Source organism: Daphnia pulicaria, chromosome 4 (assembly GCF_021234035.1).
Source record: "Daphnia pulicaria isolate SC F1-1A chromosome 4, SC_F0-13Bv2, whole genome shotgun sequence".
Taxonomy (NCBI): domain Eukaryota; kingdom Metazoa; phylum Arthropoda; class Branchiopoda; order Diplostraca; family Daphniidae; genus Daphnia; species Daphnia pulicaria.
This window is the reverse complement of record NC_060916.1, coordinates 13,460,857-13,700,163: the sequence shown is the minus strand read 5'-3', so window position 1 is coordinate 13,700,163 and position 239,307 is coordinate 13,460,857. Positions and strand designations below refer to the sequence as shown.

The window sequence follows — 239,307 nt, the reverse complement described above, 5'->3', positions numbered from 1 at the left end:
ATACTACATATGATGGAAAACAACCAACTATGTCGTATATACATATACGTTCGTGTGCAAAAACTTTGGAAACTTTTCTGTGACAGATAGTCGATGAGTTATTTTTTGAAATTTCGAAATACTCCGCGCGCGATTATACTATTTCGGGGCTGGATTCTTTCTTCATCATCCACACCTGTTGGATTCCTTTTTTGATTTTTTACAACGTCCTGTCTCCCTGTGTGTTATAAGCGGACAGACAACTGCAAACTTCTTTTATTTTATTTCCAAGTGAAAAATGCACGACGAGTTGACCAATAACTCCGTCTGTGTCTTAAGAAATCTCGGAGCTTTTGCGTTGTGAATTTTTATTCGGCGTGTGCATATATTGGTCGAGATGGGCCAGCAAAACAACATACCGGACGTATCGCATGACCCTTTTTTTCTCTCGTTGTTGTTTAGTCCCCCCCCCCCCCCTTCTTTTTATTTGTGAGCTGCGCATTCTTTTCGGTATAGATCCTCTGCAGAAGAGAGAGAAAGAACTGTACACTATGCGCTTGTCTAAATATTGCCATTTGATCCTTGGCCCTCCGACGGTTTTTCTGCGGATCAGCCGCCATTTTCCCCCCTTTCGCATAGGAATAAGAGTAGAGCTAAGAAAAAATATCAAATATGTTTGATCCTTTTTCTTATCGGGGGATGCAGAGTTTTGAACCGTTGGAAGAAAAAAAGGGATCAATTGGGTGAACATTGTGTGTGTGTGTGTTGGTTGGTTGGATGGCGGATCATCCAGACGGAAGAGCAGACTCAATTGAGAGAGAACCCTTTTTATTTTTTGTTTAGCTTCATTCTCTTGTCAGTTTGTCCGATATGTATCGATATCCATCATTGGAAATGTCGACAACAAAATGTTTCACATTCTGGGACCAACAAATTGGCTGGTTGGTGGACACTATACAAGATTAACATTTCTTTTGATTGTTTGATTTAGTATATATTTTGTCAGTTCGAAAGAGACGGTAGAAATCAGTTGGCGACATCGTCTGTGTGGACCCAATCTTTTGTTTTTTTCCAACAGATCCACCCGACCGGAAATTTTATTTCAATAGCATGGGAAAACTAAAAAAAAAAACTAAAAAAAATGTGCAACTAGGCTATATGATGTGCTGTGTATATGCTCGGTTAATAAGGGCTGTTTGAAATAAGAATTGATAGATCCATCAACCAGTTTTTTACTCTTTTTTCTTTATTTTAAAATCTCAGGTTTTTTTTGTAATTTTTTTTTCTTCTTTCTCATTTGATAACGATCGTCGAGAGAAAACAAAAGAAACAATTATTTTTTCTTTACGTCCAAAAAACAAGAAATTTCCACATGAACAGTCGAGAAATATGTCTCCCACACTTACATACACACAACAACAAAAAAAATTATTTTTTTTTCTCAACTCTGCATGGAAGATAATAGGAATCTCCAGTCATACAAAATTAATGATTGCATAAGAGAGGATAATAATAATAATTCAAAAATAAAAATAATTAAATGAATTGTTTGTTGTTATAAACGGGGCAAAACTCAAATTGGCACAGCTATTAAAGACTGTACACGAACCATGTCATTGCAAAACGATAATTTTTCTTTTCTTTTCCAAAAAGAATGATTCACCCCCCCACAAAATAATGATAATAATAATAATCAAAAAAATTATTTTTTAGAGCTCAATCATCAAAGAGGGTGAAAATTCCGTGACATTATACAAAATATACTGATGGGCGAATTTTTAGACAAAAAAAAATCAACAGAAAAACAAAATTATTTATGTCATAATAATTGATAATAGTTCATATAAGGCGTACACAGTGAGCACGGCGCGGTCAAATTGAAATTTTAAAAACACACACAAATCACTCACCCGACCACAAAATTTTTTTTTTTAAAAAGGCCGCACATACAACGGGGGGGGTCGCTATTTAAAATGATAAAGAAAAAGAAAAAAACTCGTTTTTCTCTCTCGAACATCTGGTCTCGTCAAAGGCGAAATTTTTTCAGAGGGGAAAATAAGAATCTTTTTTTCCCAAGTCAAATTAGCCAAAAAGTACAGGTTTTTCTGTCGTGTCCTTTTTTTTCTTTCTCTCCTCTTTTCTCCCTTAACAAATCGGTCACTGAATTAAAACTGAAAAAAAAGTACAAAGCAGGTGGGTGTCTCTTCGTGTCAGTTACGTAATACTATTGTCAAACAGCGGGAATCCGAGGGTAGCGAGACAAGAAGATACGATGATTGATTTCGGAATATTTTTCCCTAACCGACAAAGCAGCAAACGAGGCATCGAGGAAATGATATTTTATACCCCGCGATCTTCCACGCACACAGACTTTTTTAAAAAAATTTTATATTTTGGTCGACGATTGCGCGTTTGTCGGGAGAAATTGTTTCGTCAACTTGTCGCTATCAAGGCCACACTGTCTCAAGGTGAATTCTTTTTTCTCCAAAAAGTATCTGTCTGTGAATGTCGTGTGTGTGTTTCGTTTCTAAATGGGAAAGAAAGAAAGAAAGAAAAAGGATTGAAAAGCTGCAATGAATTTGAATGTCGTCCTCATGTTGTTTGGGTGACTTGAGATCGTGATAACTGCTTCGTTCGCCCGTGTCAACACAACACCGACCATTTTCGGGAGTACAAGAGAAGAGGAGGAGGAAGATTCTTTTTTTCATTTTTCTTTTTCTTTAGCAAATTAGCAAGAATGAAAGGAAGAGGAATAAAGTCGATGGTTACAATCATTCTTTGGTTGGCCATGATAGGGGGTTGGAAATTATTATTTACATTACAATAGATTGGGGGGGGGGGGGGTGGTCGAAATAGTTATGTAAGATCAATCACTCTAGAAGGCAAGACGAGAAAAAAAGAAGAAAATTCGAGTCAAATATTTCAGAGGCACTTGGGGAAAAAAGAAAGGTCGGAATCGTTGATTAAATGGTGGCCCCAACGGTATTATTTCTCTAGTCGTAACAAATTATTCACGGAGACACGCAACAAACTTATTTTTTGTCTTCTTTTTATCGGATCGCGTGTGTGTGTGTGTGTGTGTTGGTTTCAAAACAAAAATTGTAACATTTGGAAAGGAGGAGGAGGAGTAGGGGCGTGTTGGAGTGGAAGAACATCCAAGAACAAGAGCGCGATTTGTTCGATCGATTGTCAATTATGTCATGTCAAGGAGGAAAGAAAAATTGTAAATGGTTGTTGTTGTTGTTGTTGTAGTTCTGAATTTCAAGAACCCCAGTAATAGTCGCCAACCACGTTGCCAGCTGCACCAATGACCCGCGGTGAACTGTGGCTCAGAGGCCCGTTCAAATTCCGTTGACTCGGCGGAACGTTCAAAGGAGCGGGAACGTGTCCGCGCATGCCGCCGTTGGGCATTCCGCGCGGGCCCATCATGTACGGCGGTGGTCCCGTGTATTGTTGCTGCTGCTGCTGCTGCTGCTGTTGTTGTTGTTGCAGTTGTTGTTGTTGTTGCAATTGTTGCTGCTGCTGAGACTGTTGCTGTTGGTGGCCGACGGGAATGCCGTTGGGCATCCGGCTGTCCGCCTGATGGAGTTGAGAAAGAGGCCCGTTGCTGCCGTAAGAGCCGTGATGAGGCTGGGCCATGGAGCTGTTGGGCCTCATCATTTCCATCATGCCAGAGGGCGTCGTAGGAGAGCCCGTCGATGACGGCGATAACATTTGCCCGTTTTCACCTGTCGCAACCAATAACAGCATTTAATTTATAATCCAAAGAGATGATTACACAAAGCGCTATATCAATATCTTATCTTCCATGAAAGTTTAAAAAATTTTCATTATTATTATAATTATTATGATTTAAATTACCCATGGGAGGAGCGATGTTGCCTCTCCGGAGTAAAAGACGGACCACCATTCCGCCATTTTTAATCAACTCGATGGCATCTGCGTGCGTCATATTTTTGGTGCTGATGCCGTTGATTTCAATCAGCTGATCGCCTACCTAAAAGATTAAAATAAAAAAATTAAATCTTTTACATCCGAAAGCTTCTTTCCTTAAAAAAAAAACTTTTCCCACATTCCGGAACGATATAATATGAAAAGAGGCCCAAAGTTCATCGAGTCCGTGTGGACGAGTCCTGAAAACAAAAAAGGGAGGCCCGTAATAATCCATTAACTTACTCTTAGACGGCCATCCTGAGCGGCGGCGCCATTGTCGGCGATGCGGAGAACGAAGAGAGGCATGTTATGAAATTCCCTTCCGCCTCGTATGCTGAATCCAAATCCTCGGGTGCCTCGGCTCAGTTCCACGGCGTAAAGTTGGTCTTCCTCTATCGGAGGGTACGCCTCTGATCCGTCCTGTCGTCAAAGAATTCAAAAAAAAAAAAAAAAAAAAATTAATTACTAAAATTTAAAACAATTAAATTAATCCAGCGTGACAAAATCAGTAAAAATTTCTGTTGAAAATAATAATGATAATAATAACAAAAAATAAAATAAAAATGTGACGACGGCCGGATGGGGGACAAGGAAAACTTACAATCATCGGCCCATCGATCTGATCTTCCTGGTTGTAGGCATATTGTTGGTGATAAGCGTCAATTCTGTAAAAACCATGAACCCATCAGCAAATAAAGCCACATTCAAACAAAAAGCCATAAGGAAAAATAAATAAAATAAAATGCAAGAAAGTAGAAAAAGAATAAAAGATGGTGGAGTTATTCAAGACGTCTTAATTACGCATTTGTTTGGGTCTTTTTATTCGTGTAAAAAAGGCGTGATTAAGACATTGACGAGTCCAACGGCAAACGAAAAAAAAAAGCGCGACCAATTTGTTTTTTGTTTTTTTAGTTCAGGGTAAGAAAACAAAAATTGTCCGCATCTTTTATCAATTAATGCCCACAGGAGGAGGAAAAAAAATGAATTTTGATGTTGTTGTTGTTGTTGACTTTGTGTTGTTGTCAAGGTTCCTGGATAATCAGGCGGGCGGCTAATGAGTTCCAAGAAATCGAGTCGGAAAAATCTAGAATCGGAATCTTTTTTCGGTTGGTCCCTCATGAATAATTAATGACTGGAGCGAAAGAGGGAGATCGCTCATAACCAAATATGACTCGATTCGAACGAAGAAAGGGTCAAGCGACTGTAAAAATATTTTTCAACGTTTTTTCCCGATATCAAATCAAATGAAACAAGTTTGATAAATGCCTCGGGCAAACGGAATAAAAAGACCCAAAGGAAGAAAAAAATATTTGTAGTTTTGTTTTTTCATAAAAAGAAAGAAAGATAGAAAAAAAGAATAAAACATAAAATAAAATAAAATACCTGCTGGGGCTCCTAGTACCGTCACTAGCAGGAGGAGCAGGCAAGGCTTGGGCGGTTACCATGGCATCGGAAGACTTTTTTTTTGTAAAGAAACAAAATGAAATAGGAAGCGACAGAAAGAGGCAGGAAGTGGCAGAGTGGCAGAGAAGAGAAAAAAAAAATGTTTAAAAATAAAATTTAGATAAGCAGATTCAAACAAAAGCACACACACATAAACAAAAAACGGCAGGCAAAATCGTGTTAACCAACACCAAACCCACCCCGTTAATCATTCAATTATTTATGGTTTAGATATTAAATGTGTTTTGTTTTGTTTAAAAAAAAAAATCATTTGAATGAATTAATTTAAGCGTCACCAAACAAAATGATTACAAATAAAAATGTCAGATCAATTGGGCCGCAGTCTTTATTTGGCATCAAATAATAACGTTTGACGTTGTTTTTATAGTAGATGATGGACGGTCTAGATAATCAGAGATCGCCCCCGATGAGAGAAAGCAAAAAGAAACTTACCCGGTGAGAGTTGGAGGCGTTGCTGGAGGCGGTGTCGTCCAGAGGAGGTCCGACGGTGAGCGTCACGGTGTAGCCGGAATCTTTGATGAGGTTGACAATATCGCCGTGGTGAAGCCTCGATATGTCGTGGTGATTGACGGCCAAAATGCGGTCGCCAACGTGCAGCTGAGAGCAGCGCTTGGCCGGGCTGTCAGGGATGATTTGGCCGATGAACGAGACGCCCTTCGTCACCGACGAGATGATGACGAAGCCGAAACCTTCATCCTCGCGACGCACCACAGTCACGTCGTACGGGTAAATCAGGCCGCTGCCGTCGCCAACTCCGCCCGGATACCCAGTATCTATGTGGGTCAAACACAATCGAGAGCAAAGGCGTGACTTATCAATTCATTCAAAACAAGTCGATTGATCCCATTTCTATTTTTCTTCGGGGGGAGTTTGAATTGGCCAAATTTTGTATAGTCTTTTACCTTGTGGGGAGATGGACGACGGATGGAGGGGTATCCAGCGCCGAACCGTGATGGAAACTCGGCCGTTGAGAGCGGCCGCGCCCATCAGCTGGACGACGTGGTGGTGAGATGTGTGAACGACCGACATCAGATCGACGGCCAAGATTTCGTCACCGGTTCGGAGCCGGCCGTCGAGATCGGCCGCTCCGCCCGGAACTATGTGCCCGATAGAGACCTGCGACCCTTCTTCCGTGCCGCCGACGATGCGGAAGCCGAAACCCGTTTCGTGCCTCAAGAGCGTCACGTTCATTTCCATCCACTCGCCGGGCGGCGGCAGCGATTGCTGACCCAACGACGAATTGACTGCTGGATTGCCTCCTCCACCTCCACCTACTCCTCCGCCACCGCCACCGCCGCTGCTGTTGACGCTGTTGGGACCCGGCCTCCTCATCGCCACATCCGGACGGCCGCCAGTCGACATGCTGGGCGGATACGACGACAATTCGTGATCGAAGCTGGTGCCTTCTTTGAGCGGGGCAAACGAGCCCGGCCCAGCATTCTGACGGAGGAGGTTGTTGCTGCTGTTGCTATTGTTGTTGCTGTAACCCACAACCACCGACTGCGGTTGAGTGCCGTAGCCGGAATCCTGACGGTGGAACTGGCCCAGGTTCTCTTCCGGATAATCCGGAACGTTCGGTCCATTCATTCCTGAATAGCCGTAACTGTTGACGGAATGAAACAAAATTATTAAAAAGATTCAAATGAATTTAAATTGATTTCTTGGTACCCGTAATCCATTGGACGTGAGGCGTCCATGGAGTAAGATCCACCGGTGTAAGGATTAGGAGCGTAAGGATCGGAACGGGCATTGCGAGAGGGTTGACCCATCCGGCCGTAGTCGGACTCGTAAGCCGGTGGGTAACCGTTGGGCATGCCACCGTAGCCAGCGTCCGGCGGCAGACCGTTCTCGTAGTGCATCTGCATCGACGGATGCGAGTCCAGTTCTCTGCCTGGACTTCGACTTCGATTCATCATGTTCCGTTGCTGCTGCTGCTGGCTGTTGTAACCTCCCACCACTCCGTTATTGTCCTGGAAGTTCATGCCGTTCTGGAACTGCTCCGCCAGAGCGTTGACAGGTGTCCGGTTGATTTCCCGGTGCTGTTCCAAATGATCCGGCAGTGACGACGGCTGAGACGACGGACCGCCACTCATGCCCACTCCCATTGAAGGCGTTTTGGGCCGGTTGCGAGTGTCTACCAGTGGCGTTTTCGGTCTGATGGGCACCACTTCCTTCGTCTGGGCGCTGTGAAAAATATAAATAAAGGAAAAGAAAACAAATGAGTGGGCAATCAAGTGTCACAATGTTGTCTGTAAATAACTGCCATTAACAACAACAACAACAACAACAACAACATGATGTAATTTTTTTTCTTATTTTCCTCGGTACAAACCTGTAAAGGTCGGCCGTGGGCGTTTTACTGCGAAACAGTCCAGCGCCGACTGGGGGTTTGCGCGGACTGACGGGCGGCTGTTGTTGTTGCTGGTCCTGGTCTTTAATTCCACCCTTTTTCCACTTGTTTTTCGTGGGCGTTGCCGCTCCGCCACGCTGGACTGTAATGGACGCTTCGCGACCCCAAGCGCAGTCCTTCAGCACCTGCGTCGGAAAAAATGAAATAAAATAAAAATAACGAACGGGAATACCGAGAAATTGTGTTTCCAAAGTCCAACCGCAAAAGGAGCGATTATTTTCTTATTTTTTTTCCCTGGACAACATCCTCCACTCCAATTTATTTTATATTTATTTTATATATTTTACCTGGACAACTTCGCCGTGACTCATGTGTCTCATGTTGATGCCGTTAATGTCAACCAGGATGTCGCCTTCTTGGAGATTCTTGCAGCGCGGCCTGTCCAATATGGTCTTGACCTTCTGGCCGTAGGCGCTGTCAGCGATCGTGAATCCAAATCCCATAGCACCTTTGGTAATTTGCACCGTCAGGAATTCAACCTTGCCAATCGAGCCTCCTGATGGATTGCCGTTGACTCCGCCATCGCCGTATTCATCACCTGTTATAACCAAGACACCAACCAAAAAACATCCGCAATTGTTGGTTATTTGTTCAAAATAAATAAATTGAAGAATTTAGAAAAAAAATTTCCTCTTTCCCATCCATTCCGGGAATGGATGGATGGATATATTTTGAATTCTTATTTTTTCTCACCGTCAAATCGGTGAGCCATGTCGTTATTATCCTGGTGGTGGTGGTGATGCTCGGATGAAGAGGAGCCCTGATGCATGAGCAGGTCGGCACTTCCGGGACGAGACGGCCCCTTGTTGCCGTCCTGCTGGGCAACGGCCACGGTGGTGACAATCTCCGTGTTGGGATCGTTCGGGTCGAAGGGCAGAGGATATCCTCGACAGACTTCCAACGCAACGGCCTGGCCCGGCGCTATAGACTGGAACATGTTCACCATATCGTGGTGGGTGTAGCCCAGAACGCACTGATCCATCACGTACACCAAAACGTCGCCTGGATTTTTATCAAATCAAATCGAAACAGAAAATTTCCAAAAGATAAGAAGATGAAACGCAACACATTTCTCAACTGATGTAACAATCGCACAACAATAAAACATTTATCAAAGGGGAAAAAGTGGGCGGTTCCAAATTTGTTTTTTGGTGTTTGGCCGAGGAGAACTTCGGGACCACAACCGTCAACAACATGCGGGTGTTGATGCCCACCAATGGAGGAAAGCGGAATTTTTCTTTTTTCACAATCGGATGATTCATCACATATTTTTTTCGTGTGTGGGTGGAAGCGGGAAGGAATAAGTTCTATAATTACCCGTCTGTAGGCGTCCGTCGACCCAGGCGGGTCCGTGCGGAACGACCGATTTGATCTGGAGGAATTCTTCCTCGCTGTCGTCACCGCCAACGATGGTGAAACCCAGTCCGCGGTTGGATTTGAGCAACGTCGTACAGATCCGCTCGCCCTGCAACTCGGACGGATTTCTCGTGAAGAACGGCCGGTTGTAACCTGAGACAAATAAAATAAAATCAAAAAATAAAATAAGAATTTGGTTTAACGTCGTCGAATTGTTGAGGAAAAAAACCGTTGGGTGTAGACGGTTAAAATGAGAACCAATTGTTAATCACCGAGCCAACACAAACCCATTTGGTAGCTGGAAAACCAAATTGTTGCTGGAAACGTGTAAAAAGGAAAAGACGAAAACAAAAAAAGGGGTCCCGAGAATGTTATTAGAGAGCGGAACTTGCGTGAGCCCGTCTCGAATGGCTGACGTAACGACCAGACGAAATAAAAATCCCCAAACCTTTTCGTCCGCCATACCCTCGCGTCATTAAACACCAAGTTACATTTCATCTGGTTCTCTCAACCCCCTCCGACCAAATTGAGGTCGAAACAATCGGCACTTTTTTTTAAAAAGCACAAAAATGTTAATAGTTATTGATATTATTGCCACTCTCTCTCTCTCTCCGCTCAGCATCGGGTTATATTTTTTTCCTCCTAAACCGAAAATTTTTCACGAGGCGACTATTAAAAAATAGTTTAGTTCGGAATTCCGGGTCAGAACGGAAAATTTTTAAAACTAGTCCAATCCACCCGAAACAATATTAGATGAAATAAAAAATCACGAACGGGAAAAAAATGTTAATGATAGAAAAAGAGAGCGCCAGTTACCTCCGTAACCGTGGAGATTTAATCTGGACTCACTATTGGAGCGTTTGGGTAATGGGGCCGGCGGTTGGTTGTTGCCATTGTGTCCTCCTCCTCCGACTCCGCCGCTCTCGTTCGATTGTTGTTGTTGCTGCTGTTGTTGCTGTTGTTTCTTGAGGCGAGGGTAGGTGCTGTTGCCGGAATCTGTACTGCTGGCGTTGCCAGTGGGTAATCCTCCTGGAGGCCCTGGCGGACTGCTGCCCGTTCCAGGCTCGCTGCTTCCGCCTTTCTTGGCCTGCGTCACCGGATTCTCGTACTGCGTTTTGCGATTGACGTGGTCGATGTAGTACGTGCCGTACGTCGGGTCGTCAATCTTCTCCCAGCCGTAAGGCAACTCGTCTTCGGCGCACTCTTCCAGCGACTTTTTCTGGATTTTAGACAGTCTCGGGTCCAGCCACTGAGACGTTCCAGTATTATGGCTGTTATTAAAAATAAATTGAATCATTCAGATCATCCGGAATTAAATGTTTATAATTGTTTTACTCGATGAAATAGACTTCGCCTCGTTCCGTGTAGGCCTTCTCCCAATTTTGCGGAAGGGGTCCCAATTCGGCTTCGGATAATCCGCCCATGGCGCCACCTCCATCTTCTCTGTAACTGGGAATCGACATGTTATTATTGCTGCCTCCTATGCTGTTGTTGCAGATGGGAGCTCCTCCTCCTCCGTTAGCACCGCCGCCCATCCTCTGCGATGGATTCAGATGCTGCATCGAAGAGTGGACAGGTTGGTGGTCAAGGCCTCCTCCTCCACCGCTGCAATTGCTGGGGTCTGGATCGCCGTCGTTCTGTGCGGCGGCCATCGCTTCCACATTCGAGCGGTTTCGTCGACGTTTACCCTCCGAGCTGGGATGTGCTCCGGCCAACAAGAGCAACGATGATGAAGTGGTACCACCACCACCACTCGACGGCAAGTTGTTGTTGTTGTTGTGCTGGAGCAACGCTGTCGTCGATGACTGGGCTAAAGGTGTCGATGGCAAGACCAACGGGGAATCCAACGGAGGTTTCGGCGTCCCGTAATAATTCCCTAAAAATAACAAAACCGTACACAAATTAGATCAACCAAAATTCAATCAATCAACATTTCTGGACCGGATTGTTGGACTGGACTGTTGTGTAAAGAAGCGGATGGACGACAAAGAGGCGAGTTGTACCGGACCCACAAACACACAATGACAACTCAAAGCGACCAAACTACCTGTCGACCATCGTGAGTTTAAGAAAACGGGATTGAGTGCGGATAGAGTGCGATTGGCAGTTGTGACGTCATTAGTCGAAGTAGTAGAAGAAGTAGTCGAAGAAGAAGAGAAGGTTAGTTTGGGGTCATCGTCGGTTGTTAGTAACTGCAAGAGGCTGGCCGAGTCGGTGGCAAAGTTATCGGAATCGAAAGGCGTCGTCGTGTAGAGGTCGGAAAAGGATCTCCTCCTGGCGCGCCGTAAGAGAACCGGCGGAGTAGCGACAATGCGGCCCAGTGCACGGCGGGCGGTCGATCTCGGCAAAGAAGCCGACCACGATTGGGGCGTGTATTTCATTCTCTTCTTTCTTGTCTTGTATTTATTATTTTATCTCGTTGTTGTTTTTTTCTATTCTGGTTGGGTTGCAACACTCATCAGCATGCGGCGGCCGGATCAAATGTCGCCGTAGTAAAGTCATAGGCGGTTGTTGAATGTTTCTTTCAAAAAGAATTCCCGAAAGAGGAGAAATATTTGCTCAGTAGGTGGGACGGAGGGTGAACGAGGAGGAGGAGGAGGTTAAATCAATGAAATCCCATCCGGAAGAGAAGCCATTCAAACGTGCTAGAGCGGAAGGGGTTTTTGTAGGGAGAGATAAGAAGAGCCGCATGCGTAAGACTTAATTCCATCTATAGAGGGTCTTAAAAGGCAGAAGCCCGAAATGCCAATTACTATCGTCCATCCATCGGACCGTCGCGCTTGAATTAAGGCAAAAATTATCGATTGCGGAATGCGGAGTTGGAGTTGGGGGGAATTTCTTTTACCGTCATAAATGCCCCTTTCGAGCAGCGATCCGTTCTTTTCCAGCAGCCGGAATTGCTCCAAACTGAGAAAAGTGTAGTCAAGTCCGTCCGTCTCTCCTGGCCGCCTCGGCCGAGTCGTCACGGGCACTGTCCGCAGGTACAAGTTGTCTCGAATGGTCGTCTGCAGCTCATGGTCCACAGAGCCTTTAGCAAAGCGAGTCGTCAGGTACTCGCGTAAATCCTTCGTCAATCCACCTGTCAAAATAAATAAATAAATTTGTAATTTTTTAGTTTCCCGAAAAAATAAAACAAAATTTTTCTTTCGCGTCTGCCAAAAAAAAAAAAGAATGAAACATCTGGGCACGTTCGAATGCGACCGCCACTCCCGTTATTTTTTGCGTTTTATTATTAATAAAAGTTGCTAGTTAAAAAACGAAAAAAAAAAAAAAAAGATTTTGTTAAAAAATAAAATAAAAAGGTAATTTCAAGAGGCCTAAATCGGTGCTGCCACCTGCCAACAAACATCTCGCCACCTCTCTCTCTCTACTCGCTCTCTACTCTTAACCGGACAGCACGAAGTGCTCAGAAATGGTGTCAGTTGTTCCTGGGCTGACCAAAAAAAAAAGGGGGCCGGAATCGAATTTTTTCCGTAGTAAAAATAAAAAAGAAGATGGACAACAACAACTAAGTACCACCGAAATTCTGATATAGAGGTTGATCGTTATAGCACGAATGTTGTTGTTGTTGTTGTTGTGGTGGTTGACGTTGTTGTTGCTCCCAGCTATGAACGGCACTGTGGAGAGCTGGCGGATGAAAATCCTCCAGCCGTCCGTAATTGCTCAAAAGGCTGTAATCAGCCGACTGGAACGGAACGACTGCAGACGGTTGTTGTTGTTGTTGCTGCTGCTGCTGCAGTGGTTGCGAATCGGTTGGCTGTCCTTCCGGCACCGGCCGGAATATCGGGAGTTGCTGGTGGTGGTGGCGGTTTTGGACTTGTTCTTCTTCTTCGTCTATTTCTGGATGGTCCAAATAGTCGTGACTGAACTCTTCACGACGATAGACCACCTCGTAGCGGTAAGTAGCACGCTGGCGGCGTTTACTCCCGCCACCGGACCGTCGACTGCCACCGCCACTCGTCCGCTGTTGATCGACTGCTTCCGCTCTGTGCTGTGCTGCAGCCGATGCCGCCGCAACGACAGCTCCACCAACAACTCCTCCGGTTTCACTCCCACTGACCGACTCTCGATCGCTACTCCCACCACCACCGTGACGGCCACCGCCGCCACTTTTTCTCCTTTTCCTTCGTTTACGGTGATGACGAGGACTCCTCGAGCCGCTACGACATTGGCAAACGCAACAAGTTCTCAGCAGACGCATTTCGACAGAGTCATCCGAGTCATTCCGCACACTCGAGTGTGTGTGTGTGCGTCACACCTCGTCCACAATTAGTCAACCAACACCCCCCCAAAAAACCCCTTTGAACCAATTTGTTTTGTGTCTAAAAATGGTCAAAAGACCAAAAAAAAACTGGAAACACACACACACAAATCTTAACTCTCGATGGATGCCAGACGGGCCAACAACCGGATCGGTTGGCGACTGCGAACCAACTGGGCGCGTCTGATTTTTTGACGAAACATCCGAGAGTATAAAAGAAGAAGAAGAAGAAAAAGGTTGTCTGTCTGTGTGTTGTATATACTACGTTGGAAAAAAGGAAAAAATCTCTTTGGCCGTGTGTTAAAGCAACCGAGAGAGAGTTGAGGAATGTGTGTGGATGGAAACCCACCCGGAAGGCACATGCACAAGTTGGAAACAACCACTCGGAGGCTCCTTTTTTATATTATTTCTTCTTCTTGTGCTTCTTTCGGGATGAAAGGAGAAGAAGAAGAAGAAGACATGCCTTCAAGGCATTTTACCTGCAAGGTGAACAAAATCTCCTTTCATCTATCCCCCCCCCCCACTACACCACCTTCTTTCTCCCCCCCTTCACACTAATCAGGTCGCCCCCTTTTTCTCTCTCTTGCTGGATGAACCCCAAAGAGTCTCTCTTCTACTATCTTTTTATTTAACCCCAGGTAGAAAATGAAATATTTAAAAATAAAAGTTCCACACAGGTCTAGAAATAAAGCTTCCGTCCCCCCCCCTCTCTACAAAAGAAGTGGTAGTGGTTGTAGTAGTTTCCGTAATAAATTCAAAAAAACCTCCCCCTCAACTCTCCATTTGAGTGGAAAATAAAATAAAACTATTTTTCTGCTGCTGTCAGATAGGTTTTTGAAATGTTTCGAAACAACCCCTAAATATATACACACACAACCGTTCAAAATGTTGTTTTTAAAAAATGTTTCAACTTTTTTGGCGGGAGAAGGAAGAAAAGTGGACGCAAGAAAGTTAAGAACAATGGCGGAGAGAATGTTTTTTTGGAGTGCGTGACCAAAAAAGATGGAAAGAAAAAAGAGGAGGGTCTCTTTTCATCCATTTGTTCTTTCTGATCTTTTCTCAAGGTAAATATAAATTTTTTGAATGGGGAAAATAGAAAAATGAAATCCGGAATTCGATCGATTGTTTTTTCCTTTTTCTTTGCCAAGTCGAGTGAGACGATTGAATGGCCGATTAGTAGCCCATCCGTCGTGTGAAATGTTTTTCCACCACGGTCTGTCGGTCTTATTTTTCTTCTATTCATAAAAGAAATTGAAGCATCTCGATAGCTTCGAGTGTGTGTGTGTTTTCTCACCTGAATGATTTCGCTACCGACCGAAAAAATGGCGCACATCAACAACAAAACAAACGCGAAAAAGATGGCGCTCCTTCGTGTGTGAGATGTGTCAAATCCAACTGGTTTCTGGTGTTAGTTTTTGGCGGGAAAAAACGGGACACTATATCGTCAATTGTTTTCGATATTCCAAAACGGGCTCACAACGCACACAAACTTCCAGATTGATCAAATAGAAAATAAAACACAGAAAACACACGAGAGAAATTGCAACTGCCAAGTAGAAAATGTGTGTGCCGAGAAAAGAGACTTTGAAACGACGGGGCTCACCCAAGGACTGTGACAGTCAAACAACTCCTAACTACTACTGACACACGTGGGGCTTCACAGTCACACACACACACACGCTATCGGTGGAAAAAAAAGAAAGAAAAGTCTAGCCCCTATCTTATAAGTTTTACCAGCTGGGAAAAAAGAGAAAAAGATTAGAAGGCGCCCGCCAGTTTTGGTGGGGGGCGCCGCCGGTGATTGAGTCAACGTGGCCACCTAGCGAGCCGAAACGCAACCAAGTTCAAGGATTTTTTTTATTTTTTCAAAAATATATAAACCCATGGGCACGCCACGATGCAACAACCCAAAAAAATAGAAAATAAAATAAAATAAAAATAAAAATCGGACGCGGGACCGGGTTCATCGTGCTTCCGTAACGACGACACAAACCGTTCTCGGTCGGTCGGTCAGCTGTTTGTTGTGTCGCTAGTCGCTACGAAAAAAAAAAGAATAAATTCACACAGAAAAAAAAAAAAGAGGAAATTCAATAAAAATAAAAGAAGAAGAAGAAAAGTGCAGCTACGTGCTGTTTCTTCTTCTTCTTCCATTTTGTTCACGCGCTAACTCCGTAACACACTGCGGCTGGTAACGGTAAGTGCGCAGTCGGGGGAACAGAACAAAATTTTTCTTTTATTCTTTTTTAAAAAAGAATAATTTTTGCGCACAACACACTCGAAGAGAATAATAAAGGAAAAAAAAAATGTGTTCATTATCCGTTTGGCCTCGTTTTTCCTCACTCTAACCAATCATGAATCATAAGAAACATATTTTTGGCGTCTGGCGCGTCTGGTTTATATCAACTTGTTTCTTTCTTTTCTTTTCTCCAAGTGGTTTGTAATTTCACTTGTAAGAAACATGGTTCAACTTTTATCTGGAAAAAATGTGTGTGGGTGTGGGGGGTAGTGTACAGCTGGTATCCATCCATCCGCACCGAAAAGGAGCGGCGGATGCTCTACTTTTTTTTTCAAAGTAAAATAGACGGTGGCTATTTTACACCAGTCGGCCATAAGGGCAGTAGCCAAAAACACGCCGTCGAAATCATTTTCGTGTGTGTGTGTCTGTGTTTCTCCACCTCGCAACTGGCCACGCCCCATTTACCTCAAACAGACACATCAGACACAATCCCGATAAATAAGCAACGGCCGTGCGGTCCGTTTCCCAACTGATTAACTGACCGATACGACACAGAAACCGAGTCGAAAAATAAAATAATCAAAACCTCGACCAACGACGACGACCTGACCGGCGTTCTACTTTTAAAATTAAAAATAATAATTTTTCTGCTGGGGGTGAAAGAGAGATGATCATATTTCATGAAAAAAAACGGGTCCCCCATCCGTCGAAAAAATAAAACTTCCGCTGGATGTTTGAAACAAACAAGAGAAGAGAATCAAGGTCGACCCCATATGGCCGGCACATGTAGGGCCCCCCTCGAGTGACCGTTGTCGAAGGAAAAAAATGGCCGTGTGGTGGTGGGTAGGGCCGAGAAAAAACTCGTTATGTGTGTGTACGCCATATTGGTAGAAATAAAAGATTCGAGAGAAAATATCTCCAAATAGGATAACAAGTTTAAAAGGGACACCAACACAAACATTTTTTCGATTGTCGTAACATTTTCTCTACGCAGCAGCAGTGGTGGTGGCCAACGGTCGACCCCATATGGAAATCAACCCGTTAGTGTATCACTCTGCACAACACACGCCATTTCAAATGGGAAAAAATAGACAATCAAACACACACACACAAAAATGTAGCAGAAACACATTTCGTATATACAACTGCAAGTGGCGCGGTCTGATTTCCTTACCTGAGGCGGAAATGTGTCAAACTTAAAAAAGAAAATCCTTTTTGGGGAGATTTCCAAGACACTAAGGCTCACAAACACACTCACAACTCAACAATTTCTAAATAAAAAAAAAACACCAAATTTTGTTCACTGTCAAACGAAAAAAGAAATAAACTCGTAGCCACCAAAATTCACACACACGAGGCACACTGTTGAAACATGGCGCGATCACACTTTTTGGGTGAATAAACTTGTTGCTGTCAAAAGAATGAAAAATGTCGACAATTTGAGCAATGTCGATCAGACAAGACACACACACACAAGTTGAAGAAGAAATAAATATTTCGAAAAAATGGTTTCGCCCCCGACGAGTTAGCAACACGTTGACGCTACACTCTTGTGTTGGCCGACTACCTTTTACCAACTGGCTGCTGGTTGGGCTGGTTGGCCATGATGGCGCTGGTGGTGGCGACTTGTGGATGGCGGCGCTCAGTTGTTCAGCTGAAGGGGAATGATAGGACGAACAAGAAGAAGAAGAAGAAGAAGAACGGAAGAGAGAAGAGAAAAGGGAACAGAAAAAAACCACGTAGTAAGAGAAAACAAGTGCGAGACGGCTAGAGGACCGATACCCCCTGCGGGTGAATTTTTTTACTTTTTTGAAATCAAGTCCGTCCCTCCTCCTTCTCAAATGTGCTTCCAGCTGTCAATCGCCAGCGACATCTAGCGGTCGATTTGTCAAGTCATTATCATCGCCATCTAGCGACCATTTCTACAACAATTTGCTGGCTATAATCGTAATCGCTTTCGCGCACACAGATGATGATGATGGAGAGAAAAGGGGGAGTTGGTGGAAACGAGACACACCCCTCAAAAGACGTTCCGCATCCTCGATTTCTCTAAACGAACCAAGGGAAAAAACTACTTGATGATGTTCGGCCGCCTTTTCGGTGGAAAAAAAGGGGAACAACGACAAGTACACGGCAATAAAGGGCTGAATCCGACAAAAAAACGACCGATCGTTTTTCTTTTTTTTTCTCACCGAAAAAACAAAACAAATGTGGAACGTGACTCATCTTGAATAAATAAAAATTTCCCCTCTGATCTAGGGGAAATCTCTAGGAGACTCTCAACTGCTAAAAGGACGATCATCATAAAAAGTCGATGAATCTTTTGTGTGTGTGTATAATAATAATTCCCGTCCGAGGGGAAAAAGAGAAAACCCATCTTTGATAAGATCTGAATATTATTTTTTTTTCAATAATAATAAAAAATAAATAAATTAAACAAAAAACCAAAAAAAGAAAAAAATAGCCGTCGAACAAATAATTTCCTTTCTTTCATCGTAGTCTATTGAAACCATTCATCATTTTATGATCTCTCATTCATGTCGTCGGCGCCTATTCATTTGTGTCAATCCGCCGTTTTGTTGTTGTTAAAAAAAGATCATCATTATTACTGTTATTATATCAAAAAAAATTTCACCATTTTCCTGTTTTACTTTTAAGCCAAAACAAAAAATTGAAAAGGAGAATTTCTGACCTGTTAGAGGGGCGGTGGTGAGTTGAACGCCGCCGCTGTTGATGTCCGTCTGCTGCTGTTGGTTGTGGTGATGGTGGTGGTGGTGAACGAGCCGGTGAATTAGCCAGGCCAGGAAGTCGCGTCGAGTGAAACCCGAGACGGGCCGGCCATCGACATCCAAGATGGCTAGAAATGTGTTGTGGTTGTTCTGCTGGATGGCCGGATCGGCGTCCTTCTCGGCTTCAATGTGCAGCCAATGGGCGCGGAAGAGGTCGGCCGAGATGACGATGAGTTGACCATATTCCGATCCGCCACTAACGGCTTCGCTCAACACATTCTGAAGGACCGTCTCATCCGGAAGCAGCCGGGCGAGGTGCGTTAAGGTGTGGCTCCTGTACTCGCAACTCCAATGTTGTTGTTGTTGTTGGTGGTGGTGGTGGTGGGACAGGTTTCCGGTGGTGTTGGCGGATGACGACGACGACGGTCCGGGAACTACCGACGACGGGCGGTTGTTCATCAACATCCTGAACTCGACATCTTTTTCCACTTCCGGTTTTTTTGTTATTCAACTGTCAAAATTGTTCGGATCACAAAACTTTTGTCTTGAAAATGATTCCTGTAAGAAAATTTTTTAAAATAAATTACATAACCCGCCAAAAATGGAATTTTCAAAATAAAATAAAAAAAGAAAACTGCGAAGAAGGAAGTAGTTGAAAAGAATAAAAGCAACAACAACAACACAGCGTCTAACAGCTCGCGACCTCAATATCTTTTTCTTTTTTTTTTCAGCCCACTTTTGGATTCCCTCCCGAAAAAGAGTCGAGAGTCGTCGTCTCGGCTATATAATATTCGGCTAGTTGTTTCTTCTCTCTCCCCTTGGCTGCTGACTAGGTCGTATATATTCTTATATATGTATATGTGGTGTAGATGTATACACACACATTTCTTTTTCTCTCTTCTCTCAGCGTCTTTTTTCTCTACCTACATTTTCGATGATTACACACACACGCGGACGCACCTGCTGGCTCTGGCTATATACAACGGTTCCTCCACACAACCATATGCATATAAGGCGCTCTGTGTGTGTTAACACAGACAGGGGCCAGCCAGCCAGTCTCCACCATCTTCTTTTTTTTCTAACCCTCTTTTTTTTCCCAACAACACCCCGGGGCGATCTTCGGGAGCGGTTCACGACACAAAAAACCCACCCCTTTCACCTTTCTACACACATAGACGTATAGTAGTAGAGGTAATATACACACAAACGAAACATATTATAGAACCCCCTTTTTTGGGATGGCAAAGGTTTTTTCGTGCTGTTGTTGTTGAACTCTGCTGCTGCTGCTGCTGCTCAACTCGGACAAAATGTAACAACCAAGTTCGTTCGTTCAAAACTGGATAACAAGTTTTTTCTTTTACAACAAGACTGTCGATTGAACGACGTTACATGATTGCTACCGTTTCAACCGGTTACGAGAGTTCAAAAAACTTTAGTACGAAAATTGAAAACTCTTTTTTAACTTTTAAAGAAAAATGTTTGACGTGAGACAACCGCACAACGACGGAGATGACCCAGTTATTTTTTTTTTTACCTTTTAGACGCGTGTCTCTTTGAGAGGAGAGAAAATCACGCGGTGTACCGACTGCTGACTCTTTTTTCTTTTTATATCGTCAAATAAACTTTTGGGCCTTTTTTCTTCTTCCTGGATATACCTGCGTTGTATTTATTTACTGCTATTCCTCGTGACTGTTGTTTGAATGCTTGGCGCCTAGCTATTACATCTTTAAAAGAAAAAAGAAGAAACTATTTTTAGTTTTACATGTACAAAAAGGGGGGAAACACACGGCAGACAATGTGGGTGAACAATTGATTCCACGTGAAAATCTTTTTCATGTGTTTTATTTCGATATGAGACTCGAGTTGAATATCACGATGAGATATTTCAGCTGTTTATCCGTTTCGTGACGTTTGGTTATTTGTTGTGTCAAAAATAAATCAACCGATAAACGACATGCAGCACACACATTTCGTGCTGAAACGTCGTCTGCAAAAGTCACGATGCTACTACCTACTACTATACTATACCTGGATAATTATATTCGTGAAATAACGTTGCTGGTTGGCGGTTTTTCTAACACAACAACGATAATTCTACGATCACAGACAAAAACTCGAAAAGTGGTTACTAAATTCCTTAGCCAGTCACTCATCGAATCAATTTGGTGATGACGTGATGAGCACTACACACACACACTCGAGGTATATATATATATCCTTTATATTCTATTATGAAATGCACACAGTTGCACCTGCGTGTGTGTGGAAGAAGCCACAGGATGTGTTCCGTCAGAGAGAGTTCCGGTCCACCACACAATTTCACCACAAAAACACAAAATGATTAGGAAATTTTCTTTTTTCCAAAAGGAAACTGCAACGTGTTTTTAATCACACACGAAAAATGTGAAGAGAAAACAATACACACACACACACACTAGAGCACAAAATAATATATTAACCGGGAGTGTAACTATGGAGCGTCTTGGCAACGACACACCTTGGTGCAGACTGAATATCGAATATATTTTCTTACAGAGAAGACTAGAGATAGGCTCCTCCTCGCCATGAATGTTTGACACCTGAGGGCGCGGAGGGGAGACGACGGTCATCTTTCGTGTTGGAATTATTTCTTACCCAATTCAGAAATATGTTGTACACATTGTGTGTAGACGTCACGGACGAAGAAATGAATGGAACATACCGTAAGGTGTTGGTCGATAAAGTTCCATTTTTGCGATATGAATATATTTTTTATGAAAAAGATTCGGCTGCCTTTGTGATGAGCTTGGAATATTTTTCAAAAAGGCTTTTTATAATACATTCCATCTGTTCGTGAATGATATTTTTTTTTCGCTCGTGTTTGATCAATGCAGCCGGACTAGGGGGAGGAAAAAGATGGTTAACCTTTCAAGCTCGTTCGTGGCTCCTACACGACGGGGACACCTGGCACCGTGCGTGACGTCCTTTCACGGCCGCTAGTTTCGTGCATGTTGTTCTGCAGCCTGCGGGCACGCCTTCAGGTGTAGAACGTTTGTTTTCATGCAAATCGGCAACGCTGCTTTAAGCAGACTAAAATGTGTATCTTTTTTTGATTTTTTTTGGGTTCAGCTTCTTAGTTTTTAGATGCACGTGCATTCTATTACGAAAATTAGTTATTTTTAGAAGCACTAAGTAGCTTAGTTTCTTCGTTTTCTTTTGTCACTCTTTTGCTCTCTTAATTTTGTGTCGTGGGTTTAAAGATGGCTGGTCGTCCCGCTGGATTTTCTGATGGGGAATCGGATGATGATGACTTTGGAATGTTTGAAGCACCGGCACCTTTACCAAAATTGAGGGCCCGGCCACCGTCCAATCCTGTACCAACAGCACAGGTACATAATATGGGATACTTTTTTAAATTTCTTTTTTCTGATTTCACAATTACTACGCAGGTTGTGAGAAAATCAGAAGTGGATTTGGACGATTTTCGAATAGCATCAATGAAGGGAAACCTTGAGACAGTCAAGTCTTACGTAGAGAATGGTGTCTCCGTCAGCCAAGTTTTGAGATCAGGTTGGACAGCGCTCATGTATTCTGTGAGCTGCGGTAGATGGCAAGTGACAGAATATCTGCTGGAGATGAAAGCCAATCCAAATTTCCACAAAGAACTTTTCACACCTCTCATGGCTGCCTGTGCCTCATCCCACGAAGTTGAAGATGATTTGGTCAAGTGTGTCGAGATACTGATTGCCAATGGAGCAAACATCAATGCCACAGAGAGGCACAAAGTGACACCGTTGATGTTTGCCTGCAAAGAAAAGAGGCTCAAAATAGTTCAAACATTACTTAGAAGGGAAGAAATCAACATTGATCTGCAGGATCATCGCGGTTGGAGTGTAAGTCTACTCTCAACCATTTCCCACTTTAACAGTTCAGAAATGTATACCCTTTTTCCGTTAGGCTTTAATGTGGGCTGCCGATAAGGGAGACGGAGCCGTCGTTCGAGCTCTTTTGGAGCACGGTGAAAAAGGAGCTGATACTAACCTGATGTCTACAAGCGGACAGAAAGCCGTTGACGTTGCCCTGATAGCCGGTCACAAAGACGTGGCGGCCCTTTTGGATCTAACACTGAAACCGCAAGAATCTCCGGCGCCAGCCCCTCCGCCATCCACCGACTCGATTGCCACAGTCACTGAACTGGAAACGGTATTGATGGGACTGGATTTGACGTGCCTCCTACCAAATTTTTACGAGCACAAGATGAATTACGATTCTTTCCTACTCATGGACGATGGAGACCTAGATCGAATGGGCATCACTCAAGCAAGTTGCTCTTCGCTCATTTCCCATCGACGTACATAGTCAATAACGAGCTACATGATCATTATTACAGGTTGGCTACAGAACGAGACTGCTGAGCGCTGTCAAAGAAATCCACACCAAAGAGTGGGAGCGTGGAAGCTTACCCGCCATACAATACAGCAAATACCTCAGGTACTACATTTTGTTCCCATGAATCATGAATGACAGAGTATTGCGTGACGATCATGTTCTTCTGTGGGTGCTATCATTTTTTTAGCTGTCCCGAAGCAACCGCGCTCGTTGGTAATTTAGCCATTCACGGACGGTACATGTTGGCCAGCGTGGCGTACCTTCGCGATCAAATTCAACGCAAACCCAGGATCCTCCAACTAGGAATGGAGGTAAATTAAAGTTAATAAAACAAGACTATTGAACTAAAATATCCAGTCATTTTCTCGTTTTCTAAATTGTTAGACTGCGTCCGTCCACGCTCTGTCCGCTCAAACACAATACGCCATGAAACAAATCAACGAATTACAAAGTCAGCTCAAGTTCCTCAAACTCTATCTCGACAAGGTCTGAATTTCTCCTCATTCCAATGAGATCAATTTCAACCTAATCCTTTTTCTATTTTGTTTAATAGGTTCAGGATAAATCTGAATTCGTTCCAGCTGATTTGATCACGGAGAAGAACAATAATCGCGATAAAAGAGATCAAAGTTTCTGGCGACGTCCATGGGGTCGCTACATTGTTATGGCAATCGTGGCCTTCACCGGAGGACTCGTATTGTGGACCACTCCGTCCCGCTTACTCCAACACTCCACAGCGGTTCTCCTAGTGGCATAGTCTGCCCCCAGCCAAACAACAAAGAATTAAGTCATATAGTCATTTGATTCTCTTTATTTTTGTTTTTCTCTCGTATGACTCGATACCTCGATGGAAAATACGTTGTACCTCAAGAATATTAAACTCGGCAATATCTGATAGATTTTAAGTCTATTATTATTATCAAATAGATTTTTCGCATTCGCACCGATAGATGGCTTCGAGGTCGATCTCCTTGTGAATTATTTTTGTTTGAGTCGTTAAAACTGAATCGTGAATCCTCGGGACTTGAAAAAAAAATGAACGTCTGGCGCCTTTGATTTCGTTCGACAATTAAAAATCGGAGAGCGGTAATGGGAAAAGTCTGCCAGGTCCGTGCGATCGTAATCTTTGGTGTAATAATGCCATTTACGAAAAACGATTCCTTGATAATATTCTCGTTTTCCTCCTAGCCGTTAAATAAAGCTTAACTCGAAAAATAGTTTCACACAAATTCCGTAACGACCTGAGTATATTTTTTCACTAAGGTCAGTGAATTCGTTTTATTCATTTATAAAAACTAGGCGGGGTGAGATTATTATTTCAAAACATGGGTAATGTATTTTCGATTCATTTTTAATACATAATAAGCAAATAGGCCGATAGATATGCTAAAACGATGTCAAACTCGGTGGGGGAAAAAAAAAACATAAAAATGCAAATCAGTTTGACAAAAAAAGCAATTTTTTTAAAAAGATGAATATAATTAAAGAAGGTGTTTAATAGTGTTAATTTTTGCCACATGTTTTTTTAAGAAAGCCAAATCCAGCTTGACCTTTTCTTATATTAATTACTACAAATGTACTATTTGGTGTACTAATAATTAGCTGTTGTAACTTGATTATTTCTTCTTCCAATGATGATGGGGCACAAGCAAGCAGCAACCGTTCACGCACAGCATTCACGCCTTAATATTAGTTTTTTAATTTAAAAAAGAAGAGATAGAATGTGAGTATTAGGCAAGACGGTTGCGGCAACGTTCGCTGCATCGAGGGAAACAAATCTCCACATTGCAGGTAATGGAAAAATAACTTTCACGGAGCGCTTTCAATCCCTGGAAGAAAAATCAATTTTTTAAAAATATTCAAATTTCGTGTAATTAGGAAGACGAGGTGAAAGTAGCTTGAAATTGTCTTTACCCTGAAGTAAGTGTAGAGGGTTAAATCAGTATTGGGATTGGTAGTTTCTTTGAGTTTGTAAAAGACGGTCGTCAAATCGGGACGGAGTGAACATCCTTCCTCATCCGTCAATTGGATAGTTTCACCCTTGTGGCCATCGGAATAAGTGCACGACAGGACATTGGCATCGAATCGCTGACCTGAATCTGATCATAATAATTTCCGCGAAATGAAATTTTGAGAAATGGAATCAAATTATAAACTACAAACTTTTCAAGTAAATGACAAGGGATGAATGGGCCGGTGAACTGCTAATGAAACCTCTGGCCGGTAAGCTAAGTGGTCCACGTCTGTCCGATTGGACCTCCACCAGCTGGTTTACGGTTCGGTAATCGTACTTTACCGTAATCTTTTTCACAAAAAAAAAAAAATATTTAAAAAATTATTATTTTAAACATTCATAAAACGTCCATTTTTATTCGTTTATAATTTAAAGTCTCGATCTCTCGTGTTTTGTTTCACCACGCGAAAAATACAAAAAGGCAAATGGCCGTGTAAAATTACGATCACGACGCCACAGGCTTCGCAGCAGCACATGCCAGAAATGAGATAAAAACATTCTTCACGGCCAATTGTGAAATATATAAGTTAAACGAGTTTCTCTGCTTATTACAAAAACAGCAGACGCTGGGCTGTAAAAAAGCGGAAGTAAAAGACGCTGGAGCGTAACATTGTTAGTGCCAGACGGCCACAGCCCGCAGATGACCATCTTATATATATACTACTCTGGTAAAATAAAATAAAAAAGAATCTTGTCTAAAGTATATTATTTCCCCAAAGGCGGGGAGATTGTTGTCTTGAAAGTCTTTAATTCATTCATAGAAGCGGAACGCGGTGATTGGGGGGGAAGTGTGTACAACACACACAGAGGCCACACACACACATATCAGTGGCTAACTGGGTCACGCTATTGTAAAATAGGCCTACTAGTAATTTATATATTTACCGTCGAGGGTTGGTAGACTTCGGGCATTTTGGCGTTGACGGATTTCTGTAGCGAATGGGCGCCCCAAACGCAACGCAAACGGCGGGCCGTATCTCCGGCCTCTTGAAAGTCGGGATCGTGCTGGATAACGATGGTATTCTCCAATGAAATTTCCTCGTTTTCGAGCTGATGTGCTGCTGCTGCCGGCTGGACGTCCAACGATCGCTGGAACGTGTTGACATTGTTGGACTTCTTGTAACCCGATTGGCTGACGGTTCCGCAACCTTTTTGTGGCACGTTAAAACTGGCCGCAAAACAAACCAAATTTGTGTGTACATCAATCGGAAAAAATGATCAAATCACGTCTGGAAATATTATTATTCAGATCACGAAAAGAGGCCATCACACCGCAATAATTATGAACCAAATAGCTAGTTTGAATAATCTAGAATTCCATCAAGTAGTATAAACCTGACCGGCCGCTATATTCAACGTGAACTCGTATCCAACTAAATCAACACAACTTTCTTTTTAGATTCCCGACCGGTTTTCAATCTATATTAGCTGTCATACATATGTTTAGGTATAATACGTTATTATTCTTTTCCTCGATATCGGTTTAGAGATGAACGAACACGGTGGGACCTCCCCCGCTGCCTATTCCGGCTGGTTGAACACGTCGGACATTTTGGTAAGTTACCAACCCTTTTCAAGGTTTTTTTTCAATATTTACAGTATATCTAGACGACTGAGAGAGACGCCGTTACGAGCGAAAAAACATTTCTGTTCTTCTCTGTTGTTGTCTGTACACGGGGCAAAGAAGCGCATCAGCCGACATCCCGTTGTTTTTCACTTATTGTTATCTGACTGGCTGCTGCCTTTTTCCCTTGGCCAACTCACGAGAGCGGATCAACCGATATATATCGTTGTTGTGAGATGGTCCAGACGTTTATCACGAAAAGAAAAAGAAAAAACGGAAACTTACCTGAAAGAGGTGCGGCCCTGGCTGTTGTCTGACGTCACATAAGTGCACTGAGGCACTTGGTAATAATTCTGCGAGTAGACAATCCCGTAGAAGGGACCATCGAATTTGACATGGACCGTAAGACCCGAGCGTGAACATTGGACTTTTAACTCTCGTAAATCCGCACCATCAACCTGCTGAATAGATTGCCAGATATTTATATATAAGTATAACTGGATTCTTATACAATATTTCCAGGGGTTTTTCACCGATAACAGGTAGGCGGCTGCTGCTAGGAGACCAATGAGGAAATGATTTTGTGGTCTCGCCATATTAACTCTTATATATTATACCTGTACATCAGACGAAAAAAATACAAAATTTAAATAATATCTACATATAAATCTTAACTATAAAAGGAAAGTTTCACGTGACACATTCCAATATACATAGCCCCTGGACCCGGCTGCTGCTGCTGCTGGGTCGTGGGAAGATGACGCGGCTATTAACCCCATCCACACACACACACCTGGGTCTTTCTCTTTTGTAACCCTTAACTCTTTTTTCTTTTTCTTTGGTAGCAGATAATGTAGATGATGACCTACTTTAATAAAGGTGTGTGTACACACGGCAAGTGTGACCGCATTCTCGCTCTATGCTCCCTGATTACACGACAAACAAGAGTGATGGCAGGGGTGGGGTCTAAAACTTGCAGGGCTATTTTTCTGACGGAGAGGCTAAACTATTGCTCATTTAAGATGATGATTTCATTTTTGCTCATCCATCATATTACCGCTGACATTGGCATGATGTAGACTAAAAACCTTTTTTCTTAAGCAAAACGCCAAATTTCGTTCGTGAATTATACAAGAAAAACGAAGATGAATAGATGTATGCAATTGGTTGAAATAATTGAGCCATCATCTGGTTATAAAATTGCGCCAATAAATTTCACGCCGAAAAATGTTTCTTTTGTACTCACTAAGCGCACCATTTACAGTAGTAGTAGTAGTAATAAAGGCAATTAAAACCAATTTGGTTTAATATGCGATCGTGAAAAAATGTTCTTATACGAGACTTACCCCGCTGATTTATATTTGGTGGAGCGACTGGAATGTTGAAACTGAGTTGCACGCGTGTTGGAGACTATCTGAAGAATTAACTAACCGGCGACTGGAGGAGAGAGAGACTATATTCACCTGTTGAAGGCGGGAAATCACGTGAGTGAATGAAGCCCACCTGCCGCTGACGAAGCTGGGTCATATCCCCCTTTTTGCTTCTGCTGCTGGTGGTGGTATGTACAGCTCCTCCTTCTTTTTCGTCTTCTTTCCTCCTCCTCCTACCTTCTTACATGTTCCAGACAATGAAAATGAAATTACCCGTTCGTCCGCTGCTGCTGCTGCTACCCGCAACGTTATACTGATTCATCGATTGGCCGTGATATTAATCCCGAAACAAAAACAGCTGTTGCAAATGCGATTGGCCAACTTGGAAAAATGTTGATCGGATGATTTTCAACCAAAAGATGAATAATGTTATATTATGCATATAAATAGATTTCTTCGAAACCCCGGAGGAGCAGAGTCCCGATCCCGCGGCGAACCCAAAAAAGTGGGACGGGTTAGACAGGACAGACGATAAAAGAAAAAGAATTCTTTTGTGTTTATTTAAATAAAAGTACAGACTCGTATGTGTGTTTCACCGGTTAGGAATGTGTGGAATCCCTCCGCCAGCGATACATTCTGAGAGATGTAATTTTTCTATCTTATAACTCAGCATCCTGCACAACCCCAAAGAAGGTCGCCATGACAACCTCAATTGAATAGATAATCTATACATTTATTTTTTTAAAAAATGAATCACCATTGTACCGGTGGCTTTTATCTTCCGGGTGGTGCTGGGTGTTTTATAGCAACAACTTTCGTTCTGTGTGTGTGTTCCACGTGTGTGTGGTTGATACAACAAGAACAAGCTTATAGACGGCTTGTAATATTACGATCCGTTAACCGGTGAACGCGGTACGGATGATGGAACTGGCTGGATCTCATCCCCTAAACACCAAGACACTAAAAACCAATAAACCGTAAGTTCCGGTGCGCCTATATAGTGTGTGTATGTATATACTATTCTTTTTGGCTGGCTTCTTGTGGTGGCTGATGTGCTATAGCTAGACTGTGTGTGCGTGCGCTTGCGGCGCACAAAAGTCACGGATGAACGATTTACCCAACATCGAAAGAAACAGCTTCTCTCGGGCTGGCGTCATCATCTGAGAAGCCAATTTTCACACGTGTGGAAATGACAAACGAGCCACAAAAAAAACTGAAAAAAAAAAAAAAAATTATTTGTAAATATATTGTTATTAAGGATTGGCCGTAAAAACTTGATCACTCTTTATTTCTATTCATTATAGATTTTTGTGTGTGTGTAATTTAATTGATTCCGGGATATACGTTGACAATTGATACGGGCCGTTTATTTTATATCGAAAGTCGATTTCTCCCCAATTTTTCGTTACATTCATTTTTACGATCGTGACATTTTTCTTTTTCCTCGTTTTCTTTTTTCTTTTTTCTCCCGGCGATTTCCAAAAAACTGGCAACGCTGCATCGAAACCGGACCGCCCCTCGCAGTGTTATTTCTGCCGTAACCCGTTGTCGACTTGCTCCTGTCATTCGCCATGGATGAAGAATACGATGCCATCGTCCTTGGAACAGGCCTGAAAGTGAGTCAGTTTTTCAATAATTTATTCATTTTTAAATGAAATGTCAACCCTTTATTTTTTAACTTTTAATTGCTAAAAACTTTGGCCGAGATGGTCGATGAACGGTGAGCCCAAAGTCGAAGGGGGGGTGCTCTTGTCGTGTCGGCACCGCCATCTTGGACGTTTATTATTATTTATTTTCTAATCTTTGGTCATTTGATCGATAGGAATGCATCATCAGCGGTATGCTGTCTGTTTCGGGGAAGAAAGTTCTCCACATGGACCGGAACAAGTACTATGGAGGAGAATCTGCTTCCATCACCCCGTTGGAGGAGCTCTTCACCAAGTACGAGGCGCCAGCTCCCAATGAAAGCTATGGCAGAGGAAGGTGTGTTTTTTCTCCAACTTGTATTCTCATACAAATGTTAATCACACATTTCTTTGATTGTTCAAAGGGACTGGAATGTGGACTTGATCCCCAAGTTCTTGATGGCCAACGGTCAGTTGGTCAAGCTACTAATCCACACGGGTGTCACCCGTTACTTGGAGTTCAAGTCAGTCGAAGGCTCTTACGTCTACAAAGGTGGAAAGATTTCCAAGGTCCCTGTGGATGAGAGGGAAGCTCTTGCTTCGGGTAATTTAGCTGTCACACCCTTCAATCCAACTTTCTCTGATAACTAATAGCCTATTCTTTGTAGATTTGATGGGCATGTTTGAAAAACGCCGCTTCAAGAACTTCCTAGTCTTTGTTCAAGATTATCGTGAGGATGACCCCAAGACGTGGAAGGATGTCGACCCGAACAACACCAACATGGCCCAGGTGTACGAAAAGTTTGGCTTGGATAAGAACACGGCCGATTTTACCGGTCACGCTTTAGCCCTGCACCGGGATGACGAGTATCTAGCCAAGCCGTGTTACGATACCATCCGGCGCATCAAGCTCTATTCGGATTCGCTGGCCCGTTACGGTACCTCATACGCATTTTGATCATGTGCTACTCGCCAAAAGAATTCCGCTAACTCGTCATTGTTGAAATCTTACAGGCAAATCGCCGTACCTGTATCCGATGTACGGCTTGGGTGAATTGCCGCAAGGTTTCGCCCGTCTCAGCGCAATTTACGGCGGTACTTATATGCTGGATAAACCCATTGACGAAATCGTCTACGATGAGAGCGGCAAGGTGGTCGGCGTCAAGTCTGGTGGAGAAATGGCCCGGTGCAAGCAACTCTATTGTGACCCTACTTATGTCCCTGATCGCGTCGAAAAGGTGATCTTTTTAATAACAAAAGACGATAGAAATTTTAACAATTTGAATATTTCAGGTGAGCAAGGTGGTCCGTTGTGTTTGCTTGATGGATCATCCCATTCCCAACACCAAGGACGCTCTCTCCACTCAAATTATCATTCCACAGAAGCAAGTCAACCGCAATTCGGGTATTCAAAATTTTTATTTGTAATTTTCCTCCTTTGTCGATGGTTAATTGAAATATTTGTATAGATATTTACATATCGATGGTCAGCTACACGCACCAAGTGGCCGCCAAGGGCTGGTTCATCGCTATGGTGTCTACCACTGTAGAGACCAATAACCCAGAAGCTGAAATCAAACCGGCTTTGGATCTTCTCGGTCCCATCAAGCAAAAGTATGAATTATTATTTGCAAGTTATAAACTTCAGCTTTTTGCTCATTAAATTTTTTTATGTCACGCAGGTTTTTGACGGTGACTGACTTTTACACTCCCAAAGAAGATGGTCGTGATTCGCAAGTTTTCATTTCCAAGTCTTACGACGCCACCACTCATTTTGAAACGACCTGCTTGGACGTTTTGGATGTTTACCGTCGTGGCACTGGTGAAGATTTTGACTTTTCCAAAGTCCGTCACGATCTTGGTGACGAGGAACAGTAGGAAATTTAGCAAAAGACACACTAACCAGATTACAATTCAGGAATGCTAACTAAATAACAAAGAAAGAAAAAAAAAGGCTATTCCGTTTTCGTGACTCCCCCCATTGAATATGGCGTTCAACTCTTTGATAAATAAAAAAAAGTCAATTAGGGGGAAACGTCAAATTTTTTTCTTATCTAAACCAAGTGCAGAAGATGGAAATTTTTGGTTAATTTTGCTATCTCTGAATATTTGTTCTCCCAAACAAAACAAAAAAAAATAATTGTGTGAATTATGCCCCCCATTTATCCGATTCTTATTTTTCTGCTCTCCCCCACCTTTTACTTCTGGCATATATGGTACACACACACACTTGCAAACAACAACAACAAAAAAAGCTTATTGTTATTACACGTCATTGGCTGTGTTTCGTGATATCTCCAGTCGTATTCCCTTAACTGGCTCTAAAACAATTAATATTCAATTTCGGGAAGGAAAAAAATTTCAAGCTTCCTCATTATTTTCAATTATACTTTGGGCATTTTCAATAATCACGAGGAGAAATATTTTCAATGTGTGAGTGTGCACCTTTTGCTCTGCTGCTATCAATTTCATATTTTATTTATCGTTTTTTTTTCGAGTGTGTAATTTTTCTCTTTCATTCCATAAAAGAAATACAACACACACACTCTGGAGCTGGAAAAATTATGTTTAAAAATTTAATTTAATAATCTGGTCAGATAGCCATTCAAGTCCGGCGTGTAGGCCGACACCGGTCAAAGCGTTGGAAGCCTCAAGATGGATGGGGTGTGTGTCAATTTCGTCCAATCCCAGCTCGGCACGAATCTGAAAAATTTGATAAAATATTTTATTGTTTTTAAAAACTATCATGGCGTTCTACTACTACCTGAGTAATAAGCCGATTAACTGTTTTTTTGTTTTGATTGGGAACAAAATATTTTTTGGTTGGGGTTTTTAAAAAAAATGACCTTGCAGTTGACCTTCGTTAAATCTTCGCCATACACCCAAGAGGGTGGTGGTGGAAAGGGGGGGCTGCTGACGTTTAGCCAACGCACAGGGTCAATGAAACTCCCGAGTGCTTTTTTCTTTTGTTATCCAAGATAACAATTTTTCTTTGGTAGGGGCGCTCATTACATTTGTTAATGTACTTATTTATCCAGATCAACAAGTTGGCAACAATCAAACAGGTGTTGGTTATTTAACCCTGCAATCATCGATACGGTTGATTGTTTTTTAATAAAATACCGGTTTATATTTTTTGAAAAAAGAAGCAATTCACGATGACGTATTTTATACCGTTACCGTTTGTTACATCACGTCAGCCTGAGGGTCGGGGTGGGGGATCGTTTCATCATACATATCCCTTTTCTTTTTTAGATTGAAATACAACAGCAGATGGTGGGTAGACGAGCCTACGTGCAATCCCGCCAAGCGGGCCGATTCCCTCCCCTCATCAACAAAAAGATTCGGTGGAAATAGAGCCTCCGGGAACACACACACACACAAAGAAAAAAGGGGGGGTTGTTTCCCAACGTTTTTCTTTCGCTTCACGAAAACAACATGGCGGATATTTCCCGAGATGCTTCTGAATTGTCTGGAATATACGATGGGGGTGGTGGTAGGGAAACCTTATCACGTGAGAGAGTCAACCATCTTCTACAATTTCCCTCAACCGGGTGAACAGAGGGTCTTCCTTCTCTTTTGTGTGACGGAGTAAAAAAAAAAGTAGGAGGAGAAAATTCCAAAATGTCCGGCGCCATGACCGTTTTTTCTTTACCTGACCGATCGGGATGGCCACTTGCAAGTCGCTCTTGTTGGCTAGAATTAAAATAGGTACACCAGTTGTTGGTGTTGTTGTTGAACGGTTTTTGACCATCTCCGGATGCTGGATCATGAGTAAAAGTTCGTTGGAAGCGACAGCCATCCGCATGGTGTCACTGCTGTCGATCACGAAAATGACGCCGTGACAATCACTGTAATAACGTTCCCATAACGACCGGTATTTTGATTGGCCAGACATGTCAAATGCCGTTAAAGTTAACCCGGCATCTATTAAATTTTCAAATTAAACTTACAATATTAAAATAGAGAAAAATGTTTTACAATTTACTTTGAAACTTTTCCACTTTGAATCCGATGGTGGGAACAGTCACCTCCGTTCGTTTGCCTCCCGATTGAAAATATTGAACAACAGTCGATTTTCCCGAATTATCTAAACCTACAATTAAAATATTAGCTTCTTTCTTTTTAATTTTCAACCACGTTAAAAAACTATCCCAAAATTTCATCGTGGAACTTGGTTTTCAATGGCCGACTGAGAGCAAAACCCGCGGGATTTGTTATGAACGGTAACAAGTTGTCATGACAACGGCAGTCCTCTCGACAACAACCTTGGGAACTTCCAATTTATTCCCCCAATTTCCGCGTAAACGTTTTTCCATAGAAGATGACCTTAATGACGCAATGGAAAAACATGATGGTCATTTTCGGGATGGTTCGGAAAAAAACATTCCGGTGGGTGGGAACGACCTAGAATGACCTTCTTCCTCTTCAATTCCGTTTCTTGCATCTGGTGATGGTCAAAGAATAATAAAAATAGGAGATGGAAGAAGAAGAAAACTCTTGTCATCCATTTAAAAGCCCCTTTTTATTTTCTGGGAGGAGAACTTTTTGGGAAAAAAAAAGAAATGGGGGGGCAGAGAAAATGTCGGTTGGAAGAACTAGGCTGCGGGAGGGGGGCTGGGTTGAAAAAAAAAACCTTTTTTCTTCTTTACCCCCGGCTCCCGGTCGCCAGAGGGCGGCGGTCAAATTTTCCACAATAAAAAACTAAAACTTAAAGGGGGGGGCCCAAGGATTTTTATATTTTTTCGCTCAGTCGGCAGACAGAACGAAAATTTTCTTTTTTAAATAAAAGTAAGGGGATACTAAATTTGTAAAAATGAGGGTAACAATTCGGTCGGTACTATTCACGACAAATAATTTTGAAATGTGAACGTAATTTTAAAAATCGAAAATTTTTTATCTTTTTCGCATCCAAGATGGCCGACATTTGGCCGCATTATTTTTTTCGGTCAGTCGTCCAGAGGTCAGTGGAGAAAAAGCGCAAGGAGGTAGGGGGGTAGAATAAGGGGGGGGGATGCTTTTCGTGAAGCGAAGCCATCCGATATCTGGTCAAAGGGAGGGGGGAAGAAGAAGAAGAGAAGGAGGAAACGGGAATCGGGCGGCCGAGGGGTTGGGGGGGGGGGGGGCCCTTTGTGTTGCTGTACCCCCGGAATGGAAGGAAGAAGCAAACGAGGGTAAAAAGTAGAAAGAAAGAAAGAACAGAAAAAAGGGCAAGGGAAAAATAAAGGGGGGGTTGGGGGCCCTGCTGAAGTGGGTCGACGGAAAATCGGGTGAATCCATAAGCAACAACCGGGCGGCTGTTGAACCAACCGGGAGGGTGGTATAGTAGAGGGGGGCTCGGATAAAAGTTGACAAGAGGGTGGCGGGGTGGCGGGAAGAGCCAAAAAAAAGAGAAGGGAAGGGAAAAAAAGGGAGGGGGCTAACAACCCCGACCCCTTGTGTGTGTGTAAAGCAGCCCCCTCTACAATCCCCTACGAAAAGTCCGAAGCCTAGAACTCACGGTCATTCTGCTTTCGAACGCTCGACGTGTCGTGTTTAATTTTTTTTAACTGACGCGAAAATTTATTCCCACCCCCTACCATCAACTTTGATTAAATATTTCGTGTGCTAGTGTGCGTGTGTGTTTGCGCCAAAAGGCGCCATTTTTTCGTGATCTCTTTATTTTGTTATTATTTTGTTTGTTTGTTTTAAAAAATATTCCAAAAATGAGTAGCATGGTAGACAAACAAGAGATCATTGATATGATCCGGTTAAAGTCTCCACGATTGGAATTGGTTTCATTCGAGGCTGGTAAATCGGAAGCTTGGCGTTGGTTCAAACGTGTCAGAGTCGACGGTGCCGTTTTACCCTACGCCGTTTGTAATGGATGTTTCAAACCCGTTCACTACACGCCGAGAGATGGTACTGGCGGATTGAGACGGCACGCTTGCCCGCTCACGGTGGCCATGGCACAAGCCAAATCGGGTTTGACACAATCTAAAACGCCCTCACCAAACAGTGGCGCCAGAAAGAATCAACGCAACGGTTCGGGAGCGGCTACTCCCGACAACAACGCAACATCAACGTCGTCGGCGGCGGCATCACCTCGATCGAGAGCAGCAAACAATGGCAATTCTTCATCTCGACGTTCAGCAACCGTTCCAGTTAGTCTTACCATGTGGGCCGCCGAAAAAGGCCTAGTTGATTTGAGCAATTCTGCAGGATTGCCATCTGGCGGTTTGTCGATCGCTAGCGCATTCGCCGCCCTCCAGGGCATCGTCCCGCGATGTTCCCCCTACCTCAGCACCTCATCCTCTTCTTCGGCCAACAACCCTCAGGCACATCAGCAACAACTGCAGCTCCCGCCGATCTCTGAACACCACCCCCTACAGCAGAACCACCACCACCATCACCACCATCGCCACAATGGCGGTTCTTCTTCGCCCAAGATGGCCGACTCTGCACTCGATTTGGCCATGAAGAAATCGTCTTCTCCGGAACCCAACGACCACGATGATGATGCAATTCCAGAGGGTCGTAAAGCTCAAAGCATTGTCGATCATATTTTATTAAACATTAGCCATCAAGCAAAATTGGAGCAACAACAACAGAATGGCGGGTCCTCTTCTTTAATCAAGGACGCTAATCAAAACGAACAAACTTCTCGATTCTCCATTGTTCCGGCGTCACGTTCTTCGTCGGGATCGACACGTCGGCCCAGGAAACGTTCCAATCCCGATCGTGCCATTCCGTCCAATCGCACATTCAGCAGCAATGGAAATGGCCACAGCCACCATCCAGACATTGAGGCTAATTTACAAATGCTGGCTCACGTTGCCAACGATCCACCGGCTGTCAAACGTGAACGAATCTCCAGTCCCGACCACCATCTTGTCGACAGCTACCGTTATCAGAGTAGGTCCAACTTTGTGAAACAATTTGTTGAGGCTATTATTGACGGCGTCTCTCCATTGATAGTGAACGGTGGTCAATTGACGCCAACCAGCCAGCATTCCGTGCCTAGTCCCGCTGAAGAAGATGGCGACCATCCGGCCACCAGTTCGGCCGGTTCTTCTACTTCCCGTAAATCGGGTACCTCATCGCCTGCTCAATTCCATGTACCTGCTCATCTTAATGTGCCATCAACCGCTGAAAATAATAATAATAATGCTTCCTCGACGACATCGCTCGTCAGCTACGCTCAAAGTCCTAGTACCGTTTTGGCTAAACCTGTAGAAAGCTTTGTGGCCGCTATGCATCAAGTTCTACAGGGATCGCCCCAGTGTTCATTAGCCGACGCCGCTCAACTTATTCAGCTCAATGATCTCACGACGTGCCTTCACTCGCTCCTCGATCTTCACAAAAAGGTATTTTATTTTTATCCCTTTGTTCGTTCAAATGTTGCGCGTCGTTCGTGCTAAGCAATCGATCCCGTTAGTACTTACCGATACCGCTGTGACCTAGTTTGGCGCTGCTGTACAGCTTTCTTTTCTTGTTCCTTTCACCGCTGCTCCCCTTTGCTTAAATAATAAATATCCCTAGCGGCGTTTCACGTCCTCTTTGTAAGACATTCTAGAATCGTCTTCTTGCCATTCGTCTGTCAATTTCTGAAGCCAGTTGAACACTTTGCCGGTATCGTGCTTTTATATTTCAAGTTTTTAATTAATTAAGTTTTTTTAAGTTTGTCATAAGAATGTATTTCTGATATTGTTTAAGGCTCTTTTTCCCATGTTGACTTTTGGAATTAAACTTAAGATGTATTCGTCTTGATTACGTAAACGAGTAACGTGACTTGGCACAATCGAAGCTCCCGTTGCCTAGCTCCCATATTTCCTGCCGGTAGTAGTGCGTAGTTTGTGTGACATTTGTTTGTTCAGTTAATCTAGCAGTCACAGGCTTATTTGTCAAGTCTTATCTACTTTTACTGTGTATTGCTTGTGCCACTTTTCTAACCAACCCTTTTTTTTTCAACAGTCCCTCGTTGTTTCTGAATTGAAAATGCCAGTCCCCGATTTGCAAAAACCTGCCCCTATTTTCAAAGGTACCGCAGTTGTGGATGGACAGTTCAAGGAAATCTCACTCGAAGACTACAAGGGCAAATACGTCATCTTGTTCTTCTACCCCCTTGACTTGTAAGCATCTTCACCTGCTCGTTCCATATGCCATATGCTAAATCTCATTTTTATTTGCAGCACATTTGTTTGCCCCACTGAAATCATTGCCTTTTCCGAACGTGCTGACGAGTTCCGAGCAATCAACTGCGAACTAATTGCCTGCTCGACCGACAGCCACTTTTGTCATTTGGCCTGGGTCAATACTCCTCGCAAGCAAGGTGGTTTGGGCTCGCTCAACATTCCTCTCTTGGCCGACAAGTCAGCCACCATCTCCAAGTCGTATGGAGTCTACAAGGAGGACGAGGGTCTCACCTTCCGTGGCCTTTTCATCATCGACGAGCAGCAGAGACTCCGTCAAGTCACCATTAATGATCTACCTGTCGGTCGCAGCGTTGATGAAACTATGCGTCTAGTCCAAGCTTTCCAATTCACTGACAAACATGGAGAAGGTAATTTTTATAATTCCTCGACACAATATGAGCATTGCTTTAATTGGTTCATTTTTCAATTTCAGTTTGCCCTGCTGGCTGGACTCCTGGCAAGAAATCCATGAAGGCTGATCCTGCTGGAAGCAAAGAATACTTTGAGGCTTCTAACGAATAGATTCTGTCCTCTTTACCTGACCTCGGATATTCCGCAACTTTAATTTGTCTTTTTTTTTCCCCCACTTCTCCTGCCACTCTGGCCTCCTATTGTAGTTTCTAGATTGATAAATATCATACATCACCTCTTCTTGTTATTACATGGGTTCAAAATAAGATTCATCATTCCTAGAGAGAAAAAGGCTATTAGGCGGAAACGGATGATTGCATGGTGCACAAGAATGTGTATCGTTTCCGCCAGCCATATTATGTCTGACTTGTGGCCTACTTTATATTTGGTGATGTAGCTGTGAAAACTTGAGGAATGCGAATAAACAATACATATTCAACCCGTAAATTTCAATTGCTTGCGATTTTTTTCATGTGTCGTTATTTCAAATTACTACTATGAACTTATGAACTGCTGGTATGATAAGAATTCTGGAAGCAAAGGGCAAGATCCAAATAACAAGCAAAAGGATTGATAACTGATGGCCTTTTTTCGAGACGATTGAGAAGTCGGCGTGAGATGAAGTATTCTGATAAGACATGAACACATTTGGCTCCAGTTCTTTTTCAATTCATAAAGACAGCGTTGAACAATGCTCGCCTATTCTTAAGCGAAAATCAATAAACGCTCAATATGATATTTCGTAATAATGCCTCGGAAAATCTAAATCTGTGCCATCCATCATGGAAAATAATAAAATTTAGTATGATCACTTTTTAAATAGAACAAATTCTGATAATCGTAGAAAAACAACTCTTAACTAATACATTTTTTATTATTATTTAAAAAATGATTAACGTAGCAGTGGCACTAGTGGCAAATCTGCGAATGATACTGCTCTCTGTCGCACGTTCACTGTCGATATAAGGGGAATGAAAGCTTGTTTATTAGCAAATTTTTCGATCAAAATCTTAAATGTATTCAAATAGATTTTTCTTTGGCACGGTAGTGGTGCATTCATGATGTGAAAGTGGGAAATAAGCTTTTGATTATGATAGATTTTGAATTTCCCGCAAATGTCATATGGTGCATCCCAGATGAAATACGTCTCGATTAATCAGAGCTCTGTTTTTATGACTCCTTTGATTAATCAAAATTAATGTCATTTAAATTTTAAAAATTAATTACAGAAGTATTTATGGTTAAGTTTGTTTTGAATAGAAATTTTTTAAATTTTCCTTCGTAAACTTGCTCAGCTGCAGAGCAATCTGGCAACAATTTAGCAGAAAGCATTCTCAAACCACGTGTTTGACAGGAATATATTGCGTGCGCCGTACTGACTTTTTGCTTAAAGTTGACCATAGTTTTCTGCACGAACGCGTTGTTTTCTTTCTCGAGATTGACCGTAGGTTATTTAATCAAGTTTAAAACAGTTGTGAACTTTTAAGTACAAGAATGACGCTAAAAATTAACAAAGCGGCTGGCAAGAAAACCAAAAAGCAAGTTATCGTAGCAGATGCCCCAGGTTTCACTCATTCAGAAAGCAAACTTATCGACCAGTTAGAAGCTAAGAAAAAAGTCAAACATGAAAAAGTAGTCGAAGAAGATTCCGGTAAAGTTGGAAACATGTTCAAAAAGAAAAAGAAAACTGCTGATGCTGAAGAAAACATTGAAGAAGAAGAAAAGAAAGTCATTGTTAAAAAGGAGAAAAAGTCCAAGAAAATGGAAGTGGATAATGAAGATTTTGAAGTTGTCAAGCCCTCAAAGAAATCAAAGAAAACTGAAGAAACAGAGTCTTCAAGTGACGTAGTCATCCCTGGCTTCTCAGCACCAAAGGTAGCACCTAAAAGAAAACATGAAGGAGAAGAAGTCAATGGTAAGAAAGCCAAAAAGACTGTTGGGGAACAGACAAGTGTATTCAAGAAGAAGGAAAAAGAAGCACTCAAAGTTGAACGAAAGACCAAGGAGAATGAAAATCGCTATTTGCTGTCTGTTAAAGCCAAAAAGCTCTGGGAGGAACTCAGAAGGGAAGACACTACCAAAGAACGTCAACTTTCCATTAGTGCTGATCTCTATGGATTGATCAAAACTCATGCAGCAGAGGTAAGTGAAAAGTTGATGAAATGAAATGTAATTCATTACAAATTCTACAATTAAATTTTGGTTTAGTTGGTCTTTGCCCATGATACAGCCAGAGTTATTGAATGCTTGTTTGAGAAATCATCTCAGGATATCAGAGATGCCTTATTCAATGAACTTAAAAGCCATACTGTTAATTTGGCTAAATCACAGTACGCACATTTCTACTTGATGAAAGTTCTCCGCCATGGTAACAAGGAACAGCGAAATTATGTCATCACTGCGTTAAGCGGAAAAGTTGTCTTTCTTATGAAACACAAGGTATGCATCTATTTAACACCATCTTCTTTATTTCAATATTTGACTAATTATTTCTTTATTATTTAACAGTTCGCCTCCAAAGTGGTTGAAACTGCATATAACGATTGGGCTAACGCAAGTCAACGCGCTCTGCTGAGCCAGGAATTTTACGGACCTGAATTTAAACTATTTAAAGATGAGTCCATTACTACGTTGAGTGCTGCACTGGCTAAACATCCCGAAAAGAGGGAAGTATTCCTAAAGCATATGAACCAGGCCATCGAACCAATCATTGCCAAAGGTTTGTTGATTTGATACCAATATTCGATTGTATTCAACCGTCTAATCGATTTTTTAATTGTAAAAGGTGTCTTCAATCACAGTTTATTGCATCGTTTGACTAATGAGTACCTTACTCACTGCAAAGAGAATGAACGCTCTGAAATGATCCAAAGTCTTCGTCAGGCAGTCGTTCAAGTTTTGCACACTCGCGATGGAGCTCGAGTCGGAATGACGTGCCTCTGGTATGGTACCCAAAAAGATCGAAAGGTAAATATTAATTTGATTTATTTTGTGTTTGAAATATCATCTCACCCGCCTGTCTATTGAAAATTATATAGGATATCATCAAAAGTTTCAAAGGTCACGTAACTAAGATCTGCTTAGAGGAGCACGGCCACATGGTGCTGATGGCGCTTTTCGATTCCGTGGATGACACCAAACTCGTCGCCAAAGCTATTGTCACAGAAATTGCTACCAACTGGAGAGATATTGCTGTTCACGAGCACGGCCGAAAGGTTGTCATGTACTTGCTTGCTGGTCGCGATCCCAAGTTCACCCATCCACAGATTATTGACATATTGAAGCAAGGAGACGGCAATCCCAACAGCAAAAAAGATATGGAAACTCGTCACAAGGAACTTCTCCAGTATGCCTCCCCTTCCTGGTTGGAAGCTGTCTCACACGAACCTGAAATGTGGTTGAAAGATAGCAAAAACTGTCTTGTTCTTGGCTCCATTCTTAAATTTTGCGTCGGGGAAGAATTGCAAGCTGCTTTTAAAGCAGTGGCTTCAGTTATCGGTAACCCACTCGACCAAGATCTGAGAAACGCGTTTAGCTCTAGTGGCGAAAAAGTTCAATATTGGGTTGAACAGTCGGCTGTTCATATGACGGTTAAAAAGCTAATTCAGTTTGACAAGCTACGAACGCAACCTCCCTATTTTAGCCAGGCAATCATCGATGAAGTAGACTCTGATGAGATTAAAGGTTGGCTAAGCTGCAATCGCGGTTCTTTCTTGCTCGTTGGAATGGTTGAAACCGAAATTGACAGTGTCATACAGGCAGTTTTAGAAAAACTTAAAAATTTGAGAAAATACCTACAAAAACAAACCAACAAAGGCTCTGACATCCTTGATTCCAAATTGGCTAAGTTGGAACCAATCTAGACTTCACTGTTGAACTGTAATCGGAAAAAAAAAATTGGAATAAAAAATAATTTCTGGAACATTTTGTATTTTTTTATTTGAAACAAATACGAATTTTTTGTTGCCATATTTGCAAATTTATTTATTTTTAATTATTGTCAATAAATATAAGTGCGTACTCAGCGCCATCTTCTCTCCGTCTGACGTGATAAGTGTAAGAAGTTTTCCTCGAGTAAACATGGCTTCTGCTTCACGACGAATTGTTTGTAGTTTCCGACAACATAAGTTGTTCTACCTGGTAATTAGATTTTTAATTTGTCAACTTGATTCGATAAAATAATTTAAAAATTTATCCCGTGTTTAATAACACCTAGAAATCACGATTGCAATACAATGCCGTCCCATTGCCTATTTCTCGTTTCGGACCCTGCGGTCACGTCGAACAATTTCATCCAATAACTACTAGATTTTTTCATTCTTCGAAACCTTTTTATGGAGAGAAAGTACCATTCAAACTTTCAGATATTGGAGAGGGAATCACGGAAGTTACGGTTAAAGAATGGTAATAGTCTTTGTTTAACATTTATTGTCCAATGTATTCATGAGATTGTAATCAATTCTAAAGGTATGTCAAGGAAGGTGATAAAGTGGCTCAGTTTGACCCCATCTGTGAGGTTCAGAGTGACAAAGCATCAGTTACCATTACCAGTCGCTATGATGGAATCATAAGCAAGTTGCATTATGCTACAGATGATATGGCCAAAGTGGGTACACCATTGGTAGATATAGAAGTCAGTGGTTCAGTTACAGGTACAAAAAACAGTGGTTATTGTTTCACTTGATTTTGTGTTGCTTATAGTTTTTTTTTAGAAGAGCCTGTTGAAGAGTTGCAAGAAAAAGATGCCATACCCCTCGGTGAAAGAGAAGACGAGAGTTTGGATACTCTAGAACTTCCAGCAGAAAAGGTATTGACAACACCAGCTGTTAGAAAAATGGCCAGTGATCATAAGGTATGTTTGAGCAACAGAACTGTAATGGAAATTCTGTCAGTAAAACTTGGTTTTAATATTATAGATAAATCTACGAGATGTACAAGGAAGTGGGAGAGACGGACGTATCTTGAAGGAAGATATGCTTCGGCACATTGAAACTCTTCGTAGCTCTAAGAGCGCCCCAAAAGCTAAACAACAGGCGCCTCAGGAACAACCTAAACCTGTTGCAGCTACCTCTCAACAGCCATCGCCTTCAACAAAAAGCCCACAGCAAGTGAGACCAGCCTGTCCGGTTGGAGTGGACCGCACTGAATCGATTAAAGGATTTAAGAAGGCTATGGCAAAGTCCATGACTAATGCACTGGTATGATCAAGAGATTTCACGTTCACATTTTCGGTTCACAGTTTTCAAGATACTTATTTTTTTAAAGCGAATTCCTCATTTTGGTTATTGTGATGAAATTGACATGACATCAATGGCTACGCTGAGACATTCTCTGAAAGAGAATCCAATGGTTAAAGAGCGAGGCATTAAGTTGTCTTTCATGCCATTCTTCATTAAAGCTGCATCCATGGCTCTGCAACAGTTCCCAGTTCTTAATGCTTCGGTTGACGAAGCCTGCGAAAATATTACTTACAAGTATGTCACAAAAAACGAGTTTCTTTCTCATGTAAATAATCATTAAACTTCTTTATTTAGAGCCTCTCATAATATTGGATTTGCCATGGATACGAGTCTCGGTTTAATTGTGCCAAATGTTAAAAATGTCCAATCATTGTCTGTGATGGATGTTGCTATCGAACTAGCCAGGCTGCAGGAGCTAGGCAATAAAGGAGTTTTGGGCACTGCAGATTTAACCGGTGGAACTTTCACCTTATCCAACATTGGATCGGTTGGATATAAAACTCTTAATATATTTTATTGATTACTTTTTATAAATTCCTCGTTTAAAACGTTTTCCCTTTTAATTTCAGATAGGAGGAACTTATGCCAAACCCGTCATTATGCCGCCGGAGGTTGCTATTGGAGCAATAGGACGTGTCCAGGTACTTTATAAATTTCGGCAACCTCTAATTATTCAGATGATTCAGTAGTATTGAATTGTTTAGGTACTCCCTCGTTTCAACAACAAAGGTGAGGTAGTGAGAGCATCCATCATGCAAGTTAGTTGGTCTGCTGACCATCGAGTGATTGATGGCGCCTCAATGGCGCGATTTTCCAATTTGTGGAAGGCTTATCTAGAAAATCCCAGCATTATGATCTTAGACTTGAAATGAATATTCAAATACTAATGAAGTACTCTACAATCCGTCTCCTCCTGGCGGAAGGGTTCGTTTCTAAATTTCAAAAAAAAGAGGATCTATATTAGTGTATAATGGTCGCGAAGTGAAATCTCAACAGCATGGGACTCAGTCATATGGTCAGTATGATCATCAGTGTATGAAAAAAAGAAACTTGATATAATATACTGCCTATCTGTTACTTCACTAAGATAACAGATTAGTCCTACACGTGAAATTTTCTTTTAAATGTTTTTCTTTTACTTAAGTTTAATATTTTAAATAATATAAATAATATGACAGTGTTTGTGAATTTGTAGTATTATGCACTATTTATCCAGGGTGAACAACATTTTGTTGTACCAGTAATGCGTAATGCCATGTTTAATTTTTAATATTATTTACTTTATGCATTGCAACTTTAACAGGGGATAGTGGAGACGGACTTGGTCAGTGGCCCACTTGTCTGTCCGCTAGGTTAAGAAAACCAACGTATCTGTTGTCACTAATTACCCGTTCGAAAGTTTTCGTAATAATGTGTTGTGAATTTTCCCCATAAATCAGTAAATCTTCCAATTACTTACGATTCGGTTCAAGGTGCGCGGTTGCGTCGGTTTAAAGAGAGCAAATTAAGAAGCTTGTTGTGCTCAAAACAGAAACATTTGTAATGACTTTCTCAATCCAAATGAAATATTAAAATACTTACTAAATTCGTTAAATAACCTAACCTAACACAAAAAACAGTAACTACCCAATAACCGTCTAAGCCAACGAGCCCCCTAGCGGGATAATGGATCACATCGAATGAAGCAACAACCCCGCCAAATAAACGAAATCAAGTCTAGGCGGGCTGGGAAATGTTTTTTAGCCTTTTCTCTAAGCATGTTTTCATCTTTTTTTAGAAGATCCGATGTCAAATAGCGTTGCTGTGGCCCGGTCCGAAATTGTTAGAATTTTTTTAGGGGGTGATCGGTCTCGGCAACCGAACGGTTACACCGGACCGATGAGAGCCTTACAAAAACCAAAAATTGCATAATTTACAGTTACACTGGAAAGGATAGATGAAATTTAATATTTTCCGACTGTGACAACGGGCCAACCTATGTAGGTTGAAATGTAAATCTCCTTGAATAGTTCATTCTGTTGCGTGTAAAGTATACCGCCTGACCGCACTGACCCACACCCCGTGCTGTCTGTGTTGGGTGTCTATAGTCGAGACACAGGGGAAATCAAATCATCTGAAATGATACAGCTCTCCGTTAATCGAGTTCACAACATCACAGACTGCTTTTTATACTATACCAAAATTTTTCTCACGACAGCTAAGCATGTCTTATCTAAATAAAGTAGCTACTGACAAAAAAAAAATACGTGTCGATAACAAAAATAATTCTATTTGTGTGTGTGCTGTGTGTGTGCGTGTGTGTGTAGACACATATTTTGTTTAAGGATCCGTTTACTCTCGGCTGCTGGAATTTCGTTTTTTTTTTTCTGGTTTCAGCCAGACGTGCTGGTTGTTTTGGTTTGCGTATTACGTGTCGAAACGGGCGCAGACCATTAATTCCACTTGCTTAAACCGACCGTGACAAGAAAGCTGCGGCTTGTTTACAGTATATGATTTCGTGCTGGCGCGGAGATATGGTGCTGCCTTTTAACTGCTTTATATCCTTTTCGGTTGCCTCAACAGCCGTGTGATTGCGAGCCACAATCAACGATATGTTTATTTGTTATTGTTACATAACTTTGGACGAGCGGGAGTGCGGGACTCGTTCTGGCGTCGCTTGAAACAGCCCGGAGAAAATTGGGCCGGTCGGACGACACTGACCTGGCTGTTACGATGCCCGAAAGGAATAAACAAGGCTTAGGATAATCTTGAAAATATTGAGGACGCCAGGCGTGAAAATAAATCTACATAATACATTGAAAAACAAAAAAGAAAGTAAATAATATCGTAAGAGAACTAATCGAGTTTCCGGTTTCTTGAATTATAATATGTTCAGCTCGTCTTATTAAACAGCCTGCGTCATCATTTACATTATCCTTTGATTTTGGTATCTGCAGGGCACCTATAACCTTCGAAATAAACCCTGAATGACCTTAATGCAGGCCTGTTGTGAGCCAAAATCTGTTTGGACGATATGGCTTTATACACACGCAACATGTTTTTATAATGAATCCGAGTTTTCGAGATTACAAATAACTGACTAGAGAAAATATGAACTTGATAGTACTTAGTAAATTTCCCTTCTGTCTGAGCAAACGCAATAACAACCCGCGTGAATAAAATATGAAAAATCACGATGTTCCTTAACAGCAGTAATAGTAGATAAATAATCCGTGGCAAAAGGATCAGCAGACGTCAATTCTCGAATCGGGGCGTCAGTGGCGTCATGCTGCCGCCCGCCGTTAGGCCAGCAAGCATGCATGACGAGGGCGGGCGGGCGACTGGAAGCTGACCTTCAGGATGTGTAACATTGCCCGACGATGGCGGGAATAGATCGCGCAAGTAAGTATAATGATGTACATAGGAAACTGAATCACCTCGTCGTCAAGCGCCCAACCGCAATTCCTTTTATTTGATCGATGACTCCGCCGTTGATCGCGAGATGCTCATTTGAATGGCGAACAATATGTAAAGGAGGAAACAGTATATGCTAGACATCCGCTGGACATTCCCGCCATATAAAGAGGGCCGGCCGGCTACCGACCTTTTGGCTTATTTGAAATTTGCCTTCATCTGGTCACGCGAGGCTTTTTTATTGTTCGAACAGGAGAAGGGCCTATATAATGGTTTCAATAGCGTTTCAAGCGTCTCGACGGTATCAACTCGATATGATTTCAACCGTGTCTATCGAGAGATGCATGGGAATCGCTCCTATATATATATTGCTTCCGCCCGCTATGAAAGTCGGTTATTTTATTGGGTTCACAAAGCTATAAACAAGCACTCTATATAATGCACATCTGTCATCTCCAACGGAACTGTACATTCACAGAGTATTAAATTAACATACAAGATTTATTTACAGTATGCGATGTTGTGTCTATGAACCGCTAAGAACTCACTGGTATTATTTTTGCTGTCTGAACGGAATAACTTACAGTACGTATCTATTCAGGATATGATTTTTGACTCGTACTCGTATTGCTATGCATGTATCGTATATACTATATACCTAATACCGGAATAAATCGATGAAACCCATTTGACCTTTCCGAAAAGCGCGCGTTCTAGATTTGTCGTGATATTTTTTATTTGTGAAATCGTTTCATTTTGCCAGTTCTATTCCGAGCCTTTCATCATCGCTCGCTTATAGATTTCAGAAATGAATTGATATCTTCTCGGGTGAACGGCGAAGGTTTCTGATAGCCGCCCGATTATTGCTCTATCAGACACAGCGTGACAATAATAAAAAAGCAAAATTAATTCAACTTTATTAGATTTGGACACGCTAGCTACTTAGCTAGTCTCGAAATAACATCGCATGATGATGATATTTGTCGGCAGCCAGCCAACACACGCGTCCACTAATATTCGACAGTACGGCGTGAAATTGAGACATGAAAAGAAATGAGGAAAAATGATTGAATTATAAAATGGAATCAACGTTACGACGCGTTACGATAGATCAGATTTCACAAGATCGCAGACATGGCTCAATTTTTAATTTTTGTAAACTGCTGGTGGTTTCCTCTGTCATAAAAAAGTTATTATCAATTATAAGTTTCATTGCCAAAACGAGGTTTATTACTTATCGGTTTGAAATCGCAACATTTATACTGGTGCTGGTCTGAAATAACAGCGCGCGATCACATCTGCATTCGGATTTTTGCAACATCTAATTTATATAATGCCAGCTTGAGAGTGGATCGGAAGGGGCATATTTATAACAGCAAATTATGAAATTTTTAAAAGATAATTATTTTAAGCATTCCAACTCTTCGTTGGATATAGTTTCGAATATTTAGTAGCTTTATTTCAATATAAGTCTTATACTGAAATTATTATTTATGAGTCATCTCAAGGTACAATCAGTGAAAACACTGGTCAATAGCTCTTATAAGAGCAATTATACAGAGCTAATTTGTACTTTCTGTAAGCTGTCATGCAAAGCTAACTTAGTAATCGAACTCCGTTGAAATCCTGTCGAAATCGTCTGTATGGACCACATTAGTCAGCCTACTCGTATTTCTCTATTGTAATTATTTCTTTTTTTGATATAGTATACTCCATCATCGTGTTGTTCAACAATATCCGGAACACCGAGCTAGGGCGCCTTTGTTTCGAGCGGAGTTATAAATTAAGTGAAATCTTATCCTCTTTGACATTGGGTTCTCTAGATGACGCAACACCTTATCCACTTTCCATTTGCATACAGTACCCGACAGTACCCAACACCCCAAATATTCTATAGTATACTTGGCCGTTTATCGGCCCTTTTATAACATGGCCTCTTATGGCCATTCCACCAACTGACGAAACGTGATCAGTTGATCACTCGCCAAGTAAATCTATGGACTATAAGACATAATAATGATATTATAAGCGATTATAAGACTATATATTAATATACACACGAAGAACTTTAATTGATAGAGAAAGTACGACCGAGTATATGACGTCACGGAAATGGACCTCACGCGCCTCTCTCTCATTTTCGCTTTAATGTTTTAACATTTTCGCTGTAAATGTCCCTCGGCATGGATGTTTTGCAGGACTGCGGTTGTTCTAATCGGTTCTAGAAATTTCCCTCGGATTTCTGTGTTTGACTTTCAGCTTCCTGGCTTGAATTATGTCAATTATGAACGCACCATACTGATGCTGAGCTGATCGGACTTTAAACAAATAAACAACCACATTGTGTACATATAGTACACATTTGTATAATAATGTACAGATAACATCCCAATTATTAAATGATAATTGGTTCCTTACGCTTATTATCTATCGACAAAATATAAATATACAAATCGAAAGATGAAGTGCACATTTTGCTGCTCTGGTGAGATGATGTCTGGGCCGCCCAAGCAGCAGACGGCTTTCCGAGAAGCCAAGCAATTGCGACAGAAGCAGACAGTGCCGATGATTACTGACTAAACATTCTCCGAAAAGACAGCAGATGCTTTGCAGGAGAAACTTTGGGTTGTTGAAAAGGTCGTCGACTGATGACTGTACATTTATCACCATCGAAAGACGGTGACCAATTTATCACCACGGAGACGGTCGGCGGCGACTTTATCCAACTCATATTGGATAGGTCTATACAGCTTGTTTCAAACTATATATTTACACGTACGCATATATAGTTGATCGGAAGTTACAAGAGCGGTTTTCAGTTATGGAAATCAGTTTGAAAATGGTGAGAAACGCCTTTTGCTCCCGCTTTTTCTTTCAACCTGTGAGTTCGTTACACCCCATCACCCATTCTGTTTCTGTATAAAAGTTTTATTCCTTATTCCTGCTGCACACTTCATGCTGTGAATAGTTAATACGTTTGCAGCAGCATTCAAAAGGTTAATTGGACTTTTCACGGAGGTGTGCGCAATTTTCAGAGTGGAAGCCTATATAAGGGGGGATTGAATATATAACAAAAACATACTGTACAGTGTATACATATAAAAACCAAACTTTGTACATCCAGCATATTTGAGATCAACAAGCTATACGATACCGAGGTATAGAAAACTATCATACATTTTTTATTATTTCCTGAAATACAATCATCATTTATTAGCAAGGCTGGAAGGCAGCACCATCGCACCGACATCAACTTATATATAAGACACTGTCAACTATAATTACCATACGCACTTAATTGTTTTCCTTCTATTTGTCTGTGCGCGGAGTCAACTGCTGACGTAGTGACGTCCGAACCCGAACGTTCGTGTTATTTCATCTTCGTATATAGAAAAGCTGTTGTACATTAATAGGGGTGATGCCGAATGGAATAGCCTATATATCATTTCGGCATGTAGTAATAATTTTTTGTTCGTTTCTTTTTTGTTGTTATCTATATTGTCGCGGGACCCGCGGGACACAAATCACAAAATTTCTTGTTGTAAGAAAATGGTGCTGGAAAATTCCACGAGCATGTTGCAACTCTCTATAATAAGGAAAAAAAGAAATCGAACCTTTGGTAATACAGGTATAGAGTCAATACCATTGTATCTAACTGCGGTTATTCAGAGCCAAGGGATCTTATTAAGGCTTCTGAACAGTGCACATCTGCATTTGTTAAAGGATTCAAAGCAAGATAATATTAAGTTTGGTACGGTATTTGATGCACCATCATCGACTCATCCCATAGATGACCGACGCCACGTAGCCTTATATAATTATTAAGCGACACTGTCAGCAGACATCATCAACTGAAAGAGAAGATTTTGACACTAACAAGCATATAACTATAACGTATAACATTTGAAAATGATTCTCCACACATCTTTGATTCTTATATCAAACTTTCTTGGGTCGATAGGCGCATTGACGCGCGTCAGTGACCTTTCTGTTTGTTGATTGTATAAACTCTGCGCGGCAGCGGCAGACTGCGTAATGGCTGATGGCTGGACAACGGCAAGAAATCTCTAGACATGCAGATATTTTTCAGTTCCCAGTCTTCTTTCGTTTCTCTCCTACACGCTGCTGGTTGCGCAAGCAAAGAAAATAGCCCACAGGCCTATAGACTTGTTGATTCCCGGTTGTTTTGGGTGGGAATCGATTTCTCCTGACATCTTTACACAGGCCAACATACAAATCAATCTATTTTCTATAAATACAGAAGACTAATTGGTCCCTCACAGTTGCTCAACTGTATTACGGTGGTCCCTTTGATAATTAAACCGAGAATTAAACAGTTTCACACGTATCAACCAGGCCATCATCAGATATGCGTAGATACAAATTTAGAGACGACTGCCCAGCACTGTTGGTATCGGAATGTACGGTTGACGGTTATAACGGCTGTATAAAAGATATCCGATGCGACTCTGATGTAAAAGAGCCGCATGCACCAGCAAAGTCGTGAATGCATTTCCGGCCAAGAAATTCGACACGATCAGCGGATCGCCTGTTGCGACGGATCGGCTTGTTGCTTCATCGCGGCTAGACGACTCGCGTGCGTATACACGAAAGATAACACACCACGCAACAAGCATGCAGGACACACACAGCGCTCGTATATAAACTGGCATAAACAATAATAATCAGCGCAAACAAGGATTATATTGAGCGCTACGGACGAATATTTCCCTGTACAATTATAACACTCTAACTATATGCGAGCTAAATAAAAATGATGACAATAACAGCAAGGTATCAGAAATTATTGGTTAAAACTTAAAAGTCTGTTATTTCTAAGACAAAATTTTTAAAAAGAAGAAACGAAACCAAATGAACGATTACATGTTTTAAACGTCTGGAATTATTTTAAAAAAAAAGGTTTATGTATTAGTTTATAGAAGAAGAAACGAAATCTCTTTTGAAATCACGCAGTCAGCAAGGTCAGTTAACAAGTTTGACAGCTGTATAGCTACTATACTCTGCTGCGCTGGTTTTTCCCGCGAACATATTGCTATATAGACTGGACCCGTTCAACTTTTAATTTTATCTACTTAATAATGTTGTTATTACTTTTCTTTTTTTCGACATTCTGTCTATACAAGCAACTGTGGTAATCTCGACGAAAAGAACCATTGGATCAGCGTTGTGAGTGTGCTGCTGCTGGCATGCCAGACATGCACGAAGCCGCAGTGAAATCAAAGTAGCATGTGTGCTGTGTATTTTCGTCGTGGTCATTCCATTGAAAGAAATCCATGAGATTCCAGCTATGTAAAATGGCTAAACAGGATCTACGGCATTAGCATAGACTTGCTCATTGCTGTCTGTGTCTGTCTGACTTGGTATCGCGTCACGAGCTTCCGCGTCGTGCTCATTCTTCAATATATATTTAGACGAATAAGAGATTTAACGAGCTACTTAGTCAACGGGAAAATCGAGGAACATTTATTGCTTAATCCCTTCGACTGTGGCAATTGCAACACCAACATTTTTGTCTACTTTCGGTACAGGTTTATACAAGGTTTTTTGGCGAAGAGAAAGTTTTTCTAACTATGGTTTCCCCCAAACTATTGCGTGCTATTTTTGTATTTTACAACGGGCGCTGGCATGCCGCTGTTGGATTTATCGGATTTTTATTGTTCCCAGGTGCTTCACCTCTCTAACGAAATGTTATTCCTTTATAGCTGCTATATATAGCGCTCATCATTCTAACGAAATGCAAAATATTAAAAATCATCTTGTATATTATCATCTTGTATTAGACATAAAGCCTGTACATACTAATAATGACGCTTTCAACAGTGCGTCACTCCCAATTTATACTTTATTGTTTTCAAATAATAGCTATACTTTTACAGATTTAAGAAGATCTTATGGGAAATCTGTTTCGAACGCAGATGACAAAAACTGCCGTGTGGGTGTATTACCGGTATGTAATATTATACAAAATTAATAAAATTTTTCTCTTACAAGAAAGGATCAAATCCAAGAATTTCCGCACCAACCGGCACCAACAAACAATAAAAGCAAACGAAAATATAATTGACGCACGTGAATAAGTTTCTAGATTTATTATACAGCAGGCTCTTATTTCCATTACGTACTTGCGTGCCTCTTGCGCTGCACGTCGGGGCTCAAATGCGGTGGGTTTTTCAAAGAAAACATTCGAACGAAACTTAAGAAAAGTCTGGGGGAGTCTGGGTACAGTAAGATTACACTATAAATGAAGAAGAACGCGGTCATAAATGAAAGATTTTCAACGATATGTGTTGGCAGACGCGTGTGGTGCTGTTGGCTGCCTTTATTTTCTCATCACATCGCGGTAGATTTGGCGAATGGTCGCAGATATAAAAGGGACTGTATAACCGCGCACGGGTGATGCGTTCTTTATATGATGTGGAAAAGCCCATAAGTCGCATGTTGAGACTATATTATAGTGCTGCTGCTGGGTGTATATTACGTGGAATAGTTTCGCAGTTGGCCTGTATCAATGCCATTCGGCATATTAGAGAGGGGTTGGATGTAACTTCACACTCGATTATATATAGGGAGAGGAAATCGGGTCGGCGCGATGACCGGATAGAGCCGTTGGAGTTAACTTCTTGGGAGCTTCTCAATGGCTCAAATGTGCACCCAACGCCCTGCGATGCGCGCAGAAGTTGCATCAGCTGTAAGAGCAGAAGAAGAAGAAGAAAATTTCTTCTTGCCATATCCCATACATCACAATAACTCACCAGCACCATGAGATGTAAAAATCAAATCAGTTTCATGAAACAAACTTCCCGGAAACGGACTCCGAGCTTGGGAAATCAAAATCAGGCCGTTCTCGCGACGTACTATCAAGGCCTTCGGGGGGGGGGGGGGGGGGGCAGCAGCAAGTCGAGCCTCTGCTGTGATTGTGGCCACTGGCCAGCCACCAAAGTCCACAGTCCATATAGACTAAAAGAAGGGCGATTTACATTAGTACTATATTATGTCTGTCTGTAGGAAACTTGTATTCATTATTTACAGTGATTCCCCCATCAAATTGCATTCCGAATAAGACTGCTGTGACACGTGAAAATGAAGCGGCGACCAAATAACAGGTATAAATATTTTATACATTAGATAATTTGGTGTTTCTTATTGTGACTCATGTTATACCTTCACAATCGGAAATTATTAAACGCCATTTATAGTACAGTCTACTTTTTTTGAGGTGGTCCCATTTCATGAAAATGAGAACGGCATAGTCACGCTCTCCGATACGTTTGTTTTGTTTGGCCCCGGATCTTCACGATTTCACGATGATGTAATATCAGCTATCTGAATGTCGCTGCTGTGGACCTGCAGACATCTATATCCGGAAAGTAGTAAACAAAATATAGTCACGATTAAATATGAATGGCTGACTTCATTCTTCCAAGTATACAATGCACTATCAATAGTTGTATAGCGTATAATACAAAATCAACTATATTTTTCTCGGTATCCATCTGTTAGGTATAGTAATTCCCCCGAAGCTTTTGCTTTCAAAAAGGTTTCGCCTGTTCCGCCTGACCGTCTAATTATCGTCCATCTATTTGAATTTGTTTTGTTTGTATGTAAACATTTTGGAGGGCCAACGGGAATCAGAAATCAGCCTGTGATTCTGCGTTATCAAGGACACTTTCAAGGTTAAAATACACACCATTAATTGTTAGACGCTTTTATAGTCGAAGTCACAAAATCACAGTATTTATTAAAATAATTATTATGAGATATGCAAAATTGAACAGTCCACTCTTGACCGGGTAACAAATTTACCGGCACTCCACGGAGCGAGCGTCCATCAAGCAGATATTATTTTTTTGTAAAAGAATAAAACATTGTAATTAAATTCATCATACTCAGATCTTAATGTTTTTAATAGAGGGGGGGGGGGATCTCATTGGAAAATGCCTCCAAGCACTTAAACTAAGGGCAAACATATCATATACACATACATATACCATCAATCTCACTTGAAATGTTTCACAAAATATTGTAGATTTGATTAAATTAAATAATTAAGAACCGTCCACCAAGTCACCAACCTTCAAGTATGGCACGGTGCCAAATTAATCTAAAATCTTGTGTCTGATAACGTACCTGCAAAAAAAAAATAAGCTGAATAATCATGTCATGTCAAGGCTGTGAGTTTTTTTTTTTATTGCCAGAGCTAGATGTTTCACAATATGCCCTGGCGTATTAGGCAATTAGCCATTAAGCCTGCAATTCAACTATATACTCCACCAGCATCTCCTCTCCTATACTCGCCCACCAATCATTCAAATTTACCTTGAAATTATGGTCGACATTTCCAAGAGTCGCTTCGTAATGACATGAGAGTTGTTGGAAATAAGGCTAGACTCATGTATTATCTTCAGGCACTGAAAGCCGCAGTCTATTCCTTATAATTGAGAGCAAATGATTTGTTCAGATTTATATTCTTGGTAAAATATAGGGTATTATTGTTCTCATTGTACACTTTGAGTTGAGAGAAACCTGTTAAGTGTTTCGGTCAATGCACTTGATTTATATAGTACATTTACATCAGTTCCAGCAAGTAAGAAGCCTTTGAAGTTATCAAAAGATTCATACAAAATGTATTTAATCGAATAATACATCCACAATTGAATTTGAAAATACGACGGAAAAAGTCGATGGTAAAATAAGATAACATCCAAATTACGAATATCCAAAGTACTGTGCAACGCATTCAAAATAAATTGAAGACAATATCTGGATAAAATCTAATAATGTATACATGTAAATTTTGCCATTTCCACCTGATATCTTGCGATCAGTCACCTTTTCCTATATATCGCGTGATGTATTAGTATAAAAAGAAATTAATACAAAGTAAAAAAGACTATAGAGCGACGTACTTGCACCAATCTCAGCAAGAGACTGTAAGAGCAATCGGATATATAACAATACTGGATGATCGTCATAAAAGACTGACGCAACCACATGTCTTTTGACGTGACGTGTGTCTTCAGCAGCAGGCAGTCAACGCTGAGATCCCACGCTCTCTTCAGCAACACTCCCGCCCTCTTATTTCTATTTTCCTATCTCTTTTTTCTCTTCTATAATACACACAATCAAGTTTTTCTTCTCTTAAATAATACTCTGATTTTTGTGTTGCTGATGCCCTTCTCTCTCTCTCTCTTTTTTACTTTTATCAATGCATATCACTTTTTTATTTTGGCTTTTTTGGCAGTCAGTCGGATATATTGGCATTTGGTCTCGGAGGAAAAAAAGAAGTCGAGTGAAATGTCTGACGGCCCGCCCGCTTCATTCACTTATTCACTCATCCGTGCTGTGGCTTTGCCAAGAGACTAAAAAACACGTTCAAGCCCGTTTTTTTTTCTTTTCCTTTTTTTATGTTTTTGTATAAACTTTTCTCTCTCCTTGCCGGGTCTTATATTATTCCACCGCCCACTCACCCAAAGAGCTTAAGCTCTGCTCGGCGATAGAGAATATAACCTTTGGGCTGATTATCCGTCATCATCACCACATAGAAAATATCACCAATACATACAGCCATACCCATATACGCACGCACACAGCACGCACGCACATCAGACACGTTCACCATATAGTATACACACACACACACACACAGAGGGACCAAACGAAAGCGCAGCCAGCAACCTCGTCAGACTTGTGTGAGAGAGTATAAATCTAGACAGATATACAACACACAAGCAGCAGCACAGCAGTATATAGATACTCTTCTTTTTCCATCATTTTGGTTTCCTTCTTACTTTCCCATTCACCATCTCTTTTTCCTCCTCCCCCCTCTTCTTTTTTCTTCACTCCCTCCGCCTCTCTCATCTCCTCCTTCTTCCTCTCTGGGCTGCAATAGCTGCTGCTATAGCTGCCTGTGTGTCCCAGACCAGCACCTCAAGACTTTGCACCGGCCCGAAACTTTTGCCCGCCTTCAGTCCATCCTTCCGCCTCCACTTGAGCGCACGCCGTGTCTCACCATTCTTATAGCTCTAGCTCCTCGCATCACTCCGCCAGTCTATATAGTCGGGTTTTGGCTATCGTTTTTCTCCATTCTCACTCCGACTCCCGCCGTTTCCGCGTCAGCGGCGTTCCAGAAATAGTTGCGCCCACTTGCACCTCTCTCTCTCTCTCTTATAGACATCAGATTTGATTTTTTGTCACTTGACGGGTTTCATTCATTCATTGACAGGTTAACTCTTACCATTCATTCGTTTATAGATTCCACATATACAGCCAGTTGATTGTCGTTTTGTGATTTCCTTTCTGGCAATTGGCCGCAATCGTTTTTGGTTTGAATAGTTTTCAATTGCGTTTCAACTTAGAGTTCCCTGCTGTCGTTTTGTTTTTCATTTGCAATTACTTCGGTTGACAAGAGCGATCAAAAGCGGGCCTTTTAAAAAATGAAAACGTTTGTTTGTCCAATGGAGCGAGTCGCGGCTCGGCGTTTGTTGATATGTTTCGTGCTGGTTTATGTGCTGACGACGATCGAGTGTCTGCCGCTGTTCGACAGCACGGCGGCCGACCCTTCTGCTTCGTCGCCTTCGTCGCCGCTCGTCGAAGACCTCCTTCGTTTGTACAACGTCAGCAACGAAGATGTCGAAGCCTCCCGCCAAAAGCAGATCGCCATCCGCCATTCCAGCAGTGTCAATCATCACAATTTCCCCACCAACAGCCGCCAGCATCAACAACACCATCAGAACCAACAGCATTCATCGCTGCATGCTGCTGCTCATCCGGAAGCGGCGGGCGGATCTGCGTCCGCTTATGACGCTCAAAGCATCATTAATCAACGCAACAGGTAATATAGCTTCTTAAAATAGTAGAAGCTTTTTTTTTTCACCCTGCGTGTCCATCACGTTATTATTAATTCTCTATTAAAAACTCTATGAAAATGTGGGAGTATCAATAATTTCCGGTAATTAAGCTCATTTTGTTTGTTTTATTTTTTAAACTTTTTAAACTTTTCCTTTGTTAACGGGATAATTTGGTTTCTTTTTTTGCGGAAATAAATAATTAGATCGCTACAATCATTATAGTAATTAGAAATTCAAATTAGAAAATGATATTGCTGCTTAGGTTGTAAATATAAGTTAACAAAGGAGTTAATCATTTCTGTGTGATTTTGTTTGATTACTTGTTTAAGTTGCACTCCATCACCTAGACACCTAAACTCGCTTTGATTAATTTTGGTTGATGGTACATAATAAATAGTGTCGTTTAGTTGATTACATTACACTGTGTGGTGGGTGCCCGATGGGTCTATATTGCGGACTTCAATTGCATGAACGCTAAAGGCGCAATCCCTCACCTACAGGAAGGTGCTGACACGCAAACATTCCACACTGAATGATATTAGTCTGCCAATCCGTATTTGCCAATTCATTGATAATAAGTGGCATAATAAATATCAATTGAAATATACATTTTTAGACAAGATAAGATGTATCGGATACGAGTAAATTGCCTTGTCGTACGTAAGAAAAATTCACAAAAACATAAATGATGACAGGCATCTATAGGTACTGATATCAGTACCTATAGACGTCAACGTTGCACAGATTAAATAGCTTTTACTCATTCCAATAAGTAGTACCGGCCTATTTAATTAGTTTCACTGCGTATATTAGGTATTGCAAATATATGTAGCCATTATATTATTATATAGTAGAGGTTTTTTTTTAATTCTGATTGATTCTAAAATAGTTTTTCTGTTGTTGTTGTTGTTTCCTTTTTTTTAAATTTCAGATCAAATGTGGCTGTTAATATGAACAGCAGGTAAGGAAACATTGACATCACAATGCCCCATTTTGTAATATCTTGCATTCAGCAAAAAGCATTTCCATGTATTATTTCTATCTATAGTAGCAAGTAGTAACAGCAAAGTAGTGCAATGTTTTATGCAGCTTTGCGCTTTACTGAAATTTGGACTTGTCTCTGAAGAACGGCGACTCGTCTCTCGTCATTTAGCGAATGCAAAGTTAATGATATGCAATAATAACATGTATGCGAATGCTCTGAATGCTATACAGCTATATATATAGACTACTAAAGCACCCGTTATTTTGCAAGGGTAATTCTTTCACCCGTCGCTCCATTTCTCATTCGAATAAACTAGCGAATGAATGACGCGCATGCCACTGCCGGAAGTTGCATCAAAGTAGCTGAGCGCTATTACTTTTCTTCCGTTGCTATAGACATTTCTTGCTAATATTGTGTAGACCTACTTAGTCACCTGTCTAGCCTGTTAAACTGCTTATTTAGTTTGAGTTGATGGTAGATTTATAGTCGCAGCAGTGAAGGAATAATTGAGCGGACTATAGTTTTTCTCTTGAAGAACTAGCCATGAATGCACTCACTTGATTCCCTATAATTATCAACCCACACAAAAAGCTGATTGTTGCTCTGATTTTAAATTGAGATATATGTCGTGCCCGGTATGAATAGATGACGGCCTAAGAGTGCGCAAATCTATGTCTGTGACATTTCGCTCTCGGAACAGCGTGGCACGTCTCGCCTTGTCTGTTTTTTTTGTTGGCAGTTTTGGTTTGCGTCAATCCAGTCAAGTGGTGGCCACTTTCAGTCGTGGGAGGAAAAAAGCCATTCAGTAAAATCGGGTCGATAATAATCACGCCAAAACTCTTGACTTGTTTAGCGTCATGATTTTTTGGCTTCTGTGCGTCGCTTTTACCGCCGAGAGTGTGACGACCTACACCGTAATTGAATCGCTACAATTACCCAGTTGTAGATGGCTATGTCGTCTACCGTTTTGGCTAGCTTTAAATATTAATTTGCATATTTGAATGTATTGCATTTTTTATAAATAACACACACTTTAGCATTGCGGGTGTTTACCATAATGTTTAAAAAGTTCTTGGTAAAATCTTAGTATTTCCTCTTCACGAGAGTATATTTAAAATTTTTTTGCGATAATCGTCTATAACGTGAGTTATCGCGTAAAAAGGAGAACACTTTAGCCCATATCAAGCCGCCATGTTAAAAGCGCGGAAACATTCGCCATGTTTCCAAACTTGCTGTGGGAATTCTAATAGATACAGGCTATAATTACTTAGTTGGAGAATAGTTTGTCGTCGTTTATCAATAGCTACGTATTCTTGTTTTACAAGTTAAGAAACGCAGTGGCTTTGGCTAGACATCTTGAATTTATATTCGGCGGGAAGGGGCTAGCTAGTTCTTAGCTTGGAATGAATGAATAGATGGATGAATGAATCTCGTATTTACTCACTTCTTCTCCAAAGACGTAGAGACTGCACGAGGCAGACAAGGGCCGATCAATCTACATATAGTACAATGGGGAAGATAGGAAAAAGGGTTGGTGGGAAGAGGAGGAGAAAAGGGAACGAACAAGGCGATCTCGGCTCTTTCATTAAATAGAGAAAGAAACCACGAGGATCTTCAAGGGGTCCGCAACTCAAATTTACTTTTTATTTTTTTTCCTTTTTCCTTGCTTTATTTTTCCTTTTTTACTTTTGAGATAGGCTTTCCTTCAAGCGAAAATAAAAGGGTAGGGAGGGGATGGGGAGGAGGGGGGGTTCGTTCGCGCGCGCCCTTCTTTTAGCACGTAAAGTAAATTTCCTTTTTTTTTCCTTTTTTCACTTTTTTTTGCTTTTTTACCTTTTTTATTGTAGTAAATTTGAGTTGCGGACCCCTTGAGGATCTTATACAATTGACGCAATTCTTATTCTACAATTTACAATCTACACAGAAAACTCAGACAGTTTTTTGTCACAATAGTTCATGAATGGATGAGCCCATTGACGCTTTTTGTGAAGCTCTTATAGTTTATTCCCCGATTTCAAGCGCGATAGCCATGGCGCTATCTCTTCCCGCCAACATTTTCCCGTCGGATGCCTCGTATACATATAGCAGTCATGGATGATGACTGCATGCCTTCTGTTTCCTTTTGGCTCTCCCCTGGTTTTTCCCTAAAAAAGGGCAGCAATAGCTCCGTTCGTGCCTGGTACGACTGGATGTTTGTGAAAAATACCAATACTAAAAATACCAGAGATCTCTCTCCCCCCTTCTTCCTTTCAAATGTCTCGGCACTGTATAGGCCACTAGCCACTATATACTATAACGGAAGTGGTGAAATGAAAGTGGGGTCAAGACCAAAAACAAGTCGACAGGGAAGCATTTCACGGTTTCTCTACATTTTTTCTATTGAGTTATTCCTCCCGCATAGTGTAGTGTGTAGTACTCGTCTTTTTGTGTGTGCTGATGCTGACCCTCACCCCTCCTCCTCTTGGTCCCTCCTTTATGTTTGGACCTCCCTAAGCAAGGGGTCCGCAACTCAAATTTACTTTTTATTTTTTTTCCTTTTTCCTTGCTTTATTTTTCCTTTTTTACTTTTGAGATAGGCTTTCCTTCAAGCGAAAATAAAAGGGTAGGGAGGGGATGGGGAGGAGGGGGGGTTCGTTCGCGCGCGCCCTTCTTTTAGCACGTAAAGTAAATTTCCTTTTTTTTTCCTTTTTTCACTTTTTTTTGCTTTTTTACCTTTTTTATTGTAGTAAATTTGAGTTGCGGACCCCTTGTCCCTAAGAGTCCAGAGACTTTTGGTAGTTTTGTGTTCATCTTCTTCTTCTCTTCTGAGAAGTGCGAAGTGTTGCCGACACTGTCCTTCATTCCCCTTGCCGGCTGGTGGTGGTGGCGGCCTGTCTGCATTCCTCATCGTCGCTCCTCCTAAACCCCCTCCATCCATCCGCCATCTCTCCCCTTCTTCCTCTTCTGCTTTTTCTCCATCTTCTTCTTTGTGTCTCGCTTTCCTTCTCATTTTCCCCCCCTTCCTCTCTCCTCCTTTTCGGCTTTTCCCAACGTCGCATGTTTTCGGCTTTCAAACAGTGTGCTCCTCATCGTTCTACGAAAAGTAGCGTATGTCTGGACCGATAAGTCTGTGCGTCATAGAATGGACGCGTCTGTGTTTACATTACGTGTTCTGCGCCCGTGTGGTTGTGTCTGCTGTGACGGAAATCAAGGGGAAAAAGCAGACCGCTCCAGGTTTTTTCTTGTCTGGAACTGCCCGCGACTGGGAGACGCATGATGCACGCGCCCATCTCGCGCTCCGATACATTTTTATACAACGCTACACGTGCCCCATCCATGGTCCAATTGTGTCCTCCCATGGCATACAAATGTCTCAAATTCCCTACATAATGTTTCGATCAAACGATATAAGAAAAAGCGTTAGTTTTTTTAAAGCCATACAAGCATTTTTTTTTTAAATTTAAATTATTACATATTTAAATAACGTTTTGTTTAACAAATCTAATAACAATTTGTTTGGGATTAAATGGCTTTTTTCACAATACTATTAGTCTAGCGATTAACAACAAGGAAAATTTCATGTAAGCATTATGCTAGCACTATCTACTGTTTTTCTACGAGAACTTTATCCAAATTAATAAAATATGATCAGAAAAAATCTAACCGTTTATCAAAGAAAATTATTTAAGAAAAAGTTGTTAAAAATGTTTAGTACAAATTCACGCTCGTCGTGAACACGTTGTACCACTAGAGACGCGTCCAAAGCTATTGTGATCGTCGCTGGAATCACAGATAATTAATTTAAGATAATTTTTTGTTACGAGACCTATGTTTATAATTTATAGTCTCTCTCCTGTACTCGTCATATTTATATTTCTGTCTTAATTGCATTTACTTTTTTTTAAAATGTTTCCTACGTTTGACTGAAAACATTTTGTATTTGACGCCAAAGTATGTAGGCTGGATAAGTGGATATGAAACATTATCGATCCGTACCTGCAAGTGCTGTAAAGATTCGTAGACCTGCATAAGAACATTCTTCATTAGTTTGCATTTTATCTGTTCTTAATTCTTACCTTGACCGCTTTTTCCATATCTTCTGAACGGTTTCACTCCCCTAGACCAACAGTTCTATTATAACTAATCACATAAATTTTATACTATTTTATATCGCTTTGTTAATCTATATTATTAATTTTCCGCTTCTTTCATTTCGCCTTTTTAATTAAAAAAAAAATACTTATTCCGATCCTAAAAATTCTTCTAGTAATTTTATATGTTTGATTTTTATTGATAATTTTTAGGTCGGCTCTTCAACGTAAACAAGAGGTTTTCCGAAATGTTCTGGGTTTTGTTAACCTAAATGGCCGTCCTCAAGTTCCGTTCATATCGGGAGGGACGTCGCCTGGTGCTCCCCCAATTCCCCCATTTTTCTCTCCGTTCCAGCGCCCTGAAGCAACAGTTGACCTTCAGGAACGCACTCGTTATCTGCAACCATCATGTACGATGAATGAAATTTGAATAGCAGTTGATAAAAATTATTTCATACCTGACTCTTACGTTTTCATTGTCAAAGGTGACGGGCCGAAACACGCAGACGAAGAAATCTGGTCGTCAGGATCCACTCCGCTGTCACTTCATCTGTTCTTTAACCTAAGTGGGATCCAATCTCAGACTCGTGACGGCTTCCAACTGTATGTCACTGGAGCTAAGTTGCGTCTACTTAAATTCGCTGAGGTATGTAAACAAAAAATGATTGGCAAAGCAAACAACTGTACCAATATGAAAGTGATTTGATAAATGGCGCTCTTGCTCTTGTTATTAACTTCAATATTTAATTTTTGCAGGGAGAGGCGTTTCCTTCCGCCAACTTTGGCCCTGAAAAAGTAGATGCCAGCTCTGGATACGTTGGTCTAGAACAACCTCTGCAAACGCTTAAAGCTGTACCGTTCTTCGACCCGCCGTTGCTGCCTTCGGACGAAGATAAAATTCGCGTCTCGGTTCATAATTATACTCGCGCTCTCAAACGAAACCGAGGTACTACATATAGGCATTTTTATTCTCATATTTCGTGTTAGGCTTACTGAGAGATCTGCGTTTAACAATATGAATCTATACTTACCGCTTTCCTGTTTGGGAATAACGTTCGAAATGCTATGCAATTGGACATAATGTTATCATTTACATAATTGCATTTTCATACTTTTGGAGATATTAAGAAAATATTTTGAATTGGCCCAACTATCGTCTCGTCACTCTTGGTCGAGGTGTATCGTGCATCAAGTTTGGATTTTAAATTAAATAGTCCTCCCACAGATTATCATGAAAAATTACCGACAAAATAACGTAATAGTATAATGAATCATATCCCTCGAACTTTTAACATTTAAAGGTTGATTTATAGTTGATGTATAATATACAACATATTTTTTGTTTTCTGCCATCGAAAATAACCTCCTTTCCTTTTTCCAATGTAAACAGCCCAGAAAAAGAAGCTGTTAGACTCTCAAATGGCGATGGCCAAAGAAGAGAATTATATGAAGCTGGACATTAAACTGGCCGCTCGATGGTGGCTAGCTCCAGGTGGCCGTAACTTTGGGCTCGCGATAGAAGTCGAAGATACAGACGGCCAGCGCAAGCCAGTTAGCCGCTTTTTCCGACCTCGTAACTGCTCTTCTGAAAGTGAAGGTATATATGACCACCTAAATTATTTTTAGCCAATCTAATCACGATTTATGTAATATGAACGGATATCCTTTAAATAGTCCATGACTTTACATGTTTGTGTACAGGTTCCATCCGATCCGACGAAATTTTTGATCCAACAAACGTCGCATCGCCCGTTCTTGAGCTGACCGTCATTGAAATGCCCGAAGGTAGGAGTGTTTTCGAGTTGCCATCAAGTGTCATCAAAGGCCGTTTTGACGAAATGGAAAACGCCGGCAGTGAAGATCTGGACTCACTGAGTGAAATATTGGAAGAGCCGACATCGCGCAAGCATCGACACCAGCACTCGAGTCGTATTATTCACACTTCCCAGGAAGAGCAGGCTGACGAAGCAGTGCTCCGGACATTGAAGGGCGACGCAGTGTTAAGCACAGCCACAGTAGGGAAGCATAGGACGTCACATCGCACAGGCAATCAGGCGCCTAACTATCGTCCGACCTCATCTCCAGTGCCGACCTTAGCAACTCTGGAAGATCACGATCTTTTCCGAGAGACTGAAGAAGAAGAAACGACTCGATCCGAGGCTGACGAGTCACCTAACGTGTTGTGGTCTACCAGAATTTTTATGCAGAGAATGATGCAACAACCACCTCAGCAGCATAATTCAAAGATGACACATTATCCACGGACTAAAGACAACAGAAAACATTAGATATCTTAACTCCCTTGATCCACTCGCTTCTAGAAAGGATGATTAAAGAACAAAAAGAAATTAGTGGTTTAATTAGGTCGTGTAAAAAATAAATTCGATTTTCTGGGTGGGTATTCTGGTATACTATCAAAGTAAATCCCCACTCCTCGCCTGTCTGATATAGAACGTTCCCGTCTTTGCCCAGACCTCTTAGAATTCATTCGCTTAATCAATTTCCCGAGTTTAAAGTTCAATGTTCAAATAATAACAAAATAAAATAATAATTAATAATGATAATAACAATAATTTAAAAAATATTAAAAAAAATAAAAGGTTTTAAGTTGTCTGATTATAACTATGGCTATTATTGTTTATGTTGCCCGTTCCGTGTAAATCAAAATGTTTGCCGAATTTTAAAAATAAGTGCCGTACATATTAGATTAACTAGAACTACCATCTATGTCCTAGACTAGACTGCGCAACTGTTTAACAGCCACGGCCAACCATTCCTTACCTAATAGGTATTCTTTCAATATTTTGAAACCCAGATAGACTCGCGGATAGATATAATGCCAAACGCTATAGGTTAAGATTTGTTTTCTCCAATAGCTCATCATTCTTCATTATATTATCTTATTCTCGACATTCAATATCTGATTCGATCTTGCTATTTTGCTATGCTATAGCGATATCGTTCTTCCCTAATTGCGCTGTACAGCTGCTTCTGTGCCACACTATTTCACCATCTCATCTACACTCGCCACAGCCTTTTCAAATTTACAAATTGATTAGAAATTGGCTATGTATATACGTGAAGAAAATAATTTGCGCGCAAGGTATCGCGCGCTGCCCTATGCTAATTTATATACAGAATTAAACCTAAAACGATTAAATAATCCGAATCGACAACAAGAATATTGGCTCCCCTACATTACGTTATTGTAATACTTCATTCTTTCACAAACCCCTAGTTTTTGTTACTTATTTGATATCGTTGTACGGTATTTGCATGTGAATAAACGTGAAAAACATACACCATGAATTTTCATAAACAAACTTGTTCTTACAAAAAAATAATTTCTGCACGATTAAATATTATATAAATGCACATTAAATAAATAGATGCATAGCCTACTCTAATCACGGCCACGCATCTGGCTAATTAAACAAATTATTGGAGTTCTACGCGTCATGGTAGAAGAGGGGATGGTATGTTCACGCATTCCCATAAGGCTTGATCCCAGGTTGCCCCGGTACATAGTAGTGACACCAACCGGATTTTCTCCAGAACTATGTCTGAACACGTTTTTTTTTTCTAAGTCCTAGCGAAAGAAAACAAATGGAGCAGTTGGACATCCTGCGTTGCCATGAATTGTTGGAAATCAGTTTTGTGTTCAATAGGGCCAATCAGCGTACAGCATTTTAAAGAGGCTGTACGCTGATTGGCCCTTTAGGACACAAAACTGATTTCCAGACCCCATGTCCAACTGCTCCATTAGGATTTTGTAAAAAAAATGCGAAAAAACCCGCATTTTTTACCGAATCTAGGAAGCCTATAGAGTAGTCTAACGTCCGAAGTTGCCAGTTCGTTGGACGTTGACGATTGGTCGGTTGACGTCCAAAATCCAAATTTTGGATCATCGTCAACTTCCATTCGTCCAAGTCGAACTGGCAACTTCGGACGTTAGACTACTCTATTCTATAAATTTCGCTTTAAAAATATAGAAAAAAAAAGAAAATAAAAAAATATTACCGTTGATTAGAACCTACGTCGTCTCACATGGGTGCTCGATGCTCTTCCAACTTAGCTATCAATTAATTACAAAATTGCAAAAATTGCCGATAATTATGCCTTTTTGGAAGCACAATTCAAGAAAACACGATTCAGTAACGCTACGCTAGGTGGCAGCACAATTTACCAGGGCAAAGGACTTTGAAAAAATCCCCTGAAAAACCGAGGATCTAGCCTTATGGGAAAATTCTAGTGCGTGAACATACCATCCCCTCTTCTACCATGTACGCGTAGTGGAGTTCTACTGTCGGGCACTGGAATTCAATTGTCGGGTATTTTTAATAATATTTAAAAAAAGAAGTTCTTATGTCTTTGGAGTTCTACTGTCATTGGAGATTTGGAGTTCTACTGTCGCATACATCGCATACAAAGAAATTTTTAAAAATGATTTTAAAAATATTGGGGTTCTATTGTCGCCTTGTCGATGGAGTTCTTCTGTCTTTGGAGTTCTACCGTCAGCAACCCGCGAAAACGACATCTAACGTGATAAAACAAAACTTATGAAGACCTCGCTAGATGTCGGTGGATACTCCAAACTTGGACGAAAATTCCGAAATCGCCTGACAAAATCAAGCAAAAGGTGTAATAATAGTGTGATATTAAGGATAACTACGGCTATTCATTAATTGATTGATTTCCTGATGGCTTCTCTCCCGCTATATTATTTTCATTTATTTATACATTCCCTCTTTCTCCTTTTTCCTCCCTTTTTTCAACTTTTGACGAAACTACGGCGACACATGCGACATGGCCTGCATTATTGAATGGATTCTCCTTTCCGTGTGTACATGTGTGTGCAACCTTTCAAGTCGTCATCCCCCCCGTCTACTCCAACCCGCATCGAACGAGAATTATGACGGGTGGAGGGGACCGCAGCGGGCCAATGGACGCGCCACTCTCATTTGTTTCAACAAAAAAATAACCGTTCATCTCCTATTTTTTCACGACCGTCAAACAAATAAGCAAATCTATAAACAAGCTGCAGCTATACTCGAAAAAAAAAAAAAAATCAGTCATCGACCTGAAATACGATCGGTCGCCTGAGGGCAGCCCGGATCTAAACGAAGCTGTCAACCATTGGAACGAGTCACTATTTAGTACACACACATATATATATATCTATAATAAATGCACCAGTGGGAACTAAGAAAAAGGAAAAAAAAAAAGAAGCAAATATACAACAAACAAACAAACAATTTAAGAAAAATGAATCGACGGGTTCGTTCGTTTTTTTTTTTTTCGGGTTGCGGGAGTCGTGCTGAGAGAGCGCGCTCCCGTTGCTCCCGAAAAGAAGCCATAAATCGCTCCCGGCCACACATATACGTATAGCGAAGGAGCGCGCAAAGAAAGACAAAAAAGACAAAAAATAAAGCAAGGGTGTGTGTGTGTGTGTGTATATGTGTGTTAAAGTGCTTGGTTAGCTGAAGGTTAAATGGCTCGGCTAATGGAATGGCTGGCACAACGTCAACACGCTCTATGGATTCTCTCTCTCTCTGCATCTCTGCTCTGCCTTATATATTTTCTTTTCTTTTTGTCTTTCTTTCGCTGCTGCCATCATATGGACGTTATAATTTCTTATATGTAGTACGCGTCTACTACTCAGTACTCACTATATTTACTATATAGCAGCAGCAGCGCGTCTTTCGCTCTCTAGTCTGTTATTCGTCTGCTTTTGTTTCATTTCCCTTCTTCTCCTTTTTGCTTCTTAATATTATTATTATTATTATTACGTACATGCTGGTGGTTGGTGTAGGAGCAGCATAGACTCGGGCGCTGCTGGTTCATCATACCGAAATGATCAATTTCCTTCCTTCCTTTCGGGAGAAAAGGGAGAGGAAGTTGCACACCAAATTCCTTGGCCTCCTGCAAAGTCTTACAAGCGCTTATTTGTCTGATGTATACCAGCAGTAGAGGGAGAGAGAGAGGGTAGGGCTATAAATATCCAAACCGTCCTTCTTCTATATACTCTATTTCCCCCTCTGACTTCCTCTTTCTCCTTTTGTTATTACATTAAAGTATAGACATTGTATACAGATATATCTATCCGGATCTAATTGAAACCTCGTCAAATGGGCGTCAATCGTCAACGATATAATATAAAAACCGCAGAATGTCACCGGTTCTTTTTTTCCCGAACGAGTATATTACCGAAAGAGCTTTGCGCATGTGATTATATGGGGCCCTCTGGTTGAAATAGACTCTGTCTCCATGACATTGTGTGCCGTTGGTTGAATAGATCGACGATGGCCGTGTGGGAGGAGTAGAGTAGAGAATAAAAAGAAGGAAAAACAAAATTTTGAACGATAAGATTTATTCTTATTGTTCAACCCCTCCACACACAAAAAAAACTATCTAGATATCTATAAACTCTATTATAAGTATATATACATACACGATAATGCCGGATCCAATTAGTTTGGGTGAACATGCGAGTCACATGACCTCCCACATCTGCGCAAAAGGACGACACAGCACAGCACACACGCGGGATAGATAGAACAAAAAAAACGGGAGAATGAAGGCGGGTTCCATCAATACTATAGCAGCCAAAATCGGCACGCGGGAGAATATATATATATATAGTATATACATACACACAACCGTTTGTGCAGCACGAAAGAGAGAGAGAGAGAGGGCGTGGAATGACCTCCTATTCGACCCCCCTCCTGTGCCGTTCTCTCTGTGCTGCCGAAACTAAATAGGAGAGAGCCGATCGATGATGACGGCATATAGATCACATCCATCCGCGTACCCTCCTTTTTGGCTACACAGCAGCAACCCCCCCCCCCCCCCCACTCTTATATATATAGTACTTGTCTCTCTCTCTCTCTCCTTCTTTCCTTTTGTTATGCTGTTTTAGAAGAGAGAGAGAGAGTCGGGGGGGATATATGTCGATCAACCCTTTTTTATTTTATAGACACGTACGAAAAAATCCCGACTTGTATTAGATCTATAGGGCTTGAGATGATGGCGACATTCGATACGGAAATGATGGTGGCCCCTCCCATGTCAAGTCCCTTTCCGTGCTGATGGACCCCCACAGCACTTGACTGATGCTGCTGCTGCTGCAGCAGAGCAGCTAGACTATATAATACATACAACCATCGCGCTCCTCTTCTCTCTTCTCTCCTACCGATAAATCAATGAACGTGGTGGGCATCAAAAGCGGACCATATCTATATACAGGAGGGAGATGCACCTCCCATGCACCCCCTTGGCTCGACTACGAGAGAGTTGCAATGGGCTCTCTCCTATTATGCTGTTGTTCGCCCTCCTCTATATAGCCCCGGACGGTTTTTGTCTCTCGCCGATGAGAGACGAACCCAGTGTCGATATTATATCAGACAAAGTTCATCAGCCACACAGTGAGAGAGCCTGTGCTATGCTGGGCTGGCAGCTATAGACTCTCGCTCATCCCTGGGTGGCTGATGTGCAATGAGATGGTCTTTGTGTTGGCGCCCCCCCATCCATCGGCTCACTGGATGCTCCTCGATCGTATCGACGATCGTTTTCAAGTGGCTTTTTACAATATATTTTATTTGGTATGTAGTATAGAAGAAGGAAGGAGGGAAATCGACGAGATAGACACGAATTCACGTTGATGACGTTGCCTTTTTGTTCTCTCCATTTTTCACGACTGGTTTTTGTTTTGTATTTAAAAACAGGACGGATTTTTCTAGGAAATTGTTTTTTTTTTGTTTGGTTGTTATAAGGGAGTTGCCTCGCGGTGTGTAGTAACATCCGGTTGCATCATCTGTCGGAAAGAGAAAAGAAGAAAAAAAAAATACATTTTGATTCGGTTATTTAGAAATCCGTGAACAAATGATACGATGAAACCGCTTTACCCGCTCAATCCCGCGGGCCGTGATTATGTATCAACGTTTTTTTCTGAAAAAAAGAGAGTTGCAATATAGATCTCTATAGCCTACACAGCACAATATAAGAATCAAAAGACCCGGATGCCGTTTTGTACAAATGCGGAGAATATATTTACACACAGACTAGGGGGGTGGTGGCGGCGATCGATGACCTGATTTTTAATACATTGTACAAATAAGGCTAAACTTACACACACACGTACATATTAACATATCAAATCATATGGCAAATGCAAATATGTATAAATGACACGGGAAGTCAAAGTTCGACTTTGAAAAAATAAACTGGAACAATTTGAGATTTGTTATTTTTAAAAAAGATTAAAAAATAAAAAGAAGAAGAAGGAAAAGAGAAAAACGTTCCAGCAGAGAGAGAGAGAGAGAAGGAGAGAGTAGCAGCCTGATGCGGGAGTGCTGCGGCTATTTAGAAATGATAGCGACGCAGATGGCTCGGTGCCCTGCTATTCATCTATCATTACGTCAGTGAGTTGTTTTTGGATGGAGCAGCAGCAGCTTCTTCTTCTTCTTCCCGGTTTGTTCTTATTTTTATTTTATACACACACGCAAGAGAGAGAAAACAAAACAATTAGAATGGATAAACTCCCGCGGCTATTGCAAAATGGCGCCGCTGCACATTTTCAAATCTCACATCCAAACAAATCAGCTGTTTCTCTCTTAACTTCTTATAGAGCTGCTGCTGCTGCACATCATCATCCACCGCGCTCCGTGATTATTGTATAATCTATCGATTCCGCATTCGAGTCAATAACTCCCGGCCGATATTATTTATTGGATCCAACCCAGTCAGGGGGTCCCTTCCATCGCCGATCGAAAACAAAAATAAAATAAAACCCGCAAGACAATTAGCTCATTGAAAAAATGTTCAAGTTCCCGCCGTTCTTTTTCAAAAAATCATTTTACAGAAAAATTTGAAGAAATAATGAGATTTCACGGCGACTACTATTTCTTTTGTTTCAATCACGAACGCCAACACAATAAGAGAGACTGAGACTCCTGGTTAAAAAAAAAAAGTTGTTCATCATCTAACCTTTTTATTATTCTCTCCAGCACCAAAAGAAGAAGAAGAAGAAGAATATGTGCTTAGACGATGAAACCAGAGTATAGGGGATATGATAAGTATAAAAGCTTTTTCTTTTTTTCTTTCTCTCTCTCTTATACAGTCGAGTGTGCTGTGCTGTGCTGCGGGTGGGCGTGGCTTTCTATGGGCATCGATGGATAGATATATATCTATAGTATATAGTATAGTATATATATCTATATTACACCCATTTCTTTTTCCTCTAGATGGGCAACGTAAATGTAATAATATATAAAAGGGGGGAAGGGAGGGGGGGGATAGGGATCATAGCCGGTCACGAAAGAAAATATAACCCGATCAGCTCCTTTTTTTTCTTTCTTGTCTCTATTCTTTTTTTTCTTTGCTGCTGTTTTTTTTTTGTTTTGTTTTTCCTGAATAAAATAAAAGAATATTTATATATCAAAATGTGGAATACATAAGAGAACAGAATCAACGCGCCAGTCGCCATCGGCGTCGAGAGCCACTCTCTTATTTATTTCGTCCGAAATTCTCCTCTATTTTTATTCCCAGGCTATGCTGTGTAGAGATTTCGCTCGTCAATAAAAGACAAATCATTTTGTATATCTCTCATCGTTTCCATGGCGACCGCGGGGCCCCGGAATTGAAACGTTACGCAATCAATTACATATGTATATACGGCTAGACGATGTATAGAAATTCGATCACACGAAATGAAAAAAACAAACAAGAAGAAACGAAACAACATCGCGCGCGATTATGTCGACGGAAATATTTGGTTTGACGATTTTTCGCGCAGCAGTAGAGATTCTGCCGATGATTTTTAACGAGTGGCAGAGCTATAGCGAGAGAGAGAGAAACGGGCTACACGGGCGCCATTGCCAAGTTGCCTAATGGGGCCATGAAAAAGCTCTTTTCTCTCTCTCTCCTACCCATTCGTGTCTATATACATGTCCTCTCTCTCTCTCTCTCTCTCTTCCTCTTGACTCGTCGCTTTTATAGACCCGCTCATACGCGAGCTATATCGCCATCAGTCGCGGCAGAGTCACGCGCCCGCTCGCACACACACTAACGCAACTGGCATACACACTTGCCACCACCACCCGCCCGCAAACTTTTGTCCGTCTCCCGTTTCTTCTCTACTCCTCCTCCGCCGCCGTCGTCGCGCCGTTTATTTGATTTTTATTGTTATTACGTCATCTATTAGATATCCTGACCAGAAATTAAAAGTGGGCTGTGTCGATATATTTTGATTCAATCAACTCGTCGCATTTTGATGACTTCAAAACGGTTCAGTGTCTAGTCTTTAGTGTGTGTGTGATCTGGGAGGACCAATTTCAAGACTTTGTGTTTGATTTTCAAATTGTCCCGCGCTTCGGACGAAAGAAAAATTATAAAAAGTTTGGTTGTTCTTTCTGAGTGAGTGAGTGTGTGTGTGTGTGTGTACATTAAGTGTGTGAGTGAGTGTGTAAAGGCCTTTTTGATTCAGAAAGAAGATCGGGATTGGCGAGAGAGCCCACCGAGTGACATCATCATCCAATTACACAACACACACCATCACCAGCCGAAAACCCATTGGAAATCCCTCCCACCTCTTTTGTGTGTGTGTGTGTGTGTGTGCTGGAACCGGCCCCTACCGAAAGAATAATACAACAAAAAAAAAAAGGTGAGTAAAAAAACCTGACGTGTCTGAACCGAACCGATAAACGCAATTTCGTATTCATTTGATATTTGGCGCGCGTGTCTGCGCTTTCAAAAGAAAAGAAAAAACACAGTGGCGCAATTTGGAAATTAATTTTTCTTTTTCTTTTCTTTTTTAAAGACAGTTGGCCAATCAAAAAATAAATAAAAATCTGAATTACAAATTGGAATAAAAACAAATTTTTGTTTTTAGCTTCGAGCTATTTTCTAGTTATAAAAATCTAAGAAACTGGTTGGGAGGGAAAAAGAAAAAAAAAATGTTTCGATGATTTGATTTATTCATTTTTAAAAAAACATTTGAGACTATTATAAGCCGCGGACCCGTTTGTGTGTGGGACGAATTTATTTTTCTTCGACGGGCAGGCCCACGACATTTAGACGAGAAACATTTTCCTTTTTTTTTTTTCTTGATGACTCTTTTTTTTTTCATTTTTAACCCCCTGCAGCTCTTGTTTTTCTATCTCGTTCAAACTTGACACGAACTGTAGTTTTTTTTCCTCCTCCTCGCCTTCTTCTCAGTCGACGGGTTTCGTTATAAACAGGCAAGGAGATTTTAGCTCCTTGTTCATCATCCCGTTTGTCCGCATTCCGAACGCGTTTACTTGGCTAAGATCAAAGCATTTCGTCCAAACTTTTTTTGAAAAAAAAGGACAGCAACTTCTTATTCTTCTACTACGCAGTGCCAGAAAAACTAAAATTGAAATATCCCGTCCAGTTTTGTTTTTTTGTTGTTCTCTAAAATCCCTAGCCCGAAATGAGTCGATCGAAAACGGAATAAAAGAAACTCGATTGACAGACATTTTTCTATCCTTTGGCTCTAAGTCTATTATTTGGCAAGGTCGAGCGAAGGAAATTCAAACGAGTTTAGATTTCTTAATTTTGGTTCAACAAAGTCACACACACACACACACCAAAAAATTTGTAATCTTAGATTCGGGTGGGCGTTTGAAAATGATTTATTCGTAACGCGATCGACAGCGCCACGCGCTTATATATTTAAAAGATCTTTTTATTTTTATTTTCTGTTTTGAAAAAATTTCCACCGGGACGATCGTCGACGGCATTGCGTAATCAATCGCGGGAATGAAATTGTTATTTCACCATTCCGGTTGAACTTTGTTTGGTTTTTGTCTTGTTTTTTTTTAATTTTAATTTTTCAGACACTCGTTTGGCTTCGACACATTCCCCCCATCTTCTCTTTTGTGTGTAGCCAAATAAGGGATAAGCCCAGCCCCCCTTCATCAATTTAAGATATATTTTTTTTTTTTGGCTGGCCACACACTCGTGAATATTACATCATGCGCACACGGCCATTCCCCCTCCTTTTTCTCTCTCACATCGTTCGGGCAATTTTTTTTTGTCCGTCTGATTCATTTTTTTTTTCTTACGGTCGTTGCGTGAGTCGTCCCGCACGCACAAATCAGCTGTGTGCGATCCGGTCATGCGCGCAGCCAAAATGCGAGAAATAAAAAAAAAAGACGAAAAAATCCACTCGGTCGACCCAACTGTTTCTCTCATTTTTAATTGGGTCCCGACCGTCCCCGGGAACGTGAAACACAAAAAAAGAAGAAGAAAAAACAACCCCGCTGTGTAAACCCATTTAGAAACATTTTCCCACAATGGCAGAAGATAAAACAAAACAAAACAACAAAAAAGAAGTTGTTGTTGTTGTTTAAAAAAGACAACATCGATTAGCTCCCCACTCCGTTTGAAATAAAAAAATTTTTTTGGATAAACGAACCAAACAGAATAAGGGAACGATTGCGTATAGTCTATGTAACGTCCATTAATACATTCTGAAAAGAGAGAGAATATTTATCTCCGCCCACAATTTTTTTTTTCCTACTTCTTTTTTTAAGAAAGAAACTCCTCCCGCGTTCATTCCGGGAATAGAAGTCAGTTCTGAATCTCTGATTCGGTTATAAGGGTATCTCTCTCTCTCTCTCTCTGTAAAAGAAGATGGAAGAAGAAAAAAAAAAAGAATTCCTTTTCTCTTTCATCCGCTGAGATCCCTGGAGCGTGACTCCCCTTTTCCTACCCCGGAATGCGTACATACACACAGCACAACATCCTATATTTATCAAAATCAAAAAGAGGTCCCCTATACCACCACATCCACCAGCTGTAGTCTAACCCGACGCCAAATTGTAACTATTACACACTACACACATTCACTAATTCGTTGATTTCCACAGTTGTTCCGTCAACTCACCGGATGGATAAAAACAGAAAATAGAAAATAACTTTTCCTCCTGTAACTAAAAAAAATAAAATTCCAAGTATTCAGTAAGTAGATAGTCGGTAAACCAAACCCTATGCGAGTTATATCCATACTGTATACACACGAATCAATAGCTCCAGCTAACAGAGAGTGAGATAGAGAGCGCGCGCAACTCAAATTCATCAATTGAGCGCCGGAATATAAGGATATAAATTGGCCGTTTTTGTTTTTCTTTCAACCCGTAGAAATTTCGCCTAGTCATTTTATCCTTTTTATCTGGTGGTTGGGGGAAGCGAAAAAGAGATTTGATTTCATAATGCCATACGGGAGGGAGGGAGGATGACCGCCATCATTCCTCCGTGTATGACGACAACGAGAAGAAGAAGAAGAAGAGGCGGAGATATGATGACTCAACTCGACGATATTAAACGATAAAAGAAGAAGAAAAAAGGGCGCCCGCAAAAAAAAAAAACTAACGACAAAAGGAACTTGCACAGAGCAGCAGAGAGAGAGGCAAACGCAAACGGGCTCTTTTTGGACGGCCTTATTTGGCGTGAGTCGAGATAAAGGGGGAGGAGGAAGAGAGAAAGAGAATGGGGGGAACTATTATAATGTATACCGCACCATCCGGCTGCTTCACGTCGCCCACATCATCGAACCGTCGTCAACCAAATATGAGAATACAAAAATGAGAAGCCAAACGATGCGTCACTTATTAGCACACGGACGCACGCAAAGGCGCCCCACACACCAGACCCCACCTTCTTAGACTAACTCTCTCTAATATTATTATATCATCATTTCTTATCAAATAATAAAAAAATTACAGTTCATTCAATAATTTTTGTTTTGTTTTCCCCCCCAAATTTTTCTTGAATGGAACAGATTTTTTGAATTGGAGGACACCTGCATACCTTTTGGGCTGGAAACAACAACAATTGTTTTGTGTTTATTTTCCTCTCCGGGCTGATTGTATGTCCGTCTCTCCATGGCCGGTGATCCGTTGCCGTTGATGAGCAATGACGACGTGGTGCCGGCCGGACCGAGCATCTTTTGCTTTGAATCGTCGAGGATCTTCATCAACGGGAACGGCAGCAGCAGCAGCAGCAGCTCCAGTGGCTCCCATCTCGCCCAGCGGTGGTTCTAGCAACAACAAGGCCGGCACTAATAAGCGGAGCCATCACCATCGACAGCAGCAGCATCAGCATCAGCATCACGTGCGTTACGGAAGCGAGTTGCCATTCACATTGGCGGATCAGACGGCGCCTCTGTCGTCCCGCCACTCGATCGCCGATATTCTCGGCTGGAAAAATCCCTCAAGTGCTGCCACCGCCGTCGACGGCAACATCTGCAAAATCGAACAAGGTGAACACAACAACAACAACAACAACAACAATCAGTTCCAGCAACTCGTGTTAGGTCGTCGTTACGACGATACCGAAGGCGAAGAAGAAGAAGAGGAACCGGAAGAAGAAGAAGAGGAGGAAGCGGAAGTCATGGCTTCCGACTGCGTCGACGTGGCCGACTTGACGGTGAACATTAGTGACGAGCCGCTGGACTTGAGCCTGGACAAGAGCAAGTGCCGCCAACGTGAGCGGGAGCGCGAGGTCAGCGGGGCCACGCCCATCAAGCGGGCCAAGGGGATGATGGCCGTCGACGCCATGGGGGAGCCGGCCAGTGACGGAGGCACGGACGAGGGCGACCTGGACGGCGTCGGACAGTGGGGAAATGTCCAGCCGCACCTGCAGATGGCCGCCAATTTCTCGACGGTGCTCCAGTACTATTTGACGGCTGCCCGTCTGTGGCAGACCAGTGAAGTGATCCGGTGTCAGGAATCTCAGGCCAGGGCCGGCGGCGAGACGGACAGTGAGGCCAACGACGACGGACACGGGTCGGACACCAACACGGCGGCGGCGGCTGTCGTGGCGGCGGCCGTGGCAGCCGCTGCCGGCAACGAGTCGGCCGGAGTCATGTTGCCCGTCCAGCAAGTGCAACAGCCATCGAACAACAACAACAACAACAACAGCAGCGGCAGCAGCAACAAACGCCGGAAGAATAAAGACGGGCAGCATCAAAATCACATGGTCATGGTCTCGGATCTGGTCAATTCCGGAGCGGCCGATTCCGGCGGCAACGGCCAATCTCGTCCGCGCAAAACGCGGACAACCTTTACGGGTAAACAACTTTTCGAGCTGGAACGGATCTTCGAACAGAAGAAATATTTATCGTCCAACGAACGCCAGGAAGTGGCCCGTCTGCTCAACGTCACCGGCTCACAGGTGAGTCCAGTCCATTTTCCTAAATTATTCTTTTAAAAAACAAAAAAATTCAAATTTAAAATTTTTCCCGCTCCCGCCAAAAAACAAAAAAAGATCAAAATTTGGTTTCAAAATCGCCGAACCAAATGGAAGAAACAGGATCCGAATACGGCGGCCGAGCTTGCCCAGCTCAAATCGGCCAGTCGCAGTTCTCAAGGAGGGGGGTCGTCGTCGTCGGCCGCCGTGCCCAAGGGCAAAAACGGAGAAGATCTCCACCAGTCTGGATCGACAAACGCCAACGACGACGTCGCCAGCGCCGGCGATAACGAGGAGATCAATAGCGACGACGCCTCATCTCCACCAGCGCCGCGATCGCCTTCTCCCGTTTGAATGGAAAAAAAAACAAACGAAAAATTATTTAAAAGAAAACAAAAAAGAAATTAACATCCCGAAATGTTTAGAAACAAATTATCGTTTTTTTTTTTAGGTTAAAAAAAAAAGAAAAAAAATTCCCGCCAAATTTCAAAAAATCGCCCCCCTCAAAATTTTTTTCTGTCTCTGTTGTAATAATTTAATTTAATTTAAAAGAAGAAAAGAAAGAAAGAAAAACAAACCAGAAATTTTGGCAATTTTTTAATTTTTGTTTTTCTTTCAGATTTGTTTGCATAATTTCTCATTTGTTGGTGTGTAATAATAATACGGGTCTTCTCTTGCGTGTCCGGCGACATGAACGAGTTTGCTCTGTTGTGGAGTGTACAAAAAGAAAAGTTAAAAGTTAAAAAAAAAAATGGGAGATCGTAAAAACAAGGAAAGGAAGGAAGGAAGAAAAAAGGAAATTAATTGTCTCCTTTTTGTTTTCTATTGTTATTTTCAAAAGAGTAAATCTGTCCCGTTAGACGTTACTACCCTTATTACCCCCTGTTGGTTAAAGCGTCTCTCGACTCTGTGTGTGTGTGTGTCAGTGTGTCCATTACGAAGAGAAACGACGACAGTGACAAGTGCCTTGTGATAATAACTGATGTGTGTGTGTGTGTATGTAACGTCTGTTTGTTTGTTTGTTTGTTAGCTCTCGCCATTTTGCTGTAGACCCTCCTTCTCCATTTGGTTGCGTGTCGAGTTTGTCTCCTCTCTCTCAATCTGAATTATTTCCTTTTCACAGAGACACACGGGGCAAGTTACGCAAGACCATTCATCTTGTCCAGGAAAAAAACAGGGAAATTTAGAAGAAAGAAAAGAAAAAATATTTTGTTTTTCGTCTCTTCGCAATGCAGAATTTTCGCCGTTGATTTTTTCTTCTTCTTCCATTTGTTTTTCTCTCTCTCTCTAAAAAAAAGAAAATTGGTAGAATAGAAATGAAAGTGAATTTTTCAGAAATTAATTATTGTTGTATATGTTCGTTTTTTTTTTTAAATTCTTCCTCCTGCCTCCGTAATATTCTGGTAACAACCGGTCACGCAACCTTTTCTCCCGTTTTTTTTTTTACCGAATGGGAAAACTGTCAAAAGTGTCACGCCAGAATCTCCCTCCCTCCCCAGTTGCTCTCCCTCCCGCTGATCTCTGAAAAACTCCATTCGTCCTCCCCCCACCACCGCCATTTCTCCATTTCGTCCAACTGCATCTCCGTTGAGTTTTCTTTCGTGAGTTTTATTATAGATACAGCACACAGACACAGAGACACACACACAGTGAGACACATCCCGATGAAGAAGAGGAAGAAGAAGGTGACGCAGGGTGCGCAAGTAATTATAGCCTCACCTCGGGATATTATTTTGATCGATTCGGCCTCGTAGCTGCCGAGAAACAAGAAAGAAAAAGAAGAAGAAGAAGAAAAAAGTGTGGGAGTAGATAGAGAAACGGGCGGGCCCCGTGTGGATCGCTATTTTGGAACTTTTTTCCGGCTCTGTGTCCTTATTTTCTTATTCGTTCAGTTTTTGTCCTCCTCCAGCCCCCCCATCATCCCCACCCCTCGTCGTCGTCGTCGTCGTCGTCGTGGTCGTTGCTATTTGCTTGTTTGTTACTTCTTCTTTTCGGTGTAGCAGCTTAGCCCGTCTCCGTTTCCAGCAGCGACGTCGCTTCAAGCGTTTCTGGCAATTTGACTTGACGGGATGATGGCAGGAGCAGCTTGGGCAGGGGCAACTTGGCTCGATTTTCATCCGCTTCTCTTTCTCCCCCTCCTCCCCCTCGTGCAAGAGAAGAAGAAGCAGTTGACGTGACTGCTCTTTGCCTTTGCTGGCCGCTGCTGCTGCTGCTCATACCGGGCGCTTTCGTTGCTGTCGTTGCTGGTGGGCTCATCGTCACCATCCGAGAAGAGGAGAAATTATACAGCGAGCAAGGAGGAGGAGGAACAACATGACTGGGCTGCTGCTGCTGCTGGGCCTCGTCTCTCTGCGGCTGGTTGCCGCTAGAAACAGAGACGGCGTTCTTCTTTAAGAGATCAATCCGGCTCAGAATCTCGCCGTTGTCAGGGCCTTGAAACGATGCCAAGTGCAGCGACGACGAGTTTCTTCCATCCGCCTTCTCCTCCTCCTCCTCCCGGTCAACGTCTATAAAAACCAGAAACGGGAGAGAGAGAAAGAGACGACACACACACAAAAGAAAGAAAGAAAATAATCATAATAATAATCCAATAACCTTAATTGAATCGTTTTCAAATCGATAAATACCTCCACGTTTCTCTGGGCGAATCATCTGCTGGGACTGGTTCATCATCACATGCAGGTCTCCCTCATCATTGCTCCTCCCCATTTTGACCTGTTCACAGTTAGGCAAGCGAAATAAAAAAGAAATAAAGACATGTGAAGAAAACACAACACGAAAAGACACACACACAAATGCATTTTTAAAAGACAGGGACACATATAGCTGAATTGATGATGGTTGATGTGAAATCCTGCTGGTATATGCAGATGTTCATTGCTCTCTCTCTCTCTCTCTCTCTATCTATCTATCTATGTGTGTGTGTGTTTCATGTGTGCAAGTTTGGAGATGTTTGAATAAAATGCCAATGCTATTACCATATCAGGATCGTAACTGATTGCCTGCTGCAGCAAATCAAGTCGACACATCCAGAGAGAAGTTCCAGCTTTCAACCGCTCAAATTGGTGAATGCAGTCACCTAGAGATGATTTACACTTCCTTCTGTCCCACTCCATTTCATCTAGTGCAGCTGACATTGAGGTCACTCGTTGATTCATCTGCTGTATTCCATCTGCCTCCAGCCATTCAGCACCTTATTAAGATGAATCAATTTGAAAACAAAAACAAAAGAACATTTCACATAAACAAAACATATCAGCTGATTTCCATTAGCCTCATGTGAAAGAGTGAGGAAGAAAGTCCCATGTGGATATTCTATCATCACACAAACATGGGCGGAAATAACGTACACTAATCAGGTCACTCATGAGGGCGGAAATGGTCCAAACTTTATATAATACCGGCCAACATTGACGATGAAGTTCGCAGCTGGTGCTGGTTATCGAGTTTCCCAAGTTCTCCCGGCTCCTCTGCATTTGCATTATTAAAGAGACTTTCTATGGTTCCATCAAGCATGTGGTCCCAATTTCCATTATCTGATTCAGCACCATACATGGTCGATCGTTTCTGGCTATATAAACCCGATTAATATATGTATATATCAAGTTCAACACCCAGTTCTTTCTCTCCAGACAACCAAAAATAAAAAAGAACAACAGTTTCAAATGTCCTTCGGTCAATAACACAGAAGGATGAAGAGACATTGCCAAACTCGTTTATTTATTGTACTAAACAGTCGAAACCTTTTTTATTTTTATAGTTTTTTTTGTGACAAACACGTTTTTTCTAGTTTTTTCCCCCCTTCTTTTACATTTTTATAACTACATAGTAATGAAGACTTCTGGGAAAAATATTTTGATGACCAAAGTCACGAGATAATGATGACTGATACAAAAAAATGTATTTGCGCGTCGGTCAGTTTAGCCGGTAGAGATTAAAAAAAAATTTTCGGGCGACAAAAGGAAGCAGTTATTTCATTATGTATATATATATATAAAGTAAAATAAGTGTAAAGCGACGAGAAAGTATATGAATAATTATCGAGGAGTCAATCGTTACTTCAGGCGATGCAGTTCTAAAAATGAAATAAAAAATAAAAGATGCAGTCAAGTGAGATTGCGACATCACCAAAATAAAAGCAAATTTGATAACAATCGAAACGGTCATCAAAGAGAATAGGGTGGTGGAGGGTCTCCAACCAATGGGGGAGATTCAATGGTATCTACGAGCATAAGGCGGCTGTCACGCATTCGTGAAGAACGTGAACGTCGGTGTCGAGATCGAGATCTGCGTCGTTCTGGTCCACCCATTCTTTTGAACAGGGCGCTGGCAGTGGCAAGTAAAGCTGTTGCGCCTGGATGGATTCGAAACCAACACGATAATCTACTATTCATGCATAGCAACTAGTCGTTTCAAGGGAATTACCTGCAGATGAGAGGGTGAAAAAGCCGTAATCGAATGAGACTTCGAGAAAATAAGAATGGCGATTTTCTTTTTCCAAGAGAACAGTTATGTAGTAGGCAAGACTAACTACTCCCGCACAAATTAAAACTGCACAGAAAGATTGAAATTTAAAAGATTTTTTTAAAGAGATAAAACAAGATGTATAATACCGATTGGAATGGTCATCAAACCATTAGATCTCACTGTGAGGGACAGACGGCTCTTAGTTCCCAACACATCCAGCAGGAAACCAATGAAACACAAAATGATGGCAAAAATCACCAACATCAGAATTACTTTGAACATGTTAACAATAGCTGGGGTGAGGCAACCCATTGCTGCAATAGAAGATCAATCGTTTAAATAAACAACCAAGAGAAAAAATGAAAAAGAAAATGAACTTACTCCCAACCGCAGAGTGGTAATAAAGCCTCACAGGTGACACAATAGTTGTACTATTTCTAGAATCTCCAGTCTCAAAATAGCCATAGTCAAAGAACTGATATAATGTGAGATGTTTTGGACAGCTTTCCCCTGATCTGGGAGAGGCAGAATTTGTCCTGGTCGTGAGCGAAAGCCAGGATGGTTGGGCCAAAGATGTGCATAGGAGGGCAATAGTCATCATCTGGAAAAAAGCTGCCCCATAATTTCGATTATGAGGGTTATGAGAAGATGACGAACTTCGGCCATTTCCACGACTGGAACTGGAATTAGATGGGTTCTGAGACAATGGGAACATTGGAGCTAGTCTAGAAGTTAACACAAGGAAGCATCACATTCAAATGGCTTCTCTGCTTAAAAAAGAGCACTTGGAACTGAGAAGGAGGGTTAAAATATTTTCGATTTCCCTTATATTGTTTTAACTGGCCTAGCTAGATCACAAAAGGATCAAAGAAAGGAGTCGAAGTACAGCTACAACTTTGACGTCCTACCTCCTTCCTCAGTAATCGTAGCAGACGAAGGCGATGTCAAATTACCCAAGGACAGCAAGGCCAAATTTCTTGGGTTTGGATTAAAAAACCTTTCTTTCTGTGTGACCCTAGGATGGGAATGACTGCCCATTTTTCATCAAAAGACAAATAATTTGTTTGCATTATTTTCTTGCAATATTTTTTCCCCAATGATTTTAATCGAAATATTCCAACTTTGTCCGTTCGCCGGCATACTTGAGCTTATTTGAAAGTCATGTTTAAAGCTCATCAAGAATTCACACAAAACTCCTTCTGTCGGTAATTTCGACGGATTAGTCGGATCTAATATGTGAGAGGTGTTTATGTGTTTTATTTGAATTCTCAAGCCAACCATAACAAAAAGCTTTTCCCCTATCCGTTCTTCGGCATCTGAACCTCTTCAGAAAGCTCAGGAAAAATTTTCATTTCTTCACAATTTGAATTACCTAGAAGAAGACAAGAAAACCAATTAGTTAAAAATACAACGACTTTCTAATGGTGTTGGACGTACATCTTCATCGTGCACTATATGATGTGAACCAACTCTTTGCGGATTGAATTTAGCGCTCGTGCCCTATAGAAGAATAGAACAAGATTATTAATTTGCATTATTCATAAGGTAAAGTAAATTAATTTACCCAAACAAGCGCGTATTTCAAGACTTGGGCCAGCGTGCGATGGATCGAGTGACAAACATGTTCGACAGAAACGCCTCGTCGCAAAATCAAGCAGTCGTTGAAATCGGGGGGCTGACCAGGTTTCTTGGTGTAAACTCGAATAAAGGACAAGTACTCCCAGAGAGTCTCCAGTAAGTAATCGAGGTTCAGCTTCATGTTACAGGAAACCACTAGAGAATGAGGCTGTCGTGCAATCCTATTAACTTCTTCCAGCGAAATTTGATCGATCTTGTTGTAAACGTAAAGGCACGACAAATAGATCCGGTTATCAGATATGACATCAATCAGATCGTCGGCAGAGCAGTCTTCGCGGAACAAAACCTACGAAAAGACAAACACGTTACAACGTCAGGTTTTCCGATTTAGGAAATGTGAAATAGTACCTCAGCATTGAAAATTTTGTATTCATGAAGAATTAGCTGAACCAGTTTCTCATCCACTTTGGTTAATGGACAAACAGCATTGAAGGCAATACCACCACCTTTTTTGTGCTGTCAATGTAAGGTATTTTTCAGTAAAGAAAAAATTATTTGCTCGTATGTTTTTATCAAGTTTACCTTGAAGTAAATGTTTGGTTTTTTGGTGTTCAACCTGATTCCTACACTCTCCAACTCTTTCTGCAACAAGGTTTTCTGTACATCTCCCTTGGTAGCATCAAGCATCATCAAAACCAAGTCAGCTGTCCTTGCAACAGCAATAACCTAAACCACAATAAAGAAAAATCATTCAAAGATTATAATTTTGCATTCCAGAAACTTATGACATGCCTGTTTTCCTCTGCCTTTTCCTTGAGAAGCCCCTTCAATGATTCCAGGGAGATCCAATAATTGGATATTGGCACCTTTATACTCGATGACTCCAGGAATACATGTCAGTGTTGTAAACTCGTATGATGCAGCTTCACTTTGGGTCTTGGTTAGAGTTGAAAGAAGGGTGGACTAGGAAAGAAAGGGACTGTGTTAAATAAAATTTTAAACAATTTTAAACCTTAACACACCTTGCCGACAGATGGGAATCCAATTAATGCCACCCTGGCATCTCCGGACTTAAGTACATCAAAGCCTTCTCCTTTCTCTCCAGCTTTCTTGGAGGGTTCCAATAGTTGCGAACGGTACTTTGCAAGTTTCGCTTTCAGCAGCCCCAAGTGATATTCGGTAGCTGCACGGTGCACAACAAGTATTGTTATACATTACATCCGCATAAGAAAGAAGCAATAATGGACGCAAACCTTTGTTTTTCTGAGTACGGGCAATCTCCTTTTCAATCTCGGAAATCTTTTCCAGAATTCCCATTTTCGTTCAGGGGAAATGGTCGTCGAAAACAAAACACAAAAACTGGAATTATCAAATGTGACAGCAGACCAACTTTACCTTCAGCATGGCAGTCAAAAGCAACGTTGCCATTCGGAAGATACGCAATGGCGGTAAACAAAAATCAAATACAAACAATACAAATGATAATTTTTTTTTAAATGTCTCGTTATATCCTTGAATAAATACGCGTTAACAACCCACTGAAATTTTTTACATTTGAGCTCTCAACTGCTAATATCCTCGGTAATTATACAGATACCAGACCAGCGTCTGCTGATTGATGCGTTATTATTTGCTAGGTTTTCCTGTTGCAAAAGTACTGTCGCTCGATCACTTAGTGCAGTGATATAACCAAATCCCACGATACTACCACATAAAGCTTTTTATAACTTGCCTATTCCACTCTTCCAGTATAGTGAGTAACAGCCTGAAAAATGGCCAACCGAGAGGGAGTATGGAAATTAGGTAATAACAAAAGATACAAATACTTCTTACGAAGAATTATAGATCGACGAAATGTATTTTAATATCGTTTTGTGCATTTGGATATATAATCTAGACGATAAAGGGAAATAGTAATGAAAGTTTCCAGAAATGATTTCAGAATATGTTGGATTAATTCTTCAGACGTCATGTCAACGATATCCTTCATTTACAGCAGGACGAAGCTTTGCAAACGCAACTCGCTCCACACTGGCAATTGGTACCGCATGTGCAACCCCCTATACAACCAATTGTAAAAAGCTATTAATTTTTTTTGTCGGCGATTAAAGCTTTCAATACGAACATTACCTGGAGTCGAGCATTTGCAAGTCTCTCCTTGTGACGAAGCTGTGGGACATTTGATACAGTTGGCTGCACACTTGCAGTCGTCCCCGCATGTGCACCCACCTAGACAGAAAGTACGAACGGTTTGTAATAAGGTGAAAATCTAACACGTCATTCACTGATTCAAGACATTCGAGAAACAGATGGTGCACAAATAAATATGACATTCAAAATCGAGGCACTAAATAGCAATTAAATGTAACTTACTTTGACAACGAACACACTCTTTAGGCATAGCTGGTCTTGTTGTTGTCAGTTCGACGGAAGGGTATCGAATAAAGCTGTAAAACATCCTCAGATCCGACGTTAACAAGTGGATTCTCTTTTTCAAAAATATTGACAACGTTGCTTTATTTTAAAAACGTCCTACCGTCGATATTTAATGTATGATTTAATGACGTCATCCCTTTAGCCAGAATTGCACAAGACGATACCCAATTTCGTCCAATCCTTATCCTAAATAAATACACGTAGGCCACCATTTGAATTTGTTTGCATTTCGTGACAAAGAGCACTCGGCTGGACTTATTCTTCGAAGCAATATAAAAGTGAGCTGATTGCTGCGGTATTATTTTCTGTGTAGGAGTATAATTGGCGCTAGACCATTTAGCAGTAACGTATAATCCAGCTCACGAAACTGTCGCATAAAGCTTTTAAGAACTCGCCTATACCCCGCTCTTAATAGGCTGCTATAAATCGAGCGAATATGGAAATCAGGTCATAAAAAAAACGAGGGGCACATGCTCAATGATACTGAAGAAATCTATTGAATATTTCATGAAATTTTAATAGAACCTCTGTATAGACATTAGAGATAGAGAAACAATCAGCGGGAAATGTCCAAACATGGTTAAGGAAATGTTGGAATAAACGTTCTTCAGACGAAATGTCGACGGTGTTCATTTGCAGCAGGCCGAAGCTTTACAGAAGCAATTCTGTCCACAACGGCAATTATTGGGACCACAAGTGCAACCCCCTACATATTTAATTGAAAAACAGCTAATAATTTGCCGACTGTTATTAAAGCTTTATTCAATACGATTATCACCTGAAGCTGAGCACTTGCAAGTCGCATCTTGTGGTGAAGTTAAAGGTTCTTTACTGGCACACCTAGGGCAGTTCTTCCCACATGTACACGGACCTAAATACATAAAGTATGAAAACATTTGAATACAAATACATTAATTCGATCAAAATCAAGGGACTTGTCAGCAATTAACTTACCTTGGCAATGAGAACAGAATTTAGGCATGATCGATCTTGTCAGTTTGACGGAAGCGCATCAAATAAATCTTGGAGAAGATTCTAAAAATGGACAATCGCTAACGTACGTTTGTTAGTCGTCATTGCACTAAATGTCGACCCGACGTCGATCTCGACGTCATTTAGTGAACCAATAGAATTGGTGCGTGTGACAGCATGTGTGTTGTTCATTTTGTGGTGCGCAAGTACCGAACCCGCATGTATGTACACCTAGAAAAGGGAAACGAAATGGAGTCGTTGGCTCGGTGCTGAATCATTCGATTCTCAGAATGGCGGCAAGGAGCCATATGTCAATGTTGTTCCGCCAAAAATCCAAAGTTGTGTCTCCAGGTGTCGCGAAAAATCAGAACGACGTTCCAGCTGATTCCACGGCCGCCAGCACGCTTTCCAAACTTCCGGAGAACGCGGAGAAATCTGCCACACCTCCGTTGGTTGCCCAACCGAGTTACACCAAATTGTCGGAAGGTTTGCGCAAAAACACGCCGGCCAGCGTCATTTGTCTGGCCTTTTGCGGCGGAAGAAAATGCCGTTTCGACACGAGTGATCGCTGGACCGCGGAGGATATGGCCGTCGATGGACTTTACTCTCACTGGTGAGTCTTCATTCTAAATGCGGAATTGTAATATTAACTTAATAAAAAGGACAACAAATCATTTTTCGACGCCTTACCGTGTTTTCCAGCGTGTCAATTTCATTAGCTGATGGCTTGTAGTAGTACATCCAATCAAGTGTAAGCGCATTAGAAAAGAATAGGTCGTCGATGAGATGTGGTGAATCGATTGACCACAGCAACGCGATCAGTTGCCAGCAACAGTGCTCACACGCAAGCTGAATAGATAAACACAGGGGCTACCACTTAAATATGCAAGGGGGCGGAAAAGGGGAATGCCGAGATGGACAGCAATACAAAGAGAACGCGGACGAACAGGACAGTAGACTAGACATTCACCGAAAATGATCAAATATTCATTGGATCGATTTTCGGTTGCACGGAACCATAGTCATTCGTTTCACGTGAATTGACGTTAATTTTAGACTCTCACTATTTATATCTTAAAGGATCACCGAAGACATTTTGGCTATGGCCCGTCCGAACGCCCAACTTATTCAGAAAAACGATATCGTGGGCCAGTTCATACGGTATTATGTCACGATAAATAGAATATCAAAATTTCACTCAAATGGATTTGTACTCCTGGGAAAGTAGATTGGGAATCAAGACCATCATCAATTTACAGACGGCGGGCGAACATTCACACTGCGGTCCACCGTTGACCTCGTCGGGATTCTCCTATTTACCCGAAAGCTTCATGGAGAAAGACAGTACGCACAATTGTTTTTAGTTGACGTCATGAACTTGTTGATTTAATTCAAAAAAACATTTGCGTGATCTTCAGTTTTCTACTACAATTTCGGATGGAAAGACTACGAAAACGGTTCGCTGGAGGGGTTACTGGATGCGGTAAAGGTCCTTACTTTTGCCGTTAATCAGGGCAAAGTGGCCGTTCACTGTCACGCAGGTACGTTGGCTGCGTTATCGATTGATCAATAATTACCTTGTTCATTTGTTTTTCTGCCAAAAATTGCATAGGTTTGGGTCGGACTGGAGTGCTGCTCTGCTGTTACCTCATTTACAGCCAACGGTTGCGATCGGTTGAGGCCATTCGCCATGTTCGCCGGAAGCGCCCCAATACGGTTCAGACATCCAGTCAGATTATGGTAATCAAATAACGTTCGCCACAAACTTGTTTGAGCTGTCTTAACTGGAATTTATTATCATTTTCAACAGATGATTCAGGAATTCGAACAGTTCCTTATAAACTGCTTCAGCGTGTTTAGCACCAGGTTTTTCCTATTTTTCCAAACTGCATTCTTTCTCTCTTTTTTTCGTAATGAAATCAACTTTTTTTAGCAAGGCTGACGTCAAGAATTCTAGTGCCAAACACCCGTTCACTCTTTCGCATCACTTGGAGGACCAGAAAGAAGTTCTCCATGGCTACGAAGCCAGAGCTTTGCGCTACATTCCAAAGGTTCAAAATGATTTCTTTGTCATATCAGCGAGAGAGGGAATATTGTACTTTAAACCATTTAGATCATTTACGTGATATGCGAGCGATTGCTGTTTCTTTGCCGAGCCGATCCGTCCCCAACGCTCAACTTTTGGCTGGACGAAAGTCGACCGCCTTTTACTCGCTCCTTCTTCTGTTTTCTCGATGACCCCAAACAACTGACTTATCAAGTCAGCGGACACGAACGTAAACTTCAAAAAAATTAACATTTCAATCGTTGAAACTGTCACGTTTTGTTTGACATATATTCGAAAAAAGGATGGGATACTTTGGACGATCTGAGATTCAAAGACGGACCAAACGCACCACAAATGCCAGTCGGGCAAACGAATTGTGGTTCGTTCTTCAGCTGTGATAATACCCAGGCAAAATGACTTTGAAAGTTGATTTTCTAATTTGGACTGAAAAGCTGACATTTTTCTTTGCGTAATAACCAAATAAAACAGGTTATTTTCGAAGAGATAGTCAACAGTCTACTGGCTAACCCGCCAACAGATTTTTTGGCCCACCCAACAGTTAAAGATTACTGCTTAACGCTGGACGGGCGCCAATCAGGTTGGAAGAGGCTTTCATCCGAAAGAGATCCTAAAATCTTGAGCCGGCTACTCTTCTATTGGCTTCTGCACTTGAAAAATCCCATTTTAACCAACGAGGAATTGAGCAACATCGTCGTTTACGCAGACAAACCAGCAATCTGCCTATCTCGTTTCGATCTGGTAAAATTTGATTGTTTACGATAATGTTCTATGCAGGGTGACTAAAATGTTTTTTTATCATGCTAGGCGACCCGCTACACTGTCGAGTATCTACTACGATTCATCCAACGACTGTGTCCGACTGCAAATAACGCCCGTTTCGATCTGAATCGCCGACTGGCCAGCCTTCTGACGCAACAAGCGGTCGAGATTCGCGGAATCTATTTCCCAAGTGACGGGCGGAAGCGATTGGGTCAAGGAACGCTTGCACAGCTGCTGCATTTCCTCAATTCGGCTATCGAGTTATTTGTTAACGAAATTGTCACGATTTCGGAAGAATCGGCTAGTTCAATTCAAGAGTGATGGTATTTGTATTATTGTTCCTTAATCAAACTGTCAAACCAAAATTTAAAAAAAAAGAAAAGAATAATACATATACAAGTCTTTATGATATTACCGCAATACAGGCAATATATCTGCGAAAGGTCAGTTTGTGAACGTTATTGATCGACTGCGGCCCAAGCCATCGCCATGTCTAAAATATAAATTGAAATTATGCGAATCACTAGTTTCTTTAATTATTATCGAGGGGTTTTCACTGGGTATTTCCACTCCGTAAGTCTACTCGCCTCCTCACGCTTCCTCTCCCTTTAGAAAGAAGGAAAAACCAAATCTAGACTGTGTGAAGGAAAAGATTTTCAACTAGAAGCTCGGCGAAAAAGAAAGGAATGTTTTACCTTTTTTTTAAATAGCAACCTACTCGTTCCAGTTGAAACCTCAAATGAGATAGAGAGTATTCGGTTTCAGACAAGGGCCAAACGATTTTGTGATAGCGACCGGTTCCCGATGAAACGCTCATCATCCGGAACCAAGAAAATAAATTTGCTTTCATAATGGGGAAATTTGATAAGAGGGAGAAAAATCAAATGAACGAAAGAGTTCCGAAATAGTTTCGACCTAAATGACGCTATAGTTATTTACTAATCCGTTGGAGGATGCTGCCTACTTTCAACTGAATTGCTTAGCCTATGCAAATCTTCATCTGATGGGTAATGGACGGCAACGGTAGGTGTGAGAGGCGAGTTAAGAGTGGAAGGCGTAAAAGGTAGCGAGGACACTGAAGTGACGGTATGCAATCCATCATCCGGATAGGCAACTGCGGCGAACTCGGCGAACGTATAAGCAGTTTGAGGGCTGCCCAGGGCATCTTCGTCCAAGTGGACCATGGAATGGGTATCCTTGAGCCCGTGGACGCCTCGACGACAACAAGGACATTCGGCAATCTGCGACTTCAGCGAGTTTCCGATTTTCTAAAAAATTAATATGTTTTCACTCAAATTTTCTCCCGCAGGGCTTGCGCAATTGATTTTGTTTTAGAATAACCTGGATGATGGATTTTCCACTGGCTTGAGAAATGGCAACAATACCAAACAGCGGAACAGGTACGAGAATAAAGGCCACGACGGACCAACCGAGCGCCACTGTCCATTCGGGAAAGACGTACGTGCCGTGATTGTAGTCGAGGCCTTTAAGGTCACAGAGATGGAAAACGCACACGCCCTGTTGTAAATAAGCCAAACAAATGACGTATAAAATTTTCAATTAACTCTGGAAACACCTGTGAATTATTAAAATGCACCAAGATAATTAGAGGCGTCAGTGCCGCCCAGCAAATGATGAGGATGGGAGATGGACTGTGAGCTGTCATTTCTCGAATGTTACGAGCCAGCCGTCCGGCTCCGTAGAGGACTCCGGTCGAAAATGCAACAATCAGAGCTAGTAAAGTGACGGCTACAGTGGCGATGTAATAATCTGTTAGATGCATCAAATAAATGCCCCCCTGTTGGAAAAAACAACAACAAAAGATCACGGTGAAAAAAAAAAAACCAGCCGCAATCATTGCGTAATTATGGGTTTTTTCCAACTGGAAAATAATGAACCTGTGTGATGTAAGGAAGGGCTCCGACAAAGCACACCATACACATGCCAATGACAACGAGGTCAGGCATCAAACCGCTTTTCTTGTTGCAAAATTGCTTGAAGAAACGGTGCAACGTCAGCTGGACCACTTCCACTGTGGCGAACTAATTTCCCAAATTTCAAATGAGAAAGCGCAGATAACATTATTTATTCATTTGACTGAATTACCTGGGTATCCAGACCAATGAAAATGAGCATGACAAAAAGGAAAACGCTCCAGAATTGTGGGAAGGGCATCTGTGAAACCACCGTCGAGTACATCACCAGCGATAAGCTCAAACCTGACGAAATGCCGACATAAATATTAGATGGCGAAACGATTCGAAACGGAATGATCCCAATTGAATGCTAGGAAGAGCGTTCGATCGAGATGCCGCCAAGAATATGTTATCATTATCGACGGAGAATCCAAAGGTCCTTTACCGTCAGTGGCGGCCTGATCGATTGGTAGGCTCTGAACATAGGCCGTGTGACCAAGGGCAGCAAAGACGATGATACCAGCTATCAATGACGTCAAAGAATTGAGCATGCTCAAGCAGAGTGCGTCACGAATCAATGGGTTGTGAAAACGATTATAACTGGCAAACGCCATCAGACATCCGTAAGCGATTCCCATGGACATGAACGCCTGGGCCAGAGCATTCACCCAAACCTTGACGGTCGCACCCATCGAAACAATCGAAAAAGTACAATTGAAATGGACTGAATTCTAATCAAATGCAAGAGTGGCATTCACCTCAGAACTGAGCAAGATTGACCAATCCGGGTGGAAGAAGTAGCGCAATCCATCGTCGGCTCCTTCCAGCGTTAGCGCTCGGCCGGTCAGAGCCAATAACAAAAAGTACGGAAGAGTAGCTGTCACGTAGACCATTTTCCCTGGAAAATAATGTAATCAAACCCCGTTAGATCAAGGAAATTGGAAAGCAATCTTCACGGCAATACCTGACCAACGGACGCTTTTACGAATGGTGGCGTAAAGCAACACCCAGGCGATAAGCAAGCAGACTGTCAATTCCCAATGGATATCACCCATATCGGTCACTCCATTAGTCATCTGCAAAATTCGTCGACTACCAAACAATTGTTTTTTTTTTTTATCATTTACGCAATTGATCAGATAAATTGAATCGATATAGTTACTCGAAAAATTCTTGCCCAGGGGTTGTCCGGTTGAGTGACGAAATGTTGACAACTTCAACCGCCACAAGCCGTTGGACCCCGACGACGTTGTCATCCGGACGTGAGGGAAAAGGTAGCGAACCTGATATTCGGAAAAAAACAAACAATAATAACAGAAACGCTATTACCCTTCTATCCTTTTCCCCTTTTAGCGGATTTGAGACACTGGTCATCGACGGTGCGGCGTGACGCACCTTGGTGGCAGAATTCCGTGTTCCAGGTGTTATTGCAATGAGTCCAAGGTAGCTGGGAACTGAAAGAGGATCCCAGGTAAAGCATAGCCCATGACATTACCACGCTATAGTAGCAGCTGAGCATCATGCTAAAGAGTACCATCCCAACGCCGACACCTGCGAAATTTTAAAATCCGTTTCATACTGGTTGTGACTGGTTTGGATTGAAAAGAAAACGTGTCGAGAGACCTGAGAAAAGTGGGCAAATGTTTCTCATCGCTTCCACAGGACCTTCACGTGTGTATTGGCCGACTGCCAACTCTAATATCTGCATTGGAATGCCGCACAGGAAGACCTGATTGAATCCAATCCATCATCAATTAACTTTCACAACGTCAACAACGAAAGATTTCACGAGAAAAACGAAAGAATTCAACGTACCATAATGCAGTAAGGAACGAGAAAAGCCCCTACAGGAAAACATGAAGTATGTCATAAATAAATGTGACACATAAATTCAAGTGGAAATGAACAATATCACCTCCTCCGCTTTTGAACGCCGTGTAAGGGAATCGCCAGATATTGCTAAGTCCCGCCGCAAAGCCAACGCAGGCCAGCAGAAATTCTACCTTTGAGCCCCATGTCTGGCCAGTGTGTCGATCTGTCCGGGCACTATGGCGATGTCTGCTCCTTTGTTTGTGCCTGTTTTTTCTAGTGTCAGAATAAGATTCGTCGCTGCTGGAGCCGTCGTCCACCGGCCCATCCAGCATCCCACTCACGTTCTTCCTATTAATAACGGAACATAGTAGGTGATATCAAATGTTTCGGATTATTCCGCACAATCAAGCGAAAAGCAAACAAAGCTCGTCGACAATCGGATTACATTTTTTACAGTGAACCAACGAACCAAGTCGTGACTGCATTTGGCAGTCGTGCGGAAGATATCCGATTAGGGAAACTCAGTTTACGGATATAACAGATTACCTATATTTCGCCTGGCTTTCCAGACAACCGCAACGGACGTCTATCAGTCTAGCCATCGTTAATAGTCTAATTAAAAGCTATTCACGATCAATCAGCTGTCGACGCCGGGACACATTTTCAATGCATTATTTTCTTTTCCTATTGCAACCAACTTTTGCGATAACATAACAGTAGTGTCCACTTACGTAACAAGGACGTCCCTCATTGACAGTTTCGGACAGTTTCGAAAGTTCGAGAAATCCGAAACGTTCATTTTTATAGCCTATAACCTTTGATCAAACTCTTTTCCGAGTAGTACGAGCCAAATAGGGAAATCGGTTTCGGATATTCTCACTCATTGGGTGTTTCCTCTTTTTTTTTTTTTTTTGCCTCTTGTCACATTCATTATCACGACCGGTGTTGAAGGACAAGGTTAGTACACTTGAATACCGTGACCGACATTTTCCAGCCGTTCCCGTCAGCCGGTAGGCGAAAAAAAATTGTTTTTCAGAACAACGGATGATTGGTCTTTTATGTTATTTTGATCAGCGCGTGACAACTCGATCCAGCACAAGGACAACCAGCTTTTCAACCATTGTTAGTTTCCGATGCTGCATAATTCGAAGGCCTTTATACGGATATTTATGAAAAACGCTGTATCTCTTTCATTTGCCTTCTCTATCACAGCGGATATTAATATGACGAATCACGCACGGCTACTTAATCTTTATAATGTTCTATTTGGTGACCTCGCAAAATAGCCTCGCATAGCCAAGATTATGAAAACTACAGATAAAGTACGATTGTTAAATTGAGACTTACGTTGTGGTAGAAAATGCCCATGGAGGCTGGATGGCTTCGCCGTTTGGAGACAGCAAAAGAGGAGAAACTAGATCGTGCCCTGTTGTGTGCACTCTACGCAAATGGATTTTCCTACCATTTGAAGAGCCTAGGCCGATGGAAGCCATCGATCGGACTGTCAACTGAGCTTGGGGATCAGAGCCCCAAAAACCTATAAAGAATTAACTTTCATCAAATAAACTGAAAACACAGCAACACACATATAAACATATACATACTGTAGTGTCCATTTATGTCATCTGCAGATGAATGGCCACCTGAAAATGTAAAAGACTGTGCCGAAAGGTGGCAGCTTCTACTTTCCCCATGGGGTTCCACATCTGCTTTTCTGATTTCGTCCTCTGCTACTGGATGAACAACAAAGCGAACATTGCTGGGAAACTTCACCACCTGTTGATTCTGACTGTTGATGAACCCAGCAGTCTGACAAACACTTTCTGGGGAAAGATACTGCTTTGGAGCAACAATAACTATTGGTCGAGCAATTAAAGGATCAGCTGCTGTTAATTTTTCTTCATCGTCAGCAGTCCCAGAAAAATTGTTCAGGTTTGGAATGTTGTGGATCTTGGCGGGCTCCACCGCTGATGCGCCTTCGACGGACACCATCAAGAACTAAGAATGCGTATGACTTTATCGTCCGGAAAGGTTTTATCAGACTGAACCGACAGTCTTCACAACACTGCCTGGACTACGACAATACGACAACACTTTCCTGGTTTCTAAACGGAAGGCAAACTGAGTTTACGACAAGAAATTGGAACAGACAAAATGTAAAAAACTTTCCCGATACAAAGTAAGGGAGAAAAGTTTATTTAACCTAGCAACTATTAGCGGAAGGCAACAAGTGGTTGTGAAATGAATCCCGCAGAGCACCCGTGAGGCGTGAGTTTAGACAAAAATAACAATCAAAATCTACCGAAGCCATCTGGCGCTTAAGAAATGAACAACAAAGATATACTTCTGGCGGCTATTTCAACACGATATCAAATATCAACACAAAAACATCCAGCAATAATAAAAACAGGACGCATTATGATTAAGTTATGGTTACGTAACTCTATTAAATTTTATCTTTTTTTTAATCTAATAGTTTCTTTCATCTTATATAGAGAAAAACTTTGATTTTCCCTGTCGGTGATTCAACTGCTAAGCATGGGTGGTTTTTCTTCAAGCTTCATGAACGAAGGATTCGATTACATTTGCTAAGCTATTGAAAACTCATCCGACAATGGAGGCAATGGATACTTTTTTCCCTGTTCAAGCTTTCACAGCTGATGATTTTGTAATCACAGAATTCTTTCGCAAAAAAGGCACTTTTTTTTACAGTTGGCGTAAAGGTGAGCGAGTGCGTTAACACCACCAAAATCAAAGACAACGGACTTATTTTTAAAGATATACTGTAAGTTATCCTGAAAAGCAAGGTCGAAAAAAAAAATTCTTAGAAAAATTTCTGGAATACAGTCCGGGTGGGAAGGATAATACACAAAATGATAAAAGTTTGCTTTTCAAAAAACATAAATTGGGCAACTGAAGAAATACAAAGAAATAAAAAAGAACTATTGTATGCAAATTTTTAACTTGGAAGAATAGCATTGTTTCCTTCATAAAAATAGAACTGCCGTTACAGCGCAGTGCCGGATTCGGTAGGGGGTTATAAACGTAACGCGAAATTTAGCAATATAACACCAAAATGTCTAAGTACATACCTTTAAAGAACGTTTGCTAAAAATACTCTGCGCAAGAGAGAGGTCAGCAACTTAAGCGATGTTGACACTGGAGAGAAGTTTGTCCAACTCTCGGTCGTTGAGAATGGCCAACTGCTGTAAGTGATGGAGGATGATATGGGTCTTTTTTTTTTATCCAGGCAGTGTAATCAGAGAAGAGATGCGACTGTCCAGGAACTAATACCAATATTGGCCGTGTCACCATTCTCGTTTTCTCCATTACCAGAAGTAGCCTTACCAATCGCAGCAAGTCGCTTCTTTTGTTGTTGTTTGTTTGGTTTTTACTTTTTTTTTTTGTGGTTAAGTTGATAAGTTCCCATGAAATAAGAATTTCTCTTAAGATTCAAAGAAATTCCCTATCCTCTTTGGGGGTTATTCATTTGTGGCCGCGTTTTTCCGGATTTCGTGAGTTAGGCGGAAACATCTCCCACGCACTTTATCAGGCTTTGAAGTGACACAATGCAACTTGGATTCGACAAATTTTGGTTTGTCTGATGTCATTTATTCAAACTGCTGCGCTAAAGAAATGATTAATTAGTTACGCCGTATATCAATAATCAACGTAAAGAACAAACTCGGAACTATAATGCAAAGGGAAAGTATGTCCGTAAGGTACCGCGTAAAAGGAATGAAACCATGGCTTTGAGAAAGCCACACTGAAAGTTGTGATCAAAAACAGGTCATCGCAGCGTGATCTCAATGCGATGTCCGACTTACACATGGCGACCGACTTTTTTTTTCTTCTGAAACCGCTCCGTACCAGTCGTCCTCGTAGTGGTCTCACAGTGCAGTTTGATTTGGAAGAAGCAGGCTGGCACATCTTAACTGGACAATGAGGCTTGCTGGGGCAGCCGTCTTGTTGTCACTTTTTCAAGCAACCTTCGCAATCGCTTCAAATCAAACAGTCGCTAGCGAACTATTAATACTTGATGGACATCCGCGAGGAAGACGAGCCGTGCTCTTGAACAGCGATCCCCACGAACCTTGTCGAATCTATGGCCACAGGTATGTTAAAACAATTACTCGTGCGATTTACAACTCTCCGAAGCGCCTCAAGGAGAAAATCCATTTTAGCGATCCAATCCAGGTTATGGAAAATCTCCCGACGGGTCCAACTCTGCGGAAGATTACTCAAGACGAATGGGTAACAATCGCTGCCGAATGTCACGAGCAGATGGTGGCATTAGGCCTAAATCAAAATTTGACTGCAATTGATCGACATTTTATCTATCCAGGTAAAAGAAAAAAAAGACATTAATAAAAATAACTTCAATTTTTTAAATAATTCGTTACCTCAGGGACGAAGTGGTGTGGATTAGGAGACGTGGCGGATGATTTTGACGATATCGGACGTCATGAAACAGCGGACAAGTGTTGCCGGGAGCACGACCATTGCCATGACTACATGTCACCAGGAACTTGTAAATACGGATTGTGCAACCATTCCATCTTCACGAAGTACGTTTGTTCTTTCCTTGACACACTACTGTGACGCAGCAAATAATCTCCTTTTTTAAAAAACGGAATGAATTTTCAATTTTTTTTTAAATGGATAATTTGAATAATTTAACGCAAGATCTCATTGCGATTGTGACGACAAATTTCGACAGTGCTTGCTGAACGCGATGAATGACAAGGCTAGTATGTCGGTGGGTTTCATCTTTTTTAGTGTAAGTGCTTTAAGTTGTTATCGGCAAAGCCCTGATTGCAGGAATACATTTTCGAGGTAAACGCAAGTCAAGTCTTCCAAAAGAAATTAACCAGCAACTAAAATTGTTTTTAGACACTCAAGGCGAAGGGGACGGCACTATCGAACATCAGGTATGGCGAGCTCAACGGATTGGTGTTTCGTCCGGCCTCAACGGCGTCCGTTTAAAAAACCAAATGTAAAATTTATTCAAATTATCTGTGTATATACGATGGTACTGGCTATTTCATTTAAATGTATTCTTATTTAGTAATTGAGTTTTAAGAAGATTGGTCCGGTTTAAAAAGATGATCCGCCCGTTTTAGAAGAAAAGAAGTAACCCTCTAGTCCTCTGCGTCTTTTAACATTTTTCGTATGCAAAATCATCCTATTGCACTTCACATTTTTGTTAAATACTATGCAAATGCAATTTACGCGAAACAATAAACAAAATCAGATTTGGTACCGGTAATACACCCTTTTTAACAATCAATCTATCCTAGCACATTTAAGTTGGTGAAAAAAAAGTTGTTCGATTTCGAAGTTTGCAGATATAAATTAGACTATATTTACTCTATGTGTGATAAGCAATGTGGAAATTCCAGATTTTCCAGGGGGGGGGGGGCACCGCCACTGTCCGACAAACGTTTTGTTCACTAATCATTTAATGACCATAACTAGTATAACTCATTTAGCACAAGACTGTCGTGGGTGGAAAGCAAAAGTACAATGGATCGCATGTCCTTGCTGAGGGTTTAATCGTTATCTATTAAGGCCAGTCGATATCTCAACGGCGAATTGTGTTCAGTATTTTAAGGATAGTAAATGTCTTTTGTACAGACTATACTATTGACCCAAAGAAGAACTACCCTTTTTCGGCCATTACCAATCCTGCTATCGCATCGGTTTATCGAAATGGTACATCCGGAATGTTTAGAAAATAAAAAAAGAGAGAGAGAGAAAGAGAGGAGCGGACAATGATGAAGCCAACTTACATAGCTGAAGAAGGTCCTTTCGAAATATGGGGGGCGTCAGTCATTATTCAGTGCCATCACGCACAAGAGTCCCTTTGGCACCAAATAGCAAAAGGCATCCTGGTGAAGAGTTCCTCCGATTTTGATCCACTTCCAAAAAACGAAAATGAAGCGTTTTAATTCGCTGATTTGGTCCTTCGGAATTTCATTGCTTATTATGTCTGTTCTTGTTGTTACATCTACTGGTAAGCTTAAATCTTTTATTACGTGTAAATAGGCGATTTTCAATTTTCTAAATTCTACTGAATTTTCAACCCAAAATCTCGTGGGATTTGAACAGATGGGCAAAAACTAATGGAGAATGATGACGACGACGACGAAAAATGTGAACCCACCCTGGCAGACGGTACAAAATTCTATACATGTCCTCCTTTCAATTTTTCAAAACTATTTACTGATTATTTTCTAATTATAATACTCCACACAACGCAGCCTGCTTTACTGACGTAGCTCAAGATCTTCGTTGCTTGGGTTCAACAAAGAGAAAGGTGCAATGCAACGATCTCTGCAGGTGGAAATGAAAAAGTTCTGAAATGTTCTTAAACAAGGGTAATAGTTGAAATTTGAAATTATGATTTCAGATCAATCGACGACGCTCTTCAGTGCACAGCTGACATTATAGACACAGACTGCGGCCAAAAAGACGGACGTGATAGATTTGATGCGTGGTTACGAGGACTTCGTGCTGTGTACTACTCACTCTGTGGCAAGGATCGGCTGGCCATCTTGGGTAAAATTTTCTTTTTTCTCTTTTTTTTTTACAGCTAACTATAATTCAATTAAACTAACGGCGTAACTGTAATAGGTTTGACTCAAAATGCTGATTGCTGGAATCCAATGAGTTTCGTCTCGTGTGTTGAAAAAATGGCCGGAATAGACCACGTCAATGATTTACTACGACTGCGCCTTGATATGAACCAGTGCAAGTAAGTTATTGCAAGGCTCTCAGGATTTTAGAATCTTACAAAATATTTTCCTTTCTCTATTTGCAGCCGTTTGATGATTAGTATAAGTACCTGTAACGTTAAAGCAACCAGCTTAGGATTGGCCAGCGCTCGATGCTCTCCTTCGTTAGAAGGCGTGAATGAAATCATCCACACATTTTTCTCGAAGACAGAATGCGGCCGAGTATGTAATGGTGGAAGCAATATCGTCTTCAAGAAAACTACTTCTGTCATATGCCTTAGCGCGCTGTTATTATCTGCTGTAATGCTGCAATTTTAAATAATCTGTTTAATAATTACTCATATTTGCTCTTGGTAAAAAGCAATAAATTGGGAGATCCAGCCAAGATTCGTTTAGATACCATTAATTATTTTGAGAAATTACCTATGGTGTATTGACTAAAGCGTCATAGTTTTGAATTGGGGAAACACTTCAGAAAAAGGTTTTAATTGTTAGAGGTAACTCTATAACCTTGTCAGATTTCCTACTATCTAACACTTTGATGGGAGGTAGAGGACGTATTTTTCTTCCATGCCTGAAAAAATAAATAATAACACTGTAGAACTATGCCAAAAATAACCATGTTCGGTAAATGATAAAATACCTTCCATCCTTTCGATGCCAAAGACCAGAACGAGGTCGGAACCCTAGCCACCTCAATCGGTTGGGGCTGCCAATATGTTTGGTATTGTGATCCTCATTAGATAAATGTCCAACAGTTGCCATGCACTCTTGCTTCAATGAAAGTTCTTGTTTGGAAGGGAGTTGAAGAATACAGCGTTCGCCAACCTTACGGACAAGAAGAGCACGGGAACCGGCAGTTAAAGCAATTGAAGCTCCCTCTCCGACAAACTTTTCCACACAGCTAACAAAATATTATTTTTTAAGAATTTATACTTGTTTACAGATGATCAAAACAATTACCAAACTTCAGTGCCTACTGGCAGTGCTCCCAATGGATGAGCATCTCCTTCTTTTGGTCGAACTATAAAAATAAATTTACACTTTAAATTAGGTCTTGATCAGTATTATAACACTGTATATACATACTTGCATTTCTGGGAATGTGCCCAGATGTTGATATTAAATCTCCAACTTTCATAGTTGAGGATGCTAAAATGTACCTTACTCTGTCTCCAGCTGCTACCAATGCAATTTTTGAACTTCGACATGGGTCATATTGCAGTCTCAAGATTTTTTCAACCAATGGAGGCCCTTCCTTTGGTCCAGAACGAAGATTATCAACCCATCGGTACTTTTTCTTGTGTCCACCTCCAAGACCACCATACACTTTTTTACCTTTAGAAAGGAATTACCAGTTTAAAAAATCCTTTTTTTCAATTGCAAATGAAATGTTACCTGTGGTAGGATCTCTTCCTGCCAACTTCATGAGTTGTAGTTTCTTTACAGTGTACTCCTCAGGGAATTTCACTAACCATTTGTTACCGATGTTTCTCCACCCAGGTTCTGTCAAATACCCAAGTTTATTTATGCAACGTATCTGCTGGAGTTGGGGTTGTGTGTTGTTTGTTAGGCTGAGTGTTGGAAATTTAACCGACATACATTGTGATAACGTAAGGCGACTATTAGTGACGCACAGTCTTGAAAAGGAATTCAACAACTGTTGCATCATCTTGATTCAGAAATTTCGGTTGAAAAGTATCTAAACATTAATTTTATGCTTAAACTTCAATTTCTCTACATTAAAGTTAGCCGAAAAACTGAAACAATTTCAAGCAGACGACTCACACCGGCCACACGGGGAAAAGGGTAAACCCGAGGGCAGCTTCAGTTCGAGCGATCGTGCTTCACTTGTCTTTTCGCCGGGAAACTTTGAATACGCCTTTCAGCACAACGTAAAATTTTAAAAACAAATAATTTACCGTCAGCGTTGAATTTCCAAACTCCCTCCACTACAGAAGCAAACAACGGCGTTCAACAACGATTCTTTATAATTTCCAAATTAACGTAAATGTGCAAGATAACTTGCTGAAGCGCACTTGACGACAGTGAACGTCGGCAAGTATTAGAACGATGAGCCAGGGAGTTTACAGTAATTAGAAGTAATTATTTTCATATTTTAGCAATTGTAGGTACACATCACTACTTCCAAAACTGTGTCGATTTATATTTCAAATACAATAAACTCGTACGTCCATAATTATGGTACAGTAGAAAATACGGTACACGCCCACATACATACACGCAATTACACCTCAACGCATTTTTCCGTTACACACACAAAAAAAAGGATATCGTTCTTTCAATGGAAGAAAAAAAAGTAAATAAACAATCATAGATCAACGGAGGGTAATCTAAATTGGGAGAAGAGGATTATAGCAACTGGGAAAACCAGCTGAATAATAAATTAAACTCTTTAGAGAAAAATTGTGGTGTGTATCTGTGGTGGTGGGGCGCAGCGGCGGGAACGAGAGAATCGGGAGGGGGGAAATAGTTCTAGATACGACCAAACACAGGCAGCTATAAATTCCTCGCATTTGCCATACATCATCATGTGCGAAAATAATTTGATTCAAGTTATTCAGGCGCGAGATGAAGCGAGTGAACTAGAGCAGCGAACGAGGAGAGTCCCAGTAGAATTCGAGAGATGAGAACACCTTGAACTTGAGAGAGGGAATTTCAAAGTAAAGTTTTGTAACTACTTAACCCAATCCCTCTCTAGTATGCGTAGATATATATATGTATAACACTAGTTTGTCGTTCTCTATGCAGGAAAGATCGCGAAAATGAGAAATAAGCCCTGCAAAAAACTGTACATATTATTTCTCCTTGGATTCACCCGACCGACTTTTGACAGTCGACAGTGCCTGGTACAGAGTATTTTGGAAATAGATCCGTAGACATTTACAATTCAATTCTTTGTATGCCGCAGTGCCGATTCGGGGACAGTTGTAACCTTTCCCAAACTGAAAAAAAAAATGACTTTGAGAAACTGCAGTTACCAAGTATCATAAGCATTTAAGCTCTGAAGTCCGGGTCGCAATCCGAGTCATCACTGCTCTCGTCGCTTTCAATTTTCCGCTTTTTCTTCTTATGGGATTTCTTTTTACTACTACTGCTGCTTTTCTCGCCTCTTGGTGATCTCGGAGTTTTCGACGATTTTGATCGAGGGGTTTTCATTGGTGTTGACGGCGCACCCATAAGCGCCACGCCGGGTATTATCGGCGGCGCTGCTCCAAAAATGGGCACTCCGATTGCGGGGACGTCAGTCGGGACTGGTGATTCGGTAACTTGATAGGTTCGCATGGCGGAAGCCAGTCTCTCCTCTTCGTCCTCTTCGGCAGGATCAATTTTGAGCATGAGCTGCTTGAACTCGATATACTTTTCCACCAGACTCTGTTTACTAGACACCTCCAAGTATCCACCTAAGCCGAGATTTTCTGTTTGAACAATAAAAAGCAGGTTAATTTATCGTCAAGTGGAAGGCTTAGTTTGTGTTTCCATACCTTTCAACGCATGTAGAGTTGGTCTAGGCATAAATATGTTGACCAGTTTCCTTGGTGCGTTCTTCTCGTAAATCTTTGCCCCTTCTGACGGTGAATACTGGGTTATTTTGGCATCCGTCAGGCCATACTGGTCCTTTAGGTGTTGTTTAAGCATTAGAAGGAGGAGACAACCCTGAGCAGCCGTCAAGAATTCTTCGAATGGTCTTGTGTCTGGAGGTAGCCGTTGCATGATGGACGCAATGTCTTCATCGTCTTCCTCCTCCTCCGGACTAGTAGGTACAGCACTGGGGAGCAGAGATTCTCTGAATCCTTGCAAGAGGTTAGACCCCGTCACAGACACCATAATGTCAATGTGATGGATCAAAAAGAGCGGTTCGTCGATCACCTGTTAAATAATGGCAGAATAATTACTTTTATGTTGACGGAATAATGAAACGAGACAAACAAACAATTGCGATCCGAATTTTACCTGATAAGGAAAAGAAGCTAGATTGTCCGCCAAGTATAGAAGCTGTGCGAGAGGGTTCTTCGAGGTCTCGTCGAACTGTTTGAGCATAGAAAGTACGAGAGCTCTTCGCTGTTGTTTAGTACCGCGAAGAAGGGAATAGAGGAAACCATTGAGAGCAGACGGATGTTCCCCTTCCCTCAGCCGGAAACCACGAGCAATTCCTTGGCTTTCTTGTATTGCACTAGCCACAGAACACTTGGTACCGATTTTCTTATTAGGAGTCTCCGGTGTGCTCCTGTAAATTGAAAATAATTAAGTAAGCCAAAAAATTACAAATTCATCATTTCGAAAACATACTTTGAAGCTGACTGGACAGGAGAATTCTCTTTTGGAGCACTTTCAATTAGCGACTGTAACTGGTAAGACAATCGAATGCCTTGCAACGCTTTCATGTGAATGAATCCGGGGTACTTCTTTTCTATTTCCTGCAACTGTTTGTCTGCTGAGTGCGATACTCGTTCTGCGTCAGTGCTGATGCAAATCAAGTATGGAACGATTTGCACCGGATGAACCTATTCGAAAAAAATTTCAATTGAGTAAGCCGCATTGATTCAAGAATCGAGAATCCAATTAAGCCTACCAATCCTTGCTGAAGAATCAACTGCGTCACTCTGAAGGCTGATTGTCGAACACTGGACGCGCCATGGATGAAACAATCAAGGATTGGTTTTAGATAAAGTTGAATGACGGTACTGGCCATTCCAGAGGTTACGTCTCCCATTTCTTTGAGATTCTCCTTCTTTGATGTCTTGGACCACTGCTGATCTTCTTTGATCATTCGAATTTCCTCTTCCTACAGAGAGTTGTATTAACCTATTGTATCATGAACTATAAGAATCACAGGAGAAATATACCTGAAGGTAGGTTTCGATGTTGTTTAGCACTTGAACTTTCAGTCGCAAGGGAACAGAAGGTTCCAATAAACGCTAAATAAAAAAAGGGCCGGAAAATTAAGTAAGAGTCTGATGAATTACGATTACCACAAATTTTAACTTACATTGAGATATACTGATTTCAGGGATTCTCCCAACATGAAGTCGTAATGCCTGATGCAAACAGAACCAATAGCCTGGAAAACAAATTCAAGATTACATATGGCAAATTTAGGTTAAGAAATATTTTCTAAATACCTGAAGAGTGAAGAACTGCATATCAGTGCAGTTTTGGCACACAAAGTAAAGAAGTATCTCCATCACTTGTTGTTTGGTAGAGTCAGGTAACCCGTAACGCACCTGAAACCATTGAAACAAAAATTTAAACAAGGTTTCAACACGGTAATCCTGAGATCCAAACAATCAAACAAAATAATCACCTCTTCGTCTGTAAAATCGAAATGCCGCAGTAGCAATCCCACGGTGAAAAGTGCTCTTCGGAAAAAAGGCCGGTGTTGGACGAGTCGCGGATTGTCGGGGTCTCTCTCGTGCATAAGCTTGTATTCAGTCAACGGACCGAAATATTTTCGGAAGCAGTCTCGAATGAGCTTGAAATTCCGTGTGACATGATTAACAACCGAGCCAAGGCAAGATAAACAAGCCGCTACAACTGCCTTTTCATGCTGCAAGATCAACTTGACAGCATCTTCTTCCAGCTGAGCGAGGAAAGATTCACTTGGATGTTCCAGCAAGGGGACTACTACTTCCAATGTCCGGGCAACGTCACTGATTATTTGATAGTCACCCTGAGTCCTACAGCGAAGACTCAAGTACGGTTGAAGGGTCATGGCATGTGGCACAAGTAGTAAGGGTCGTATTTTTGCGAACAAATATAACGTAGTCATACAGGCGACTAATCGCTGAGAAGCTCCTTTCGTTTCTCCGCCATTTGAGTTTTTCCCATCCGCCGATCCCGCTACACACGGAAAAGATAATCGTTATAAAATTCGTTTAATTCAAAACATTAATTATGGACTCACCGGAACTGGGGCCTCGAGCAAGAGAAGCTTCCTCGAGTCGGAGAATATTTTCGACTAAGCAGTCAACGATTTGTTGGCAGGCCATCAATAGGGCTTTGGAAGGTTCAACATTCGCTTTTGTCACGTCTTCTTTGTCTTCTTTGGGTCGAAACATCTGTTGAAGCAGTTGCTCAAGCCAATCTAAGCCGGTATCTCTGCAGGCGGCCACGACGTCAGTTATGTTCATAACCTGAGAAATGGCATGAAAAATGAACTTGAAATTCGAAATCCAATTGTTGGGATTGAACTCAAGTACCTTTCTCATTAAAGCATTAAAGTCAAGTGTCGGCTTATCTCTGACTGGGCTAAACCACATAGCTTGGAAGACCTCCATGACCAGCTTTTTGATGCCACCTTCTTCGTCGTTCACTCTTCTGATCATCTTCACGCATATCTCTGGAATCTTGGGGAAATCGGGACATTCGGTGCAGATGTCTTTCATTATCTATTGGGAAAAGAATTAGTCATCATTACATTTGAGTCATTATTATCAAATAAATAACTAATGACTACCTTAATGACTCTTTTGCGAACACTAACTCCCGTGTCCAAAATACGCGCAGACAACATGGTATAATATTTGTCAATAAGCTCTGGGCGTGATAGGACAAATTTGCCAACTAAATCAACAGCTGCTTCTCTCACTGCTGTACTTTGGTCCAGGAAAGAATGATGAACACCAAGTTGCATGTCGGACCGGGCCAGGACGACTGGGTCCGATTCAACGATTTGAGTCAGGCATTTCATGGCTTTGGCTCGCACAGCGATAGCCGGTTCCGTCAAGACCTAAAAATACAAAGTGATGCAATTGAGCAAAACACATAATACGGATAGAGTTTTTTATTGTTTACCTTCAAAATGTGCTTGAGATACGAATCAAAGCTTTGAGAAAACTGTCTTTTGGAAGCCAAAAAACGTGTGATAAGCTCTGAGCTTTCGGCATCAAGAGGCGTTGTTAAAACCTGCGTTCTTGTACCAGGTGCTGCTTCTGGGAAAGGATTGATTTTGGAGAGTAGTAGCTTCTTTCTCCGATCGGCCATTTCCAGGGATTGGTTGTGGTTATTGCAATCAGCGGCAGTGTTTTCCTGTTCAGGTTTCTTGGCATTGTCGTCTTCGTCCTCAGAAGACGAGGACGAAGACGAGGATTCAGATGAAGAAAAGTGGTTACGCTTTTTCTTCTTCTTCTTTTTCTTAGGTGTTTCTTTATTCCGCGGTCGTTCCTCAACACCGGTTTCGGGTATATTTTCTGACGAAACGGATCTCTTGGTCACACTGTTTTTTATATCCATGTACCATTGAGCGACGTAGAAATGCCGTGCATGAAGCATTGCAGGATCACATTGAGAATTGACAGCAAGATAATCGAGCAACAATGACTGAAGAACCTAAAAACAAAATAAATTGCAATTAATCTTTTGTGCTTATGATCTAGTAAAAATGACAACCCATCTTTTATTAATTTTTTTTGCAAGTACCTCGATTTTATCTGCTGGTATGTTTTCTTTCTCGTGATCTTTGTCTCCGCTCTTTTTCTTCTTTTTATGCTTTTTCGATTTGAATTCTTCCACCGCGTTGTTAGCCTCATCTTCACGAACCTGCTTCAGCAATTGATCGATAGTGTCCGTTTTAAGTTGAGAACTGACGGCGTCCTTTCTGAGACGAGCTGCCACTACGCCAAGGTACTCTAGGGATGCCACTCGCAACAGCACATCGACATTTTTGTTGCTAAAGTTTTGCACCAACAGCTTGCCCAACAGCGATAATAACAACTCGGCGGCCGGCCACTCAGGCTTGTTTACGGTGCTCAGGAGATCCTAATGAAAACAACCCTCATAAGATACTTTGACCTTAACCTTTTCCTGGAAATAACTCTTACTTGTACGAAATTTTCAAACAGCGGACGATAATCAACTTCCTCGTTGTTTTTAACTCCACATTTCCCGAGAAAGACCGATAGAAAATTGGCGGCTGTTCGGACTGCGGTGTCGTATCTTGTATTCACCACTACTTCTGGATCCATTGCCTAAGGAAGACATTAATTTGAGTTTAGACAAGCTTTTCTAGGTAAAGCATACACAAAGAAATTTGTGAGAAAAAGATTAGCCTACCAAGACAGAGCTATCCACGTCCTCAGCCGAAACGGTTGTTCCCGGAGGAGCCCCTAGCTTCTCTGGGAGGCATAGGACACATTGTATGAGCTGAAGGACTAAGGCGGTGAGCATCTGTATGTGCTGTTCGGCGCTAAGGCGGAAAGTGCGAAGTCCTCGTTTAGAGGAGGGCAGGCGTGCGATGGAAGCTAGGATATCGTCGAGCAACAATCGTCTATGCTTTTCATAGCGACTAAAGATCGTCGTCACTAATCTATATCCGGCACGAAAAAAATAAATAAAACAAACAAAAAAAAACATTAACAATTGCTCATAATGATTCCATTAAAAATCACAAATTTATACCTCAAAGCGGACAACTGCAATTCTGGAATATTTTCGACGAAGAACGGTGCAACACCTACGGTTGAAAGGTGGAGTACAGCTGTATCCGTTAACGTCTGGACTGCCAACAATTCAGCCATCAAACCGACTAGGCCCACCATTTTATGATAGACCAATAGAACAGTTTTGTCCCGCACTTCTCGTACGTGGGCCCTTTTCTTCTTTGAACTTCCGCCTGTAAAGCCCAATGAAGCGATGCTGGATTTCGTGCGTCTGTGAATCAATCAATCAAAATATACCTGAAATCGTGACATCCTTTTTGGACTCGGTCCGGTATACTGGATCGTATGCCGGATAGATCGAATGCTGCAACTGGAACCTGGCCAGCTGAACAATTCTCTCAATGACTTCTTCGAGGTAGGCTCGCTTGGGCATGTTTGGCGCTGTAAGGATATGAAGGGCTGCCAGCGCCGCCTCTACAGCTCGGAGTACACGCTCAGAAGACAATTCCGTCCACAATTTGCTCTCCTCTTCATCTTCATCCGGATCCCCTGTAATTTCGACAGGCGCATGTTATGAAAATGGGACTCAATAAGTGAACTTTGCGATAATATACCGAGAAGGGAAATTTTGGCTCCATCACGTATGTTCTTTTCGAGCAGATTGAGTAACCGAACAAGTCTCTCGGGGGGAACAGCTGACATGGCACCCATTGACTAAGTAAGAAATGAGATTACAATTCCGAAAAAAAAAAAAAAAAGTTTAAAAACATGCTATCGGCTAGAAAATAAAAATATACCTTCAATTTAGCTGCTTCTGCACACAAATCGTGGAGTTGCTGTTTGGGAATCATTGCCTCCTGAGGTATATCCGTGTCGTTATCCAGATCAGCCGGGGCATTCAGATCAGCATCTTCCGTAGCATCGAAAATGTGTTCGACTAAGCGCGTAAATCTTTGAAACGTATTTGTCTCCATGAGTTCTTCCGCGTTCAATTTGCCTTCGTCATGGACGACCTTTCGCTCCAGTCTTTTCAATTTTTTCTTTGGAGCCGGTGCCACTTCATCGTTGTTCGGTGTCGTCACCTCACCGCCGGTGGATTTTCTTTTACGAGGAGTCTCTCTGTCTTTTTCTTCTTTCCGCACTTTCACTTTGGGTTTACTCTCCTCTACAATTGGCTTTTGTTCCTTCACTGGTTCCACTGGTTTCACAACTACACTTCCTTTTCCACGTCCACCTCCGTCAGAATCCGAGTCTTCTTTATAGGACGGCCGCCCACTACTATGATTCCTGGACATCCTGATGGAACAAGATTATTAATAAAAAAAGGTACAAGACCACCAAGGATTATATGAAATTACGTACCGATTATTTTGTTGTGAGGAATTATTCATGGACGACGTAGCGATGGGCTCCGATTTAACGGACGCGGTGAACGGTTGGCTATTCGCTGTCTGCTGAGGTACGATGGGTTGGGGTTGGAACGTAGATTTTTCAGTTTCTTTTCTTTCGTGTGAATGCGTTGAAGCTATCGCGTTGGGGAACTCTTGGTGGTTGTATACCGGCAACAGGGGTTGCGCAGCCTGTTGTGGAACTGGATGCTGTGTCGGAGGCTGCTGTTGGATTTGCTGCGGATGAATTTGCTGTTGCTGATTATGTTGTTGTGGCTGTTGCGGCTCTACAAGAGGCATGGCAGGGTGTGTTGGCTGCGGTTGTTGAGGAAGATGTTGTGGATAGTGCTGCTGGGATTGCTGTTGCTGGTAATGCTGCTGGGCTGGTACTGGAGTATGAACGGGTTTTTCATACCCCCAGCTTGGGCTATTGTAGTTCTCTTGTTGTGGCTGCTGAGGATATACATTGTTTTGCGCAGCCAAAAGCTTCGTCTGCGTGGAATATGGGCTCCCCTGTGGAACGTAATTCATGGCGGCTTGCGCGGGCAATCCCGGAGCAGGACTTTGCTGAGGAGCATATCCCTATGAAAAATGAAACATGAAAACAGCTACTTTTGGCAGAAGAATTATCTGGTTCTACCTGAACAGAATTTCCACTTGGTGTATAAGCCCCAACATGAGTGGCAGGTGATGCATAACCAATTTGCTGCTGAGAATTGTACACAGCTTGCTGCTGCTGCTGCTGATGGGGATGCACAGTACTCTGATTGCTGTTCCATGGCTGTGGATGTTGTTGTTGCTGCTGCTGACGAAAGACGTGTGGGTTTCGCTGCAGTATTGCACTCAGTAACTCAGGTTGGGGTTGTGAGAGCTCTGGGTGATTGAAATTCTCATAGCGTTGATCTCTGGATGTGTAACAGAATTTGTCGATGAATTAAAGAAATGAAGACAAATATGCTGTATGAAGTGGAAAGTACCTTAGAATTATGTGCTGGGGATTATAAGAGGTCGTGGTGAGTGCATGTTGAAGTTGAGCTGCCAAGGCATCATCATGAGTAGACAGGAGTCTGTGAGCTTCCTCAGCGACTCTTGGATGGAAAAGTAATGAACGACTGGCTTGTGTGGAAGCCAGGGGCACCGGCAATGGCATCTCAGGTAGCACTATTAAGAGATAGGGAGTTGTAACGATTCAGAACAAACAAAAAATTTATGAGTAAACAAAACTTACAGTCGCTGAGACTTGCAATGCCAGCCAGGCTGATAATGGGGATTGTAGGGATTTCACCATTCATCGTGAAAGACCCCTTCCCCACTGTTGGTAAAGTTGAGGATCAACAACCTACTCCTTTACCTATATCCACTTGATCTCTGACACTGCTCACATGGCAACATCCAGACTGAAAAAGAAAAACAGGTTAAAGAATAATTGTAATGAAGAAGACAAATAAATGGCAGGTAGTAATTAGAGGTTACAAGAACACTGTAAACATCACGAACACATCAGACGAGGTCAATGAGTCCAAAAATACCGGCTACAGGTGACGATTGTTTGTTTAAAAATGCAAATTTAACCTTGATCTAGCTTAGAGTACTGTTTACTCGCGAAAATGGAATAAATAGATTCAATCTATTTACGTCCCAGACGATTCTGTTTTAGGGCTTTGTGTTTTGGAATATTGAGACAAATTCTAATAGACATCAGAGAATAAATAAAGCGGCGTTGGGAGAGTCATCTGACGGCTACAAACAGTCGAAGCCCTTTTTCAAACAGTACAGCCCCCTAGACTGGACGGTATAATTTACATCCCCCTAATTACCTATCCGTCATAAAACCCAACAACATTCCTGGCCGAACAAGGAAAGAATTTGGTCAAATAAGGAATCAAAATAACGAGGAAATTGGAGTGATAGATGTTTCAAAGTATTGACAGAAATCGGTGAAAAAAAAACGGATCAAACTCGAGTTTCACTCAAATCCCGCCGCGTCTACAAATGGCGGCCTAGACGATCCGGGCATCCCAGGGAGAACCAATACAATAGCATCTGATGTAATATAAATCTGCATATTCTAGCCACATTGGTTTGATATCAAAACTGAACATACAGCACAGTCGATAAAGAAGGAATCCCAAAACAGCCCTTGAATGCGTAAAAGTATCGCTGAGTTTGATGTGTCAAAGGGCATACACACAGAAATATCTACGTACACAAACGGTCGGGTGAAGCACACGCAAGCACTTTTGGTCTTCTTTTGATTTGGACACTGATGGAAATGTTTCGTATCACTTTGAAAACTTCCTACTACGCAACCATTAAACTAGGATCAATAAATTGGTCTTTTCAGGTGTAAAGTTGATTCGGACGCGCCAAATTTCGCCATCAGTGCACCACAAACCTCTGTAAACTTTTTTTTGTGTATTCTCGATGGCGTCGGCTACTAAACAGTAACCTTATGGCACTTTTCACCTCTTTTTTCACTCTTTCTAGCAAAGAAACGAAAATGGTTCCGTGCCTTTCAAATGCAAATGCTAATTAGCAACACTTTGCTCATTTCATATTCCAGTTTAATTTAGTTGATAAAATATTTTTATATGCAAAGAAATTGAATTTTTGTTCAGATGCGTGGAAAAACGAGACACCTAGCGGTCGCGTAATAAACTTTGAACTCAAAAGATAAAATATTTGTTTACTTGTTATGTCATTCATGACATTTAGTCTTGTCTCTTACCTTCGACGATAACATTCGTTCAATTGTTCATTCTTCAAAGAGTCCCCAAGCATCATTGTTGCACTATTACGCGTTTGCCCAAAATCAATCAAAATGGCTAATAACATGTTGAGGAAGGTTCTCGTTGTTGGTGTTGGTATGACCAAGGTATTCAAACAAAATTTTCACGGTGATCCGTAAACCGTAATTTACTAATAGCTTTAATGTTTTCTTTTAGTTTGAGAAACCCGGTAGACGTTCAGATTTTGATTACCCAGACATGGTTGCTGAAGCAGTTACGAATGCCCTTAAAGATGGAAAAGTAGATTACAAGCAAATCCAACAGGCTGTAGTAGGATTTGTTGATGGTAAGATAAACTGTTTAATTTAATAATTTACATATAGTGCTTCAGAAATTAAAAAAAAAAATTTGTATCAAAGGTGAATCGTGCTGTGGACAGAGAGCTTTGTATCCTTTGGGAATGAATGGCATCCCAATCTACAATGTCAATAACAATTGCTCAACTGGATCATCAGCCTTGCTGTTGGCCCAGCAACTTGTGGCTGGTGGTGTTGCTGAATGTGTCCTCGCAGTAGGATTTGAAAAAATGAAGAGGGGATCTCTTACTGGAAAGGTGTGTGTTTAGTCTCAATTTTTCAGACTAGACATGATTGTACCTATTTATTTTGTAGGGATATGATGATCGCGTTAATCCAATGGATCGCCACGTCGGAGCTTTGGCTGAGAACGTTGGTATCGAACCTGCTCCGATTGCTGCTCAATTGTTTGGCGCTGCCGGACTGGAACACATGAAAAAATATGGTTCCAAAGAAGTCCATATGGCCAAAATCGCGTGGAAGAATCACAAACATTCAGTCAACAATCCGTAAGTATTATACTGAAAATATCAAATGCTTAGTAATAATTTGTTCATAATAACAGGAAATCTCAATTCCGGGATGAATACACATTGGAACAGATCCTGGCCTCATCGCCAGTGTACGGCCCATTGACTAAACTTCAGTGTTGCCCTACTTCAGATGGATCAGCTGCGGCCATCATAGTATCTGAAGCTTTTGCCGCTAAACACGGTCTCCTTGACCGAGCTGTTGAGATTCTTGGAATGGAAATGACCACTGATCTCAGCTCCACTTTTGAGAACAGCAGTATGAAGCTGGTATGCATCGTTTGCTGTCATTCTGTCATAGAAAAGTGAATTAACATTTATCATTCAGGTGGGCTACGACATGACGAAAATGGCTGCTGAAAAGCTGTTCGCCAAAACCGGTGTGAAACCAACCGATGTCCAAGTGGTTGAATTGCACGATTGCTTCAGCGCAAACGAGCTCATAACTTACGAAGCGTTGGGATTATGTCCCGAAGGCAAAGCGGGCGAAATGATCGACAGGGGCGATAATACTTACGGTGGCAAGTACGTAGTGAATCCGAGCGGTGGTCTCATATCCAAAGGCCATCCTTTAGGAGCAACGGGTAAACATAAATAACTTTTGGGTTTATCCAAATATTCCTTAGTTCGTTTTATCATGCTGACTGTGCACTAGCGATGGTCCTTGAACCTTGTCATTCTATATACCGCCCCTTATCGTGCTGCGCATCTCATTTGGTTGTTGACAAACATGATTGATATCTCTTACTATCATAACACCTCCAGGCTTAGCTCAGTGCGCTGAGCTTACGTGGCAGCTTCGAGGCGAGGCGGACAAGAGACAGGTGCCCAATTGCAAACTTGCACTTCAACACAACATCGGTCTCGGTGGAGCAGTCGTCGTCGCTTTATACAAAATGGCCGTTGAACCAAAGGTTGGTTTGAATTTGGTTTCTTTTCTTCGTCTTCCACGATGCTCATTATTCAGACACAAGTTTTTTTTGCATTATTAATTGAATTAGCATAAAATGAGTACAAAGTCCATGCGCTAGAAACGCAATAGCTCGTAGAAAAGTTTGGATGGCAACGTCGCTTTGTTTATCAGCTTTCTAGCCATAAAAAAAATGACAGTGCAAGACGTAAGAAATTGTCCTCTTAAATTTGATGAATTATTAATTGAATTTGATATTGTTTTAGGCATCCGAAAGTGTTCGTATTGAAGGCTTCAAGTCGTCAGATGTTTTCGAGCTGATGCAAAATGCCTTGGCCCAGAGTGGAGCCGAACTAACCAAGAAGGTGGGAGGCGTGTTCCTCTTCAAGGTGGCAGGAGATGGCGGTGCCCAAGGTTCATGGGTTGTCGATGCGAAGAATAACGGCGGTTCCGTTAGGATCGCTAAAGATGGTAAAACAGTTTTCACGCATTCCACACATGGGGATTTTGCATTATTTCTTTCTTCTTCGTCACAGGTGACAAGGGAGATGTTACCATCAGCATGAAGGATGATGATTTGACTCAAATGCTTGCCGGTAAATTGGCTGCTCAACAAGCTTACTTTCAGGGACGCCTTAAAGTGCAAGGAAACATGGGCCTTGCCATGAAATTGCAAGAGTTGACCAAGAACGCCCAGCCATTGAAGGCGAAATTGTAGGAGGCAGCCCCTTCGAGCCAGCACATCATTTATATCTACTGCTGTTACAGAAAAGTTGATGATATATGTTTATATATGATAGGGTATATTGGTTTACATCTTTTCTGAATAAAAGTTAGAAGTTGGGTTTACAAATTGATCATTCACTTTATTCTAAAAAGATGAAAAACAATTTTGTTATGCAACATCACTTCAGACAGAGATAACCATGTCTATTGTATTATCTACCCATTAGATTAATGAAGCCTTGCAAGTAATGCAAATAATGGAACTGTAAAAACAAGATAGTCATTTGAAACAAGTCGAAAGAAAGAATCTAATCATGGCTAAACAGCAATGAAACGAAGAAAGCTGCGATTTAACGTGGAATGTTATATTGGTTAAAGAATGCGCCAGGCTATCAACGCAGATTTCCGCATTCCCCGTTGGGCAAGCATTTAGTAGTCCCTTGGCAACTGTTGAGAGCGCGGCCAAAGCTGGCAGATTATACGTACTATTTTTTTTTTTTTTTAATCCCGCGGGCGAAACGAAATATGTTTGAGTCGATGACCTACATATCTGACTCACGACCGAGAGAGAGTCTCTACAGCATCTACACACTCCATCAGAGGTCTCGGACTATAGAAGTGGTATACTGAAATGAAGTTTCATCACGCCATCATATAAATAATCGTCCAGATGTGTTTCTTTCTTTTTAGACCGGCCCTCATCTTTTCCGTCTACAAAATGTGTGCTGCCCTTTTAGGGTTGCTGAGATTTTTTGCGTTGATTCGAATTCTAATTATCGCAGCCAGGCATATAATATACAGCACGAAAAAGCAGCAGGCAGGCACATGATGGAGGAACGCGAGCGAAAAATAATGAGCCAACTCTACTGCCTGATGGCCGTCCCGATTACAAATGGCCGGTTGATTATTCCGTGACGAACCCTCTCCATCCCTTTTTTTTTCTTTTTTTGCGCGAGTTAACGATCAACCAAAGTCAGATATTCTTTACCTGGAGGGATTATAACAACCGCGGCAATGTGGTATAATCATTTCCTACAAAAGAAGAAAAGACTCTTTATAAAAAGAAAAATAAGCTGATGAAGCCGCGATAGAACTAAATAGACGATCGCCTATTTTCTTTCTTTCTTTCTCTTTCTTCACAAATTGCCAAATGGCTATTATATATATATTTCTTCCGGAGTTCAATAGACGGCGGACCTCTGTGTGATGACCGCCATTTTATATGCAGTGACATTGTCCAGAGAGACACACACACAAAAAAAGCTATCATATAATAAAAATCAAATAATATATAATGTTAGATATAAATTTATTTATTTTATATTTTTTTTTTTTGGCTTTTCGTTAAGAGAATTCACACTCGGCGCGTAATGTCGTCAAGCTGTGGACAAAGAATGCCGCTCACTGCCACCCGGTGATTTTATCCGAAAGATTTTTTCGTCTTTTTAAATTATTTTATCCCGACGAGAAGAGGAGCTGTTTTTTTTTTTTCTTTTCTTTTCATTTGATTCCAACCGAATCGGCTCGTCATCACGTGATGACTTCTACTACCGTATTTTTCTCCCTGCACTTTTGCCCGTCATCGCCATCAGTTCCGTCCCTTATTCTTTTTTTTAAACAATATTATTCCCCATATTTGAAGAAAGAAAGAAACCTAAATTCCGGCCGTTTTTTATTATTATTTTTCATCGTGAAATTCTTGTTTTTTTTTTTTTCTGAATTGAAATTAATTGAATAGGTCATTGAATTTGAGTATAGACAATTTTTGTGTATAAAAAGATTTTCTTTCTTTCCTTGAATATAGGATCTTCTTTTCTTTGGCCGTCCTAATTCTCTTTAATTGTCGGTGCGGTATTGTGTGAAAGAAGAGCCTCAAAAGAATTCTCGTATCCTCCGCAGCAGCTGCTGCTGCTGCTGCTGCCATAGTTAAAGAAGTTTTCTCGACAGGTATAATAACCTGCAATTAGACTGCCAACCAGATGGAGAAAGAAGTGGGGATGAAAAGGAAACAAGAATACAATTTACTACACCCCTGATGGAAATGGGGTTTTTTGGAAGAGTGAAAATGGGAAAATATAAAATAAAATACAAAAATTTTCTTTTTCCAAAAAGTCAAAGAGAGAGAGAAGGGCATTTGATTGCTCCATATCTCACTGGGGCTCTGTCTGCTTTTGACTTTTTCACACTCCGCACCTGTTTGGAGAGGACCTCCTTATAACCCCCTTGTACGTCCTCTTTTTTTTTCTTCCTCCGTATTCGGAAAATAACGGCCCCAAAGGTTCTTAAAGTGAAGAAATGGTTTTTTAAAATGTCTTGGCAATTGAATGAATGGAATAAAAGAAAAAAACACCGTGACGAGAGAAACGAAAATCGTTTTTTTTCTTGGACGGACGATTCAGCCGCACCGCTTTGTGTATTATTTGGCGTATCTTTTTTTAAAAAAACATTTTCTTTTCATTTTTTGTTTTTTTTCGAATCACAATTTACAAAATTTGTTTCTTTATATTTTAAAAAATGCCGCCCTTTTTTCGACGGCCAATAGTAATGAAGAAAAAACATTAATCAAAAATCGGGCACTCCCCTACCGATACAATTAACAGAGTAATGAACATTTGCGCGCTGCGGAGGAAATAATACAAAATTGTCATCATTTATTTTTAATTTTTATTAGGATTGGAGTAACACGCAAATTGAGTAGTGAGGGAATTATGGGCAGGGAACTATTTTTAAGTGAGAAATTTCTTTTGTTTCTGCCACGCCCAAATATATTCAGCTAAATCAAATCAAAAATTAGAGGCGCTGATTTTATTTTATTTTCGTGATTTTTTTATTACTGGTCACATCTGAGAGATGGCGTCGCAATCAAATCACGATCTGATTTTTTTTTATTTATTAAACTTTCTCAAAAGCATCAGCTCTGCACGTATAAAAATTATATTGTGGACCACATTGGAAAATTTGCAAAAGTTACACACAGCATACAGCACACATTTTCACACCTAAAAATTCATTTTTTTGTTTTTGTTTTTCTAAGTCTTTTGGTTTTTGTTTTCTATATAAAATATATGATACACACACACACACACGCAACAAAAAGAAAAAAAAAATGTCCGATTACGTATCTCTCTCTTTCTCATCCCCCTTTTTTCGATTTGATTTCGCGCATTTTTTTCGTGATGGATGCGTTGCGTGATTTTCTTTCTTTTTTTTCTTTTTTTTTTTTGTTATTATTTCGTCGTGGTATAACTTCACTGGAGAATTGAAAATCTAAAGAATATTTCTGACGTTGGTTCGGCTGTATAAAATCGCCCATCATTTTTCGTTTCTTTCTTGTTTTTTTGCATGCGGGAAAGAATTATATAAACACCGGGAAGAAAAAAAAAATTGAAAAATAATATTACAGAGAAATGTGGAGGGTTAATTATATGTAAAATAGTATACGAAATAATATTAGAATGCGCCTAATGAACGAGATGAGACACAAGAAAAAAGTTGTTTTTTTCCACACATATTTAACCGCGGGCGAACAAAATACACACACACACACAATTCACGATCAATCACGCAGCCTGGGATTTTAAACAAGAAAATGTCATAGTTTTTATATGTAATAAAAGATGCGCTGTTTGTTGTCCTTTGCTGGATGATTATTTTCTCCAAAAAATATTTTTTTTAAGAATTTAGAAATTTTCTGTTTTGTTTAATTCTCTTCTTTTCTTTAACTTGAGAGTCCGTCTCCGTGAGCTACTTGAGAACATGCGAGCATCAGGATCTCCCGTTTCTCCTTGGGAAAACGGAGTTCTCGGCCGGCCAGCCGGGCCGCTTCCAATTCCCTTTCGGCCATATTCAATTCGCGACTCACAATCCCAGGAGTTTCCTGAATTTTAAAATGTACAAAAAAAAATTCAAATTTTTACATTTCAAATTTCGCGCCAATAATTTATAGACGCACACAAAGTGTTGGGAGTGAATCTATATGAAGATATCGCCGCGTACCCAATCAGGGCGGTAAATTCAAAAAAAGGTAAAAATGAAAAATGTGTAACCTGTTCTCTGGCGATCCAGTCGAGGGCCATTTGCGAGCGCATGTCGTCGTCGAGGGCGCGGTGCGAGTAGTGGGCCACCACCTCCTGTCGGGAGCACTGGCGCTCTCGCATGGCTTTGAGAGAGCCGTTCCAGTGCAGCAACTGGAAAACGGTCATCAGCTCCTGGAATTCCAGCATGGTCCGCCCTTTGTTGGCCTCCAGCATGAAGCGGAAGGCGCCGATGCCCGTATTCGGATTGTCCGCTTCGTCCGGATCGCCCTACATGCGTGTACATGGACGTAATAAGAATCAAAACGTCCAGCAAAACGAATCTATTTTCTCTCTCATTTTTTTCCCAATTTTTAATTATATTTTGTTTTTTAGCCCCGACGGACATTGCTAGAGGATTCATTTGAATATTAGATACCAGCTTTGTTTCCTTTTCTTATTTTTTTTCCTCGACTCCACCCCCCCCCCCTTATATGCCCCCGTGCTGTTGTTGAATTGTTGAAGTGTTTGTTAGGAATCAAGAAAAAGAAACGAGTCTGTTGCCAACTCGGCTCCTGGTGGTTGCTGGCTGCTGCTGGCTGCCAACATGGAAATGACATTGCTGCTCGGTTGGGAGAGAATATTTAAGGCTCTTGGCTTTCGTGAGTGCATCGCCTTGTCACAGTAGAAGAAGAAGAAGAAGAAGAAGAAGAAGAAAGAGTTTCTTTTAGATATTTTTCCATTTAAAGGCAACAGAGAAGGGGAGGAAAAAATAAAAAAAGATTCGGTTGTGTCTGGACACGAACCACCTGCTCATATTGGGAGAGACTCTTCAAAAGAATTTGTTATTTTTTGGGTTGTTTCTTCTTCTTCTTCTTCTTGATGGTGTCCCCGCGAAAAATAATAAAAAATAAAATAAAACATTTTCCGCCCTTCAGAAAAACTGAAAATTTTCCACCAGAATTTGACAGCTGACACAGCGCGTTTTGACAGACGTACACTCGTAAAACATCAAGTCGTCCGGGTATTTATTTTTTTCAAAAAATATAGAACCAGCGATGCCCAGTCGTAGATAATGCCGCCCAAAAAATGTGCAGTAAATAATTGATTTTTGATTGATTTTTACCTTAAAAGAGGCTCTGGCTTCGGCGACGGCCTTTTCGATAAAGTCGTCCGAGATCTGCCGTGACGGGTGCTCGTTGAAAACGGAATTCATCAGGGCGATTTTGGCAGCGCTGCGTCTGGCCTCTGCTTTCGTCGGGCAATTCTTTAATATTCCAAAAAAGAAATCAACAAAATTAAATCTTTAAAATATAAAATAAAACAAACAAATCATCCGACAAAAGAGACCGGGGGCATTCGAGTCCATTATTCAAAACTAAAAAACCCGCCGAAGAAAAAGAAATATTGTATTTATATACATATATAAAAATAACGCATGATATTCTATTTGAAACACCCTCCATCTCTCTCTCTCTCTACTGATTATTTATTTCTAAAGAATGATGAAGCGGGAATTTTGAATTTTTCGCTTCATCATCACGACGACGGCGGCGGCCCCATCATCACACATAGAGGACCCCCCTTCATTTTTTATTTTTCAGTCAATATAATTTCAACAAAAGAAAAAGAATAACAAAAATTGATATGGAGGAGCGCATATATAACATCGCCGGGAGACCGTGACTAATCAAAGTGATCACACACAGACACACACACACCGTTTTGGCTACTTTGTAAATTTTTGTATTTTTGTTCATCATCATCATCATCATCATCATAGCTCTGATATGATTGTTTAATGTTGTCATCATCATCATTATCGATCTATTAGCTCATATATACCTTTTTTAATACATCCCCCTGGCACCAATATTTCGATTTGATTTCATAGATATTTTATTAGAAACTCACCAAAAAATTCAATAGGTTTTAGGAATGAAATGATGGATGTTGTATATAACCCCCCGGAATAATTTCCTTTTTTTCCCTAAAGAGAAGATATAAGAGCCCCGGGTGAACTCTGCTGGTGTGTCTGGGTGAAATGGTTATAAAGGTATTTTTCTTTATAGTTGAGAAAGGAAAGAAAGGAAAAAGGGTCTTCTTCCAGCTCTTTAAAAATGGCGGCTGGCCAGGGTTGGAAAAATAAGGCACGCTGCGTTTGGCTGGACAAGGAAAGAAACTTTTTCTTCCTTTTTTCTCTTACAGGCCATCCATCATCCGTCCAATAATATATACCCAAAAAGATTTCTTTTCCCCCCCCCCTCCTATTTTTTTTTCTAGATATATATTTTTTGAACACAGGTATTATTATAGACTCTGGTTGCAGAATGGACACGTTTGTCCTTGGCTTTTTTTTTTTTACTTTTAACCTTTTAAGGAATTAAAAATAAAAAAGTTAAAAGCCCGAAAATAGAGATCAACTTTGTTGACAACACAATCCCCCCCTTTCATTTTTATTGGGGGGTGTGCCCACCCCACCAGGTAAAAAAAGCCGACTTCCGGTGATTTCAATTTCAAAAATAAGAAATAGAAAAAGACGCGCGAAATTTTTCAAACTTGGCCATTAGACAACTGGGGGGGAATCTGATGTCACCGATAAAAAAGCTCTGCGGAATTTATTTTCCCCCCATTTCTAAAAAGCTTTCTATAAGATTGTACACGTTTATGACGGCCGTCAAACACACGTGGCAGACGCCAAAAAAATCGTTTGAAGGGAAATTTTTGTATTTACGATTTTTAAAAAAGGGAGGGAAAAAAAATACACAAAGTTTATGGGGCTTTATGAAAAAAAAAAAATTTCCCTGGAAACGAAAAAATTTAAAATAAATTTCTTGTTGGGGTTTTTAAAAAACGACCTCTGACCCACCCATAAATAGTATATCCCCCCCCCCATCTTTTTTACTTATTTTAACTTCCACCTTGATGGATGTCATCCAACAACCACAGGGACAAAAGGTTTAAAAAAATTTTATTTAAAAAAAAAAGCCAAATTCATGAAGATGTCAAAATAAATAAATATCTATACCCTCCCCCAAATGATATTGTGTTGCACAGGAGCAGCCTGGGCTTTTGGCTTTGGTGGCCAGCATATCCCAACTACTGTTTTCTCCTTATTTCGAACAAAAAATATATCAGACGCGCATTTATATCAGTCACAGTCTCTCGGTAGAAACACACAACAGCAGGAGGCATTTCTTCTTTCTTTTCTCTTATTCGATCCATCCGTTGATGCAGATGAGAGAGCGACGGTTTGTAAGAGAATTTTTTCGGGCGCTCAAGGGCTAGAGCTTCGTTCGTGTAACTCGACACACTTTTTTGGTGGGGGATTTAGAAATGGAGAAGGAAGGAAAAATTCTTTCCAGGAGCGCTATAGCTGCTCGCTGGATCGATTGGTGACGAATGATGATTACCTGAAAACTGCCGAAACAGGATCCGCCGGGCAAGGTGACGTAGCAGACGTAGGGCGGTGACGAGGACGGAACCGACTCGTAAATGACCAGGGCTCCATTCTTCAAATCGGCACCTCTGGCCTGTTTCATTTGCCAAAACTCTTGCAGCGCTTCCACCACGTTCACTATTGCCACAACAAAAAATGTATTAAAAAATATCAAAATTAGAAATTGATCATATTCAAATCTATATGGCGTGCAGAATACAAGATCCAACAGCTCCAGGGCCTTTTGGATATATATACACACACACGTATAATAATAATAATAATCAGAAAAAAAATGGTTCAAATGACTTTTGATATATAATAAATTGGCTCCGGGGTTTTTCTTTGATTTGGATTCGAGAGGGTCGATCTACTATGTGCTCACGAATTGAGAGAAAGAGAAACAGAGTGGCGGATGGCGTGACCACCACACCGTCCAACCGTAACGGAAAAAATAAGAAAAAATAAAAATCTCTTGGTAGACAGCAGCAGCAGCAGCAGCAGGGTCCGGTTTTTATACTCGACAGACAATTGTCTGCTGTGAATATGATCAAAAAAGAAGTTGGAGAGAGACTTTTCCATCTGTAAAAAAAAGTTTTTTCTTCCATCCAGCAGCAGCAGCCGAGAGTCTTTTTTCTTTTGTGCCCGACAGCCATATAACAATTTCCAAACGGAGCTAGCCTCCCTTCTTCTTCTTCTTCAGGTAACCACCACCTTTTCTAGATGACCCGGGGCGTTACACGGTCAAAATAAATTTTGTTTTTCTTCCTTTTTTAATATATTTTTTAAAATAAAAACTCTGAGAAGAAGAAGAAGAAGCCAAAGTTGAATGGGAAAAAAGTATACCAAACAAAACAATGGCAACCTCTCTGATGCTGTCACATCAACCGAATCAAATCCGCTTTTCCCCATTTTTAAAAGAAATAGAAATACGAAACCAGAATAAAGTTTCAGGGGGGGATCAATCTAACGCGATAATCCCGGATTATCCAGGGTCTAAATAGTACCGACCCATCGGTTATATCTAAAGGATATATGATGACGTCGTAGTATTATTATTATTATAGCTATATAGTTTTAAAAATATACCTTTGGTACGTGGGCGGACGCCGATCTCTTCGTAAATCCTGCTAGGATTCCACGGCAGATCGTAGTCGGAGAGCAACATGTTGCCACTAGCCGACAGGGTTGAGCTTATTTTAATTTCTTATTTATTATTATTGAAATGAACTCGGAACAGATGAACCACTTTGGGTTTGGATTTCGGTAGATTGTTGTAGTGTACAACTGGGGGTGAAATTGGATCTCGTTTAATCAAATAATTCACGACCGCATCGACACGCTCACTATATCTAAACACTTTTGAATATAATGTGGTTGAAATTGAATTCAAATTGTCAAATTCAATCGGTCACCATCACAAACTGTTGGTCACTATTGGTGTGTCGATTAAATATTGAAAATTGTGAACAACTGCACTGCGATGAGAATAAGAATATAAAGAAATCGGTCAGCAGCTGTGTGCACTCGGTTCAGAGGCCGAGCAACGACTATAGTCCTCATACCTTTGGCTTCCCAGTCTCTACCTGGTGGATAGAGTGGAGGTAGGGAGAAAGAGAGGGGGGGGGATATATAGCTTAAAGCTTCTTCTTTACTTCTTCCTCCTCTTCTTCTTCTGGTTGATGAGGATGGAAGAGCCCTGCGGAGTCAACCCAAAAAGTGCCGGGTGCATCTACAAAACCACGAAAGAACAGACATACACGCCGGGGTTGGTTGGTTGGGACTTGGGAGAGAAAAGGTTGAAGAACGCGCGGAGGATCTGATGAAGACGCGGAGAAGAAGAAGAAGAAGAAGAAACTGTTGGCCACCTCCCAGTCCACCTCTTTCTTCTTCTTCTTCTTCTTCTTCTATTTTCTACCTGCATTCCTTCTAATTCTTCCGCTTCTTCTTTTCTTTCCTTCGAGCTCTGCTTTTGGGCCTTCCAACTACCGAAAGGTGGACCGTGGGGTCACAGAGAGCCCCCAAAGAAGAAGAAGATTGGAAAGGTAGATTGTTCTTGTGTGTGTGTGTGTGTCTAAGTTTGTGTGTAGCGCTGGAGGAAGAAGAAGAAGAAGAAAACAAGTTGCGGGCGGAGACAAAGAAATATTTTTTTTTCTCTTCTTCTTCTTCTTTCCATAAAAACAGGTGGATAGTAAGAGAGAGAGAGAGGAAAACAAAATATATTTTTATAATATATAAAAATCTACCAGACGCTAAAAAGGAATGAGAACACCAGTCACGACGACCCCGATTTTGGTAGGCACAAAAGTTTGTTTTTTATTTTATTTTTTTATTTTATTATTTTTTCGAGTTTGTTTATTTTGTTCACCTTTTATTTGCGAGCACCAATTAAATTTCTTGGAATTTTTAAAAAAATGTAAATTAATAAATTAAATTTAAAAAAAAATTAATTAACTGGATTTTTTATTTGAGTTTTCTATATGACAGCTGACCAACGAGTTTGACTAAATCTTAATTTGCTCCGGTGTTACATTATAATATAATTATAATAGAAAATAATTTAAATCAAATAAAATTTTGTGTTTTCCGATGAGTGTCCATTTCGTTGTTTAACTAATCAGATTGTTGTTTAAAAAAAGAAGAACACGGGAAAAAGAAGTAGCATCTTCTTTTTGAGAGGAATAAATCTCGGCAACTTTCATTTTTTGGTCAAAAGATTCAAATAAAAGAAAATCATAAATGAGCCGAGAGAGGGCATCGTTTTTCTTCTTTTTTCTTTTTCTTTTTGTTTTTATTTTACGATACAACATTCGCCCCGCGCAAGGTAATTAAATTTGATTGTACCATAAAAGTTTACCAAATAGAATATTAATATAATGTAGAGAAAGAGAGAGGACCGGAGAAGGAGGAGCGGAAAGGAGAGCAAACAAATCCCACGGAAGAATTTTTATTTTAAATATTTTCTACAAAACAAAAATGTTTTGAAAAAATTTTTTCGCCAATTTTTATTGCACCTATCAGGTATATGCGCACGCGGGCGATAAATTATCGCCAAAATATTTTTTATTTTTATTTTTTCGCTCGAAAATAAAATTGAATTTCGTTTTAAAAAATAAAATAAATAATTGGTGGTTTTTTGTGCTATTTTAGGACCTTTCCGCCATTTAATGAGCCACATAATCATATTCGGTCGATGCGGATGTTGTTTCCAACCTTTAGGACCAAGAGAGACCAGCAAGAAAAACGCCAAAACAATGGGGGAGGTCTAATGGATGCGAGAGTAGAAGAGTAGAAAGAAGAAGAAAGATGGGCGTTTCTGTAAATTGAGCACAGAAGAAAAAAGGGAAAAAATATATTATATATAACACAAACAGCAGAAGGTGAGCGCGCGTCCGGGGGTTGAAAATTGCCTTTTAATCATTTAGAAAAAAAAAACGACCAGCGCAAAAAAAATGAAATAAAATAAATTTTCTCGACTCAAAATCGTGGGAAATTAAAATGAAATCTTGATCAGATATATATATATATAAATCTCTCGAGTGCACGACACACAAACTATCCAAGAAAAAAGATCCTTGGCCGTTTAATAAATATGAAATTTGTTGCGTTGGGTGTTGATCACGACTTTTGGTACATCTATAATACCATACAACAATAATAATAACGCTATAGGCGCGCACTTTTAATCCATCTTTTTTGGGGGTTTTTTTTCTTTGGCTTCTTGTGTGATGTTGTGTGCTGGCGCGCAGACAATCATATAGCGTCAGACACCAACCAACCACCACCATGTGGGATGGGATATTCCTTTTTTGATGGATCTCTCCCAATCCCATATGCAAATTCTTTGATGAATCTCTTTTTTTTTCCTACCTACCTACCTCCACAGTATATATATATATATATACGTGTAAATATCCTATATACCTTTTTTTGATTTATGATGAGCTAGCGCTGAAAGAATGTTAACCGAAAAAAATATTTTGACTTTGATTATTATATAGACACTCCCGGGGGAGAAAAACCCCACCAAAAAAATTACGAAACGCGTAATGATATTATTTGATAATCAAAGAAGAAAAAAGAAGAAAATTATTTTTTTCATTCTCAGCAGAAAAATATTTAACAAAAATAAAAATCTTTAAAGGGAAAATGAGCATTTGACTATCTAAACAGCTGATCACGGGGGGTCACGCTCAAAAACTCTTGTTGCCTTTGTGTGCTGTGAATATGACCCTGCGCCTTGTTAGACACACACATATAACATATAACCCTTTTTTTCTTTTCTTTTTCTTCCACCCTTTTGTGCTATGTGTTGCTGCATCTCTTATCTTCTCTCTCTCTCTCGGGGAAAAAACTCGTGAGAAACGTGAGACCCCAATGAAACACACAAAAAAAAGGTACAAAATGCTGGGCAACCAGCAAAACCAGCACAAAGGGGGTCCCGTGATATATGATCGAGATATAATATATATATATATATAGCTCAGAAACAGCATTAAACTATGGGCTACACGATTACACAACACTTTCTCTCTTTAAAAATCAGAAAAAATAAAACAAGAAATCGAGTCTATGCAAATAGAAATAAGGGCGAGGCTATATTGCAGACAATTTCATCATAGCTCTAAATATATCAAAAGCTGGGCGAAATGCCGAAATCAAGGATAGAGATGTATACACGTATCTTGTTCATTGGTCCGTGATACTATGTCCGCCCTTGATTTATTTCTGTCCAGTTTTCTTTAGATTTTGTTGTACACTGGGATTTTTTCTTTTCTTTGGTGGAGGAGATAAGAATGAGAGCCACAGGAGATGATAATCGAATATAAATTATTATTACACAACGTGAAACTACACACAGCGTTGGTTACTATATAATATATTTTCCACATGGTAGAACTCTTTTTTCTTATTCTTCATTCTTTTGTTTGGGGGCTATCCTCTCAGATTTCCGTCTATGATTGCTTTATGTAAATGATATTTATACCTTTTCTTGTATGTATCACATCTTGTGTTATAAGAAGAAAAACATTTCGAATTTTTTCAAACTGCTGGATGGCGCCGACGACGCCTTCAGGCGATTATTCCAGCGTCGTCGGTTTCAAAAAGAATTTTTATTTTATTTTATTTTGAAATTCCCGGTCATAGTTCACGCCCGTCGTCGTGTTTAGCCTTAACCTTAACCTCTTGCGTTTTTCTTTTTATGTCCTTTTTTTTTCGAGGGGTTGGGATTGCATGAAATACACAAAAAGGGGAGGAGTCAGCCCCTTTTTTTTTGGGAAATCCGCCGCTATTTTTCCCCCCACACCGCTAATTAGCGCTTCGCGAAAAAAATAAAAAAATAAATAATAAAATCGCTAAAACAAAAAATAAAAAATTTGAATAAGAAGAGAGGTGTATGTAGACGTACACACACAAGAAGTAGTATTATTTACATATAGAAAACAAAGCGAAAAGATCTTTTTTTTCTTCTTCTTCCCAGGTAACCCAAAAGATGAGCCGCCCGGATATGCAAATGATCCTGTAGTTGAGAGAGAGCGAGCGGAATAAGATATGCGTGGAAAAGATTTTTTGGGTTTTTGTTTAAAATAAATTCAAAAAAAAAAGAATTTTTTTTTTCTAATTATGAAATTGCAGCAGCGCCAATATTATAAAACCGAGTTTATATTCATCACAATTCACATCAAATAGATTTATATAAAGATGCACATTGTAGCCTTTTTTTGTGATGTTTTTTTGATTCAATGTGTCTTTAAAACTCTCATCGCTACAGGGTGATGATAATAATTAAAATAAATCACTTTTTTTATTCGGTAATTTCCGGATGAAAATCACATTAAAACGAATCTTTAAAAAAATCAAATCGGCGCGTTCCGGTTGTAAAAAAAAAAAAAATTATTTTGGCGCCTCCAAAAAATATAAAAAATATTTCAAAATTTCAAAATTTTCTATATATAGAAAATGGGGACACGACCCGCGAGACGAAAATAAACATCGTACGTGATTTTTTTCTTCAAACGTCAAATATAATATTTTTAAAAAATATATTTTAAAAAAACTTTTTTTTTCTCCTTTTTCCTTCGCTCCTCTTGCCCGTCTTCTTCACAATTTTTGCGTCTTTTGAGTTACGAGTTACGACCGGTCGTTAAATAAAATTCAAAGAAGCGACAGCAGACACCTTTTGGTCAAAAAGAATAGAAAAAATCAAAGGAATACTATCACATCGAAAAATAGCACATGGCAATAAAAATAGCGAGAAAAAGACGACACGTGTGTCAGCCGTGAAAAGGGCGTCACGCTCAAATCTAATTTCAAATTTATTTTAAATTTCCACCCAAAAAAAACAAACAAAAACAAATGCGAATCAATGTGGCGAGTGTCATTTGTACACAAGACAAGGTCTCGCTGATTGAATCGTCGCTTTTTTCATCAGAATTATTCCCGACGGCCAAAAAATGTCCTTTTCATTTCCGTGTATCCTGAAATTTTGTCGTGTATAATTTTTGGGTGTGACTCGGTCACCCTTGAATATCAATTCCAAAATGGTTTTGTTTTTTATATTATATATTTATATTCATCTAATTTTGGTTGTTATTTTGTTTGTTGTTCCATTCTATAAATTCAGTTGGTTTGATTTATTCATGCCGGACATTTACGGCGCACACAACACCCAAGAAACAAACAAAAAACAAACAAACCAAAAAATTCTCTCCCAGCTACTCCCCTTTCCAACTCTTGTCCATCAGCATTGCAACGAAAAATAAATAAAATAAAATATAAAACTAATGTGTCTCATGCCGTCTTTTGTTTTTTCTCGTCTTCTTTCACTGGCACGACCTCCGAAAAACAAAAAAAAAAACCCAAAACCAGTTTTTTTTTAATTCCCAGACAAACGAAAGTCGTGTGGACCCTCCAATTTCCCCCCCAAAAGAATATCATCCCACACAGAGTCAAAAGAAAAAGTTATCAAGCTCTCGGATTATAAATGAGAGCCAAAAGATGTGGCGATATAACTTTTTTTGAAATATAATAGAGAAAAGTCGTGGACAAGTTTCTTGTCTACGCGGCGAAGAAACTAAACTTAACGAGCAAGCAGCGACCATTGACCAGTGCAGCCAACAGTCACAAAAGTTGTTGTTGGCTGCTGGCCCCCATATATCTTTTAAAAAGAAAAAAAAGTCATTCACAATAACATTTTTCTTGGCGATCCACGCCCAAAATATTATACCGGAAATGTCAAATCGATCAGCCGGTCAACAATTCGCTTTTATACAACAAAGTCTTTTTTTTTTTTTTAAATAAAAATGATTTATTCAAATATAAATAGAAATACAATTTATCTTTTATCCGGCTACTGGGAAGGGCTCCGTCAAGTCCGCCCGTTTTCCTTCACAAATCAAATCAAAAGCTCCTCCCTCTTATTTTTTATTTTATTTTTTCGCCGGATTTTTTCTCTCTCTCCTTATCACACAAAACGACACACACACACAACAGCACACACATACCTGAGCCGACAGAGTTATGTCTACATATCATATCCCAGAGAGTTATAGTATACCTACATCTAAATAAATAAAAACAAATCAGATAAGCCAACAACAAACCCAGAAGAAGAAGAAGGTATAATAATATCTAACCAAAAAATATCTAGAATTCGTGTTGCGCACGTAATACAGTGCGCCCATCAACCATAAACAACTTTTTTTCGTTTTTTTTTTCAGGTTGTTGTATAGACACAACAACATTCCGTGAACAGTTATATAACCAAGACAATAATTGCGCGGATTTTTTCTGCTGGATATATATAATATCATATTTATTTAAATGCCCCAAAAAATTTATAAAGAGATGAGGAATGCGCCGTCGTGACTGGGGCGGGACAAATCGACACACAGAAAAAAAGGGGAACATTTATATTTTATTTTTTTCTTCTGCTGGCTTCATTGTATCCCGTTCTCACGCTCGACGAGGGGTCGGAGGAAGCATCGGAATCATCGACAGCCCTCAAGAGAGCAGAGAGTTCAACCGATGGGGTCAAACTACGCCGTAAGGTTCTTCTTCTTATTCTTTTTTTTTTTTAAGTTTTTTTTTAACAGACCGCGGAACAACACAAACACGGCGGCGCCACCTCTGACATCACCCAGTCACGCTCCACTAGAGAGACGCTCTCGCACAATGAGCGTCGTGTATTTTTCTTCTTCTTCTTCTTCCACCCCTCATTATGGTAATTTCCGGACGAAAAAAAAAATAATATAATATTTTTCCGACATTCCTCAACCAATGACTCCGTCACACGCATATCTCATCAATAAACGCGAATCAAAAAAATTTATTTTTGATTTCTCTAAATAAAATAAAAATTGTGATTCAATTTTTTTTTTTTTATACAAAAATTTAATTCCGCCATCAAAATCTAATGCGAATTTTTGTTTAAAAATTTTTTTTTTTATTTCCCATTTTTATTTTATTTCATTTTTAAAAAATAAAAATTTTAATTTTTCTCAGTGACATCCTTTTTTTTCAAATTTTTCTATTTCTTTTAAATTGTAGTATTAAAAAATCTAAAAAAACCCCGCTGAGCTTCCTCCGGTCTGACCCTGTGTGATTGTCTCCAATTAGACTCACTCTCGCACGACTTGTTCCCCTTTTTTCTTTCTGTTTTTTTTTATTTATCCCCCCCCCCCCTCAACTCAAAGATTATCAAAGAGAGTCTCTTTTCCCCTCAACAGGTGAACTCGTTCCACTTTGATGAAAGTTCATTGAATGCAGCAGCAGCAGCGCCGCTTCTATATAGTCTACTATAGCTCTCTCGACTTTATTATATCCACATTTTTCTCAAGGGAAACAACAACCCAAAAAAAAGAGAAGGGGAGAGAGCACAGCAGACCCGATGGGCAATTATTTCGTCTGGAATGCCAGCCAAAAAATAAAATAAAAATCTTTTTTAATTCAATTTTTTTTTGTGTACCTTTTTGTGTTGTGTGACACACTTTTCTTCAACTGAGGTAATATAGCGCGTCTTAGTCTGTCGCGTATGCAAATCTTACATTTTCTTTCTTCCCTCCCACCGATGGCCGCCGTCACGACTCTCGGATCTCTACGCAAAAGAATATCCATCATAAAAATCAAAAAGGGGGCCCAGCCGGGCCAGCCAAAAAGACGCCCAGTTTTATCACAAAACCATCAATAATATATACACACACACACACAACAAGGGTATATGTACCCGTGAAAAACATTTTTCTACTTTTTCTCTGATTTTTGCTCTTCCATCATCCTTCAACGAAACGCCAAATCACATGCTGTCTGACATGTCTGGAAAAATATAAGACTTTTTTTTGTGTGTACCCGTCCGTTTGTGCAAGTGAGGGGGAAAAAAAAGTAATAATAATATTATAAAAATAAAAAAACACATTTTTCCCATATCTCATTCCTGGAATTCCGCCGCCGCTCACATTACCTATGGCCGATTTCTCTGTGCGCTAGCGCAGCATTGCGTATACATGTCTATATAATTTCACGTGTGTGTGTATGTAAAACAGATCAGAAATGCTCGAGACTTTTATGGTTTGGGGTCGATCAAGAAGAAGAAGAAGTAGAAAAGTTTGGTGAGACTGTGATTATATTTTCTCCGCATGGGATCGCGCCTATTTTATTTTTTGATTCCTCCGCAGGTAAAAAAAAGTTTCCATCCGCACCGGAGAGCTAGAGAGATGATGGACTGCTGTTCTTCTCTCTTTACCTAATCAATTCAAACCGGCTCCTATTTCAACCACAGCTCTGAGATGTATAAAGTGATGCTGAACCCCGGAGACGTAATAAGATAATGGGCATATCTATATAATAAATCGCCCAACGGTTTTTATTTATTTTTTCGATTCCACTCCAGCGGATGTAACTCGATCGGATATGATTTGATGGAGAAGAAGAATTTCACTCACCTCGACCGTATCCTTGGCTGTGCTTGGCGAAACTGCTGACGACGGCGTCGACGGCCTCTTTGAGAACCGTTTTCGTTTTGAATTCGTTGGCCGACACGCTGGCGGCCGTCGCCCCGCCACCTTTGATCGTGTTGTTGTTGTTGTTGTTGTTGTTGTAGTGGCCGGCCTCTCCGCCGGCCGACGCCGACGCCGAAGAAGCTTCTCCGCCGCCGTTGGTGGTCCGAGACGACGGACCTTTGATCACTTTCGAACGGTTGATGACCGTGTTGCCGCTGTTGTTGCTGCCGCTGCTGCTCGGGCCGGCAACCGGCCGTCCGCTTTGATGATGTTGCATCATGTTGACTGAAATATTTAACTTTTGATGATTTTCTTTTGATTCAATTTGATCACTGAAACACTTAATCGACACTTAAACACTTTGATTTTTTTCTTTTGGGTAGAATTTCAATATTTCACATGGGCGACAACATTTTTCTGTTCGTATTTATCCGATTGGGTTTGGTTTGAGTGGGAGTTATTTACCTGGCGGGAAATTCGAAAAAAAATTGAGCACAGAGTTTTGGGTGTCGTTGTACAGACGAGAGTGCACGCTGCAATGACGAGCGGGATGATTACAACTCGACTATATAAGTGGATACACTCTGTCAAACTCCTCCCCTCCCGTCAAGCTCCTCCTACCTTCTATAAAGCCCCTCCAGTCTCTCTCTCAGTCTCAGTCTCTCACCTCCTGGTTTTTCTCGTCTAGCCTATTACATCATCTAGAGAGACTTATTTCGTAGCCGGATGAAGCTTTTTTTCCGTGGCTAATATCTTCAAAAGAATGTTGCGTGTGTGCAGAGAGGTAGCACTATCTAGACCTGGATGGACAAATAATATACAGCAGCTTGGTGATTATCCAAGTTCATTACGATCAAACTCAATTAGCGTCATCAGGTACACATGTATATATATTTTTATAGATGGTGGGCATTTACAGCTGCTGGACACGCAGAAATGTATCAGAATTTGGTTGAGATTTTTATGTGAATGCCAACTGACGCTCGCCCATATTCCACTTACATTTTAGCGGGTCTAGCATTTCTGAATTTTTCCCGATGGAATTTTGATTCGTAATTTTTTGACATTGAAGCGGTATAATAGGTAAAACTTGTTCGAAATCTCTTTTTCGTACGATAACAAGGCCATTTGTGGATTGTTTGATATCCTCTTCTTTTTTCTTATTTTCCATTCCGAATGGAGATACCAAAAGAGAAAATGTCAAACTCATTAACAATTCCAAACCGGTGCGCGTTTGTTTTTCTTTTTTCTTTTTTACTTTCATCCCCCCGACAGAAAAATCAATCCGGTTTCTTGTAGACTTGAAACCAAACCAAAAAATTCGTCATTGATATTTCAAATCGATAGACTTTTTACGCCCTTCAAAAAATCAATTTTGGGGACCTTTCACTCTTGGCTGGTATGTACATGTATATATAAGGTTATATTTATAAATGTATATATAACACGATTTGACACGTTCTCCGTGAACCGCGGGCATCAACCGGCTCATTCTAGAAATTATTTTATATTTTCAAATAATAAATAAATATAGAACACACACAAAGTTGTAGATTTTTATATTATTATTTTTAAAAAAAGAAGAAGAGGTTTAACTATGTGTGTTCTTTGTTCCCTTTTTATATTTTTTTAGAACTTTTTATATTTAATACAATAACAAGAGTTTCTTTCTTTCCATCTCCAACAACATCTCCAACAACACAACAACTAGCTGATTGTTATTAAAGCGACTTTGTGGCGCTCGGGGCTATACTATCTTTTTTTGTTTTTCTTCGTTTCTCTTTATTTTATACATGTGCATGTGCGACGGGTTCTTTCGTGTGTGTGTGTATTGTAGTAGCTGAAGTGTTAGAGTATAAGGGGAGAGGAGGAGAAGGAGGAGAGCTATAGGTCGTCAAACAATCAACCTGCTACTACCTGTGCACTGATTTCCGCTCTCGACGATGATATTAAAATGCCATTTGGAAGTTGCCTAATTTTCCATGGAATTATTTTTGATTTATTGATTTATTTTTTTTCTAATTTTCTTTAGAGAATCATCGGGAGAGTTGAACCGTGTTCATTATCATTTTTTTTTTCCCGAATGAAATGAAATCAAAATGCCGAATGAAAAGAGAAAACATTTTCGACTCTGGAACATTTGTTTGTAATTTGAAATAATTAAATAAACCGAAGAAAATATAAAAAAGAGTTGAACATGCTGCCACCTGACGATTTCTTACGCAACAGAAAACATTCTCGAAAGAAAGGCCTACCAGTCCGGTAGGTGTCGTTTATTTCCCCCTTCAGGGAGGGCAACGAAAAAACAAAAAATCCAAAATCAGAATTTGTTGAAGCGCGAAAATTCGAATGCAAAATCAAAAATAATAGCTAAAAAAGATAAAAATTCCTGCAGGAGGCGGATAAATGTTGTGCTGTCCGTCTTTTGATCGACAACTTTTTGTCTTTTTTTTATTATTTTTTAAAAAAAAGAAGCCCATCATCAAATTGCTATTTTTTTGGCAATATACACGATATATAACCTGTAAAGTGCGCGCTCGGAATGAGTGGAATGCGCATACATAAAGTCGATGAAAATCACGCCGACAATCATCAAACTCCCATTGGCGAGTGGTGGAAACCCAAAGAAAAAAAAAAGAAGAAAGAAAAAATGTTAACTACCGCCAGTGCTGTATGTCGTCATCGGCTATTTTCACGCACAGTTTTTCTTTTTTCTTTTAGGGATCGGCGCCAAACAATTTTAAAAAAAAAATCATTTTTTTTTTTTTTGACTGGAAATATTTGCGTGAGTTTCACCTTCACACACTCACGCAGGGGGACGTGAGTAAAGAGCCTCCTTCAATAATTCACGAAAAATATTTTAAAAAAAAATTGTATATTCCACCCGAAAAGTATTTACACATCCTCTTCCTTTAAAGCGGATGGAGTGGGAGGAGTTACGTAGCGTGGGCGCCGGGACGCCTATAAATATAGCCGGCCTCAACCGTGATGGCTCTCACACGGAAACAAGGATCCGCCGGAGAGAAATACACATCTGCCACAACAGGTAAGAAGCCACAAATAAATTTTAAATTTCTCGAATTTTTTTAAAAAATCAAATAAAAATCATTTCCAAGGACGTTGTGGACGATGGCTGTTTGCCCAGCCATCATATCGAATGGCCTTATTATATATACAGGATCTATCCTTCAATAATATATATAATCTATTGTTAGATGATTATATATTTTTAGACTGACGTCATGTTAGTTGACGTCAGTCTCTCTTGTCAAATCTTCTTGTTTGTGTGTCGTGAATCACATTTTTCGCCAGCCCTTAAAGTGCCTGTATATAATATCTATGGCCCGTGTAAATATTTTTTTGAACGTGAATCAAAGAAACGTGAGTGGGCAAATGTCCTTCTCTTCACCTTTCGATAGGATAACATTTTTCTTCCCAAAAAACTCGTTTTTTGGTTATTGGTTGTTGTTGTTATCCCCGGAGTCGTACGCCAAACATCTCCTTGTGTGTGTGTATTACACACTGATATCCTCACGAGATTATCACGACAACTTTTTATTTTTTTCAAATTTTCTTTCTTATTCTTCCGACTCTTTTCGTGTAACCAACACGCGGATCGTGACAAGCCTCCGGCTATAACACAGCTCCCATGTATTCACAAACCAGAAATAATATCCCCCCAACCTCCTACCGAAATTTACATATTTTTGAGGTTTCACACATGTTTTTTTTTTTTGATAAATCTATTAATAATTAAATCAATTATTTTATTTATTTTTAGAAAATAAAAAAACCCCAGAAAAATAAAAGAAATGAAACGAATTGTGTCGTCGTTGTTGGTCGTCGTGATGATTGCCGGCCAGTTGACAGAGTCGGCCGTCTTGTCCGGCAAGGGCAAAGGCAAAGAGCGGGTCATGCACGACGGACCTAAAGTGCTAATCAAAAGCACGGCCCTCCAGCACGCCAACATCGTGAGTCGGCAGAAGAACAGCGACCTTCACGAAATCTACTTGGCTCCTTACCGCTACGTGAGTATAGATAGTTGATGTTTGCTCCTTCTTGTTTTATGTGTGTGCTGCGTGTGCGTTGTCCAGCCATTTTGGCCGGGTGATGATCTCACCTCGCGCTATATCCACCCAAGGGGAAATGTCAATGACACTATTTTGCCTAATTCATTCTAAAAAGAAAAAAAAATCACGAAAAATAAAACCAACCCAAGGTCGACATCACGCAACCGTGTAATGTCAGCTGATTTTGAACGAGAAATTTCGCAAGGAAAAATAACATTTTTTATCGGAATTTTTTTTTCGTTCGCCAAGTCGAGTGGAAATGGAATCCCCCCCCCCCCCCCCAAAAAAAAAATATTTTGATGCGGTCATTTGAAATTCTTTCGGGAATTTCAAAAAAAAAATCTCAGCGGGAGAAAAAAAAGAAAAATGCCAAATAAAAATTTTTCGCCAAGGCTAAACGGGAGGAGTTTTTCAAATAACTTTTTTGATTTATTTTTATTCTTTTTTTTTCCTGGTCACTTTTGTAATTCGTTTTATTTACACTGTGACAGTCGTCATCATTTATTTCGCAGGTGACAGCCAGGGAAAACCAATTAGAAAACAAAAAAAAACTTTCCGGTTGAATTTTTTTTAAAAATAAAATCAAAACTTTCTGCGGCTTTAACAATTGTACAACAACAACAACATCAATAGAAATGTTCTTACTGCTTAACTATTTGGAATCGTCTCGTCATTTATATATTTTCAACCAAACGTCCTTGGTCATCATTTGTGAACGTCCCTCACCAGTCACCACACACACACAAAAGAAAAAAGCCGAAAATCTTTTTTTTATTTTTTCTCACTCACGGTAGAAGATTATCCCCCGGGAATGTGCAGAACATTTTTGGGGTTTTTTTTTGTGTTCACGTTTTTTGTCACGATGTGGCAAGGACGTGGGCATCGTGTGTGACCCCGTCGACCTCACCGCTTTCACGTTCTCACGCGAAGCGGTTAAAGTTGCGGTTAAAGTGTCTACACACCGGGAAAAATGATATAATGACTATACCGCCGACATGTGTTGTACTGGCATAATAATAATATCCCCGTTGATGAATGTCAATTTTGATTTGATTTTTTTAAATTAAATTCATTCAGATCGAGAAGGAAGTTAAAGCGGTGGCGACGTTCATGGAAGCGGCTTATTTCAACAACAGCGGCGCCGTCCAGGGCGTCGTCGTTCTGACGCAAGAAGTGCGTGTCAATTTTTTTGAACGATATTTGAACGGCTTTGAAATTTATTCCAAAATTCAATTGATTTAGGCGGCAGCTAAAGGCGTCACGATGAAAGGTAGCGTCCGCGGATTAACGCCGGGCAAGCACGGCATCCGCATTCACGAATTCGGAGACATCCGTGACCACTGCCGGGCCGACAGGACCGGGCCGCATTACAATCCTTACAAGGTATAGTACATTTTTTTAAAAAAAGCTGATTGTGTTTGAATTGAATTGATTTGACTTCAAATGTGGAATTTCAGATCAAGACGCCGGAATCCAACATTTTCGTGAAAGAAGACGGGACGTCCGATTTCGTGTTGACGGACAAGACCTTGTCGCTGGCAGGTGGGCGGTCCATCATCGGTCGATCCATCGTCATCGATCAAGAACCCGACGATTTATTCACGCGGGAAGGGCGGGCCAGCACTACCCGACGAGCCGTTTTGTGCGGCGTCATCGGTCGTGCCGATTGAAAAAAACAAAAAAATAAAAAAAAAAACAATTAATTTTTTTGGAATTAATTAATTAATGAATGAATCAACAATTTGTGCTAAAATAATTCCATGTCTTAACATTCCTTTACCCATCGCTCAAAACAAATTTCCACACACTTTTTTGCGTGCTTCTTCGATTTTATTTTTTTGATTGCGCAACTCAATAAAATGGCGAGAGAAGATTGGCCGTTTTTGATATAAGACAACAATTCACTATTGGTGTATTTTCGTATTCGTCGTTCTGCCATCGAAGTTTTAATTTTTATTTATTTGTTTTTTTTTTGTTTAAGGGGAGGGACGTTCACAACATTGTTTCGGGTGTGTTGTTGTTGTTGTTGTTTCTTCCTCTGGTTGGTGGTGGTAATTGCCAAATGAAACAAGAGATGGGAGAAAAGGAAAGGTTTTAGACATCATTCTTTCTTTCTTCTTGTCATTCGCGGAAGCGCCGAAATGAATAAAATTCCCAAATACGGACGAAAGTAAAAAGAAGGAATAAAATTAAATTAAAAACAATTCCTGGAAATATTTTCTGTTTCGTGGGTTTTTCATCAAAGTGACAATTAAAACTGATTCTGATTGAATAAGAAAAGAAAAAAAGTGATGTAACAGGTATTAACAAACATTAACATGACGCTTCTGCTGGCTGAAGGGGATTCGCTTTAGGCCATGCAACGGTGTGTTATAACATCGAAGACACACAAAGCTATTTTTAGATTATTTCGAAAAATTTGGTTTTTTTGGAACTTTTTTCATTTCGATAACTAATCATCCAGAAAAAAAAAATGGCAATAAATTAATTAGAAGCGATACACCGCGCTAAGATTATTATTTCATCTCTCCTCGGACGAAATGATTTAAAAAAAATTATGTTTTTTCTTCTTTCAAATTAAAAAAAGGGTGAAAAAAAAGTTTGGAATCGGGGAAAGACAATTAAAGATTGTATACTTTTTTTTCGAAAAAATGTGATAATAATGATAATATAGTAATAATAAAGAAACTTCGACGATGCAGTTTTGGGGATGGAAAGAAAGGGGCGAAACAGGGGGTGAAGGTAGTAGTAATCTCGCGTTCTACTTCCAAAACTTTAATTCCAATTGGGGAGACGGGGAGGGTATAAATCGAACAACGACCCATATAAAACATGCCGACTGGCTCTCGGAGGCAAAAAAAAAAAAACGTATATCAACAAAAGTGGGAGGGGGGGACACAAACACACTGGAAAAAAAAAACTAATGAAAAATTCAAGAGAGAGAGGAAGAAAGGTACAGATACGAAAAAAAGAAGACAGATATTACATGTAGAAAACACCTCCATAGCACTATGTCGTTATTTTTGTTACTTCTTTCAGCTTCTGTTTTTAGCTTCTTTCTTTGGGCTGCTGCTAAATAAAGCAAACACCCACACACCACCCGATATAAAGAAAAAAATAATCAACTAGGGATGATATTATATAAGACAACTTGACGGAAAATCACAAGAGCCCAGGCAAAAAAAAAAAAAAAAAATTACAATGAAAAATTATATAACTCCCCGCACACCTGGCTGTACATGCGTAACAAACACACACACACTGGGACCGGCTAAATTGCTTTTTTTTTTTTTTTTTAAGTTTTGTTTGTTTGTTTGTATATCTCTACTTTCAGATCTATCAAGAAGTCTTTCCTGGAAACAGTGGAATGTTTGCCTTCATCATTACTCTCAACTCGAAACTTTTTTTTAAAAAGTGCGCAGGGGAGCGAGGAAGATCGATTTCTATAGTACCGAGAAAAAATCATAATAATAATAATTCCAAAAAAAAAAAGGAACAAAACGAAAACAAGATTCGGCTTTTTGAACTTTCGAATCAAGCAGTGATGGGAGGAAATGGAAAGGTGCCGAAAAGAGGGGGAAATATTTCCTTTTTCTTCTTCTGATTTTGTTTTTTTTTTCAATTATAGAGCGCCAAATGGATCGAGCTGCTGATTGGCAGCCGGGCGGATACTAGAACCCATGGGCATGCCAGGCTGAGTCATGGCTCCCATGGCGAAAGGACCACCGGCGCCAGAAGAAGGTCCAGCCATCATTCCCGGCCTGATACCCGAAACCATCGTCGGCTAGAAACCAAATAAATAAATAAAAAGTGAAATACACAGAACCAAACAAACAAACAAACAAAGTGTCGTGTCTCTCACGTTCATGGGTTGGTTTGCGGCGTAAGGGGCCGTCATGGCCGTCATGGGCGTCATCGGGACCATGGGTCTGTAAGCCATTTGACCGGATTGCATCGTCATGGGCGCACTGGCCATAGACATGCCCATCATGGGCTGCGGATTCCACTGCCCAGCGGTCGGCTGTTGAGGTTGAACGGGGGCGCCAGTTTTGTTGGCCGCCGTCGGGCCAGTATTCCACTGACCGGTTCTACACCAGAAAATGTCATTTTACTTTTCAATTTCTCTTAAAATTCAAATTGAAATTTCATACTTTGGCGCTGCTGATTTGTTGATGGTTAAATTCATGGCCAGACTGGCCAAACTGGAATCCAAGTCGCCCGTCAAGACTTTATTGCTGGGGCCGGGCGCTGGTTTGACAGCTGTCGCCTGGGGACCAACTGTGACACCACCGGTCACACCTGACGGTTGCAACAGGTCACCAAAGGCGTCGAAACCTAAAACAAACCGACAAAAACACACACAGACAGACGCATCCGAGACAAAATGAATGAATAAGAATCAGAGCCACCATTTGTCATTATAAGCGCAAGACACTTAAAAATAAGAAAAATAAATAAAATAAATAAATAAGCCAAAAAGAAGGGGAATGAAATAATCAGCGTGCTTGGGTTGGTGGTGGTGGTTGACTCTTGTCACATAAATCACACGGAACAAAGAGCACCTTTAGCTGCTTGTTTAGACGGAGAAGCGCTAGCCTCAGCTGGAGCCGGCCCAGCGTTGTTGTTAGTAGTAGTAGTAGAAGAAGAAGAAGAAGTGTTGTTGTTGGTGGTAGTAGTAGTAGAAGAAGAAGAGTCCATCGAGAGGAAATCGAAACTGTCCATGTTTATCTCGATGGCCCGTGCTGGTAGGGGCGAAGAGCCGGAAGAGCAAGAAGCGGGCGCAACAATAGAGCCGACACCAGAGTCAATACCGTACAAGAGATCGCCCATATTAGTAGCAGCGGAAGAAGGAGGAGGAGGACGGGGCGGAGGAGGGTGATGGGCCGGAGAGGATTGCGGAAGGCCGAACAGGTTGGCTACGGCAGCGTCGGGAACTTTTTGTTTGTTTTTTTTTGGAGTTTGTTTTGTTGGTGTCACACACACACACAACCGAACATGGACAATAACGAGATTAGTTTTTTAGAAAAAAATGTACAGAAACAAACAGAAATAAAAATAAGACGATTACAATTTGACACCAAAGCCACGAGAAGATTTTTGGGGGATAAGTTGTGGATTACCATTCTCTTTTTTATTTAATTTTTTGAAAATAAATATTAAGTCTTAAAGATTTTTTGAAAATTAAAAAAACGCAAACAAACAAAACTGGGGGAAAACAAAAACATGAAAAGAAGAACTAAATAAATAAAGGAAGAAATGACGAAAAACTAGACACTCACCATTAGTGGAGCCGTTAGCCGAGGCGCCGAAAGCGTTCACGAACGAATTGTCCGTGGCGAAGTGGCCGCCAAAACCGTTCTGTGAAGTGCCCGTGGCCCAGGAGCCGGCCTGCGATTGAGCCGGCATGGCGGGAATGACTGGTGCCGCACCTGTGGGCGTCGCGAACGGATTGGCCGCCAACTGGAGCAGATCGTCCGACGCCTTGTGCGAGGAATCGTAAGCAGACTGCGTAGTGTGAGAAGACCCACCGTCCACGTCGCTGCCGAACAAATCCAGGATGGGCTGGTGTTGTTGCTGCTGTTGCGGTTGAGCCGCCGCTAAAAAATTGAAAAAAAAAAAACGGGAATTGAACAAGAGACGCGAGCCAATCATTTGATTAATATGTTTTGTACCTGTTGAGGAAACGGGCGGAGCTGTCGCCGACGTTGGCGAGCTGAGAAATGGATTGGTGCTCTTTTTATACTGGTTCATGGCCGCCTCTTCTTCGGCCAGCGCTTGGCGCTTCAAAGATTCATCAATCTGCTCCGCGTTGGCCGCCATAGCGCCATTGTGCTGCGCCAGGCTGTGCCAACCAACAACAACAATCGGTTAGAAAAAACGGACGGACAAGAGAGAGATAATCATCAAAAACTTGCTGACCTAATGTTGGATGAAGAACTCGTCGTCGGTTTCTTGCCCTCCAGGGTAGCCAAGTGAGCCTCTAGCGCTTCCAGTAAACTGCTCGGTGCCTGTTTGGTTGTGTTGTAAAAAGTTTCATTCTTCAAGACTTAATCCGTCGGTATGTAATTAATCATTTTTAACGAGGACTCGTACCCTTGTCAAATCGGGAATGTCGCCTTTGTCAATGCCCACATTTTCGGCCACTTTGAGGAATTCGGCCACGCGGTCCATCCTGACGAGAAACTTTTTGTAAAAGTCGAGCGCGTCTTTGCATTGCTTCTTGTTCATTTCGAAATATTTCTCTGCGATCGACGACGAATGTTGAAACGACAGGATGTTCCGACCACCGCAAGAAGAGCACCGAAAATAAAAATTGGGAAAAACCGAAAATGCTTATCAGTTAAATTGAAACGCGTATGCGGTTTTTTAATTCTTTTCAAAATAAAAACTGACCGAGGAGGTTGATGATTCCGTCGTTGTAGCAAGCGAAGAGGCGGATCAGATCGCGGAAGAGGAGCAAAAAGGCCGTATTGACGACACCGTTGGTCAGATCGTTGGCCGAGCAATCAAACTCCAGCAGGGCGTCAATCTGTCCTTGAAGGGCCGGCAGTGTTTTGAGAAGCTTGTCGGCCGGCATCGTACGCAGCGTGCCGTCCTCTTTCCTGCCCAGGGAAAAAATAAAAGAAAAACAATAACAAGGTTTTCCGTCGTGGCGGGAGAATATAAACAAAACGTGAGAAACTCACAAAATCCCCATCAGCCGCCAAATTGCGCCACAAATTTTATTTTTTTTTGGTTACACTCACCCGCGTTTCACTTTGCAGAAGTCAAAGGCCACGGTCCGGTAGGCCAGGGCTTTTTCGTTGAGATACTTGGCGTAACGGCGGATGTACGGTGACATGTCGTAACCTTTTGGTTATTACAAGTTGAAGGAAGAATAAAGTGCAAAGAAGGGGGTTGGATGTCGGTATAAAAAAAAAAATCATAAAAAAGTACAAAATAAAAAAAAAAATTTAAGAATAATGACATTCCAGTAGGAAATTTTGTTGTAAAAAAAAAGAAGCGATTGGAGAATTAACCCAGAAAACCGATAGAATAATGATAACGAGCACCGATCAGGCAACTACATAGATAGTTAAATAAAAAGAAATAGTAGTAGTAGATGAGATGAAAGGTTACATTACTTTTCTCCATACCTGTGGCTCCTAAAATGAATAGCAAATTGGCCAAATGGTTGACACAAAAATACCGTTAGTTTTTAATGACAAAGGACGATAACGAGCAATCGTCAGAGGCAACGATTACTCTAGTTAGTATTCCACTTTTTTTTTTGTCGACTGGTGAACATTTTCACAATGAAAAACACAAACAAATAAAAATGTTTTTACCTGCCACATTGCCCTTGTCTAGGAAATTGTTGAGTTGAAAGCTGCAGTTGCTAGAGGCCAGATACTGTGTGAATCGCTGTCAGATGAAAATAGAAAGATGTTGAGCGAATATATATTACGAAACTTGGGGAAAACCAGATATAGTATACTTCATTTCCATAGCACATGAGGTGATGGGTCGTGACCAGTGACTTGAAGACGACGACCCAATTGGAGTTTTGCGACCGCTCGATCAGCAAATTGGCCAACTGCGGAATGGAAACATTGGGCTCGTTGGTGCAATGCAACAGATCTGCAATCGTCCAGAAAAAAACAAAAATTTCAATGCCATAAATAAAACGACAACGAAAATGAAAATAAAACAACGTAACCCTGACATAAATTACCCGTTCATTTGTTTTCATCCCGACTTTCCCCACTATTGCGAGTTGAAAAAAAGTCGGCACACGTGATCGTTAGTGGAGGATCGCTACGTGATGGGAATCGAGTTACACTAACTACAGGGCCAATTTCGGTACTGCATGTCCCCGTTTAAAAGGGGGGCGTCAGTGGGTGAAAACTGATAATGTGTGTAAAGGAATTCCAAACGCCCCTCTTCATTATCGAACGGGACTGTTATATACCCCCACGTTTCCTCAGACTCAAAGAAAGGCAATGGGCGGCTCACTATGCGCGTTGATGTTTAGGGGTGACAAAACGGATCGATATACCCGACAGTACTACGCAAAAAGTGGGGGACCAGTTTGGAGCGTGTCAAAACCAGTATATTTGCACAAATATACATACTAACCCTTCCAAGCTTAAACCTGTTTTTGTCATATTCCATGTATAAACACACTAACAATCTGACTAATCATACTTTCTGGGCAACAGTAATCTTATTTTGAAGGGCAAAATTTATCTCTCTGGACCGTGAACCAATTAAGTAGAGAAGAGTCTACACATATATACGGATCAGTAATCAACAATTCCTTCAGCCGGAAATGTATAGCGATTGGAACCAGTTTACCCTAGGAGATTCTTGCCTATGCTGAGAATAGAATACTGTACGGTAAACAATCTGAGGGAGAGCAGAAACAAGACAACTCCCCAACGCTGACAGGAAGAAAGGAGAAACCAAAAATGTTTATAATCAACACAAATGCTTACAATCAAGATGTTTTTTCTTTGGTCCTATGACTTCTTCGGTGGTTGCTTTGCAAACGGCTTTTGCCAGACCTTGGCCGGCAATCGAGTGACGTGCGGCCAACAACCGATCGCTTATTGTTTGACCGGACATTTTCGCCAAGAAACGATGAAACGAAACGCCGACAAGGGTTGAAGAGACTAACTGATGGGGAGGAAAGTAATGCTTTCACTTCCCTGGCGTGAACACGTTTAACAGCTTCAGCAGAAAATCACACGATCAATTCTGAAGGGTTTTCGTCCCGACTGCAGTGTATGATCTCTCCCCTTACCCAACCAGACGTCAATGAGAAAAATGCCCGAAACAAACGTCACAGAAAAGATGGCGAGGTACCATTTTGAACTGGTCCCATTGTTCGATCCCTAAACACATATGTGGTTCCATGCATGAAACAAAATTGATGTTTTCCTCAAAACCGCCAATTTCGGCGATTTTTCTCACGTATTTCACGAGTGAAAGCCGTTGTTCTTTTTTTTAAATATTTATTGAGAATAGAAATTATATTCAGACATCGTAGTTCTACTTCAAAATTAGCTTGAAAAACAAAACAAACGAAAACAGCTGTAAAGTATAGTCTTGATGTTCTGCCAAAAACCGTGTGCGTGTGAGCCAATGTTCCAAAACAAATCCCATTTCCTGAAATCAATAAATATGAAGAAGTGATCTTGCTGTGTTTTTATTCTTCTAGAATAATGGCTTCCTCTCTGAGACATTCTCTCACAACCAAGGTTCATATAAATAAATTTAAATACCCGTTTACAGGCACTAACATACTAAATTGCAAATACAGGTTTTGCAAAGTCTGAGGTGCATCAATAATATTGTGCTACCAGAAGAAACTCTACTTAACAGTGCCTTACAAGTCAATCCAAGTTCAAGTAAAAATCGAATTGAATTGCAGCTTCCTCTTTACTCTGTGATTGGACAAGGAGATAGTCATGTGGACAAGAAGTCGATGTTTCGAAGAGGTGGTGAAATTGTAAAAGGATTTGCGACAGATGAAACCGTAACTGGCATCTCTTTGTCTCCCCCAGAATCAAAAAACCTTTTTGTAAATTTTCATCTTGACATCAGTCACTACTGTCGAGATTTACTGTTTGATATTCTAGGCACCCACGAAGAAGAATATGTTTCCAAGAAGCTGTTTTCTGTACCAAAAGACCAAATAATTGTCGAGTTTAGTTCCCCAAATATTGCCAAGCCCTTTCATGTTGGTCATTTGAGATCAACTATCCATGGCAACTTTCTTTCTAATCTTTTCACTGCTCTGGGTCATAATGTCAAACGACTTAACTATCTGGGTGATTGGGGAACTCAGTTTGGGCTTCTCCAATTTGGGCTTGATCAAGGCTGGTTTAGTTGGGATGAGATATCAAAGAACCCTATTCGTTCGCTACTAGAAATATATGTAAAGGCCAACGCTATGGCCGAGAAGGACGAAAGCGTTTCCGCAGCAGCGCGCAGTCTGTTCCAAAGGTTAGAGAGTGGCGACCAAGAATTATCGAAAAACTGGGCCGAGATTCGACAGCACACTGTGACTGAATTGCGCCAAACATATGCTCGTTTGGGAGTTAAATTCGACGAATTCAACTGGGAGTCCCAATACGGGATCAAGGAGTCGGCCAAAGTTTTGTCCATATTGGAAAAGTCTGGCCATCTTGTTACAAAAGCCGGCGAAGGAACGAAAGTCGTCCGATTAAATGAAAAAAAGATGGTTACATTGGTCAAAAGTGATGGTTCCAGTTTGTACCTAACGAGAGATGTGGCCGCAGCCATCGACCGATGGGGGGAATTCCCTTTTCGACGGATGCTCTACGTAGTCGATAACGCCCAGTCTGACCATTTTGTAGCTCTCAAAAGTATTCTCAGTCTTATGGATCATGCGTGGGCGAGCAACATTGAACATGTCAAATTCGGCCGTATTAAAGGCATGTCGACTCGAAAGGGCACGATAGTTTTCCTTAGCGATTTGTTGGACGAAGCCCACGCAAGAATGAAAGCCAAGCAAATTACCAGCCAAAATACAAGAGTCAACGTCGAAGAAAATCCGCAAATCACGGATATTCTAGCTGTATCCGCCGTCATCATCAACGATCTCAAGCAACGAAGGCAAAGGGACTACGTTTTTAATTGGGATGACGCCCTTCAGGTAAAAACACAACTTCTATGTTTTCCTCTAGGCATTTTAATTGACTTTTACTTGCAGGACAAAGGAGACACTGGTATCCGGCTGCAGTACACACATTCCCGACTGCACAGCCTTGAGAAAATGTGTGGAGTCTGTTTACCAGAGGATCTCGATAGCCTGGATACTAGTTTGATTCAAGAACAGGAGTTGATTGATTTGATGAGGGATTTGGGCCGATTCCACCAAGTGCTGCAGGATTCGTATATCCATCTCGAGCCGTGCACTCTAGTCCGTTATCTCTTCGATTTAAGGTAAATGAATTGATACACCTGCATACGCTCTTTTTAACAACTTTTACATGAATGTGCTTTTCTCTAGTCATTCACTTGGCGTAGCGCTCAAGACCATACCCGTCAAGAGTCAAGACACTGAATTGGCTCAAGTCCGCCTTGCAATATTTTCCGCCTCCAAACGTGTCTTGAGTATTGGCCTAAAAATCCTCGGTCTTCAACCTCTCGAAGAAATGTAATCCCGCCGTTTTGCTACCCCCAGTCAAAGTAATTATACATTAGGTTCGATATTTGATGGAGAAAACGTTTGCTTTATTTGGTGTTCTGCGAAAGTGCCAGTTATCCATAATTTGGCAATTCCTTATTGATTTGTATTGACGTCAGCACAGTTGGCCGCAGAACGTTTTCGCCCTGATTGCAGGTAGGTTATTAGTGGAACCTGATTTCAACTATTTTTGACGACAATACGGTGATATCGCCAAGGTATTTCTTATCTCGATTTCATGTACTTATCGGATCTTTGATTACTAATTTCAGCTTCCTTCGAAGGAAGCACTTCATTTTCGTATTGTATCGATATTTGATTCCATCGACGAAGCTTTGGGAGGTTTACGTCGTTGGTGTTTTGTTCGCTAACTTTTGGGCTCCAATTTGAGCTGCTGCTCGTGACATTCGATCCCTGGCAAACCTTGGCCCACTTGATCTTCTTCACCTGGTCGTTGATTTTCGGTGAAAGTCACAGCAACTCTACGAAGGATCGTTTCCCTATTCTCCACAGTCTTCGGAATCCATTTAACAAAAGTACGGCTATCCCGCTTCTTCTTGTAAAACCACTTATTGCATTTGTAACTAGACAAATGCCTAAGATTATGCTACCGCACACTGTAATCGATTTCCGCAAGAGTGAGTTTGTTCCCATCTGGGAGCGGTTGGTTGGATCGGCACGTCGGCTATGCTGAAACTTTTATTTTTCGTCGTTGTGACACTTTTGTGGTCTTGTGACGTCGTACAGCGGCGTTTGGTTCCTGTGATTGTCGTGGCGATGGTTGTGATTTCTTGTTCTTTCGCTACGACAATTTGTTTCTTCCGTAGTTGATTCGCTTTTAAATCAAACTCGTTTGGTAGTTGATTATATTATCTTACAAATACCAAACGATTTGGCTTTTAGCTACGTAAGAAATATGTGTGCTAGTATATTGCAATTTTGAACGATCTCCTAATCTTCTATCCAAGTGGATGGCCCACGACCACAGCATATAAACATATCCTTTGTAAGTGCCCACTTGAAAATCGATTATCATTTTAGAAGTCGGTTACTCGGTTCCTGTATACATTAAATTTAATTTCACTTAATGCTTCCCGGCGAAATAAGCTAAAATAGGAATTACTGGCGAGGGTGCTGTCGAATTGCGCCCTTCGAAATTAATTGCTTTCGACAAAAGTGCTTTGAAAGTAGTTTAGAATAAATTTACGGTCGAAAGCGACGATCCAAAGCAGAATGAATCTGTCGTTTAAAAAATCGATAGATGGACTTATGACCTCAGCCAATGAAAAAATTTAAAAAAAAGCTTTCCCACGACGATCTATGTTCTATCAATGTTATTTAGCGAAACTTGGGTAGCAAAAACCCGTTCCTAGTTAAACGGCATCTTTGGTCTTGGACTAAGGTGGATGTATTTCTTCTTTCAAATAAATGCCCTCGCCATAATCCGTGTTTTCGAACGCTGTGAATAATACATTTCAACTTCCTGTTGAAATTTGCATATCCCTACTGAATAATTTTTAAAAAAAAGAGAAAAAAAAAAAAACAACTAAAGTTAGCTTGAAAAGAATTTTATTTGATCATCACACAGTTAAATCTGAGAAGAAATATTGGTATTGCCAACTGTTAATATTGTATCTTTGCAATGATAAGCATTTCCTGAGGTGGCGGCTTGACATTTTCTATTGAAGCCCGGCTGTTGTTCCTGATGTTGTCGCTTGAGGTTGGTGTGGCGAAGGTATCGAATTTGATGTAGGGAGTTGTCCTTTTCCGGGTATGATTTCTTTCCTCGGCACGTCATTCCAAAAGCGTGGAAGATCATTTGATGGATCTTCGGAAGTCCAGTATACTGGACTATAGTCCAGTATACTATAGTATCCCCACACACAAGCCACAATCAAGCTCTTGATGTAGCCAGAAACGAAATCAATGTTGAAGCTTGCTTCGTTGCAGTAGATGACGCAGTAGCCGGTGGTCACGGTAAAACCCAAACACACTAACGCTACAGTGATGGGGGGCATCATCAGGCTCCAGGACATTATGCTCCAGGGACAGTAGTGCACTATTTGTATTAACGTTATTACCATCAGGTAAGCTTCTACTGCCGCTAAGGTGGGCAGCGAATTGGATAGGGCTGGCATCCACATTTCAGCACGTCTTGTACACTCCACCCAAACAATAGGGCTGTCGGGACTGCAAGGGAGATCGAGTGGTCGGCAGGCGGCCAAGAAGTTTGGAGCCAATCTTGTTTCGGAATAGTGATTGTTACCCCACAACCAGACGAAAACGGATCCAGTAAATATCGTTGCAATCCAAAGCAGAGCGCGACCGTATAACTTGAGAGACGCCTGCAAGCTTTCCGCTCTTTCCAGTCTTTCTTTTACAGCGATGGAAATAATGGCCATATTGAGGCAACTGTGCCAAATTATTCCCGACATAATGCACATTTTTTTCAACGATGTCCTTCTCCCCGATGCCATTGGGTAGTTGATGGAACTGATGTCGTTGCATATTATTTTAACTGGAATCTCCGTGTCTGATTGATGGTCAGGTATCTTGACAAGACACAGCAAACAAATCCACACAATGAGGAGCATGAAGAATACAACAAAATCTTTTTTAGATTTCAAGAATCTAGTCATCTTTGAAAATTGGTTTTTCATTTTTTCGAAGTTCGTCATGTTGAAATCAAGTTTTAGTTTGATGATAGTCCGCTTCATCTAGTGGTCGTTTATATTGCCCTCCGTTCCCGGAAACTTGCTCCGCAGTTGTCCAAATGGCGATTTATTGTAGATTTGGGGAAAATCAACTGAACAAAATTATTTTTAAATTTGATTTTTCGTTAACTAACAATTTAAACAATAATATTCAGAAAAAAAAACGAACTTGCGACAATCCCTTATCTCGTAATTTGTACCGATAAAAGTACGCTTGGCTTGAATTTGACACTATACTAGCCTGTAAATTGTTTTTAATTTGAATACGCTTAATTGTAGCTATTTCCGTGATTTGTTACATAAATCCTTCACAACGAAAAATAATTAACTTAATTCAACGTTATTATGTTATAGAGCAGATCAAATAAAATAGGACCAATCAGCTGACTGCCATTTTGAATGGTGGGAAATTCGAATAGGAGTGTGTAAATGCATAAAACAAGCTGTTCAGGTTTGGGTTCATTATTGATTAGATCCGGTGACTGAAAACTGATCTCCGAGCAGCTTCTCGAACTACACAGATACAGGTTCGGTTTGGACGATACGCCTACGGCGGTCATTTATTATTATGCGTGTAGTCGCCCGCGAAACCGACTACCTATATGGAGGCAAAGTCAGATGAAATTACAATTATGTAATACTGTATATTAATTAGAAAAGCGTTTTTATTAGAAACTGATATAGGATACCGAATTGAGCCAGTGGAAGCTCATCAAAGATGTAGTAGCTGTTTGTCCTGTAGCTTTTTGTGTAAAGCGGCATTCGCCTTTGGTTTTTTATCAAGCCGTTATCATCAATTTTGCAATATCCATCAGACAAACTGCTCAGGTTGAAAACTTGTGATTCAGTGCGCGTGGGAAGCGATTTTTCTAAAAATAAGAACTGTATACACTTTCTTGTAATAGAGAATTCGTTGGAAGGCTTCGTTGAAAGCGAAACGACCAGATTTCGAAATTAAATAAAGGTATGCGATATCTAACCTCAATCAGCCCTCTATCCAGCAATTTCGGACCATGCAGACAACATTTTATTAAGACAAAAAGAAAAATGAAGATGATTGCGATCGCGCAATGACGTGCTTCAGCTCCTCACTGGACGTATTTTCAAGAAAATCAGGGGGATACCATCACCCATACGAAGGGGTTATACTGGTGAGAATTTGAATACGGTTGGATTATTAGAAATAAATAAAAGACACAAAAAGTCATTTCAGACTTGAAATTAGATTTCGCTATTGACGCGTTAACAAGTCGTGTACATGTTACACGCTTTCCTTCTTGAATGAATGATATACAGACAGTCATAATAATAATAGCTAGGTATAACGTAATATTCAACCAATATATTATATCTTTGAACTAGAACATCGTCATTATTCTGACGCACGATCAACATGAATGATTCATTCTTACAATGGTTTGTTCCGTGTTGAAATAAGACTAGTTTTTTCTTTTTCTTTTTTTGTTGTGACAAAAACAGACACACAGTGTCATTGACTGAATGTCAACTTGTCAAGAGTGAAACAGGCGCTTCAGTCCTCCTCTTCTGGATACTCCTTTGGCGGGCACGGTACGTAGCTGAGGATGTTTCGTCCGCAAATATATTCAATTTTAGAGACCATCCCAGTTTCAGTGAGCGTTTGAACGTTTAGTAAGCACGATAAACGGGGGGGGGGGGAGGAAAAAAAAATTTGTCTTAGATTAAAAATTAAGATCAACTCATTCGTCGTCAGCAATGAGACCATCACGAGCTAATCAAAAGAAAGTCGGCTGCTGTTTTATCGGCAAACATACAGGCGACTGGCTTTCAACAGCACAGAGAACAGAGAAGCACTCGAACGGTTAAATACAAAATCAAAAAGAGTATCACATCAAAACAGGTGCCAAGTCCAGCATTAGGATAGCATAGGGATGTTAAGCATTTGTACAGAGAGCAATAAATAGAATTTGATACGAATAAATTCCTTTGAATATAGAAATTCATCAATAACGAGGAGGGAGAGGAGGCGTATGTGGTTGACAAAAGAATTGCAGATTTATCAAATTTGACTAACAGACAAACTACGGTACCAGAAACGACAACCAAAAATAAAAAGAACAAACAAAAATATCCATTGAGAACGGCAACCAAAAAAGAGAGACTAGATGGACTAGTGAAGTAATATTATGAAGGCCTACATCTAATCAAAATGCACTATTGCACTTTTAAATGAATAGGCCGGGAATGATTCGGTGGCGATGACTGAATCAAACGTGTCGTAGTTATACAGGAAGGTGTCCCAAAGTCCTTATTGAAGGAAGCAGCATTTGTATCTTTTGATGGAATGGTTATAAAATCGAACAATCGACGAAATGAGCAGGGTATGACGCGTGGATGGATGCGGCTGGATCGCATCCATCCAGAGAGAGTGTGGATTCAATACCTAAGAAGCCGATGTGGCTGCACCGTCATCGCTGCTGCTACTGCTAATGCTGCTGGCCATGGATGCAAGCGGCGCTACGGTACAGCTGCTACCATTTGGACTGGGACTGCTGTTGTACAGGTTGTGGGGGCTATGGCCTGCTGTTGCGGCGGCTGCTGAGCCAGCGTGATTAGATGTTATTACGTACCCATCCGTCGGGGCTGTAATGTCTTGAGCCGAGCTGGATTTTTTCAGGATTCCCTTCAACTTGGGCTCGGACAGCTTCTGAACGTCTTCACTATTCGCCTGCATCGGTGACGTGGTGCATCTGGAGAGCTGCAAGTGGGCAGCGTTGCCGTTGGAGCGGGCCGGTGATGACGTCGAAGATAGCGGACCGCCTCCCGATTCATCGCCCGTCCCGAATCCGGATGACGACGACAACACCACCTGAAGATGCTGGGAGCATCGCTCAGAATTGTGTCGGATCAGTCCATCCAGCGAAATGTTGGCGCTCCGGATCTGTCAGATATAACCGAATTTTGTGTTTTTTTATTTTCTAGACACTTGTATATGACGGATTGGCTGGGTCATAATAATAATAATACCTGATCGAGGATGAATCCGCAATCCCTTTGGCACTGACGGAGTAATTCCACGTGAGTGGTGATGAGGCTCAGGTTCCATCCGTGGACGTCGTAGACTCGAGCCGATTGCTTTCCTTTTAATCCGGCCTGTTCGATCAGGGTGTCGAGATGGTCGGGAAATTGTGACAGGGCCTGCAGGACTTCTTCCAACTCACGTAAGATGGCAGGGCTCTTGTCCCTCAAAAAGTGGCATTCCAGTATCGATTTCTCAAAGGCCACCAGCGTACGATAGAGAGGTGTTGGTAAGTTGCCCAATCCGTTGCCGCCGCTGCTCACGCCGCCTCCGCTATTGGTCTCAATTTTCAAAACGGGAAACTAGGTGACAAATGAAGGTAAACACACACAAAGTTAGACTGTGCTGCGCCATGTATAACTCCCAACTCGCATTTCCAAATTATATAGTCTGTAAGTTTAAATGACAAACAGCAAGTGAAACGTCAGCTTGATGAATGGTTGGATGCCAGACATTGCTGCAAAAGCACGATAAGCCCCGACTGTGAAGGCCATTTTCAAAGTACACACAGTCTTAATAAGAATATTGATTAGGTATGACGTCAATCAGTATAGAGACTCATAATAACTACTTTTATTTCTATATTTTTTTGGCCTGACAGTATATAGCATTGCCACTAGGTTTATAATTAAAACATGTCCCCCCCCCCCCCAGCCATCAACGTCCATTTAATAGTATCCAGCTAATTAAATCATTTAAATGCTCTAATGGATGTGAAGATAACAAGTCAAGAGCCTGTCAAAGTTTTTTATAGATATCGGAAAAGTGACTAGAAACTCCCCAAAATATCTTTTGTATAATTACTATAAGATCTAATATTGCATTAGACCTAATATTATTATTATTGCTACTTGGTAATAAGACAAAAAACGAACCACATTCTCTGAGCTGAGTTGACAGCTGACGACTTCCGGGCAATTGGCTAAGCGCTGGAGCAGAACGCGCAGACATTGCTTGACGTTGGACGTAATGGGAAGACCGCATTCGGAGCGGAGCTCGAATAACGCCTGGGCAACGTTGCTGCGAGCCCTCGACGATTCCACCATGGCTCCGATTGAACTCTGGAAATCGGAAGCAGAAAAGAAATTGGTTATCCAATAGTATATAGCTTTCGGCTGACATTCAATAGGGATGTGCGCATCCCTGTCATTGAAGAAAAAAGACTAATTATATCTAATATGTGTGCCATATTGGGTGCCTGCCAGCGTAATGAGCACCACACACGCGACACGCGAGAATAAAACATTAATTCAATTCTACTTGGGTTATATGGAAACAATTCAAATTATGGCTCATTTAATACGCACCTTGAAATGTTCGTCGAGCTGCCTTAAGCCGGTCATTCGAATCACTGCTTGTTTCTTGCCGTGTTTGCTCCGATTCTTGGGTAATAACTGCTATTCAAACATTTTAAAACAAAATGAAGCATACAGATATAGGAAATATTGAAAATCTAATACCTCTCCCGCCCATTTCTCGCTGACTGCAACGTGAACGAAGAGCGTCGTGTTTTCCAGCGCCTCGCCCAAGTTGGATAATAATCGAACATGTCGGTACCCTGTCGGTTTGGGATTAAACCAAGCTCGGTTAGTCAATAAACCGAGTCTTTTAAATAAACGACCAGCCCCAAAAAGAAAAGAAAAAGGTTACCGGGCCGAATGCAAGGGAATGGAATGGTGTACTGGCCGATAAAGTCGTCGCCGATAAACTCGTCATCCAGAACAATGAAACGGATGAGCGCCATTTCCGGATGGTGAATATAAAACTCGAGACTTTCTTCGAAGATGGGACAATCCCCTTCGTCAGGAATCGTCCGCGTCTTTCTCTCTGCAATGACAAAGAAATCAAAACGACATAAATAAATAACAAAGTATATAGGTAATAATATTTCTATAGATATGATTTCGGGGAGACTATATTTGTAGAGTTGTACATTACCGGCACAGTCGATTGGAATGCCATAGATTTGAATAAGTACATAAGGATCGACAATAGTCGCCTTGGCAGCCGAACCTCTTGGCCTGGGCAGTTGCTGGCCACTAATAATCTGTGGGAGTAAGAAAAATCAATGTTAAAATGATATCGCAGAGGCGCTCCCCACATTACACGTGATGAATGACGGAAATCTATATCTATGGACATGGGGGGGTTATATAGAAAAGCATTTTGATGTACCCGGATTCGCAGAAGCTGAGGCGGTGAAATGGGCGCACTTTCTCTAAGGCTTGACGGAACGCTAAAGCCGGGCTGGCGCATCATGGCAGGCTTGAGAACGTATCCGCATCCGCCGTTCTGGCGGAACTTGCCATCGTATAAATCCATCATCAGACCGGGAGTTTGGAAGTTGAGCGCAACTGTGTACAGACATACAAGCAAAATGTTAAGATCCTGAATAGGGATCATGCCCAGTTCAAGTTCACGTCCGTCCCGGCCAAGAATATTAGCCGAGCCGACGGGAAAAAGACGCGAGGGATCCGTTCAATTGATAAATCGTCCAAAAGGATCGAGAAAAAGGAAAAGAAAAATCCATTGGACGACTTACCCATCGGCACTCCGGCATTCCAGAATTCTAGTGGACTAAAATTGCTGGAATCGACTCGGCTGCCGTTGGGGAAGACGCGCAGCAATGAGCGCTGGACCATTTCCGTCCACATCCCGGGACTGCTGGCGTGCAATCGAGACGCTGCACTTTCACTCAGCGAATAGCCGCACTGCTGCAATATTTCTGCAATAGACAAGTCCAACATTTCAGTTAAACCTACTTTTTATTTTGAGCGGACGATATCTTCAGTAGGATTATTTTACTTTAGATATAGCTCTATATATTCCGACCGCGCACAAGTGCCCAAAGTTATTCTAGCAGATTCTTAAATGGCTTTGCATAGACAATCAATTGCTCCCTGTACATACATAGATAACATGTTGACATTTGAATTCTGTACGTAATATTCCGGCGAGGGCTGCGCATCTAGTCTAGTACCTACTTATACTACACGGCTATAAAGTCAGATGATATAGTCGCAGATATATATAACTTTGACCTTTCTGATTACTACAACGTTCTGGGAAGCGAGTGCGCTGTACAAGGAGGGAATATCAAAAGTGCCAGAATTCGGCTGGGCTCTGCCGGGCTCTGCGTAGTAGTAGTGGTACTCGCTGCTCGGGCTTGTACCTCTCGCCCGAGACAGCTCCCCTGATACTTGAATGTTTTTTCCCCGTGTTCATTAGAACTGACACACACACGAAAAATATCGACGTGACGCCATTACACACCCACAGTCGATGAAAGGCCGCCTATAGCTCTCTTATATTCTCCCCCTTGGGGGGAACCCGACTTTTTAGATTTATTGTTCTATGTGTGTGGGCGTGAATGTAGGTCATATAGTATATAGATATTTATAACGTAAAGAAGTTTCGTTAACTATATACGGCACCGAAGAGGACGAGGAAGGAAAAAAAAAGTCCATAAACTCGTCGCCAGTCCATGAATTAACTCCAAGTGTATACTACGTATATAACGACCGTAACGACTCCATTAATGCGCAATAAGAGGAGGGTTTTTATCGAGACACACGCACGACTTGGTTTTAAAACGTCGTAAATCTCTCACGGAGAATATAAAAAGGAAAAGGTTTTTTTTTTTTACTTTTGTCGCGACTGCTGGGTAATTTAATGCTGCTGCCGCGATTCAAGGCAATCAGATCAGATAGCTCGCGACAAATCCGCAGCCGACGCGAGGCTTGCCCAACCCGCCCGGCTCGGGTCCGGTTCGTTTCGGCCCCTTCGTCCTCGTCCGTCACTTCTCCGCCGTCTTCCATCTGATCGCTCCCGAATTTCTTGCCCTGTTGTTCACGATGTCAATCAAATAAAATAGAGAATCATTCAAGTGAGTCGCTATTCTTTGAAAAATCAGACACTCGACGGGAAATGTTATATATGTACGAAAATGATGATTTTGCCAACGAGGTCTTCCGGACAGGTCGAAGTCAGAGGCTTGTCGGAGGCTCTCAGAAGGGCTGATCCAAAGAGTTCGGTTATGATTCGGGCGGCAGTTTTCTGTTGCAATATTGAACAGTGGTTCTCCAAGTGGACGAAAAGTGGATACCTGATTTGATGAGAATTAAAAAAAAAACAGAAATTGCATCATTGTTAAAAGTTAAATTTAAAATAATTTTGTTTTTTAAAAACGTAAGAAAAGAAATAAAATTCGTTTTTTTTTCCATTTAACAAAATGAGTTAATTACTGTACATATAATTTATTTAGTTTTAAAAATCATCCAAAAAAAGTTATTGAATTTTACGGAATTTTAATTTGCCTTAAAAAAAAGAATGTTTATTTAATAAAATTGATTGGGTAAAAAAAAAAAAATAAAACTAAATAGAACTAAATCAACCGAATAAAACAGAAAAGTAACACGATAAAACTAGATTAAACATCTGTGGACCCGTCAAAAATATCTAAACTATAGAATATAGATCTGGACATTTGAATCTGAAAAATGGATGATACTGACTTGGAGGCTTCGAAGGCGAATTGGGCGATGACAGACACTACATCGGAGAAGGCGATTTTGGTAGTCAATGTGTTACCATGGTAGACAATGGGCGTTTCGGGACCGTCCCACACGTCGACTGAAAACAACACAAAGAAAACACACAGTGTGACAATAGCGTCCGGAACGGAAAGGCAACACGTCACTTGCAGCAGCAGTTGGCGGCGCCGAAAATATTCAAATCAAAAGTGAAAGCACAGCCAGCGGTCATAGCTGTTGTTTTCTTTCTCATCATACTTTTGATGCAGCGGCATCCGCTCTGGAGAGCGCGAGCGTAGCCTTCCACCGACGAAGGTCCTCTCAGTTGGTCCTCCAACAGATAGGTATTATGCGACGATGAAATGAAGTAATGGCACATGGGGAAAGTCATGTCCTGGTGGACGTGCATCTGCAGCGGATGAAAAATGTCACCCTCTTCCGACAGTAGAAAGCGCGTCATTCCTTTCAGACACAAAAGTGAAATATTAGAAATAACCAAAAAAAAAACAAAAAAAAACAAATGAGCTTCTGTAAATGACATCCACGTACAGGCAGACAGACAGCCCATTAAAAAAAGTACATGATTGCCTCTTGTTTTCGTTTTTTAATAAGAAAATAATTAAGAGTGTGATGAAAACAAAGGCGCTGCGCCCAGCCCAGTTGATGGCCAATTTCTCGGCCCTCGTCAAAAATAATTTCTCTTTCTAAAACAAAACAAAAAATCCAGCTCGACGGAATAAGAAAAAATGCGACGAGCGCTGTGCTGTGCGCTTTAATGACAAGATGTTGCAATTACTGCGGCGCTCGCTCAACTTGGGTTTCTCGACATCTAATTATTATTTCATTTTTTTTTTTCGTGTTGCGTTGAAGCTCCGGGTCACGAGGCCAAGCCGTGCGGAAAGACTTGCGTGAGTGAAAACTTGGCGTCACAGCACGAAAGACGGGCTACAGGCTAATGAGTATTGTTCTAATACCTTTTACCGAGAAGCACCAGCAAAACTTTCCCTTTTTCTTTTTTTTTCACGAGTTGACAATCTTAAAATAATGGAAATAATTTGAGGCTCAACTTATTTTTTCCCCCACCCCAGACTATAAGAAAGGAAGGCGTACACAGTGTGTGTCAAGACACATCTAATTAAAATTCAGTCATCATTATTTGCAACAGCATTTGGAAACGTCTGACACATTTTGACACTTGTAGAACGGAGACGGATCAATGAATTCCGCTTTGCCCGAGTGGCAACACACGGTGGGAGGGAGGGGGGCTTTTAACGTGAATATTTTTCTCTGACTTTGATTGATCGTTTAGATTTTCCGCAATTCCAAGTAGTTGATTCCGACACGCGTCGCCGGGCCTTTCACACTTTATTCACCAAGTCAATCATATTATTTATTTGTTTGTTTGTTTTCCCGGCCGGCAATTGTTGTGATCCGAATGTCTTATTATGTGTTTCCCTTTCTTTTCTTTCATACAGTCGAATGTATGGCATTAATGGACGGCCAAATTGGGAATTTCTTTTTCCGCTATTTTCAGTAGCTCTACTTTTGACGTAATAATAGATGGAAGTGAATTATCCCGCCTTTCTAGAACAACTCCCCCACACTTGCCGAGCAATTACTGTAACGAGCGATGAGGAAACAAAAGCGCAGACTAACATGTTCATTCACTTATACGGACAACCACTCTGAGAAGAACGGCCTCTCCCCAATCCTGTGCATACACACACAAACATTGACACTGCAATAACAATTGGCCATAAATTAAAAACAACTACATTCATAATTCTGTTTGGAGGGGGCCCTTTAAGCTCTCCCCCGACAGCAGCTAGCAGCTAGTCTGCTATTACAAGCTGGGTATAAAACGATGAATGGTTGATACATGCATGATGCATCCAACGCACTGGACACGGAGAGATATGACGTGTTGGCAGTTAGTAGATATGCCTACTTGACTGCCCTTTAGCGACTACTTGGCAATGTTTGCCATGTGTTAGATTCGCTGGGGTGCGCAACAATCATTCACAGTCCCTTTGGGGCAAAACAAAACAAGCCACCGGAATAAAAACAAAAAAACCCTCCGGAGATGTACAATAAAACACAAATAAAATCTATTAATCTCCCGGGAGTAACTCTAAAAGTCTATGTCGGTACATAAGTCTATTAAATGTAATTTGACAACTAATCTTCTCCTTATTTCTATTTATAGAAACTTACTCGGCTGACCTCTTGGACAACACAACATACAGGAGGATATAATGAGCTCCTCCTCCTTCTCCCTCATGATCATTTGGGTGTGTGATCGATCGCTCGTCTCTAGATTCTATTTTCACTTTCATTAGGGAGCGACTTTGGACTTACCGTCGAGCAATAGTTGATTGTCTGCTCTGGCTTCCGACGACGGCTCGTAGAGCTGGATCAATTGGCAGCATTTTTCCAACGTCACGTCCGTCATCTGTTAACGATCGGTAAGAAAGAAAGAAGAAGGCAAAAATAGAACGAATATAATAATGATGGCAATTAGACTGATCAACTAGACAACTATCATTTCGCTCAATAGAAACACACACACGAATATGCCAGTGTGCTTGTGGGACAAGTCGGACAACATTTAGCCATTCGTGTCGCCCGCTAGCAGGTTGTTAAGTTTGATAGTGACGCCAAACACGGGAGATTGAGTCCCCGTGTTTGGCGAAATCATTTCTACAGCTGTCATCAATAATGATTCCCAGGAAATTCAATAACGAGCCAAAAGAGAAACTATATGCACTGGTGAAATACAGGTCTCTACAATCTGTCAGTGACGTGAGTTTTGTTCAAGTGGCAAAATTGACTTTGGCCAACACCCTGGGCGATACCTGGGGGAGAAATGAATTCAAAGTTGTTGCACAACATTCGTCAAAAGATGGGGGTAAAGGCGGAAAGAAAATAGAGGAAAGAAGAACAATGTCAAAAGTGAATCGTTTGAAATTTTACCGCTTGTTCACACTCGAGAAAGTGGAGAAAGTCGTCGGCTGTGAAATAATCACGATTGGCGAAGCGTATGAGAAGGAAATAGATTTCCGGCCGGGTGGCCATCTCTTGGAACATGGTAACAAACTCGTCGCTATTGATCCGCCCGCGATCGGCTGGAGATTTCATCGAGTCAAACTCCTGTGGACACAAAAACACACACACAACAAAGAACTCGATGCCGTGATTATTTCCTTTGATCTACAGTATGTCATAAGAATAATAATGCCATTAAAAACCCAAAAAATACGTCATTCGACATTTGACATGTGAAATTGGGTCTTTAAACTGAGCGGGTTAAACACCAGAGTCTAAATAACGACTTTTTAATCTTTAACAAAATTTAAAAAAATACTGGAAATGTCATGGAGAAATCGTTGGAGTCTACATCAAAAGATTCAATTTTTATTTTACAAAAAATAACGTAATAGACCAATTATTTGGAATTTTTTCTTCATTCAATTTAGAAAAGAATAAAAAATAAAAACGACCCAATCTATATAGCCAGTGCACAATATCGCTTTATATGTCGCATCAAGTCAAATGCCGAAATGTTATCGTAAAAAATAAAGAAATAAAAGGAGAAATAAAAGGAGAAAAAAAAGGATCTTTTTTTTACCGCCATTTTCTGACGTATTCGGCTGGCAGCCAAGTCGGCGTTGATCTCTTTCAGGAGAGCCATGGCAGCATCTTGGTCTAGGTTGAGTAAGGCGTTGGAAGATGTCTCGTCGGTATTGTCGATCTCATTGATAGAGGCCGAAGTATCCGAAACGGCTCTCTCGAAAGCCTCTCGCAGCCAGCGCTCTCGCAGCACATCCGTTTCGCCCAGCGCATTCGGCGCTGTGTGTGTTGCGCAATCAAAAGAGAAAGAAAGAAACGAAAAGCACATAGTATATATAGCTACAATATAGATCCAAATCGTTCGATCCATTTTTCCTTCTCTTTTCTTTACTCCGCCAGCAGAAACACATTGAAAGGAAAAACCACTCAGACTAAATTTCAGTTAGTGCCAGCATACATCTTTGATCAAAAAGAACGTACTATAGAGATCAAATTTAATCAGCTAACAGCGTATGGGGGGGAAATTATTGATGCAATCACTTCCATTTTTAGCCCTACCGTCTATCCATAATTGCATATGGGGGGAGAAGGCTCCCCCGAAAAAAATCAGATTATTGATTTCACACTTTGGTAACTCTCTAACATGATTGAATCATAACGAAAATTGCATTGGAACGGGGGGGAAAAAACGAACAAGGTTTCCATGCTTCATCTCAGAGGAAAGACAAATTAAACGAGAGAGTTTTCCGTTTACCCGTCGATTGCCTAACACCGGAATAACTGCGATGAAAGATGATTTTAAAAGGTTTCAGTCTAAAATTCTGTTCTGGAAAAAAAAAGAAGAAAATTCCAGGAATTTTTGGCAATTCACTCAACAATGTTATATATATATTTTCCCTATTTTACGTATTCATCCTTTTCTTTGCATTAAAGATGCGTACCGAAAAAGAAGCGCGTGTTCTCCCGAAGAAAAGGAAAATAAGTTTTTCGGCTCAGTGACGTGACGTCGTTGATTCCCGCCGCACGTTTGCTGCTAGGCATGCGAATCTAGAAAGGCACAGCAGCAGCAGCACATGCGGTTGTCTCTTCTTCTTCTGCTATTCTCGTATTGATCACAAAAAGTCAAACCACTGCCGCCGCCGTCGCCGCTGCTCGACTAGTACTCAAGTCTTATAGCTCGGCTTTGTACCTCGGTAAAATACCAAAAAGTGTATTCTCCGTGAATAAGCAATTCGATATGCTCGCGTGCCCCGCTTGTATTTGGGTTGGTTGGCGATTGACGATCAATCGCTGCAAACCCCCCCCCCCCCCACTCACTCGAATATATAAAGAAACGCGTCACATCAATTCGCAAAAAGGTTATTCCACAAGGTTCTATACGACCACAGTTGTTGTTGGGGAAAACCCCCCAGAGTTATAGACTGCAATGACTATTATATAGCAGAGGCGTGAATCAGCTGGCGCTATGGCTGGAACGTATGAACCGCCCCCCCCCCCCCTCAAAAGTTCACGGGCACAATCGTCTGGCATATCCAAAGTTTCGGGCGACATATACCTTATTCGCGAATAAATCCTACAGCCCCGCATATGTGTGTATAGACTAATCCGGTTGTATATTATACATGTTCGCTGCTGGTATACTATACTATATAAGAATATAAGAAGGATCTATTGCATTTCTACTGATGAGCTTTCCTGGCAAACGTCAAAGGCAACAGCACGTACAAATGCCGCGTCTATGCATGATAGAACCCCCCGTTGTATAATACATGTTACGCTACATCATCTGTTCCTTTTCTCATACTCTCTCTCTCTATATTCCAGGGAGCGAGCCCAGGCTAGATAGACTTTCTGTAAATATCAAGAATACGGTTTTTCCCTTTTTTCTTTGCTTCCAGATAAAATCATCCGCCGTTTTCTATATCCCAAATACAACGAAAGATTATATGAGCTATACGGTCATATAGTATACAGCCAATACCCCACTGTGAATGTTGTGTATATACACAAAAGAAAGAAGAAGAAGAAGTCTACATACACGTAAAGAATTCTCCTTTTTCTTTCTCATCTCCTCCCAAAAAATAAAAAGGAAGGAAAAACAAAATAGGAAATGCGCACGGTTGCTGCTGGTGCAATTCAAAAAAGTCTCTTTTTTTTCCTTCTTCTTTTTCTTCTATTACGTTGTTCCTTATTCTTGTGGATATGTCTCTCTTTTTTGTTGTTGTTGTTGTTGCAGTAACTATCGCGAATCGTAGAGAGATATAGATATAAATATAACAGAGAGTGAGATACTTGAAGCGGGGGACTCTTCTCTTTTTGATTTTATTTTTCTTCATTTCTTTTCTTTCCCAAAATAGCTTAGACGTTACACATCTTGTGGCCCAAGCCGGCTTGGAAGTGGGCCATACACGACCGTGGGGGGGATGTACACACAGCAGTAGGTATATATGCGTGTTATGTTGTTGTCTGTGTGAGTGAGAGAGAGAGAGAGAGCTAGAGAGTGGCTGTATGACGGGCATTAGGTTCGGGCTGCCATGCAAGCTCATCGATTGCTGGATATCCTACGAGGCATGAAAAGATATATAAGCCTAAATATTGCCGCCTTTGAACCACACACACAGTTCCCTGCATTATAACAACCGAAACAACAACAACAACAACAACCAAAAATAAAAGAGTTCTTGTACGTAGGCGTTGACCCCCTTATTCTCGTCCCAAAGGAACCACGCAACTAATGTACATCATGCGGTTCGGGTTGCCCTTATACTCTACCCCAAAAACAGTATACAATAGTGAGCTAGATTAAAAATATAATACAAAATGGAAACTATACTAATAGCAAAAAAATAGAAAAACACTTTTCGGATTTCGTATAACGCGGTGAAGACTTATTGCCAGCAGGCCGGATCGGGTTGTCAGGCACAGACAATGACACATATAGCCTATATACCAATCCACACAGTGTATAGCATCCATCACACGCACACTCACACATATATCTTGTATGCGTACATTCTAAAAAAAAAGGCCCGTTATGTGTAGGACTAAAACCGTCAACAACAACAACAAAACAACTGGGTCTTTCGCCTTGAAAAATAATATTAATAGCCTTTTTTCATTCTTTTTTGGTTGCTTGTGATCCATAGAGAATGACGGATGATTCCGCCTTGGGTTGGTTTCAATATTATACGACGCTCATATTTTACGACATGTAAAAAAAAAACTATAGGCACGACGATTTGTGTGTGTTACAACTTTCTTTTTTTTTCTTTCCCCACAGCAGCGCCGAGTGTCTTGGTGAAAAGAAGACACAATTTGGAAGTTAAGATATTATCGTTTGAAATATATAGTAGTAGCTAGTCTAACTAGCGCAACTCTAGACGGACCCGAGCGTCCAAGAAAGCGTCGTTTCTTTTTGGTTGTTACCGTTCGGACGTACGTGAAAAAAGCATGCATATGGATGCCCACGTCCGCGCGACCCCACCAAGTTTCTAAAAATAGCCCGGGCAGTTCTTATATCGATGTAAAAAGAGTATATAGGGACGGACGGACGGGTCGTGGGGATGAGAGAAACCGTGTAGGCGATAATGCGTCCTCTACACTCCGACCGCGCGTTAAAGAAAAAACAAAAATCAATCCCGACATTTATACGGAATTGGACCATTAAAAAACAAACGCACGCAAACCGCTCCAGCACTATAGCGCAACATAATCAATTCTGAACCTCTATTGTAGATAAGTTCATTACCCGCAAGTTTAATCCTGTACAACCGCCATCGCGCAATCCCATTCTGCAATCATTGATCCGTTGTAGAGTTAACACGAAATATCAAAGGCCTGGGTTGAACAGAGTTTAACAATTCAGAACATGTACAACTTTCATGGAAAGACAAAAAAAATCCTTGGCTCTCGAGGGATCATTTGAATATCTAAACGAATTTACATGAACTGCAAGAGTTCAGCGTACATCAGTAAATATTCAGGGCGCAGCTTAATCGTCATGGGTTTAATCTCTCCCAAGATCGGCAATCCTGATTTGCTGTCCATATAATTAAAAAAGGATTGACTCTATAAGCCAAAGTATCTCTACATCAATATTTAAAAATCTATACATCGACACGGACGCAACTTGATCACTGAAATACCAGTATAGTGGACTATACGGTAGGATATTTACGCCATTGAGATGTTCCTTGAAAGTGACCAAATCCTTTTTGATTGCCTTCCGTTTCATTACAGACATATCCAAGTCGCGCGTACATAAATCTAATACGTATATGGACTTCTTGAAAGTAGTAGTACGTGTCTCAAAGCTGTCTTTATATCTGGGTGGCGAAAACATTTAAAGTTTTGCGGGACTATATTTATGTATTGCCGCTTGCCTTTCCGTCCGTCCGCCCGCTCTTTATAAATCATTGTCAAAAAAATGTTATCGACTTGGGCAAGTTTCATCGGCTACTTGTTATCTCTATTCTCTTCAAAGTTGGCACTCTCGCGGGATAGTCATATAGCTTGAAGAAAAGTTCAAAGAAAAAAAAAGACTTAATGAAACCAACGAGCGCGCCCGGCTTAAATAAGAGTGGAAAGAAAGAGGAACTGAGAGTATAACCCGGCCAAAACGCTAAAGAATATCGGCACATCATAAAATAAAATGGGAGAAAAGTAACGGTTGATATTTACATAAGTGGGTGCCTAGGAGGGCATTGAGGCCGGTGACCCAGATGGTGGCCTCTTCAGCTGAAGACGCAATGAGATCCAGAGAGGAGAAATCGTCGCCGTGGATGACGGAGAAGGTCCAGTCGAGCGACGAAGCGCCGCAACCAACGCCGACACCCGAAACGGAAGAAGCCGACGAAGTGGCCGAAGCGGCGGCGGCAGCGGCGGCGGCACCTGCGCCCGACGTCGGCACCGATGATGTCCCTTGTCCTAGAACTTCCGACGTGTGAACGGAGCGCACTTCACGGATGCTCGAAATCGGAACTGAAAAAATAGAAAAAAAAGAAAAACGTCAATTCCAAATCAAATGGATTATATAGCTACTGGTCCCGTCTCCAATCTATTCCAACACCGGTCATTCAAGCCCTCCCAAGACTGTGATAATAAAAATACAACTTATAGGACTGGATCGATATGAACATTAAAGGACTCAAAAAATCGCAGCTCGACTTCTCCCAAAACAAAACAACTATAGAGGAATAATCTATCAGACTATACCCTTGAGCGAGGCTTATTAAAAGCCGGCTAAACCAAAAAGAAACGCGCTATCATATTTCCACCAAAGATTGTTTTGTTTTCTTTTTCTTTTCATAGAAACCTCGATCAATACTGTATCGACGCCATATTGATTTTATTTTCGAAAGGAAAAATAAAATCCCCATCAGCCAGTCGAGAAAATTATTTAAGAAAGTCCATGCGAAATTACAAGTTTTCCAACGTCTTATAAAAACATTTTTGTTTCTTTTTCTTAAGTTGGGAGGCTTGTATAAAACTCCATCAGCTGGGCGAACATTTCAAATGCAAGCCTGTCTGTATATACTGATTCCGCCGGAGTGGAAAACATTTGACTGTCGTCTGCCGCAGAGGGGGTCCGAAACACACACAGCTCATTAGTCTAGATCCAAATCTCTATCAGCCGGGGCCTGCTCGTCTAGTAGATGTGTCTATATAGGAAAGTTGTTAGTTTTTGGCTGGCATAGGAGTATAGTTTGGTAGTAGTTTCCCCCCCACTGCACCAGTTCCATATATCGATCTGCGCGATATTCTCTTCTCTTCGTGCGTGCGTGAAGATATCCCCCCAACCGTCCCCCCTCACTTTCCACCCGACCCACCCATTTTTCCCTCTGTGGCTTCATCTCGAAACTGAAGGTCTTGATTTCCGCACATTTTCGCTAGACCCTGTGTGCTGTCTATTAAAGGGCTTTGGTTTGTTGTCGGCTTCAAAAGGTCGTCGCCAAAGAGTATTATAAAATTATGATAGCCTGGGAGGATCGGATCCCCCTCCCTTTTGGATGGATACCTGACCGACCTGACTGGCCAATCGTGAAACTTTGGCGTTGATGTTGGCATACATATCATAGGAAAACTTTTTTCATTGAATGTATTTCTTAAAAGGGATGAGCGCTATGTATGTCCCAAAGGATATCGATTCCTTTTCTATGTACACAAATAAAATGAATTAATACGTCAAAAATGTTTAAATCCGACCAAAAGAAGTTCGGCGTACCGCAAATCTCCCCCCCAAAAAAGAAAAATCGATTTCTTTTTTTTCTTTTCTGTTATACTGTAGCACATTTCAATTTCTTCTTCCATCCGAGATGATGCCAGTCGATAATCGCGTCCAAGTACAAGCGACTGAATGACAAAGGCACCGAAACTTTATCTATGGATGACGGAAACCCTCTGGAAACGGATCAAAGTTTTACTGCGCCGAATACCGAACTCGTTCGACGATGAAAAAAAGCTCAACAGGCTTCGTTTCACGATTCCTTTAATCTTTAAAAGTTTGACCAAAATTTTCTTTTAAAAAATAAAATTAGAGTCTAGTTAATTTTACTCATTTGCGTAGTAGTAATAAAACTATACAGCACTGCAATAATAATAGTTTCAATGAATATTTGATGACGTCCGAATTGGTAGTGTCGATATCGCTTTCGTCATTGTGTATATCGATGATGGGAATCGATGCTGGCCAGCGCAACGCATGCGTCAACTACTACACCAAGAATATAAACAAAAGGGACTTTCAACATCATTGTTCCCTTTTCACCGAGCATCTCATTGGGGAGGTGTTTTCTAAAGAACAACAACTTTCGGGGCGGCCAACATTTTCGTGCATAAATTTTGGACGAAAGCTCTAGAACAGAATTGCAAAGTGGCATAGACACAATGACCCCGCGCACCTATGTATACATCAGCTGTTTGTTTCTATAGTGGAAAGTTACGCTAAGCTGCGTATATATATCTATAGACATTTCTCAGCACGATATTGCCTAGCGCTGAAATATTTAGATTTGATATCCCACCATCGTATGTACAGTTAACTATTTATGACTCCCGCCGGCGTTGACGTACACACTTACTACGAAAAACGGATAGGAAAACTTGGAATTGAGCCGAACTTGTGCGGATCGAAATGATCGGTCGATGGGCAACGCTCTAATCGATAAGACGAGCTGGTATAGTTAGTTGGAAATAATTTGTTGATAAACGGTAATAGCATTAAGTAAAGTAGTCCGATGATCAATTTCCTTGTGAGTGGTCTGTGGCAGGCATCAGGGACTCTCCTTCATTACATCCTCTATTTGTAAGTTATTTGTTCCGCATCGCCGGCTTCGTCAAACAGCTCGGCTATACTACCCCGCAGGGAGCACTGCACTTGATGGAACTGCCGCAAGTGATTCGCAACATAAATGCTAACGCGTCTGACACTATCCACAGAAATTTGAAGAAGAAGAAGAAGAAAAAAAATGTTATTTATCGGGTACAGTACGACTAGGAACGGTATATATTGCGTCTATATTATACTACGACTCCCCGGCAGCCATGTTTAGACCTTGTAGGCAATTTACGTAGATAAATCCTCCTGGGCGGGACTGGATAGACGATATTTAATTAAAGAAAAGAGCTAGAAGCAATTTACATATTTGACGAAAAACCCGGGACGTGGGGATATTGCAAAATTTTGGAAGAGAAGAAATAACCAAACAAATTGGTCGTGTCACATACCGGTTGCTTTTGATGCTTTCTTGCTGGTGGGGAGCCAGCGGATGCAAGAGAGGTCCTCGTCGAGTGAAAAGAAGCGATTGTAAGTACGACCGTTGGGTCGAACTTTGACGAGATTGCTTCCGCGCACCATCCAGCGCCAACAGTCGGCCACTGCAAAAAGAGACACACACAAAATAAAAAAGATTGTCAACTTTTTTTCTTCCAAAGCTCAGCATTCAAACATAACCTTGCATCTCAACATCAAAGACGGATAAATCCTACAAATAAACGTATTGAAATCTTAGATTTTTTTCAATATGTGAGAGAGAGGAGATGAAAACACTTTTCACTCTTTCAATTTCATTTCGTAGATATTTGACGAAAGATTTCCTTTTAGACTTGAAAAATACGCGGTGGAATGTGAAGCGACCATTGATTTCGACAACTCTCCGATTCGCGACTGAATATCGAAATACTTTTTTTTCTCGTCAGTTCAGACAAGCCGGGAAACTAAATAAGCCTTGTCAGTAGTAGGGTTGTTGGATTGAAAGAAACTAAGTAGCCTAGAACTAAATTAAATAACATGGTTTGTCGAAAAAACTAACCAAATGAGATAATGTAGTTTATGTAGTTTATTTTAACTTTACATAGTTCTAAATTTTCAAGTTGCTTCACCATTGAGAACCACCAAGTGACTTTTATGAGCCTGTTCACAAGATGGATGTTGGTCATGAAAAACCCTGAGATGCCTGAACTGGTGTTTGGCATTTTCTTCCAAGTTTTCTTCTAATTCATACCCAGAGTAACCTCAGCCTGGCCTTTGACTAGAAAGAAAGCTATGTGTTTTCCAGCTCAGAAAAATATAATTCACACACTCAGGTTGACAAAATTCAGACAAACAGTAGTCACTTGTGCATGCACAAACTTATTTCCTTTTATGTTTTATCTACAATTTCTAGTTTTTTATTTTATTCAATCAGCAATCAACTCAACTTACCATTCCATGCTTTAAACTCATACTCGGTTTGTAATTAATCATACACGAAAAAAAATTTTCAATTTCAAGTGTCGTTCGCTAAAATTGTGGTCTGCAATTTGTGGTGGTCGGTTTTGCCAGATTGCGAAAATGAGTCAACAATCGACACAAATCGAGTAAATTGAATTTGTTTTAATCAAATCAAGATTCAATCAAAATGATTGGGTTAAAAAATAAAATAAAATAGAATAGAAAGAAATCAACCGAATAGTAACACGAAAAAACTGTAGATATCGGCAAAACTAGATATATTTTTCAACGAGTAAGCAGTTTTTAAGAAAATGGTTGGATGACCATAAAAGAAGATACAAATTTCATCAGTTGGGTTATAAAGTCCTGTTGTAGTTCCTTGGGTACAATACCGACATCTTCTTTTTTTAAAAAATTTCAAATGACAGTGCGAAAACTTTGAACTGCACACGACAGGAACAAATTTTAAAGACCAACATCACGCGTACATTGTCCTGGAATTTCTAACTGTTTAGAATGCATAATGGTCTAGACAAGTTTCCCCCCCCCCTCAGTCGACTCTCGCCTGACTGTTGCTGTATAAAACTGTAAAACAGTTTGCACGCGCAGATGTTGTTCGCAGCCGCGTTCACGGGGGACAAACCGTGTCTGGGGGAAGGACGGCTGGATGACTTCCTTGTCAAAATAAGATGTGTAATAGCAGCACACGATGTTGTACCGGTACAAGCTGGGAGCCTAAAGGCAATGCCCAAGGGCAATCCAAAATCGATCCATAAACAGGATAGACTATAGAAAATGCCAATACGTTTCAATGTTACCATAACGGATTACATATCCTATATAGTACCACCCTAACGCATCTAATACTACTGCACAACAGCAGTAGATATTACCTAGACGGTATTTTTAGCTATAGCGCACGGAAACTCTCGTGCAACTTTTCAAGTGACTTTGGTTGGAAGAAAAAAAGAAAACAACAACTGGGGCTATATTAATCAATCATATACGTGGGCTGTCAAAAAGGCGAGCGCCAGCCCGTCCATACGACACACAATGCCATGATGACTTATGCATTCCACTTTTGCCACTTTGTCTTTTACCAAATATAGTCGATTTCTTTATAGATTCTCCCGAACAAACGGGATGTGGTATTTTGAGATTGTTTTTTCACAGATCGCCAGAATATCTATCAGATATAGAATTTCACGTTTGCGGAAATAGCATTCAAATTTAATATTTGATATTTCTAATATTTTTGTGGTATTACGTCATGGATTTAATATAGGTTCCGGCATTCCTGGCAGCATTCCGTGCTATTTGAATGTCTAGTAGGGCTTCAATTACGGAAGACATATGTTTGTTTCCTGGTGCATAAATAATCCTGAGTTATGATATACATATAGATAATTGGATAAATAATTAAATCTAAATTTCAAGTTCAGTGGGAAATTTTTTCTGAATTTCGTCTTCAAATTTCTTACAGAATCGATGTAAAACGGAATAATATTTCGACGCTGTCTAATCCCCGCCGAGTGTTTAAATTTACGTATTAACTGGCGAGTTAGCTAGACAATGCGGCGTATTAAGACACGCAGATTAACACACACATTTCAGCTCACGTTTGCCTTAGCTCACAATAATAGCTTCTCCAAATGAAATCAGAGCCGAGAGATTGACGCCAGGAACGCGTTAGATTTCATCACAGAGATGACACACAGTGTGCTCTACAGCCAGCAGAGAGCTGGAGAATATAAGAAACAGAAAAAAAGGTCTTGATTATAGACTGTGACTATATCCAGCGTCGGGTTTTATTTTTTATTTTTTTTGTTGCGCCTATTGATCCTTTTGTTTTGTGGTGGACCAACAACAACAACAACAACAAAAAGGAAAAATGATAATAAAAAGGAGAGTCAGAGCCACTCACACGACACACAGCTGGAAAGAGAGACTTGGGATTACTGAGCATGCTGAGTCTTTCAATTATCCACGGGAGGCTGCCTGAGCATAAATGATGAAACTGTGTGTATAGGACACACTGCATGGATCCAACAACCCCTAAGGTACACTTCAGCTCCAGCTACGTCTAACAGTGTGCGACTCAATCAGCGCCTCTTTATATTTGGGTCGGTTAGGACTATAGCTATAGCCGTCGCCCGCCGTGCTGTGTGGCTTTGCACTTCTCATCAAAAGCGATACACAATGACCACCACTATACCACCGTGTATATAGCCTAGATATTACATCCATCCCAACAGCCGCCACAAAAACAAAAAAAGAAATCGATTCGATTATTTCCCCCCCCCCCCAGGTCGTGAAAAACCAAACAAAAAGGAACTTGCTTGGCATTTTATATGTCTGTGACCGTGTTATTGTTACGATCATTTAACTGTTCTTCTTCCGCAATCCTGTCAAAAGACACGCAAGGACATTCTCGTCGTTTCGAACAAAAAAAAATCCGGTTTCGTTTCACTATAATATCGCAAAGCTCAAAATGTTGTGAAAGTCTCGTCTTACTCAGCCCAGCTCTGCTGGCCGTCATACGATCGGTATTAAAAATAACAACGACAATAAGTCTCTCTATAATATTAAGTATCGCGTAGTACAAAGTGTATAACAAGAGTTAACGACCCCCTAAACAAAACTAAAGAGGATCTGGACTTATCGTTGTAAATTTGTTTAATAGACGTCATATAGTTTATGCCTAAATTACATAATCAAAAACTTTGCAACCAACGTTGGTCGGTTGGGAATAATCAAAATTTCGATTCTTACCTGATTGGACTTTTTTGTTGTGAGCGTGAGTCGTGGAACGGGTGTCAAAGAGAACCGATTTGGTGGCTTTGACTTGGTAGCCGAGACTTGGTAGCCCGGGCTCGAGAGGAGGAAGCTGGGCGCCCAGCTGTTGCCCAGATGATGAAGAGCCATGACGCTCATAACTGCCGGACTCGTTGACGAGGCTGTTATGACTGACGTCTTCAGATTCGGCTAATTCGACTTGTTTCGGCTGTTTGGGCTGTTGCTGCTGCTGCACGGCTGGCCGGCTTTTATCTACCGACAGCGTCGATTCCATGTTGGAAATTAAAATTTTGGTTTTCTTTTTTCGGCAGTTTGTTTGTTGGTTCCAGTTTTTTTTTGGGGAGGGAGTTTGTCAGAGTTCTTTAATCGCTACACACTTTGGGCGAGGCGATGGGAAATTGTTGACCTTTTTAGCTCGTCCTCATCAACTCGAAGACCCAGTCAAAAGAATTAATCCAATTAGAAATGTCGGTCCCAATGTCACAAAACCGGCAGAGCATTGGCCTTTGGCAATTGCATCTATAGGCATCTGCGGGCAACGTGCAGATGATCGGCAAAATCTCGTCGGCTATGTACGTAATCTCGTTTTTTTTATTTTTCCAATCTACTAAAATTGCATCACTTTCCGTAATAGACAAACGACCTAGAAATCAGAAAAAACCTTTTGTCTGGGATTTCTTTGCCACTTATTACTTATTTGGGGTGACTAGGAGGGGAGAGAGGGGGGTTTCCGGTTCAATATCCGGTGCGGATCCTTCTTGTCGACTGCAAACAGTCACATTCTAACACACATAGCCTACACACAAAACACCAACACACACATACAGAGAGTGCATGGGGGTCCGCACAGGCGCAAGTTCGTAGACACACAGACACACAAACGACGAACACGAACACGCAACTGCTATAGTTGTTTCGACTGGCGGCACGCGCTTGCAAGAGAAGACTGAGCTGCTGGGCTTCAGTTGGCCGTCCTGTTTGGGTTTTCTGCAGCTTCAGTTTGGCCCGTCCGCCGTTCCGATCGATGATATATAACCCCAGCGTGTGTGTGTCTCTGTGTGTGTATAGAGAAAATCCCTGTCAGACTGAACACATCAGCTCGGGAGCAGCGGAACTGGAATGTATAATCCGGCGGAGGCGGCGGCGGCACTGAACTGGATTCCAGATGAGAAAAGTTTGAACAACTATCCAACCGTCCGGGCTTCGTTGTCTTGTGTTGTCATTCGGCTGGCAGATTTCGCGTTGCGTCCACGTCCTGACGATCCAGCGGAGAAGCCGCAACTGGGCGGCAGGGCCGCTCGGCTCCCGACTTTTTTTTTACTTTTCTTGGCTGTGAAAAACTAGTCGGTTCTCGGTTGGTTTCGTTCTCACTATAAACGCCTCTCGAGTTGCGATCGGAACGCCATCTAGCGGCCACATGTTTCAGAATCAATATGCGATATAATATAGGAATGGATGGACGGATGGATGGATGGATACATTTACGCCCGTGAAACAGAGAAGTTGATCGATTTTGGTCACGTGAAATCAAATGTGCATCAACAATCGTCACACGCGCGCAACAATAACAGGAAATAGATGTACAGGCTGCTATATAGAGGGGGAGAGACACTGACGAATGATTTTAGATTAATTGAATTATTGATATGGTAAAGCGATGATGCACAGCGCAGAATGATTGTGTGTGTGTGGAACTCGTCGGGCCGACTATTGTGTCGCTTCCGATGGCGGCGACGTGTGCCAAATCGATCCAAGTTCAACACACACAGTGCACAGTGCACAGTGCACACGCGGCTGATGAAACGAACGTGAAATATCATCTGGGGGAGATATAGCGCAAGTCGATTTGTTGGTACCACCACTATACTGTTGAACCTTTGGAAGTCTTTCGATAATATTAGATGGGCGTAGCGCCAAAAATAGCTTTTGTTCTATAGAGCGACTCAACGTGTGAAATGTCAGACCTAATGTATTCATTCGACATTTGGCCCCCCCACTCCCCTTTGGCTTTTACTTTTGGTATTCATTAAAAGTGTTGATGGAATGGAGATCGCTAGTATACTTCAACAATTAAGCAGCTGTGCTTAAAATTTAGGTTGAAACAGGCACAGTATAAAGTCATCGTTGAAAATAATGACATTTAAGTTGTCTATAATAAAACACATGGGGGTGGAGATGTAAAGTCAGCTGGGCCACCTAATAATTAGATCCGTACAGTCTACATTTCCTTAATTGACGACTCAGCGACAACTCACGTTGTTTCATTTTCTCCGTTTCTTGAAAAATTTAATTGGTGTGATTACGTCACTGCCATATTACGCAACGAAAGAGTGATAGTTTAGGAGCGATAGTCAAACGCACAAAATCGCATATCACAGTGCGACTTTTGACTTGGTTGTAAATATAAAGATTTTATCTCGAGTAAATAAATGTGTGCTATTTTTTCGCCAAGTCATCACGTCCACTCCCTGTGTGTTACACACACACTGTTACTAGGATGCGAGGGGGGGAAACAATGTCAACCGAAGATAGAGGATCATAAAGCAAAGTTCCTTGTTATTCGTTCGAAAATGTTTATGACAAATAATAAGCTGCTTTTCCAGACTGTCGCCAGAGGTCAGGATTTTTCCAGTCGCTTCGCTAGCCCATAAGATAAGAACACACATGACATTGCACATTCCAAATCCACGGATTACTGTTGCAAACATCGGCAGTCTGTCTTTGTCAGTCGCAGCACATCTCACCATAAATAAAGCTAGCGTTTTTTGGCTAGTTATAAATTTCCAAGTAAACAGTCATAGGAAAAGATGTCAATATCCATAATACCGCCCGAAGTTGTTAGTAGACTCAAGGATGCCACGGTTCTCATTTTATGGGGCCCAGGTAGTTCCCCAGAAGACGTGCAAAAATTTTCTCAAGAACTTTCCAGTCAACAGTGTAATCGTGTTGTTGTGGAACATTTTGAACGGCTTGTTGTGTGTAAGTTGCTTCGTTTTTCTTTCCAGTAATTTTCAAACTTTAATCGAAATCTTTTGTTTTTGATTAGCTGGTCACCCGAAATCTACCTTTAGTGTGGTTCTTTCCAATTTATTTGAACCGCACACTACATCACACTCATTTGATCTTCTATCTGAAGTCATTAGAATTATGAAGCCAAGTGGGATTGTCTGCGGAAAAGAGCTGACTGACCTTAAAATTTCAGCAAATCTCAAACTCGCTGGATTTTGCAATATAACTGTTGATTCTTCCAACAGAATCTTCTCTGCACAAACACCAAATTTTGAAGTGGGATCTTCATCCAAACTTTCATTTGCTAAACCTTCTGTATGGACACTTTCAGATGCCCTCGTAGATGACCAAGTTGAGCTAATCAATGAAGATGATTTGCTGGATGAGTCTGATTTAATAAAACCTGACGCTGAATCCCTGAGAGGTAATTATTTATTTTCTATTAATTGAAATTTTCAAATTTAATCTCTTTAATATTATTTTTTTTTAGTGTGTGGAACAACTGGGAAGCGCAAGGCTTGCAAGGATTGCTCATGTGGACTAGCTGAAGAGCTAGGAGCAGGTCAGACAGTAAAGACAACAACAACTTCTGCAACCTCATCATGTGGCAGTGTAAGATTGCAACAATTTATTTGCTATGTGTAGGCCTACATTTATTTTATTTATTTAATTTAATTATAGTGCTATCTTGGAGATGCCTTCCGTTGCGCAAGTTGTCCATACCTTGGAATGCCGGCTTTTAAACCAGGAGAAAAAATCCAACTCTCAGAAAGGCAATTGAACCCGGATTTGTAAAGAAAATGAGTAACTAATTACATGGTTGCTCAAGTCAGTAAATGCACTAAATATGTATCTGTTGGTCCCAAAGTAATCAAAAATAAAACCAGCTTTTGTCATGTTTGACCTAACTATTTGTAGGCGTCGTAGCCAAATGATATTCGTAGTGTTGTCATACTCATACAATACTTTGAATCTCGTTGGCAGTAAGTAGAATGAATTAAGCTGGAGGCCAAACTGTCCATTCGGCAGCCTTCATTCTTTATATTTGATTTCTTTGAATACTTCTTCAGTGCTATGAAATGCAAGTGGTTTTTAAATAAACACTTTTTCATCAAGCTTTTCTTTTAAAATGTTGCATAACTTGATAAATGCGGATATGCTATTAAGTAAGATTTAAATTTTGTTTACTACGCATTCTTTTAACTCCTACTTCATAGACGAACTTGTTAGGTATTACTGATTGCTCTCTTGGTTTTTTTTAATGCTAATCCAGAGAATTTAGTTTATTCTTGAGTTGTGTCGATTCTAGAAGTGTTAGATTAACAATAACTCATTGACTATATGTATATTTATTCTGTTTAGTAATTTTAATTACAGCGTTATCTTGGAGATGACATACCTTGCGCTTGCCCACATTGGGATGCCGCGGCATTTAAAATAGAAAACAAAATCCCTACTGTCAGTAAGGCAATTGAACCCTGATTTGTAATGATAACGATAAGGCGTAATTGATTACATAGTTGCTCATTGCTCAAGTCGGTATGTGCACTATATATATTTCTGTTGGTCCTACAGTAATCAAGAGATAAAATCAGCCTTTGTCATGTTTGACATAACTAGTGTAGACATCATAGCCAAGTGATATAGTGTTGTCATACAATACTCTGAATCTGGTTGGCAGTAGGTAGAAGTTTATTAATTGTGCTGGAGGCCAGACTATCCATTCAGCTGCATAAAGCCTCCATGCTTTAGACTTGATTTCTTCTAATACTTCCTCAGTGCTGTTAAAACAAAGGTAATTTTTTAAAATTTAAAACTTATAAAAATTCAAAGATCCTGTATACAAAGTACCTCATGTGTTCCAGAACACCAACTGTTCCAAAAAACACAGCAATGAGAAATGGGGAGAAAAATATTTGGTCCACCAATAGTTTCTTTGCTATTATTTTAAAAGCTTTCCCAGGTAATCTTTGGTCAAGCCAATTGTACCAGAAGTGGCAAATTACTAGTATGAGAAAAACAATAACAATTTAAGTTTAAAAAAAAAGAATAAATGAATGCTTCAGTAATAACCTCCTACTACAGTTCCAGTTGCTGACATATTTAGAGTTCTATTCTTATCCCAAGTCAGGTTAGGTTTATCACCAGTTACAATTTCATATTGTTGCTGCAAGGCGTCTCCAACACCGCTAAGGGTAGTGGATATTGTTACATTTGTAACTAGTATCATCACAAACAAACTGTTTTTATTATTACTTTTAAGATTTCGAAAGTATAAACTTACCCAACAAGTATCTGCTAAACAAGGTTTTCCCGACGACTTTGCTTGTTTGAACTATCGTCTTCCATTTTAAACGAGCTAAGGATAGCGCGAACGATTTCACTAGCATTCCTAACCTTAGCGATGAACTCTTCGTCAAAACGAGATGTGAAACATTTCTCTGGTTAAAACTCTTTATACAGTTCCAATAAATTCGGTAGTCTGGCTCGATGCAATCACGCTACTTATTCACAAACTAACAACTTAACCCTAACAACCACGTTTTGTGTGTTTATAAAGTTAGCAGACAGCTTTCAGTGTGGAGTGAGCAGACGCCAATAACCAACGAGTAGTGAACGAACTGAAAAATAGAGGGACTCGTGTAAAACCGTGAAACGGGCGGTTTTTCCTTCCAAATACCGCTCAACTTACTTAGGTATTATACTAATTTACTAAAAAATCGCCGAAGATGTTTTAATTGTGGCGTAAAAATGATTAATAAAAAAAAAACGAGAATAACCATAGACTACAGAACCCTTTGTTATACGTGACATTACGTGAACTTGGAACTTACAAAGACAAAGGACTTAGGAGTGATTGACAAAAGGAATTAAACAAACCAATTTGTTTAGTTGGCTTTAGAATCCCACAGCAAAACACGCAGAACTTACGCAGCCACTACTGTGATGATGAAATTGATGATGCAACGATTGCGCTCAATCGTTGAGCGAAATTTAATCAACTAAAAATTTCAAGTGACGCTGAAATCGAAGAGAATTCTGAGAACATCTTAAGATATCGATTATTAGTTAAAATGTAAAATCACCCAAAATTCTTGATGTCATTGAGTTCACAGTTCACCGCCAGATACACAGGGTACATGAATAAAGCCAACCCAAAATGTGATTCCTGTCGGTTGAAAGCGGCCGTGGGCGAAATTTGCAATAGAAATAAATAAACATGACTAGCTGTTATTAAGTCCACTATTCAAATATTATAGTTATTTTTTTTTTTCATAAAGATTATGCATATATCTCATGTGAAATGAGCAGGTGGAGTTTTCTCAAATAAGGCTAACCTAATAAGATAAATTTTATTTATTTTTAAAGAGAAATATTCGCAGGCCTTATCTATAAGCTGCCAGATTCATCTGCGCAACTATTGCGCTGCAAAAGATTATACAGCCGCAGCTGAGTGCGAGGGAATCGTTCCGTCCCAGTCGCCATACTTTATTTCTTTTTTTCTAGAAATGATGCCCCATTTTAAGCAACTGTATAATTTGCTTCTGTGTCGTTTAGGCGTTTCAAAATATCCGAAAGAGGCCTACACGTTTTCAGAATTAAAAAAAAAAATAGTTAAATTATTGCTGTAGTTACCTAAAATGATGGTCCCTTATTTCTAACTTGTTTGATCAAAAAATCTCCACCATCCGTGCAAGATAATAACGATCCGCGACAGCAAAAAAAAAGTGCTGGATCGCCCACCAGCGATACTGCTGAAGAAATTAATAGCAGATAGAAAGAGTCTTGAACTTTTTCCTGAGATGATCTCTCACTTCTTGAATAAGTTTTCCTTCGAGAAGACCAGCATCAGCTCGCGCGTGTATGCGTTCAACTTTCATCACATGGAAGCATCTGGATTCTGGAGGGTACTTAAACATCCTGAAATGACGATGATTAAAATAATAACGACTATGGCGAGTCAGCGCATGCACTCTATACATATTTCAACTCCCACACCCTATACGTGGAAAGGGTGTGCATACGAAGTTACTTAGAAGTTCAGCCTTGGAAATATAAAAAAATAATTTTGAACGCCTCTTTCTTCTCCAGGAAAGAGTCTTCATCTACCAGGAAAAGAGCTTTCGTCATGGTGATTATTGCTGATTAAATATAGTGTGACAATCCCAGGCCATTCTAGTTAGTCTAAAGTTACCTGCTGGGCTGGATTGTCTGAAAGAGAAGCGAAGCTCGACGCTTGACCATACTCAATTTGGCAGAGCTCAATTGCGTTCGTTTAAATAGAAGAGCCTCGAGAGGTATGATCTATATTAGAGTGTTAGCAGCCCAATTGGCTTTAAATAACAGAGCCCTCGTCTGTAAGGTGGCTATATTTCCTACTGGGACGACGTTGACCTTTGAAACATTAGAAACGCGCTATAAAATAACGCGAAAGAGTTTTACGCGCGCTCCTATAAATACATCGCCCTCTCAATATCAAATTTACAGCAAAGCGCGTGTATGCTATCGTATATACATTAGTATATCCGTGCCTTGACCCAGTTTATTGCACGGTTTTTGGGCGAAACGCACGACTGCGCAAGAGATTTATACAATGAAACCGAGCGATATGTGATCGATCGAACCGATATTGCACAACAACGGCGGAAAGTCTATTTCTTCTTTTTTTATGGTTCACACTGCTGCTGGGAAGTAATCCTGCTGATTTTCATTCATGGTTGCCCAGCCAAGAGAGTTTGTCGACCCATCAGGGTATAAGGGTTCATTGCAACTTTCTGCAAAATTCCCAGAATAACTTGTTCTATATGTACTCTCTATGCGACCCTCTGGGGATTCTGCTGTGTACAAATTTGATTCGTTTGCAGAGTTGTCAAAACGCTTTGGCTCTTATATTACGTATTAAATGCAATACATCAGCGCCAGAAGCGTTAATCGATAATGGTCCATTATCTAGCTATGAAAGAATTTGCTGGTGTGATGGATCTTTTTTTATTGAGCGGCCAGCGGCTTTCAACAACCTGACCAATTTCGTCAAAAAGCTTTCATCCTGAAGCCTTACCATTTCTCTGTATCTCTGCTTGACTCGTATAAAATATAATAGGATAATTGTTGATTTCGCAGCATATAGACATGCTTCGTGTTGTACGTTTTGTAGGAGCCTTTACGCATGGTTAAATCTTTTACACGAACAATTCTCATCCGAGAAAAGGGAAAAGGCTATTATTGAGCGCGTTATTACTTATTATACTCATCAACGGCGAACTTTGATGTTGATAACGGACGCATCAAGAATACTGGACCGTTTCCTAACGTGTCAATATGAACTAATTATATTTCTACATTGTACAAAGAAATCGGGGTCACTAGGAACTCAAATATTTTTGAATGCAAATACTTTATTGCAATATGAAAACGAAATACAGATAAAATATACTGTAGCTAATACGATAATTTCGCAGATCGACAGATGGAATGCACTGGAAAAGGGTGCATTTCACGATTAAAATTTACAAAAATACTGTGAATAGTAAATTGGACTTTGTGCACCTTATCATGCTAGGCAAATAATAATCTCATCATCATCTCTGGGGTGCGTATGAGTATCTAAGTATATTCTTTCGTATATGGCTGTATGCTTTAATTTTTCTATTAAATCCTTCCGCTTCCTTCTTTTTCGTGCTCGTGAACATTATTGAGAACTATTTTTAGAAACTTCTCGATAGCTAGCAATATTTAGCTATACCGATAGACAGCGAGAAAATAAATTTTGTGGAGTGTACAACACAAACAAACAACACTATTGTTATATAGCATCCGGTTCCGCTTTTGTTGATTTCAGTTATTCTTGGAGATTCGACCAGCAAGGATTCAGCATGTTGCATGGCTGCTACTGTTGACTTCAGAAGCAAACATCAGATATTTAAGTTTTTAAGGCAGGAGCGGGATTAACTATGAAATGCGCTGCAATAAATAGTAAATAGCAGGAAAATCCTTGGAAAAATCGAATGAAAAATTATTGGGCTGAAAAATCCGATCTCCGACATAGTACATCTAGCCGATCGATGAACAGATGCTCTCGACGGAATAAGTTGATTCCTTTTTTTCCGGTACTGAGCAAATAAATTTAGTTGTGCTGTAAGCTCGTATAGGACGTCAACTCGGAACTTCCGGCTCGGTCCATATAATTCATTACTACAGGATATCAAAAGGATTTCGTTTGTCTATAACATATGCAATTCCCTGAATTCTAGCTAATTCCATTTCACCCACAAGCCAATAATTGGACATTTGATGCTGTACTTCATTAAAATTAAAATGTTTGAGAAAAGGCAGGCGTATTGCCAATACTATAGAGGGACAAGTGATAAAGAAAATTCGCCGAAATGATTTAGGGGGCTATTTAGAAACCCAATCAGGAAAAAAAAATTGAAATGAAATTATTTTACTGATTGTAGGTTTACATGATATCAAGTAAGGACAGGCGAGGCCTGCGTTCTAGTGGACTGAAGCACCAGAGAGAGATTCAGCTATTACCCTATAAGCAATAATGTTGCCAACTAATTAGTTTCAAAAGGTCATAACATCAGCGAGTGAGCATTGCATTTATAGCATTGCCTGCATGTAGACCTGTCCTAAACAAAATAACACAAACGTTATCAATTTAAATTCCATATAGGCTAGAGGCTACACAATTATGGATTAGGCCTAATACATAGCAAACGCACGCAAACTATGCGATCGTTTACTTTCACGGGTATAATATGGATGGATGTATGTTCTTTTACGTAAGAGTAGGCAGGTAGGCCTATATTATACTAGACGACGTCGAGGGAGAAATGTCGGATACATTCATGTCGAGCTTACCTGTTAATTATAAATTATAGACGGGAAAAGCTGATGGTTTATATTATGAATGAGAAACATAAAAAAAAAAAAGAAAAAAAAAATCCAATTTAAAGATTTTCAACAGAATTAGAAATTGCTGCCTATCATGAGTGCCTGTATAGCCACCCCGACAAAGATATTCAGACATATTGTAAAACGACGAAAACAAACTATAATTGCCTGCTGGTGGTTTATGCTAATCATCGCGGATTTTCTATCGGTATAGATATCCACCGTTGCATAAAATTAAAATCGAAATCTGCAAAACGTGCGGTTATATCAAAACAATTTTGTCCCATTGAAACGCGCCAACAGTATTGACAAGAAATAATACAAAACTTTGTTCTGGATTCTTTGCATTCAAAAACTTTTGGATTGTATATATATATATAGGCCAATATTTTTGAAATATCTCAAAATCTCCATGGAACAGTAATGTAGCAGGCATATTTTCTGAAGGAAAAAAATGATCTTGTCTTTGTTAGACACTCTAACCGTGCTGAGCTCTATGAGTAAATAAGCTCTGTTATGACAAGGAAATGGTACGTGAGTGAAGACATTTTAATTCTTGATATGCTGTACAGTACGTCTATACTACAGCCTACGCTTTACATGTCACAGTTGATGTGCCAAGTCGTGACATATAATCTGCGCACAACCTATAAAAGAACTGTTGTCAGCAGCATATACTATATATAAGGCGTGCTGCGGACATGCGCTAAAAGTGAGTAAATAATACGCAAGGGGTATCGTCTGGGGAAGTAAATAAGAGCGATAGTTCATCAGCTCCAGATCGGCTATACCTAGCGACAACTCTATACGATTGGGTCGAGGCAGTGCGGTTCTCTCTCTATGGTACACTGTGCCCCCATTTTATTTTACACCGGTCGTCACAGACTAGCTGTCGCCTTCATGTTTGGCTGGCCTTTATTTCGTTTCAGTATCTAATCCAAATTTTTATATTATAATTCGATCCAAACTCGCCGACCGTGGAACCGTGTGGCAGCACAGACTGTGGAAAAAAATGAGATATCCGGATTTCAGAAAGAATAATACGTTGTTCACTTCTGTTCATTCATCAAGTGTCTCCGTGGAAAAATAACAACCAAAATCAGTCGAGTGTGTTCATCTGACTGTTTTCCTTCGTCCTTTGATTTCTCCACACATAAAATAATTTCAGGTTCACTTGGCCAGGTAAATCAATTTAATCTTTCTTTCAAATAAAATTATCGAACGTTAGAAAATCGATACAAATAGGCTACTACGAACCCGCAAGTCGATCGAAATGAGTTTTGGATGAGTTTTTATTGCCATCAATTTGATATTGAATAACGTAGCAGGAAAATAAAAATCTGTGATAGCATTTCCTGTCTGCTACAACTTCTCTATTTATAATATATCCCTATGTACATATCAAGAAACTAAGTTATTTTTCGTTTAACGATTAAATGTCACATTAGAAATGCAATATATCTCGGGTAGTTGACAAACAAGCCATTCACTTGGCCTATATATAGCCTGTAGACTGTTGGCAACAAACATTCAGACCGTGACTCTCATTTAAAAAAATAATAGGCCTAATGTAGCGCTTCAAGGAAATAATTCTTTTGATGGCTTACGATTCTAACAAGAATAAGCTGAGGAAACTGTATGTAATACTCGGTAATACCGGTCGCCTGAAATATTGCGCTCGTTATACAGTCATAGACCATATTACAGAATGCTCCATATAGCACAAAGTCAATGATATTCTGAAGATTGACACATTTGAACATGCTGATGTAGCGTGTGACAAATTTTTCGACGACGACCCAGGCTATTATTATTAGCTCTATTAATGAGATGTGATGAAATATCACTCTTCATTTTTCATCAGCTTGTAAACATTTTAATTGATTTCCATTCTTTATATAGACATCCATTTAAAAAGGAGGTGCTTTGCATGTTTTCTGAGCAATCAACGAGCTGAATCGATCGCCATAAATCACTAGCTAAACCTTGATTGCCTTTTGTCTGCTGTTATCGTCGACCATTATTACATTGTGATATTCATCACCACGGAAAAAGTTCAAAGACTCGACCAATCGTCATGACCAATGCTGCAGTATCAATGAAAACCAGTTATTTTGTGACCTAAACTTCGCTTCATTGACAGCGGAATCGATACAAGCCATACATCATATAGTTCGATCGATACATGGTTCAAACAACAATGACCGCGTTCATCAATCAAAGTGACCCGAACATCCTCATTCCATATGTCATAACATCAAAGGATTTCCGCGATAATTCTTCACTGCTGGAAGAAGCTCCGACTTTGACTACGAGCGCCTCGGTAAAGGCGACCGTCCTGTGCGTCATGGCCGTCGCTTCTCTGATTGGAAACTTGGCGACTCTAATTAGCATCGCCGTATCGAAGAAGGGCACCAGCAGCTCACTGTACACTCTCCTTTTTCAGGTATTTAGTTCAGTTTCAGTCATCTGTAACCTAGTATATAGATTACACTGCTGCACACATACGCTATTTTATGCCAATTCTATTACTAACAAATTACATCGACTGCTGTGCACAGTTGGCCATCTCGGACCTTTTGGTAAGGTAAGTCTCTCTTGAATCAATGTTTAATGTGTCAAGCATTAAACAGGATATACAAATTTGATAACACAGTAATGCATCACGTGCTTTGTATTCAGCGTGTGGTGCTTATCTGGCGAAGCCGCTTGGACTTATACGGTCGAATGGAAGGGAGGACAATTCCTGTGTAAAACTTTCAAATTTTCCCAGGTATATTCCATTAATGGCTTTCGTGCTGTTGAATCGAACGAGAGTGTATGTATAGTCTGTGTAGGTTTCGTTACCTCTATAAGGACTACACTACACTTGGACTACATTTGATGACATGAAACAAATCTCTTTTCATTAGAATTATAATCCTAACTATTTTCTTTCTATAAGCTATATAGCAATTCAAGATGTTCAGTATTTTTGGAAACTTAGAATAGGACGGTGTAATAGGATGTAAAGAGATCTACTCAACAGCCTGCACTTTTCTTTTCCTCTTATATATTCTTGGTATATAAAAAAAGAACTCAATAACCCATTCATCTAATAGCGAAAGGGATTCTTTTGTATTTCTTTTAGAAACATATGGCTGGTACACAGTCGTATTATGCTTTCATTTCAACTAATGAAATTACTTGCAAGGTTCTGTTTCTTTTCTCGGAATCTTTTCACATGTAGCACTATATAATTAAAAACCTGTAGGGCTATAGATATAGATTTTCTGCTGGAGATTATAGCTCAATTTTGGTTGAACACGTCCCTACGTTTGTTTTCACGTATATGTGAATTATTAAAATGTTTGTTATGTTATTGCGTAAATACCGGATAAAATTTTCTTTTATGAACAAACAGGTTTTCAGCTTGTACCTTTCGACCTCAACGATGGTAAGTTATACCTGTTTACCCGTAACCAAGCACCCATCACTGAGGAACTTAAACTGAACTTATGTCGATTTCTCCACATATCAGGTCCTGATAGGATTTGACCGCCTGAGAGCCATCCGTCGACCGATAAGCCATCGATCGTGTTTAAAGCCGATCTGCGTCGCTTGGATACTTAGCGCGGTGTTAGCTTCTCCTCAGGTGAGTTCGTCACGCTGTTATTATCAAATCCAATCAACTCAACTTGTATTGTTCTATTTTCGCTCTTTCCTATTTTCAAGTTTCTCATTTTCCGTGTGTTGAGAGGGCCGTTCCGCGAATTGTTTTATCAATGCGTAACTTACGGTTTTTACACCGAAGAATGGCAGGAGCAGCTGTACACCGTCTTCAGTCTCCTCACCATGTAAGCTCATCCAATTTTAGATTTCATCTTAAAAAAGAAAATGAAAAACGAAAACGCTTATCATTATCGTCTTATAAGGTTTGTTATCCCATTAATAGTCCTGATTGGTTGCTACGTCTGCATCTTCTGCACAATTGCAAGTATGTCTTGTAACATTATTCGTTTCTGCATGCTACTTAAAAATAATATCACATCATTATCCCAAGAAAACGAGCGAAGCTGTGTACAGTCAAAGTCAAAAGGCTCTTGTATTTTTCTTCTCATTACATTTGACTTGAACCAAAGTAGAAAAAGAGCGCGCGTTCGTCATCCGCGCGCCGCATCCGTCGATGGAGCGCTGGCCGGCCGAGAGCGCAGCAGTGTCTCATTTCCGAACGAGAGATCAGCAACATCGCCAGCATTCTCCGCAGCGACACCAGCACACGAGCTTTAACAGGCGACGCAACAACATCTTCAAAAGAGCAAAAATGAAATCGCTGTACGATATTACGGAAGCACATTTTTTGACACGTTATACATTATCTCGATGTTCATCTCAACGTGTTTCCTTCTTCTTCTTTTTTTTCTTTTTTTAAAAATCTTGACAGGCGAATTTCTATCATCATCGTCACAGCATTCGTCATCTGCTGGGCTCCGTATTACTTCATGATGATCACTTTCATCTTTCTCAATCCTGACGATAAGGTGATAAGGAGGAATTTCTGTTGGTGACAGCATTTCTTTTTGCTGATGTCTTCGGAAGAATTTCCCTTTTGGGTTCAATGATTTTCTTATTATTTTTTATTTTTTTTGTGTTTTCCAATTCAAGTTGGGCGAGGACATGCAGTCGGCCATATTCTTTTTTGGCATGAGCAATTCACTTGTCAATCCTCTCATCTACGGAGCCTTCCATCTATGGCAGCCCAATATCGGCAGAAGTCGAAAGCTTCCCGGCTCCTTCTCCACTGCCTTTACGTAAGTCTTCTGTCTGCTCATGCCATTCTGCACCTTAACTTTTGACTCCTCAATTTTGATTACATATTTTTTATTGAGGTATTGATCACTTTTCCACTGAACATATTTTATTTGTCTATGCCAGTCCATGATTCTGTTCTTATAATCTAGTTTGGTCAATTTTTATTATATTACTCAATTTTTATGATTTGTTACAAATGTCCTCTGAACAAATTTTAGACAGCAGAGGAGAAAATAAAAATCACATCGCTAGATCGCCGTGTTGCGCGTTGCTGAATATTGTATTAGATTTGGGCATTCATTTTTAATCAACTATCGTATTACTCTGTTGCCATAGAGATAGTGTACGAGCAGGACTAATAGTCGGACAAAGGCGTCGCCCAGCAGAACCAGCTGCCGACAATGCTGTTGAGGTACATCCGGAGCCGGTGGACTCCGCCTCGATTCACATGACGCACAAGCGCTGCTCGTTGCATCGTCAAAATCGCCCGCATCCATGCCGATATCGGACGTCCACAACTAGCTTCTGAATTGCAGCTGATTTTTTAATTTGCCTCGGCGTCATCCCAATCCCAACATGCACTCCAAGAAAAATGTTGAATTTTGTTTGAAATGCGCTGATTTATCCCAGTTCAAATCTATTCCATCGAATCCATTTGGGTCCATCGCTATGTAATATTGACGCAAAGCCGATGCGACTATTGTCTATATATAATACAGTGCATGTGTGTGTGTATGGTGCTCTTCTTATGCTTCCATGGTCAAATTTTGTTTGCTCAACAACTGGTTTTATTTCCCTTTCGTTGTACAAAATTTAGTTGAAAAATATTGCTGATGCTGTACAACTGATATATTGGACGAACTATATATTATACACTGTTTTTTTGTCTATAACTTTCGTTGCGTCACTACAACAAGTTTTTGAATATAAAAGAGCAATTTTCAAATATAGTTACTTTTAACAAAAGAAATATTCAACTATCGCGATGTAGGCTTTGATTAAAGCGTAGGACGAATTTTCGACAAAAGATAAAAGTTGTCTGTACGATTTCTGTTTCGTATTATCATTTTAAAATCCCATTGATGAGCTAGTTCTATTCATTGTCGTCAAACTACAGCTCTCCAGCTTCAGGCCACCTAGACCCATTATATTTCGAAAGACACAGCTAGAGCAAAGGTCTTGATCCTCTTTTATATTGTGTCGTCATTTCTTGTCTCGTATACATTGTAGTTTTGAAGTTGAAGAAAAACTTGTCTTTATACGTAATGCACGAAAGAGCCAAAGTCTGCGAATGTCTGAGCTTTTGTCACAAGAGAACTAAACTCATTATGAATTATCTAGTCGAATTTTCGTTTGAATAGGTCATGCTAAGAAAAGGATATTTAAAAAAAATGGAAAGTGTGTGGGAGTCGACGGAGTCGATGGGAGTAAAGTCACGCGAAAATGAAATATTGTTTGGATATCTGAAACAGACAACCCAATTAACGATACATGGCAATCAGAGGCAATCCAACATATACAAAAATTTGTCTATTTAGGGATTAAAACAGCGGTTCGTATATTCTCTGAAAATAAATAATAACCTAAACTAAGCTATTATTATAAGGCGGCGGATTTTTTTTTTTTCCTATTCGGTTTCTTGACATAAAATAAGAAACAAGGGGCTGAAAAAGAACCAATAACAAAAACGCAGAAACGCTGTATAACTAATTAACTACACTAAAATTTAAAAAAAATGTATTAACGAAAATTCGGAGAACTGTGATATGAGCGCTTACTCACGCATTTTTGTCAATTGATTTTATATCTCGCCAACGGTGTCATTCCCAACGTCAAGAAAATAACTGTGTGAACAATCAAAAGTCGGCCTGTGTTATTGACTACCATTTAGCTATTTTGAATTAGTACGCCGATTGATCATTTGAGTTGCGCGCGCTGATATTTGGTTTCCGGAAATCAATCAAAGCCACTCACGTACTCGCGAAGAGCAGCGAAGGACACGGTTTCCCAATATCTTTATTAGGGCCAGTATTACTACATGCTTCAGTTAAGTGAACAAGGAATAAGTTCGTCTGGATCCATTGCAGTTGGGTAACAAATAAATTTTCCTGCCAAAAGTTTGCGCTTCTCCTAAATAATACACAGGCGGGTAATTATAAGGTGCCGTGTTTTTAAAATATAATGATGTATAAAAAGAACAATGGTGTGTGATTTTTTTACGTTTTTTTACACACGCAAATAAGACGGAATTCTTATATTCTTAATTTAATAAAGCCACAATTTCATCAAGCTTCAACACACATACGTCCGTGCAATTTCCTTGTAAAACATCTTATTTCCTCTATTCGTTTCCTCAGCAGCAGTATAATATACTAGCTCTAGGATTTGGTTTGATTCTGTTTAGCATTTTCTATATATACGCGGTTTGCTAAAATACGCAACAGCAGGCACAGGTTGAAACACCATGACTCCTACTGAATAATTCACGTGAATCACACCAACAAAATTGAATGCCAAAAATAGGTCAAGAAAAGCTGCCGGATAAAATAAAGGGGTTGGAGCAGATATAATAGCCCTTTCTCTGACTGCATCTGATCTGTCGTATATAGCTATAGAGCGTTCGTGAATTTTCGCACGTCACTCGATTCCAACAATCTACACAGCGCATTATTTATTAAGCTCAGCAGTATGTATATAGTTCTCGCTAGTTCTAAAATAAAACACAGTATTCTTTCAAATGGACGGAATAATTTTTTAAAATTAAAGTTGCTGGTAACAGGTAAAGTACATATTATAGGATTTATTTAGCATATCTGAACCGTTTTTATACACAGTTTTTTCCTTATTATTTCAGAAGAAGTCTAATAAATAGCTGGAAGAATACATAGCGTTGGCGAGTTCGAGCGAATTCTACACTTTCTTTCTTTCCAGCTTCCAACTTTATTATCTTCTACATCGGATCGATGCGGATGCGCACCCTTTTGAGGGCGTTGTGTCCTATACTTTGAATTTAATTCGTTTGGATCAGGTATATATTGCTCAGTGCTTGAAGGATTTCAATAATACATGGAAAAAGCGGGAAAAGTAAACGACAATAGCGTACCAAATTGCTCGTGTACTTGTTGGGGGTTAAATTCGAAATGAAAGATTTGCTTTCGTAAATAAGGTTCTCAAGCATGGGATGCAACATACTATATTGTGCAGCAGTAGATTAAATATGGATGTTTGCTGTGCTGTATGTATATGCTCAAGACCTCAAATAATGAACGGCGATTGCTTTCAAGGCTTCAAGCCACTATAAAGGCTTTTTAAATTGGTCTTTGGCTATTATTATTTGTAAAACTCTTGATGACGATGAACCAGGTCAAATAGCAAATAGGAGATATGAAACAATGAGCAACAGCAGCTAGATTCAGACTGGACATTGAGGTCGCGAGCTATCAGCTGCTTTGCACAAAGAACTGTGCAGTCCACGGATTAATTGGTCGCAATCTGAAGAGTTCGTACACTACCAATAAAGCTAGTAGATGAGTATAGCGCAGCAGCAGGGTCTAGAAACGAAATGAAAATGAACTACCCCGAACAGGTCACACGCATCACAGACAGCTAGACAGCTCAACAGGCCATATTAGTTTAAATTCAATTTCGGAACGAACTTGTCAGGGGAAATGTGGACGGAGTGATACATGCAACCCAACCGAACCCAGCGGCGTACACGAAGAGCGCGATCGATCGTTAAAACTTAAACTGGATTATTATCAACGTCAAAAGGGAAAGTTAATAAGCAACGCCTTAAAGATGTTACGTAATGATTTCTGATTAGGCATCATCGTGTAATTGACCAGTTCGAAGTTATATGTCTCGGTTGTGTGAGTTGAGTCCTAGCAACAAGCTTCTTTTATCGATTACAATTTGACTTCTGCCAGTTAAAATAAGCTTATATATCTTGCTGCATTTGCATAACAAAGATAACATTCGAAATGGTTAATATGAATATGAAGGCATCAGAATACACCCCACCAACCGACACCAACCCTTTCATATTCTGCTTTTAAGTTTATGAAACGATTATACTAAAATATGAATTAACGTATTATTGAGGAGGCATAGAATCAGGAAAAATGATTTAAAGCCTCTATTATTGTTGGCGACTTTATCATCATTACCAATTAGCCTGCGGAAGGAGGCTAAGCTAACGTTTTAACGAATCAATTTCCAATTGGAGGATAATAGCTTTCAGGAAAATTGTTTTCCCATAGGGCTAAGACACCTTGGGACTTGTGTGCAATGCATTGCAAGGTGATACAGTTTTCACACAAGTTACAAAGATTAATCAACAATTTTCTCTGGAACTATAGATGAAATGATTTTTCTCAGAAGTCAATCAAAGGGTTCATTAGTCGGGTGAATTCAAGGATGAACTTCCGAACCACACTGGCTACTAATATATAAGCTCGGTTGAACGCTGGAGTAAGCATAACCACTCAGCTCACTGCACTTGAAACATTATTCAGAACCCTGCAGAGCACCATGAAGTTCTTCTTATTGGTAACATACTCAATTATTTCTTACCGTGTCTATTCGTCCGATCCAAATAACAGTTGTTCATTTATTCCTTTTAATATTAAAGGTTGCCTTTTTGGGCGGAGTCTTGATTTCTACCTCGGAAGCTGGAGTTGTCGGACGTGATCGTCGCTCATTTTTCGATGGTCCTAAAAAACCCAAATTCCCGAGTTTCGTTTTGGTGGGCCTCGTTGATCAACCCGTACCGACAGTAGTCGGAATGCCGCAGCAAAATCCTTACCCCGGTCCTCCACCTCCGTCTTACGCACCTCCGTCTTACGCACCTCCGTCTTACGCACCTCCGTCTTACCCACCTCCATCTTATTCACCCCCATCTTATCCGCCACCTTCATACTCACCTCCAGCCTACGCTCCTCCGCCATCGCCTTACGGTCCGCAAAGCTACATGGCTCCTCCGCCGCCGTATCAGCCGCCGCAGTATGCGCCAGCAGCACCGGCTCCAATGCATCCACCACAAGCTCAACAGCTTCCTGCTCCCGAGCCTCAACAGCTTCCCGCCAGCGAGCCTCAACAGCACGAGCAAAGCGTTCCTGTTCCAACACAGGAAGACTTGAAGCCGACTGAAGCGGATCCACCAGCATCAGCCAAACATGTCGAGACGGAATCGAGCGATGCTGCCCCGTCGACAGAATCGACTAATAGCGATAGCAAGAGCGATGACCAGTCCAACTGGGAAACTTCCACTTCGTCTTCTTTATAATTATTTCGAGGGTGTTGTTTAAAGTAATAAATATTGCATTTCCTAGACAAATTCACCGATTTTATTCATTTCTGAAAGTCTTCATAAATTTCGGACACAGAAAATTGGAGTTTAATCGAAGCTATATACCTATTCGAGTGAAAGATGAATTGAGTCATTGAGTGCAAAACTGACAAGAGTCAAACGGCCAAATATGACAAATGAGTTTCATCACACTGAGGAGAGTCTGCAGCAATTAATAAAGCTCTATGTAGCGAACTGCGGGGGGTTATCAAATTTCCAGGAAAAAGTCCAGTAGGCTTATTTATCATACTTGTCAAATGAAAAAGTAATCTTCGGTACACGCTTCTTCATTTTGTCCTGACGTTATCGTTATCTAATCGTGGGTACATTATTATTAACTGGCAAAAACCCAATGAAATTCAATTAACCTCTTAGGTACAATAGATTAGATCTTTGCTTTTCGGGGTTTTGTCCAATTTAGTTTCGAGCCCTATGTGTCCAGATGGAAAATTACTTGGAAAATTACAGAAATTACAGATTACAAAAGATTACTACGTAGAACGGTCACAACGTTGGTTCACTATAGCCAGCCAATCGTGCCACATTTCACAGAAAATGGAAAGGTAGTAAACAAGTTGTAATGCTAATTCCAATTGTAAACAACTTAGGAATACACACATTTTTGTAATGGGTTAATAATGTTTAATGTATAATAATAATGACATTAAGATCACGCTCGGGCTCATTTAATCATAGTTGTGTATGTGTAATGCCCTGTTTTTTTTGGTTTAAATTGAACTGGTAGTACCTTGGCACGACTTCTATCCGATCTAGTCGGGTGGGGAGAGAAATATGAGCGTAGGCTACACTAGCTGACACTAACGTGTTCGTTAAACCGCTAACGGTCGTAGCTATGAACCGGTAATCGTCAAACTATGAATTCCGTTGCTCAGTCCGTAGCATGGTCCGAAGATTGACTATATTACTATACCGTATGAGTCGAACGCATAGCTCGATGATTTCGCCATCTAGGGTGGGGCATTTGAGCAAAAAACAAGTTGGAAAAAAAAGAATGGTGACCCTGTCACTTTTTTCGCCACCAGAAATTTGAAAGCCATGAAGGAAAAGAAAATCAAAGAAATCAGAACTGAATCAATGACTTTGAGATGAAGGTTCGAATGTAAAAATTCGTTGTAAAGGATAAGTCTCCGAATCCCTCAAATCTCTCTTATTTCTTTTCGCTTCTCTTCGTAAAAGCGGAAACGAGAGAGCAATTCGTTTTTCTGCAAATCGGTTTTTGAGAGGTCGCGCCGTCAAAATTGTTGGATGAGCTCTAAATATTGGCCACCAGGTGGCTTGTTTTGTTTACTTCGCCGTGTGTGGTGTAGACTGTAGTTGATAGTCGCCTGTGTTCTTGTTTAAAAAAAAATGCTATTCTTATTTGTATCTGGGAATATTGAAACAAATAATTAGGAGTTTGAAATGTGGTTATGAATTTAAAAAAAGTGTTTGGATTGAAAGAATGAGTGGCGAAGATCACAAGAATAAACTGACTGCCAGATCTTGTTTGCAAACTACAAACCAGGTTGGTTAAAAATTTTCAGATTCCCATCAGTTTCGCACTGTTTAAATGGTTTGTGGTTTATTTATTTGGACGCAGTTCAAAAATAGTACATAATGATTTAATGACCGTTCTTATTTAGCAAAAAATTTTAGCAGTTTTCATTGGCACATTGAAATCATTGAAATGGAAAAAGACATTCAGAAGTAACCAGTAGTTAGTGATAAGTAAGAGTAGGCTATTTGCTATTCCTTATTGTAAAGGCCATTCCCTTTCTTTGACATCAGTCTGTGATGTCAAGAAAGATTTACAATAGTATTGAAATGAAAATCAATTCATGGGTGGTTGATAATCTTTGCTTAAGTTAATGGTGGCCCTGAAAAGGGCCGATTGGTAAGTCAAGGAGAATTAGGTCGCTTAGGCACGTTCACCACGAATACGGCGAGCGAGCTGGATGTCTTTTGGCATGATGGTGACTCGCTTGGCGTGGATGGCGCACAAGTTGGTGTCTTCGAAAAGACCCACCAAGTAAGCCTCGCTGGCCTCCTGCAGGGCCATGACGGCCGAGCTCTGGAAACGCAAGTCGGTCTTGAAATCCTGGGCGATTTCTCTGACCAAGCGCTGGAATGGCAACTTGCGGATCAGAAGCTCGGTCGACTTTTGGTAGCGACGGATCTCACGAAGGGCGACAGTGCCGGGACGATAACGATGGGGTTTCTTGACTCCTCCAGTGGCCGGCGCACTCTTGCGAGCTGCTTTGGTGGCCAACTGTTTGCGGGGCGCCTTGCCACCGGTAGATTTGCGAGCGGTTTGCTTGGTACGAGCCATTTCGAAAGACTGATAAAATTTTCGAATAATCGAACAGAAAAGCGGTTGGTATATGTAGGGAGTCGACGGACGTTGAGGAACTAAGTAAGGTTTACGGCTAGGGATTGGTTAGTTCAGAAAATGGGAGGGAAAAAATTTATAACGGAAATTCTCTTTGTTAGTGAGATGGCTTGGCAAAGGTTCAACCAATGGGCGTTCCGTTCGAGGGGTCTGGAGATGTATATAAACTTTGTACTTTCAGATAGCTTATTCATTCAGTATTCATATCTCTGAAACTCATTCCGAAATGACTGGTCGCGGCAAAGGAGGAAAAGGACTCGGCAAGGGAGGCGCTAAACGTCATCGCAAAGTTTTGCGTGACAACATCCAGGGAATCACCAAGCCGGCCATCCGTCGTCTTGCCCGTCGTGGTGGTGTCAAGCGAATCTCTGGTCTCATCTACGAGGAGACCCGTGGTGTGTTGAAGGTGTTCCTTGAGAACGTGATTCGTGACGCCGTCACCTACACTGAACACGCCAAGAGGAAGACGGTGACGGCCATGGACGTCGTCTACGCACTGAAACGCCAGGGCCGCACTCTGTACGGTTTCGGCGGTTAAATCTGATTTTACTATGAAAAACTCTGATCTTTCAATCCAATCGGCCCTTTTCAGGGCCACCATTTACTTAGAGAAAAAGATTTCTCAACCACTTAAACCATATTCTTAAAGTCGACTTTATATTAACAAGAATAACAAAAACCGATTTGATGCAGGTCGTTGGAGCAATATTAACTATTAAGTAAGTGTTCGTGCATCATAGAAAATATTTTTCTAGATATAAAGCTGGTATGAACGTGTTTCGTTTTAAGCCGGATAACATGAATCGAAAAATATCCAGATGCTTCTCAGATTTTACGGAGTATAATTTTTAGATATTTCCTACTTTAATTTTCGCCTTTAATTTTTATCAATTTCTGCAGCTGTTCTTAGCTACTGCAAAATTATTTTGTCACTATCGGTCGATCTTCATCTGAATCACCATTTGAATGAAATGAAAACGCTGTGGCATAGAACAAAACTGTTTGAATATGTTGATTTTTCAACACTTTTTTTCAAATTCTACTTTTAAATGAATCTGTGAATCAGATATATTTAATAACTTTTCGTCGTATCTAACGATTTGCTTAATGTAAAAGTTACTCTATTGCTACGGAGACGAATTTCGTGATCGATTTTTCTCTCTATTTCACGCATTGATCCGAAGCGTACTATGTCTAGATACAAAGCGTTACGTTCCGTCATACAAATTGGGTCGAGTTTTGGACTGGATTAGAAAAATGCCAAAAGCAGTTAATTGTTTTCATTTCTTGAGTATTTTGGTGGCCCTGAAAAGGGCCGTTTGGTTTGTAGAGAGACCAAGAGGAACAATCTACTTGGTGCTGGTGTACTTGGTGACTGCTTTGGTGCCTTCAGACACGGCGTGCTTGGCCAACTCACCGGGCAAAAGCAGACGGACAGCCGTCTGGATTTCCCGGCTAGTGATGGTCGACCGCTTGTTGTAGTGGGCAAGACGGGACGATTCTCCAGCAATGCGCTCGAAAATGTCGTTGACGAAGCTGTTCATGATGGTCATGGCTTTGGAGGAGATGCCAGTGTCGGGGTGGACCTGCTTCAAGACTTTGTAGATGTAAATGGCGTAGCTCTCCTTCCTCTTGCGCTTCTTCTTCTTGTCGCCCTTGGCAATGTTCTTCTGGGCCTTGCCGGCCTTCTTCGCAGCTTTTCCACTAACTTTGGGGGGCATTCTTGAACTTAGAAATCTGAGAAAGTGAAATTCGTTTATCCGAATTTCTTGTTTATACTGATATCGGCTCCCCTTCACTACTTGATGGTAGCCAAAACTCTCGTCTCCAGAGACTTGCGTGTATCACGTAGGTGTTCACTCAGGGGCGGAGCTATGGAAAAGGGAAAGAATTTCGGGGCAAGTGAAGATTTACTATTGGCTACCAAAATTGTGTTCCGAATCCAACTTCAAGTCCCTATATAAACGTCGATTTTTCAAATTGTATTCATCACTCGTTCCTTGATTTAAGGAACCGCGTTTACTTACTCTACATCTAAACATGTCTGGCCGTGGCAAAGGAGGCAAAGTAAAGGGAAAGTCAAAGACCCGTTCCAGCAGGGCCGGACTTCAATTCCCCGTCGGTCGTATCCACCGAATGCTCCGCAAGGGATCGTACGCTGAGCGCGTCGGTGCCGGTGCCCCCGTCTACTTGGCTGCCGTCATGGAGTACTTGGCCGCTGAGGTCCTCGAGTTGGCCGGTAACGCCGCCCGTGACAACAAGAAGACCCGCATCATCCCTCGTCACTTGCAATTGGCCATCCGCAACGACGAAGAGTTGAACAAACTTCTCTCCGGTGTCACCATCGCTCAGGGTGGTGTCTTGCCCAACATCCAGGCCGTTCTCTTGCCCAAGAAGACAGACAAACCCGCCAAGGCTTAAACTTCTCCCGTCTTTTAATAAACGGCCCTTTTCAGGGCCACCAATTTAATTTTGGAAAAAAGGAATTTGTTAAGTGCTTTATTTCGAACTTAGTTTATTACGCACTTTATTTTAATCTAGTTGTGGAAATGATAACGTGCATGTTGTCTGATTCGCAAGGGGGTACGCTTGAATTGTGTTTGCTTCAACCTAATTCTTGGTATATGAAATGAATGTTATATGGCAGTACTCCTACAAACCAAAGTTGTTAATTAATTACTTCAATTTTTTAAACCATTTCTCTTTTGAACTTACCACTGCCCTATAACTTTCTCCTGATGTCACGAAATGCGACAATAAGTTATGTGGCGAGGATCTACGTTGATTTTGTACACTTTATTAGCGAGTTATTGAACGTCACATGCCTTATTTTAATAAATGAACACCAATCACAAACAGCTCTTCGAGGTTTGCTGTCATTTAAGTTCGTCCCCATTTAAAAATTTAAAAAGTAATTAGGTGAATAAACTCTGTTTGGTATCGTTTGATGTCGCTAAAATCGCATTGTGTTGTTATCATGTCGAAAGTTCGTGCTGCTTTCTTTTTCTTTTTTTCCCTTTGTTTTTGGAATAAATTCAACACCATATTAAATGTAAGTGTTCTTATCTGATTCTAGTACCTACCTAGTTTATTTTCATACCAACATCTTGTTTCTATTTGAATTCCAGATTGTGAGCTTTCAACAATGTCAGGTTTTCTCACCATACTACAACTAATGACTGAACTGTTTTCCATCTATCTGATCAATCCTTCTGATCCTTCTACTGTGAAAATCATCTTTACTTATCATATGTTTGAATGAGATACAGAAACAGGTAAACATACAGACTTTTCTTATTAACTAAACACTGTTTCACTTGAACTATGTAAGACTTTGAATTAGGTGCCTTCAGCAGTGTGGAGTTAAATTGCTGTTACACTGTGCTGTTTTTCTTGATCACTTGAAGCAACCAAAAAGAGGTAAACATTTGTTGCTGCTTTCTTCCAAAAGCATTTAAAAGAACTTCATTATTTTTATGTGTATAGAAATATGCCGATGGCTACACAAATAGCATCCATATATTCTTCTTTATTAATCCACAGCCCTAATGGGATATGTGAGCAGGATAGCACCTCCCTGGAGTTACCCTAGCACGGTAATGGTAAGGTTTTACTAGATCACACAATAGTAGGCTTTTTAAAAAGTGAAACTTTATTTGCTTTGCCAATTGTTGTCGGCTTCTAGAATTTTCTCCATCTCTTCGTTTTTGCCTTAGTTACTCTCATTTCTTTTTTTGTTTGTTTTGCCCTTGGTTTTCCAAACGCGCTTCTACAGTTACAGATTAACCGGAAATCTCCTCCCCATTACAAGGGTAAAAGAAACATCGACATCGAAATGATCCTTCTTTGCAATTATAAATCTTTTTTACATTAAGTTCCCGATCTTATGCCCAAATTTGACCGTTTTTTCCTTCGAGTAACTAATAAACTAGATTTGCTTAAAAATGTTGCATGTGTGAAAATCACAACCTCCAAATTTCAGAGAAATTTAATATTGTTGTTGATCAAACTTTGTTTTCTCTGCGCGTAGAAAAAGTTAGCAGTGACTTAACCGTCCACAAATCCACTCCATTTCTAAAAACCTTGGAATTTGATTTTTAATGAATAGATCAGATTGCGTAGCATTTAGTTGATTCCCGAACTACTAGAAACTTTTGAAAAGTCGTAGTAGACACGTTAAAGTGTTGCAGCTCCCACAATCGAATAATCCAACGAAGATCGCCATAAGGCCTTGCCACTTTGATATATTTTACCACCAATCGTTTTCCCTGTGCATTTGAATTTTTGCCAAGGTGATTTAAAAACTGTGCCATTCCCCGCTGACTACGAAGTGAATGCTTTCGGCGAAATAAAAGTTTTGACACTGATGTTACTTATTGTTGACTGATTGTAACTTAATATTGTTTGTTTTTTGTTTTCAAGGATCAAGGACTGACGCCGATTATCACCTTCAGATCTGCAGATTGAAGCTGTTTGTGGTGCGTTACTTGATTCTTGGTGACGACGGGATGATCGTAATTTGGTGAGTAGATGAGGCGTAAGTCTTGAGCTCTTTTGTTTTGATACCTCTGTTGCTTGTTATATTAATCGTGTGTCGACGAGTTAGAGCGCGAACGTTAGTTTTCAACATGTTCAAATTCAACATCCCTACTAACACGGCCCATCCTCTTTATGTAAGATGTATATAAATATGGGATGGATAGATCCAGGTCGCAATTGTGGGGCGGTAGTATAGCGTAGGTATAAATTTATTCGGATCTAGGATGGGATCAAATAAAGAATATTCATCGTAGATCCACCAGCGTATATTCATTAACATACTGATTGTACATCAAAGTAATATACTCGGGGGTATGATTTTGCTGTGATACCATTTGGTACATACACAGAATGTGCATCACAGTATAACCGTATTAGGTACACAGTGGACGAAAAAGCTAAAAAATATCTCAATTTCCATTACTCCCAAACGTTTGTTCCTAAATTGTACGAACAGTTGGTCAAATGGTTAGAGAGGTGAGCTACGGAATTGAAGGTCAGTAGTTCAAGGCTCGGGGTAGACTTTTATCTTTTAATTTCTGACAGAAATCATATCCAAAGATGGATGTTATTTAAGGATACTGTGTATACACAAACCGGTATATTCAAGGGACATACAAATGGTACGTGCGGGGAAGGGGAAATAAGGATAAACATGAAGCATTCCATGGATATGCTGTTTGTATCTCCCTTATCCTTGGGAGTACGCTTCAGTCATATCCATGGTACATCGCTGTGTTAGTAGGGATGTCCCAACTGATGCAGTGTTTATTAATTATTTTTTAATTACCATTGTAGAGTTCAATCTACATACGGGCCGGCCAGTTGGTTTGTCCTTCACGCTTGAAGGTGGCGGGGAACATAACGTGTAAAACTGTCAATGCGGTGGTGTAGAGGTTGGGTGAGAATTGGACGTGTTGAATCATTATCAAGCAGGTACAATAGCCGCAAGGCTCAGCCATTTTTTATTCATTTTGATATTGGTTTTTGTAGGCCCATCCCCAGCAACGTCAACCTAAAGAAGGAAAGGCCAGTTTGCATTTCCTTCACGCTCGAAGGTCACGGAGATCTTAAAGTAAAACGTGCCATGCAACAGGGGGAGAGGTTGGGTGAGGACGACACGTGATGCATCATTATCAAACAGGTGTAATAACCGTAAGGTTTAAGAGAGGGGTCAGGGTAAGAAAAAAATGTATAAAATGAGAGAGAAAAGGCATTTGAAATGAGTTGAGTGAGAATCTCCGACACGGCAACAACTGCTGTGCACTTTTTGTCACCAACTGCATTCTTCATCGTACCGGTTCGCAACCAAATGGTAAATATTCTATTTTTACATGGAGTTATGTATCACTTTATTATTTATTTCTGTTCGTTCAGTTATTATTGAAAATTAATGTTAAAATTATTTATTGTTTAGTAACTATGGTGTCGTGCTGCTGTTGGTTGTCCTTGATGGTTGGGTCGAATACTGGTGTACCGATGGCTCGTGGGTATGGTGGATACTAAACTGCAACGTCACCGTCTTACCAGACAACATACGCAACAACCGGATACTACACCACCAAAGCCCAGGAGTATTACACCACAACTTATGATGTCCCGAACATCTACACCGTAGGCTTAAGAAATTCTACCTTGAGTTACAGCACCGGAGCACCACCAAGGCAGCGGAGTACTACACCACCAAGGCAGCGGAGTACTACACCACCAAGGCAGCGGAGTACTACACCACCAAGTTTGCTGCCCCAGCCCATTAGACCGAGGCTCTAAGTACTACTCCGTTCCCAGCTACTACATCGAGGCTCCAGTTTATTCTTCCACCACGCGGTCAAATACTACACCGAAGCGCCCAAGTCCTACTCTGCCCCTAATTATTACACAGCGGCTGCTCCTTCGTACTACGTTGGACCGAAATACTGCACTGAGGCTCCAGCTTGCTGCACCTAGCTACACCTAGCTACACCTAGCTACACCTAGCTAATACACCAAGCCCACAAGTAATACATCGACGAGGCCGCAAGTTGCAGTACAGCCCACGTTGCCCTTAGCTACCATACCGAGGCTCCGCTCCCAAACCGACGCTTCCAAGTACTACACAACCAAGGCACCCGAGCTACTACTTAGGCTGCTCCGACCTACTGCACCGAAGCTGCGAAGTATTCCACTGCCCCGAGTTACTACACCACCAAGGCACCTGAATGTTACATCACAACCTTCGCTTCTCCAGTTTACTACAGGGAGGCTCTTAAATACCAGAGCCGAAATTTCTGATTTATTTATTTGTGTTTGTCGGTTGTTGTGATTTGTCGGTCATATCTTAATAGTTACTAGTATTTGGGAATAGTTGTTGATCTTAAATGAGAAAATAAATGTTTTAATGGTAACCATCTTCTGCGACATCTCCTAAAACACCTTCAAGCCTTTTGACATTGCGACTATTTCATGTGTTGGAGTCGTTTCTGTTGCTCCAATCCGCTTTGCATTCGGACATATTCTGGTGCTTGGACGAACTTCATTTTCAGGGTAAGTTATGAAAAAGACGTACTGGTTAGTGTTAACTCTAAATGTTTGAATTTAATAGCTCTATTTTTAACTTAGGTTGGTGTAACAAAGGAATTGGTTCTTCAAAGCAGTTAGTCTCGAAATGATCAGTCACTTGTCAAAACTTATGTATAAATGTAAAAGTTTAAAGTTGTATGAAATATATTGAATCAACTGCTAAACATTATTTTGTTACAAGTGTCAATACACAGCAAAAAAATCTTTAAAAGAAACTTTATTGTCCCACCTCCACCCACAATTCCACCACATTTTACAGTCACATACACACATACAGATACATACATACACGTAAGTTAACCCGTTGGCTGCCACGCCATACAACCCGTAAGTTGTCCTTCTACTACTCTACGCGCCACGTCTGAAGGATCTATGACCAAAGTGGGACTTGCCATTGCTGACAAGTCCGGGCTGACACGGTGACAGGAGAAGATGGAATGCACGCCTCTAGAATCCATCACCGTATCGAAAAGGGGGAAGTCCCTATGGTGCACTGCCTAACGGGGCCTTTCGGCGAATCTGGGGCTGGTGCGACTGTCCGACCCCGCGGCATGTGAACCACGAGACCGAACAGCGCGGCCCGTGCTAAGGAGCTAGGGGAGAACAAAGGCGTGGCAGCCAACGGGTTAACTAACACTAACACAAACGAAATAATACCAACAATACGATGATCCACGTTGATGACGAGTCTCGGAGTCGGTCGCGATTGTCCATAAACGGAACAAAGCTCACTTGCTAGTTTAAGAAAAATTTCCGGAAAAAACAGGAAGTAAGCGAAAGCGCTTTAACCATTGAGCTGTCGTCAAATTAAACCAAATATTCGTGATCTCCATGAGATTTGCGGTCGATTAGGTGTGATTTTAAAAGAAATACTAATTAAACGATTTTCCGATATTTTTTACTGATACGTGAATAAATCAACCCCAAATTGGACGAGGATCACGAAAACCTGGTTCTTTTGAGCGTCAAATGAATATTTACCGAACTAATTTAAAAACCCGAAGTAAATAAAATGGATATTAATCTAAAATGTAACAAGTGAGCTTTCAGCTTTGTCGCTGGAACTGTAACTATCAGTTATCACCCCGAATTACTTTATAGTAATTGCCAATAGAGTATTTAGAGATGTATAAAGTAACTGAAACTGACTGGGAAATGACCAAAGACCATGTTATAGCAATCTAGAATTAAAAATAAGAAATAGTAAAGAAGGAAGTTGAAAACTAACGTTCGCGCTCTAACTCGTCCACACACGATTGATATAACAAGCAACAGAGGTCTCAAAACAAAAGAGCTCAAGACTTACGCCTCATCTACTCACCAAATTACGATCATCCCGTCGTCACCAAGAATCAAGCAACGCGCCACAAACAGCTTCAATCTGCAGATCTGAAGGTGATAATCGGCGTCAGTCCTTGATCCTTGAAAACAAAAAACAAACAACATTAAGTTACAATCAGTCAACAATAAGTAACATCAGTGTCAAAACTTTTATTTCGCCGAAAGCATTCACTTCGTAGTCAGCGGGGAATGGCACAGTTTTTAAATCACCTTGGCAAAAATTCAAATGCACAGGGAAAACGAATGGTGGTAAAATATATCAAGGTGGCAAGGCCTTATGGCGATCTTCGTTGGATTATTCGATTGTGGGAGCTGCAACACTTTAACGTGTCTACTAAGACTTTTCAAAAGTTTCTAGTAGTGCGGGAATCAACTAAATGCTTCGCAATCTGATCTATTCATTAAAAATCAAATTCCAAGGTTTTTAGAAATGGAGTGGATTTGTGGACGGTTAAGTCACTGCTAACTTTTTCTACGCGCAGAGAAAACAAAGTTTGATCAACAACAATATTAAATTTCTCTGAGATTTGGAGGTTGTGATTTTCACACATACAACATTTTTAAGCAAATCTAGTTTATTAGTTACTCGAAGGAAAAAACGGTCAAATTTGGGCATAAGTTCGGGAACTTAATGTAAAAAAGATTTTTGATTGCAGAGAAGGATCATTTCGATGTCGATCGTTTCTTTTACCCTTGTAATGGGGAGGAGATTTCCGGTTAATCTGTAACTGTAGAAGCGTGTTTGGAAAACCAAGGGCAAAACAAACAAAAAAAGAAATGAGAGTAACTAAGGCACAAACGAAGAGATGGAGAAAATTCTAGAAGCTGACAACAATTGGAATTGGCAAAGCAAATAAAGTATCACTTTTTAAAAAGCCAGAACTACTATTGTGTGATCTAGTATAACCTTACCATTACAGGGCTAGGGTAACTCCAGGGAGGTGCTCTCCTGCTCACATATCCCATTAGGGCTGCGGATTAATAAAGAAGAATATGTGGATGCTATTTGTGTAGACATCGGCATATTTCTGAAATACACATAAAAATAATGAAGTTCTTTTAAATGCTTTTGGAAGAAAGCAGCAACAAATGTTTACCTCTTTTTGGTTGCTTCAAGTGATCAAGAAAAACAGCACAGTGTAACAGCAATTTAACTCCACACTGCTGAAGGCACCTAATTCAAAGTCTTACATAGTTCAAGTGAAACTGTGTTTAGTTAATAAGAAAAGTCTGTATGTTTACCTGTTTCTGTATCTCATTCAAACATATGATAAGTAAAGATGATTTTCACAGTAGAAGGATCAGAAGGATTGATCAGATAGATGGAAAACAGTTCAGTCATTAGTTGTAGTATGGTGAGAAAACCTGACATTGTTGAAAGCTCACAATCTGGAATTCAAATAGAAACAAGATGTTGGTATGAAAATAAACTAGGTAGGTACTAGAATCAGATAAGAACACTTACATTTAATATGGTGTTGAATTTATTCCAAAAACAAAGGGAAAAAAAGAAAAAGAAAGCAGCACGAACTTTCGACATGATAACAACACAATGCGATTTTAGCGACATCAAACGATACCAAACGGAGTTTATTCACCTAATTACTTTTTAAATTTTTAAATGGGGACGAACTTAAATGACAGCAAACCTCGAAGAGCTGTTTGTGATTGGTGTTCATTTATTAAAATAAGGCATGTGACGTTCAATAACTCGCTAATAAAGTGTACAAAATCAACGTAGATCCTCGCCACATAACTTATTGTCGCATTTCGTGACATCAGGAGAAAGTTATAGGGCAGTGGTAAGTTCAAAAGAGAAATGGTTTAAAAAATTGAAGTAATTAATTAACAACTTTGGTTTGTAGGAGTACTGCCATATAACATTCATTTCATATACCAAGAATTAGGTTGAAGCAAACACAATTCAAGCGTACCCCCTTGCGAATCAGACAACATGCACGTTATCATTTCCACAACTAGATTAAAATAAAGTGCGTAATAAACTAAGTTCGAAATAAAGCACTTAACAAATTCCTTTTTTCCAAAATTAAATTGGTGGCCCTGAAAAGGGCCGTTTATTAAAAGACGGGAGAAGTTTAAGCCTTGGCGGGTTTGTCTGTCTTCTTGGGCAAGAGAACGGCCTGGATGTTGGGCAAGACACCACCCTGAGCGATGGTGACACCGGAGAGAAGTTTGTTCAACTCTTCGTCGTTGCGGATGGCCAATTGCAAGTGACGAGGGATGATGCGGGTCTTCTTGTTGTCACGGGCGGCGTTACCGGCCAACTCGAGGACCTCAGCGGCCAAGTACTCCATGACGGCAGCCAAGTAGACGGGGGCACCGGCACCGACGCGCTCAGCGTACGATCCCTTGCGGAGCATTCGGTGGATACGACCGACGGGGAATTGAAGTCCGGCCCTGCTGGAACGGGTCTTTGACTTTCCCTTTACTTTGCCTCCTTTGCCACGGCCAGACATGTTTAGATGTAGAGTAAGTAAACGCGGTTCCTTAAATCAAGGAACGAGTGATGAATACAATTTGAAAAATCGACGTTTATATAGGGACTTGAAGTTGGATTCGGAACACAATTTTGGTAGCCAATAGTAAATCTTCACTTGCCCCGAAATTCTTTCCCTTTTCCATAGCTCCGCCCCTGAGTGAACACCTACGTGATACACGCAAGTCTCTGGAGACGAGAGTTTTGGCTACCATCAAGTAGTGAAGGGGAGCCGATATCAGTATAAACAAGAAATTCGGATAAACGAATTTCACTTTCTCAGATTTCTAAGTTCAAGAATGCCCCCCAAAGTTAGTGGAAAAGCTGCGAAGAAGGCCGGCAAGGCCCAGAAGAACATTGCCAAGGGCGACAAGAAGAAGAAGCGCAAGAGGAAGGAGAGCTACGCCATTTACATCTACAAAGTCTTGAAGCAGGTCCACCCCGACACTGGCATCTCCTCCAAAGCCATGACCATCATGAACAGCTTCGTCAACGACATTTTCGAGCGCATTGCTGGAGAATCGTCCCGTCTTGCCCACTACAACAAGCGGTCGACCATCACTAGCCGGGAAATCCAGACGGCTGTCCGTCTGCTTTTGCCCGGTGAGTTGGCCAAGCACGCCGTGTCTGAAGGCACCAAAGCAGTCACCAAGTACACCAGCACCAAGTAGATTGTTCCTCTTGGTCTCTCTACAAACCAAACGGCCCTTTTCAGGGCCACCAAAATACTCAAGAAATGAAAACAATTAACTGCTTTTGGCATTTTTCTAATCCAGTCCAAAACTCGACCCAATTTGTATGACGGAACGTAACGCTTTGTATCTAGACATAGTACGCTTCGGATCAATGCGTGAAATAGAGAGAAAAATCGATCACGAAATTCGTCTCCGTAGCAATAGAGTAACTTTTACATTAAGCAAATCGTTAGATACGACGAAAAGTTATTAAATATATCTGATTCACAGATTCATTTAAAAGTAGAATTTGAAAAAAAGTGTTGAAAAATCAACATATTCAAACAGTTTTGTTCTATGCCACAGCGTTTTCATTTCATTCAAATGGTGATTCAGATGAAGATCGACCGATAGTGACAAAATAATTTTGCAGTAGCTAAGAACAGCTGCAGAAATTGATAAAAATTAAAGGCGAAAATTAAAGTAGGAAATATCTAAAAATTATACTCCGTAAAATCTGAGAAGCATCTGGATATTTTTCGATTCATGTTATCCGGCTTAAAACGAAACACGTTCATACCAGCTTTATATCTAGAAAAATATTTTCTATGATGCACGAACACTTACTTAATAGTTAATATTGCTCCAACGACCTGCATCAAATCGGTTTTTGTTATTCTTGTTAATATAAAGTCGACTTTAAGAATATGGTTTAAGTGGTTGAGAAATCTTTTTCTCTAAGTAAATGGTGGCCCTGAAAAGGGCCGATTGGATTGAAAGATCAGAGTTTTTCATAGTAAAATCAGATTTAACCGCCGAAACCGTACAGAGTGCGGCCCTGGCGTTTCAGTGCGTAGACGACGTCCATGGCCGTCACCGTCTTCCTCTTGGCGTGTTCAGTGTAGGTGACGGCGTCACGAATCACGTTCTCAAGGAACACCTTCAACACACCACGGGTCTCCTCGTAGATGAGACCAGAGATTCGCTTGACACCACCACGACGGGCAAGACGACGGATGGCCGGCTTGGTGATTCCCTGGATGTTGTCACGCAAAACTTTGCGATGACGTTTAGCGCCTCCCTTGCCGAGTCCTTTTCCTCCTTTGCCGCGACCAGTCATTTCGGAATGAGTTTCAGAGATATGAATACTGAATGAATAAGCTATCTGAAAGTACAAAGTTTATATACATCTCCAGACCCCTCGAACGGAACGCCCATTGGTTGAACCTTTGCCAAGCCATCTCACTAACAAAGAGAATTTCCGTTATAAATTTTTTCCCTCCCATTTTCTGAACTAACCAATCCCTAGCCGTAAACCTTACTTAGTTCCTCAACGTCCGTCGACTCCCTACATATACCAACCGCTTTTCTGTTCGATTATTCGAAAATTTTATCAGTCTTTCGAAATGGCTCGTACCAAGCAAACCGCTCGCAAATCTACCGGTGGCAAGGCGCCCCGCAAACAGTTGGCCACCAAAGCAGCTCGCAAGAGTGCGCCGGCCACTGGAGGAGTCAAGAAACCCCATCGTTATCGTCCCGGCACTGTCGCCCTTCGTGAGATCCGTCGCTACCAAAAGTCGACCGAGCTTCTGATCCGCAAGTTGCCATTCCAGCGCTTGGTCAGAGAAATCGCCCAGGATTTCAAGACCGACTTGCGTTTCCAGAGCTCGGCCGTCATGGCCCTGCAGGAGGCCAGCGAGGCTTACTTGGTGGGTCTTTTCGAAGACACCAACTTGTGCGCCATCCACGCCAAGCGAGTCACCATCATGCCAAAAGACATCCAGCTCGCTCGCCGTATTCGTGGTGAACGTGCCTAAGCGACCTAATTCTCCTTGACTTACCAATCGGCCCTTTTCAGGGCCACCATTAACTTAAGCAAAGATTATCAACCACCCATGAATTGATTTTCATTTCAATACTATTGTAAATCTTTCTTGACATCACAGACTGATGTCAAAGAAAGGGAATGGCCTTTACAATAAGGAATAGCAAATAGCCTACTCTTACTTATCACTAACTACTGGTTACTTCTGAATGTCTTTTTCCATTTCAATGATTTCAATGTGCCAATGAAAACTGCTAAAATTTTTTGCTAAATAAGAACGGTCATTAAATCATTATGTACTATTTTTGAACTGCGTCCAAATAAATAAACCACAAACCATTTAAACAGTGCGAAACTGATGGGAATCTGAAAATTTTTAACCAACCTGGTTTGTAGTTTGCAAACAAGATCTGGCAGTCAGTTTATTCTTGTGATCTTCGCCACTCATTCTTTCAATCCAAACACTTTTTTTAAATTCATAACCACATTTCAAACTCCTAATTATTTGTTTCAATATTCCCAGATACAAATAAGAATAGCATTTTTTTTTAAACAAGAACACAGGCGACTATCAACTACAGTCTACACCACACACGGCGAAGTAAACAAAACAAGCCACCTGGTGGCCAATATTTAGAGCTCATCCAACAATTTTGACGGCGCGACCTCTCAAAAACCGATTTGCAGAAAAACGAATTGCTCTCTCGTTTCCGCTTTTACGAAGAGAAGCGAAAAGAAATAAGAGAGATTTGAGGGATTCGGAGACTTATCCTTTACAACGAATTTTTACATTCGAACCTTCATCTCAAAGTCATTGATTCAGTTCTGATTTCTTTGATTTTCTTTTCCTTCATGGCTTTCAAATTTCTGGTGGCGAAAAAAAGTGACAGGGTCACCATTCTTTTTTGTCCAAATCATGTGTCTATGCTGAATATCTCCAGTCCATTCTTGTAGAAGTTTCGTAGTCTAAACACCGTTATCGGTTTAACGGACACGCTAGTGTATAATGCACGACGACGACAACATGCATAACCTTCAATAACTTTGATTTAATGAGTTTAATGAGCCATCTTTTGGGGGCAAATGCGCTTAGTCTAAATTATTATTAATTTCTGCATTGAAACCTGGCAAAAATAAAAATTTTAATTCTGCTTTAATGCAGCGTTTTTAGGGTCATAATAACTTTAAAAGTTTAAATACTAAAATTCGTTTGAAATGTGCGCATTACTGAGTTGTTCACCACAACATTGCTGTTCGCCATTGGAATTCTTATTACATTTGCGTTACTATTATCTTTACATTTTCTGTGAAATGGGGTTCGAACGGCTTGCCCCAACGACGAGGGAAGCATTCACTATGCAGTATACACTATACATTATATTAAAAATGTATATGAAAATTAAAAATTTCAATCCGGTTTTTGCACGAATGAAATCTTATCCAAAAGTTTTGCGTGGTCCTTACAAAGCATTTATATTCCATATTTATATGAAGTACCGGTACTTATTCGGATTTCTTCCCTAAAACGAGCTGCAAAACATGGAGCTTTGGTAGTCGCTTTTTTAGTTAAATTCTTCTTCAATGAAGCGCAATTAATTGCAAGACTAGACTCTGCATATAAAAATCGTTTCAGACATGACAGCGATGACCCTTGATAGCGATATTTCCTTCACGAGAACAAGCCGTTGAATCCAGACAATTATGTCCCATGGCAACTGGACTTGAATTAGTCGACTAGAATTTTGCAAAGCTGCTACTACTAAATCGTGCAGGTACTATACTCTTACAATGTCTCAGGTATCACCATTTTCCAGTTTTCTATGTTCTTAATATTTTTTTAAGTGATGAAACCCTGGCGAGTTGAGAAGTCACAAGATTTGAATTAATTTTGTAACAATTAGATGAAACGTTGCCTATTCCCTTAATCCAAAATAACTAAAATGAGTCACCATTACAAAAGGCAGGAATCAAATATGTAGTTATAAGTTACGTTAACTACCAATTAAAAGACAACAATTACAGTTAACAACTCGAAATTTCCGAGTTGATGCTTCTTTAGACTACCCATGAAGATTTACACATCGGCACGAGAAAAGAATGAGAGAGAAAGATAGTATACAAGATCTAGGAAATTTTTGATGTTGGTCTTGTCTCACTGGTGTGTCGAACTTAGTCCAACTATTGCACGTTCAGAATTTTCTTAACAACTCGGACCACATCTTTTCCTTGAGGAAGAGAATTATCTTCGAGAGTCTTGGCGTAGGGCATTGGGATATCAGCGCCGGTCACACGGACGGGTGGGGCATCGAGATAATAAAATCCTGGGCCTTGAAATTCACAATAACACAGATTTATAAAACCGAATGCAGACCGGAGAAATCTTATTTAATTACCTTCAACCATTCGAGAAACAATTTCAGCGCCTACACCTGACTGTGGCCAGCCGTGCTCTACTGACACCAAGTGATTTGTCTTTTTCACTGATTCCATGACGGTATCAAAATCTAATGGTCGTAGACTTCGGAGATTGACCACCTCGGCTTCAATGCCAATGGCACTCAACTCCTTTGCGGCATCTAAACACGTAGCAACTGCTCGGGAGAAGGCTACCAAAGTTATGTGCTTACCTATTTTAAGAAGAAAAAGTTAAGATAAGACAAAGAAATTTGTTTTTGTCTAAGAATATTTCACGTATTACCAACACGCTCGATTTTAGCTTTGCCAATGGGCACAATGAAGTCCTTAGACAAAACCTCTTCAGAAACGTCAAAAGCAGTTCCGTACATAATTTCGTTTTCTAGACAAACGACAGGGTCAGGATCACGAATTGCAGCTTTCAGCAAACCTTTGGCATCTTCCGCGGAATAGGGAGCTACAACCTATAACATCACCCCCAGGGAGTGAAGCTGTTATAATTATAGAACCACAGTTAAATAAAGAATTGTTGACTACCTTCAGGCCAGGACAGTGGCTATACCATGCACCAAAGCACTGCGAGTGCTGGGCAGCAACTCCAGCTGCAGCTCCATTAGGTCCTCTGAAGACAATGGGTACATTGACTAATCCAGCTGACATACTTAAATAAATGGAATAATGAATGTAAGAATTAAGATTCCAATATTTGAGGAAAAATTAAAGTAAACATCCATACTAGAAGGTTTTAGCAGCTGAGTTAATTACATGATCGATTGCTTGCATGGAAAAGTTCCATGTCATGAATTCACAAATAGGTCGTAGTCCTCCCTGAGGATAGTTGGAAGGAAAGTTGAAAATATTTAGTGAAGTAAAACTTGTTACACGTCAAACTTACCATAGCAGCACCTGTGGCAATACCAGCAAAGCCCATCTCAGTGATGGGGGTATCAATGACACGTTTATCGCCATACTTTTTCCACAAGCCCCTAGAAATCTTGTAGGCTCCATCATACTGAGCAACTTCTTCACCCAGAATGAAAACTCGCTCATCTCTTTCCATTTCTTCATCAATGGCGGAGTTGAGGGCATCTCTCACTGTAAGCTAAAGTGAATTATGAGTATTTAGCATTCAAGCAACCTGCTATTATACCGTCCATACCTGTGCAGAGGCTGGACGAGAAGTGGATATTCCTCGTAGTCCAGCATATTTAAAAGCATTCTGTTTCGGGAAATGAGTATGAAAATGAATAAAAACAGTAAATATAATAGCAGATATGATTATGCAAGCTACTTTTACCTTTAACATCATTGTGGATTTCGCAAGAGGAGCCGCCATAGCCGGTCGTGTGCTTTATACAGAAAGGCGTGATCAGCTGATCGTGATCGACTTATTAATAGAACGCATAGTTTTTCACATAACCGGTAGGTGGAGGAAAAGGCGCTTCAGTAGCGCAGCCAAGTAGCGCAGGATTTTTGTCATTTTGATCAGATCATAAAAGCTGCATATTTATTCTTATTTAGGCCTATTATGCTATTATGCTATGTATTACACATTAAAGTACGACCATAAAAACCATGAAAGTGTAAGTTTATTTTGCAGCAATTCCTGCGAACTAAACAAAAACTCTTATTCCGGCTCCGGCGAGTGCTGGATTTAGTTGATTTCCGCAAAAATGGTTAGCAACTAATCCATTGTTCGGATATGGGCGACGAGAACGACATCGTAGAGACAAACGGCAGCATTATAGTTGCCGTTTGAGCTAGTAGATTGGGAGTGATCGGAAGTGATTGTGCCCATCAATTATTATTAGATTAGATTTTGACGCTTTGATTTATCGCCATTATTGTGGAAAAATGCCTGACCTAGCATCTTTGGAATATAATGTACCCATAGTTTTGGGTCTTCTCTAATATCTGGATTAAATTAAGCACACTACACACCAGTGAAACAAGACTAAAATGTAAAATTTCCTAGATACTGTATTATACTTTTCCGCTTTCGTCTTTGTTCTAGTGCCGATGTGTCAATCTTGATGGATAGCAGTCTGACGAAACAACTCGGGAAATGTCGAGTTATCAAATGTCGTAATTGGTTTGTGGTGTTTAAAAAACGAGTATAGTTAGAAGTTTTTACGTTTTGTCGTCGACAGCTTCGTTTTATATATAGGTGAAATTATTTAGTATTTCGTGCTCATTTCATTGAGAAACAAGGGAAATGGGAAAGTTTGAGAGAAGATATATAGAACCATGGAATAGAACATACAATTTACACGGGAGGAGTAAAACGAAGAAAAAGTGACACACAGTTTGGAATGGATGCGATACAGATCTGTACAGGAGATAAATAACCACAGCCATATATTATATTGCAACAATGAGACTCGTCCGAGCAAACAGACATTCCGACCATTTCACATTTGAACGTCAAAAGAAAACAAACGCAGAAGAATTGAATCATTTGCAATCGACATTCACCAAGTAGATCTCCGCCTCGCCGTGTTATAGGTGGTAGTGGCTTTGGCGTTCATTACAAGACTGTTGATCGCCGTCCATCCGATTAGAATGAAAGTTGTTGCAATCCACGTCCACGAAGAGCTCGTACAACTTGACGAACCTAAATGACGAAATAATAATTAGTCAGTCTCTAAAGTATGTTATAATCTTTCGTTGAACGGCCTATTTATATGCAATCAAGTAGCAATATTTCCAAGTGGGTTATTGCACAACCGATCTTCCAGAAACACTGTTGACTCAACTAATTCGAGTGCTGCGCTCTACGAAATTTCCAATTAGACTTGCGACTTCTACGTCATCTAAACTTTTGACTTTTTCTAATTTTCATTATAGATGTTGATACTTCAAAAGCTCATTTAAGTAGACGAATTTTGGCTTCCTTCCACGCTTGAATACATAAAGTCTCAAATGAGTTATTCAGCTCATGGGAATAGACACATACGGTCACGCAAGTTGCCTGGTGCTATGTATAACAATATCATTTTAGGCTTCCTAGCTCCGCTCTGCTTTATTCCGTCAACGTTTTATTTTTATTTTTAAATAGACTTTAATGAAAAATTCATTTCACTTCTCTCCATCTGCAGCTCTTTAAAGCCATTATATAGTTTCAGATGTCGGTCACGTATCTCCCAAAAAACAATTCACGAAGGAGGAAAAACTTTTAAAAACAAAAACTGACGACGAGTTAACCCACCTGCTGTAGTGCCGAGATTCCAATCAAAGGTCCACTTGCCATCCGAACGAGATTTGGCAGGTTTGCTGTTGGTTTCCTTTTGATCAGACGCGTCAGGAAGTTTATTCTCGTGAAGGCGGCCTTTTTTTCAAACGATTGCGCAATCAATAAAAATGAGCAAATTAAATTTTTCAAAAATGTATTTTGAGTATAACGTGTTGGCGTACCTTTGTTAAATGGATCCGCTAACCTCATTTGGGTTTGATTGCTAGCGTCTTGGCTCCAGTCTTCCAATTGCGCTTCAATTGGAGAATTCAAAAAATTAATTTGAATTTGGAAATAATTATAGAAACGTTCATGTATATACCTGGGCTTATGGCGGCTACTGGAGGCAGATTACGGTTGGATGCCGTTGACGTGGTAACCGACTGTGTATCTGTTGAAACAGTCAGCAGAAAGGGGTTTTCAATATTAGATATGGCTTCGTGAACTAATTTGACAATTTCGATTGTTTTCCACACACAGCCAGACCATCTGTTTGAACCATCTCAACTTCCGCGTCCTTGCATTCCCGACTCTTATAGACACACACACGCACTTGTCTCCGCGAGCTAGTTCTAATACAAATGATCGATTAAGTACGCACGCACCGGCCGTAGAGAGAAAACGGCGATGATTTATAATATAAAATGAATATCTACGCCAAAGTTACATCTGTTGCCAGCATGCAATGCAAGCCGTTTATGATGTGCGATAGTGTTTGCTCAACTACATGTACCTCTCGTCTTTGATAAAAGAACGTGCTTCTCCTGCTTAATCATTCCGGGGGAGGTCCATATAACAGTCACGGTGCGGAGTAGATAACTTTTACGGGGGGAGGATATCACGTCATTTGTAAGCGACAGCCAAGATGACACCCGCGTCAAACCAACTTCGACTGGCTGTATAGACGATCTATTCATTTTTATAGTGCACACACACACATCATCGAAAAGTCATTCTTGTTATATATACTTTTCTCTATCAGGTCTGTCTAACTTTTCAAACAGACCGCGCCAACACGCGCATCTCCACACACATGCTGGTCTGTCGCAAATCAGTCGCAATCGATTTGGGCTGGGGGGGGCTCGGACAATATTCGTGACGGAATCGGAAACGATTCATGTGATTCGCAGAGGTCAACACAAGAGTCAAATCTATACAGTCGAAAACTTTTGGATTTCCCAGAGAGATTCTGATGCGGACATCCAACACACACATCTATATTATTCCTATACGTACGTCAATGGCTTAGCTCGATAGAATTTTCGGGGGATCTGGGTCAACTTGACGACTACACACACACCCAGTAGGGGCAGCAGCAGAGGCAGAGGCCCAAAAAAAGCAATGAGTTTGGTGGGCGAACGACACAAGAATAGACAACATTCAGCAGCTGGCCGCTTGGGAATCAAATGGAATAGCAATCCGAACAATCGAGTCCTTATCCCGCACACAAGGCGGCGCGTGACTCGAATTCTTCCGTCATTCCCGCCACGCGTGAAATCCAACAGTTCTTCTTTCCCGTCAATCAAAAAAGATTGACGGGGATTTCGTCTGTTTCTTTCTCCTTTTTTGGGGGGGGTCGCAAATTGCATCGCAACACTCAACCGGTTGATGTTTTTCTGGCTACAAACGCCAGCCGAATTGGTTCTATACATTCGAAACTCAATGGAATTGTTGTACAAAACCAAAATGATGTAAGACGGGCGGATATTATACGCCCGTTCATTTCTTTATCCAGCAGTTTGAAAATTTAAAAAATTTCGTGTTTGATAACAATAAAACGGGTCCATCGGTCTAATAAGCCGGTGCGAGCTTCTATAAATAGATTGGCGTTGCTTTGATTCAAACGGAACGCGCGGGAGAGCGAGCCCACCCAAAAGGATATTAAGGTATAACATATACGAAGCGATGAATCACGAAGCCAGATCAACGGACGATATCGATCACGGCAATAATTTATTACACCGCTGCTCAAGTCTCGCACTGTCTCTCTTAAATGAATCAAAGATAAAATTGTGTGGGTATGGGGTGATAACAAGGAGATGGGAATGCGCTGGGAATGAATGCGGAGGGAATGTAGTTGGCGATATTGAACCGGCAGCAGCAGCACCTCGAGCGAGACGCGACAAACGACCACATAATTCATCGACTATTATACGTCCATTTCTTTTGGGGTTTTGGTCTAGGAAGGATCAGCAGACTGTAATGGCTTCTTTAGTGGCCTATACTTTTGAAATCATCATCATTCCAAGTCAACTACATCTATATCTAACAGTGAAATCATTTGCAATCAACGGCGAGAGAATCGAGTTGTAAAAATCGCCAACTTTGTACGGCGCAGAGCCCATCGAATTTCTTTTTAATCAAAATTCCTGGAAGCAGTTAGTCCATTTGTCGCGGAATTTAACGATCTGTTGTCGTCGGCTTTGAGCCGGACAAGTTCTGCACACGATAGGCCTTTGAGCCATTGATGGGGGCGACGGACAATAGCTGGGTGGAAGCGAGTCGAATAATCTTCTATATCTATCACGGTCAATCGATCTGCCATAGGTCAGCGTCCATAGGTCCCTCCCTTTCACACTGAACCAAACAACCTTCTTCCCCGTCTATATAGACTTTTCGGCGGCTAGTGCAAAAGGTTTTTCCGGCGTCACATTGCAGTCGTCGGCAGATGGGACCGACCAATTCTCCCCCCTCTCCCTGTTTCCCTTTTATCCCTATAGTCCTCGGTCTTGTCGTTCTTGTCCGCACACGACTACTATTACGCAGCACTGGACATCACCCTCCTCTTCTTTCTTTCGGCTTTCTCCCCCCTTCATCCACCATCACCTTCTCTCCCCCCCACCACCACTATTATTTCCATGTATATATCCGCAGAAACGCGCTGGATATATTTATATGGTGCCATTGTGTCCTACATCCCAAGCCTAGCTATATAGACCCTCACTTAATATGTATAGAAAAACTGACTGGGCGAGCGCTTTGGTATTGAGAATTCTCTCTTCACTATCGTCTCTTGTCACCCGAAAAACACATAACGCCAGATGATGTTTTGCAGTGCGATTGCTGAGCTGCCATCCGCCGCGGATGACAAATGCGTCAAGAGATCTAGTAAAAAAGAAAAAGTCGACTGGCATCTATAAGCTGGGCATTTTTCTGGGAAAAAGAGCCCTGGAAACGAGTGTGTGTGTATGGGGGGGTCGCTCAAACAATCCGATTATGACTGAAGCACTGCGATTCCCATTTTTATTTCTGATTGTCTCTAATGTCATTGTTCGACCAATCGTCGAGAGTTCGACCGACCGTCTAACCGATTCTAAACATAGTTACATTGGGGCAAACCAGTTTTATGTATGGCACCGATAAAGCCTTTTGAGCCCAAAAAAGCCCAGTCATTAAAAACCGATGGGATTTGAGCCCATAGGAGAAGGTGTAAATCTGTCGCCTGCGAAAAAAAAACCAAAATCCAATCCCCTCCGCCTGGTAACGGATTCAAATGCCATGTCGTACATTATTACAATCTATAGAGCTTCCCTATTCTTTTATTTATTTAGAATAGCGTCGCGCAGTTTTCGTGGAAACGACGACGCTGTTGATATAAGCCGGCCGATGCATGTTTCAGTCCTATTACTCCAATCCGATCCAGGAATTAGAAAAAAAAACTAAAAAAGAAGAAAAAGAAATATAGGCCTTTTCCCCCACTGCAGGACATTCTAGCTTTTAAATCCGTACGCGGTTGATCCTTCTGGCACGGACACTTGCGCGCATCGTCGTCCAGTCAATCCAACATTTATAGAACCTTATATAAGCCGCGGTCCGAGATAAAAACTTGTGTTTTCCCCCTCTCTCTACACTTGTACATGTCGAAAGAATCAGCACTAGACTGCTGCCAAGGTTCGTCGTGCTATTATCGCTAGTTGGGGGATTTGTTTGCGGCTTGGACGCGCAGCTAAACGGAGCTGATAACACCAAGGTGCAAAGAGTGTGGGAGGGAACAACTTGCGTAGAAAAAGAAAAAAGAAAACGACTAGATTTATCATCTTCTTCTTCTAGACCCTCCGAATAATACACGGAATAAAAAAAATAAAAAGTTTTACTTCTTGTCCGGCACTAGAAATGTTGCTGGAGCGCATTTCCGACTCTTTTTCCAGGAGAGCGCAGCAAGTTTAGCCCCCCCAAAACAGCAGCCCAAAAAGATGTGTACGTGTAAGTTATTGCCGGCAACAAAAGTATAAGAGCCTTAAGAGTAGGACCCTGTAAACCCTATCCGGAGCTAAACGAGTTTGTCAACCAGCGTCAAGTTGTGTATATATATTGAGATGGGGAAGATCTGGAGTAGTAAGGGCCTGACCTAACCAAACTTTTTCTGGTCGGGATTCTTCTTATCATTACCCCAAAAAAGTTGCAGTCGAGCTGGACTAGACCGAGAGAGTGTACACACACAAGAAAGAGAAAAGTGTATAGATCAACGAGAGATCCTACATGTCTAAAATCTACACGCAACATTTCTTTCAATAGCGATACGTAAAAATATAGACCAGCCGTTTATATTTTACCACGGGGCGTGTACTGTACACACCCCCTTCGGAGGCATATTTTACATGACGTGGAAGGTCTAACACGAAAATCTACAATAGAAAAAAAGGGGTTTTTATTTTTGTATGACGTTCATCGGTTTGCCTTTTCCCCCATCGCCACCAGAACGAAAATGAAAAATGATTGAATTGCCGACAATACCGGAACAAGCTGTCGCGTTGCGTAATGTATGGAATAATAATTTGATTCCCCCCTCCAGCCCCAGCCTCACCCGGAACCCCATATAAATCTAGCGTACAGTAGTTGATATATATTTGATTGTAAATTATAGAATCGACGGGGAGAGAACTACTATACAACGCACTTCATTTCGACGGTCTAAAGCAATTATTACGCAACACTGGATATTACAAGAAAATATAGTAGGGGACAAACACACGAATGATTTGCGGCCTTACTGGATTATACACACACACTAGGGTTGTGTGTATACATGTACGTATATAGACAGACAGCGGAAACACACAATTCATTCACGGTCTCAGTTTGAACATTTGAACATTCGCCTCCCCCGCCGCCGGAATTATTATGTAATATAGGCTCTCCGTGATTCCTCTGTTTCCCCCCTCTATCTTGTGTAAGTTTTTACAACAGCTCGACGCGCGGGTTTTTACGTTCTAAATAGGTTTAGATGCTGCTGGCGGTTATCCGCGTTGACCGCTCCCGACCCCCTCTCTCTCTCTTGGTCGGCTATAAACGCGCCCAGCAACTTTCTTCTTTGTATCAGCCGCGCTTTTCTCGTTGCGCCATCCAGCCACAAAAACTTTTTCGACTGTTAAAAGCTAAGCGACGGAGGAGGAGGAAATAAAAATGGCGTCGCAAGAGCGGAAGAGAAAGATAGGCATCAGCATCTGCCTCCCGAACAAAAAGTTTAGCCGCAACAACATCATTGCAACTCTGGATGCAAGGAGATGATTTAAAAGAAAAATAAAGAGATGTTCACAACTTGGGTGAAGGGGTGAGGCCGTGTGTGGTGCGGTTGACATTCTCGAGATTTCGCTTTGGATAAATTGTCAAAAGTTTGCACTCCAATTTCCCCCCCACTATTTTTTCCCTTTTTTCTTCTTTTCAAGGAGCCGGGGTATATACTATATACATAATGATGAACATAAGCGGCGCATGTCATTAATACAAACGATCCCCTCCTTCTTCTCCCTGGCCCAACATTATCTCTTATTTATTTCGGTTGTGTATACGTAGTATATCCGAGAGAGGCGCGCCAGAGTCCAATATCCGTGACACTTTCAGTTTCGACGTGAGAATGATGACACGAGAGATGTTATACAGACGCGCTTCCCCCCCCCCCCCCCCCATTTCGGGCCCCTCCCTCATCTTTCAATCGAAATTTTACCGTAGAGTTGTGTCATTCAAATAGCATTTTTTTGACGTAACGATGGGCCTGGGCGAGCTATACTTCTCAAAAATGCTCCCGTTTTTTTCTTTAAGACATCCTCTTTTCACGCTCCTATCTCTCAGATTATTGGATTCGAACGGGAGAGGGGAGGCGCTATTTATTTCCTTGTTTGGTTGAGGGGGGTGCGTTACATGCACGGCTATCTCTCAGAGTTTTTCATTTGATTCCATCCTGTTTGGGGAGGATGCCTATTTCCAAATAGGCAGCAGTGGTAGTCATATTCGAAATGAAACGGGTGCCATAACAAGCAGATATTCTTTGAAAAGAAAAACACCTTTTGTTGCCAATTGAATAGCTCGAGTCGTGGCAAGACGTATGAGAGATGAACTTCTCCCGGCGACATGTGCGACATGCATTATTCCCATTTTTACTTTTTTTTTTTCTGTCCGTCAGCAGTGCGCTCTAGGGCCAGCTGATGTGTGTAGAAAAGAGTGGATAACAACTTACGGTGAAAAGTGATGACTCCGTCAGCTTCGCCGTACTGATTCTTGGCCACGCAACGATAGGCTCCGTAATCTCTGGCTGTCACGTTCACGATCGTCAGCCGGAGCTGTTTGAATCGACACAATTCAAATTTTAAAAGTTTTTTAAATGATTAAGATTTAATTTGATTTTTTACTTGAGTGCGGAATGCTGGCCAAGTCGGTTGAGATGAGCCGGCCATGGCGGGAGTGACAACAGGTCCGATAGACGATGAGGATTGCATCAGATATTTAGCCGCTTCGTGCAAATCCGTCCCGTCGCTGCGGCTCCAAAAGTGCAGGGCCGACGGGCTCGACTCGATCGTGCAGTCCAGCGACACTGTCGACCCCAGCGGAGCGCCAATCAGCTGCTGATGCAGCGTGACCGAGGGCGGAACTGTTGAACGTCACGACCACATCCAACCCGAAATAAAAACAAAAGAAACACACAAATCAGATTTTATATTTCCCGCCCGAAAAAAAAGGGTAAAATAAATATCCGCCGCCTGTCACCCGCATTCGGGAGCGGACGGCCAAACGCCCCCAACAAAAAAAATGAAAAATGAAAAAAATAAAAGAAGCTGCTGGATCCGCTTGTCGCATAAACAGGCGATGATTGTGTGTATAGTGGTGGGCGGATAGATATGGCGGATAGAGAGCCTGAAGGGCTTTTCATTACACATGGACAGCCAGCGCCACACAGACGATATTACTCTCCCCAAATCTTTTTTGGTGTTTTTGGCCAATGAATGTCGATGGCGTCAAACAAGAAAAAAGCCGGTGAATTTTCCTCCCAAAATTCCAATTAGTTGCGAGGGTGGGGTGGGGATAGAACGGCGTGAAATTTTTTTGTATTTTGTTTTTAGTTTAAACGAAGAAAATTGCAAGAGCACAGAGAGTGTTGTAGCCCTAAGCTCGCCTCCCGTTTATTACTTTTGGATGATTTTGGGCAAGACATCAATCGCTGGGCGAGCCGTTTTTCTATTGTGTAATGACGTCAGAGCACGACGAGAGCCCATTGAAACTAGAGCCGCAATATCCGTCTAACCCCCCTCTATTCTATTCCGCACGCTATGGTAAACAACAACAACAACAACAACCAGCCGACGACGACCTTAATAATAATCAACAAATCAATATAGACGAAATGAATTGCAACGCCAAAAAGAAAAGAAATTGAATGAAATTGAGACTCACACTCGACCGAGAGACTGATGCGCTTGCTGACGGTGGGCGGCACTCCGTTGGAAGCGATGCACAAGTAGGCGGCCATGTCGTAACGGCTGACTTTACTCAGGTCCAGATGAGTCCCCTCCCATTCGGTTACTATATTTTAACAAATCAATCAAAATGATTAAACATGTGGTAATAAAAAAGGGGGTGACGTCATTTCACGCCCCCTCAACAGGAAACTAAAAGTTTAATTCTGTTTTTTAAATTTTATTGTCTAGTCCCGTGCACTCCCGGCGTTGATTTTGTTACTCCGGGGAGGGCACCCACCTTCATATTTGTCTGATTAATCCTATAGACAATCAAATGAGTTACATACCGGCAAGTGTTCGGTTGATGTTGATGAGTTTGCCGTCCTCACGCCGCCAGCGGACCGTTAATGGCAGAGTGCCTGTTGCGCTGCAAGTCAGAGTCACGGAGCTCTGCTCCCGCGCAGTCACGTCCGAACTGCTCAGCGCGTCGTCGATACTCGGCGGCACTAAAGAAAATGATTATGACCCCAAAAGAAAAGGAGACAATTATTCATCGCGTCATTAGATAATATAACACCCAACTTGCTTTTAATGTTATGCAAATGACGTGCAAAAAACGTGTGGGAGTTGAAAACACTCGACAAAAGAGAGAAGAGGAGGAGGAATAACTTTGAACGACGAGCGTTTCAAATGGGAAACAACTTGGCATTAGCGCCATTATAGGCCATTAGGCCTTAGCACATCTCTCTACTCTGGTCGGATTTAAGAGGAGCCCTGCCGAGTTAAGATTCTTCTTCTTCTTTTTCTCCTTTTTCTACATCTACTATATGCAAATCGGCTTGTCTCCTAATGGATTCCCGCGGCCTTTTACGACGTGCGGGAAGTCTTGCCGGTTCTCATCTATTCCACTCATTTCGTATTAGGTCATTCAATATTGGGACATAGCTTGGACATAGCGTTCAGTTGGGTTTGATGGAGGGAAAAACATCAACTTGGTCATTAGTTGAACTGTACACGCCTCTTACTTCATCTCTTTAACACCACCGCTAACTGTGGCTGGTCTTCTGGCCTTGCGGGGCACATCAGATGGACGACAATCTATCCCCCACACCAACTATCCTCTTTGTGTGGCATTTCCCAATCAACTTGCTCGCGTTTTTCCCTCATTTTTCCCCCCTACCAAGCTGCTGGAGGTTCACAGGGTGTAGTGTGTGTGTGTGTGAGCTGTCACCAGCAGCGTGAGCCGGAGACGGATGAATAGGTTTCGCTCTCTCTCGATTGCTCCATGTCGGCATCAGACACTCCATGTCTCTGCACACACTTTTGATGATATATAACAACCGGCCAGTCTCCTCTCTCCCGGTAAATATCGCCCAGACACAATATAAATGTCTGCGTGAAGGACCGAAAAGTCCTTTCTCCACAATGAACTGAATTGACTGACTGGCCCATGCAGCGACTCTCCCCAAAGACGACAGCACTTTACGGCCTTCTTATATAGGCAATAGGCATATCCCACCCACTCCATAACCTTTATTTTCCTTTCAGATCCTACTCCAATATAAAAGATTGCGACTCTCGGAGTCAATCAAAGCCTGAAAGAATAAAACCAAAAAATGTTGAGAATAAATATCCAAAAGAGGATTCGATCAAAAGAAAAAACAAAAGCTTTGCGCTAGACAAATCTCTGGATATATATATAGGGGGGTATGGTGTGCTGGCACAGAGATAGATATAGTATTAGATGGACGTACTATAGATACAGATACAGATAAGGCTGTCGGGTAGAAATGGTGGTCCTTCATTTTGATTCGGAGAAGAAACAGAAAAGGTGGAGTACTGGTCAAATATTTGTTTATTCCGAGAGACGAAACCGGAGATTGCGCCCGAGTCCTTTTATTTTATTTCGACTTTCTCGTTCGTACCAAAGTCTCTCCGTCTGTCGCCCCCCCCCCCCCTCCCAACCTTCTCGGTTCTGACCGAACGCGGGATTGAGCCCCGAAGCGATCCAGCCCCTCTCGAATAAGAAAAGAAACTGTGTATTCTTTCTTTTCCACAGATCTTTGATTTCATTTCCCAAAGCCCCGAGCGCGTGATTCACTTCCCCCCGTTCATGTTGTTTGATTTCGTTATACGTCCTATATCCTTTTGTCTAGACCGTAGTTTTCCCATCAACTTTTTGTTTTGAGTTTCCAGCTGTTGTTTTTAAAATTGTGCGACTCTGTCCGTCATTGAATCTCTACAAAAATAAAAAGCCTCTCTCCACATATACAATCTGTCTATATACTTGATAGTCGAACCGCATTTCCGACAGGCTGAATCGAATTGTTGCATCTTTTATCTGTTTTTTTCTGTTTCAGCTGTAACACGATCTACAATAGAGTACATACAAGATGGGGTCTGAGCTTCAACAGGGTTTCCCCCCAATTGCCACTTCAGTATGATAAATAAGAGCTTTTGACTTTGTTCACCAGTTGGCATCGTTTGATGGCCCGTGATGGATCGATGCATTCCATCTTAGCCGCTCCTCTCTCGTATAGCGCAGCAGCTATAGGCTTTCCATTTTCCAGTGGGGAATAGACAAGAGCGCAGCAAGGGATCCTTGCTGTGAGCTCTTCTTTCGGCGAATAAACTCTCGACGATGAGCTCGTCTACCAAATCCTCCAGTGCTCCCCCCTCTCTAGTGTGTCTCCCTTTTGTCTGTATCCACTGAGCTATAGAGAGAGCTCTACTCCGCACACAACCCTAGAATATACACTTATTTCTTTTAACGAAGCGTGTCAGCGATTAACGGACCTTACAGCCAAAGTTTCCGCTTCACTGGCATCAGCAGACACAACACAACAAAGAATCTACTAGTAGGCAAAGTGTGTCTAGTAGAGGCTCAAATCTCTTGATGTGCTGGAGATCATCAACATTGTGAAAACATACATCATCGTCATAACCCCCCCTCTTGTCTGGAGGACGGAAGGAGAAAAAGATGAGAGCTGGGACGACCCTTTTTAATCGACATTATAGCGAGGGGGACGATCCCAGGATACGAGTGATTAGCGATCGCCCGCTGATTATATGGAAGATGATGAAGAAAAAAGGAGTGCAGAGCACTTACCGACGACCGAGATGTAGCCGACGCGGGTCTTGGCAGCCGCTGTGTTGATTTGGCACCTATACATGTATAGACGATCAATTGCAAAATGTTTTTATTAGAAGAAACAAAAGAGAAAGGTGGTAAGGTTTTAGAATGAAAACTGACATGTATCCGCCGCGATCCGATTCTTGAATGGATGAGATATGTAAATTCCATGTGTGATGCTGGTCGTGCGAGACGCTGATGCGAGGATTGCGTGTGATGACGTGGTTCTGCACCGTCAGAATGGCCGACCGTTCCATGTAGATCCAGGCTACCTGAAAGTATTAAGAAAACAATAAAAGAAATTAACCTTTTATACGCTCAATCCTTATATGGCCCCCTTTTTATTTGTGTTGTCTCTTTCGGCCAAATGACGTCATTCGTGTGGGGCCCAACTGCTTGTATTCTTATGTCTGTATACGTCTACACCCATTGTGTCTACATAAACGTGGCAGGTGACGCGGTGTGGAAGTAGGCCATAACATTTTCTAATTGCAAATTGCTTTTAGAGATCAAAGTTGAAAAAAATGGAATTTGAAAATCATTCAACAATCTGTCTGTAGGAAAATCATTCCAGAGTTGTTCCTTGATTGTTGTTGTTCCAGATTTGTTCCTCCAAGAAAATCAAATCGTTTAAAATTTTCAATTTTCAATGTAAAACTATTGAAACTAAAATCATTACAAATGTTAACCATATTACAGCACAAAAACAGTTCAAGAAAACCTACAGGAAATAGGAACACTTTATGTTTACAGCTATGTTCTCTATAAATATCAACATGTGATTGTTTTTCACGTAAACTTGTAGGAACAACACTGAAATTATGATTTGCTGTCAACAACTTTTACTTTGTTTCACAACTTGGATTGCCAAATGATTTTCAAATTTTAACTTTATAATCTCTAAAAATCAAAGAGCAAATAGAAAATGTTCTGTCTACCAACAGGTTTTCGAATATCAATACAATATTGCTTTCCAGACTGACTTTTTACAGGACAATAATATGTTTACAATAAAACCATTAGCCATTTAATCATTTTAAATTGAATTTTACCTTCAGCTGAAGTTTTGAATGCCATCATTTCGTTTTGATTGTAATCTTTTACTTTGTTTTCATTTTCGAAACTAACTAATGACGAATAAGCAGACGACAACTATCTTTAAGAAATCGATTGAAAATCCATAAAAATCGACCCCTTTTTTAAAAGTCTAAACCAATCAAATACGATAAAAGTGATTTTCTCGCCCGCGCTTGCCATCCGCTGAACGGATTGGGTTTTATTTTAGTATCCAGTTATAGTTTATCTCAACAAGTTATATACAGTACAAGCTTCCTATACATTTTGCATACAACCGAAGACAATTACTTATAAACCCCTCCCACTCTCAACTCTTCCGCCCACAATAAGACCCTATACAGGAGATCCTCTTCGGAAGTCAAGAGGTATAATAAATATTCACATACCTTGTAGGAGCCGAGGTGTTTGACTGAGCACTGCAACTTGACATCTCGACCCGCCGTCACTGTCAGGTTTTGTAAGGGCTCCACGAATTCAGGATCGGGACCGACGACGGAACCTGTTTCAAAGGTCAAATTGAAAATGTCATTCAAATGTTTTACAACTTTTTAAAAGTTCAGCCGCCTATATTGTCCATCGAACTGCGCTATAGGCACCCAATCATCCGAAATGGATCGTTTTCTTTACATAAAAAAGCTCGTTTTAAATCAAGACCGGAAATAATGTTGGATCCCATCTATCCGGCAGCCCAAACAAATACGAAAAGGTCAAACAATTTTGGTCGTCTCTGTTGTCTTACATCTTATCTTAGAACTTTAAATTTTTTGATAATCATCCATCACCTTTATACACAGGGCGGTTCATTATCACGAGATTCGATTCTTTGACGAAATTCGAGGCCATATGGAAAGTGATCCCGCGTCTTGCCCAGGCCAACCGGATACATAATGAAGCGGCCAGCCGTTTGCTAATGAGCCCTAGCATCATCTCTACTACACATAATATGCAAATGAAGGATCATCTCAACAATATCACGAATACGCCTCATCTCTCCATATACACCCAAGAACCTCCTCTGATGTCTCTACGGCATCGCCAAGTGTCGAAACTTTTTTTTCTTTTTACTTCCCTAACAAACAACACACGCAATCATAATGACATCCTTGTGAAAAAAAAAAATTGCAAAAATAACGAAATTGATGTTGTGTCATCGTGCTGTGTGGAGACTTTGGGCTCGTTTTATGTCTTTTGATGTTTCGCTTCATTACGACCGTTCTGCTCTCTCGACAACTTTTCTTCGAATGCAGTTAGATTATATGCCCCCTTGTATACTATATGTAACTTTTTTTCTTATATTCCGCTGGCGGCTGCCTTTCAACACAACGGCGGCGGCACAAACGGTTGCGGCTCTCTTTTATCCATCTTTCCTCGTCTATATACGAATTGTTGTTAGACATTTCACAAACTCTTCTACTGTCTGTGTATAGATGATATTCTTTTCTTATTCCGACTTTTTGGATGTTCTTTATTTCCCTTTGGCTGCTGTACACAGACAATAAGTTGCCTTTATATAGCGCGCTCGGCGCCGCCAGATGATTACGTCAAGTGTCGGCAAGGATTTCGTGTTTGTTTTGCGCACCTTCGGGATCGTGCAAGCCGCCCGACTTGGCTGCATGTTTCTTCTTTGCCTAGATTTGGTTTGCCGGGACGCGTGATCAACGTCTTTGTCGCCGAAAGCTGAATGAAATCAAAGCGCCCAAAGGCCTACACAGTCTCACAAATTTCTTGTGTACCAAAAAACATCACGGACACAAAAACATTTACGCCGGGAGCTTCTTATATTTCTTCCATCACGGAGAAGCTTATAAAAAGAAGCAAAGTGGCCGCCAGCAGCAGCAGGCAAACTCTCTCGTCATCCTCCATTACAATGCTTTTCTATAAATAAATGATGTCTAATAATATATTAGACTTTCATAAAATACATCTATCGGCAGCGCCGTTATTTGCGCGCTTTGCACTGGCACACATCAGTCGGCGGCGTTGAGCCGGAATAGAAGATTGGCCTATACCCTACAGGGAGAAGGAGGATCGAGGGGGAGCAACTATAGAGAGTCGATGAGGAACAAGGGCGAGGGATTACATGTGGGGGGAGCAGTTGATGCACATCGGGGAACAATCCAGCAGCACCACCAAGCGTACGGTATTATTATTATTATATCTCTCGGAATTATTAATTTCTTCAACAGCCAGAAAGTGCTGCATTGCTGGCGGAATGGTTAAAATATAATCGCTAATGAAGACAAATATATACGAGCGTCCTATATCTTTGATCGATAGATTTTTATAGCTGCACGAAATTTCTAAACAATCGAATTATGCAAATGATTTGACGAAAAAGGCGCGTAATACAAAAAACAAGACAATTCATATCTTTGGAATGATTATTGGCCTGATGAACCCCGCCATAGAGTCGCCAGCTTTGTTTCACTGCACGAGCCAGTCAATCAAAGTGAATCCACATATCCCATCTCTATAATAATAATACCAAAGATGGGAAGAAGGGCAAGTATAGCATGATTATATATACGGACAGACAACGCGGCGTATAGTATGGGGAAAAGACAGAGAACTAGAGAGACAATGAAAATAGAAGTAACTCGAGCCGTGTAGGCTACTACTGTGCGCTGATGCCTCTCTCTCTCTGTCTAAATACATGCTGCTCTTATCCGCCGACTCCTTTGGGTATATCATCTGTGCATCTATATATGCAATAGTTATATCTATCTGTATATGCTATATATTACACATGCGATTCACTATTAGAATGTGGAACACTAATAATCCGTGACGGCTTCCACGAAATTATTACAAACCGAATCTCTTGTCATGTATATAGCACCCGCTCTCTTATCCTGAATTTTATATACCCCTTATATAATAACGACTGCTCTGTTATCGCTACATTTTTATTTTAATGAAGATAATACAGCGCGTTATACAAAAAAACCATCGGCTAAATTGGGGTGAAAAAGATATAAGACCCTATGTTGTCTAACCATTTGGTGATGGGAAATGTATAGAAGCTCAACGATTTCACATTTCTAAAACAGATTATGAATGAAAGTATCTATAGCTGAGGGGGGACAGCACAGGTTTTCTGGTTGTTGTTTTTGTTACCTTTAGCAACGGCTAAGGCCGGCGTGGCTGAAAGAAGCAAAACGGCGACGGCGGCCGTCCAATAAGAGAGCAGGAGCAACTTGCTGGTAATATTAGCGGCCGATTGACACCGCCGCTCCGATGATGGCCGACACGTGAAATGCGACACCTTCAGTAGTCGTCTGTCGCTGCTGCTGGCCATGTTATCGAAACTCATCGTCATTTTCGTGTTACAACAGCAGCCCCGACTGTGACTACTACCGACGGCAGCACTTGACGGGTTTGTTGCGCCAGCACCGTCCGTTTGAAACATCGGCGATGTGTGTGATGATGATGAACCCCAGCGCAGCCCCTCCGCTGCTCGCCGATGATCTTCCTTGTCGCTTTTTCACTGTGAAATTGTATCAGCGGCGTCAACCCTCAAGCTGCTGTCAAACGGCTTTGTCGGTAGCGGCTTATCGGGTGGATCTAAAACAAATTCCAGGATCACTGCTTCTCTCTTATATCTCTTGCCGCTGGATATATCCAAATCTGTCGTGACGACAAACAACAACACACCGTTGCACTCTTGCACGTCACTGACAGTGCGCTATAATCGAACGTGAGTTTAGAGTGCGCAAACTATACAACGTAGGCCTATTATATAGAAATGGATGCCGCACAGTTACTGCTGGAGGAGCTTCAGGAACGCGTGTCTTTGGCGGATGCCGCTCGGGCGCTGACTGAGCTTTCCGGCGTTTACGTTCGGCCCTTTTTATATTCACTCCCAACCCGCCCCCTCTTATCCCAGGAGTAGGAGCAGACCAGAGCGCAGCACAAGTGTGTGTGGTGGAGCAGAGCACACAGTGCATCATTCCTATTGCTGCTGTGTTCACCCCGCGAGAGAGTTTGGGTGTTTAGATTTATAGATGTGCCATATGATGGATATTAGAATACACGCGTGAATAGTAAAACACAACGCAGACGTCTGGCTGTGTTTCACGGAGAACTGGATTGATCATCGCAACCGGAGGAGGACACGTTTTGACAAACCATCCACACAACATTCTATATCAAACCATTCCGGGCGACCGCGCATTTCCCAGGAAAATCGACATAATATACTATGTCAAGATATGGAATGTTTTTCGGGAAGACTCGTCCACAGCTCGCGGAGGACGAAATAATAAAAAAGGCCAAGTCAACGCAAAGTCGCGTTTCAATCAACCAAAAATGCTGTCATCCCTCGGCATCATATATATAGAAAGCCTTTGGGTATATGGCTGACGGTTTGTGTTTGTGTCAATAAAACCCTATAGGCCAATAAGCCCATCCCTTCCGTCTATACTATATACATGTCCATTGAAAAGGGCGAAACTTTGACTTGCGGTATATTAAACACACGTTGCTGCAGTTGAGGGCTAATATACAAGATACAAGATATGAATCACAAGCGCGCGATTGACGGTAAAAATAAAAATACGAAAAAACCGCGCGCGCCGAATATATAGCTACATCCGATGTTACATATATGAACGTTATAGGGATTCAGATGGAGGGTTTCGTGTCAACAAGAGTGTATGTATGTGTGGGGGTGGGGGGATGAAAATTCACGAGCATATGGACGCCTTTTGCACAGAACTTTGTCGTCTATTTGTCGCTGGCTGCTGTGTAGAAGAATTTAAGCAGCTCTAGCGAATGAATGTAAGACTCTCTCTTCTAGCTGCTGACTATTAATGCACAGCGCACTCATCGTCTCAAGACTGATGGACGATGAACATAGCCTCCCACCCCCGCTCACAATGGCACACTCGTCTAGACGACCAGCATGATGGAATATTTTATAATAAAAGATTGTGCTAGCTGATGTGGCCTCTGCTGGGTGCTGGGTGCTGAGGCCCTGAGATAGAGAATCGGACAAAAAAGGGCCGCCGACTGCGGTGCTTGTCACAAAACTTTTCCCCCTATTCTTTTCTTTTATATAGTATAGATTTCCATCAGCGCGCGGCTTTTGCGGGATAAATGATGCGCTTGACGCGGTGAAAACTCTACACGGCGACTCTATTTTTTCCACATCGTTATAGGTTTCTATACATAGATGAGAATGCGAAAAAAAATAATAATCATCTATAGCGCACACATAACCAAAGGCGTGAAACCATTTGTCGTCGGAACTTTTCTTCCGTCATCTCATCTCATTATTTATTTATTTTTTAAATTCTAGAAGCGCGGAGGATGACGGTGTAGATAGATTTAGGTCTTATACGCACATCTATAACTATACATCTATCTGCTGATGAATTGTATAAGAATGCGCGCATGATGCTACCGTACAAATGCTCTCGTTATTCTTTTTTCCTGCGCCAGCGCTGTCATAGGAAATGTAGAAACTTAGTTAGTCGTCGGCAAACCTATAATAATAATCCTTGGTGACGCGTTATCTATAGGCCTACATCTAGACACGTGATGTAGTTTGACGGTGTTGACAGACACAAATCAATCGTATTATATTCTTGGTGGAATTGATTAATACAATAGGGCCGCTTATTACGGTCGGTGCGTAGCCTATAGACGTAATAGGCCTAATATAAATTATCAGGAAGAAGAAGAAAGAACATGTGTTGAATACGTCTCTGATTATGCACGCCAACATATGGATGCAAAGTGCGTCATTTCCTTGAGGGTATAGACGTCCAAGATCTTGTTACAATTAGGTGCGGGGGGAAATAAAAAGAGAAATAGGTCAAATGAGTATGCTGGGATTATTATGTGGCAATTTATAGTTGGAGATATCAATTTATAGTATGAGATATTTCTCCAACCGTCTGTATGTTTGGTAGACAATCACACAGGACACATTGGATGACGCATCAGCTGTTTCTAGACATATAACAAGCATCCTGGAAGCGACAGCATCTTTGTTAGTCGACCCAGTGAAACGGAAGGACAATTTTGCGGATTGCTTCTTGCGGGAATTCTCCAATTGATTTTTTGTGACATCATTTCTTTTTTTGTTTTTATACTTCGGGGGATTTCAACTTTCTTGTTTCTGTACACCTGCGGGCATCAGGGCAAGTTTATTATGGATGAATCTATACATAAAAGTTAAAGATATTCACGGGAAGCATCATAGAACTTGATGCTATAGTCTTCGATCAGGTGTGAAACTCAATTGAGCGCGATTGATATTTGACCCAAATGATCCAATTATCCGGAATAAAATGTTTCCGTCCAAAAAAGTCTAGTAAATTTTATTAAATGGAATTAAATAGAAAAGAATTCGAAAGAAAACTAGCTAATACAGAGATGTGGAAAATAATAAATGAACGATATGATGCACGGCCAACTCATATTTGTATCCGCATTTTTCCTTTTGAAATTCCTTGTTAAAAATAATACCCGGTACTAATGAAACATAAAAGCCTTGTTATTTGTCAGTCTAATATAATTGTTAATTAGCCATTTAGTTATTTCGGGCCGGAGAAAACATTTTTATTTTCCAAAATGATTTTCCGACTTGATAAAGTTTGCGATTGCTTCTGGCGAAAACTTTCTATTAATTTCCCTTGGACTATTTCTACGATTTCAACTTCTTGTTCATTATAATAAACTTATACCAATAAACAGGAACAAGTTATTATATACAATATGTATAATGCATCCAGGAAAAGAAAACAACCAAAAGTCCAACTTTGTCTTATTCGATCAGGTGTGAAACTCAATTGGGCGCAATTAATTTGTCCTGGCGATCTTAAATGGTCGCCTCAAATATCCCTATACTTATTTCCACATCAACTGTGTACATTTGACCGTATAATAAGGATCCTTTACATACAATGGCAAGCGCATCATACAGTCTTTGTCCTACATAATATCGCATCACATTTAATTGGGACATGTCTTTTTCGCGCTCCGTATCTCATCATGCCGATGGTGTTTTGTCGTTCGATGCCTAATAATATACAAGACAATATCAAGTTTGACTTGATCTCTTCGCCCTTTCAGCACAAAGTGCAAGACATTTATAAGGTCCAATAGATTCGATCTCTGCTATGGAGACCGTCGAATGATAAGGGGACGACGACGTGTGCGAGGAGGTTGATGTATCAAACACTAACTTGCTTTAATAGCCATCATTTGACGTCGCCAGGAATACGATATACTGTATATATATATATATAAGCCCGGGAGCGGCACAGCTAGCAGCAGACGATCGTTTTTGTGTTGGCTTCGCGCTAATTGGTTCAATCAAGTCCGATCCAATTGCAATACACGGCGTTTCCTGTGAACTAATATTAAATACACGATGTAAAATGTTATGTGCTATAGAGTTAGTAGGCTATATGTCGACACTCTTTATAATATCCATCCTGATTTGATTCCTTTGAATTATAAATCTTCATTTCTTATAATTATATCTATATCTAGTCTTTTATAATTACACAACACAAAGTCTATGGCCAAATAAGAGTGAGCCCACTATAATCCACGGTCAGCGAGTTGGGTGCTGCACTCTTTCAAGATATCCAATCCCGAGACAATGAAGATATATACATGTCGTATATTTATATGTATATATAACGATGCCGCAGGTCATTTGCTGTAATGAAGACGAGTCTGAAAAAAAACCCAAACCAGCGCACTCCAACGGTTTGTTATAATATGCAACAGAGCAAGAAAAATAAACCAAAATAAAATAAAAAAAGATAAAAAAATTCAAATGTACACTATGAGCCGAAAGAACCCGCCTGTGTGACCTCCCCTTTGGTCTTATAATATAAAAGGAGAATTGAGTGGGCGCTTGACGGGGCTTATCAAGGCCCTGGGATTGAAGCACTTGTCCGAGTCAGGTAGCGTTCTTCTCAAATGAAACACACTATATAGCATCTAATAAACATGTAAGATATTCACTGGAAAGCAGCCCGACCCACTTCCAATTAGATGCCGGATGAGGGTGCGGCTCGCCAGCAAACGAAACGAAAAACCAACGAGGATGTACAGTATATGTATGTTGAATTTAAATTTTGGTATAGCCGCGAATGATTAAAGACCCCGCACAAACTCCTTGACGATATAAGAATAAGTTAACTGTCACCGTCATTATACGAACAGGTTATGTAATTAAATTAATACGACAAAGGCTTCGTGATCTAATAATAATAGGCAGCAGCATCGTCGTCACACAATAATATGCGAAGAAGTTGGCAAAAGCGCCAAGTAGATAGCGCAGCAGCAAGTTGATTTTCTCTGAGATGCGCACAGCACTGTGCTATACTGCCATTCCTGGAATGGTTATAATGTAGCTATCTAGCTATATCAGCTACTGTGTGTGTATAGTTGTCCTCAATCAGGATCTTGAGAGTGCATAGTGCGTTCCATACATTGACCCCCTCTTCACCGTATAATTATGCTATATACGCGCGTTATATCAATGTGCATATGACAAGCAGATCTAGCCTAATTGGCTTCAGCAGAGAGGGCCGCATATCGTAGTGCATTATTAAAACAAGCGATGCACAAACCGGAACTCTCTCTCGTCGCTCTTATAATATTTAGACGGGGAATATACCTATACGTGCGGGTAATCTATACATTATAACACACACACAGTTTGTAGTGCATCACCAGCATGAATGGACTTAATAGTAAAGCTTATTTATCTTTTTAAAGACCTGAAATGATCAAACTAATTTGCTTTATTCGCATAATTTCCCATAGTATTGTTATCTTGAAATCAATTTGTTGTTTTGCTGTTGTTGTTGTTGCGATGAGGGACACAGCCGGTGCGGACGACATGCGCTGCTGCCGTTCGTTTGATTATAGAAAACACGATTGACCCCGACGACATTTGAGGGAAAAAAAGAAAATGAAATGGGTGGGGTCAACGGCGATATGCAATTGGAGACTAGCTGTACCTTATATATTCCTATGTTGGGGTCTCCCCCTATATTGTCTACTTGTATATTGGGACTGTATATAACTATATACGGTTATACGTTTGAGTCAGAGGGCGTCGTGATGTGGAGGGAACTTTTGCTCCCTTCGGGCAATCGACTTGGCACCCCCCACCTTCGCCCTCCATACTATAAGGCTTCCTCATCAGTCCATTTGGGAGTTATAGGACTTCACTCTAAATAATCTAACCTTCTTTAAGTTGACGTTAAATATCTTTTTTTTTTCTTCTTCTTATTTATCTATACCGTATATGGCAAAACATTAGTCTAACTTTATAAACCCTTTTCGTTTATACTTATTTTTGTCCATCGCTCTTCTTATTCTATGGCTGTATTTATTTCGGATTGGGCTATTATTATCTGGCCTTTTCTGCCATGTTGGATATAGTCTGTGTATAATTATGGTTGATCCCCCTTTCGAAGCTATACGTACGCATTATAAATCGGCACCACCCTTTCATTTGGGATGATGATAACCCCCTTATTTTCGCTCTTATATCTATAGTCCAAAGCCCTTCATCATGAAGACACATTTTTTTTAGATAGACTATACACACACAGAGCACACTCTCGGGCGCGGAAAATATATAACCTGCAATCAGCAGCCGCCTTGCATTAAGAGATGAAAGAGTCGTCCGTCTGCTGCTGCTGCTCTCAATTCCATCCGACTGCTGCTGCTGTGTATTTGTTTTCTTTTTTGGGGGGCTCTTCTTTTTCTATTTATCTCTTTTGACTTTTTCCTTAATTTTTCATTATATATCTCTTTCTTTTCCCAAGAAAGCTTTCTTCTTTTCTTCTTCGAGCTGTTCTCCTCTTCCGGTCGTCTAATTAACCATCTCATATACACTCGTTCCCGTTCTTCTTCTTCTTCTTCTTTCTCTCTCATCGTTTGTGTCCTCCAAAAAAAGATGAAGAGACGAGAAGACCCTTTTCCATTCTCTCTCCGCTGGCTGCTGCTGCTGACTGTGACTGTGATGCTCTTCCGTCACGCATAGACTCGCGGGAAAAAGAAGCGATTCCTCCCGGGAATCTCATCGGCAGTTGTGAAAAGAAAAAGCTCAAATTTCCACATCTTTTAGATTATTTATATAGAAAAAGAAAGAAAATCAAGTCGTGACAATCCAGCAGCTGTTTTTCTTATTCGGGTTTCCCAGTCACACACCATCCGCGCATATATAGCTCATCCATCACAGATGATTTTTATACACACACTAATAGAAAAGAATCACTTTGGGTATTTATAATAATAATAATAAGATGGCAGCGCGCGCGTTTCAATCGGCGCCAATCAACTAATGGGTTCATTTCGGTCGCTGCTTGAACTCAAAAGGTGGTAAGACGAGCTATAATACTATTATTTCCTCCTGGAAAATATCTTCTTTCCCCTCAGCGGAGCATAGTTTGGCGATGATTTAAATCAGCAAACGAATCAATGATTATATTATCACCCAATTCCAGACGCTGGAATATATTCGATCGGCTCCTGCTGGCTGCAGGCAGCTAATAGCACACGTGGAATGAGTTGAAGAAGAAGTCCGCCACACTATTATCTTGATAAATCTTTCCCTAGAGGAAATGAAACGACTGGCTGCTAGCTAAGTAGAACACACGGTGGTGAAATCGTATAGACAAGAAATATACCACCATCAAGCGTTTGCTACTAAGTTCGCGGCAATCCTGCCGTTGGCTGTTAATGCGTGTGCTATAGTCGTTCCTTATGGACGCCAATTAGCCCGGTATAACCTCGACGGAAATCAATGGCTATCAAACGGTGGCGAATCTCATGTTAGCAGTTCCATCACTTTTAATCATCATCAGCAGCAGCGCAGTCTGAAAAGCTGATGAGATAGGCAACCACGTATATACAGAATCAATGATTCCTTGAATCTTTATGTAACCCATAAAATCCAGGCTCTAATATAACTCTTAATAAATGTGAGGTAAATAAAAGAGCGACAAGATTAAAACAGAAAAATTCACAATAAGAGAATGTGTGTGGGGAAATATAGCCCCGATCAGGATTGTCAGTTGCATTAGAGAAAGCAATTCGTTACATAGTAGTAGAGATACAGCCCTACGCCATCGATTGCGCAAAAGTCTCTCTATAGCCAACTAAAGGTATTATACATCCAAATATAGAAATGTTGTGTAATGTAGATCTTATACGTGCTAGCTAGGCCTCACACAGATTTTCTTATTTTCCAGTCTATAGTGATGGACTGGAATCTCGCACACTCACTTGGTGGTGGTGGTTGTGACGGATGATTCACGCGGCACTCTATGAATCTATGTCGTGTCGAATGAGGAGGAACCGAGGGGAGCAACAGCAGAAACAGAGTGAGAGAGGTGCTGCTGGTTATCAAAGCGATCGAAGCTTCGAGTACATTTCCATGTTTCTTCCAGCTCCTATATGTAGCTCCTCCTTGGCGCTCACAGGGAAGAAAAAAAGAGCGATAATAAGAAGAAGAGGGATGATTTCATTTCCAAAATCTGATGATGGCGTATGCTGCCGGGCGCCAGCCACACATCCAGTCAACCGGCGAGTGCGGATTTGCTCCGCCCAGCGGCAGCTATATATGTTCGCCCATCATCAACTTTCGGTCGCAAATCGATTGAAAAATATTGTAAATATATTTCTCGAAGGAAAACTCACGTCGCCACAGCACGCCGTTCCGATTACGTGAACAACTCAATCACTTTCCCCCCCCCCCCTCAAAAAAATAACCCGCAGAGATATTGAAATGACATATTGCCATATTTTTTATTTATAAATACTCAGCCCGGGGGTTGGCAAGAAGCTCTTTTTAATTACACCTATGTATATGCTATTACGCTATCGATTTGATGTTTCAATTTCGATTAGAGACGAGCCAACGACGTTATTTATACACAGCACAGATTGTATATATAGTAATAGTTGAACCGAATTTGAATGCGCTCCCGGCGTTTCTTTATAACACAAGTTCAGTTCGATATTTCTTTTTCTAAAATCCAGCAGATGAGTGCGGGTAGGGGTTTGTATATAAGATTGAACATTTTTGCGGAAAAGGGCCGGAGGATTTGATATAAATGTTGCGCTTGAACGGCTTGTGCGTCGCTCTACAGTTACATCAGGGGGCGCAGGTCTGATGTGTGTATGGGTTTCTGGCCTCACGAAATAATCGGGCGATAGATTAGTGAAACGGTTGAGTTGTATAAGCACTACTAGCCTATATAGCTTCTTCTTTTCTCCGGCTCTATTTCTTTTCTTAACATTTTTCTTTTAGCTTCTAAGAATCTTTTATTTTCTCGGTATCGTCCCTTTTATTTATTTTATTTCTTTTTAGCCGAGATAAGCTGAGAC

The 239,307-nt window shown here is 40.9% G+C and overlaps 38 protein-coding genes and 4 long non-coding RNA genes across 68 annotated transcripts; 22 read left to right on the top strand and 20 right to left on the bottom strand.

The window, feature by feature from the left end:
* Nucleotides 1–1,275: 1,275 nt before the first annotated feature.
* Nucleotides 1,276–20,877, bottom strand: LOC124336863 (membrane-associated guanylate kinase, WW and PDZ domain-containing protein 1-like). Of its 5 annotated transcripts, XM_046790740.1 has the most exons (17): nucleotides 20,397–20,877; nucleotides 18,332–18,926; nucleotides 11,988–12,221; nucleotides 10,478–11,018; nucleotides 9,959–10,413; nucleotides 9,104–9,295; nucleotides 8,480–8,788; nucleotides 8,074–8,324; nucleotides 7,709–7,911; nucleotides 7,045–7,560; nucleotides 6,279–6,979; nucleotides 5,809–6,149; nucleotides 5,296–5,369; nucleotides 4,514–4,577; nucleotides 4,156–4,332; nucleotides 3,841–3,976; nucleotides 1,276–3,707 (listed from the first exon to the last, which is right to left on the bottom strand). In XM_046790740.1, exons 2-17 carry the CDS (start codon nucleotides 18,831–18,833, stop codon nucleotides 3,241–3,243), a joined length of 5,163 nt encoding a protein of 1,720 aa, XP_046646696.1. In that variant the 5' UTR covers nucleotides 18,834–18,926; nucleotides 20,397–20,877; the 3' UTR covers nucleotides 1,276–3,240. The 5 variants fall into 5 exon arrangements, with proteins under 5 accessions (XP_046646696.1, XP_046646694.1, XP_046646692.1 ...); XM_046790738.1 differs by lacking the exons at nucleotides 18,332–18,926; nucleotides 20,397–20,877 and adding an exon at nucleotides 12,659–13,375 and having other exon boundaries at nucleotides 9,992–10,413; XM_046790736.1 differs by lacking the exons at nucleotides 18,332–18,926; nucleotides 20,397–20,877 and adding an exon at nucleotides 12,659–13,374.
* Nucleotides 20,878–21,450: 573 nt separating this feature from the next.
* Nucleotides 21,451–23,632, top strand: LOC124337023 (ankyrin repeat, SAM and basic leucine zipper domain-containing protein 1-like). The gene is made up of 7 exons (XM_046791032.1): nucleotides 21,451–21,736; nucleotides 21,797–22,240; nucleotides 22,305–22,667; nucleotides 22,738–22,838; nucleotides 22,924–23,047; nucleotides 23,121–23,222; nucleotides 23,290–23,632. The coding sequence occupies exons 1-7, from the start codon at nucleotides 21,608–21,610 to the stop codon at nucleotides 23,491–23,493; spliced, it is 1,467 nt and encodes a 488-aa protein (XP_046646988.1). The 5' UTR covers nucleotides 21,451–21,607; the 3' UTR covers nucleotides 23,494–23,632.
* Nucleotides 23,561–27,815, bottom strand: LOC124337111. 2 transcript variants are annotated; one of them, XM_046791164.1, is made up of 7 exons: nucleotides 27,661–27,815; nucleotides 26,848–26,931; nucleotides 26,600–26,775; nucleotides 25,636–25,918; nucleotides 24,900–25,038; nucleotides 24,651–24,835; nucleotides 23,561–24,565 (listed from the first exon to the last, which is right to left on the bottom strand). In XM_046791164.1, the coding sequence occupies exons 2-7, from the start codon at nucleotides 26,908–26,910 to the stop codon at nucleotides 24,467–24,469; spliced, it is 945 nt and encodes a 314-aa protein (XP_046647120.1). In that variant the 5' UTR covers nucleotides 26,911–26,931; nucleotides 27,661–27,815; the 3' UTR covers nucleotides 23,561–24,466. The 2 variants fall into 2 exon arrangements, with proteins under 2 accessions (XP_046647120.1, XP_046647122.1); XM_046791166.1 differs by having other exon boundaries at nucleotides 26,600–26,772.
* Nucleotides 27,816–29,146: 1,331 nt separating this feature from the next.
* LOC124337041 (rab GDP dissociation inhibitor beta-like) lies at nucleotides 29,147–31,726 on the top strand. Its single transcript, XM_046791055.1, has 8 exons — nucleotides 29,147–29,300; nucleotides 29,507–29,667; nucleotides 29,735–29,913; nucleotides 29,978–30,247; nucleotides 30,324–30,547; nucleotides 30,603–30,714; nucleotides 30,779–30,923; nucleotides 30,992–31,726. The coding sequence occupies exons 1-8, from the start codon at nucleotides 29,256–29,258 to the stop codon at nucleotides 31,185–31,187; spliced, it is 1,332 nt and encodes a 443-aa protein (XP_046647011.1). The 5' UTR covers nucleotides 29,147–29,255; the 3' UTR covers nucleotides 31,188–31,726.
* Nucleotides 31,727–31,827: 101 nt separating this feature from the next.
* LOC124337174 (ADP-ribosylation factor-like protein 6) lies at nucleotides 31,828–33,513 on the bottom strand. The gene is made up of 3 exons (XM_046791264.1): nucleotides 33,298–33,513; nucleotides 32,965–33,236; nucleotides 31,828–32,012 (listed from the first exon to the last, which is right to left on the bottom strand). The coding sequence occupies exons 1-3, from the start codon at nucleotides 33,473–33,475 to the stop codon at nucleotides 31,878–31,880; spliced, it is 585 nt and encodes a 194-aa protein (XP_046647220.1). The 5' UTR covers nucleotides 33,476–33,513; the 3' UTR covers nucleotides 31,828–31,877.
* Nucleotides 33,514–34,822: 1,309 nt separating this feature from the next.
* LOC124336924 lies at nucleotides 34,823–38,347 on the top strand. Of its 2 annotated transcripts, XM_046790855.1 has the most exons (5): nucleotides 34,823–36,203; nucleotides 36,267–36,655; nucleotides 37,263–37,420; nucleotides 37,481–37,851; nucleotides 37,917–38,347. In XM_046790855.1, the coding sequence occupies exons 1-5, from the start codon at nucleotides 35,015–35,017 to the stop codon at nucleotides 38,003–38,005; spliced, it is 2,196 nt and encodes a 731-aa protein (XP_046646811.1). In that variant the 5' UTR covers nucleotides 34,823–35,014; the 3' UTR covers nucleotides 38,006–38,347. The 2 variants fall into 2 exon arrangements, with proteins under 2 accessions (XP_046646811.1, XP_046646810.1); XM_046790854.1 differs by having other exon boundaries at nucleotides 34,823–36,655.
* Nucleotides 38,348–39,216: 869 nt separating this feature from the next.
* LOC124336935 (pumilio homolog 3-like) lies at nucleotides 39,217–41,816 on the top strand. Its single transcript, XM_046790871.1, has 5 exons — nucleotides 39,217–40,036; nucleotides 40,103–40,333; nucleotides 40,403–40,613; nucleotides 40,680–40,861; nucleotides 40,933–41,816. Exons 1-5 carry the CDS (start codon nucleotides 39,389–39,391, stop codon nucleotides 41,755–41,757), a joined length of 2,097 nt encoding a protein of 698 aa, XP_046646827.1. The 5' UTR covers nucleotides 39,217–39,388; the 3' UTR covers nucleotides 41,758–41,816.
* A 108-nt stretch (nucleotides 41,817–41,924) lies between these two features.
* Nucleotides 41,925–44,247, top strand: LOC124337018 (lipoamide acyltransferase component of branched-chain alpha-keto acid dehydrogenase complex, mitochondrial-like). 2 transcript variants are annotated; one of them, XM_046791024.1, is made up of 9 exons: nucleotides 41,925–42,034; nucleotides 42,111–42,298; nucleotides 42,362–42,546; nucleotides 42,610–42,746; nucleotides 42,811–43,092; nucleotides 43,160–43,368; nucleotides 43,429–43,621; nucleotides 43,704–43,775; nucleotides 43,839–44,247. In XM_046791024.1, the coding sequence occupies exons 1-9, from the start codon at nucleotides 41,975–41,977 to the stop codon at nucleotides 44,004–44,006; spliced, it is 1,494 nt and encodes a 497-aa protein (XP_046646980.1). In that variant the 5' UTR covers nucleotides 41,925–41,974; the 3' UTR covers nucleotides 44,007–44,247. The 2 variants fall into 2 exon arrangements, with proteins under 2 accessions (XP_046646980.1, XP_046646979.1); XM_046791023.1 differs by having other exon boundaries at nucleotides 42,607–42,746.
* Nucleotides 44,248–56,516: 12,269 nt separating this feature from the next.
* On the top strand, nucleotides 56,517–65,756 carry LOC124336971. Of its 2 annotated transcripts, XM_046790948.1 has the most exons (7): nucleotides 56,517–57,379; nucleotides 58,327–58,356; nucleotides 62,664–62,860; nucleotides 62,936–63,096; nucleotides 63,207–63,396; nucleotides 63,841–64,047; nucleotides 64,152–65,756. In XM_046790948.1, the coding sequence occupies exons 1-7, from the start codon at nucleotides 56,982–56,984 to the stop codon at nucleotides 64,736–64,738; spliced, it is 1,770 nt and encodes a 589-aa protein (XP_046646904.1). In that variant the 5' UTR covers nucleotides 56,517–56,981; the 3' UTR covers nucleotides 64,739–65,756. The 2 variants fall into 2 exon arrangements, with proteins under 2 accessions (XP_046646904.1, XP_046646906.1); XM_046790950.1 differs by lacking the exon at nucleotides 58,327–58,356 and having other exon boundaries at nucleotides 56,518–57,379.
* A 6,704-nt stretch (nucleotides 65,757–72,460) lies between these two features.
* Nucleotides 72,461–78,038, top strand: LOC124337009 (homeobox protein slou-like). The gene is made up of 3 exons (XM_046791012.1): nucleotides 72,461–73,110; nucleotides 76,252–77,645; nucleotides 77,739–78,038. The coding sequence occupies exons 2-3, from the start codon at nucleotides 76,386–76,388 to the stop codon at nucleotides 78,012–78,014; spliced, it is 1,536 nt and encodes a 511-aa protein (XP_046646968.1). The 5' UTR covers nucleotides 72,461–73,110; nucleotides 76,252–76,385; the 3' UTR covers nucleotides 78,015–78,038.
* Nucleotides 78,039–79,400: 1,362 nt separating this feature from the next.
* Nucleotides 79,401–85,123, bottom strand: LOC124337070 (developmentally-regulated GTP-binding protein 2-like). 2 transcript variants are annotated; one of them, XM_046791096.1, is made up of 11 exons: nucleotides 84,959–85,123; nucleotides 84,728–84,888; nucleotides 84,498–84,668; nucleotides 84,288–84,431; nucleotides 84,114–84,221; nucleotides 83,692–84,051; nucleotides 83,565–83,627; nucleotides 82,509–83,499; nucleotides 82,274–82,441; nucleotides 82,086–82,211; nucleotides 81,543–82,014 (listed from the first exon to the last, which is right to left on the bottom strand). In XM_046791096.1, the coding sequence occupies exons 1-8, from the start codon at nucleotides 85,020–85,022 to the stop codon at nucleotides 83,476–83,478; spliced, it is 1,095 nt and encodes a 364-aa protein (XP_046647052.1). In that variant the 5' UTR covers nucleotides 85,023–85,123; the 3' UTR covers nucleotides 81,543–82,014; nucleotides 82,086–82,211; nucleotides 82,274–82,441; nucleotides 82,509–83,475. The 2 variants fall into 2 exon arrangements, with proteins under 2 accessions (XP_046647053.1, XP_046647052.1); XM_046791097.1 differs by lacking the exons at nucleotides 83,565–83,627; nucleotides 83,692–84,051; nucleotides 84,114–84,221; ... (2 more) ...; nucleotides 84,728–84,888; nucleotides 84,959–85,123 and adding exons at nucleotides 79,401–80,167; nucleotides 80,288–80,375; nucleotides 80,639–80,853 and having other exon boundaries at nucleotides 81,062–82,014; nucleotides 82,509–83,154.
* A 421-nt stretch (nucleotides 85,124–85,544) lies between these two features.
* LOC124337319 (copper-metallothionein-like) lies at nucleotides 85,545–86,185 on the bottom strand. The gene is made up of 3 exons (XM_046791426.1): nucleotides 86,079–86,185; nucleotides 85,836–85,934; nucleotides 85,545–85,765 (listed from the first exon to the last, which is right to left on the bottom strand). The coding sequence occupies exons 1-3, from the start codon at nucleotides 86,161–86,163 to the stop codon at nucleotides 85,692–85,694; spliced, it is 258 nt and encodes an 85-aa protein (XP_046647382.1). The 5' UTR covers nucleotides 86,164–86,185; the 3' UTR covers nucleotides 85,545–85,691.
* A 1,218-nt stretch (nucleotides 86,186–87,403) lies between these two features.
* Nucleotides 87,404–90,261, top strand: LOC124337752 (protein tyrosine phosphatase domain-containing protein 1-like). The gene is made up of 11 exons (XM_046791779.1): nucleotides 87,404–87,726; nucleotides 88,194–88,274; nucleotides 88,342–88,457; nucleotides 88,532–88,654; nucleotides 88,726–88,853; nucleotides 88,924–88,979; nucleotides 89,047–89,164; nucleotides 89,227–89,389; nucleotides 89,462–89,568; nucleotides 89,650–89,919; nucleotides 89,986–90,261. The coding sequence occupies exons 1-11, from the start codon at nucleotides 87,404–87,406 to the stop codon at nucleotides 90,259–90,261; spliced, it is 1,761 nt and encodes a 586-aa protein (XP_046647735.1).
* Nucleotides 90,251–96,857, bottom strand: LOC124336906 (sodium- and chloride-dependent betaine transporter-like). Of its 3 annotated transcripts, none has more exons than XR_006917194.1 (16): nucleotides 95,273–95,945; nucleotides 95,016–95,205; nucleotides 93,772–94,016; nucleotides 93,672–93,700; nucleotides 93,480–93,585; nucleotides 93,252–93,407; nucleotides 93,019–93,139; nucleotides 92,821–92,948; nucleotides 92,615–92,754; nucleotides 92,302–92,530; nucleotides 92,047–92,159; nucleotides 91,824–91,982; nucleotides 91,538–91,738; nucleotides 91,282–91,458; nucleotides 90,636–91,208; nucleotides 90,251–90,576 (listed from the first exon to the last, which is right to left on the bottom strand). XR_006917194.1 is itself a non-coding variant. In XM_046790820.1 (16 exons), exons 2-16 carry the CDS (start codon nucleotides 95,658–95,660, stop codon nucleotides 90,879–90,881), a joined length of 2,712 nt encoding a protein of 903 aa, XP_046646776.1. In that variant the 5' UTR covers nucleotides 95,661–95,666; nucleotides 96,761–96,857; the 3' UTR covers nucleotides 90,251–90,878. The 3 variants fall into 3 exon arrangements, 2 of the variants coding, with proteins under 2 accessions (XP_046646776.1, XP_046646778.1); XM_046790820.1 differs by adding an exon at nucleotides 96,761–96,857 and having other exon boundaries at nucleotides 90,251–91,208; nucleotides 95,273–95,666; XM_046790822.1 differs by having other exon boundaries at nucleotides 90,251–91,208; nucleotides 91,839–91,982; nucleotides 95,273–95,944.
* A 383-nt stretch (nucleotides 96,858–97,240) lies between these two features.
* Nucleotides 97,241–98,766, top strand: LOC124337145 (phospholipase A2 hemilipin-like). The gene is made up of 6 exons (XM_046791213.1): nucleotides 97,241–97,783; nucleotides 97,853–98,013; nucleotides 98,077–98,236; nucleotides 98,355–98,504; nucleotides 98,562–98,664; nucleotides 98,737–98,766. The coding sequence occupies exons 1-6, from the start codon at nucleotides 97,611–97,613 to the stop codon at nucleotides 98,737–98,739; spliced, it is 750 nt and encodes a 249-aa protein (XP_046647169.1). The 5' UTR covers nucleotides 97,241–97,610; the 3' UTR covers nucleotides 98,740–98,766.
* Nucleotides 98,767–99,475: 709 nt separating this feature from the next.
* On the top strand, nucleotides 99,476–100,790 carry LOC124337146. Its single transcript, XM_046791214.1, has 6 exons — nucleotides 99,476–99,684; nucleotides 99,780–99,845; nucleotides 99,932–100,010; nucleotides 100,081–100,229; nucleotides 100,305–100,425; nucleotides 100,492–100,790. The coding sequence occupies exons 1-6, from the start codon at nucleotides 99,606–99,608 to the stop codon at nucleotides 100,721–100,723; spliced, it is 726 nt and encodes a 241-aa protein (XP_046647170.1). The 5' UTR covers nucleotides 99,476–99,605; the 3' UTR covers nucleotides 100,724–100,790.
* Nucleotides 100,791–100,811: 21 nt separating this feature from the next.
* Nucleotides 100,812–102,212, bottom strand: LOC124337110 (39S ribosomal protein L2, mitochondrial-like). The gene is made up of 5 exons (XM_046791163.1): nucleotides 101,804–102,212; nucleotides 101,495–101,743; nucleotides 101,369–101,429; nucleotides 101,049–101,309; nucleotides 100,812–100,979 (listed from the first exon to the last, which is right to left on the bottom strand). The coding sequence occupies exons 1-5, from the start codon at nucleotides 102,075–102,077 to the stop codon at nucleotides 100,877–100,879; spliced, it is 948 nt and encodes a 315-aa protein (XP_046647119.1). The 5' UTR covers nucleotides 102,078–102,212; the 3' UTR covers nucleotides 100,812–100,876.
* A 336-nt stretch (nucleotides 102,213–102,548) lies between these two features.
* LOC124336853 (nipped-B-like protein) lies at nucleotides 102,549–112,615 on the bottom strand. Of its 4 annotated transcripts, none has more exons than XM_046790688.1 (25): nucleotides 112,297–112,615; nucleotides 111,421–111,589; nucleotides 111,170–111,353; nucleotides 110,833–111,097; nucleotides 110,167–110,774; nucleotides 109,602–110,100; nucleotides 109,419–109,518; nucleotides 109,102–109,353; nucleotides 108,824–109,037; nucleotides 108,479–108,731; nucleotides 108,247–108,393; nucleotides 107,846–108,184; nucleotides 107,222–107,755; nucleotides 106,884–107,156; nucleotides 106,627–106,815; nucleotides 106,332–106,560; nucleotides 105,732–106,267; nucleotides 105,550–105,651; nucleotides 105,417–105,488; nucleotides 105,274–105,345; nucleotides 105,000–105,212; nucleotides 104,717–104,931; nucleotides 104,381–104,654; nucleotides 103,912–104,296; nucleotides 102,549–103,845 (listed from the first exon to the last, which is right to left on the bottom strand). In XM_046790688.1, exons 2-25 carry the CDS (start codon nucleotides 111,482–111,484, stop codon nucleotides 103,424–103,426), a joined length of 6,441 nt encoding a protein of 2,146 aa, XP_046646644.1. In that variant the 5' UTR covers nucleotides 111,485–111,589; nucleotides 112,297–112,615; the 3' UTR covers nucleotides 102,549–103,423. The 4 variants fall into 4 exon arrangements, with proteins under 4 accessions (XP_046646644.1, XP_046646643.1, XP_046646646.1 ...); XM_046790687.1 differs by having other exon boundaries at nucleotides 112,400–112,615; XM_046790690.1 differs by lacking the exon at nucleotides 112,297–112,615 and adding an exon at nucleotides 112,075–112,180 and having other exon boundaries at nucleotides 111,421–111,443.
* A 273-nt stretch (nucleotides 112,616–112,888) lies between these two features.
* Nucleotides 112,889–115,570, top strand: LOC124336994 (sterol carrier protein 2-like). The gene is made up of 9 exons (XM_046790989.1): nucleotides 112,889–113,067; nucleotides 113,138–113,267; nucleotides 113,341–113,534; nucleotides 113,593–113,786; nucleotides 113,843–114,077; nucleotides 114,136–114,391; nucleotides 114,573–114,721; nucleotides 114,984–115,188; nucleotides 115,254–115,570. The coding sequence occupies exons 1-9, from the start codon at nucleotides 113,014–113,016 to the stop codon at nucleotides 115,433–115,435; spliced, it is 1,599 nt and encodes a 532-aa protein (XP_046646945.1). The 5' UTR covers nucleotides 112,889–113,013; the 3' UTR covers nucleotides 115,436–115,570.
* A 2,540-nt stretch (nucleotides 115,571–118,110) lies between these two features.
* LOC124337077 (LIX1-like protein) lies at nucleotides 118,111–133,422 on the bottom strand. 2 transcript variants are annotated; one of them, XM_046791107.1, is made up of 5 exons: nucleotides 132,837–133,422; nucleotides 122,870–123,033; nucleotides 120,583–120,723; nucleotides 119,490–119,747; nucleotides 118,111–119,320 (listed from the first exon to the last, which is right to left on the bottom strand). In XM_046791107.1, the coding sequence occupies exons 1-5, from the start codon at nucleotides 133,171–133,173 to the stop codon at nucleotides 119,162–119,164; spliced, it is 1,059 nt and encodes a 352-aa protein (XP_046647063.1). In that variant the 5' UTR covers nucleotides 133,174–133,422; the 3' UTR covers nucleotides 118,111–119,161. The 2 variants fall into 2 exon arrangements, with proteins under 2 accessions (XP_046647063.1, XP_046647064.1); XM_046791108.1 differs by lacking the exon at nucleotides 132,837–133,422 and adding an exon at nucleotides 123,985–124,458.
* Nucleotides 133,423–135,851: 2,429 nt separating this feature from the next.
* Nucleotides 135,852–138,833, top strand: LOC124337157 (superoxide dismutase [Cu-Zn] 2-like). The gene is made up of 5 exons (XM_046791239.1): nucleotides 135,852–135,939; nucleotides 136,675–136,921; nucleotides 138,041–138,136; nucleotides 138,206–138,346; nucleotides 138,421–138,833. Exons 2-5 carry the CDS (start codon nucleotides 136,706–136,708, stop codon nucleotides 138,631–138,633), a joined length of 666 nt encoding a protein of 221 aa, XP_046647195.1. The 5' UTR covers nucleotides 135,852–135,939; nucleotides 136,675–136,705; the 3' UTR covers nucleotides 138,634–138,833.
* A 746-nt stretch (nucleotides 138,834–139,579) lies between these two features.
* On the bottom strand, nucleotides 139,580–145,755 carry LOC124336917 (phosphatidylinositol-binding clathrin assembly protein LAP-like). 5 transcript variants are annotated; one of them, XM_046790842.1, is made up of 14 exons: nucleotides 145,441–145,755; nucleotides 144,441–144,583; nucleotides 144,292–144,367; nucleotides 144,100–144,108; nucleotides 143,710–143,812; nucleotides 143,357–143,565; nucleotides 143,057–143,205; nucleotides 142,883–142,971; nucleotides 142,636–142,805; nucleotides 142,243–142,560; nucleotides 141,526–141,897; nucleotides 141,115–141,298; nucleotides 140,826–141,051; nucleotides 139,580–140,747 (listed from the first exon to the last, which is right to left on the bottom strand). In XM_046790842.1, exons 1-14 carry the CDS (start codon nucleotides 145,568–145,570, stop codon nucleotides 140,586–140,588), a joined length of 2,340 nt encoding a protein of 779 aa, XP_046646798.1. In that variant the 5' UTR covers nucleotides 145,571–145,755; the 3' UTR covers nucleotides 139,580–140,585. The 5 variants fall into 5 exon arrangements, with proteins under 5 accessions (XP_046646798.1, XP_046646797.1, XP_046646801.1 ...); XM_046790841.1 differs by having other exon boundaries at nucleotides 144,088–144,108; nucleotides 145,441–145,754; XM_046790845.1 differs by having other exon boundaries at nucleotides 141,526–141,705; nucleotides 144,088–144,108; nucleotides 145,441–145,753.
* Nucleotides 145,756–145,910: 155 nt separating this feature from the next.
* LOC124336969 (probable arginine--tRNA ligase, mitochondrial) lies at nucleotides 145,911–148,188 on the top strand. The gene is made up of 4 exons (XM_046790945.1): nucleotides 145,911–146,205; nucleotides 146,268–147,626; nucleotides 147,684–147,916; nucleotides 147,984–148,188. The coding sequence occupies exons 1-4, from the start codon at nucleotides 146,170–146,172 to the stop codon at nucleotides 148,132–148,134; spliced, it is 1,779 nt and encodes a 592-aa protein (XP_046646901.1). The 5' UTR covers nucleotides 145,911–146,169; the 3' UTR covers nucleotides 148,135–148,188.
* A 3,893-nt stretch (nucleotides 148,189–152,081) lies between these two features.
* Nucleotides 152,082–174,829, bottom strand: LOC124336872 (inactive phospholipase C-like protein 1). Of its 4 annotated transcripts, XM_046790757.1 has the most exons (20): nucleotides 173,517–174,829; nucleotides 169,760–169,909; nucleotides 166,715–167,014; nucleotides 162,093–162,313; nucleotides 161,438–161,614; nucleotides 160,823–160,916; nucleotides 158,723–158,926; nucleotides 158,447–158,564; nucleotides 157,875–158,037; nucleotides 157,579–157,774; nucleotides 156,475–156,657; nucleotides 156,108–156,286; nucleotides 155,871–155,979; nucleotides 155,583–155,759; nucleotides 155,393–155,490; nucleotides 155,240–155,329; nucleotides 154,808–154,993; nucleotides 153,881–154,234; nucleotides 153,484–153,794; nucleotides 152,082–152,451 (listed from the first exon to the last, which is right to left on the bottom strand). In XM_046790757.1, exons 1-20 carry the CDS (start codon nucleotides 173,812–173,814, stop codon nucleotides 152,406–152,408), a joined length of 3,654 nt encoding a protein of 1,217 aa, XP_046646713.1. In that variant the 5' UTR covers nucleotides 173,815–174,829; the 3' UTR covers nucleotides 152,082–152,405. The 4 variants fall into 4 exon arrangements, with proteins under 4 accessions (XP_046646713.1, XP_046646711.1, XP_046646712.1 ...); XM_046790755.1 differs by having other exon boundaries at nucleotides 152,082–153,794; XM_046790756.1 differs by having other exon boundaries at nucleotides 152,082–153,794; nucleotides 155,240–155,326.
* A 153-nt stretch (nucleotides 174,830–174,982) lies between these two features.
* LOC124337139 (anamorsin homolog) lies at nucleotides 174,983–177,664 on the top strand. The gene is made up of 4 exons (XM_046791204.1): nucleotides 174,983–176,519; nucleotides 176,587–176,973; nucleotides 177,040–177,161; nucleotides 177,231–177,664. The coding sequence occupies exons 1-4, from the start codon at nucleotides 176,348–176,350 to the stop codon at nucleotides 177,342–177,344; spliced, it is 795 nt and encodes a 264-aa protein (XP_046647160.1). The 5' UTR covers nucleotides 174,983–176,347; the 3' UTR covers nucleotides 177,345–177,664.
* A 217-nt stretch (nucleotides 177,665–177,881) lies between these two features.
* On the bottom strand, nucleotides 177,882–179,227 carry LOC124337169 (mpv17-like protein 2). The gene is made up of 4 exons (XM_046791254.1): nucleotides 178,834–179,227; nucleotides 178,623–178,769; nucleotides 178,401–178,554; nucleotides 177,882–178,330 (listed from the first exon to the last, which is right to left on the bottom strand). The coding sequence occupies exons 1-4, from the start codon at nucleotides 178,937–178,939 to the stop codon at nucleotides 178,141–178,143; spliced, it is 597 nt and encodes a 198-aa protein (XP_046647210.1). The 5' UTR covers nucleotides 178,940–179,227; the 3' UTR covers nucleotides 177,882–178,140.
* A 5,028-nt stretch (nucleotides 179,228–184,255) lies between these two features.
* On the top strand, nucleotides 184,256–193,654 carry LOC124337039 (gonadotropin-releasing hormone receptor-like). Its single transcript, XM_046791051.1, has 13 exons — nucleotides 184,256–184,628; nucleotides 185,349–185,892; nucleotides 186,008–186,033; nucleotides 186,129–186,219; nucleotides 186,850–186,882; nucleotides 186,967–187,080; nucleotides 187,161–187,282; nucleotides 187,361–187,422; nucleotides 187,568–187,760; nucleotides 187,870–187,966; nucleotides 188,091–188,236; nucleotides 188,574–188,796; nucleotides 193,643–193,654. The coding sequence occupies exons 2-12, from the start codon at nucleotides 185,632–185,634 to the stop codon at nucleotides 188,764–188,766; spliced, it is 1,338 nt and encodes a 445-aa protein (XP_046647007.1). The 5' UTR covers nucleotides 184,256–184,628; nucleotides 185,349–185,631; the 3' UTR covers nucleotides 188,767–188,796; nucleotides 193,643–193,654.
* LOC124337751 (extensin-like) lies at nucleotides 192,720–193,521 on the top strand. The gene is made up of 2 exons (XM_046791778.1): nucleotides 192,720–192,785; nucleotides 192,868–193,521. Exons 1-2 carry the CDS (start codon nucleotides 192,768–192,770, stop codon nucleotides 193,519–193,521), a joined length of 672 nt encoding a protein of 223 aa, XP_046647734.1. The 5' UTR covers nucleotides 192,720–192,767.
* Nucleotides 193,655–194,916: 1,262 nt separating the features above from the next.
* Nucleotides 194,917–198,705, top strand: LOC124337201 (histone H2A-like). Its single transcript, XM_046791302.1, has 2 exons — nucleotides 194,917–195,109; nucleotides 197,984–198,705. Exons 1-2 carry the CDS (start codon nucleotides 195,047–195,049, stop codon nucleotides 198,392–198,394), a joined length of 474 nt encoding a protein of 157 aa, XP_046647258.1. The 5' UTR covers nucleotides 194,917–195,046; the 3' UTR covers nucleotides 198,395–198,705.
* LOC124337216 (histone H3) lies at nucleotides 195,236–195,913 on the bottom strand. Its single transcript, XM_046791319.1, has one exon. It carries the CDS (start codon nucleotides 195,911–195,913, stop codon nucleotides 195,503–195,505), a length of 411 nt encoding a protein of 136 aa, XP_046647275.1. The 3' UTR covers nucleotides 195,236–195,502.
* LOC124337290 (histone H4) lies at nucleotides 196,134–197,028 on the top strand. The gene has a single exon (XM_046791397.1). It carries the CDS (start codon nucleotides 196,200–196,202, stop codon nucleotides 196,509–196,511), a length of 312 nt encoding a protein of 103 aa, XP_046647353.1. The 5' UTR covers nucleotides 196,134–196,199; the 3' UTR covers nucleotides 196,512–197,028.
* On the bottom strand, nucleotides 197,323–197,957 carry LOC124337279 (histone H2B.3). Its single transcript, XM_046791384.1, has one exon. It carries the CDS (start codon nucleotides 197,692–197,694, stop codon nucleotides 197,323–197,325), a length of 372 nt encoding a protein of 123 aa, XP_046647340.1. The 5' UTR covers nucleotides 197,695–197,957.
* Nucleotides 198,706–198,918: 213 nt separating the features above from the next.
* Nucleotides 198,919–206,126, top strand: LOC124337390. 3 transcript variants are annotated; one of them, XR_006917313.1, is made up of 6 exons: nucleotides 198,919–199,025; nucleotides 199,102–199,248; nucleotides 199,317–199,393; nucleotides 199,460–199,575; nucleotides 200,396–200,448; nucleotides 206,069–206,126. It is a non-coding gene; the product is annotated as an uncharacterized LOC124337390 (long non-coding RNA). The 3 variants fall into 3 exon arrangements; XR_006917312.1 differs by lacking the exon at nucleotides 206,069–206,126 and adding an exon at nucleotides 201,311–201,443 and having other exon boundaries at nucleotides 199,460–199,569; nucleotides 200,396–200,495; XR_006917311.1 differs by lacking the exon at nucleotides 206,069–206,126 and adding an exon at nucleotides 201,311–201,443 and having other exon boundaries at nucleotides 200,396–200,495.
* Nucleotides 201,513–203,125, top strand: LOC124337430. 2 transcript variants are annotated; one of them, XR_006917358.1, is made up of 4 exons: nucleotides 201,513–201,827; nucleotides 201,930–202,086; nucleotides 202,138–203,035; nucleotides 203,111–203,125. It is a non-coding gene; the product is annotated as an uncharacterized LOC124337430 (long non-coding RNA). The 2 variants fall into 2 exon arrangements; XR_006917357.1 differs by having other exon boundaries at nucleotides 201,930–203,035.
* Nucleotides 203,658–205,461, bottom strand: LOC124337401. The gene is made up of 3 exons (XR_006917324.1): nucleotides 205,325–205,461; nucleotides 204,393–204,492; nucleotides 203,658–203,806 (listed from the first exon to the last, which is right to left on the bottom strand). It is a non-coding gene; the product is annotated as an uncharacterized LOC124337401 (long non-coding RNA).
* LOC124337416 lies at nucleotides 205,507–206,180 on the bottom strand. The gene is made up of 3 exons (XR_006917343.1): nucleotides 205,878–206,180; nucleotides 205,655–205,801; nucleotides 205,507–205,586 (listed from the first exon to the last, which is right to left on the bottom strand). It is a non-coding gene; the product is annotated as an uncharacterized LOC124337416 (long non-coding RNA).
* A 17-nt stretch (nucleotides 206,181–206,197) lies between these two features.
* On the bottom strand, nucleotides 206,198–209,998 carry LOC124337200 (histone H2A-like). The gene is made up of 2 exons (XM_046791300.1): nucleotides 209,794–209,998; nucleotides 206,198–206,919 (listed from the first exon to the last, which is right to left on the bottom strand). The coding sequence occupies exons 1-2, from the start codon at nucleotides 209,854–209,856 to the stop codon at nucleotides 206,509–206,511; spliced, it is 474 nt and encodes a 157-aa protein (XP_046647256.1). The 5' UTR covers nucleotides 209,857–209,998; the 3' UTR covers nucleotides 206,198–206,508.
* LOC124337278 (histone H2B.3) lies at nucleotides 206,946–207,580 on the top strand. Its single transcript, XM_046791383.1, has one exon. It carries the CDS (start codon nucleotides 207,209–207,211, stop codon nucleotides 207,578–207,580), a length of 372 nt encoding a protein of 123 aa, XP_046647339.1. The 5' UTR covers nucleotides 206,946–207,208.
* Nucleotides 207,948–208,769, bottom strand: LOC124337291 (histone H4). The gene has a single exon (XM_046791398.1). The coding sequence runs from the start codon at nucleotides 208,701–208,703 to the stop codon at nucleotides 208,392–208,394; it is 312 nt and encodes a 103-aa protein (XP_046647354.1). The 5' UTR covers nucleotides 208,704–208,769; the 3' UTR covers nucleotides 207,948–208,391.
* Nucleotides 208,990–209,667, top strand: LOC124337213 (histone H3). Its single transcript, XM_046791315.1, has one exon. It carries the CDS (start codon nucleotides 208,990–208,992, stop codon nucleotides 209,398–209,400), a length of 411 nt encoding a protein of 136 aa, XP_046647271.1. The 3' UTR covers nucleotides 209,401–209,667.
* A 1,426-nt stretch (nucleotides 209,999–211,424) lies between the features above and the next one.
* Nucleotides 211,425–213,230, bottom strand: LOC124337072 (pyruvate dehydrogenase E1 component subunit beta, mitochondrial-like). The gene is made up of 8 exons (XM_046791098.1): nucleotides 213,121–213,230; nucleotides 212,983–213,042; nucleotides 212,719–212,925; nucleotides 212,560–212,651; nucleotides 212,361–212,484; nucleotides 212,107–212,287; nucleotides 211,802–212,035; nucleotides 211,425–211,735 (listed from the first exon to the last, which is right to left on the bottom strand). The coding sequence occupies exons 1-8, from the start codon at nucleotides 213,157–213,159 to the stop codon at nucleotides 211,587–211,589; spliced, it is 1,086 nt and encodes a 361-aa protein (XP_046647054.1). The 5' UTR covers nucleotides 213,160–213,230; the 3' UTR covers nucleotides 211,425–211,586.
* Nucleotides 213,231–213,785: 555 nt separating this feature from the next.
* On the bottom strand, nucleotides 213,786–230,742 carry LOC124336989 (neurotrimin-like). Of its 2 annotated transcripts, XM_046790979.1 has the most exons (12): nucleotides 230,053–230,742; nucleotides 227,322–227,434; nucleotides 225,979–226,130; nucleotides 225,835–225,890; nucleotides 223,073–223,231; nucleotides 222,721–222,849; nucleotides 221,682–221,920; nucleotides 221,510–221,612; nucleotides 215,378–215,446; nucleotides 215,238–215,309; nucleotides 215,032–215,151; nucleotides 213,786–214,437 (listed from the first exon to the last, which is right to left on the bottom strand). In XM_046790979.1, the coding sequence occupies exons 1-12, from the start codon at nucleotides 230,342–230,344 to the stop codon at nucleotides 214,295–214,297; spliced, it is 1,647 nt and encodes a 548-aa protein (XP_046646935.1). In that variant the 5' UTR covers nucleotides 230,345–230,742; the 3' UTR covers nucleotides 213,786–214,294. The 2 variants fall into 2 exon arrangements, with proteins under 2 accessions (XP_046646935.1, XP_046646936.1); XM_046790980.1 differs by lacking the exons at nucleotides 227,322–227,434; nucleotides 230,053–230,742 and adding an exon at nucleotides 226,911–226,978.
* Nucleotides 230,743–239,307: the final 8,565 nt, after the last annotated feature.

What these genes read in the sequence shown, in the direction of transcription:
- LOC124337216 (XM_046791319.1), bottom strand. Translation starts at nt 195,913, where the DNA reads ATGGCTCGTACCAAGCAAACCGCTCGCAAATCTACCGGTGGCAAGGCG.
- LOC124337279 (XM_046791384.1), bottom strand. Translation starts at nt 197,694, where the DNA reads ATGCCCCCCAAAGTTAGTGGAAAAGCTGCGAAGAAGGCCGGCAAGGCC.
- LOC124337110 (XM_046791163.1), bottom strand. Translation starts at nt 102,077, where the DNA reads ATGATGCAACAGTTGTTGAATTCCTTTTCAAGACTGTGCGTCACTAAT. An exon ending in AGGAAGAGATCCTACCACAG is followed by an intron (nt 101,744 to 101,803) that starts GTAACATTTCAT and finishes TCCTTTCTAAAG; the next exon opens with GTAAAAAAGTGTATGGTGGT. An exon ending in CCAGTAGGCACTGAAGTTTG is followed by an intron (nt 101,310 to 101,368) that starts GTAATTGTTTTG and finishes ATATTTTGTTAG; the next exon opens with CTGTGTGGAAAAGTTTGTCG.
- LOC124337077 (XM_046791107.1), bottom strand. Translation starts at nt 133,173, where the DNA reads ATGATGCAACATCATCAAAGCGGACGGCCGGTTGCCGGCCCGAGCAGC. An exon ending in CCTGTTTCGGCAGTTTTCAG is followed by an intron (nt 120,724 to 122,869) that starts GTAATCATCATT and finishes GGAATATTAAAG; the next exon opens with AATTGCCCGACGAAAGCAGA. An exon ending in AAGCCAGAGCCTCTTTTAAG is followed by an intron (nt 119,748 to 120,582) that starts GTAAAAATCAAT and finishes ACACGCATGTAG; the next exon opens with GGCGATCCGGACGAAGCGGA.
- LOC124337278 (XM_046791383.1), top strand. Translation starts at nt 207,209, where the DNA reads ATGCCCCCCAAAGTTAGTGGAAAAGCTGCGAAGAAGGCCGGCAAGGCC.
- LOC124337146 (XM_046791214.1), top strand. Translation starts at nt 99,606, where the DNA reads ATGAAGCGTTTTAATTCGCTGATTTGGTCCTTCGGAATTTCATTGCTT. An exon ending in GGATCGGCTGGCCATCTTGG is followed by an intron (nt 100,230 to 100,304) that starts GTAAAATTTTCT and finishes TAACTGTAATAG; the next exon opens with GTTTGACTCAAAATGCTGAT. An exon ending in CTTGATATGAACCAGTGCAA is followed by an intron (nt 100,426 to 100,491) that starts GTAAGTTATTGC and finishes CTCTATTTGCAG; the next exon opens with CCGTTTGATGATTAGTATAA.
- LOC124337290 (XM_046791397.1), top strand. Translation starts at nt 196,200, where the DNA reads ATGACTGGTCGCGGCAAAGGAGGAAAAGGACTCGGCAAGGGAGGCGCT.
- LOC124337752 (XM_046791779.1), top strand. Translation starts at nt 87,404, where the DNA reads ATGGCGGCAAGGAGCCATATGTCAATGTTGTTCCGCCAAAAATCCAAA. An exon ending in CTTTGCGCTACATTCCAAAG is followed by an intron (nt 89,165 to 89,226) that starts GTTCAAAATGAT and finishes TAAACCATTTAG; the next exon opens with ATCATTTACGTGATATGCGA. An exon ending in TCAAGTCAGCGGACACGAAC is followed by an intron (nt 89,390 to 89,461) that starts GTAAACTTCAAA and finishes ATTCGAAAAAAG; the next exon opens with GATGGGATACTTTGGACGAT.
- LOC124337213 (XM_046791315.1), top strand. Translation starts at nt 208,990, where the DNA reads ATGGCTCGTACCAAGCAAACCGCTCGCAAATCTACCGGTGGCAAGGCG.
- LOC124337111 (XM_046791164.1), bottom strand. Translation starts at nt 26,910, where the DNA reads ATGGCGAGACCACAAAATCATTTCCTCATTGGTCTCCTAGCAGCAGCC. An exon ending in AAGTCTACCAACCCTCGACG is followed by an intron (nt 25,039 to 25,635) that starts GTAAATATATAA and finishes TTTGTGAAAAAG; the next exon opens with ATTACGGTAAAGTACGATTA. An exon ending in CCTTGTCATTTACTTGAAAA is followed by an intron (nt 24,836 to 24,899) that starts GTTTGTAGTTTA and finishes TATTATGATCAG; the next exon opens with ATTCAGGTCAGCGATTCGAT.
- LOC124337018 (XM_046791023.1), top strand. Translation starts at nt 41,975, where the DNA reads ATGGCTTCTGCTTCACGACGAATTGTTTGTAGTTTCCGACAACATAAG. An exon ending in CCTTATCCAACATTGGATCG is followed by an intron (nt 43,622 to 43,703) that starts GTTGGATATAAA and finishes TTTTAATTTCAG; the next exon opens with ATAGGAGGAACTTATGCCAA. An exon ending in GAGCAATAGGACGTGTCCAG is followed by an intron (nt 43,776 to 43,838) that starts GTACTTTATAAA and finishes TGAATTGTTTAG; the next exon opens with GTACTCCCTCGTTTCAACAA.
- LOC124337169 (XM_046791254.1), bottom strand. Translation starts at nt 178,939, where the DNA reads ATGCTAGTGAAATCGTTCGCGCTATCCTTAGCTCGTTTAAAATGGAAG. An exon ending in GTTTAGCAGATACTTGTTGG is followed by an intron (nt 178,770 to 178,833) that starts GTAAGTTTATAC and finishes TGATGATACTAG; the next exon opens with TTACAAATGTAACAATATCC. An exon ending in AACTGGAACTGTAGTAGGAG is followed by an intron (nt 178,555 to 178,622) that starts GTTATTACTGAA and finishes TTCTCATACTAG; the next exon opens with TAATTTGCCACTTCTGGTAC.
- LOC124336989 (XM_046790979.1), bottom strand. Translation starts at nt 230,344, where the DNA reads ATGTTTCAAACGGACGGTGCTGGCGCAACAAACCCGTCAAGTGCTGCC. An exon ending in GGCCTTAGCCGTTGCTAAAG is followed by an intron (nt 227,435 to 230,052) that starts GTAACAAAAACA and finishes CCTTTGAAACAG; the next exon opens with GTTCCGTCGTCGGTCCCGAT. An exon ending in AACACCTCGGCTCCTACAAG is followed by an intron (nt 226,131 to 227,321) that starts GTATGTGAATAT and finishes TAATACTTTCAG; the next exon opens with GTAGCCTGGATCTACATGGA.
- LOC124337023 (XM_046791032.1), top strand. Translation starts at nt 21,608, where the DNA reads ATGGCTGGTCGTCCCGCTGGATTTTCTGATGGGGAATCGGATGATGAT. An exon ending in ATCGAATGGGCATCACTCAA is followed by an intron (nt 22,668 to 22,737) that starts GCAAGTTGCTCT and finishes TCATTATTACAG; the next exon opens with GTTGGCTACAGAACGAGACT. An exon ending in TCCTCCAACTAGGAATGGAG is followed by an intron (nt 23,048 to 23,120) that starts GTAAATTAAAGT and finishes CTAAATTGTTAG; the next exon opens with ACTGCGTCCGTCCACGCTCT.
- LOC124336917 (XM_046790841.1), bottom strand. Translation starts at nt 145,570, where the DNA reads ATGTCCGGTCAAACAATAAGCGATCGGTTGTTGGCCGCACGTCACTCG. An exon ending in AGCCACAGGTATGGAGAAAA is followed by an intron (nt 143,813 to 144,087) that starts GTAATGTAACCT and finishes AATAACCAAAAG; the next exon opens with GTTACGACATGTCACCGTAC. An exon ending in TTCTGCAAAGTGAAACGCGG is followed by an intron (nt 143,566 to 143,709) that starts GTGAGTGTAACC and finishes TTCCCTGGGCAG; the next exon opens with GAAAGAGGACGGCACGCTGC.
- LOC124336994 (XM_046790989.1), top strand. Translation starts at nt 113,014, where the DNA reads ATGGCTAATAACATGTTGAGGAAGGTTCTCGTTGTTGGTGTTGGTATG. An exon ending in TTGGTGTTGGTATGACCAAG is followed by an intron (nt 113,068 to 113,137) that starts GTATTCAAACAA and finishes GTTTTCTTTTAG; the next exon opens with TTTGAGAAACCCGGTAGACG. An exon ending in CGTTAGGATCGCTAAAGATG is followed by an intron (nt 115,189 to 115,253) that starts GTAAAACAGTTT and finishes TCTTCGTCACAG; the next exon opens with GTGACAAGGGAGATGTTACC.
- LOC124337291 (XM_046791398.1), bottom strand. Translation starts at nt 208,703, where the DNA reads ATGACTGGTCGCGGCAAAGGAGGAAAAGGACTCGGCAAGGGAGGCGCT.
- LOC124337070 (XM_046791096.1), bottom strand. Translation starts at nt 85,022, where the DNA reads ATGGGAATTCTGGAAAAGATTTCCGAGATTGAAAAGGAGATTGCCCGT. An exon ending in GAAAAGGCAGAGGAAAACAG is followed by an intron (nt 84,432 to 84,497) that starts GCATGTCATAAG and finishes ATTGTGGTTTAG; the next exon opens with GTTATTGCTGTTGCAAGGAC. An exon ending in TGAAATACGCGCTTGTTTGG is followed by an intron (nt 83,628 to 83,691) that starts GTAAATTAATTT and finishes ATTCTTCTATAG; the next exon opens with GGCACGAGCGCTAAATTCAA.
- LOC124337009 (XM_046791012.1), top strand. Translation starts at nt 76,386, where the DNA reads ATGACGACGTGGTGCCGGCCGGACCGAGCATCTTTTGCTTTGAATCGT. An exon ending in TCAACGTCACCGGCTCACAG is followed by an intron (nt 77,646 to 77,738) that starts GTGAGTCCAGTC and finishes AAACAAAAAAAG; the next exon opens with ATCAAAATTTGGTTTCAAAA.
- LOC124337319 (XM_046791426.1), bottom strand. Translation starts at nt 86,163, where the DNA reads ATGTTTTACAGCTTTATTCGATACCCTTCCGTCGAACTGACAACAACA. An exon ending in AGAGTGTGTTCGTTGTCAAA is followed by an intron (nt 85,935 to 86,078) that starts GTAAGTTACATT and finishes CTTTCTGTCTAG; the next exon opens with GTGGGTGCACATGCGGGGAC. An exon ending in TTGCAAATGCTCGACTCCAG is followed by an intron (nt 85,766 to 85,835) that starts GTAATGTTCGTA and finishes TTGGTTGTATAG; the next exon opens with GGGGTTGCACATGCGGTACC.
- LOC124337200 (XM_046791300.1), bottom strand. Translation starts at nt 209,856, where the DNA reads ATGAGTGGCGAAGATCACAAGAATAAACTGACTGCCAGATCTTGTTTG. An exon ending in GTTTGCAAACTACAAACCAG is followed by an intron (nt 206,920 to 209,793) that starts GTTGGTTAAAAA and finishes CCTTGATTTAAG; the next exon opens with GAACCGCGTTTACTTACTCT.
- LOC124337041 (XM_046791055.1), top strand. Translation starts at nt 29,256, where the DNA reads ATGGATGAAGAATACGATGCCATCGTCCTTGGAACAGGCCTGAAA. An exon ending in GAAAGCTATGGCAGAGGAAG is followed by an intron (nt 29,668 to 29,734) that starts GTGTGTTTTTTC and finishes GATTGTTCAAAG; the next exon opens with GGACTGGAATGTGGACTTGA. An exon ending in TCCCTGATCGCGTCGAAAAG is followed by an intron (nt 30,548 to 30,602) that starts GTGATCTTTTTA and finishes TGAATATTTCAG; the next exon opens with GTGAGCAAGGTGGTCCGTTG.
- LOC124336863 (XM_046790736.1), bottom strand. Translation starts at nt 13,343, where the DNA reads ATGCGTCTGCTGAGAACTTGTTGCGTTTGCCAATGTCGTAGCGGCTCG. An exon ending in GTCGTCCATCTCCCCACAAG is followed by an intron (nt 6,150 to 6,278) that starts GTAAAAGACTAT and finishes TGACCCACATAG; the next exon opens with ATACTGGGTATCCGGGCGGA. An exon ending in GGTACTAGGAGCCCCAGCAG is followed by an intron (nt 4,578 to 5,295) that starts GTATTTTATTTT and finishes TGGTTTTTACAG; the next exon opens with AATTGACGCTTATCACCAAC.
- LOC124337145 (XM_046791213.1), top strand. Translation starts at nt 97,611, where the DNA reads ATGAGGCTTGCTGGGGCAGCCGTCTTGTTGTCACTTTTTCAAGCAACC. An exon ending in TCGACATTTTATCTATCCAG is followed by an intron (nt 98,014 to 98,076) that starts GTAAAAGAAAAA and finishes TCGTTACCTCAG; the next exon opens with GGACGAAGTGGTGTGGATTA. An exon ending in TGCAGGAATACATTTTCGAG is followed by an intron (nt 98,505 to 98,561) that starts GTAAACGCAAGT and finishes AATTGTTTTTAG; the next exon opens with ACACTCAAGGCGAAGGGGAC.
- LOC124337039 (XM_046791051.1), top strand. Translation starts at nt 185,632, where the DNA reads ATGGTTCAAACAACAATGACCGCGTTCATCAATCAAAGTGACCCGAAC. An exon ending in ACCTTTCGACCTCAACGATG is followed by an intron (nt 186,883 to 186,966) that starts GTAAGTTATACC and finishes TCCACATATCAG; the next exon opens with GTCCTGATAGGATTTGACCG. An exon ending in TCCTTCTCCACTGCCTTTAC is followed by an intron (nt 188,237 to 188,573) that starts GTAAGTCTTCTG and finishes CTGTTGCCATAG; the next exon opens with AGATAGTGTACGAGCAGGAC.
- LOC124336971 (XM_046790948.1), top strand. Translation starts at nt 56,982, where the DNA reads ATGAAAACGTTTGTTTGTCCAATGGAGCGAGTCGCGGCTCGGCGTTTG. An exon ending in GCTGTTAATATGAACAGCAG is followed by an intron (nt 58,357 to 62,663) that starts GTAAGGAAACAT and finishes GATAATTTTTAG; the next exon opens with GTCGGCTCTTCAACGTAAAC. An exon ending in TCGTTATCTGCAACCATCAT is followed by an intron (nt 62,861 to 62,935) that starts GTACGATGAATG and finishes TCATTGTCAAAG; the next exon opens with GTGACGGGCCGAAACACGCA.
- LOC124337139 (XM_046791204.1), top strand. Translation starts at nt 176,348, where the DNA reads ATGTCAATATCCATAATACCGCCCGAAGTTGTTAGTAGACTCAAGGAT. An exon ending in TTTTGAACGGCTTGTTGTGT is followed by an intron (nt 176,520 to 176,586) that starts GTAAGTTGCTTC and finishes GTTTTTGATTAG; the next exon opens with CTGGTCACCCGAAATCTACC. An exon ending in TGACGCTGAATCCCTGAGAG is followed by an intron (nt 176,974 to 177,039) that starts GTAATTATTTAT and finishes ATTTTTTTTTAG; the next exon opens with TGTGTGGAACAACTGGGAAG.
- LOC124336872 (XM_046790755.1), bottom strand. Translation starts at nt 173,814, where the DNA reads ATGGAATCGACGCTGTCGGTAGATAAAAGCCGGCCAGCCGTGCAGCAG. An exon ending in GAATACGTCAGAAAATGGCG is followed by an intron (nt 161,615 to 162,092) that starts GTAAAAAAAAGA and finishes TTGTGTCCACAG; the next exon opens with GAGTTTGACTCGATGAAATC. An exon ending in CTCAGCTTCTGCGAATCCGG is followed by an intron (nt 155,980 to 156,107) that starts GTACATCAAAAT and finishes TTACTCCCACAG; the next exon opens with ATTATTAGTGGCCAGCAACT.
- LOC124336935 (XM_046790871.1), top strand. Translation starts at nt 39,389, where the DNA reads ATGACGCTAAAAATTAACAAAGCGGCTGGCAAGAAAACCAAAAAGCAA. An exon ending in TCTTTCTTATGAAACACAAG is followed by an intron (nt 40,334 to 40,402) that starts GTATGCATCTAT and finishes ATTATTTAACAG; the next exon opens with TTCGCCTCCAAAGTGGTTGA. An exon ending in GTACCCAAAAAGATCGAAAG is followed by an intron (nt 40,862 to 40,932) that starts GTAAATATTAAT and finishes AAAATTATATAG; the next exon opens with GATATCATCAAAAGTTTCAA.
- LOC124336924 (XM_046790854.1), top strand. Translation starts at nt 35,015, where the DNA reads ATGAGTAGCATGGTAGACAAACAAGAGATCATTGATATGATCCGGTTA. An exon ending in TCCTCGATCTTCACAAAAAG is followed by an intron (nt 36,656 to 37,262) that starts GTATTTTATTTT and finishes TTTTTTCAACAG; the next exon opens with TCCCTCGTTGTTTCTGAATT. An exon ending in CACTGACAAACATGGAGAAG is followed by an intron (nt 37,852 to 37,916) that starts GTAATTTTTATA and finishes TTTCAATTTCAG; the next exon opens with TTTGCCCTGCTGGCTGGACT.
- LOC124337157 (XM_046791239.1), top strand. Translation starts at nt 136,706, where the DNA reads ATGAAACGAATTGTGTCGTCGTTGTTGGTCGTCGTGATGATTGCCGGC. An exon ending in ACTTGGCTCCTTACCGCTAC is followed by an intron (nt 136,922 to 138,040) that starts GTGAGTATAGAT and finishes AAATTCATTCAG; the next exon opens with ATCGAGAAGGAAGTTAAAGC. An exon ending in TCGTCGTTCTGACGCAAGAA is followed by an intron (nt 138,137 to 138,205) that starts GTGCGTGTCAAT and finishes CAATTGATTTAG; the next exon opens with GCGGCAGCTAAAGGCGTCAC.
- LOC124336969 (XM_046790945.1), top strand. Translation starts at nt 146,170, where the DNA reads ATGGCTTCCTCTCTGAGACATTCTCTCACAACCAAG. An exon ending in ATTGGGATGACGCCCTTCAG is followed by an intron (nt 147,627 to 147,683) that starts GTAAAAACACAA and finishes TTTTACTTGCAG; the next exon opens with GACAAAGGAGACACTGGTAT. An exon ending in CGTTATCTCTTCGATTTAAG is followed by an intron (nt 147,917 to 147,983) that starts GTAAATGAATTG and finishes GCTTTTCTCTAG; the next exon opens with TCATTCACTTGGCGTAGCGC.
- LOC124336906 (XM_046790820.1), bottom strand. Translation starts at nt 95,660, where the DNA reads ATGGTGTCCGTCGAAGGCGCATCAGCGGTGGAGCCCGCCAAGATCCAC. An exon ending in TGACATAAATGGACACTACA is followed by an intron (nt 95,206 to 95,272) that starts GTATGTATATGT and finishes AATTCTTTATAG; the next exon opens with GTTTTTGGGGCTCTGATCCC. An exon ending in CATTTGCCCACTTTTCTCAG is followed by an intron (nt 93,408 to 93,479) that starts GTCTCTCGACAC and finishes AAAATTTCGCAG; the next exon opens with GTGTCGGCGTTGGGATGGTA.
- LOC124337072 (XM_046791098.1), bottom strand. Translation starts at nt 213,159, where the DNA reads ATGGCGGCTCCTCTTGCGAAATCCACAATGATGTTAAAG. An exon ending in AATCCACAATGATGTTAAAG is followed by an intron (nt 213,043 to 213,120) that starts GTAAAAGTAGCT and finishes TTCCCGAAACAG; the next exon opens with AATGCTTTTAAATATGCTGG. An exon ending in TTGCCACAGGTGCTGCTATG is followed by an intron (nt 212,652 to 212,718) that starts GTAAGTTTGACG and finishes AACTATCCTCAG; the next exon opens with GGAGGACTACGACCTATTTG.
- LOC124337201 (XM_046791302.1), top strand. Translation starts at nt 195,047, where the DNA reads ATGAGTGGCGAAGATCACAAGAATAAACTGACTGCCAGATCTTGTTTG. An exon ending in GTTTGCAAACTACAAACCAG is followed by an intron (nt 195,110 to 197,983) that starts GTTGGTTAAAAA and finishes CCTTGATTTAAG; the next exon opens with GAACCGCGTTTACTTACTCT.
- LOC124336853 (XM_046790688.1), bottom strand. Translation starts at nt 111,484, where the DNA reads ATGAATGGTGAAATCCCTACAATCCCCATTATCAGCCTGGCTGGCATT. An exon ending in CATTGCAAGTCTCAGCGACT is followed by an intron (nt 111,354 to 111,420) that starts GTAAGTTTTGTT and finishes ATCTCTTAATAG; the next exon opens with TGCTACCTGAGATGCCATTG. An exon ending in ATCTCAAGCACATTTTGAAG is followed by an intron (nt 107,157 to 107,221) that starts GTAAACAATAAA and finishes TTGTATTTTTAG; the next exon opens with GTCTTGACGGAACCGGCTAT.
- LOC124337174 (XM_046791264.1), bottom strand. Translation starts at nt 33,475, where the DNA reads ATGAAATTTTGGGATAGTTTTTTAACGTGGTTGAAAATTAAAAAGAAA. An exon ending in CAAAGTGGAAAAGTTTCAAA is followed by an intron (nt 33,237 to 33,297) that starts GTAAATTGTAAA and finishes AAAATTTAATAG; the next exon opens with ATGCCGGGTTAACTTTAACG. An exon ending in TGGCCATCCCGATCGGTCAG is followed by an intron (nt 32,013 to 32,964) that starts GTAAAGAAAAAA and finishes CAAATTTTTCAG; the next exon opens with ATTCGTGCCGAGCTGGGATT.